Source organism: Lissotriton vulgaris, chromosome 1_1, assembly GCF_964263255.1.
Source record: "Lissotriton vulgaris chromosome 1_1, aLisVul1.2, whole genome shotgun sequence".
Lineage (NCBI taxonomy): Eukaryota > Metazoa > Chordata > Amphibia > Caudata > Salamandridae > Lissotriton > Lissotriton vulgaris.
Window position 1 is genome coordinate 168,123,056 of NC_141685.1, and position 288,358 is coordinate 168,411,413.

General features: G+C 47.2%; 1 long non-coding RNA gene and 1 pseudogene across 3 annotated transcripts; one reads left to right on the forward strand and one right to left on the reverse strand.

Moving 5' to 3' along the window:
* Positions 1-113,666: 113,666 nt before the first annotated feature.
* On the reverse strand, positions 113,667-116,709 carry LOC147738014 (uncharacterized; annotated as a pseudogene). The gene has a single exon (XR_015307330.1). The product of XR_015307330.1 is annotated as an uncharacterized LOC147738014 (transcript).
* Positions 116,710-143,441: 26,732 nt separating this feature from the next.
* On the forward strand, positions 143,442-216,076 carry LOC147738015 (uncharacterized). Of its 2 annotated transcripts, none has more exons than XR_015307443.1 (3): positions 143,442-143,502; positions 147,857-147,976; positions 215,366-216,076. It is a non-coding gene; the product is annotated as an uncharacterized LOC147738015 (long non-coding RNA). The 2 variants fall into 2 exon arrangements; XR_015307444.1 differs by lacking the exon at positions 143,442-143,502 and adding an exon at positions 146,422-146,518.
* The last annotated feature ends 72,282 nt before the right edge of the window (positions 216,077-288,358 follow it).

Below are 288,358 nucleotides of genomic sequence, written 5' to 3' on the forward strand. Positions count from 1 at the left end.
CGAAACTCACCCACAAACAGACGGAACCCCCCCTAAGAGCACCTCAAAGGCAAGCAAGTCATCAAAAACACAAAAAATGTTCCGCCTGGGATTTGGTCCAAAACACTTTTATCCGGTATTAGAGCTTCCCAGCAATGGCCCCAGAGCCGTCAACCCAGGAGAAAACGAGTAGAAGACCCCCAAACAGCCAAAGAGCAAAAGTACAAAAATGGGGACTTAGTCAATTTTTCACAAATTTCCCAAATCACTCCGCGCGCGCTCTGCAGCTAGGCCCTAACTCCCCTCTGCCACCATGGATTTGCTTGAAACCTCTTGCAAAGTAAAGTATATATAGCCAGCAGTGCTCCCAGACCACGAAACTCACCCACAAACACCAGGAAGCCCCCCAAACAGGCCCCCGAAAACGCTACATAGAGCAAAATGTCAGAAATAGCCAAAAAAAAATCGGCCTGGATTTTGTCCCAACCACTTCTACCCGGTATTAGACCTTCCCAGGAATGCCCCAAGACCCGCCAAACCACCCGCCAAGAAGCATAACACCCCCAACAGGCCAAAAGCAAAATCTCATACTTGCAATATTTCTGGGCCTTCGGTCCAAACGCGCTGCGTAGCTAGGCCATAAGTCGGGGTTGCCACGACGGATTTCCTGAAAAGCAAATGCAATCAAGATTAGAGTGTCCCAGCAGTGCTCCCAGACCACGAAACTCACCCACAAACACCAGGAAGCCCCCCAAACAGGCCCCCGAAAACGCTACATAGAGCAAAATGTCAGAAATAGCCAAAAAAAAATCGGCCTGGATTTTGTCCCAACCACTTCTACCCGGTATTAGACCTTCCCAGGAATGCCCCAAGACCCGCCAAACCACCCGCCAAGAAGCAAAACACCCCCAAACAGGCCAAAAGCAAAATCTCATACTTGCAATATTTCTCGGCCTTCGGTCCAAACGCGCTGCGTAGCTAGGCCATAAGTCGGGGTTGGCACGACGGATTTCCTGAAAAGCAAATGCAATCAAGATTAGAGTGTCCCAGCAATGCTCCCAGACCACGAAACTCACCCACAAACAGACGGAACCTTCCCTAAGAGCACCTAAAAGGCAAGCAAGTCATCAAAAACACAAAAAAATTTCTTCCTGGGATTTGGTCCAAACCACTTTTATCCGGTATTAGAGCTTCCCAACAATGGTCCCAGAGCCGTCAACTCACCTGCAAAGAGGTACAACAACACCCCCACAAGTGCTGAGTCTTTCTTCATTGGGCGTAAACCAGCCCTCTGGTTTGATGGAAATAGGAGTCTGGAGGAGGAGGATAGAGGAGCATGTTCTTCTGAAATTGTGAACCTGAGGAATGCAGACTGCGGCAACTTCAAATCAATTAGCAAACCAGTGAAGACAGTTCTGCTGATGGGCTTGATTTTGTGATTATCTGATTAAAGTTTGTAATATATTAACTGTGCACAACAAAGAAAGACAGACAGACAGGAATAAAAGTGAAACGGGACGAAAAAGAAAGTTATTGATTCGTTGTCTCATTTTCAGGGCTCGGTATCACGGTCCAGGAATAAGAATAAGGCTTCGTCATCATACTCTGCGAATTCAGGCAGGGTGAGCTCAGTGTCACCTGACAGAGTAGAAATTCCCTCATCTATGTTGCTGGCCACCTCCTCTTCATCCGGCACGCTTTCTCGTACTCTGAAATCTGGTGGTATGAGGTGCTGATTCATCTTGATCATTGTTAACCTCTCCACATTTTTGGGCGAGAGGCGGCTCCGTTTGGGAGTTACAATGCCACCAGCAGCACTGAAAACCCGTTCAGAAGACACGCTTGCGAGTGGGCAAGACAAGTAGTTTAAAGCCAGGTTGGTGAGCTGTGGCCACAATTCTTTTTTCCCATGCCAATACGCCAATGGGTCAGAATTAACATAGACCTCTGTTGAGTCATTCAGATAGTCCTTCACCATCGACTCAAGGTCCTCTTCCAAGGTTCCTCCACTTTGCTTAGCTCTTGCTGTGCCTCTGACCTTTTGAGAACCAAACCCACGCAGAGCTAGCCAATCCTCTTCAGCCTCCAATGTTTCTGTTGTGTCTCGTGCAGATGATCCGGTTGCCGGTGTCTTTAACGGCTGAGAGGTCACTTGTGCCACAGCCACAGGTGCAGAAGTGGATTGTTTTGACTGGGGATGGCCTGCTGATGTACTGCCATTTCCTTCAATTTTCAGCCGTTCTGTTTCAAACTTCTTGGCTGACAAGGCTAGCCAACGTTTGTACTTTGGAACATGTTCATCATCAAAAGGAAAGAATGCTTGGCCTGCCAGCGCCTTTTTGTAGCGTGGATCCAGAATAGTAGCACAAATGTAATGCTGTTCTGAGTGGATCTTTTTAAGACGTTCATCACCTTGTAGGAGCTCTAATAATTGCTCAGCCAGAAGCAAAGAGTCTTGCTTTTTGTCATCTTTTTCAAACACAGAACACACCTCCTTCAGTTGGTCCTCCAGCATGTACAACAATGGGATAGCTTTTCCCAAATTAGAGTCCTCCTTGCTGACTGCACGCGTGAAGAACTCAAAAGGACGAAGCATGCGTGTCAGGCCTTGAACTATGTTCCATTGCGGCCCATCCATCCTCAGCTCCTCTGTACCCTCTGTAAAGAAATATTGATCGAGTTCCATATACTGCTCATACAGACGCTCAAGCATGTAGAAGGTTGAGTTCCAACGTGTTACCACCTCCTGGATGAGTGCTTTCACTGGCATTTTACGTTGATATAGCAGGCTCCTCAGCTGCTTCCGGGCCTTAAAAGAATGGCTGAAATGCTTGCACATTTTTCGGCAGGTGTCCAATACACTGTACGCTGCACTGGCTTTATTAGCCAAGAATTTTTGGACAACCAGGTTTATACAGTGCGCCAAACACGGCACTCTGAAATAGTAACCGTCCCTCATGGCCTTAACTATATTGGCGCCATTGTCCGTGGAAACATAACCAACCTGACGTTTTAGCGGGGACAGCCAGTTAAGGACCTTTGTGTTAAAGACATCCAAAATGTTTTCTGCTGTGTGACGTTTCTCCAAACCAAACATGGGTAGTGTTGCATGTTTCCGAGCAGCTTTAAAAACAATGTCCGTGTCAACACCTGCGTTTAGCTTTGCTTTAGCCCCTGAAAAAGAGACCCAGTGTGCAGTGATGCACATGTAATCAGCGCCTGCGCCACTGGTCCACATGTCTGTTGTCAGATGTATAGTGTGAACAGCACTCTTCTGCAAAGCTGCCCCAATCACCTTCAGAACATCTTCATGTAGTGCTGGAACCGCAACTCGGGCAAAATAGAACCGGCTAGGAACCTTCCATTTAGGGCAGAGCGCTGCCACTAATTCTAGAAAACCAACCCCTTCTACAAAAGAAAAAGGGAGAAGGTCCAGAGCTAGCATTTTAGCCAGCTTAGTGTTATACAGACGGGTCATTGGGTGGTTGCGTTCATATTGCGCTTCTGTAAACAACATCTTTTTAATGTTGCCCTGGACCAAGGATTTACGGGATGATGATGATCTCTTCGACCCAGTTACGCTCGCTGATGAACTTTTCCGCATTGATGTCTCACTCTCTCCCACACTTTTAGTGTGGCTCCCATGGGTGTGCTGCTGACAGGGGAACTGGGTGTAAGTGAAGTGTTTGAATCGTCTTCTTCCTCCTCGTTATCATCAGATGAAAAATCAACGTTTTCATTACGTGCAATTCTGGCTTGCATAAACGCCTCTAGGTGCGGAAGCCATTGGACAGGGTGCGCTCTCTTAAGATGACCTCTCTGGCCTCCGGTACCATAGTTAGAACCAAGCTTACCACGACCAACTCGAACCTTACAAAGGCTACAAATGGCTACGTTTTCCATTTTTGGGCAAACACTCAAGAAGTCCCAAACTGGAGACTTGAAATGTCTTTGGGGGCCGGAGGAGGCGGAGATACTGGTGGTGGTGGTCCTGCTGCTAATGCCAGATGAAGTGGAGGATGTGGATTGCCGAACTTCAGTACGTTTTGCACTTTCACCACCAAGAATTGAGGTCGAGGACGAGGTGGGTACCTTCTTGCGAGGAAGAAATATGGAAGCGGTAGGTTTTGGTGTACTACTTAACTCCAAATCTAATGATTCCATTTCCATTGCCTCCTCGCCGACATCATCATCACGCTCAGCAGCTTCTCGGGATAGGGTCAAAATGTCTCTCTGCTGCATGCCCGGTGGGGCTGCAGTGACCTTTGTGATGACTGGCTCGTCGTCATCGTGAGAGGCTTCATCACCAGCAGTATCTGTCACTTCTTGTTGAGCCTCATCACACTCCATAGGTTTGAGTTTTTGAACGACCTTCCTTTTACGCTTAGGTACCGGTGTCAGATCATGGTGTGCCTCACTGTCAGACCGCAGTTGTGGTTCCCAAGACAGATCACTTGCATCAGAACGAGGTGGGCTTGAAGAAGATGTAGACACCCCCCTTGATCTTTTCCTTGCTAGGGATGTGGAAGACAATGAATGATCATCAGGAGGAGTGGCTTCCAATGATACCTCGGCTTCATTGTCGATTTCCTGATATGCCCCTACTTCGGGAGGAACAACTATTGTGGGCTTTGACTTAAGTTGGCGTGGTGGTGGAGGCACTGAACCCAATGGAGCAGGGGTGCTGCTCCCAGCTTGGTCCCCAGCAGATCCTGCTGCTGCAGGCGTACTTTTTTTTTTTTCTCCCAAAAAACGTGGCGGGTGGCACACCAGCCTCCTTGGTAACTTGCTTCTTCTGCTCCTTACTAGCAACTTTCTTGCTAGAGGAGCTACGGAGAACTTTCTTTGGGGCCATCTTCTTCAGAGCAGGTCAGACAGCAGGCCGCAGTTGCACGAATTGTAGAGTTGTCTGAGGCCAGACGTGACGTCGCGTGACGTTATGCTGCACACACACACCGCTGCAGGACTTCTTCCTGGCACTGGTGGTTCTCTTGAGTCTTGTGCACCAAAAAAAATGGAAGACAGAGGAACATCAGTTCAGTTATAGAGCACAAAAAAATCGAAAAACACTGCAAAATCAGCACAATCCCAATCCATCCATGCCCTCCATAATGTTTAAATTCAAGACAACCCACAGAAAGACTAGGCCCATGCAAGACTCACTACCCCTGGGCATAAATAAAGGTTGAAAAGTAGGCAAAATGGTTGGAGGCCTAACAACAAAGCCTGCATTCAAAATGGCCACTTGCCTCCTAGCACATGGCCAGGGCCTGCCTGTACCAGCACTCAAAATGGCCCCCACCCACATGGCCTGTCCCCATGAACACCCCCAAAAATCGAAAAACACTGCAAAATCAGCACAATCCCATTCCATCCATGCCCTCCATGATGTTTAAATTCAAGACACCCCACAGAAAGACTAGGCCAAGCACCACTCACTACCCCTGGTCAAGGCCCCAACAACAGGTCAAAAATCGAAAAACACAGAAAAATCAGCACAATCCCATTCCATCCATGCCCTCCATGATGTTTAAGTTCACGACAGCCCACAGAAAGACTAGGCCCATGCTAGACTCAAATACCCCTGGTGAAAAGGCCACAAGTACAGGCCCAAAAAACGAAAATCACTGAAAAATCTGCACAATCCCATTCCATCCATGGCCTCCATGATGTTTAAATTCAAGACAACCCACAGAAAGACTAGGCCCATGCAAGACTCACTACCCCTGGGCATAAATAAAGGTTGAAAAGTAGGCAAAATGGTTGGAGGCCTAACAACAAAGCCTGCATTCAAAATGGCCACTTGCCTGCCAGCACATGGCCAGTGCCTGTAGCTGCACTCAAAATGGCCACCAGCCACATGGCATGTCCCTCCCCATGAACACCCCCAAAAATCGAAAAACACTGCAAAATCAGCACAATCCCATTCCATCCATGGCCTCCATGATGTTTAAATTCAAGACAACCCACAGAAAGACTAGGCCCATGCAAGACTCACTACCCCTGGGCATAAATAAAGGTTGAACAGTAGGCAAAATGGTTGGAGGCCTAACAACAAAGCCTGCATTCAAAATGGCCACTTGCCTCCTAGCACATGGCCAGGGCCTGCCTGTACCAGCACTCAAAATGGCCCCCACCCACATGGCCTGTCCCCATGAACACCCCCAAAAATCGAAAAACACTGCAAAATCAGCACAATCCCATTCCATCCATGCCCTCCATGATGTTTAAATTCAAGACACCCCACAGAAAGACTAGGCCCATGCACCACTCACTACCCCTGGTCAAGGCCCCAACAACAGGTCAAAAATCGAAAAACACAGAAAAATCAGCACAATCCCATTCCATCCATGCCCTCCATGATGTTTAAGTTCAAGACAGCCCACAGAAAGACTAGGCCCATACTAGACTCAAATACCCCTGGTGAAAAGGCCACAAGTACAGGCCAAAAAAACAAAAATCACTGAAAAATCTGCACAATCCCATTCCATCCATGGCCTCCATGATGTTTAAATTCAAGACAACCCACAGAAAGACTAGGCCCATGCAAGACTCACTACCCCTGGGCATAAATAAAGGTTGAAAAGTAGGCAAAATGGTTGGAGGCCTAACAACAAAGCCTGCATTCAAAATGGCCACTTGCCTGCCAGCACATGGCCAGTGCCTGTAGCTGCACTCAAAATGGCCACCAGCCACATGGCATGTCCCTCCCCATGAACACCCCCAAAAATCGAAAAACACTGCAAAATCAGCACAATCCCATTCCATCCATGGCCTCCATGATGTTTAAATTCAAGACAACCCACAGAAAGACTAGGCCCATGCAAGACTCACTACCCCTGGGCATAAATAAAGGTTGAAAAGTAGGCAAAATGGTTGGAGGCCTAACAACAAAGCCTGCATTCAAAATGGCCACTTGCCTCCTAGCACATGGCCAGGGCCTGCCTGTACCAGCACTCAAAATGACCCCCACCCACATGGCCTGTCCCCATGAACACCCCCAAAAATCGAAAAACACTGCAAAATCAGCACAATCCCATTCCATCCATGCCCTCCATGATGTTTAAATTCAAGACACCCCACAGAAAGACTAGGCCAAGCACCACTCACTACCCCTGGTCAAGGCCCCAACAACAGGTCAAAAATCGAAAAATACAGAAAAATCAGCACAATCCCATTCCATCCATGCCCTCCATGATGTTTAAGTTCACGACAGCCCACAGAAAGACTAGGCCCATGCTAGACTCAAATACCCCTGGTGAAAAAACCACAAGTACAGGCCCAAAAAACGAAAATCACTGAAAAATCTGCACAATCCCATTCCATCCATGGCCTCCATGATGTTTAAATTCAAGACAACCCACAGAAAGACTAGGCCCATGCAAGACTCACTACCCCTGGGCATAAATAAAGGTTGAAAAGTAGGCAAAATGGTTGGAGGCCTAACAACAAAGCCTGCATTCAAAATGGCCACTTGCCTGCCAGCACATGGCCAGTGCCTGTAGCTGCACTCAAAATGGCCACCAGCCACATGGCATGTCCCTCCCCATGAACACCCCCAAAAATCGAAAAACACTGCAAAATCAGCACAATCCCATTCCATCCATGGCCTCCATGATGTTTAAATTCAAGACAACCCACAGAAAGACTAGGCCCATGCAAGACTCACTACCCCTGGGCATAAATAAAGGTTGAAAAGTAGGCAAAATGGTTGGAGGCCTAACAACAAAGTCTGCATTCAAAATGGCCACTTGCCTCCTAGCACATGGCCAGGGCCTGCCTGTACCAGCACTCAAAATGCCCCCCCCCCCACATGGCCTGTCCCCATGAACACCCCCAAAAATCGAAAAACACTGCAAAATCAGCACAATCCCATTCCATCCATGCCCTCCATGATGTTTAAATTCAAGACACCCCACAGAAAGACTAGGCCCATGCACCACTCACTACCCCTGGTCAAGGCCCCAACAACAGGTCAAAAATCGAAAAACACAGAAAAATCAGCACAATCCCATTCCATCCATGCCCTCCATGATGTTTAAGTTCAAGACAGCCCACAGAAAGACTAGGCCCATACTAGACTCAAATACCCCTGGTGAAAAGGCCACAAGTACAGGCCCAAAAAACGAAAATCACTGAAAAATCTGCACAATCCCATTCCATCCATGGCCTCCATGATGTTTAAATTCAAGACAACCCACAGAAAGACTAGGCCCATGCAAGACTCACTACCCCTGGGCATAAATAAAGGTAGAAAAGTAGGCAAAATGGTTGGAGGCCTAACAACAAAGCCTGCATTCAAAATGGCCACTTGCCTGCCAGCACATGGCCAGTGCCTGTAGCTGCACTCAAAATGGCCACCAGCCACATGGCATGTCCCTCCCCATGAACACCCCCAAAAATCGAAAAACACTGCAAAATCAGCACAATCCCATTCCATCCATGGCCTCCATGATGTTTAAATTCAAGACAACCCACAGAAAGACTAGGCCCATGCAAGACTCACTACCCCTGGGCATAAATAAAGGTTGAAAAGTAGGCAAAATGGTTGGAGGCCTAACAACAAAGCCTGCATTCAAAATGGCCACTTGCCTCCTAGCACATGGCCAGGGCCTGCCTGTACCAGCACTCAAAATGGCCCCCACCCACATGGCCTGTCCCCATGAACACCCCCAAAAATCGAAAAACACTGCAAAATCAGCACAATCCCATTCCATCCATGCCCTCCATGATGTTTAAATTCAAGACACCCCACAGAAAGACTAGGCCCATGCACCACTCACTACCCCTGGTCAAGGCCCCAACAACAGGTCAAAAATCGAAAAACACAGAAAAATCAGCACAATCCCATTCCATCCATGCCCTCCATGATGTTTAAGTTCAAGACAGCCCACAGAAAGACTAGGCCCATGCTAGACTCAAATACCCCTGGTGAAAAGGCCACAAGTACAGGCCCAAAAAACGAAAATCACTGAAAAATCTGCACAATCCCATTCCATCCATGGCCTCCATGATGTTTAAATTCAAGACAACCCACAGAAAGACTAGGCCCATGCAAGACTCACTACCCCTGGGCATAAATAAAGGTTGAAAAGTAGGCAAAATGGTTGGAGGCCTAACAACAAAGCCTGCATTCAAAATGGCCACTTGCCTGCCAGCACATGGCCAGTGCCTGTAGCTGCACTCAAAATGGCCACCAGCCACATGGCATGTCCCTCCCCATGAACACCCCCAAAAATCGAAAAACACTGCAAAATCAGCACAATCCCATTCCATCCATGGCCTCCATGATGTTTAAATTCAAGACAACCCACAGAAAGACTAGGCCCATGCAAGACTCACTACCCCTGGGCATAAATAAAGGTTGAAAAGTAGGCAAAATGGTTGGAGGCCTAACAACAAAGCCTGCATTCAAAATGGCCACTTGCCTCCTAGCACATGGCCAGGGCCTGCCTGTACCAGCACTCAAAATGGCCCCCACCCACATGGCCTGTCCCCATGAACACCCCCAAAAATCGAAAAAACACTGCAAAATCAGCACAATCCCATTCCATCCATGCCCTCCATGATGTTTAAATTCAAGACACCCCACAGAAAGACTAGGCCCATGCACCACTCACTACCCCTGGTCAAGGCCCCAACAACAGGTCAAAAATCGAAAAACACAGAAAAATCAGCACAATCCCATTCCATCCATGCCCTCCATGATGTTTAAGTTCAAGACAGCCCACAGAAAGACTAGGCCCATACTAGACTCAAATACCCCTGGTGAAAAGGCCACAAGTACAGGCCAAAAAAACGAAAATCACTGAAAAATCTGCACAATCCCATTCCATCCATGGCCTCCATGATGTTTAAATTCAAGACAACCCACAGAAAGACTAGGCCCATGCAAGACTCACTACCCCTGGGCATAAATAAAGGTTGAAAAGTAGGCAAAATGGTTGGAGGCCTAACAACAAAGCCTGCATTCAAAATGGCCACTTGCCTGCCAGCACATGGCCAGTGCCTGTAGCTGCACTCAAAATGGCCACCAGCCACATGGCATGTCCCTCCCCATGAACACCCCCAAAAATCGAAAAACACTGCAAAATCAGCACAATCCCATTCCATCCATGGCCTCCATGATGTTTAAATTCAAGACAACCCACAGAAAGACTAGGCCCATGCAAGACTCACTACCCCTGGGCATAAATAAAGGTTGAAAAGTAGGCAAAATGGTTGGAGGCCTAACAACAAAGCCTGCATTCAAAATGGCCACTTGCCTCCTAGCACATGGCCAGGGCCTGCCTGTACCAGCACTCCAAATGGCCCCCACCCACATGGCCTGTCCCCATGAACACCCCCAAAAATCGAAAAACACTGCAAAATCAGCACAATCCCATTCCATCCATGCCCTCCATGATGTTTAAATTCAAGACACCCCACAGAAAGACTAGGCCAAGCACCACTCACTACCCCTGGTCAAGGCCCCAACAACAGGTCAAAAATCGAAAAACACAGAAAAATCAGCACAATCCCATTCCATCCATGCCCTCCATGATGTTTAAGTTCAAGACAGCCCACAGAAAGACTAGGCCCATGCTAGACTCAAATACCCCTGGTGAAAAAACCACAAGTACAGGCCCAAAAAACGAAAATCACTGAAAAATCTGCACAATCCCATTCCATCCATGGCCTCCATGATGTTTAAATTCAAGACAACCCACAGAAAGACTAGGCCCATGCAAGACTCACTACCCCTGGGCATAAATAAAGGTTGAAAAGTAGGCAAAATGGTTGGAGGCCTAACAACAAAGCCTGCATTCAAAATGGCCACTTGCCTGCCAGCACATGGCCAGTGCCTGTAGCTGCACTCAAAATGGCCACCAGCCACATGGCATGTCCCTCCCCATGAACACCCCCAAAAATCGAAAAACACTGCAAAATCAGCACAATCCCATTCCATCCATGGCCTCCATGATGTTTAAATTCAAGACAACCCACAGAAAGACTAGGCCCATGCAAGACTCACTACCCCTGGGCATAAATAAAGGTTGAAAAGTAGGCAAAATGGTTGGAGGCCTAACAACAAAGTCTGCATTCAAAATGGCCACTTGCCTCCTAGCACATGGCCAGGGCCTGCCTGTACCAGCACTCAAAATGGCCCCCACCCACATGGCCTGTCCCCATGAACACCCCCAAAAATCGAAAAACACTGCAAAATCAGCACAATCCCATTCCATCCATGCCCTCCATGATGTTTAAATTCAAGACACCCCACAGAAAGACTAGGCCCATGCACCACTCACTACCCCTGGTCAAGGCCCCAACAACAGGTCAAAAATCGAAAAACACAGAAAAATCAGCACAATCCCATTCCATCCATGCCCTCCATGATGTTTAAGTTCAAGACAGCCCACAGAAAGACTAGGCCCATACTAGACTCAAATACCCCTGGTGAAAAGGCCACAAGTACAGGCCCAAAAAACGAAAATCACTGAAAAATCTGCACAATCCCATTCCATCCATGGCCTCCATGATGTTTAAATTCAAGACAACCCACAGAAAGACTAGGCCCATGCAAGACTCACTACCCCTGGGCATAAATAAAGGTTGAAAAGTAGGCAAAATGGTTGGAGGCCTAACAACAAAGCCTGCATTCAAAATGGCCACTTGCCTGCCAGCACATGGCCAGTGCCTGTAGCTGCACTCAAAATGGCCACCAGCCACATGGCATGTCCCTCCCCATGAACACCCCCAAAAATCGAAAAACACTGCAAAATCAGCACAATCCCATTCCATCCATGGCCTCCATGATGTTTAAATTCAAGACAACCCACAGAAAGACTAGGCCCATGCAAGACTCACTACCCCTGGGCATAAATAAAGGTTGAAAAGTAGGCAAAATGGTTGGAGGCCTAACAACAAAGTCTGCATTCAAAATGGCCACTTGCCTCCTAGCACATGGCCAGGGCCTGCCTGTACCAGCACTCAAAATGCCCCCCCCCACATGGCCTGTCCCCATGAACACCCCCAAAAATCGAAAAACACTGCAAAATCAGCACAATCCCATTCCATCCATGCCCTCCATGATGTTTAAATTCAAGACACCCCACAGAAAGACTAGGCCCATGCACCACTCACTACCCCTGGTCAAGGCCCCAACAACAGGTCAAAAATCGAAAAACACAGAAAAATCAGCACAATCCCATTCCATCCATGCCCTCCATGATGTTTAAGTTCAAGACAGCCCACAGAAAGACTAGGCCCATACTAGACTCAAATACCCCTGGTGAAAAGGCCACAAGTACAGGCCCAAAAAACGAAAATCACTGAAAAATCTGCACAATCCCATTCCATCCATGGCCTCCATGATGTTTAAATTCAAGACAACCCACAGAAAGACTAGGCCCATGCAAGACTCACTACCCCTGGGCATAAATAAAGGTTGAAAAGTAGGCAAAATGGTTGGAGGCCTAACAACAAAGCCTGCATTCAAAATGGCCACTTGCCTGCCAGCACATGGCCAGTGCCTGTAGCTGCACTCAAAATGGCCACCAGCCACATGGCATGTCCCTCCCCATGAACACCCCCAAAAATCGAAAAACACTGCAAAATCAGCACAATCCCATTCCATCCATGGCCTCCATGATGTTTAAATTCAAGACAACCCACAGAAAGACTAGGCCCATGCAAGACTCACTACCCCTGGGCATAAATAAAGGTTGAAAAGTAGGCAAAATGGTTGGAGGCCTAACAACAAAGTCTGCATTCAAAATGGCCACTTGCCTCCTAGCACATGGCCAGGGCCTGCCTGTACCAGCACTCAAAATGGCCCCCACCCACATGGCCTGTCCCCATGAACACCCCCAAAAATCGAAAAACACTGCAAAATCAGCACAATCCCATTCCATCCATGCCCTCCATGATGTTTAAATTCAAGACACCCCACAGAAAGACTAGGCCCATGCACCACTCACTACCCCTGGTCAAGGCCCCAACAACAGGTCAAAAATCGAAAAACACAGAAAAATCAGCACAATCCCATTCCATCCATGCCCTCCATGATGTTTAAGTTCAAGACAGCCCACAGAAAGACTAGGCCCATGCACCACTCACTACCCCTGGTCAAGTCCCCAACAACAGGTCAAAAATCGAAAAACACAGAAAAATCAGCACAATCCCAATTCATCCATGGCCTCCATGATGTTTAAGTTCAAGACAACCCGCAGAAAGACTCAGTCCACCCACCACTGAGTACCCCTGGGCAAAAGGCCCCAAAACAGCCCAAAAATCGAAAATTCCAAAATTTTAATTGCAGCAACTGTAATGCCCCAAACAAACTTACTTGTAAAATTTCTAATCCAACAGTGATCCAAAGAAAGTCAAAAAGGCCTCAAATCCAAATATCCAGCAGCATCCACAAAAAGTAATCCTTCCAGCTCCAGACCCAAATGAAAAGTGACCCGGAGATGGACAAAGCACTGGGAGGAGCCTGCTGAACAGGAAGTTGAAGACTGTGGGGCACTTCCTTCCTCCCACCCCCTGCCCCCCTCCCCAAAATGGACTCCTCGCTAAAAAAGTGCAGGCAAATGTCAAACTAAGGAGTTATTCAGATAAAAATCATCATTTCTAGAAGGTTTATGCTGCTTGCTGGTGGATTTCTTGTGCAGAATTGCAAATTTATATTTTCGCTCGCCGCATCTCAAATCTCGCAATTGCGAAGTACCGCGAGACGTGATCTCGCCGTACTCGCGTTGACAAACTCTCGCTGTGCAAGTTGGCAAGCCGCGATGACGTAATCGCGCTCGCCAAATTCCCGCGGGATCACACAGCAAGATCCAAAATGGCGCAGCACTCGCAAAATATCGAGAAAAACAACTCGGCAAACGATGATAAACGCCGCGCGCCGCAAAAATTGTATCACCAACGCCGCGCGCCGCCAAAAAAATCCGCTGCGTGCGAATTTGCGGATTTTGCGGGAAATTCGCAAATCTCCCGGATTGCGAATTTCCCAAAAATCCGCAAAATCCGCGAGCGTAACGGATTTTCCGCCCATGCTTAGTCTTAAAATGTAACATGTTTAAATGGGCAGCAACCTGTAATAGGCCCCAGTGGGTCCCATGCTGTAAGATGTTTCAATGGGCAGCGAGCTGTATCAGGTCTCAGTGGGTCCGAAGCTGTAACATGTATCAATGGGAAGAGAGCTATAACTGTTCTCAATGGGTCCAAAGCTGCAACATATATCAAGGGGTAGCATGCTGTAACAGGCCCAAGGTGAAGTATGTATAAATGGGCAGCGAGCTGTAACAGGTCTAGAGCGGTAACATGTATCAATGGGTAGTGAACTGTAACAGGTCTCAGTGGGTTCCGAGAGGTAACATGAATCAATGAGAAGAAAGCTGCAACAGCTGTATCATTTATTAATGGGTGCCCAGCTGTTCCAGGTTTCAGTGGGTCCCAAAATGCAATATGTATCAATGAGCATCGAGCTGCTACAGGCCTAAGTGGGTTCCAAGCTGTAATATGAATCAATGCACAGCGAGGTGTAACAGGTCACAGGGGGTCCCAAGCGGTAAAATGTATCAATTGGCAGCGAGCTGTAACAGGCCACAGTGAGTCCAAAGCTGTAAAATGTCAAGTCAAGAAAGCTTTATTCGCCTATGCAAGTCATAAACGCATTGTAATTAAAAAGAAGAAAAACAATAATTACAGAAATTTAATTTCTGAATGAAACAATTGTGCAAATAAGCAATCAGGACCATCATTATGTTAAAAAATAATAAGAAGATTAAGAAGACACATTGTTAAAATAACACACATAAAACAATCGTTAGCCCATCAGCAAGGGTAGAAGAGCCCGCAGGACGACGTAAGCTCAATCCTGCGCACTAGTGGGACCTCATCCTGCACTTTATTCATCCTTGATTTGTTTAGTGCGTATAGTCCACATCCACCTCAAATATTTTGCCACCGGAACTGCATACCTGGGAGATGGATCAGTGAAAAGGATACGCAGGGCTGCGGTATGTGATCTTGTAGCCAGGTTCTTACGTAGCTGGACCAGCCAAACCTTACGTGGGCTAGCGTACGCAGGACAAACAAAGAGCACGTGTGCAAATGATTCTACCTGTGTAGTGCATAAGTGACATTTGTTGCCCCTAATAACGGACCATTTAGATGTAAAATACTTCATTGGAAGAGATCCGGATCTAAATTGGAAATAGAGTTTGCGATCCAGAGGGTTCCCAATAATGTCCCAATACGGCTCAAGGCCAGGGCATGGCTTGGTCTGAAGAAAAAGCCCCGAGAGAGAAGTTGTATCATGGCGCATAAACTCATCATGCACCACTATTTCCCAATGAACTTCTTTAAGACAATTTTTTGTTGGGAATGTTTCGGTGGGGGGTGAATCCCACAGGTGTTGCAGGCCCATTTTATTTAACAAACTCATGGAAGCGGTCCGTGTTTACGATATCCCTTAGGACCTGATTGAACACAGCCAATTCCTTTGTACACCAGATTCTACGCCAGTCTAGTATTGGGCGTAGTATGGCCAGGTCCTTCAGAGCTTAAATTCCTAGGTCGTTCCTTAGAGGGAGCATCGGTATACTCTGTGCCATACCAGTAATTGCGCTGAAGAACGTGTGTTCCGCTATTGTAAGGTGGGCCAGGTTCCACAGCTCAGCCCTGTAGAGAACTGAGCTCACCACTTTGGTATTGTAACTTTGGAGTACCGGGCTTAGGGGTTTAGTAAAAGTATTTTTAAATTCTTTTCTTAGGGTTCCAGCGAGCTGCCGATGCTTTAGTGTCATGCATTCAATGTGTGGCTTCCACCTCATATCCTTCTGCAGTTTGATGCCAAGATAAATAAAAGCATCAACCTGCTCCAGGGGTAGCACATCCATCATCATTCTCCCTTTAAACGATCTATGCAAATTGAATGCCATAAACGTTGCCTTAGGAAATTAATTTTAAGACCCCTCAGAAGACAAAACTCTTCAAAGCGCTGGAGGGCACGCTGCAAGCCCCCTGGCGTTTTTGAGATTATCAGCATGTCGTCCACGAACATTAAAATTGGAATTTTTCTAACAGCTAGGACTGGTGCGTCAGTACTAATAGCATCAAGAAAATTTGCAACTCCATTTATAACAAGCCTTGGCAATTCAATAGGTCTCGCATTTGCAAAAGTTAGAGCTATCAGCATTGTAAATGGTAAAGTTTTTATCTATGTGTTAGTTTTGAAAATAGATAAAGAAATGCCATTGTCATTTATAATGCTAATACCTTAAAATGTTCCATTGTACATGAGAATGTATTTTATGTATGTTTTTAAAAAAAAAAACCCTGACAGAGCCATATGCATCAACACATTCTCCCATAGACACATAATGGGCAAAACCCTTTGATGCATCTGCCCTTTAATGCTGACATCAACTCACCCTGCTATCCTTACGCAGTTGATACATGGCGTGCAATTGGTTGGAATTAGTAAGGCCAGAGGTCAGAACCATAAAACAGCCTGAAGCGCTGAGCCCGTGTACACTATAACACAAGCATAACTTAATATAAGAATGTTTTACTTTATGCAGGTGCGTGTGCAATTGTAAAAGATCAGCAAGTTTCACGCTCGCTGCTGACATCAAGTGTGATTGTATATTTACGGCACTTAATACTGACCAACTCACCCTGCTATCCTTACGCAGTTGGTACATGTAATGCTATTCGTTGGGAATTCGTAAGGCCAGAGGTTACAACTATAAAACAGCCTGACACACTGAGCCCATGTACACTATAACATGAGGACACCTTAATATAAGAATGTTTTATTTTATGCAGGTGCGTGTGCAATTGTAAAAGATCAGCAAGTTTCACGCTCGCAGCTGACATCAAGTGTGATTGTATATTTACGGCACTTAATTCTGACATAAACTCACTCTGCTATCCGTACGCAGTTGGTACATGTAATGCTATTCGTTGGGAATTCGTAAGGCCAGAGGTTACAACTATAAAACAGCCTGAAGCGCTGCGCCATTGTACACTATAACACAAGCATAACTTAAAATACAATTATTGATGCTGCTAGAATAATATGCGAGAAAGTACGACTGAAGAACAATTTCACGTATGCTAATGAAGCAGTACAGTGGACTTAGGCCCACTTTGGGAAGCAGATCATATGTTCACAAGCACAAAGAATCAGCCCTAGTGTCTTCCACCCGCATCCATACAAGGTGCACGCAGCCAGTTCGGCATTATCCCGCAACTGTAAATAATGTCTGAAAAGGGAAACAAAAAAGACAGACTGAAAGTCTGGTATAGTGAGGAAATATAAATTTTATGGTCAAGAAATGTTCCCTAACGTGTACCCCACCGTCTCCATGTACGAGCTTAAAGTGCATGTAACTTCCCTCCTGTGCCAGCTATGAAGACGCAAATACATTTGCGTCCAACGTTAACATGTCCTCTTTCAGATCCACCCCGAACGGGTTGAATATTCCGTTCCTAAGTATGCCATGCCAACGTCTTTTTGTGGTGTACTTTACACGTTTTTCAGCTCTGGCGAAGTAGGCCCTGAATTCTGCCATCGAGCCTTTTCCTGCCTTCTGACTCTGAACGCCTCAGCCTGGGCTGCCTCTGTACCCGTGACCTCTGCCTTACTCCCTGCGCGGCTAACGGCGCTTAGCTCAGCCTGCTGCCTGCCAAGACTGTATTCAACCTTCGAATTATCTGCTCCGCTCCTCAAAAAATACATTCCTGCCTACTAGTTCAAGTAAACATCCTTCCAGCTGCAGAGCAAAGGGCCCGGCCTCACTGTCTCCGTGCAAGTAATTCATAGCTCCTGTTACCATGGTAGGCCCATGCCCCCTCGCATCTCATGCAGACACGTAGACGCTTATACACGCACTCACAGTCAGTATAGAATAGCCTCTGCCCAAGAGACCTTTCCCTCTAGATAATATGGTTCCCAAACATCAGATATCAGATATGATATAGGTACGAGTTGATCTGACACGCCAGACTTCTGTCTCTTTCCTCTAGTGTAAATGTCAAGTCCCCTGCACCCTCCAGCTTCACGTCAATCACACGTCATGCAGCTGCGCGCGCATCCAGACCTCAGATTTCTGCTGACATTGCAAGATTCTGCTATGTACCCACCCACTTGTGACACTTTCATGTGACGTTTCTAGCACACACCTCTATGTTCACGCCTAGTTCACGCCTTCTGATTACGTATTGCTAACACGTGTGTGCTCTTATCTTGTTTCTCTCAGCTGTTACGCCTACTGTATTGGTTTTCATTATATGATTTAAGTATAAAAGTTATGTCTTGTCAATAAAGTATGCTCTATCCCTTCCTGAACCCCTGTGGTGTCAGGAACACGATATCCGGTTCAAGAACCATTCCTTTTTAAGGAATAAAACCCCTAAGAACTCTAACACCACGGACTCTGCGTCTTTCTTTCCGATTGAGTTATTCTATTTTTAGTACTTACCTGCATAGAAATTAAGACGGTAATTAAATATTTACCACATTATTTTGGCGCCCGAACAGGGACCCCTCCCCCACCCCACGCGCCGGTTGGTGCGTTGCAACCTTTGCCCCCTGCCATAAGTCAAGACGGACAATTAAGCGTACCCGCAGGATTTCCTGTATCTCCCTCAGGCCTACGGAGGTGACGGAGACTGCGATCAGCACCCAGACGAGGCGGTGAGGAGTGCGGAGGATCCCGACCAGAGCCTAGCCGAAAGAAGCAAGGTCCGAGGTGTCAAGAGGCCCACCAGTTCCGAAGTATTCACGTGTCGAGTCCAGTCGAGTCCAGTCCGGTCCAGTCCAGTCGAGTTTTCCGAGGCCTTCTGTTCCTTGCTTCCCGGTGAGTACCATTGCTGGGGACGCATCTAGACGGGTGCATTATTATGTATCCGGTAAAGACGGGTTTGGGTACACAAACACGGTCTGCACTGTTTTAGACAGTGTATCTGTACTGTTTAGCAGTATATCAGGCATTCAAGTTCTTGCACTGTTCTCGACAGTGTATCTGTGCTGTTTAGCAGTACATCTAGTATCAAGGGTAGTCATATATGTTCAAAATGTTTTCATGTGATTAATGTCGTGGTATGAGTGACTGTTTGATGTACATTACTGTGTTTTTGTGTAACTAGCTGTGTTCAGAGTAAGTAACAAGTATCGAGTATAGAGTACTAAGTAACAAGATGCCGTTTTTCAATAAATTAAGACAGATAGGAACTAGGAAAGGGATACTAGAGGAAGAAATTCCTATCCCCCCTAGGGACACTCCTGGAAATTTTATGTACCATAAGCATGGCTATGATGCCATACTGTACCTAGATTTATGGGCCGATTATACTAAGCACCTAGAGGAGAGACACAGATGGCCCGTTACAGGAACATGGGATGCCGAGTGCATCATGAAGGTAGAAGAAGCGCTATGGATAAAGAAAGCCAGACAATCTCAGAAAGATGCCATAGAATTGTGGCGTAAAGAATCACATAAACGTGCCGAAAAAGCACTCCGAAAAGAAGACAGACATAGAGAAGAGTCGGATAGAGTCCGAGAAAACGAATTAGTTAATGAAGGGATCCGAGTAAAAGCAGAACAAGTAGACCGCATGCGAAACAATCTTGTAAATGGCATGTACTTAGTGGCCGAGGGTTTGCCTGAAGCCACTTCAGAAATACCGAAAGATCTGCCGCCACCATTGGTTCCTACTAAAGTAAGTCACAGGACCACCAAAGACATATTCCTTGCTTCCTATCTAGACGATGTAGCCCCCGCTTACACCAATCCACATGCCCACGTACCGCCTACTGACGGTGACGGAGGTGGCAACCCGCTCCAAGACAATGTCCCGCCATTGCCGCAACAAGGTTCACCCGTTCGACAGCCTGCTCCACCTGCTCCTCCACCTCCACCACTTCCCACATCTAAGATTAATATACTAAATCCGTTTACGCCTGATCCTAATAAGAAACAAGTTCAGGTACAGATACCGACTCCACAGACACACAATGCTTGAGCCTACGCCTCAGGAGGTGCGATAGGAGGTCTCCAGACCCCGCCACCAACACACAGATTAAACCTTAGGGACATAATGAAGCAACGTACACCGCAAACACCAAGATTAGACATGCTCAAAGAACCCCTTCCGATTTGCAGATACGATCCAGTACCCGGTAAAGACGATAGAATGTTGTTAGCATCCCTACGTTTACGAAAAGTTACAGATTACCTAGTGTTATTTCCAGGAATGACTGAACACCTAGATAGAATATATCATTTTATCCAGACTGGGGAAAATCCTGACAGCATTAAGGAGGCCCTGGCTCACCAGAAAGTTGACACTCAAGGTTGTATATTACGTTTTTTCATAAATTGCTTAATAAGAGAACGAGACAGGCCTGGAGTAGACCAGGAAGAGATGGAAGCACTAAACAGATGGGGTCAAAATATAGCCGAAGGAAACCATGATAAACTGAATTGTATAGCAAGCATGTACAAGAAAATCAGAAAAGCAGTAATAGAAATACACAAGAGAGAACAAGAAAAAGAAAAAGAAAATGACAGAAATGACTCCTCCGAGGAGGACGAACCTGAAGAACATGACACGGTTAAAGAAATGATAGCGTATGTAGGTAAGGGAAATTACCTTAGGAAAGGCATTCGCCCAGAAAGCAAGAGAGTTTTTCTCTCTGGCATATCAAAACCGAGTTCTCCTGAATATCTGTTTCAAGGTACCGATAAAATTCTTCAAGAACAAATGGGGTACCATGTACTCAATTCTATGGATGAACAAGAACTAGCCCGGTCAGCAGTATTATGGGCTGACAACCCTAGCACATACAATGATGATACAGTAGCACAGACATTTCTGAACCTTTCCCCAGACGAGCAGAAATTAGCCGGTGTGTACATGATTCAGCATCTCATCACGTTATACAGACAACAACATTCTGATCCAGGTCCCTTACCTGATACATTAGAAGCACTACTTATGAATAGATGGAGAGGCCTAATTACCAAGTTAATTCAAATAATTCTAGAACAACGGCGCAGATATAACGCTTTCTTAAGCCCACAATATGTTTCAGCTCCGCCCTCAGAAAGAAAAATGTTTCATTTAGACAGGCAGAATCCTTTACGGGAAGTACACCCAGTTATGAATGCCAATCATGCCTTAGAACGTGTGTTTGTGTACACACCTTTAACAAAGTTGGAATTGTTAGAAATGAAGAAACTAGTACCGTGTCACGATAAAGACCCTGCAGGTTTTCACCGAGAACTTAAAGACATGTTACTCATGGGAGATTACACGTATACGGATATTATGAAATTGTTAAAAGTACTGCTGCCCACCGGCATTTACGAGAAACTCAAGGAAAAAGAATGGGAGGTGGGAGATAAAAAGATTATTTGGACTGAAATAGAAGACGAGGAAAAAGGTCGTACTCCAGGGCTAGGCCTTGGGGACAAAGCTAAAGCATTACCAGGTCTAATAGTACAGGTCTTGCCAAGATTATTGACAACTAAAAAGGAAGACTGGGACGCAATCTCAGCCTGTAAACAGAAACACGATGAAGATACTAGTGACTTCTATTCAAGATTCGAGAAATGTTTCATTATTAATAGTGGCCTGAAACCAGGTAGCGAGTCATACCCACATCTTTTTGTAACAAAATTAGTCGAGAATTCCCTGACACAAGTTAAGAACCGTGTATATAAAGTTGAAAGTACATGGCAAGCAAATACGCCATCCCAGATGTTACAAATGTTACAATATCACCAGAACAGAATTAGAGAAGAACAGGATCATGAACAGAGACGTATGAAAGACACGAAAATGAAAATGTTAGTGGCCCAGTCGGTTCCAGCCGACGGTCAGAGAAAGGGTATGACCCAGACAGGTAATGCAGCAGCTCCCGTTAAAGGGACATGCAACTATTGCAAACAGCCAGGTCACTACGTACATGAATGTCCAGTCCTGAAACACAATATATCAACAGGTAAAACTAAAGAAAGACCGCGTCAGCCTAGACAAGACCAGGTCCAGCAACAGACTTCACAGAATATACAGCCTATGCATGCTCCACCACATACAGGACAGACCGCAGCGGTATCACAGCCACAGCCCATTGCCGCGACGCAGCAGGTTTCACGGCAGATGTGCCAGTATGCCCAATCTGATTATCCCGATTATCAGCGATACACATGAAACAGCCTAGAGAGGGAGGTTGGCTTGCCTCTTATTGAGATTCCTGTAGATCAAGAGGGTCCTTATGTACATAGTCAAGTATTGGGAAAAGACAGAAAGTTTTTAATTGACACAGGGGCAAGCCGCACAACGATCAGCCATGATGAAGTCCCAGGGGCACCCCTCTCAGGCTCACAGAATGTTTCCCTTGGTTTTTCAGGACAGCCTATTGTAAATGAAGTATCGAAACCAGTTCCCCTAGCAGTAGGTCCATTATCACGCGTTACAGACTTGTTACTCACTAAATCATGTCCAGAAAACTTGCTAGGTATCAAAACATTGAAGGTTCTAGGAGCAGTGATATGTTGTTCTCCGGAGGGAGTTAGACTCTTCCTACGTGACTTTAAGGGTCACTATGTATTACGAGAGGTTGATGTCAGATTGAAAAATGTACCGAAACACCTATGGGCACAAGGCCCAACCGATGTAGGTTGCATGCACATCACACCATACCGTGTTACACTCAAACAAGGAGTTGTTTTACCACGAATCAGACAATACAAGTTACCACCCGATGCTGTAGTGGCTTTACTGGAAATCATTGAAGAGCTCATTGCCCAAGGAGTGGTCGTAGAAACCGACTCCAATATCTGTAATTCCCCTATCATTCCGATTCTTAAACGTACTGATCCCAATGCATCGCCAGTATATCGGCTGGTGATTGATTTACGAGAACTGAATAAATGCATTGTTCCACAGTATCCTGTGATTCCCGACATCTCATCCTTATTAACTGCTATTGATTCAGAAGCGACGTTCTTTACTGTAATTGACCTCAGGAACGCCTTCTTCAGTGTACCCATTGATCCAGAGAGCCAATATCTCTTCGGATTCAGTTTAAATGGCCAAAGTTTCAAATTTTCACGCGCACCTCAAGGATTCACAGAAAGCCCCAGCATCTATAGCCAAGCACTGAAAAGACAACTTGACTGTATCCAAATGCCAGTTAACACTGCCTTACTACAGTACGTCGATGATCTGCTGATCACCGCACGGAGTGAACCCGAATGTGAACAAGCATCATTGACAGTTTTACATTTTCTGGCCGACAAGGGACACAAGGTGTCTCCTTCGAAGCTACAATTCTGTGTTCAGCAAGTTGTGTACCTGGGTCACTTGCTGTCCAAAGTGGGGAGACAGCTCACTCCTGACCGCATCCAGTTAATTGTAAACATGCCACAACCCCAGACACAAAAGGAAGTGCGGGCCTTTATAGGCCTCACCTCGTACTGCAGACAATGGATTCCTCAATATGCATTTCTAGCTAAACCACTCATTCAGTTGACAACACAGGAGGCAGCGACTTCGACTGCCCTCCCTTGGACTCAGGAACATACACAGGCCTTTGAGGAATTAAAGAAAGCTTTATGTCAAGCACCAGTTTTAGCGACACCATGTTACAGCAAACCTTTTACACTTTTTGTTACAGAACGTGATGGTACAGCGTTGTCTGTCCTCACTCAAGATCAAGCAGGTTCACATAAGCCTTGTGCTTATTTTTCAAGTACATTGGATTCAGTAGCCCAGGCTCTGCCTGCGTGCTTAAAATCAGTTGCAGCGACAGCGCTAGCAATCAGACAAAGTGATTCAATAGTATTAGGACATCCATTGACAGTACAAGTTCCACATTCTGTAGAGGTCCTTCTAAACCGAACACAGACTCAACACCTGACTATAGCACGACTGACAGGTTATGAATTAACGCTATTCCAGCCACATATAGAAATAAGACGCTGTAACATTCTAAATCCTGCAACATTGTTACCTTCGATTATGACAGATTCAGCCCCGCATGATTGTATAGAGATCATTAATGCAGTAACAAAGCCCCGACGAGACTTAACAGATGTTCCACTGACAAATCCAGACCTGACACTTTACGTGGATGGTTCATGTATGAGAAAAAGCACAGGAGAATTAGTGGCCGCGTATGCAGTGACCACTGAAACTGAAGTCAAAGAAACACATCGTATTGATACACTGTCCGCTCAAGCAGCAGAGCTTATCGCTCTGACCCGAGCCTGTATACTAGCCAAGAACAGAAATGTTAACATATACACAGATTCACGTTATGCTTTCGGAGTCGTACACGACTTCGGAGTGTTATGGCAAGAACGAGGTTTCTTGACCTCTCACGGTGCCAAGATCCAACACGGCCCCCTTATTCAAGCACTGTTAGAAGCAATACATCTGCCTTCAGGGATTTCCATCATGAAGTGTAAAGCACATACTAAAGTTACAGACTCTATTTCCCAGGGTAACGACCTGGCAGACCAAACAGCAAAACATACAGCATTGACTCACACCCAGACAACGGATGTAACAAAGATCATAGTGCCGACACATTGTATGACAGTTAGGGATCCCACACTAGATGTAATCGATATTCAGACACATGCTACTCCAGATGAAATCAAGAAATGGACTGAACTAGGAGGGATCCAGACAGATCAGGGATGGATGACGAAGGGTAAATCTACATGGTTTCTCCCCGACTCTATGGTTCCAGTCATAATAAATACAGCACATAGTCCAGCACACCTAGGGGAAAAAGCTATGTTAGACAGTTTACAGAATCTCTGGTACAACAAACATTTACGAGCAGCAGCAAAACAGAAAGTGCGTACTTGCATGATCTGTTGTCAGTTCAATCCAGGTAAAAGCGTCCCTGTAGAGCAAGGTGGATTTCATCCTCCCGATCACCCTTTTGAAGTCCTCCAGATGGATTATATCCAGATGGACCGTTGTCGAGGATTCAAGTACGTCCTCGTAGTTGTTTGTGCACTTTCCCGTTGGACCGAAGCATACCCAGTCCCAGATTACACTGCCCCGACCACTGCCAAGCAGCTGGTTCGAGAATTCTTCCCACGGTACGGCTTGCCCCGTATCGTGTACTCAGATAACGGACAACCATTCTCATCCGAGCTTATGAAGCAGGTTTCACTTCTGCTAGGATATCAGTGGAAATTCCATTGCGTCCGACATCCCGAGGCAGCTGGCCTTGTAGAAAGGCATAACCAGACACTGAAAACACGTCTTGCGAAAATATGTAAAGAGAAAGGGGTCGACTGGATAGTCGCCCTGCCAGTTGCACTGTTCTATATGAGAATGGTCCCCCATTCGAGATCAGGACTATCCCCGTATGAGGTGGTCTTTGGCCGACCACCAAATGTGTGGGGGACACCCATGCCTAAGAAAATAACCGATGTTGACTGTAATATGCTGACAGATTACCTTGCCTCCTTGATGTCTGCACTCCAATCATGTCGTTCACAGGTTGCCGCAGCCTTTCCCGACAACACTGATGTGAAGCCACACGATGTCCGTCCTGGTGATACAGTCTTGATACGAAATTTCGACAGGAGGAGTCCGCTGGAGCCCCGTTGGCAGGATCCGAAGCTCGTCCTTCTGACCACGAGGACTGCAATTAAAGTTGAGGGCCGAAAGGGGTGGATCCATACGAGTCATATTAAAAAATGTAATGAACTGTTGCCAGAAACTGACTCTTCCACCCCCTCAAAGGACTGCCCCGATTCTAGTGACTTTAAAGTTCCCAAGAGAGAGAAAACTCCACAAGAGGAGTATAAATCCAAATTGCGGACTAGCAAGTCAGACAGTTTAATTGTTTATGTCCTCCCCTAGGTGAATCGGTTAAATTAGTTTCTGACATGTATCCCCTAGACCGAGATAGAGAGAGAGAGAGACAACTCAAGAAACGTGCATATTGTAAATCACTTCGTAGTCACTGTATAGTGACATTATTGGTTATGTTTTTTCTAAGCCTTTTGATTATTGCTGCCAGTATATTGCTGCATATATATTACCCTATCTTCAAGAGTGAACAATCTGCTTACAATGTCACTGCCGAACATTCTTTTAGTGAATTACCCCCGCACGAGTTATCTTGCAGACTTGCGCTGCGCAACAACACATTCATTAGTATGTTACATCACTCCCATCAGACTAATAATGCTACAAACTGTTGGATATGTGGCCGACTCCCTCCCTATCAGAAATACAAGGGAGTTCTGCCTCTCTTTCCATACCCGTTCACTCACAATGGCTCATGTGGAGCATGGTTTAGATTAATTAATTCCTTAGATCCTGATATTGCTGTTTTCGAAGGAAATTGGGTTTGGGGAAACCTGAACTTAGTTCTGCTTAACGCCTGTTACCTTGACAAGAAGGGACTTCCCACTAGGACAGGAACTGATCTAGAAAATGAAGTATATGGATTAGGTAATTATACAATTAACCTCATGATTCTTACTGTTGAATCCGAAGCTGCACCACTTTTGCCTGCTATGTCAGTATTACCAGTCATGGGTGACTTATGTGTCAGAAAGAAGGGTTCAGTACACTTAGGTCATAGTAAATGTACTACTGTGGTCGAATTCAGTGATCAAGGCAAGTCTTCATTTAGAGCTACTCGTCATTCCTACTTTGTTTGTGGCCATACCGCATACATACGCTTACCTCCAGACTGGGATGGTACCTGTTACATTGCATTCCTTCTGCCACCCGTTTTCCTAGCCCCTCCTGATTATCACAGAAATACAAATCTAGTAAAGAATAGACTCCGAAGAGATCTCCCGATTGTCGACTATACTGAAACGGCATGGGAGCAATACACAGACTTCAATAAAGGTTTCTTCCCCTACTTAGGTACTGTCTTTAATAGTAAACTGATACGAAAATTAACTAGAACCCTCGAAGCAGTAGTGAATGAAACTACCTCCGCTTTAGGCAACTTAACAGAGGAGCAATCTGCCATGCGGGTTGTTGTTCTTCAGAATCGTCTTGTTATTGACGTCATCCTAGCAGATAGGGGCGGAGCCTGTAAGGTCATCGGGTCAAGTTGCTGTGTTTTCATTCCAGAAAACGCGCCAACAGTATATAAGGCTATTACACGTCTTCATAAAATTGCAAGTTTGATACATCAGAATCCAGGCACCTGGACTTGGTCCGGTTGGTTCTGGACAACGTTGACCGCTTGGGGATGGAAGATCCTATCCTTCCTAGGCATTGCCCTTCTCATAGTATTCAGTTGCTGCCTGTGCCTACAATGTGGGCCAGCGATTTGTGGTCTGTGTGCCACATCATGTATTCCGCATTCAAGTTTCCACTCAAAAAGCGAAAAGAAGAAAGAAGAGCAAATGATGTTACATGAACAGACTGATCGATTCATGAGGATCGATATATCATGAAGGGTCCGTAGGGAACAAGGAGGGAATGAGGAAATATAAATTTTATGGTCAAGAAATGTTCCCTAACGTGTACCCCACCGTCTCCATGTACGAGCTTAAAGTGCATGTAACTTCCCTCCTGTGCCAGCTATGAAGACGCAAATACATTTGCGTCCAACGTTAACATGTCCTCTTTCAGATCCACCCCGAACGGGTTGAATATTCCGTTCCTAAGTATGCCATGCCAACGTCTTTTTGTGGTGTACTTTACACGTTTTTCAGCTCTGGCGAAGTAGGCCCTGAATTCTGCCATCGAGCCTTTTCCTGCCTTCTGACTCTGAACACCTCAGCCTGGGCTGCCTCTATACCCGTGACCTCTGCCTTACTCCCTGCGCGGCTAACGGCGCTTAGCTCAGCCTGCTGCCTGCCAAGACTGTATTCAACCTTCGAATTATCTGCTCCGCTCCTCAAAAAATACATTCCTGCCTACTAGTTCAAGTAAACATCCTTCCAGCTGCAGAGCAAAGGGCCCGGCCTCACTGTCTCCGTGCAAGTAATTCATAGCTCCTGTTACCATGGTAGGCCCATGCCCCCTCGCATCTCATGCAGACACGTAGACGCTTATACACGCACTCACAGTCAGTATAGAATAGCCTCTGCCCAAGAGACCTTTCCCTCTAGATAATATGGTTCCCAAACATCAGATATCAGATATGATATAGGTACGAGTTGATCTGACACGCCAGACTTCTGTCTCTTTCCTCTAGTGTAAATGTCAAGTCCCCTGCACCCTCCAGCTTCACGTCAATCACACGTCATGCAGCTGCGCGCGCATCCAGACCTCAGATATCTGCTGACATTGCAAGATTCTGCTATGTACCCACCCACTTGTGACACTTTCATGTGACGTTTCTAGCACACACCTCTATGTTCACGCCTAGTTCACGCCTTCTGATTACGTATTGCTAACACGTGTGTGCTCTTATCTTGTTTCTCTCAGCTGTTACGCCTACTGTATTGGTTTTCATTATATGATTTAAGTATAAAAGTTATGTCTTGTCAATAAAGTATGCTCTATCCCTTCCTGAACCCCTGTGGTGTCAGGAACACGATATCCGGTTCAAGAACCATTCCTTTTTAAGGAATAAAACCCCTAAGAACTCTAACACCACGGACTCTGCGTCTTTCTTTCCGATTGAGTTATTCTATTTTTAGTACTTACCTGCATAGAAATTAAGACGGTAATTAAATATTTACCACAATAGTGTGAAATGTTAACTTGTTTCTGCCAGTTGTGAAATGAAACCAGGACAAGCTAATTAAGTGCGTTGAGCCTTGCAGTAAAGATTGTAATCTCTTGGCTCGCAGCATCTGAGAGATGCAAATGAACAAACAGCGTGATGCTAAGGGCCGTAAAAACAATTCAATTCAATTCAATTCAATTCAAAAAATCTTTATTTCGGTAAAATTTTTACCATAAAAGACGTTTAAAACATACATTTTAAAAACTGTTGTTATATAAAAAATATACAGTATAAAATCAGACACTAGCACAGTCCCATGTTACACTGCCATGTCTTTGATACAATAGGGTCAGTTGCCGGCCCTAAGGCATTTCCTTCTGAGACTCCAGATAGCACCCAAGTATTTGGCCACCGCAAACACAATGTAATCAGTCAGATTGGTTTTCAGGACTCTCAGAGCAGCCAAACACTTCGCAAATCCCATATTTCTGCATAGAGGGACTATCCATTGTTTGCGAATCTCTCGGTAAGCGGGACAAAAAAAGAAAATGTGGAGTTCAGATTCATCGGAGGTTCTACATGCTGGACAGATGCTGGTTGCGTCTTTGCTCCATTTACTTGTGAGTGATCGGATAGGGAGGGACCCATGTCTCCACTGCAGGTATAATTTCCTGAGCAAGGGAGGATGCACTTTGTCTAAGGTTGATTCAAAGTTATATGTGTCCTTGAAAGATGTAAAGGAATCTGTCAGTGAACCAGGTTTTAATTGGTTAAGAAGTGTCAGTAATTTCCTGTTGTGGTATGCCTTGGCTAATTCCTATTTGGGAATGAGTTGGCAGGTAGCCAGAGGATCAGACCACATCTTAGAAAGTCCCAAACCCTCCAGTTCTAGTTTAATGAATTTGAGCCATTTGATTTTTCCAGCATCCGGCATAGCAAGCACCTCCTGTAGTCCCTGTCTATAGCTAGCCAGTTCTGGGGTTGCCCACAGTCTACGCCAGTAAGCCAGCGGGCGGAAAGCCAATTCTTCATCTAGCGGACGCAGCCCCAGGTCCAACCTAAGGGGGACTAGGGGCGTACTAGAAGGGAGTCCTACAAGCCATCGGATGAATTTATTCTCCTCTTTCAGGAGGTCTGATGTACCTACGTGACCCCAAAGTTCAGACCCATACATGGCAGCCCCCCTTGCCTGTGTTTTGTAAATCTGCATCGGAGGACCAATGGGCCTAATTGAAGATTTATTGTTCGCCAGAAGGTTCATGATGCCCCCCGAATATTGGATCAGTTTGAGGATGCGTGTTCCAGGATAGTTTGTCGTTTAACATAACACCCAGATATTCAGAGGTTTTCACCCTCTCAAGCCTGTTTTGTCCAATTCTGGGGCTGGAGTGGAATTTCGGTGGGGGATTGAAGACCATGAATTTAGTCTTTAGAGTGTTAATTTCTAAACCATGGCCCTCACAGAAGTCCGCAAAGTCATCGAGGACACGCTGGATTCCCGTTGCGGACTTTGATAGCAGCAGGGTGTCATCGGCAAACATAATGGCTGGCACCCTTTCAGCAGCCAATTTTGGAGCGTCAGAGTTGTTGACCCCATCCAGATGAGAGATATCCCCGTTGACATAGAGGCAAAACAGTGTTGGTGCGAGCACACAACCCTGTCTTACCCCCCGGTCAACGGGGAACCTCTTAGACAGTGCCCCCATCCTGCCACATCTCACCTGAGCAAAATTGGCGCTGTGAAGGCGAACTATCATTTTCAACAAACCCCCAGGGACGCCCAATTTGGCCAGCACCTCCCACAGCTTGTTCCGGGGGACCAGGTCAAACGCCGCCCTCAGGTCCACGAATACAGTGTAGAGGCTGCCACCCTCTAGCTGCACCGTTTTCCAATAAATGAGGACAAGCCGAAAGACCTGGTCTATGGTTGAGACCTTCTCCCTGAACCCTGCTTGGAAGGGACTCAGGATATTACAATCCCTTATCCACTCCAGCAGACGGTTCAGCAGCAACTTGGCAAAGAATTTTTGTGACACGTCAATCAGGCTTATTGGCCTGTAGTTAGCCGGTAGCAGAGGTGATCCCTTCTTAAAGATTGGGACTATCTCTGCCCCCGGCCATGTCGGGGGAATTGGCATGCCATTCAGGATTGAGTTGAACAACACCCTGAGATATGGAGCCCAGATCTTGGGTTCATGTTTGTAGAGGTCGCCTGGCAGCCTATCAAGGCCCGGCGCCTTTCCAGCAGCCAGGGCCATGATTGCCATGGTGACCTCCTCCACACTGAAACCGTCCATGGGGGCTACGCTTTCAGTGGGTGAGTGCAATGCATCTTCGGGTGGGGTCATTGAAGGGTCACTATTATGTGTTTTGTATACATTTTTAAAATGTTCCTCCCAGACGAAGGGTGCTATGTTGGCCTCTACTGCTACAAGTGGTTCAGCTTAGCAATGCTTAACGATTTGCCAAAAAGTCCGGGCATCTCGAGATGCAAGAGCAGCTGACATTTTGGTCCAGTTTCCCTCATCCCAATCTACCTTGGCAGCACGGAGGACTGATTTATAAGCTAATCGTTTTTCCTTGATTTCACTTGGAGTATCTCGTGCTTTGAGTGATTCCAATAATGCGGCTTTCGCTCTCCTACAGGAAGCGTTGAACCAGGTGACTCTTTTCTGCTTGGGCTTTTTTAGCCTGGCCACCGGGTTCAACACTTCTGCGAGGTTGGTGCATAACTCCGAGTGAATAGTACCGAGCTCATTCAGTTGTGCAAACTTACAAGGGGAGGGATTAATTACCTCGAAGTTTCCTGGGGGAGGGGATTCTAAATCATTGGCTGGTTGATGCGTGCAGCGCTCAACCTTTTCTAGGGCGGGGGCAACTAGCGCGTACAGTCTTTCGATGTTAATCGGATTTTCCAGCAATTTTGCCCATTTAATTCTGCGTCTATTGCTGGATAGTGCTAGATCCACCTGATGTGCAGGATTTTCATCTATCGCGGCTGTGTGTGACCCCTGTACCTCGAATCTTAGTGAGAGTGGATTATGGTCACTGTCGGATCTGGAAATTACTCCAAAATCCTTCACTTTGTCCCAATCCCTAACTGAGACCATGATATAGTCAATGCGTGACTCATGGCCAGGTCTGTTAAAAGTATATTTTGGCGGGATATCCCCTTTTGTTCCGCCATTGCAGGCCCTCAGCGAGTGACTGAGCGTGAGGGACGTTATTTGAGTGGCGAGTGGAGTCCAGGCCTTTACCAATGGGCCGGTCAAAGTGGGGATGTTCCAGAGTTCATCCTCTTCACTGGATATACCTGCCAGGTGCTCCGGGAGAGGTTCATACTGATGGTTAAAATCACCACCTACGATTATTGGGGAACAGAGAGTGATCGAGTCAAGGAACAGAGCTAGATCCTCGACTGTTCCCGAGGTGGCTGCTACCCCCACCGGTCTTGAGTATATGTTGATCAGTGTTACTTTTCCTCCATATGGCCATTCCAGGGATACACACTGGAAATCCAATGAATTGGTTTCCAAGTGTGTAGCCCTGCAACCCAGGTGGGAACCATCCCAGATCAGAAGGCCCCCTGATGGTCGGCCCTTTCCACCCCATTTTGCCTGAATCTCAAAGGTGGCGTAACCCGGACGGGGATGTTTTTCCCTGGCCCATGTCCCTTGAAGTAGGCATATATCGTACCCTTCAACAAGTTCCCCCCATTCGAGTGAATCTACTTTATTAGCTAACCTGGCGACATTCCAGGAGAGTATGGAAATTACTCCTGGAGCCTCCGATGTGTCAATGGTAGCTAATGGCAGAGAACACTCATGTGGGGTAGCTTCGTCTTGATGGGTAGGGGGGGATATGTCTGATGGGACTAGCTTTAATTTTGGGCAGGCCTCAATAGAAGGGCTGTCCTTGTCACTCGACTCTGATTTATAGGTTTTAGTTTTAATGGGCTTGAATGCTGTGACGTTGTGCCTTCCTACCCCTTCAGTATGGTTATAATCCTCCAACTGATTTTGTGGTGGGGGAGAGACCAGTCGGCCCGAATGTAGTTTTAATGTGATGGTAGCGGGTCGTCCCATAGGATGGATCGGGCGACTAATTAAGGCGGGTGCTGAAGCTGCGATAGTGGGCTTATGTGGGCGTCAGTCCACTTCCTCAAGGCACCCGTATCTGTTGAAAGTCGGTGCCCCGTTCCAACCATCATATGTGTCCGACCAGTGGTTGGGTAACCCTCCCCAGCCACCCTTCTTCTCGGGGATCCGTCTCCAGTTCCCTCCCAAGTTCGAATAAGAAGGAGGTGGGTAAAAATAAGTGAGGGGTCTGGATGCTATTGGTGAATGTGTACTGTTGTAGTTCCAGGAGTGTATGGTGTGTGCAGTGTTAGGATCCTCAAAAGAGACGAGCACACAGTCGCCACTGATGGACTTGTGTGTGGTGCCTACCCATGGAACCCTGCGCACCATAAGGATTTTACTCCTTAGGTGGTTGGGTATTGGCCTATTGACATTGAGCCAGTGGATTACTTTGTTCTTTAATGAGGCAAAGTCTTCCTGCTGGTTGTAAGTCAATTCTGTGACCCCTGTCAGCACTACTACATAGGGTCTTACCTCAGGTGGAAGGTCAACATAGCCCCTGTGACGAGTTGGTATTAACTCTCTGGGTTATAGGATAGTTATGGTTATAACCAGTGTGCCTCGGGTTAGACTGATCTATCATGGGTGGTGCAAGTTGGCCTGCCATAACTGATGGAGTTGGTGGTGAGTTATCAACCACTGATTGGTTGGTGACCATCATTGCCCTATTAGTAGAGATGTGTGTGTTGGCCTTGTGCCGAGGTTTTGGGATCGGTTTGGCCTTTGGGATGACAGTGGTGGTGACGGCTGCGGGTGTTATAACAGCAGGAAGTGAGATGGCATTACTAGTTCCCGAGGGCTTGACCTTCGGAGCAGCCAACGGGATAGTAGCAGCTGGAATTATAGCATCAGGTAATGCTGTAGTGGTAGCAGTTCCCTGCGGACAAGTTGGTTTTTTGTTCTGCATACTGTTGGTTGCTAAATTCAGGATGCTTTTTTCTGTTTCCAGGAGCTGGGTTTCAATATGTGAAAGTCTCACTTCAAGGGGGGTAAGCAGTTTTTTGAGTGTTTCCCACACAATTGTTAAAAACTCAACATCCTTCCCTTTTATGGTGCAAAGTGGAACCCCAGTAGTTTCACTTTCTATTATGATTATCATTTTCGTGTGTAACTACCGGTTGTAAGGGGATGGCTTCTGGTCTCAATTCAGGGGAGTGTGTAGTAGTCGCTGGGAGGGGATCTAGGGGTGCCTGGAATGATGCCTTGGTGAATAGCTGGGCCTTCGCTATCTTGGCTTTTTTCCTTGTGTATGCCGAAGTATTTTTACGCTTCCTTTTGTTATGTGGTCCTTTTTGTGGGGTAACAGGATTCCCTCCCCTTGATGGCATAGATTTACGGATTTGCGCCGTTACCAACGGACCCTCCTCAGCCTCCTTCTCCTACCCAGAGGTTTCACCCATTGAGGATTTTGAGGAATTGAAGGGTATTAATAGAGACCCCCCCTGGGATGTAGGTGTAATAGCTGTTTGATGAATATCTACATGTGTGACAATCAGGGTAGGGGCAGGTCCTAATGGGCGATCAGGTGTTTTAGCCCAAGCAATGGGCCCTAGGGAGGATTTTTTGGCTGCAGCTAGCTCCTGTGACAGTCTCCTTGCTGCGTCTAGTTCAATAGACACTCTATGCTGCATTTTGGCGATCTCCGTATCAATAGCTGTGTGGGTCCTGGTAATAAAGTCATCTAAAGTGCCGTTTTTCAATTTGGTCTTAGCCGCTCTGTCTCTGTACTCACAAGTTGACATGGCGCTTGGTCAGAATAATCAGCAAAAAGGTACCAATGTTAGAGAGCGGTAGGACCAAAGGATGTGGCCCAGTCCAGTCTCTACCAGCCTCTAACGGCCTCAAACGGCCCGCTCTTTGCCCGGTCTTTGCCCCGGGCTGCGACCCGCGCGCGTCCCGCGATGCGCGTTAGTGGACTTACTTAAGTTCCTGTTAGGTGAGAGGGGGCGTGGCACTGGGAGGGGGCGCGGCTCACGCGGGAAGAGGACACAGCTGTTGGTGTTGAAAGCTGGTCCTCGCAGTCCCGGGGCCGCGCCTCTCGCCTCCTCTGCGGCCTCGCTGGTGGTCACCTCCTCACACCGGAGACAGAAAGGGCAGGAACACTGGAAGGCTACTCCTGTAGCGACGGGCAAAGTTCACAAAGTGGAAATCCTCAGAGCGAGCAGCTCCCGCGAAGCGGGGGCCGCGAGGAGTGAAGAGCGCTTTGGTGGGGGCGTGGCACTGGGTGGGGGCGCGGCTCACGCGGGAAGAGGACACAGCTGTTGGTGTTGAATGCTGGTCCTCGCAGTCCCGGGGCCGCGCCTCTCGCCTCCTCTGCGGCCTCGCTGGTGGTCACCTCCTCACGCCGGAGACAGAAAGGGCAGGAACACTGGAAGGCTACTCCTGTAGCGACGAGCAAAGTTCACAAAGTGGAAATCCTCAGAGCGAGCGGCAACAAGGATATTGTGCTGCATAACTAAACACTTATAAGGTCCCAAAGGCGAGACCTATTGGCTATGCCAATGCTTGTTTTGTCTGTAGGCGAGACCTAAGCATTTAGGATATTTGTGCATCCTGCCTCCTGCATATTCAGGCAGGGACTCTTCAGTACCAAACTAACCTATGCATCAGCCCCATCACAGAGCCTGTGTTCCGTTGTGGAGCGCATACGTCGCCATATTGCTCTGAATCACTGACAGAATTTCGACTACAAAAATATCGACCTACAAGAATATCGAGTCAACAATATCGAGGGCAAAAATATTGACATCCTATCTACAACATGGTAAGTACAAAAATATCGAAAAAAAATATCGATGTAAAAAATATCGATGTTAAATATATCGTTTTTTTTTTTTTAATATATAAATGTAAAATTAAGTCTATAAGACTAATAAATAAAATAAACATATTTAAAAGTATCTAATAATATTTAAAAGTAATAAATAATACATATATTAAGAATACATTAATTAAATATATACAGTAAATATGTAATATATATACACTGAACAATAAGTATTAATAATTATTTTACGAATTTATAAATTAATGAAATATATTCTAATTTACTAACACATTTACAAACATAAAAGAGTAACATAAATAAAATTTAAGTAATATCAAAAATAAAATAAATATTTGATATTTTAACAATTAATTAAATAAAACGTTGGATAGCGTAAGGGTAAAAATTTCTATTCCTACTCCAGAAAGTACAACAGTAGGGAAAACTGACCCTGAACTCAAAAAACACCCCTTTACCCAAGAACTGAAACTGACCCTGAACCCTAAAAATACCCCTTTACCCAAAAACTGAAAACTGACCCTGAACCCAAAAATACCCCTTTACCCAAGAACTGAAAACTGACCCTGAACCCAAAAAATACCCCCTTACCCAAAAACTGAAAACTGACCCTGAACCCTAAAAATACCCCTTTACCCAAGAACTGAAAACTGACCCTGAACCCAAAAAATAGCCCTTTACCCAAGAACTGAAAACTGACCCTGAACCCAATAAATACCCCTTTACCCAAGAACTGAAAACTGACCCTGAACCCAAAAAATACCCCCTTACCCAAAAACTGAAAACTGACCCTGAACCCTAAAAATACCCCTTTACCCATAAACTGAAAACTGACCCTGAACCCAAAAAATACCCCTTTACCCAAGAACTGAAAACTGACCCTGAACCCAATAAATACCCCTTTACCCAAGAACTGAAAACTGACCCTGAACCCAAAAAATACCCCTTTACCCAAGAACTGAAAACTGACCCTGAACCCAATAAATACCCCTTTACCCAAGAACTGAAAACTGACCCAGAACCCAAAAAATACCCCCTCACCCAAAAACTGAAAACTGACCCTGAACCCTAAAAATACCCCTTTACCCATAAACTGAAAACTGACCCTGAACCCAAAAAATACTCCTTTACCCAAGAACTGAAAACTGACCCTAAAAAAACCCCTTTACCCAAAAACTCAAAACTGACCCTAAACTCTAAAAATACTCCTTTACCCAAACTTAATTAATATTATTTAATTAGCAATTAATTATTAATCAACAATAACAAATAAAGTAAATATATTAGCACATTAGCTGTAATTAATATAATTTAATAATTAATATTATTTTTTCCCAATTAATTAATTAACAGTAATTTAAAATTATATATCAATAAATTACTCTAATTAATGTGACTAATTAATATGATTTAATTACCAAATAATTAATAATGTTAAATATGTACAAAATAATAATAATTAATTAACTAATTAATATTAATTATTTCCCAATAAATTAAATATAAATTTATAAAAACATATATTAATTAATTAATTATTATTAACTTACTCCCCACCCCATTCCCCTATAAACCCACATCCCGCTACAGAAAATATATATCAATTAATAAATTAATTTTTCCCCAATTAATCAATATTAATTAGCAATTAATTATAATTAATTAATTAATCCTACTAATTATTAATCAACTTACCATAATTAAATTACTTCCCACCCTATTCCCCTATAAACCCACAACCCGCTACAGAACATATATATATCAATTAATAAATTAATTAAAATTATTTTCCTATTATTTTCACATAATTACCAATTAATTATAGTTTATTAATAAATCCTACTAATTACTAATCAATTTACCATAGTTAAATTACTTCCCACCCTATTCCCCTATAAACCCACAACCCGCTCCGGTACAAAAACATAAAATTTACTTATAAAATTATTTATTATTATATAAAATGTATACACATATAATAGTAATTATTTTAAATACTTAAATTAAACATATAACACATACATAATAAAAAACTATACAATAATACAAATATCGATATTAGTGTCATCGAAATTAGTAACATCGATATATATGCTATCGATATTACTTACTTCGATATTACTTACATCGATATTAAGTATTTCGATATTACTTACCTTGGGTCGATATTCTGTCCTACGATATTCTTGCCTTCGATATTATGCACCTTCGATATTTCAGACTCGATATTATGGTAGGTCGATATTTCCAACTCGATATTTTGACTGTGTACCTATTGCTCTATGTATGAATGTTGCCCTGCTGAATGGTGCTTTTGACGCCATTGTTTTTTCTTTCTGATGCGCTGAAACCAGTTCTACAAAACACTGTCAACCTTTTATTTTATAAACGGTTGTGGTGCAATTGTGACGTTGTTTTCAATGTTACCTCTGAACGTACAATGCAGTATCGATACAACTGCGATCAGCCTCATTCCATGGTCAATCGGTTCATATGTGACCTGTGACGATTACCTCAGTGGTTGATCGGAGGGGTCCGGAATTTCCACCTTCGTACCACAGGTTCTAAGAGATTGGAAATAGTTTTGACGTAGTACGTAGTACTTTAAATGACTTATGCAAAATCCATAGTATCCTGTGTTCTTACCTCGTGCTCTTCCTTCAACACCTGTGATTAGAAGTCTGCATGGGAAGGCTGCTGTCTTTAAGACAATAGTTATTCAAAGTCCTGTCATAATCTCCTCTTTCAGAATCTGGCTCGGTTTATCAACATGGGCTTTTAAATTCGAGGCGTGGACAATGTTTGAATAGTGCTTGTATAGCTTGAAAATGTGCATTTGTGTTTCACTAAGCTTTCATTAAAAAAAATATATAAAGAAGGTAAACAGAGGCCTGTGCACGTACAGTTTGGAGGGCAGCCTGTTCCATATCATTTCCGATTGTTTGCGGGATTCACTTAAAGAAACAGGGTGTATGAGTGTATGAGTGTATGAAATGTGTAGATTATGGTGATTGGTTCAATTGTCCCAGACTTTCTTCCGTGGATTGTCTGTCGTAGAGACTGTGACGCAAACGTGAATTAGACCGTGAAATGTTTTTTATCTCCACCTTCTTTTTCACACCCAATGTGCACACTTACATCAGCCATTTTTGGCATCAAGTGTAGCTGCTCAAATTGCGTAGGAAAAATCATGGAAAATATGTGAGAATAGCCACAAACTTTGCTGAGTGCTTGCTTCTTCCCAATGGCAATCGCCATCCCACTTCATAAGGAAAATGCTTAAATGTGATGATGCAGAACATTTGGTCAATTTCATGGTTATGATACCTCATTGCCTGTAACTCAATAAGTATGTTTAGGAGTTCTAGGTAACGAGACACGAGCAGGAAGGCTTATCCCGGAGGCAATGTAAGTTAAGTATTTGCGCACGCACCCACCAGCAACAACATCCCAGGCCCCCCACAAAAGGAACACCACACAAGGTTATATGTAAAAATAGCCTTTGTATTATACCAAACACATTAGATAAGAAAAACACACTTTACAATGTGCCATAGGCACGGGCAGAATTTACAGGGGATTATGTACATGGGACAGGGCCACGTGGGCCACTGTCAGGAATAAGCACTTTTAGAACTAGCACTTGGTAGAATTAGCACTTTGTAGGAATAACACTTAGCACATATAATAACTGTAGCACCAAATAACAAATGTGGCACACAACCAGAAACCACTGGTATAAGGTAAGTACCACCTACGCAATCCTAAACACTTTAGGCAAATATCACGCAGGGAACCATGAACTCCCTAGTAGAACCTATACTTGGAAAAACAACCTCCTAAGCATAAACATATGTCTAGAGGTATCAGAACAGGATGCGCAAAACATCCTACACTCAGTACATTTCCTAGCACCCTAAGAAGCACATAAATCACATTTAGCGCAGAAATCACATTAAAGTCCAGGTTGCGACACTGCGCCAAAACCTAAACGTAGCAGCTGCCCACTACTTGCTGGGCAGCTGAGGACAAGAACAGGGCCTAAACGCTGCAGCTGGCACTAAGTTCAGCTGGTGAAGGCCAAAGTGGGGGTGAAGGAGTGCGACTCACTCCTGAGTCCAAAGTACATGTCCCTAGGAAGGAAAACCTAAACGGTGCAGCTACCCACTACTTGCTGGGCAGCTGGGATCTCAAAACTGCGCCAGGGGCCCTCCCTAGCCCTTCAGAACAAAACTGCGCCAACTGTTGGAGCTATCTGGCTCTAGAAATACATGTTGCGCATACGGTGGAGCCCTCTAGGCTCTGAAATCTGCTATACCCCTTGGAGCACTCTGGCTCCTAAACTAATTATGCGCAATCCAGAAACAGAACTGGCCCCCAACGTTGGAGCCCTCTGGCTCTAGGACAACGGGGGCCTCAGGGGCAAGACCACGGGCCCCTCTGGCTCTCGGGACCCACACTGGGGTTTTTTGGATCATTGGGGCCATCTTTGGAGCCTTGCATGGCTCTGGGGTACACGGGGACCCCCACGGGGCCCTTGAAACTACCAAAGATCCATTGGTGGAGCAGCCCAGTGCCATCTGGGGCCGCTCTGAAGAAGTGTACCTCTCTGGTGCCTGGGGAGCACATGTGGCCTCCCCCCCGCCCCAGCTGTCTCAACTTACCGTCTCTCGGCGCGGGGGGAGGCTCTCTTCATCGGGCGGCGGGGCAGGCACCGGCAATGTGCCTCGAGCCCCTCCGCTTCTCTGGAACCCACGGTGACGCCTGCGGGGCTCTCCCTTGCTTCTGGGAGCCCCGCCTTCTCAAAGGCGCCACCCAGTCCTCTTTCCTCATGGGTCAGGACTTCGTGTAGAGCCCTAGAGGCTCCGGGCTGCTTTTCCCTTGCGGGCAGCATCCCCGGTCTCCCTCTCCCTAAGGGAGACTGGGAAAGTGGGCATGGCTTCCCCCAGGCAGGGGGGAAGCGGAAGTGAGTCAATCCCGGCCCCGCCCACAGTCAGGCGGGCGCGGGCCTGACTTCCGGTCTTGCCACGGCGGCGGCTTCTCGTGTCGGGGGCTATAATGAGGGGTAGGCTCCCTCGGTAGAAAAAGTAAATAGCGTGGTGGGCACTCACGGTGATAACCACAAAAATAAGCAGGTGGCACCCGTGCTTAGTTAAATCTAAATACGGGCAAACGCAGGGTGGGCATCAGCGAGGTACACAAGGGCAGGAGCGCTTCCCCCAGAGGGAATACAACAGCGCTCTGCCTATAAATGCAGAATAAATCGCTCGCCAGGCGATGGGGGGCACAGAGACCACCAGGCCCCCAAGAAATGACCCCCCAGGAAAGAAAAGGGCCCAGCAACAGGCAGGACATCACAGGAAAAGGCTTCCAGGGCCAGGAAGAAGGGTCCACAAGAAGTCCATCAGCTATCCAGGGGCTGGGCTGGGGACAGGGAGGCAAGCCTTCCCCTGGGCCCCAGCAGCAGCACGCCCCTGGTAGATTCTAGTCAGGAAAACAAGAACATTGAACATGAGGTCACAACCTCATTTTATTCACAAAATGCCTTTGTCTCTAGGGTGCAGGGTGGGGGAAAACCAGACGCAGCTGGTTCTGAAGCACTTTTTTTTGCTCAGCCCCTCTTCCCATTCACAGGACAGGCTATGGTCATCAGTCGCCCACAGGGGGCGGAGCCAGCATTGTGGAGGGAAAGCCCAGCCCTATACAGGTCCCAGGTGCAGCCCCTCCCTGCCATCAACATGCAGATCTCCCCATTCACCACCGGGGCAGACCCATCCTGACTTCTGGAGCCAGGCACTCCAGCCAGCTCCAACCAATCACAAGCCAGACAGTCAATTCACATTTACTGCATAGGTAGGCCAACTTCTAGAAGTGGCACTTCCACACTAAACACATTAAAGCCGCACACATCATCGTGCAGCATTTAATCACACGAGTCCGCAAATACCAAACTCAACCTTGCACTCCCCACGCATCAGGAATTACCATGGACACACATATCCCCCATGCATTCCTATGGGAGGGCAGGCCAATCTCACACACGCACTCAGAGAGGGCACGCACTTTGTACTGCACCACAGTGCTAAAGTGCGCAAAGACCAGAAATCACTATAATGATGTAACATTAAAAGGCAAAAAGTTCAGGGGTGAACCTGCCAGAAAGGCCAAATCCAACATGGATACAGGAGACAGTTTACCTATGAAGCACAAGGCTTACAGGGTGACTGACAGGGTCAGGGTCTGCATGAAAGAGGAGGTCTCAAAGATTCTTGCTCTTGGGGGGATTGAGTCCTCCATCAGTCCTTGGGCCAGTCCAGTAGTCCTGGTCCCGAAGGCTGCAGCGCCGGGTGCCACACCCGAACTCCTGTTCTGTGTGGACTATAGAGGACTCAATTCAGTCACGAAGACTGACGCTCACCCCATCTCCAGAGCTGATGAGCTCATCGATCGGTTAGGGGCTGCACGGTACCTCAGCACGTTTGACTTGACTGGGTACTGGCAGATCGCCCCGACTTATGGGGCCAAAGAGAGGTCAGCCTTCTCCACACCAGATGGGCATTTCCAGTTCCGGGTTATGTCATTTGAGATGAAGAATGCCCCTGCCACCTTTCAGAGGTTGGTCAAACAGGTGTTGATTGGGCTGGGTGAGTTGAGTGCCGCCTACCTGGATGACATTGCAGTGTTCAGTGTCACATGGGAAGAACATCTGCTCCACCTGTGGGAAGTGTTGATGGCCCTGCGCAAGGCAGGCCTCACGATCAAGGCGAGTAAGTGCCAGATCGGGCAGGGTTCCGTGGTGTACTTAGGACACCAAGTGGGGAGCGGCCAGGTGGCGCCCCTCCAAACCAAGATTGAAACCATTCTTGTCAGGAAATAGCGCTCGTGATATGAACTGAATCGCGCCTACTCAATCGAACTACATGTCCCATGAGGCGCTGGGGCGGAAGTACTGTTATCTAGGCACCCGTCGCGCACTCGGTGTGCGTAATTCTGTTCCTGCATCGACATCGCGGCTTGGCGTTTCCCAAGACGAAGACGCGGATGTATCCTGATCTGCTCCTGTTGACCATAACCACGGCTGTGGTGAGTACATTTGACTAGCGATACGGATTTAGGAAACGGTATAGCCGTCCAAAGGAAGTGGAGGCTTACCGAGCCGTCTTCCTGGTAACTTTGGCGTTTAGACTGAAAAGTGACTTTAAAAAGGAAATACGGTGACGGAACCGTTTCTCCTGGGAAAGAACCGAGCAAGGAGGGCGAGAGCCATAGTAATACCCCCACATATTAGGCGACGGTTGTACCAATACCGTGGAAGCCTGTGTAAGTGAGGAATTACAGGGGTGTACTTAATTTACACATTGGTATCGGTGACGTAACCGAAGACCAATTTTGAAAGCGTTTGTTTGTGTTATATTCCTTTCTGGCAATCAACACGGAAGGGCGACGGTATGCTACACCGTGGAAGCCCAGTAGCGTGACATTGTTGGTGTTCTACAAACTGAACATTCTTATTCATATTTTTCTGGGGCCAAAAGTCTGTCTTGTTTTGGGGTACATGCAATCACTTATTATTTGAACCGGTGAGCTCTGTTCTAGATTCCATCATACTAATGCAACTAGCCATATAGAGTTGTGAGTAATAACTTCTGCCTTATTGTGTGCATTAGGTACTATCGATGGGAGTGCTCTGATTGAGGTGGATATCCCTTTAGAGTAAGCTGACCCTGTTGGTAGAAAAGGTACGCATCATACCATTAGCGAGAATTAACTGAGAGTAGGGGGTGTTGTTTCATGTTCCTTGAACCTCTGTTTTTCTCCCCACAGGTTCACCGTTCGACCCCCGGCCCCGGCCTTCCATCTTTTTTCCGTCACCTGATAACCCTTCAACTCTGTGCTATAATTCAGAGTTCGGGGATGTCTGGAGATGGACCCCTTATTGCATCATCCAGATCCTGAGGAGTGGAGGTTCTGACAATCCTGGCTTGGGGACCCCCAAAACCTAGACAGAGGTGAGGGCCTTTTTAGGACTCAGAGGGTACTACAGGAGGTTTGTCAAGTGTTATGGCAACATTGTTGCACCCTTGACAGAGCTGACTCCCAAGAAGCAGCCCAATCAAGTGATTTGGACTGACAACTGAAAGCGTTTGAGACCCTGAAAACTGCCATGCGCACGGCGCCCGTGCTCCTGACACCCAACTTCTCCAAAGACTTCCTTGTGCAGACAGACGCTTCAGAGCATGGTGTAGGGGCTGTTCACTCACAGATGACTGAGGAGGGTTTTGACCAACCCGTAGCCTTCATCAGTAGGAGTTTACTTCCAAGGGAACAAAGGTGGAGTGCAATTGAGCGTGAGGCTTTTGCTGTGGTTTGGGCACTGACGAAGCTAAGACCCTACCTGTTTGGGACTCACTTCCGGGTTCAGACAGACCACAGGCCCCTCAGATGGTTGATGCAAATGAGGGGTGAGAATCCAAAGCTGTTGAGGTGGTCCATTTCCCTACAGGGTATGGGATTCACAGTGGAATATTGCCCTGGTACAGATCACGCCAATGCTGACGGTCTGTCCAGATTTTTCCGCCTTAGTGATGAGAACTCCCTGGGGTAGAGTAGTTCTCCCCACATTTCAGCTGGAGGGGACACTTGTTAGACCTGGCCCCTTGGCGTGAGTCTCCCTTCCATTTTTGTTATTATTGCCTCATGCGTTTTGCTGATGTTAGCTGCTCAGAGCACTGTGCCACTGCCAATCAGTGCTACAGTGGACGTGCTCCCAGTGTAAAGTGTAAATGTTGATTGGTTTCCATGATTGACTTATTTGGTTTACTGTCAGACCCCAGTAAAGTGAACCAGGAGTGCCCAGAGCATGTAAATCCAAATGCTGCTAGTGGGCCTTCAGCACTGGTTGTGACACCCACAGAAGCAGCCCTGTAAAATGTGTTTGCCCTGATGTGTGTGGCATATCCTAATAGTGAATTACAGCCATTTTCGTTTTTCACTATTGTAAGGCTACCTGTTCTCATAGGCCAGAATGGGCTGCTGGAATTGCTACATTCTACATTCCTAACAGACGCAGGGAACATGGTAGAAATTCGAGTTTAGTATGCCTAAAATCAGAATAATAAAAGACATATTTTAGTAAAGTTTATTTTAAAGTTATGTGCTTGCAAATACCACTTTTAGAAAGTTGGTATTTGCTTGCCTAACCATTTCAGCCCGCCTCTGCTCTGATGTGTATCTGCTGTCTGGTTTCTGTGTGTGACAGGGCTGGGGAATTCCATGAGACAGGCTGGGGCTGCCAGGTGGTGAATAGGAAGATGACAGCCAGATGGGAGGGAAGAGTACACCTAGGTTCTGAATAGGGCTGTGCTCTGCCACCACAATGCTGGCTCCACCCCCTGTGGAATGTCTGAGGTCTCTGCCCTGCACCTTGTTAAGAGAGAGGGAAGACTGTCAACAGAGTACTCCTGGACTGTACTTCGCACCACAATGCTGGCTCCACCTCCTGCGGAGTGTCTGATGTCTCTGCCCTGCACACTGAAAGCAGAAGCATGCATCCTATCAACAAAGTGCTCAGAAACTGGACTTAACTAGGAAAATGCCCCTGGCCTGAAAGAACAAAAGAAATGCAGTATAAGTATAGAAGCCCTGCTCCTAAGAAATCAGATCCTGTTTGACCAAGAAGAACCTCTGACCGACGAGAAGGACCTGGAAGAAGCTGTGAGGAGGAGTACTGGTCCCTGATCTGGTGGACTAGCCTGCAGTGGGTGCCTTGCTGAGAAAGGAGAGAAAAAGGACTGAAAGATACTTTTGCTACTTGTGCTTCAAACAATCTCTAAGGACTTGTGGGTGAGCTTGCCCTGCACCTTGTGAGCCTGCTTTGCTTTGAGCCATTCCTTGCACCGTACCGCTGGGCCGCCCGCACTCTGCCTCACTCTTCCCCCCATTTCGAGCCACACTGATCGCCTCGCCGCCCCCACCGCTGAAAGCCGAACAGAGTGCCTCCCGAAGCCAAGGACGGCCCATAAGCAAGAAGCGTACCAGCCCCCTCGCATCGCTCTCGTGATCACCAGGGACGCGCCGCGCTAAGAGAGCCCGGCCGTACGCCTTGTACTGGCTGCCTCGTGCCGCGCCTGCCCGCATTGAATCAGCAGCTATGAACCGAAGGTACGGCTCGAACGCCGTGAACGCCGAAGGCAACCCGCATCGCCCACCCTGCTCCTCAAGGCCCCCCTGCTCTACGTCTCACACCGAGACGCCTACCAGAGCCGGGGCCCGCCTCCCAGAGGAGCCACCGGCATCTTTGTGTTGCCTGCACGTCCCGGACCCCGCATTCGAACCGGACTCCTCATCGCAGAAAAGGTACTGTCAGTCAACGCGTACCACAGTGTGTACGCCACGGACCACGGAGTCCACAACGCTGGTTTAATTTGTTTTTGACATTGTTTTTCAACTGTAAGAGTCGGACAAGAGTGCGCAACGTGCACAGGAACCAAGAATTACGCATTTTTTACAGAATCCTCATTTTATTGCAAAATAGTATTATGGCCTCATTTTACAAACGTTATTTGTGTCTTGTGCTAAGCCTTATATAAAGATACTTATTTTTTGATACAAAACTAGACTGGTGTCCATTTTTGCTGTGTCATTGAATTACTGTATGTGGTCAGAAATGCTTAACCCATAACGCTCTGAAGTTTAGCCTTGTCTGCTCAAGCCACGCAACCTAGAGGGTGAGCATGGGTTATTTAAAGAGTAAGTCCTTGCCCTGACTAGAGGAGAGGGTCCCTGGTTGTCACAAGTACTCACCTGTGCCAACCAGAGACCCCCAAATCTAACATGCAGAATGTCAGGTGTGGAGGTTACCATGGGGTAAACGTACATAAAGAGATTTAAGGTGTGTGTATCACCGTGGAGGACATGCCGACAGGAGACCTTGACCACCAAGAGGATATGGAGTGCTTGATAGACTGCCAAATGTCAAAAGAAATGTGGAAAAACTTGATGCGGCAGAGTAAGTGAGTGCCTCAACCGGAGGGAAAATAGGCAAAATAACAAGATGGCTGGAACAGTCTGGTGAGAAGAGAAAAAGTTGAGGCTTGGAAGTATAGGCAAACTGCAGAAAAGTCAGAGGCAGCAGTGAAAAAGACAAAACCCTGAAACATTAAGCGAGGAAAGCTTACTTGGTACAACAAAGGTTGCTGCTACCAACGCTTGTTCAACTCACCACAGCTTTCAAGAGGTGCCTCCTGGAGACGACAGACTGAGGCAAAGCGAACATGCAGGCAACCACCACAGCCCTAGAGAAAGGAACGGTGCTGAAAAGGTTGGTGCGCCGGCAGCCGTCATGCTGTGACGCAGCTGAGCTGGAAAAGCTGGTGCGTCACTGGTGTGTAGAACACCACAGGGCTCTTGACAGAAATACGGTTCTGAGAGGCTGGTGCGCCGGCAGCCGTCCTGCCTTCACGCAGCTGAGGTGGAAAAGCTAGTCCGTTGCTGGAATGGAGAACCCCACAGGGCTCTTCACAGTAGTACGGTTCTGAGGGGCTGGTGCGCCGGACAGTAGTGAGGTGAGGACTCCTCCTACCAGACACTTCGACGATTGTTGATGCGCACGCTAGGATGTCCTGGAAAACAGCAGAAGTAGTACACTCCTGAGGAAGCACTCTCTGATCGTCCAACCACATCGGACATCGGGATAGGAGGAACAGCGAAAACAGGGTCCTCAACAAAGGCTATCCGTGTGAAATGGTGACAGCGCCTTAGAGAAAACAGACACGCGTGAGGTACCCGCTAACGCCAACACAGCAGGGCTAGGAGCGATCAGCAGAGCAGCTTCCTTCAGGCAACCCCACGGCCTTGAGGCAACAGCAGGCACAGGCAACCCGGAAGCCCAGTAAGGTGTCACAGATAGGAGAAAATCGGATAATCCACTGGGATGAGAAAAAATCTCAAAGGAAGACGTTGAGAAAACCTTCTCTGAATTCAAACGAATACAACTGAGGAATCAGCAAGTCTATGGTATACCTTCAGTGAGACCTCCGCTCCATCAGAAAGGGAGAAAATTCTTCGTAGCTAAAGAGAACGCTTCTCTGGAATCAATACATCAGAACTGATCAAGTTGAATCAGCAGGAAGGAGAGAGTAAAGAAAGGGGAGATGACAGGAATGGCCCCCTTTGCCAATTCGTCGCCAGTGTTGAAATTAAAGATGAGACTGAAGCAAAGTAAGTTCAAGCACCTTTATTCTGTCATCAACTCGCCGTAACTGACCACATGTCCAACATTCCAAAGAGACCTCTAGGGGAAAAAGGTAGGAGGAGGTGGGTAGAGGGGGAAGATACCAAAAGGGGCAGGGAGGAAAGAAACAACAGAGAGGAAAGAGCCAGGGGAAAAAGGAGAGAGATTCCAACAATTACATCATGCCTTCATTGTGACACCACAAACACCTTGGTTACAAGTTTGTACATTCGATTTTGTGCGGAAACTGGAGTTTCTGATCTAAGGGATGTTGCAAAAAAAGTAACAGTACTTCCCTCACTGGGTTTCTCAGGGACACCTTTGGTCACACAAAGCCACCTCGTTAATATCAATGAGCTCTTTTCAGCTCCAGTATATAAGTATATACAGTGAAAAGACCAGTGTATTCATATTTAATTACACATGTGTTCCCTTGATTATAATAATCATATTTCAATTTAATTTATGAATCGCTTTTGCTACAAAGAGGCTATGAATACGGCTCATAGGAAATATAATGTTCATTTACATCATATAGGAGAACGTATGCAACAGAAGAGTAAGGAGGGTACTAGGAGAGACCATATGCTCAGGTTTGATTTGATTTGATTTGATTGTGGGTTTTATAGAGCGCTCAGCTACCCTAGGGCATCCCGGCGCTGGTAACTATCATCCTGGAGAGTGTGCGATCAAGGGGGGTAGTGCTCAGGGGAAGAGGAGGGTCTTCAGTTTTTTTCTAAATCTAAGGTGGTTTTGTTCTTGCCTCAGGGAGAGTGGGAGGGCATTCCACAGTCTTGGAGCATTGTACGAGAACAAGCGACCACCTGTTCTGGCCTTTCTAATTCTGGGGACTTTTGCAAGGGAAAGGGAGTTAGATCTGAGTTGTCTAATTGATTGTTGAAAGGATACAAGAGGTCTAAGAATAGGGGGGCCTTCGTTGTGCAGTATTTTATGTGCCATGCACAAGGTCTTGAAGTTGACCCGTTCTTTGACTGGCAGCCAGTGCAAATTTCTAAGGGCCGGCTTAGCGGAGGTCCTTGCTGCCGTTCCTGTTAGTATTCTTGCAGCCGCGTTTTGTGAACATTGGAGTCTGTGGAGTACAGAGGCTGGGGCCCCCAGGTATAGGACATTCCCGTAGTCCAGTCTGGAGTTCACCAGCCCCTGCATCAAGAGCTTCCTGGATTGAGGGGGGAGTAGATGGAGAATCTTTTGTGCCATCTTCAGAAGGCCGAAGCACGTCCCCGTCGTTTTCCTCGCTTGTGTTTTGAAGCTGAGGTCCTGGTCAAGCCATATCCCCAGGCTTTTAACTTCGGATTTTGGGGGTGGAGGGGATCCCATGCATGGTGGCCAGGGAATGGGGGTGGGTATTTTGTTAGGGTTTCCCAGAAGAAGTATTTCAGATTTTTCCCCATTCAGTTTTAACCGGGATTCGCACATCCATTGGTGAACTCTTTCCAGGCAGCTGGACAGATTGGAGAGGGCGTTGTCAAGTTGGTTAAGGGACACGATGAGCTGGGTATCATCGGCGTACATTATTGATTTGATCCCAAAAGGTTTAACAACATCCTCGAGAGGAGCCATGTACACATTAAAAAGTGTGGGGCTCAGGGACGATCCCTGAGGCACCCCGGATTTGAGTGCATGAGCCCTGGAGATGGAATGTCCGTCAGTCACTTGAAAAGACCTGTCCTCCAAGAAGGATGAGATCCAGGCCAAAGCGGAGTCTGTCACTCCCAGTAGCCCGAGACGATGGACAAGGGTTGCGTGGTCCACCGTGTCGAAGGCGGCACTCAGGTCGAGGAGGATCACAGCCACCGATCCTCCTCCGTCCAGTATGCCCCTCGCTTCCTCGACCACGGCTAACAGGGCGGTATCCGTCCCCTGTCCAGGTCTAAAGCCAGTCTGGGTAGGGCGGAGAAGATGATTGGACTCTAAGAACTCGGAGAGATGTTGATTTGCCACTCTCTCGGCGATTTTGCTAATTGCCGGTAGTAGAGAGATAGGTCTGAAGTTTGATGGGTCAGAGGGGTCGAGGTGTGGTTTTTTTATAAGAGCCTTTACCGTGGCTTTTTTCCAGTTTACTGGGACTGAGCCAGTTTCGAAGGAGGCATTGATCAGATTAGTGAGAGGGAGGGCTATGGTAGAAGCAACTTGTTTAAGTTTACTGATCGGGGCTGGGTCAGATGGGGCGCCGCTTTTGACTTTGTGCAAGACACTAAGGAACGTTTCAGTAGTAATTTGAGGGAAAGAAAGCAGTCTTGGGGCGTCTTGGGAGGCCGGGAGGGAAGAGTCTTTTAGTGCAGTTGTCGCAGGCGGGAGGGAGTTCAGGATTTTTTCGATTTTTTTTGAGAAGAAATCGGCCATCTGGTTGCATTTTGCGCCATCCAGGTCAGGAGGGGGTGGAGGTTCCTGTATTTTGGAAAGGAGTTTGACTATCCGGTAAGTCTCTTTTGCGGAGTTGGTTGCGGCTAGTATTTGATCCTCGAAGTAGGAGGCTTGCGCCGCTTTGAGTGCATTTTTGTAGAACCTGATGTGGGCTTTGTAGCCACTTCTGTCATCCGAGTGCCAGTTCTTTCTCCAGTGGCGTTCCAGCCTTTTACCTTTCCGTCTTAATTCCCGTAGTTCCTCGGTGAACCACGGTAGTTTGGAGGATTTCCTATTAGTAGGAAGGGCTTTAAGTGGCAGGACTGTGTCGAGAGAGTTAGTGACCCATTTATGTAGTTGAATTTCAGCTTTGGAGGGGTCGGGGTCGACTGTGGGCAGTGTGGTGAGCAGCGATTGCTCCCATAGGGTAGTATCTAGTTTTTTCCATGGCCGTGACGGGGCCCGGGGGCAGGGAGTATCCGAGATTTTCTTTGGAAGTTGGAGTTTGAGAGGGACCAAAAAGTGGTCAGACCAGGGGAGAGGGAGAGGGGTTAGAGCGGACAGTTTAGAGAGATTAGAGAAGATGGGATCTAGCAGGTGTCCTTTCAGGTGGGTGGGATCGTTGCTAAGTAGATGTAAATTTAGGGAGTTTAGATCATCTTTCAGTTCTGTGGCAAGTTTATTGCCTTGATCATCAAAGTGAAGGTTTAGGTCCCCAAGAATGGTAAAATTCGGCGTTCCGCACGCCAGGGAGGTAATGGCGTCCATGAGTGAATTTATAAAACACCCTACCTGTCCTGGGGGACGGTATATTAGCAGCCCGGTTAGTGTGGTCGATGGCGGCAGGTGTAGAGAGAAAAGGACATTATCACAGTCAGGGGGATGACTGTGGACACATTTGACGGTAATACAAGAAAACTAAGGTAGAAAAAGGGTAATGAGCCCCCCTGAAAGATTGGCAAGGGGAGATTTAGGACCAAAAGCGACATTTGAAATATGAAAGTGATGGAAAAGAAGTACTTGAATGAATGGAAAGAAAAAGAGAGGATTAGCCATCAAGAACGGGAGGTGTCGGTGAAAGTACACTGAGTTCATAGAAAATGGAGCTTCTAAGTTGTTCTAATATGTAGAAGGAACACATTCAAGATTTTTGAACAGATATTTTAGAGCAATGGTTCTTAACCCTTTTGGCTTCTGCGATTCACTGTGGGTCCGAAGCTGTAACACAATAGGCAGCAATCTGTAACTGTTCTCAGCGTGTCCCAGACTTTATTATGTATCAATGAGCAGCGATCTGTAACTGTTCTCAGCGTGTCCCAGACTTTATAATGTATCAATGGGCAGCGATCTGTAACTGTTCTCAGCGTGTCCCAAACTTTATTATGTATCAATGGGCAGCGTGTTATAACAGGCTGCAGTGGGCCCAAGTTGTCGTATTGTGGTAAATATTTGATTTACCGTCTTAATTTCTATGCAGGTAAGTACTTAATCAATAATAACTCAATCGGAAAGAAAAAAACAGAGTCCGTGGTGTTAGAGTTCTTAGGGGTTTTATTCCTTAAAAAGGAATGGTTCTAGAACTGGATATCATGTTCCTGCAACCCCAGGGGTTCAGGAAGGGATAGAGCAGTATTTTATTGACAATACATAGCTTATATACTTAAGTTACATTATAGAAACCAATACAGTAGGCGTAACAGCTGAGAGAAACAAGATAACAGCATCCACGTGGTAGTGATACGTAATTAGAAGGCGTGAACTAGGCGTGAACATAGAGGTGTGTGCTAGAAACGTCACAGATAGGTGTCACAAGTGGGTGGCAACAAAGCAGAATCTTGTAATGTCAGCAGAAATCTGAGGCCTGGATGCGCGCGCAGCTGCATGACGTGTAATTGACGTGGAAACTGGAGGGTGCAGGGGACTTGACATTTACACTGGCGGAAAGAGACAGAAGTCTGGCATGTCAGATCAACTTGTGCTTCTATCATATCTGATATCTGATGTTTGGGAGCCATATTATCTGAACGGAAAAGGTCTCTGGGGCAGAAGCTATTCTATACTGACTGTGAGTGCGTGTATAAGCGCCTAAGTGTCTGCATGAGAAGCGTGGGGGCATGGGCCTTCCATGGGAGCATGGTAACAGAGGCTATGAATTACTTGTATGGAGACAGTGAGGCCGGGCCCTTTTGCTCTGCAGCTGGGGGGATGTTTACTTAAACTAGTAGGCAGGAATGTATTTTCGAGGAGCGGAACAGATAATTCAAAGGTTGAAGTCAGTCTTGGCAGGCAGCAGGCTGAGCTAAGCGCCGGGAGCCACACAGAAAGTAAGTCAGAGGTCACGGGTACAGAGGCTGCCTGGGCTGAGGCTCTCGGAGTCAGAAAGTAGAAAAAGAGGCTCGATGGCAGAATTCAGGGCCTACTTTGCCAGAGCTGAAAAACGTGTGAAGTACACCACAAAAAGACGTTGGCATAGCATACTTAGGAACGGACTATTCAACCCATTCAGGGTGGGTCTGAAAGAGGACATGTTAACGTTGGACGCAAATGTATTTGCATCTTCATAGCTGGCACAGGAGGGAAGTTACATGCACTTTAAGCTGGTACATGGAGACGGTGGGGTACCCGTTAGGGAACATAACTTGACCAAAAATTTATATTTCCTCATTCCCTCCTTGTTCCCTACGGACCCTTCATGATATATCAATCCTCATGAATCGATCAGTTTGTTCTTGTAACATCATTTGCTCTTCTTTCTTCCTCTCACGTTTTGAGAGAAAACTGGAATGTTCAATGCATGATGTGGCACACAGTCCACAAATCGCTGGCCCACACTGTAGGCACAGGCAGCAACTGAATACTATGACAAGGCCAATACCTAGGAAGGATAGGATCTTCCATCCCCAAGCGGTTAACGTTGTCCAGAACCAACCGGACCAAGTCCAGGTGCCTGGATTCTGATGTATCTGATTTGCAATTTTATGAAGACGTGTAATAGCTTGATATACCGTTGGCGCGTTTTCTGGGATGAAAACACAGCAACTTGACCCGATGACCTTACAAGCTCCGCCTCTATCTGCCAAGATGACGTCAATAACAAGACGATTCTGAAGAACAACAACCCGCATGGCGGACTGCTCCTCTGTTAAGTTACCTAGGGCGGAGGCAGTTTCATTCACTACTGCTTCAAGTGTTCTAGTTAATCTGCGTATTAATTTACTATTTTGTAACGGGGCCTGTGAAGAAAAAGAATCCTTTATTAAAATCTGTGCATTGCTCCCATGCCGTTTCAGTGTAGTCGACAATCGGGAGATCTCTTCGGAGCCTATTCTTTACTAGATTCGTATTTCTGTGGTAATCAGGAGGAGCTAGGAAAACAGGTGGCAGAAGGAATGCAATGTAACAGGTACCATCCCAATCTGGAGGCAAGCGGATGTATGCGGTATGGCCACAAACAAAATAGGAATGACGGGTAGCTCTAAAGGAAGATTTGCCTTGGTCACTGAATTCGACCACAGTAGTACATTTACTATGACCTAAGTGTACTGAACCTTTCTTACTGACACATAAATCACCAGTGACTGGTAATACTGACATAGCAGGGAGAACTGGTGCAGCTTCGGATTCAACAGTAAGAATCATAAGGTTAATTGTATAATTACCTAATCCATATACTTCATTTTCTAGATCAGTTCCTATTCTAGTGGGAAGTCCCTTCTCGTCAGGGTAACAGACATTAAGCAGAACTAAGTTCAAGTTTCCCCAAACCCAGCTCCCTTTGAAAACAGCGATATCAGGATCTAAGGAATTAATTATTCTAAACCATGCACCACAGGAGCCATTGTGAGTGAACGGGTACGGAAAGAGGGGCAGAACTCCCTTGTATTTCTGGTAGGGAGGGAGTCGGCCACATATCCAGCAGTTTGTAGCATTGTTAGTCTGATGGGAGTGATGTAACATACTAATGAATGTGTTGTTGCGCAGCGCAAGTCTGTAAGAAAGTTCATGGGGAGGTAATTCACTAAAAGAATGTTCAGCAGTAACATTGTAAGCAGATTGTTCACGCTTGAAAATAGGGTAGTATATAGGAAGCAATATACTTGCAACAATAATCAGAAAACTTAGAAAAAACATAATCAATAATGTCACTATACAGTGACTACGGAGTGAATTGCAATATGTACGTTTCTTGAGTTGTCTCTCTCTCTCTCTATCTCGATCTAGGGGATACATGTCAGAAACTATTTAACCGATTCACCTAGGGGAGGACTTAAACAATTAAACTGTCTGACTTGCTAGATCGGAGTTTCAGTTTATACTCCTCTTGGGGAGTTTTCTCTCGTTCGGTAACTTTAAAGTCACTAGGTTCGATACAGTCTTTGGAGGGGGTGGACGAGTCTGGGTCTGGTTTCAGTTCGTTGCACTTTTTAACATGAATCGTATGTATCCACCCCTTTCTGCCTTCCACTTTGATGGCGGTCCTCGTTGTAAGAAGGACGGTATTCGGCTCTTTCCAGCGGGGCTCCAGCGGACTCTTCCTGTCGAAGTTCCTAATCAGGACTGTGTCACCAGGACGGACATCATGCGGCTTTACATCAGTGTTGTCCGGGAAAGCTGCGGCAACCTGTGAACGACATGATTGGAGTGCAGACATCAAGGAGGCAAGGTAATCCGTCAACATATTACAATCAACATCGGTAATTTTCTTAGGAATGGGCGTCCCCCACATATTCGGTGGTCTGCCAAAGACCACTTCATACGGGGATAGTCCTGATCTCGAGTGGGCGACCATCCTCATATAGAACAATGCAACTGGCAGGGCGACTATCCAGTCGACCCCTTTTTCTTTACAAACTTTTGCAAGGCGGGTCTTTAATGTCTGGTTATGCCTCTCTACAAGGCCTGCGGCTTCGGGATGTCGGACACAATGGAATTTCCACTGATATCCTAGCAGCAAGGAAACTTGTTTCATTAATTCGGATGAGAATGGCTGTCCGTTATCTGAGTACACGACACGAGGCAAGCCGTACCGTGGGAAAAATTCTCGAACCAGCTGCCTGGCAGTGGTCGGAGCAGTGTAATCTGGGACTGGATATGCTTCGGTCCAACGGGAAAGTGCACAAACAATTACGAGGACATATTTGAATCCTCGACAACGATCCATCTGGATATAATCCATCTGGAGGACTTCAAAAGGGTGATCGGGAGGATGAAATCCACCTTGTTCTACGGGGACACTTTTACCTGGATTGAACTGACAACAGATCATGCAAGTACGCACTTTCTGTTTTGCTGCTGCTCGTAAGTGTTTGTTGTACCAGAGATTCTGTAAACTGTCTAACATCGCTTTCTCTCCTAGATGTGCTGGACTATGTGCTGTATTGATTATGACTTGAACCATAGAGTCGGGGAGAAACCATGTAGATTTTCCCTTCGTCATCCAACCTTGATCTGTCTGGATCCCTCCTAGTTCAGTCCATTTCTTTATTTAATCTGGAGTGGCATGTGTCTGAATATCAATTACATCTAGTGTGGGATCCCTAACTGTCATACAATGTGTCGGCACTATTGTCTTTGTCATGTCAGTTGTCTGGGTGTGAGTCAATGCTGTATGTTTTGCTGTCTGGTCTGCCAGGTCGTTACCCTGGGAAACAGAATCTGTAACTTTAGTATGTGCTTTACACTTCATGATGGATATGCCTGAAGGCAGATGTATTGCTTCTAACAGTGCTTGAATGAGGGGGCCGTGTTGAATCTTGGCACCGTGAGAGGTCAAGAAACCTCGTTCTTGCCATAACATGCCGAAGTCGTGTACGACTCCGAACGCATAACGTGAATCAGTGTATATGTTAACATTTCTGTTCTTGGCTAGTATACAGGCTCGGGTCAGAGCAACAAGCTCTGCTGCTTGAGCGGACAGTGTGTCAATACGATATGTTTCTTTAACTTCAGTTTCCGTGGTCACTGCATACGCGGCCACTAATTCTCCTGTACTTGTTCTCATACATGAACCATCCACGTAAAGTGTCAGGTCTGGATTTGTCAATGGAACATCGGTTAAGTCTCGTCGGGGCTTTGTTACTGTATTAATGATCTCTATACAATCATGCGGAGCTGGATCTGTCATAATTGAAGGTAACAATGTTGCGGGGTTCAGAATGCTGCAGCGTCTGATTTCTATGTGTGGCTGGAATAGCGTCAATTCATAACCTGTCAGTCGTGCTATAGTCAAGTGCTGAGTCTGGGTTCTGTTTAAAAGAACCTCTACAGAATGTGGAACTTGTACTGTTAATTGATGTCCTAAAACAATTGAGTCGCTCTGTCTAATTGCTAATGCTGTTGCTGCTACTGACTTTAAGCACGCAGGGAGTGCCTGGGCTACTGAATCCAATGTACTTGAAAAATAAGCGCAAGGCTTATGTGAACCTGCTTGATCTTGAGTGAGGACAGACAACGCTGTACCTTCACGTTCTGTAACAAAAAGCGTAAAAGGTTTGCTGTAACATGGTGTCGCTAAAACTGGTGCTTGGCATAAGGCTTTCTTTAATTCTTCAAAGGCTTGTGTGTGTTCCTGAGTCCAAGGAAGGGCAGTCGATGTCGCTGCCTCTTGTGTCGTTAACTGGATGAGTGGTTTAGCTAGAAAAGCATACTGAGGGATCCATTGTCTGCAGTACGAGGTGAGGCCTATAAAGGCCCGCACTTCCTTTTGTGTCTGGGGTTTCGGCATATTTACAATTAACTGGATGCGGTCAGGAGTGAGCTGTCTCCCCACTTTGGACAGCAAGTGACCCAAGTACACAACTTGCTGAACACAGAATTGTAGCTTCGAAGGAGACACCTTGTGTCCCTTGTCGGCCAGAAAATGTAACACTGTCAGTGATGCTTGTTCACATTCGGGCTCACTTCGTGCGGTGATCAGCAGATCATCGACGTATTGCAGTAAAGCGGTGTTAACTGGCATTTGAATACAATCGAGTTGTCTTTTCAGTGCTTGACTATAGATGCTGGGGCTTTCTGTGAATCCTTGAGGTGCGCGGGAAAATTTGAAACTTCGTCCATTTAAACTGAATCCGAAGAGGTATTGGCTCTCTGGATCAATCGGTACACTAAAAAAGGCGTTCTTGAGGTCAATTACAGTAAAGAACGTTGCTTCAGAATCAATAGCAGTCAATAAGGATGAGATGTCGGGGACCACAGGGTACTGTGGAACAATGCATTTATTCAGTTCTCTTAAATCAATCACCAGCCGATATACTGGCGGTGCATTGGGATCAGTACGTTTAAGAATCGGAATGATAGGGGAGTTACAGATATTGGAGTCGGTCTCTACGACTACTCCTTGGGCAATGAGCTCTTCAATGATTTCCAGTAAAGCCACTACAGCATCGGGTGGTAACCTGTATTGTCTGATTCGGGGTAAAACAACACCTGGTTTCAGTGTAACACGGTATGGTGTAATGTGCATACAACCTACATCAGTTGGGCCTTTTGCCCACAAGTGATCTGGTACATTTTTTAATCTGACATCAAACTCTCGTAACACATAGTGACCCTTGAAATCCCGCAGAAAGAGTCTAACTCCCTCCGGGGAACAACATATAACAGCTCCTAGAGCCTTCAATGTTTTGATACCTAACAGATTTTCTGGACATGATTTCGTAAGTAACAAGTCTGTAACACGCGATAATGGACCCACAGCCAGGGGGACGGGTTTCGATACCTCATTTACAATAGGTTGTCCTGAAAAACCAAGGGAAACATTCTGTGAGCCTGAGAGGGGTGCCCCTGGGACTTCATCATGGCTGATTGTAGTGTGGCTTGCCCCTGTGTCAATTAAAAACTTTCTGTCTTTTCCCAATACTTGACTGTGTACATAAGGACCCTCTTGATCTACAGGAATCTCAATAAGAGGCAAGCCCAACTCCCTCTCTAGGCTGTTTCATGTGTATCGTTGATAATCGGGGTAAGCGGACTGGGCATACTGGTACATCTGTTGTGAAACTTGCTGAGTCGCGGCAATGGGCTGTGGCTGTGGTACCGCTACTGTCTGTGCTGCATGTGATGAAGCATGCGTATGCTGTGTATTCTGCATGGGCTGTACATTCTGTGAAGTCTGTTGCTGGGCATGATCTTGTCTAGGCGGATGCGGTCTTTCTTTAGTTTTACCTGTTGCTATGTTATGTTTCAGAACTGGGCATTCATGTACGTAGTGACCTGGCTGCTTGCAATAGTTGCATGTCCCTTTAACGGGAGCTGCGGCGTGACCTGTCTGGGTCGTACCCTTTCTTTGGCCGTCGGCTGGAACTGATTGGGCCACTAACATTTTCATTTTTGTGTCTTTCATACGTTTCTGTTCCTGATCCTGTTCTTCTCTAATTCTGTTCTGATGGTATTGTAACATTTGTAACATCTGTGATGGCGTATTTGCTTGCCATGTACTCTCAACCTTGTATACACGGTTTTTAACTGCTAACAGGGAATTCTCCACTAACTTTGATACAAAAAGATGCGGGTACGACTCGCTACTTGGTTTAAGACCACTATTAATAATGAATCATTTCTCGAATCTTGAATAGAAGTCACTAGTATCTTCATCTGGTTTCTGTTTACATGCTGAGATTGCGTCCCAATCTTCCTTTCTAGTTGTCAGTAATCTTGGCAGAACCTGCACTATTAAACCTGGTAATGCTTTAGTTTTCTCCCCAAGGCCTAGCCCTGGGATACGTTTTTCCTCCTCGTCTTCTATTTCTGCCCATACAATCTTCTTTTCTCCCACCTCCCATTCTTTTTCCTTGAGTTTCTCGTAGATGCCCGTGGGCAGCAGTACCTTTAACATTTTCATGATATCTTCATATGTGTAATCCCCCATCAGTAACATGTCTTTAAGTTCTCTGTGAAAACCTGCAGGGTCTTTATCATGACAGGGTACTAGTTTCTTCATTTCTAACAGTTCTAACTTGGTCAGAGGCGTGTGTACATACACACGTTTCAAGTTATGATCGGCACCCATAACTGGATGTACTTCTCGTAAGGGGTTCTGACTTTCAATGCCATGCAGACGCTCCATATGATACATTTTTCTTTCTGGGGGCGGAGCGGGAACATATTCGGAGCTTATGAAGGTGTTATATCTATGCCGTTGTTCTAGAATTATTTGTATTAACTTGGTACTTAGGCCTCTCCATCTGTCCATGAGTAGTGCTTCTAATGTATCGTGTAAGGGACCTGGATCAGAATGTTGGTTTCTGTATAACGTGAGGAGGTGCTGAATCATGTATACACCTGCTAATTTCTGCTCGTCTGGGGAAAGGTTCAGAAATGTCTGCGCTACTGTGTCATCATTGTATATGTTCGGATTGTCAGCCCATAATACTGCTGACCGGGCTAGTTCTTGTTCATCCATAGAATTGAGTACATGGTACCCCATTCGTTCTCGAAGCCTTTTATCAGTCTCCTGGAACTGATGTTCAGGAGAATTCGGTTTTGTTATGCCAGAGAGAAAAACTCTCTTGCTTTCCGGACGAATGCCTTTCCTAAGGTAAGTTCCCTTACCTACATACGCTATCGTATCTGTAGTCTTTTCTGGTTCTTCAGGGTCTTCCTCCTCCTCGGAGGAAACTTTTTCTTTCTCTTTTTCGTGTATTTCTATCACTGCTTTTCTTATTCTCTTGTACATACTGGCTATGCAACCCCCTTTATCATGTTTTCCTTCAGATATATTTTGGCCCCACTTGTTGAGTCCATCTAATTCCTCCTGTTCTGTCTCCGGCCTGTCTTGTTCTCTTATTAAACAATTTATGAAAAAGCGTAGTATATATGCTTGAGTGTCAACTTTCTGATGTGCCATGGCCTCCTTAATACTGTCAGGGTCGTCCCCTGTCTGTACAAAATGATATATTCTATCTAGGCGCTCTTTCATTCCTGCGAATAATGTTAGGTAATCTGTAGCTTGTCGTAAGCGTAGTGATGCCATCATCATTCTATCGTCTTTGCCGGGTACTGGATCATATCTGCAAACTGCAAGCGGTTCTTTGAGTATGTCGAGGCGGGGTGATTTGAGCGTCAAAGTGTTCTGCATGTCCCTAAGGTGGAATCTGTGTGTTGGTGGCGGGGTCCGGTAACCCCCGGTCGCACCTCCTGAGGCGGAAGCTTGGACATTATCTCTCTGTGGAGTCTGTATCTGTACTTGAACTTGTCTTTTAGTAGGATCAGGTAGAAGCGGTTTTGGTAGATTAATTTTAGGTGCGGATAGTGGTGGAGGTGGAGGAACGACAGACTGTCGAACGGGAAAACCTGATTGCAGTAATGGCGGGATATGGTCTGGAGGCGGGTTGCCACCCCCGTCACCGTCAGTAGGCGGGACGCGGACAGGCGGATTAGTGTAAGCGGGTGCTACATCCTCTAGATAGGAATTCAGAAATATGTCTTTAGTGGTCCTGTGAGTTACTTTAGTTGGAACCAATGGTGGCGGCAGATTTTGTGGTATTTCTGAAGTGGCTTCAGGCGAACCCTCGGCCACAAGATACATACCATTTACGAGATTGTTTTGTGCGGGGTCTATTTGCTCTGATTTTACTCGGATCCCTTCAGTAACTAATTCGTTTTCTTGGGCTTTATCTGATTCTTTAAGTCTGTCTTCTCTACGGAGTGCTTTTTCAGCACGCTTATGTGATTCCTTACGCCAAAATTCTATGGCGTCCTTCTGAGACTGTCTGGCTTTCTTTTTCCATAGTGCTTCTTCTACCTTCATGATGCACTCGGCATCCCATGTTCCGGTAACAGGCCATCTGTGTCTCTCGTCTAGATGCTTAGTATAATCGGCCCATAAATCTAGATACAATATGGCATCTAAGCCATGCTTGTGGTACATAAAATTTCCAGGAGTGTCCCTAGGGGGGATAGGAATTTCTTCCTCTAGTATCCCTTTCCTAGTTCCTATCTGCTTTAACTTGTTGAAAAACGGCATCTTGTTTACTTGATACTGAATGCTCAATCCTTGCTACTTAATACTGAATACAGCTAGTTACACAAGAACACAATAATGCACATTAAAACAGTCACTCATACCACGACATTAATCACATGAAAGACATTTGAGACATATATGACTACCCCCCTATTCTGGATGTACTGCTAAACAGCACAGATACACTGCTAAGAACAGTGCAAGAACTTGAATAACTGATGTACTGCTAAACCGTACAGATACACTGTCTAAAACAGTGCAGACCGAATTTGTGTACCCAAACCCGTCTTGATACGTCCCAGCAATGGTACTCACCGGGAAGCACGGAAACAGAAGGCCTCGGAAAACTCGACTGGACCGGACTGGACTCAACTCGACTCGACACGTGGATACTTCGGAAACTGGTGGGCCTCTTGACACCTCGGACCTTGCTTCTTTCGGCTAGGCTCTGGTCGGGATCCTCCGCACTCCTCACCGCCTCGTCTGGGTGCTGACTGCAGTCTTCGTCACCTCCGTGGGCCAGAGGGAGATACAGGAAATCCTGCCAGTACGCGTAGTTTCCGTCTAACTGATGGCAGGGGACAGAGCTTGCAACGCACCAACCGGCGCGTGGGGTGGGGGAGGGGTCCCTATTCGGGCGCCAAAATATTGTGGTAAATATTTGATTTACCGTCTTAATTTCTATGCAGGTAAGTACTTAATCAATAATAACTCAATCGGAAAGAAAAAAACAGAGTCCGTGGTGTTAGAGTTCTTAGGGGTTTTATTCCTTAAAAAGGAATGGTTCTAGAACTGGATATCATGTTCCTGCAACCCCAGGGGTTCAGGAAGGGATAGAGCAGTATTTTATTGACAATACATAGCTTATATACTTAAGTTACATTATAGAAACCAATACAGTAGGCGTAACAGCTGAGAGAAACAAGATAACAGCATCCACGTGGTAGTGATACGTAATTAGAAGGCGTGAACTAGGCGTGAACATAGAGGTGTGTGCTAGAAACGTCACAGATAGGTGTCACAAGTGGGTGGCAACAAAGCAGAATCTTGTAATGTCAGCAGAAATCTGAGGCCTGGATGCGCGCGCAGCTGCATGACGTGTAATTGACGTGGAAACTGGAGGGTGCAGGGGACTTGACATTTACACTGGCGGAAAGAGACAGAAGTCTGGCATGTCAGATCAACTTGTGCTTCTATCATATCTGATATCTGATGTTTGGGAACCATATTATCTGAACGGAAAAGGTCTCTGGGGCAGAAGCTATTCTATACTGACTGTGAGTGCGTGTATAAGCGCCTAAGTGTCTGCATGAGAAGCGTGGGGGCATGGGCCTTCCATAGGAGCATGGTAACAGAGGCTATGAATTACTTGTATGGAGACAGTGAGGCCGGGCCCTTTTGCTCTGCAGCTGGGGGGATGTTTACTTAAACTAGTAGGCAGGAATGTATTTTCGAGGAGCGGAACAGATAATTCGAAGGTTGAAGTCAGTCTTGGCAGGCAGCAGGCTGAGCTAAGCGCCGGGAGCCGCACAGAAAGTAAGTCAGAGGTCACGGGTACAGAGGCTGCCTGGGCTGAGGCTCTCGGAGTCAGAAAGTAGAAAAAGAGGCTCGATGGCAGAATTCAGGGCCTACTTTGCCAGAGCTGAAAAACGTGTGAAGTACACCACAAAAAGACGTTGGCATAGCATACTTAGGAAAGGACTATTCAACCCATTCAGGGTGGGTCTGAAAGAGGACATGTTAACGTTGGACGCAAATGTATTTGCATCTTTATAGCTGGCACAGGAGGGAAGTTACATGCACTTTAAGCTGGTACATGGAGACGGTGGGGTACCCGTTAGGGAACATAACTTGACCAAAAATTTATATTTCCTCAGTATGTGTAAATGGGCAGTGAGCTGTAACAGGTCTCACTGGGTTCCAAGAGGTAACATAACATAACATGAGTATTTGTAAAGCGCATGTTCACCCAGAGGTATCTTGGCACTGAATAACAGATGTTTATTGTTACCCATCTCAACGGTACTCATTTTATCGACCTCAGATGGATGAAAGGCTGAGTGGACCCGCCAAGATTTGAACCTGTGACCAAGAGGTCGAACACAGGACCCTGAAGTGGATGCATTAGTCCACTGAGCCCCAGACCCAGCTTTCTGGTAACATGAATAAATGAGAAGAAGGCTGTAACAGGTCACAGGGGGTCCCAAGCTGTAACATGTATCAATGGGCAGCGAGCTGCAGCAGGCCGGAGTGGGTCCCAAGATGTAACATGTATCTATCGATGGGCAGTGAGTTGTGGCAGGCCTCAGTGGGTCTGAAGCTTTAATATGAATCAAATGGGCAGCGATCTGTAACAGGTTGCAGTAGGTCCCAAGCTGTAATTGCCGTTATTAGGCCCCGAGCCCATGACACGCTCAAAGGCCTCATTGGCCCCAAGCAGCTCTGGGCATCGATCAGCCCCAAGTAGTAACAGGCATTAATGTGATTCCAGCTGTAATCAGCATCAATGGGTCTCAAGGTGTAACAGGTAACAATTGCCTTCATTCTATAATATGCATCAATGGTCCACAGGCTCTAACAGGCATTAATGGACCCCAAGCTAGAATAGGCATCTGTGGATCTCAAGATGAACGTCACAGAAGACCATGTGCCTGGGTACCTGTTGCTTGGTAAAATTACTGATTCCAGCTGGGTATGGCACCCCTGCAACATGCAATGACGAGCTTGTGTTTCCAGAATGGAGAAAGATGACGTAGACATGAAATTACCAGGCACTTTACTGCAAATGGATATCTATAATTCCAGGGACATTTATTCTCCCATTTATCCCCTTAATTGACCACGTGGATAATTTGATCCGTGGGGGAGGCATTGGCGTTGTGGGTGGGGTGTAGCTCCACGGTTTACTGCCCAGTCCTCTTTTTACGTTTAAGGTACTTGTAGTGCCAAGAAGCTCCTCCCAGAGATTGTCACCTCTATGGACAGGTGCTTGCCTTTCAACATTTTTTTGATCTTATGAAAGCGGAACCTTTCTTTCCGTGTCTCTCTGCTTCTCCCCTTTTGAGCACAGGATCTTTCCTAGCTACTTTTGCCCAGTTTCCTTTTCCTATTTCCTGAACTCAGAGACACATGAAATGTGTTGCCAGTGTAATGCACCTTGACAGCTGGAACAGGCACTACACATGCCCCACCAGCAGGCCGCGTGTATCCTGCAGGCCTCCAAGCCTTCACCCCAGGGGCAACAGTCACTGAAAGTACCAGGAAAGAGGGAACGTTTCTCCCACAAAAATCACCCACAATGCACCATTAAACTGTATATCATCATGGACGTCATGTAAGGGTCGAAACTGCGACCCATTGCTCGCCCTTTGCTACCCCTGGCACTGCCTTTGCGACCCCTGGCCTCGGAGGTGGCAAATTCAGTGCCAGGAACACAGGGTCAGCTTGGGCTCAACTCTTTATTTTCTGTCAATTCTTTATCACACTAATGTGTAAGTATGTGTGTGTGAATAAAAGTGGGTGTCAAAGGGCGTGTAATGTCACTTCCGCTACCCCTGGCATTTTGGTGAATTGACGTCCATGTATATCTGTTGTTGCTTGGCAGCAGTTTGTGTTACGCCAGTAAGGTATTTTATGCATCTAGCTTAAGGTGTGCTTCTGTGGTGAATGACGTGTAGAGGGAAAGCCCTCCAGTTGTAGAAAAATACAAAAAACGTCTCAGCAGCAAAGTTTTAGTAAAGACCAATGCTTGAAGTATTTCAAACATTACCCTATAGATATGCTTGATTCTGGTATCAACTATATATAGTGCCTAGCTTATGTTAAAGCGCCTGCAACAGATGGTTTCTCATCAAACACTGGGTCGCTTCCTCACTTGCCTTTACATCAGCCTCACCAGCAGCGATATCAATGTATCGCCCACTTCTGTTAAACGTTTTAACCATTTGGGAGTCTTTAGAAATACGCGGTAAACGTTATTGTGGACAGGTAATGTGTACTACCCACTCCCTCATGCAACAACCATGAGTTCTGGGTTTTCTGGTAGGTCTGAGATATGTGAGGGTTGTCTGAAATGTGTGTTTCTTTCAAATAAATGTTTATATAGTACAACTATTGAACTGATGAGACACGCTGAAGGAATTCTAGGCACTCGAATATCGTAGTAGCGGCTGCTCCCATTGCAAAGTGGTGAAGCGGGGGTGGGGGAATACAAACCAAAAACATCACGGAAGACAGAATAAAAAATATATAAAATTGCACTTACCTGCTCCGACGGCTGCCCAAGTGCTCCCGAAACTCTTCTTCCTGATGTCAGGAACTGCTGCCCACTGGGCAGGATCCCAGATGACAATCCCAGGGCTTTTCTCACGCTGGGAATACTGTTTCCTGGTTCGGCCCCAGACAGGAACTGGGAGCCTGTGTTAGTTCTCCACCTGGCTGTACAACACAGCTAAGGGTTGGAGAAAGGCTACCTGCGCATAACGGTCTGGCCCACCCCGTCCCCCACCCTCCTGGGGCTGCAGCGTCACTATGGAGGGCCCGATGCCCTATCATATCATATGTGTGCATTTTGTAAAAACTAAAATCGAGAGCAAATAAAACAACTTGAGAATTGCACCAAAAAAAAAAATCAAGTAAGAAATAAAAGAATGGCAGAGTAAGATGAGAAACAAAACAGCAACGAATAAAGTGAGGAAAAGAAAAGACATGAAAAATCGATGTCGGAAAGAAATGACATAAGGAGCAGGGAAAATAACATGATGAAAGTAAAAATGCAAGATAAAGAAATTAAAAAATGAAATAAAGACATTGTAAAGAATGGTGAAGAAACAAAAGAGAAAGAGAAAGTATGGACGAAGGAATGAGAAAAGATATTCTGGACAAGAGAAAGTCCGAGAATCAACTTTAGAAAGAAGAAAAGCAATGAGGAGCCTGGGAAGGCAATGAGATAAAAGAACAAAATGAAGACTAAAACAATAAGAAACACAAAGCCCTCAGAAGAATTAAACATGGAAGGAATGAAAGAAAGTTTGTGGAGAATGAAGTGAGATGTAGATTTGAAAACTAAGAAAAGAAAAAAGCAGGAAGAAAGCAGCTAGGAACAAGACACAGAACAGGATAAAGACAGTGCACGCCCCTTTCATCCAAGACAGGTCAAATTAGCACAAGTCCATGGGTAAACTTATGAGCAGTAGCACCACGCCAAGGTTTTGACCTTTGCTACGGGGCATTCACACCATTCACACCTTCATTCATACTTCCTTGCTTCCCATCAGACCCACAGACATTCCGCACCCCGCTCCAGATAGGGGCGGTGCCAGAGTTCCTGGAGCTCAAGGCAAAATTCAATTCGCCTGAAGGAGAACTTCAGAAATTGCTATTAAAAGCTGTTTGGTACAATGACAAGGAACCTCATAAGGCCTTACCACACCTTATGGAAGCTCCGCCCCCACCTCAAAGTGCATCTCACTGGCGGTCTGCAAGGTGCTGCCTGTTTTCTCCCACTGAACAACCAAACAACACATGGCAGAGGCCTCGAGAAGCAGAACTGCCACGGCCATCGGATCACTAACACAATATCGATTGAAAAAATATCGACCTACACAAAAATCGGCGTGGGAATATCGGAAGCAAGAATATCAACAGCCTATCTACAACTTGGTAAGTACAAAAATATCAAAACAAAAATATCGAAGTTAAAAATATCGTAATTAAAAATATCGTTTTTTTTTTAAATAAAAAAAGTGTAAAATAAAGTAAATAATACTTATAAACCAAATAAACATAGTTAAAATATTTAATAATGTTTAAAATTAATAAATAATACAACATTAATTAAACATATACATAAAAAATATAATATAAACGTATAAATTATTAAAAAGTATTATAAATTAAACGTACATCTACACAATTCAAACAATAACATAATAACATAATAAACAGACATGGATGTTTTGATGGCACAAACAGTTCAAGTGCAGGGCCTCAATTCGGTATTAGGTTTCCAGTTTAAGAGCATAATTGCCAATATTGAGCTAGTGGCCTCTGCCAGGGTTTGATACCCGGGTCTGTCGCTCTGTTGTTTTTTTACCTGTGAAGGTGAGATCAGGAAGTGAGCGGTTTGTATTAAATACATGAAATTGTGAGCAACAACTACCATTAAATTGGAGAGATGTTTTCTAATTTCGTGTTTCTGTGTGATAGTCTTAATAATTAATACTGCTATTTACCCTCAAACAATACTCTGACGTTTTGGCCGCCCCATTATGCACACTCCTCAACAACGCCCTTGTGCCAAACATGCTGCCAAATCTGAGACCAGATTCACAACCACTCACCAGACCTGCTCTCCCTCATGCAAAACTGGCAGACCCTGAGTCTTTCCCAGACATTGCCATGGCTGTCCCACCTTCTCACAAGATTGCCGGACCGGACAGATAACACAAGCCCAGAGGCAGAATTGCTGGTCTATACAAGGATTTAATCCCCTGCATCTCTGCCTCACTGACAGCCTCGCCTGCCAGTCCCACAGAAGAAACCACTAGCATCCTGCATTCTATCCACTCCAGAGCCCCATTGGACCATTTCCCCAGCATGTCTCGATCAAAGGACTAGAACCCACTAGTTCAATCTTCAGCCTGATCCTGAAAATCTCCATTACAACAGCCAACTCAAGCACCTGGAAACATGCCACTTTAGTACTCCACCGCCTCAAAAAGCCCTCTGTGGACCCCACGACCCTAGTCAACTACAGACGTATCTCCCTGCCACCCTATCCTGCCAAAGTCATGAAGGATCATTAAGTTCATAGCCACCCACTTCAATGTCAACCATCTCCTCAATGCCATTCAATCTGCTTCCAGACTGAGCCACAGCAAGGAAACAGCCCTCATACCAGACAACAGCCACATGATTGTGGATGGAGGAGGCACCATAACCCTCATCCTCTTTGACCTCTCCACTGCCTTCAACATGGTTTCCATATCATCCTCATCCAATAACTTCACAAATCTGGCATCTAAGGATCCACACTCAGTGGGATATGCTTCTTCCTGACTGGCCTCACCCAGCCAGTCAGGCTGGCCCCCTACTGCCCCGTCAGCAGCATCTTCATCTGTGGAGGTTCATCACTGAGTCCGACACTTTTCAACACCTACATCACTGTTATCTGTGCATGTGAAATTAACATCTTATCTTACGCTGATGAAACACAGATGATACTCTCACTCAAAATGACGAACACTCAGACCAAATTCCCTGATTGCATGACTGATTGGATGAAAAACATCTGGGTCAAACTCAACACTGCCAAGACAGAAGTTGTGATCTTCAGCAGGCAATCCTCACCATGGCATTTTGCCTGGTGGCCAGCAAGACATGGACCCACCCAACACACCCAGGCCAACAACATTGGCATAGTTAGTGGCAATCAACTCACCATGAATGACTCCTGCTTCCACACTCTGAAGATGCTGTAGAAGATCTTCAAATAGGTTCCCACCATCAACCACAGAACCGTCATCCAAGCCCTTATCAGAGCAAATTGGACGACGGAACATCCTGTATGCCAGATTCAATACACAACTGACTAGGTGACTCCAAACCATAGAGAACTCAGCAAGGACGATTACACTCAGCCTACGAAACTGCATGCACATCACCTGCAACCCGGGAACCTCCACTGGATTTTCATTCCACAAACAAGCTCTGTTCAAACACGTCACACACACCTTCAAAGATCAACACACCACGGCCCCAGCTTACCTCAACGCCTGCATCAGAATCCATAAATCTACCAGACACCTCCCCTCGGCCGGACTCCTATTACACAGACCCCACACATATGCACAACCAAATACAGTGGTTGTGCCTTCTCCTACATCACTCCTAAAGCTTGGAATGACCTGCCCTGCACACCAAGGCATCCTCTTCCGTTTATTTTAATACTGCAAGCAGCTGAAGATGTGGCTTTTCAACTACACTAGTTCTAGGCTAGGCCCAGTATGCTGCTGCATCATCACCAGGATTCCCTCAAGGGCGGTGTAGTGCTTTACAAATGCTCTTACCATACCATAACAAGATATCCATTTATTGCTCCTCCTCATTCATTTTTATGGCAACTTCTTATTGTTTCAATTAATTGTTCTTTTGGTGTCAAGGGGTAAAAAAGGGCCAAATTACATAAACACACTGGTCCACAGCATAACTTACCATCTGCTCCCGACCTGCCGTAACTTCTGAAGCCCTGCCTCATTGCTTGCTATTTTGGTCTGCCAAATGGAGCCTTCTGGTCAGTCATTTTTTTCTGTAAACTCTCCAATATGATCCCTAGAGAAGATTGCTCTTGATCTTGTCACTAGTTTGTGCAATTACCCAATCATGTGTTGGAGAGGATGTTTTTTCTTTGTTCTTTAGTTAGGGTGCCTTATCTAGACACTGTTAGCCCTTACATACTTTCTCTTTTGATTTATCATTGCCTAATGTATTCTTTTCTTAATCTTAACTGGAGGGTTACAGCTCTTTTGGATAGAGGTATCATTCATCCCCTGATAGAGGAAGCTTACTGTGTAGCCCCTGAGTGAATCCATTATCGGTTTTCCTGTGCAGCCTAGTTTGTTGCCACCATGCTTGTATTCTTTTTCATATTCCTCTTCCACAAGATGATGTTCACTGTGCTATTTCTCCAGAGGGAAGGATTCAGCCACTTTACACAGGGCTCGAAAAATCATTTAATTTTTACTAGACCTCCAGTTCTAGTAACCTAAAAAATTTACTCGACCTGACTGAAATGCTCTTGACCTCAGTCTCTGAAAGCGGAGCAAAAGTGACAAGTTAACAAAATTTAAAGGCATTTTTATTTCTCATTCACTTTGTGAGCAATAAAGATGCCTTTAACTCTTGCTATCTTGTCCCATTTCCTCTGCTTTCAGAGACAGAGGTTAAAAGTCAGTTTGTCTTCCTATTTGCTAGAAAGGGCGAGTAGGACCTAAAAATAGCTCGTCCTAATTAAATCTGGCTCGCAAATGCAAGCGGGCGAGTGGATTTTTCGAGCCCTGCTTTACATGAAACACCCTTCAAGGTTCCCGTGTGCCACCTGTGTCAACCAAATAGTTCAGATCAGACACTTTCTGCATTACCGTCGATTTCCCACATCACTTATTCTCCAAAGCTTTGGGAGATAGGGGCTTTAGCACAAACACTGCCAGAAATTTGAATACCCAATCAGCATTGCTTTCTTGTAATATAACTGCTTCATTAGCTCCCGGCTAGCCTGCAGGTTTTTCTTCGCCTTCCTCATGTATTATGCTCTTATACTTCTGAAGCCTATCACATAGTCCACCACATTAATTTTGTAGAGGAATTGAAAGTTCCTTCCACCCTTCACAGATCAAGCTGAATGGTCCACGCAATGAGTGCCCACACAGAAGTCCAAAGTGATTGAAATCCATGCCTTTATCTGGATTCTTCTAGTTATCGAATAAGGGACATGGCAGGAGAAGATCCCACTTGCTCCTGAAGTTCTCTGAAAAAGCTCACCTTATGCTTTTAAGGGTCCTGTTCAACCTCTCCACTAACCCCTTAGATTGTGGATGCTGTGCATTAAATAAATTATATGTCACACCAGCTTGCTGCCACATCTGACCTATGAGACAGTGTGAAATGGGTTTCCTGGTCAGAAATTACAGTCTATTGTTCGAAAGTTCTAACTCTCACCTCCGCGGTTATGCTCCGCCTCTTGATACCTGGAGCCATAATCCACTACAACCAAAAAGTTCTGATGCTGAGGGAATCCTATTCTCCTGGCTGCTGGGCAGTTCTTTAGAGGGTACAGAGCTGAAGGGGACAGGCCCATGTCATCAGCACTACTTGAGAAGAGTGAAGCCATCTAGACAGTCACCCTTAGGTTTATCTTACGTTTTTAACCGTGATCATAGGACTTCACTCTTTCTGGTTCCTACAGCTCGAGACCGATCCTCAGTAGTAGAATCAGCTTCCAGACTGGCCATTGTAGTGCCAGTCAAGCACACTGCTCGCTTGCACGTTCTCTCTTTGTCCACCAGCCGTTGGTGGATCCACAGGTGCTGTCCACTTTCAGAAGCAACTCCAGTTGTGCCCCATTCCCAGCAGCCAGCATGGGGGATGTCTCCAACAAATGTTCTTCCCTTGTATCCTCGCTCTCTTTCCTCTCTTGAGGTTCAGTGATCTGCGGGAATAGATAGAAGGGAGGCAGAACAGCTGGAGTGCATGTCCTAACCTGTCTCTAAGGTGGCTTATTTGATATTCCAACTGGTCCTCAGTATTTTTCATACTCTCGACATTTGTTTATGTGATTATGCTCCTTGTCATGCCATAGATGAAGAGTAGCATATATGTTATTCTTGGGTCCTACAGTTGGTTCTGTAGATTGGTAACAAAGGTACCATGCATCGTAAATAACTTCTTTCCATCCTCATTAGAGTCCCAACCCCTCCTCTAAGTATTGGCCTATGGGTTTACCAGATTATTGGTATATAGTGTGGCCAGGGGTCTATTTTGGTGGGGGCTCTCGACATGTAGACTGTCAACACCCATTGCGATTCCCTATGGAGCTTTCATATGAGGGTAGAAGAAAAATGGTCTGCAGGTCTTATGCCCACAACTCATCCCATGGGCATAGGCAGGGAAGGAAACAGAGAATAGGGCTGGGGTTCCCTCGAGTTAATATTTCACCTAACTGATCGCATGGAGGGGGAAAAGGAAAGTGTCGGACACTTACCCCGAAACGGTTTCTTTGCTCTTGCCAAACCTCCAGTTTATGCCCATGGAGGGGTCGAGTGAAGGAGTTGGGTAGCTTGATCGGAGGGTTTCTTTCTCTCACGCGTTCATCTTTCAGGGGTCTATGCATCACATCCTGGTACTTCGATACCATGCTGCCACATAGGATGCTACTATATCTCTCTGGACTCCTCTCGGTCATATCTGCCTAGTCAATTTTGTTTTCCTGTCGTCTCCTACCCTGACAACACTGTGTTCATTGTTTTGACAATACATTAAACACAAACAATGAAAGCCATGCAAGCAGACTGTTTGGTTGTACACTTTTGTCTAGTAAGAGCTATAGATTCCTATTCAGTCAAATCTTGGCACAGCTTGCCAGGACTTTATTTTGTGGTATTCCCGATTCAACCTGTTCTACTTATATGCAAATATCAATTCTGTACGAACATAATAACTCTTTTTTGTTGTGTAAAATTACTGTCATATGTAGGGTGCCCGAGGGCTCGGGTTTGAGAACCCAGTCAAAAAGAAAAAGGCTCTGAAATGATATGGTCAGAAATAGCCTTCAGGGATGAAAAATATCTTTCTTGAGTCCCCTCGCTCACCAGGGTTTCCCCACGGTGACATGCTTCATCATTGGGGCAATCCCAGTTCTCTAAGAACTGGGGTGTGCTGCGACTTGCGGAAACTACGTATGAGCACTGAAATGGAAGACTATGTGTGGTGCACAGTGTGGTGGAGTGGGTAAAAGTGATTAAAAATACCTTGCTAGTGGACTAAAATACTTTATTATCGCTCCTAGGTTGGTATATCTAAAACAGGATGTTACACGGAAAAACCTAACTGTAATGGGTAGGAGTTCTGTGTAAGATCAACATGTTTCGAGCCTACCCCTAGCTCTTCATCTGGACCACACAGGGACCAACACCTGTGTTTGCCACTCCTATTAAACCTGAATGTGGTAAATGAAAATCTAAATGATCAAAACGCTGCCACTAATAAAGCATGCATGATTACACATTCGATCTCTATGTCACGTAGTGTATCTGTAACAGTTAAAATAACATGGTTAGAGAACAGCCCCCTCTCTCATATGGAGTAGGTGGATACACATTATATAAGGTACTTCCATGCTGGTGAGGTTCTCCTTAATGGGGCATGCAGTCGTCCAGGCTCGCATCATGGTTGCAACCAAAAAGGTATAAACATGCCCGGCGAACGCACTGCGTGGTGTATGGTAAATGTTAAAAACACGCAACATATATTAGGTGACTAACACATGACACACATACAGATAGGAAAAACATGATCACAGACTAAATGCTCATACTTAGAATTGACCAAAACTGTGCTTCATGGAGTCGAGGTGGGTGGTGTTTCCCTGAGAAAAATTCTGTTAAAAATAAGAAAGAAAACGGGTAGTTTATCGTTAGCGTGTAGAAAAACTGCCCAGGAAATCGATGTGTGGTTCCTATGGAAGCAAACATGACTTACTTCAAAGTAGAGAACACCACATTTGGTCACCTATTAGTCTCCCGGTCCGACCGCATCTTAGCGTGTATCCGGCGGGGGACTGAATAAATGTGTCTGAATTCTCCTGCGTCAAGGTCTACAAACACTAGACCGCGGGAGATGATACAAAATGGCCGCCGCCGATGGCAAAGGCGGCGGCCATGGTGGTAGAATGCGTGAGCTCTGCGCTATTCTAAAGTTACTCAGTACTTGATTTCATGTCAATATAGACACCAAAGCGGCGAAAATGGAAGTGAACTTTGCCTTGGTGTATAGGAGACAGCACAGATTGTATTAATGTATATTAGAAAAGGGTTGTTAGAAATTACTAAAAATGCAAACGAGCATAATTTCAGTGAATGCCTGGATAAAATAGCCAGGTGTTATTGCGGAATGTGCCCAGTGTATGTCCTGAGGTGTCTGAGTAAATGACACGTGGTTCGAAAGGCAGTGTTACCATCAATGTGGCGGAAAAGACCATATGCGACCACTCGAAAAAACGTGGAGTGAGGAGAATGGGGTTCTTCCCATTTGACACAAACTCCAGCCAGCCATAATCAATGGTGGCCTATGTATTCTGAAACATGTATGCACACGGATACAGCGGGAACATGAGGTAACTGCCCCCCCCACCCAGGGGGTGAAGCTATCGTGGGTAGATTACTCAATGGGTCTTAAAGGTGGTGGTCCGAGGATACCATTTAGTAGAATTGGCCCAGGGGATGTCATCGTTAAGACCCTGGGAGTCAGTGCGAAGTTTGAAAACCCAGCGTTGTTCTTTCTCATGCAACCTTTTCACCAGGTTATCTTTATTTTTGATGTGTTCCAGGACCACCAACCTCATGTCATTAGGTGTGTGTTGTTTCTCGAGGTAATGGGTTGTCATTCTCGTGGGGGTACGTTTGCAGCGTATGTTACTCCGGTGTTCTACTTTCCGGGCGCTGACTTTCCTTGTAGTCATCCCTATGTAGTAGAGATTGCAAGTGCACATAATTAAGTACACCACACCTGTTGTGTTGCAGTTAGTGAATTGTCTCAATTCCCATGTGGTGTTGTTGTTCAAAATCACTATCTTGGTGCCTGAAGTGAGGTGGCAGACGCTGCAATTACTGCAGGGATAGTGTCCCAAGGGCAGTGGGTGTAGGCGTCGTACATTCCCTTCTTCCTCATTGGTGGTACTGGGTCTTGTAAGTACTAGGTGGTTTCTGAGGTTCATGCCTCGTTTGTGGCTGAACATGGGTGTAGGCATGTTCAGGCCCCCACTGTTAAGTGTGCGCCAGTGTTTCTTGACTATCACAACGGCCCCTCGCGGTGGGATGCCTGACTTTCACCTTGCGGATACCCTGCCAGGGTTATCTCACAGGGGAATACCAGGACAGGTTCCCTAAGCAAGCGCTTAGAAACCGCTTGGTGATTTGCGCTATATAAATTCCTGTACTTTTACATTTACATTTACATCTTAGTCACTTTGTCAGATGCTACACTGAATGTGGTAATGCAGATGGGTCTCTTGGGTTCGGTGGTGTTCTGAACTTTGGGCTCTAGCAGGGCTTCCCTATTGTTGTTGGAGGCCCTCTTTCTATCTTTAAACACCAGGTGTTAAGTGTAATTGCGCCTCAGCAGTTTCTCACTAAGATCTTTGGCCTGCGAGTTGTAATCTTGTTTGTCAGTGCAGTTCTTAATCAGGCGTAAAAATTACCCAAATGGGGAGGTTTTCTTTCAGATGCCTAGGGTGAAAACTGTCGTAAATCAGAAGGCAGTTTCTAGGTGTGGGCTTGAAATGTGTGGTGGTAGCTAAAGCCCCTTGCCTTGCCAGTATATTGAGATCAAGGAAGACAAGGTGTGTTCTACTCATTGTGTAGGCGAATTTCAAGTAGGGGTCTAGTTGGCTCAGCCAAACCACAAAATCAGTGGCTTCTGTCTCTGTGCCCTCCTGATCAGTAGTACATCGTCTATGTACCTTTTCCACAGTAGGACATTTTGTATGTGAGCGTTGTTATTGATTAGTATCTTGTGTCTTTCCAGATGATGCACATAGAGGCCTGCCACGCTCGGCGCAAAAGTGCTCCCCATGCTGGTACCATGTTGTTGGCGATAAAGATTCTCCTCGAAGCTGAAAAAATTCTCAGTTAATGCCAGTCTGCAGTATTCTAGGACTATGTGTCTTGGGGTGTGGTAGGTCCACTCGTTCTCAAATAGGACCTCCTCTAGGATCTCTAGTGTTTCTTTGTGTGGAAGGCTAGTATAGAGACTCTCTACATCCAAGCCAATGAGTATGCTTGATGTGGGGTCAAATCGGAGATCTTTTAGTAGGCAGAGGACTGCCTTCATGTCCTGCAAATAAGTGTCTGTGTTTTGTATCAAGTGACATAGAAATGCGTCCGCAAATTTGGATAGAGGTTATAAAATGGAGCCTATTCCTGACTCAATTGAACTTCCAGGCAGTTTCTCTAAAGATTTATGGATTTTGGGAATGGTGTAGAAATAGGGAGTAGTTGGGTTGGTGTTCTCCAAGAAGCTTGCTTCTTTTCTGCTCAACCAGTCATTAGACAGTGATTCCTCAATGAGAGAAGCAATGTCGACTCGCAATCATTCTGTGGGGTCTTCTTTGATGTTAATATAGTTCCTTTTGTCCTCCAAATGACAGAGGCATTCATTCCGGTAGTCATCGGTGTTCTGTAGCTCCCCCTTTGTCTGCAGGTTTGATGGTTATATATTTGTCATTAGACAATTGTTATATTGCCTCTTGCTCCATGTTGCTTGTGTTGAAGGAACACTCTGATGGTTCTGGGATTCAACTTCGTGACCTCTTTCATGACTGCCTTCTCAAAGGCTAGAAGTTCCGTAGGTAAATTAGTTGCAGGTGGTGTGAAGGTAGATTTTTTCCTCAATCCTGTGTCGCTTCTTTGTTCTTCTGTTGGTGGTTTGTCCTTGAAGAAAACCTCAAGTTTAATTTTCCTAATGAACTCCTTGAGTTCACAACAGAGTTGAACTTGTCCATAGTGGGCATGGGTACAAAACCCAGACCTTTTTCAAGAACTGCCAGTTGACTTGGTATAAGTGTGGCCTCGGAGAGATTCACAACTAAACTGGGACGTTGTAGCGATTGTGGTGCCCGGGGGTCGAGGGATGGTACTACTATCAAGATCCCGAAGATGGTATGCGTGTGGGGACGTTTGTAGAAGAGGCAGAGTGAACTACAGTGACCAGCATTCCAAGGGGCAAGCAGGAAGAGCCATGAGACCTAAGGCATATTAGCCCCTCCCCTTCTCATGGACGGTGCTTGTCAATTTTTGTTTGTTGAGAGGATCGGAGTGGCGGAAGGTGTTCCCCGCCGGATTCCAGCGAGAAGCTAGAAGATTCCTGGATTTGAGAAGCCGTGATTACCCAGCGTTTGGAACTGTCAGCGCTTTTCTGATAAGTACTCAAAAAACGGAAAAACGGGCTCGTTTTCGTTTTCTGCCTTGTTGTTTAAAAGTCCCTAGCTAGTTAGATTAGGGCACTCTTGGGACGTTTGCTTGTTCTTGAAACTCATATTAGGCAGCGTTCTGCCTGAAGACGCGCTGCGCTAATATTCCTTGTACTGTCTCGCCAGAGAGGGTTTCTGGGAGACGTAGTCTCAGAACTGTTTATTATTTTGTTTGTTTTGTTCACGGACAGTTCTTGCCACACAGAGAAAGAGACATTATTCCACGGACGTTTTCTTGTGGGTTCCCTGAAGCAATCTTGTGGCTGACACTGAGAGCGGTTTGTGCCATTTTAAACAACCGCTATTTTTCTACTTCCTTTTTGACTACCTCAGGCCACAGTTTCTGAACTCATTACAGAACGAGTCATAGTCCTTGCAGGCTTGCTGTGGTGTCCTCTATTCACTGCCAGGGTTTTGTATGATTCCGGTGAGTGGTGTGCCTACAAATTGCTTCATATACTGTCCGAGACACCTGAAGTGTAGTGTTGACTGTGTTCCTTACTTTTCCCTAATCAGGTGGGTCCTCTCCTGCTGTCCTAAGCATCTTGGTGACCAGACTCCCGGGGGATCCCAAGGAATCATCGCTACCCATTTTTTATTTTATCCACTTCCCCTTTCCCGGCTAGGTACGTGTGCGCACAGTGTGTTTCGCTTCCACTGTGGGTTCCGTGTCTGGTGGGGTAAGGAGAGCTTAGCATCCGAAGTCGTTTCTGCCGGACACCCTGAGCTAAGGTTAGTGGCGTGTGTGAGCCTGCGCTGCTGCCAATCCATGACAGATTGACAAGCCCAAGTTGACACACCGGCCCGAACGATGAATGTCGAGGCAGTCTTGGCCTCTCTGGTGGAAGGCATGGCCGCCTTACAACAGGAAGTAGCCACTTCCAGAGCTGAAAATCAAACCCTGTATAAAGAAGTGGGCACCTTAAGAAGGGAAGTCGCAGGACTAGTCCAGAAAGGAACCGGAGGGAGTCCTTATATTAAACCTGCTACCTTACCTCCCCCTGGCGCAAAAAAACCTATAGAAGTGGAAGGGGGTGGGTTCTCTGTTCCCCCTCAATTAGCCACCTCTAGTGCCTCCTCGGCTGAAGCCGCTCATACCGTTCATGTGGTGCAGACCGTAGGCGTTCCTTTAGCTTCCCCTGAACGCTTTTACGGAGACCCCCGTAAGTTTGAAACATTCCTGAATCAATGTAGGTTACATTTTTTATGTAAACCCGGGGTATTTCAGGACGATTCTGCTAAGACAGCTTTTATGATGTCTTATATGGGGGGTAATGCTGCTAGCTGGAACATCCCTTTGCTGGAGAAGAACGACCCAGTGTTGCACGATTTTTCAGCTTTTTGTGTTGAGTTGCGCAAACTTTTTGATCGCAAATCTCACATGTTGACCCTGGATAGGGAACTACTCACCATACGTCAAGGTTCGCAGGACTTGCTGACTTATATCACCTCATTCAACAGGTTGGTGGTAGAGACCGATTGGCCCCCTGCAAAACGCATCTCGTTATTTTATCAAGGCCTTCGTGGTGAATTAAAAGACGTCCTTGCACAAGTGGTACAGTTACCCGACACCTGTGAAGAATTCATTGATTTGACTGTCCAGTTGGACCACAGGCTCCTAGAGAGAAGAGGGGATAGATCACGAGGAGACAATCGCCCTTTCTACCCTCGCTTTAGAGGTCCGATAGAAGAACGTTCCAAACCCTCCGAAGGTCCTGAACCCATGCAAATCGGTGGTATCCGTGGACCGCTGACACAGGAAGAAAAAGAGAAAAGGCGTCGTTTGAAGCAATGTCTCTATTGCGGAAAAGGGGGTCACTTCATTAAGGACTGTAGAGCCCGGAACACCATTCCAGCCAGAAACCCCGTCCCAAGGATACAAGCTCTAGTACAGTCCGATCAACCGACGGAAAACTGAAGAACCCAAACCAGGAAGAGGTCTCTGTCTTGGGTTGTTTGCCGCAAATGATCTCCCCATGTCTTGCAAACACGTTGCATCCTGCCGTGGCGCATATGAACCTTCAAATCGTTCTCTGGGTCACCCCACAGAAATCATTGAATATAGATGCCTTAGTAGATTCAGGAGCCACCGGGAACTATATTGATCAGGAGTTTGCCATGAAGATCGGAATTGCATGTGAGAAAAAAGAAAAACCGGAGTTGGTGAAAGCCGTGGATGGAACTGTTTTATCATCGGGTCCAGTGGCCTACCACACCTGTCCCATGCTGATGCACATTGGAAACAATCATCAGGAATACATCCAGTTTGATCTCATTGATGCCCCCCAGTTTCGGCTCATCCTGGGAATGCCCTGGTTAACTCTACATGATCCAAAGGTCTGTTGGGCCGCACGCACTATCACCTTGTCATCCGATTACTGTCAGGAACATTGTACTCAGGTTTCTTCGGTTCCCTGCACTACCGAACTCTCGTCTTCTCTTTGTCTGGCGGCTGCATGTCCTCTTGAGCGATACTGTTGTGCCACGATACTTCCCTTGGAGTATCAGTCGTTCTCCCCTGTGTTTGACAAACAACAGGCTACCCAATTGCCGCCACACAGGGTATACGACTGCAGAATCGATCTCGTACCAGGAGCGGATATTCCATGTAGCAGGGTCTATGCCATGACCGAGAAGGAGACAGAATACCTGAAAACATACATTGAAGAGAACTTAGCATCGGGATTCATCAGGCACTCATCATCTCCTGCCTCATCCCCTATGTTTTTTATTCCAAAGAAGGATTGCGCAGAATTGAGGCCCTGTATCGACTACCGAGCCATTAACCGTGTGACCATCAAAAACCGGTACCCTCTCCCCTTGATACCTGTGCTCATGGACCAACTCAAAGGAGCCAGATACTTTACCAAACTCGATCTGCGTGGAGCCTATCATCTGGTGCGTGTCAAAAAAGGGGATGAGTGGAAGACAGCATTTCGAACGAAGCTGGGCCTGTTTGAATATAGGGTAATGCCCTTTGGGCTGTGCAATGCCCCCGCCGCATTTCAGTTTTTCATGGACGAGGTTCTGCGGGGTTGTCTAGAAACCTATTGCATAGTCTACATCGATGACATCCTGGTGTATTCCTCCACTCTTTCCGAACATGTCATGCATGTGAAGTCTGTGCTAGACCGGTTACAACGTAACTCTCTCTACGCCAAGTTGGAGAAATGCTTGTTCCACGTCCAGGAAGTGTCCTTCCTTGGGTACATCATCAACGAGAAAGGCTTTCAAATGGACTTGAGTAAAGTGGAGGCGATACTCAATTGGACTACACCCAAAACCGTGAAAGCTGTACAAAGCTTTCTCGGTTTCGCAAACTACTATCGTAGATTCATCAAGGATTTCTCCAGGATCATACATCCGATTTCTTGTTTGCTAAGGAAGAATACGCCTTTTGTGTGGAGTAAAGATGCGGACGCGTCTTTTCAATACCTGAAGAAGCAGTTTACTCAAGCTCCTATTCTTCGTCACCCTGACTCACAACTACCATTTATACTGGAAACCGACGCATCTCAATTTGCTGTGGGGGGAGTGCTTTCCCAAAGACACCCTAGTACGGGCCAAGTACACCCTGTTGCCTTCTTCTCTAAAAAGCTCACGCCATGTGAGGTGAACTATGCCATAACAGACAAAGAACTTTTAGCTATAAAAAGGGCATGTGAGGAATGGCGTCATTATCTACTAGGCGCAGTACATACAGTTGAGATCTATACTGATCACCGGAATTTGTTATTTTTGAAAACAGCTAAGGCCCTCACTCCCCGACAGTTACGGTGGTCTCTGTTTTTCTCTGACTATAACTTCATTATCAAATACAAACCCGGACCCCAAAATGGGAAGGCAGATGCGCTGTCACGTCTGGAGGATGGAGAACTGAGAAAGACCGAAGACATAGAAACACCTTTGATCCTTCAGGAAACAACTGCAAGCGTGGGATCTGTAGCTCTCCTGTCGTCAAACAACTTTCTTGAGGACGTGAAAATAGCCCTTGCAGATATGAATGTACTTGAATGGATACAAGAGGATCCAGAGCATCGCACGGAAAAGGATGATCTCGCCTACCAGGATGCTGCGCTGTTTATCCCCACTGATGCCCTAAGACAACGAGTTTTGGCCTGGTCTCATGATTCGGTTCTGGGGGGTCACATGGGAATGTACAAAACTATTGCTATCGTGGAGCGTTCCTTCTGGTGGCCTCAGCTAAGAGAGGAAGTCCGGTCTTATGTGAGGAACTGTGCCATCTGTACGCAAGGAAAAGCTGTGCATGCTCGACCGGTGGGACTACTGAGACCCTTGCCCATACCTCCCCAGCCTTGGCACACTCTCTCCATGGATTTTATTGTTGAGATGCCCCCTTGTGATGGAATGACAGTGATATTAGTTGTCGTCGATCACTTGACGAAGATGGGCCATTTCATACCTCTGGAGGAGGTCCCCACGTCTACGGAATTAGCAAAAGTGTTTCTTCAACATATAGTCCGGGCCCATGGTCTTCCTTGTGTATTGATCACCGACAGGGGTTCTCAGTTCACTTCTCGATTCTGGAAGGCGTTATGTACCACCTTGAACATTGATGCCCGTCTATCCTCCAGCTACCACCCTCAGACGGATGGAAAGACGGAGCGCCTGAACCAGACCCTGGAGCAATATCTTCGTTGTTTCTCTCTGAGGAATGATATGGACTGGACTGTGTTACTTTGGATGGCCGAATTCGCATACAACAATGCCGTGCACTCAACACTGGGTTGTTCGCCTTTTTTTTGTCTCCATGGGTACCATCCACACATCCTTCCCTTTGAGTGGCCTGTCCATTCCCCTGTTCCTAGCATCCATGAACACCACGCCCATCTGAGAGCGGTGCTGTTGGATGCACGAAACAGCCTGGCCGATGCCCAGTCCGCGCAGAAACGCTTCGCTGACAGGAAGAGGAGGGTCGAACCGACATATGGGGTGGGAGACAAGGTGTGGCTCTCCACCAAGAATCTCCACATTAAAGGGCATACCAAACTGACACCCAAATACGTGGGCCCCTATAGTATAGTTGAAGTGATCAACCCTGTTGCTGTGAAACTCCTGCTCCCGGTGGGTTGGAAGATTCATCCTGTGTTCCATGTCTCCCTCCTGGTTCCCTGCCCTCCCAGTATGAGGCTCCCGGTAGCTCCGCTTCCTATTGATGTGGATGGTCAGGAGGAATTTGAGGTGCAGTCCATCCTAGATTCCCGTATGGCGAGGGGCAGGATCCAGTACTTGGTGGAGTGGAAAGGTTACGGCCCGGAAGATCGGTCTTGGGAACCCTTAGGGAATCTGCACTGTCCGGAACTGGTTGACCGGTTCCATGCCCTGCATCCGGGCAAGCCTGGTCGACCGCCGAGTCGGCAGTCCTCGAGAGGGGGTTCTGTAGCGATTGTGGTGCCCGGGGGTCGAGGGATGGTACTACTATCAAGATCCCGAAGATGGTATGCGTGTGGGGACGTTTGTAGAAGAGGCAGAGTGAACTACAGTGACCAGCATTCCAAGGGGCAAGCAGGAAGAGCCATGAGACCTAAGGCATATTAGCCCCTCCCCTTCTCATGGACGGTGCTTGTCAATTTTTGTTTGTTGAGAGGATCGGAGTGGCGGAAGGTGTTCCCCGCCGGATTCCAGCGAGAAGCTAGAAGATTCCTGGATTTGAGAAGCCGTGATTACCCAGCGTTTGGAACTGTCAGCGCTTTTCTGATAAGTACTCAAAAAACGGAAAAACGGGCTCGTTTTCGTTTTCTGCCTTGTTGTTTAAAAGTCCCTAGCTAGTTAGATTAGGGCACTCTTGGGACGTTTGCTTGTTCTTGAAACTCATATTAGGCAGCGTTCTGCCTGAAGACGCGCTGCGCTAATATTCCTTGTACTGTCTCGCCAGAGAGGGTTTCTGGGAGACGTAGTCTCAGAACTGTTTATTATTTTGTTTGTTTTGTTCACGGACAGTTCTTGCCACACAGAGAAAGAGACATTATTCCACGGACGTTTTCTTGTGGGTTCCCTGAAGCAATCTTGTGGCTGACACTGAGAGCGGTTTGTGCCATTTTAAACAACCGCTATTTTTCTACTTCCTTTTTGACTACCTCAGGCCACAGTTTCTGAACTCATTACAGAACGAGTCATAGTCCTTGCAGGCTTGCTGTGGTGTCCTCTATTCACTGCCAGGGTTTTGTATGATTCCGGTGAGTGGTGTGCCTACAAATTGCTTCATATACTGTCCGAGACACCTGAAGTGTAGTGTTGACTGTGTTCCTTACTTTTCCCTAATCAGGTGGGTCCTCTCCTGCTGTCCTAAGCATCTTGGTGACCAGACTCCCGGGGGATCCCAAGGAATCATCGCTACCCATTTTTTATTTTATCCACTTCCCCTTTCCCGGCTAGGTACGTGTGCGCACAGTGTGTTTCGCTTCCACTGTGGGTTCCGTGTCTGGTGGGGTAAGGAGAGCTTAGCATCCGAAGTCGTTTCTGCCGGACACCCTGAGCTAAGGTTAGTGGCGTGTGTGAGCCTGCGCTGCTGCCAATCCATGACAGACGTTACTCGTTGAAGGATTTTCCAGTGGGCCCATGCTCCGTGTGTGGCTCCTCGAGGTCTACAGGGGTTGTGCCCATTGGACTTGCTGTCCTCTTTTGTTCCTTCCTCTCTGGATCCTTTGCCCCGTCCTAAAAAAGACTGGTTCTGTTGTTCCTGGGGTTTGTTCATAGTGCTGGTATTGTTATTGGTGGTAGGGTTGTGGAAACTGGGGTGGTCCGTAGAAGAAAGGCAGCGGTCCATATGGTTGGAGACCAGGGTATGTGGGCTAGTTGAAATTCTGTCCCCTCTGGTACCTGCCGTGACCACCACGTGGTCTGCTGAGTCTCCGGGTGCTGTGACGGGTGTGGTTGGTGGTGGAATCTGAACTGTCTGAGCCAGAATCCGTTCTGTGACTGTCAGTATTGTAGCCCGGGTTTCTTCTACTTGGTACGTAGTCATCAACAGTGAACACTAGGGACCGATGTCTTCTCAATCAATCATTTAAATTAGTTGAACATAACTAGTGCACTCAGCCAAGGGGAACAAGGCAATTCTCAGTGAACCCCAGCTGTGTTATCCAGGAAAGGTAGTCATGTGGCCAGGAAATTGTCTTTCTTTAGTCACATACTGACACTCTTGACTGTAATTGTTTCACAAACACTTCAACACCAAACACGCCAAGATGGACAGACGTCAGGCTCCATACATGTGCTGTGCTCATCCGGGTGCTCAACAGCAAGTAACAGTTTAATTTGCAAGTTCTAAAAGTTACCTCATTCCAGGCTACCGCACATAAATCTAGCGTAGTGACTGCTGTATCTGCATAATTCACCAGTTTTATAAACATATCAGCTAGCAGCTATTTTCAAGAGAACCGGGGCACAGAAATAAAAAGGGTTTTCTGGTTTACCCATTCAAAAAAGCAAATAGATTCATCTTTAGATCCCTCTTCGTGGGGCCAATTTGTTTTCTTTATTAAATTATCATTCATGTTCATTTTTAGACAGAGTTCCCTACCTTGACAAGAACTGGAGCACAAACAACATACATTTCTTATTAGCATATAAAATCCATCATTGCTCTGTACATTTTATAGCATCAGAATTGATTCTATTTGTATCATATTTTAATGGGAACAATGTTTTGTTTTTCATTTCCTACGTTGAACAGACATTTCATGATTGGACTCCATTATCCATCTGCCCTCTACACAACTCTGCAAAAGCTGTAAATGCTTATGTTTGCTTTGTGCCTGGCCTGACTAACACACAGCTGCAGCTCTGTGACTTTCATGAATGAGCCCTCGCTCTTCTGAAGAGACGCCCTGTGCTCGGCCTGACTAACACAAAGCTGCAGCTCTGTGACTTTCATTAATGAGCCCTCGCTCTTCTGAAGAGATGCCCTGTGCTCGGCCTGACTAACACACAGCTGCAGCTCTGTGACTTTCATGAATGAGCCCTCGCTCTTCTGAAGAGACGCCCTGTGCTCGGCCTGACTAACACAAAGCTGCAACTCTGTGACTTTCATTAATGAGCCCTCACTCTTCTGAAGAGACGCCCTGTGCTCGGCCTGACTAACACACAGCTGCAGCTCTGTGACTTTCATTATTGAGCCCTCGCTCTTCTGAAGAGATGCCCTGTGCTCGGCCTGACTAACACACAGCTGCAGCTCTGTGACTTTCATTAATGAGCCCTCGCTCTTCTGAAGGATGCCCTGTGCTCGGCCTGACTAACACACAGCTGCAGCTCTGTGACTTTCATTAATGAGCCCTCGCTCTTCCGGGGGGATGCCCTGTGCTCGGCCTGACTAACACACAGCTGCAGCTCTGTGACTTTCATTAATGAGCCCTCGCTCTTCTGAAGAGATGCCCTGTGCTCGGCCTGACTAACACACAGCTGCAGCTCTGTGACTTTCATGAATGAGCCCTCACTCTTCTGAAGAGATGCCCTGTGCTCGGCCTGACTAACACACAGCTGCAGCTCTGTGACTTTCATTAATGAGCCCTCACTCTTCTGGAGAGATGCCCTGTGCTCGGCCTGACTAACACACAGCTGCAGCTCTGTGACTTTCATGAATGAGCCCTCGCTCTTCTGAAGAGACGCCCTGTGCTCGGCCTGACTAACACAAAGCTGCAACTCTGTGACTTTCATTAATGAGCCCTCACTCTTCTGAAGGATGCCCTGTGCTCGGCCTGACTAACACACAGCTGCAGCTGTGTGACTTTCATTTTTGAGCCCTCGCTCTTCTGAAGAGATGCCCTGTGCTCGGCCTGACTAACACAAAGCTGCAACTCTGTGACTTTCATGAATGAGCCCTCACTCTTCTGAAGGATGCCCTGTGCTCGGCCTGACTAACACACAGCTGCAGCTCTGTGACTTTCATTAATGAGCCCTCACTCTTCTGGAGAGATGCCCTGTGCTCGGCCTGACTAACACACAGCTGCAGCTCTGTGACTTTCATGAATGAGCCCTCGCTCTTCTGAAGAGACGCCCTGTGCTCGGCCTGACTAACACAAAGCTGCAACTCTGTGACTTTCATGAATGAGCCCTCACTCTTCTGAAGGATGCCCTGTGCTCGGCCTGACTAACACACAGCTGCAGCTCTGTGACTTTCATTAATGAGCCCTCGCTCTTCTGAAGAGATGCCCTGTGCTCGGCCTGACTAACACAAAGCTGCAACTCTGTGACTTTCATTAATGAGCCCTCACTCTTCTGAAGGATGCCCTGTGCTCGGCCTGACTAACACACAGCTGCAGCTCTGTGACTTTCATGAATGAGCCCTCGCTCTTCTGAAGAGATGCCCTGTGCTCGGCCTGACTAACACTCAGCTGCAGCTCTGTGACTTTCATGAATGAGCCCTCGCTCTTCTGAAGAGATGCCCTCTGCTCGGCCTGACTAACACACAGCTGCAGCTCTGTGACTTTCATGAATGAGCCCTCGCTCTTCTGAAGAGATGCCCTGGGCTCAGCCTGACTAACACTCAGCTGCAGCTCTGTGACTTTCATGAATGAGCCCTCACTCTTCTGAAGAGATGCCCTGTGCTCGGCCTGACTAACACTCAGCTGCAGCTCTGTGACTTTCATGAATGAGCCCTCACTCTTCTGAAGAGATGCCCTGTGCTCGGCCTGGCTGCACACAGCTGCAGCTCTGTGACTTTCATGAATGAGCCCTCACTCTTCTGAAGAGATGCCCTGTGCTCGGCCTGACTAACACTCAGCTGCAGCTCTGTGACTTTCATGAATGAGCCCTCACTCTTCTGAAGAGATGCCCTGTGCTCGGCCTGACTAACACTCAGCTGCAGCTCTGTGACTTTCATTAATGAGCCCTCACTCTTCTGAAGGATGCCCTGTGCTCAGCCTGACTAACACAAAGCTGCAGCTCTGTGACTTTCATGAAGGAGCCCTCGCTCTTCTGAAGGATGCCCTGTGCTCGGCCTGGCTGCACACAGCTGCAGCTCTGTGACTTTCATGAATGAGCCCTCGCTCTACTGAAGAGATGCCCTGTGCGCGGCCTGACTAACACACAGCTGCAGCTCTGTGACTTTCATGAATGAGCCCTCACTCTTCTGAAGGATGCCCTATGCTCGGCCTGACTAACACACAGCTGCAGCTCTGTGACTTTCATGAATGAGCCCTCACTCTTCTGAAGAGATGCCCTGTGCTCGGCCTGACTAACACACAGCTGCAGCTCTGTGACTTTCATTAATGAGCCCTCGCTCTACTGAAGAGATGCCCTGTGCTCGGCCTGACTAACACACAGCTGCAGCTCTGTGACTTTCATGAAGGAGCCCTCGCTCTTCTGAAGAGATGCCCTGTGCTCGGCCTGACTAACACACAGCTGCAGCTCTGTGACTTTCATGAATGAGCCCTCGCTCTTCTGAAGAGATGCCCTGTGCTCGGCCTGACTGACACACAGCTGCAGCTCTGTGACTTTCATGAATGAGCCCTCACTCTTCTGAAGAGATGCCCAGTGCTCGCCCTGACTAACACTCAGCTGCAGCTCTGTGACTTTCATGAATGAGCCCTCACTCTTCTGAAGAGATGCCCTGTGCTCGGCCTGACTAACACACAGCTGCAGCTCTGTGACTTTCATGAATGAGCCCTCACTCTTCTGAAGAGATACCCTGTGCTCGGCCTGGCTGCACACAGCTGCCGCTCTGTGACTTTCATTAATGAGCCCTCGCTCTTCTGAAGAGATGCCCTGTGCTCGGCCTGACTAACACACAGCTGCAGCTCTGTGACTTTCATGAAGGAGCCCTCACTCTTCTGAAGAGATGCCCTGTGCTCGGCCTGGCTGCACACAGCTGCAGCTCGGTGACTTTCATGAATGAGCCCTCACTCTTCTGAAGAGATGCCCTGTGCTCGGCCTGGCTGCACACAGCTGCAGCTCTGTGACTTTCATGAATGAGCCCTCACTCTTCTGAAGGATGCCCTGTGCTCGGCCTGACTAACACACAGCTGCAGCTCTGTGACTTTCATGAATGCGCCCTCACTCTTCTGAAGAGATGCCCTGTGCTCGGCCTGACTAACACACAGTTGCAGCTCTGTGACTTTCATTAATGAGCCCTCGCTCTTCTGAAGAGATGCCCTGTGCTCGGCCTGACTAACACACAGCTGCAGCTCTGTGACTTTCATGAATGAGCCCTCACTCTTCTGAAGAGATGCCCTGTGCTCGGCCTGACTAACACACAGCTGCAGCTCTGTGACTTTCATGAATGAGCCCTCACTCTTCTGAAGAGATGCCCTGTGCTCGGCCTGACTAACACACAGTTGCAGTTCTGTGACTTTCATGAATGAGCCCTCACTCTTCTGAAGAGATGCCCTGTGCTCGGCCTGGCTGCACACAGCTGCAGCTCTGTGACTTTCATGAATGAGCCCTCACTCTTCTGAAGGATGCCCTGTGCTCAGCCTGACTAACACTCAGCTGCAGCTCTGTGCATTTCATGAATGAGCCCTCACTCTTCTGAAGAGATGCCCTGTGCTCGGCCTGACTAACACACAGCTGCAGCTCTGTGACTTTCATTAATGAGCCCTCGCTCTTCTGAAGAGATGCCCTGTGCTCGGCCTGACTAACACAAAGCTGCAACTCTGTGACTTTCATTAATGAGCCCTCGCTCTTCTGAAGAGATGCCCTGTGCTCGGCCTGACTAACACACAGCTGCAGCTCTGTGACTTTCATTAATGAGCCCTCGCTCTTCTGAAGAGATGCCCTGTGCTCGGCCTGACTAACACACAGCTGCAGCTCTGTGACTTTCATTAATGAGCCCTCACTCTTCTGAAGGATGCCCTGTGCTCGGCCTGACTAACACACAGCTGCAGCTCTGTGACTTTCATGAATGAGCCCTCGCTCTTCTGAAGGATGCCCTGTGCTCGGCCTGACTAACACTCAGCTGCAGCTCTGTGACTTTCATGAATGAGCCCTCGCTCTTCTGAAGAGATGCCCTGTGCTCGGCCTGACTAACACACAGCTGCAGCTCTGTGACTTTCATTAATGAGCCCTCACTCTTCTGAAGGATGCCCTGTGCTCAGCCTGACTAACACAAAGCTGCAGCTCTGTGACTTTCATGAAGGAGCCCTCGCTCTTCTGAAGGATGCCCTGTGCTCGGCCTGGCTGCACACAGCTGCAGCTCTGTGACTTTCATGAATGAGCCCTCGCTCTACTGAAGAGATGCCCTGTGCGCGGCCTGACTAACACACAGCTGCAGCTCTGTGACTTTCATTAATGAGCCCTCACTCTTCTGAAGGATGCCCTGTGCTCAGCCTGACTAACACACAGCTGCAGCTCTGTGACTTTCATGAATGAGCCCTCACTCTTCTGAAGAGATGCCCTGTGCTCGGCCTGACTTACACACAACAGCATCTCTGTGACTTTCATGAATGAGCCCTCACTCTTCTGAAGGATGCCCTATGCTCGGCCTGACTAACACACGGCTGCAGCTCTGTGACTTTCATGAATGAGCCCTCGCTCTACTGAAGAGATGCCCTGTGCTCGGCCTGACTAACACACAGCTGCAGCTCTGTGACTTTCATGAATGAGCCCTCACTCTTCTGAAGGATGCCCTGTGCTCGGCCTGACTAACACACAGCTGCAGCTCTGTGACTTTCATTAATGAGCCCTCGCTCTACTGAAGAGATGCCCTGTGCTCGGCCTGACTGACACACAGCTGCAGCTCTGTGACTTTCATGAATGAGCCCTCACTCTTCTGAAGAGATGCCCAGTGCTCGGCCTGACTAACACACAGCTGCAGCTCTGAGACTTTCATGAATGAGCCCTCACTCTTCTGAAGAGATGCCCTGTGCTCGGCCTGGCTGCACACAGCTGCAGCTCTGTGACTTTCATTAATGAGCCCTCGCTCTTCTGAAGAGATGCCCTGTGCTCGGCCTGACTAACACTCAGCTGCAGCTCTGTGACTTTCATGAATGCGCCCTCACTCTTCTGAAGAGATGCCCTGTGCTCGGCCTGACTAACACACAGCTGCAGCTCTGTGACTTTCATTAATGAGCCCTCACTCTTCTGAAGGATGCCCTATGCTCGGGCTGACTAACACACAGCTGCAGCTCTGTGACTTTCATGAATGAACCCTCACTCTTCTGACGGATGCCCTGTGCTCAGCCTGACTAACACACAGCTGCAGCTCTGTGCATTTCATGAATGAGCCCTCACTCTTCTGAAGAGATGCCCTGTGCTCGGCCTGACTAACACACAGCTGCAGCTCTGTGACTTTCATGAATGCGCCCTCACTCTTCTGAAGGATGCCCTGTGCTCAGCCTGACTAACACACAGCTGCAGCTCTGTGCATTTCATGAATGAGCCCTCACTCTTCTGAAGAGATGCCCTGTGCTCGGCCTGACTAACACACAGTTGCAGCTCTGTGACTTTCATTAATGAGCCCTCGCTCTTCTGAAGAGATGCCCTGTGCTCGGCCTGACTAACACACAGCTGCAGCTCTGTGACTTTCATGAATGAGCACTCACTCTTCTGAAGAGATGCCCTGTGCTCGGCCTGACTATCACACAGCTGCAGCTCTGTGACTTTCATGAATGAGCCCTCACTCTTCTGAAGAGATGCCCTGTGCTCGGCCTGACTAACACACAGTAGCAGCTCTGTGACTTTCATGAATGCGCCCTCACTCTTCTGAAGAGATGCCCTGTGCTCGGCCTGGCTGCACACAGCTGCAGCTCTGTGACTTTCATTAATGAGCCCTCACTCTTCTGAAGGATGCCCTGTGCTCGGCCTGACTAACACTCAGCTGCAGCTCTGTGACTTTCATGAATGAGCCCTCACTCTTCTGAAGAGATGCCCTGTGCTCGGCCTGACTAACACACAGCTGCAGGTCTGTGACTTTCATTAATGAGCCCTCGCTCTTCTGAAGAGATGCCCTGTGCTTGGAAAGACTAACACACAGCGGCAGCTCTGTGACTTTCATGAATGAGGCCTCCCTCTTCTGAAGGGATGCCCTGTGCTCGGCCTGACTAACACACAGCTGCAGCTCTGTGACTTTCATGAATGAGCCCTCACTCTTCTGGAGAGATGCCCTGTGCTCGGCCTGACTAACACACAGCTGCAGCTCTGTGACTTTCATGAAGGAGCCCTCGCTTTTCTGAAGGATGCCCTGTGCTCGGCCTGACTAACACACAGCTGCAGCTCTGTGACTTTCATGAATGAGCCCTCACTCTTCTGAAGAGATGCCCTGTGCTCGGCCTGACTAACACACAGCTGCAGCTCTGTGACTTTCATTAATGAGCCTTCGCTCTTCTGAAGAGATGCCCTGTGCTCGGCCTGACTAACACACAGCTGCAGCTCTGTGACTTTCATGAATGAGCCCTCACTCTTCTGAAGAGATGCCCTGTGCTCGGCCTGACTAACACACAGCTGCAGCTCTGTGACTTTCATTAATGAGCCCTCGCTCTTCTGAAGAGATGCCCTGTGCTCGGCGTGACTAACACACAGCTGCAGCTCTGTGACTTTCATTAATGAGCCCTCGCTCTACTGAAGAGATGCCCTGTGCTCGGCCTGACTAACACACAGCTGCAGCTCTGTGACTTTCATGAATGAGCCCTCACTCTTCTGAAGGATGCCCTATGCTCAGCCTGACTAACACACAGCTGCAGCTCTGTGACTTTCATGAATGAGCCCTCACTCTTCTGAAGAGATGCCCTGTGCTCGGCCTGACTAACACACAGCTGCAGCTCTGTGACTTTCATTAATGAGCCCTCGCTCTTCTGAAGAGATGCCCTGTGCTCGGCCTGACTAACACACAGCTGCAGCTCTGTGACTTTCATGAATGAGCCCTCGCTCTTCTGAAGAGATGCCCTGTGCTCGGCCTGACTAACACACAGCTGCAGCTCTGTGACTTTCATTAATGAGCCCTCGCTCTTCTGAAGAGATGCCCTGTGCTCGGCCTGACTAACACACAGCTGCAGCTCTGTGATTTTCATTAATGAGCCCTCGCTCTACTGAAGAGATGCCCTGTGCTCGGCCTGACTAACACACAGCTGCAGCTCTGTGACTTTCATGAATGAGCCCTCACTCTTCTGAAGAGATGCCCTGTGTTCGGCCTGACTAACACACAGCTGCAGCTCTGTGACTTTCATGAATGAGCCCTCACTCTTCTGAAGAGAAGCCCTGTGCTCGGCCTGACTAACACACAGCTGCAGCTCTGTGACTTTCATTAATGAGCCCTCGCTCTTCTGAAGAGATGCCCTGTGCTCGGCCTGACTAACACACAGCTGCAGCTCTGTGACTTTCATGAATGAGCCCTCACTCTTCTGAAGAGATGCCCTGTGCTCGGCCTGACTAACACACAGCTGCAGCTCTGTGACTTTCATTAATGAGCCCTCGCTCTACTGGAGATGCCCTGTGCTCGGCCTGACTAACACACAGCTGCAGCTCTGTGACTTTCATGAATGAGCCCTCACTCTTCTGAAGGATGCCCTATGCTCGGCCTGACTAACACACAGCTGCAGCTCTGTGACTTTCATGAATGAGCCCTCGCTCTACTGAAGAGATGCGCTGTGCTCGGCCTGACTAACACACAGCTGCAGCTCTGTGACTTTCATTAATGAGCCCTCACTCTTCCTAAAGGATGCCCTATGCTCGGGCTGACTAACACACAGCTGCAGCTCTGTGACTTTCATGAATGAGCCCTCGCTCTACTGAAGAGATGCCCTGTGCTCAGCCTGACTAACACACAGCTGCAGCTCTGTGACTTTCATGAAGGAGCCCTCGCTCTTCTGAAGGATGCCCTGTGCTCGGCCTGACTAACACACAGCTGCAGCTCTGTGACTTTCATGAATGAGCCCTCGCTCTTCTGAAGAGATGCCCTGTGCTCGGCCTGACTGACACACAGCTGCAGCTCTGTGACTTTCATGAATGAGCCCTCACTCTTCTGAAGAGATGCCCTGTGCTCGGCCTGACTGACACACAGCTGCAGCTCTGTGACTTTCATGAATGAGCCCTCACTCTTCTGAAGAGATGCCCTGTGCTCGGCCTGACTAACACACAGCTGCAGCTCTGTGACTTTCATGAAGGAGCCCTCGCTCTTCTGAAGGATGCCCTGTGCTCGGCCTGACTAACACACAGCTGCAGCTCTGTGACTTTCATGAATGAGCCCTCACTCTTCTGAAGAGATGCCCTGTGTTCGGCCTGGCTGCACACAGCTGCAGCTCTGTGACTTTCATGAATGAGCCCTCACTCTTCTGAAGAGATGCCCTGTGCTCGGCCTGACTGACACACAGCTGCAGCTCTGTGACTTTCATGAATGAGCCCTCACTCTTCTGAAGAGATGCCCTGTGCTCGGCCTGACTAACACACAGCTGCAGCTCTGTGACTTTCATGAATGAGCCCTCACTCTTCTGAAGAGATGCCCTGTGTTCGGCCTGGCTGCACACAGCTGCAGCTCTGTGACTTTCATAAATGAGCCCTCGCTCTTCTGAAGAGATGCCCTGTGCTCGGCCTGACTAACACTCAGCTGCAGCTGTGTGACTTTCATGAATGCGCCCTCACTCTTCTGAAGAGATGCCCTGTGCTCGGCCTGACTAACACTCAGCTGCAGCTCTGTGACTTTCATGAATGAGCCCTCACTCTTCTGAAGAGATGCCCTGTGCTTGGCCTGACTGACACACAGCTGCAGCTCTGTGACTTTCATGAATGAGCCCTCACTCTTCTGAAGAGATGCCCTGTGCTCGGCCTGACTAACACACAGCTGCAGCTCTGTGACTTTCATGAATGAGCCCTCGCTCTTCTGAAGAGATGCCCTGTGCTCGGCCTGACTAACACTCAGCTGCAGCTCTGTGCATTTCATGAATGAGCCCTCACTCTTCTGAAGAGATGCCCTGTGCTCGGCCTGACTAACACACAGTTGCAGCTTCGTGACTTTTATGAATGAGCCCTCACTCTTCTGAAGAGATGCCCTGTGCTCGGCCTGGCTGCACACAGCTGCAGCTCTGTGACTTTCATGAATGAGCCCTCGCTGTTCTAAAGAGATGCCCTGTGCTCGGCCTGACTAACACACAGCTGCAGCTCCGTGACTTTCATGAATGAGCCCTCACTCTTCTGAAGGATGCCCTGTGCTCGGCCTGACTAACACACAGCTGCAGCTCTGTGACTTTCATGAATGAGCCCTCACTCTTCTAAAGGGATGCCCTGTGCTCGGCCTGACTAACACACAACAGCAGCTCTGCGACTTTCATTAATGAGCCCTCACTCTTCTGCAGAGATGCCCTGTGCTCGGCCTGACTAACACACAGCTGCAGCTCTGTGACTTTCATGAATGAGCCCTCGCTCTTCTGAAGGATGCCCTGTGCTCGGCCTGACTAACACACAGCTGCAGCTCTGTGACTTTCATTAATGAGCCCTCAATCTTCTGAAGAGATGCCCTGTGCTCAGCCTGACTAACACTCAGCTGCAGCTCTGTGACTTTCATTAATGAGCCCTCGCTCTTCTGAAGAGATGCCCTCTGCTCGGCCTGACTAACACACAGCTGCAGCTCTGTGACTTTCATTAATGAGCCCTCGCTCTTCTGAAGAGATGCCCTGTGCTCGGCCTGACTAACACACAGCTGCAGCTCTGTGACTTTCATGAATGAGCCCTCACTCTTCTGAAGAGATGCCCTGTGCTCGGCCTGACTAACACACAGCTGCAGCTCTGTGCATTTCATGAATGAGCCCTCACTCTTCTGAAGAGATGCCCTGTGCTCGGCCTGACTAACACACAGCTGCATCTCTGTGACTTTCATTAATGAGCCCTTGCTCTTCTGAAGAGATGCCCTGTGCTCGGCCTGACTAACACACAGCTGCAGCTCTGTGACTTTCATTAATGAGCCCTCACTCTTCTGAAGGATGCCCTGTGCTCGGCCTGACTAACACACAGCTTCAGATCTGTGACTTTCATGAATGAGCCCTCGCTCTTCTGAAGAGATGCCCTGTGCTCGGCCTGACTAACACACAGCTGCAGCTCTGTGACTTTCATGAATGAGCCCTCACTCTTCTGAAGAGATGCCCTGTGCTCGGCCTTGCTAACACACAGCTGCAGCTCTGTGACTTTCATTAATGAGCCCTCAATCTTCTGAAGAGATGCCCTGTGCTCGGCCTGACTAACACACAGCTGCAGCTCTGTGACTTTCATTAATGAGCCCTCAATCTTCTGAAGAGATGCCCTGTGCTCGGCCTGACTAACACACAGCTGCAGCTCTGTGCATTTCATGAATGAGCCCTCACTCTTCTGAAGAGATGCCCTGTGCTCGGCCTGACTAACACACAGCTGCAGCTCTGTGACTTTCATGAATGAGCCCTCGCTCTTCTGAAGAGATGCCCTGTGCTCGGCCTGACTAACACACAGCTGTAGCTCTGTGACTTTCATTAATGAGCCCTCGCTCTTCTGAAGAGATGCCCTGTGCTCGGCCTGACTAACACACAGCTGCAGCTCTGTGACTTTCATTAATGAGCCCTCGCTCTTCTGAAGAGATGCCCTGTGCTCGGCCTGACTAACACACAGCTGAAGCTCTGTGACTTTCATTAATGAGCCCTCGCTCTTCTGAAGAGATGCCCTGTGCTCGGCCTGACTAACACACAGCTGCAGCTCTGTGACTTTCATTAATGAGCCCTCGCTCTTCTGAAGAGATGCCCTGTGCTCGGCCTGACTAACACACAGCTGCAGCTCTGTGACTTTCATGAATGAGCCCTCACTCTTCTGAAGAGATGCCCTGTGCTCGGCCTGACTAACACACAGCTGCAGCTCTGTGACTTTCATTAATGAGCCCTCGCTCTTCTGAAGAGATGCCCTGTGCTCGGCCTGACTAACACACAGCTGCAGCTCTGAGACTTTCATGAATGAGCCCTCACTCTTCTAAAGAGATGCCCTGTGCTCGGCCTGACTGACACACAGCTGCAGCTCTGTGACTTTCATGAATGAGCCCTCACTCTTCTGAAGGATGCCCTGTGCTCGGCCTGACTGACACACAGCTGCAGCTCTGTGACTTTCATTAATGAGCCCTCACTCTTCTGGAGGGATGCCCTGTGCTCGGCCTGACTAACACACAGCTGCAGCTCTGTGACTTTCATTAATGAGCCCTCGCTCTTCTGCAGAGATGCCCTGTGCTCGGCCTGACTAACACACAGCTGCAGCTCTGTGACTTTCATGAATGAGCCCTCGCTCTTCAGAAGAGATGCCCTGTGTTTGGCCTGACTAACACACAGCTGCAGCTCTGTGACTTTCATTAATGAGCCCTCACTCTTCTGAAGAGATGCCCTGTGCTCGGCCTGGCTGCACACAGCTGCAGCTCTGTGACTTTCATGAATGAGCCCTTGCTCTTCTGAAGAGATGCCCTGTGCTCGGCCTGACTAACACACAGCTGCAGCTCTGTGACTTTCATTAATGAGCCCTCGCTCTACTGAAGAGATGCCCTGTGCTCGGCCTGACTAACACACAGCTGCAGCTCTGTGACTTTCATGAATGAGCCCTCACTCTTCTGAAGAGATGCCCTGTGCTCGGCCTGACTAACACACAGCTGCAGCTCTGTGACTTTCATGAATGAGCCCTCACTCTTCTGAAGAGATGCCCTGTGCTCGGCCTGACTAACACACAGCTGCAGCTCTGTGACTTTCATGAATGAGCCCTCGCTCTTCTGAAGAGATGCCCTGTGCTCGGCCTGACTAACACACAGCTGCAGCTCTGTGACTTTCATTAATGAGCCCTCGCTCTTCTGAAGAGATGCCCTGTGCTCGGCCTGACTAACACACAGCTGCAACTCTGTGACTTTCATTAATAAGCCCTCGCTCTACTGAAGAGATGCCCTGTGCTCGGCCTGACTAACACACAGCTGCAGCTCTGTGACTTTCATGAAGGAGCCCTCGTTCTTCTGAAGGATGCCCTGTGCTCGGCCTGACTAACACACAGCTGCAGCTCTGTGACTTTCATGAATGAGCCCTCGCTCTTCTGAAGAGATGCCCTGTGCTCGGCCTGACTGACACACAGCTGCAGCTCTGTGACTTTCATGAATGAGCCCTCACTCTTCTGAAGAGATGCCCAGTGCTCGGCCTGACTAACACACAGCTGCAGCTCTGTGACTTTCATGAATGAGCCCTCGCTCTTCTGAAGAGATGCCCTGTGCTCGGCCGGACTAACACTCAGCTGCAGCTCTGTGACTTTCATGAATGAGCCCTCACTCTTCTGAAGAGATGCCCTGTGCTCGGCCTGGCTGCACACAGCTGCAGCTCTGTGACTTTCATGAATGAGCCCTCGCTCTTCTGAAGAGATGCCCTGTGCTCGGCCTGACTAACACTCAGCTGCAGCTCTGTGACTTTCATGAATGAGCCCTCACTCTTCTGAAGAGATGCCCTGTGCTCGGCCTGACTGACACACAGCTGCAGCTCTGTGACTTTCATGAATGAGCCCTCACTCTTCTGAAGAGATGCCCTGTGCTCGGCCTGACTAACACACAGCTGCAGCTCTGTGACTTTCATGAATGAGCCCTCACTCTTCTGAAGTGATGCCCTGTGCTCGGCCTGGCTGCACGCAGCTGCAGCTCTGTGACTTTCATGAATGAGCCCTCACTCTTCTGAAGAGATGCCCTGTGCTCGGCCTGACTGACACACAGCTGCAGCTCTGTGACTTTCATGAATGAGCCCTCACTCTTCTGAAGAGATGCCCTGTGCTCGGCCTGACTAACACACAGCTGCAGCTCTGTGACTTTCATTAATGAGCCCTCGCTCTTCTGAAGAGATGCCCTGTGCGCGGCCTGACTAACACACAGCTGCAGCTCTGTGACTTTCATGAATGAGCCCTCACTCTTCTGAAGAGATGCCCTGTGCTCTGCCTGACTAACACACAGTTGCAGCTCTGTGACTTTCATTAATGAGCCCTCGCTCTTCTGAAGAGATGCCCTGTGCTCGGCCTGACTAACACACAGCTGCAGCTCTGTGACTTTCATTAATGAGCCCTCGCTCTACTGAAGAGATGCCCTGTGCTCGGCCTGACTAACACACAGCTGCAGCTCTGTGACTTTCATGAATGAGCCCTCACTCTTCTGAAGAGATGCCCTGTGCTCGGCCTGACTAACACACAGCTGCAGCTCTGTGACTTTCATGAATGAGCCCTCAATCTTCTGAAGAGATGCCCTGTGCTCGGCCTGACTAACACACAGCTGCAGCTCTGTGACTTTCATTAATGAGCCCTCGCTCTTCTGAAGAGATGCCCTGGGCTCGGCCTGACTAACACACAGCTGCAGCTCGGTGACTTTCATGAATGAGCCCTCACTCTTCTGAAGAGATGCCCTGTGCTCGGCCTGACTAACACACAGCTGCAGCTCTGTGACTTTCATTAATGAGCCCTCGCTCTTCTGAAGAGATGCCCTGTGCTCGGCCTGACTAACACAAAGCTGCAACTCTGTGACTTTCATGAATGAGCCCTCACTCTTCTGAAGAATGCCCTGTGCTCGGCCTGACTAACACAAAGCTGCAACTCTGTGACTTTCATTAATGAGCCCTCACTCTTCTGAAGGATGCCCTGTGCTCGGCCTGACTAACACACAGCTGCAGCTCTGTGACTTTCATGAATGAGCCCTCACTCTTCTGAAGAGATGCCCTGTGCTCGGCCTGACTAACACACAGCTGCAGCTCTGTGACTTTCATTAATGAGCCCTCGCTCTTCTGAAGAGATGCCCTGTGCTCGGCCTGACTAACACACAGCTGCAGCTCTGTGACTTTCATGAATGAGCCCTCACTCTTCTGAAGAGATGCCCTGTGCTCTGCCTGACTAACACACAGCTGCAGCTCTGTGACTTTCATTAATGAGCCCTCGCTCTTCTGAAGAGATGCCCTGTGCTCGGCCTGACTAACACACAGCTGCAGCTCTGTGACTTTCATGAATGAGCCCTCACTCTTCTGAAGAGATGCCCTGTGCTCGGCCTGACTAACACACAGCTGCAGCTCTGTGACTTTCATTAATGAGCCCTCGCTCTTCTGAAGAGATGCCCTGTGCTCGGCCTGACTAACACACAGCTGCAGCTCTGTGACTTTCATTAATGACCCCTCGCTCTACTGAAGAGATGCCCTGTGCTCGGCCTGACTAACACACAGCTGCAACTCTGTGACTTTCATTAATGAGCCCTCGCTCTTCTGAAGAGATGCCCTGTGCTCGGCCTGACTAACACACAGCTGCAGCTCTGTGACTTTCATGAATGAGCCCTCACTCTTCTGAAGAGATGCCCTGTGCTCGGCCTGACTAACACACAGCTGCAGCTCTGTGACTTTCATTAATGAGCCCTCGCTCTTCTGAAGAGATGCCCTGTGCTCGGCCTGACTAACACACAGCTGCAGCTCTGTGACTTTCATGAATGAGCCCTCACTCTTCTGAAGAGATGCCCTGTGCTCGGCCTGACTAACACACAGCTGCAGCTCTGTGACTTTCATTAATGAGCCCTCGCTCTTCTGAAGAGATGCCCTGTGCTCGGCCTGAATAACACACAGCTGCAGCTCTGTGACTTTCATTAATAAGCCCTCGCTCTACTGAAGAGATGCCCTGTGCTCGGCCTGACTAACACACAGCTGCAGCTCTGTGACTTTCATGAATGAGCCCTCACTCTTCTGAAGGATGCCCTATGCTCGGCCTGACTAACACACAGCTGCAGCTCTGTGACTTTCATGAATGAGCCCTCGCTCTACTGAAGAGATGCGCTGTGCTCGGCCTGACTAACACACAGCTGCAGCTCTGTGACTTTCATTAATGAGCCCTCGCTCTTCTGAAGGATGCCCTATGCTCGGGCTGACTAACACACAGCTGCAGCTCTGTGACTTTCATGAATGAGCCCTCGCTCTACTGAAGAGATGCCCTGTGCTCGGCCTGACTAACACACAGCTGCAGCTCTGTGACTTTCATGAAGGAGCCCTCGCTCTTCTGAAGGATGCCCTGTGCTCGGCCTGACTAACACACAGCTGCAGCTCTGTGACTTTCATGAATGAGCCCTCGCTCTTCTGAAGAGATGCCCTGTGCTCGGCCTGACTGACACACAGCTGCAGCTCCGTGACTTTCATGAATGAGCCCTCACTCTTCTGAAGAGATGCCCAGTGCTCGGCCTGACTAACACACAGCTGCAGCTCTGTGACTTTCATGAATGAGCCCTCGCTCTTCTGAAGGATGCCCTGTGCTCGGCCTGGCTGCACACAGCTGCAGCTCTGTGACTTTCATTAATGAGCCCTCGCTCTTCTGAAGAGATGTCCTGTGCCCGGCCTGACTAACACACAGCTGCAGCTCTGGGACTTTCATGAATGAGCCCTCACTCTTCTGAAGAGATGCCCTGTGCTCGGCCTGGCTGCACACAGCTGCAGCTCTGTGACTTTCATTAATGAGCCCTCGCTCTTCTGCGGAGATGCCCTGTGCTCGGCCTGGCTGCACACAGCTGCAGCTCTGTGACTTTCATGAATGAGCCCTCACTCTTCTGAAGAGATGCCCTGTGCTCGGCCTGACTAACACACAGCTGCAGCTCTGTGACTTTCATGAATGAGCCCTCACTCTTCTGAAGTGATGCCCTGTGCTCGGCCTGACTAACACACAGCTGTAGCTCTGTGACTTTCATGAATGAGCCCTCGCTCTTCTGAAGAGATGCCCTGTGCTCAGCCTGGATATCACAGCTGCAGCTCTGTGACTTTCATTAATGAGCCCTCACTCTTCTGGAGAGATGCCCTGTGCTCGGCCTGACTAACACACAGCTGCAGCTCTGTGACTTTCATTAATGAGCCCTCACTCTTCTGAAGAGATGCCCTGTGCTCGGCCTGACTAACACACAGCTGCAGCTCTGTGACTTTCATGAAGGAGCCCTCGCTCTTCTGAAGGATGCCCTGTGCTCGGCCTGACTAACACTCAGCTGCAGCTCTGTGACTTTCATGAATGAGCCCTCACTCTTCTGAAGAGATGCCCTGTGCTCGGCCTGACTGACACACAGCTGCAGCTCTGTGACTTTCATGAATGAGCCCTCACTCTTCTGAAGAGATGCCCTGTGCTCGGCCTGACTAACACACAGCTGCAGCTCTGTGACTTTCATGAATGAGCCCTCACTCTTCTGAAGAGATGCCCTGTGCTTGGAAAGACTAACACACAGCTGCAGCTCTGTGACTTTCATGAATGAGCCCTCGCTCTTCTGAAGAGATGCTCTGTGCTCGGCCTGGCTGCACACAGCTGCAGCTCTGTGACTTTCATTAATGAGCCCTCACTCTTCTGAAGAGATGCCCTGTGCTCTGCCTGACTAACACACAGTTGCAGCTCTGTGACTTTCATTAATGAGCCCTCGCTCTTCTGAAGAGATGCCCTGTGCTCGGCCTGACTAACACACAGCTGCAGCTCTGTGACTTTCATGAATGAGCTCTCACTCTTCTGAAGAGATGCCCTGTGCTCGGCCTGACTAACACACAGCTGCAGATCTGTGACTTTCATGAATGAGCCCTCACTCTTCTGAAGAGATGCCCTGTGCTCGGCCTGACTAACACACAGTTGCAGCTCTGTGACTTTCATGAATGAGCCCTCACTCTTCTGAAGAGATGCCCTGTGCTCGGCCTGGCTGCACACAGCTGCAGCTCTGTGACTTTCATGAATGAGCCCTCGCTCTTCTGAAGAGATGCCCTGTGCTCGGCCTGACTAACACACAGCTGCAGCTCTGTGACTTTCATTAATAAGCCCTCGCTCTACTGAAGAGATGCCCTGTGCTCGGCCTGACTAACACACAGCTGCAGCTCTGTGACTTTCATGAATGAGCCCTCGCTCTTCTGAAGAGATGCCCTGTGCTCGGCCTGGCTGCACTCAGCTGCAGCTCTGTGACTTTCATGAATGCGCCCTCACTCTTCTGAAGGATGCCCTGTGCTCAGCCTGACTAACACTCAGCTGCAGCTCTGTGCATTTCATGAATGAGCCCTCACTCTTCTGAAGAGATGCCCTGTGCTCGGCCTGACTAACACACAGCTGCAGCTCTGTGACTTTCATTAATGAGCCCTCGCTCTTCTGAAGAGATGCCCTGTGCTTGGAAAGACTAACACACAGCTGCAGCTCTGTGACTTTCATGAATGAGCCCTCGCTCTTATGAAGGATGCCCTGTGCTCGGCCTGACTAACACACAGCTGCAGCTCTGTGACTTTCATGAATGAGCCCTCACTCTTCTGAAGAGATGCCCTGTGCTCGGTCTGGCTGCACACAGCTGCAGCTCTGTGGCTTTCATTAATGAGCCCTCACTCTTCTGAAGAGATGCCCTGTGCTCGGCCTGGCTGCACACAGCTGCAACTCTGTGACTTTCATTAATGAGCCCTCACTCTTCTGAAGAGATGCCCTGTGCTCGGCCTGGCTGCACACAGCTGCAGCTCTGTGACTTTCATGAATGAGCCATCACTCTTCTGAAGAGATGCCCTGTGCTCGGCCTGACTAACACACAGCTGCAGCTCTGTGACTTTCATGAATGAGCCCTCACTCTTCTGAAGAGATGCCCTGTGCTCGGCCTGACTAACGCACAGCTGCAGCTCTGTGACTTTCATTAATTACCCCTCACTCTTCTGAAGGGATGCCCTGTGCTCGGCCTGACTAACACACAGCTGCAACTCTGTGACTTTCATGAATGAGCCCTCGCTCTTCTGAAGAGATGCCCTGTGCGTGGCCTGACTAACACACAGCTGCAGCTCTGTGACTTTCATGAATGAGCCCTCGCTCTTCTGAAGAGATGCCCTGTGCTCGGCCTGACTTACACACAACAGCAGCTCTGTGACTTTCATGAATGAGCCCTCGCTCTTCTGAAGAGATGCCCTGTCCTCTGCCTGACTAACACACAGCTGCAGCTCTGTGACTTTCATTAATGAGCCCTCGCTCTTCTGAAGAGATGCCCAGTGCTCGGCCTGACTAACACACAGCTGCAGCTCTGTGACATTCATTAATGAGCCCTCGCTCTTCTGTAGAGATGCCCTGTGCTCGGCCTGGCTGCACACAGCTGCAGCTCTGTGACTTTTCATGCACGAGCCCTCACTCTTCTGAAGAGATGCCCTGTGCTCGGCCTGACTAACACACGGCTGCAGCTCTGTGACTTTCATGAATGAGCCCTCGCTCTTCTGAAGAGATGCCCTGTGCTCGGCCTGACTAACACACAGCTGCAGCTCTGTGACTTTCATGAATGAGCCCTCGCTCTTCTGAAGAGATGCCCTGTGCTCGGCCTGACTAACACACAGCTGCATCTCTGTGACTTTCATTAATGAGCCCTTGCTCTTCTGAAGAGATGCCCTGTGCTCGGCCTGACTAACACACAGCTGCAGCTCTGTGACTTTCATTAATGAGCCCTCACTCTTCTGAAGGATGCCCTGTGCTCGGCCTGACTAACACACAGCTGCAGATCTGTGACTTTCATGAATGAGCCCTCGCTCTTCTGAAGAGATGCCCTGTGCTCGGCCTGACTAACACACAGCTGCAGCTCTGTGACTTTCATGAATGAGCCCTCACTCTTCTGAAGAGATGCCCTGTGCTCGGCCTGGCTAACACACAGCTGCAGCTCTGTGACTTTCATTAATGAGCCCTCAATCTTCTGAAGAGATGCCCTGTGCTCGGCCTGACTAACACACAGCTGCAGCTCTGTGACTTTCATTAATGAGCCCTCAATCTTCTGAAGAGATGCCCTGTGCTCGGCCTGACTAACACACAGCTGCAGCTCTGTGCATTTCATGAATGAGCCCTCACTCTTCTGAAGAGATGCCCTGTGCTCGGCCTGACTAACACACAGCTGCAGCTCTGTGACTTTCATGAATGAGCCCTCGCTCTTCTGAAGAGATGCCCTGTGCTCGGCCTGACTAACACACAGCTGCAGCTCTGTGACTTTCATTAATGAGCCCTCGCTCTTCTGAAGAGATGCCCTGTGCTCGGCCTGACTAACACACAGCTGCAGCTCTGTGACTTTCATTAATGAGCCCTCGCTCTTCTGAAGAGATGCCCTGTGCTCGGCCTGACTAACACACAGCTGAAGCTCTGTGACTTTCATTAATGAGCCCTCGCTCTTCTGAAGAGATGCCCTGTGCTCGGCCTGACTAACACACAGCTGCAGCTCTGTGACTTTCATTAATGAGCCCTCGCTCTTCTGAAGAGATGCCCTGTGCTCGGCCTGACTAACACACAGCTGCAGCTCTGTGACTTTCATGAATGAGCCCTCACTCTTCTGAAGAGATGCCCTGTGCTCGGCCTGACTAACACACAGCTGCAGCTCTGTGACTTTCATTAATGAGCCCTCGCTCTTCTGAAGAGATGCCCTGTGCTCGGCCTGACTAACACACAGCTGCAGCTCTGAGACTTTCATGAATGAGCCCTCACTCTTCTAAAGAGATGCCCTGTGCTCGGCCTGACTGACACACAGCTGCAGCTCTGTGACTTTCATGAATGAGCCCTCACTCTTCTGAAGGATGCCCTGTGCTCGGCCTGACTGACACACAGCTGCAGCTCTGTGACTTTCATCAATGAGCCCTCACTCTTCTGGAGGGATGCCCTGTGCTCGGCCTGACTAACACACAGCTGCAGCTCTGTGACTTTCATTAATGAGCCCTCGCTCTTCTGCAGAGATGCCCTGTGCTCGGCCTGACTAACACACAGCTGCAGCTCTGTGACTTTCATTAATGAGCCCTCACTCTTCTGAAGAGATGCCCTGTGCTCGGCCTGACTAACACACAGCTGCAGCTCTGTGACTTTCATGAATGAGCCCTCACTCTTCTGAAGGATGCCTTGTGCTCGGCCTGACTAACACACAGCTGCAGCTCTGTGACTTTCATTAATAAGCCCTCACTCTTCTGGAGAGATGCCCTGTGCTCGGCCTGACTAACACACAGCTGCAGCTCTGTGCATTTCATGAATGAGCCCTCACTCTTCTGAAGAGATGCCCTGTGCTCGGCCTGACTAACACACAGCTGCAGCTCTGTGACTTTCATTAATGAGCCCTCACTCTTCTGAAGGATGCCCTGTGCTCGGCCTGACTAACACACAGCTGCAGATCTGTGACTTTCATGAATGAGCCCTCGCTCTTCTGAAGAGATGCCCTGTGCTCGGCCTGACTAACACACAGCTGCAGCTCTGTGACTTTCATGAATGAGCCCTCACTCTTCTGAAGAGATGCCCTGTGCTCGGCCTGGCTAACACACAGCTGCAGCTCTGTGACTTTCATTAATGAGCCCTCAATCTTCTGAAGAGATGCCCTGTGCTCGGCCTGACTAACACACAGCTGCAGCTCTGTGACTTTCATTAATGAGCCCTCAATCTTCTGAAGAGATGCCCTGTGCTCGGCCTGACTAACACACAGCTGCAGCTCTGTGCATTTCATGAATGAGCCCTCACTCTTCTGAAGAGATGCCCTGTGCTCGGCCTGACTAACACACAGCTGCAGCTCTGTGACTTTCATGAATGAGCCCTCGCTCTTCTGAAGAGATGCCCTATGCTCGGCCTGACTAACACACAGCTGCAGCTCTGTGACTTTCATTAATGAGCCCTCGCTCTTCTGAAGTGATGCCCTGTGCTCGGCCTGACTAACACACAGCTGAAGCTCTGTGAGTTTCATTAATGAGACCTCGCTCTTCTGAAGAGATGCCCTGTGCTCGGCCTGACTAACACACAGCTGCAGCTCTGTGACTTTCATTAATGAGCCCTCGCTCTTCTGAAGAGATGCCCTGTGCTCGGCCTGACTAACACACAGCTGCAGCTCTGTGACTTTCATGAATGAGCCCTCACTCTTCTGAAGAGATGCCCTGTGCTCGGCCTGACTAACACACAGCTGCAGCTCTGTGACTTTCATTAATGAGCCCTCGCTCTTCTGAAGAGATGCCCTGTGCTCGGCCTGACTAACACACAGCTGCAGCTCTGTGACTTTCATGAATGAGCCCTCACTCTTCTAAAGAGATGCCCTGTGCTCGGCCTGACTGACACACAGCTGCAGCTCTGTGACTTTCATGAATGAGACCTCACTCTTCTGAAGGATGCCCTGTGCTCGGCCTGACTAACACAAAGCTGCAACTCTGTGACTTTCATTAATGAGCCCTCACTCTTCTGAAGGATGCCCTGTGCTCGGCCTGACTAACACACAGCTGCAGCTCTGTGACTTTCATGAATGAGCCCTCGCTCTTCTGAAGAGATGCCCTGTGCTCGGCCTGACTAACACACAGCTGCAGCTCTGTGACTTTCATTAATGAGCCCTCGCTCTTCTGAAGAGATGCCTTGTGCTCGGCCTGACTAACACACAGCTGCAGCTCTGTGACTTTCATGAATGAGCCCTCACTCTTCTGAAGAGATGCCCTGTGCTCGGCCTGACTAACACACAGCTGCAGCTCTGTGACTTTCATTAATGAGCCCTCGCTCTTCTGAAGAGATGCCCTGTGCTCGGCCTGACTAACACACAGCTGCAGCTCTGTGACTTTCATGAATGAGCCCTCACTCTTCTGAAGAGATGCCCTGTGCTCGGCCTGACTAACACACAGCTGCAGCTCTGTGACTTTCATTAATGAGCCCTCGCTCTTCTGAAGAGATGCCCTGTGCTCGGCCTGACTAACACACAGCTGCAGCTCTGTGACTTTCATTAATGAGCCCTCGCTCTACTGAAGAGATGCCCTGTGCTCGGCCTGACTAACACACAGCTGCAGCTCTGTGACTTTCATGAATGAGCCCTCACTCTTCTGAAGAGATGCCCTGTGCTCGGCCTGACTAACACACAGCTGCAGCTCTGTGACTTTCATGAATGAGCCCTCGCTCTTCTGAAGAGATGCCCTGTGCTCGGCCTGACTAACACACAGCTGCAGCTCTGTGACTTTCATTAATGAGCCCTCGCTCTTCTGAAGAGATGCCCTGTGCTCGGCCTGACTAACACACAGCTGCAGCTCTGTGACTTTCATGAATGAGCCCTCACTCTTCTGAAGAGATGCCCTGTGCTCGGCCTGACTAACACACAGCTGCAGCTCTGTGACTTTCATTAATGAGCCCTCGCTCTTCTGAAGAGATGCCCTGTGCTCGGCCTGACTAACACACAGCTGCAGCTCTGTGACTTTCATTAATAAGCCCTCGCTCTACTGAAGAGATGCCCTGTGCTCGGCCTGACTAACACACAGCTGCAGCTCTGTGACTTTCATGAATGAGCCCTCACTCTTCTGAAGGATGCCCTATGCTCGGCCTGACTAACACACAGCTGCAGCTCTGTGACTTTCATGAATGAGCCCTCGCTCTACTGAAGAGATGCGCTGTGCTCGGCCTGACTAACACACAGCTGCAGCTCTGTGACTTTCATTAATGAGCCCTCACTCTTCTGAAGGATGCCCTATGCTCGGGCTGACTAACACACAGCTGCAGCTCTGTGACTTTCATGAATGAGCCCTCGCTCTTCTGAAGAGATGCCATGTGCGCGGCCTGACTAACACACAGCTGCAGCTCTGTGACTTTCATGAATGAGCCCTCACTTTTCTGAAGAGATGCGCTGTGCTCGGCCTGACTAACACACAGCTGCAGCTCTGTGACTTTCATGAATGCGCCCTCACTCTTCTGAAGAGATGCCCTGTGCTCGGCCTGACTAACACACAGCTGCAGCTCTGTGACTTTCAGGAATGAGCCCTCACTCTTCTGAAGAGATGCCCTGTGCTCGGCCTGACTGACACACAGCTGCAGCTCTGTGACTTTCATGAATGAGCCCTCACTCTTCTGAAGAGATGCCCTGTGCTCGGCCTGACTAACACACAGCTGCAGCTCTGTGACTTTCATGAATGAGCCCTCACTCTTCTGAAGAGATGCCCTGTGCTCGGCCTGACTAACACACAGCTGCAGCTCTGTGACTTTCATTAATGAGCCCTCGCTCTTCTGAAGAGATGCCCTGTGCTCGGCCTGACTAACACTCAGCTGCAGCTCTGTGACTTTCATGAATGCGCCCTCACTCTTCTGAAGAGATGCCCTGTGCTCTGCCTGACTAACACACAGTTGCAGCTCTGTGACTTTCATTAATGAGCCCTCGCTCTTCTGAAGAGATGCCCTGTGCTCGGCCTGACTAACACACAGCTGCAGCTCTGTGACTTTCATTAATGAGCCCTCGCTCTACTGAAGAGATGCCCTGTGTTCGGCCTGACTAACACACAGCTGCAGCTCTGTGACTTTCATTAATGAGCCCTCGCTCTTCTGAAGAGATGCCCTGTGCTCGGCCTGACTAACACACAGCTGCAGCTCTGTGACTTTCATGAATGAGCCCTCACTCTTCTGAAGAGATGCCCTGTGCTCTGCCTGACTAACACACAGTTGCAGCTCTGTGACTTTCATTAATGAGCCCTCGCTCTTCTGAAGAGATGCCCTGTGCTCGGCCTGACTAACACACAGCTGCAGCTCTGTGACTTTCATTAATGAGCCCTCGCTCTACTGAAGAGATGCCCTGTGCTCGGCCTGACTAACACACAGCTGCAGCTCTGTGACTTTCATGAATGAGCCCTCACTCTTCTGAAGAGATGCCCTGTGCTCGGCCTGACTAACACACAGCTGCAGCTCTGTGACTTTCATGAATGAGCCCTCACTCTTCTGAAGAGATGCCCTGTGCTCGGCCTGACTAACACACAGCTGCAGCTCTGTGACTTTCATTAATGAGCCCTCGCTCTTCTGAAGAGATGCCCTGTGCTCGGCCTGACTAATACACAGCTGCAGCTCTGTGACTTTCATGAATGAGCCCTCACTCTTCTGAAGAGATGCCCTGTGCTCGGCCTGACTAACACACAGCTGCAGCTCTGTGACTTTCATTAATGAGACCTCGCTCTTCTGAAGAGATGCCCTGTGCTCGGCCTGACTAAGACACAGCTGCAGCTCTGTGACTTTCATTAATAAGCCCTCGCTCTACTGAAGAGATGCCCTGTGCTCGGCCTGACTAACACACAGCTGCAGCTCTGTGACTTTCATTAATGAGCCCTCACTCTTCTGAAGGATGCCCTATGCTCGGGCTGACTAACACACAGCTGCAGCTCTGTGACTTTCATGAATGAGCCCTCGCTCTACTGAAGAGATGCCCTGTGCTCGGCCTGACTAACACACAGCTGCAGCTCTGTGACTTTCATGAAGGAGCCCTCGCTCTTCTGAAGGATGCCCTGTGCTCGGCCTGACTAACACACAGCTGCAGCTCTGTGACTTTCATGAATGAGCCCTCGCTCTTCTGAAGAGATGCCCTGTGCTCGGCCTGACTGACACAGCTGCAGCTCTGTGATTTTCATGAATGAGCCCTCACTCTTCTGAAGAGATGCCCAGTGCTCGGCCTGACTAACACACAGCTGCAGCTCTGTGACTTTCATGAATGAGCCCTCGCTCTTCTGAAGAGATGCCCTGTGCTCGGCCGGACTAACACTCAGCTGCAGCTCTGTGACTTTCATGAATGAGCCCTCACTCTTCTGAAGAGATGCCCTGTGCTCGGCCTGACTAACACACAGCTGCAGCTCTGTGACTTTCATGAATGAGCCCTCACTCTTCTGAAGAGATGCCCTGTGCTCGGCCTGACTGACACACAGCTGCAGCTCTGTGACTTTCATGAATGAGCCCTCACTCTTCTGAAGAGATGCCCTGTGCTCGGCCTGACTAACACACAGCTGCAGCTCTGTGACTTTCATGAATGAGCCCTCGCTCTTCTGAAGAGATGCCCTGTGCTCGGCCTGACTAACACTCAGCTGCAGCTCTGTGACTTTCATGAATGCGCCCTCACTCTTCTGAAGAGATGCCCTGTGCTCTGCCTGACTAACACACAGTTGCAGCTCTGTGACTTTCATTAATGAGCCCTCGCTCTTCTGAAGAGATGCCCTGTGCTCGGCCTGGCTGCACACAGCTGCAGCTCTGTGACTTTCATGAATGAGCCCTCACTCTTCTGAAGAGATGCCCTGTGCTCGGCCTGACTAACACACAGCTGCAGCTCTGTGACTTTCATGAATGAGCCCTCACTCTTCTGAAGAGATGCCCTGTGCTCGGCCTGACTAACACACAGTTGCAGCTCTGTGACTTTCATGAATGAGCCCTCACTCTTCTGAAGAGATGCCCTGTGCTCGGCCTGGCTGCACACAGCTGCAGCTCTGTGACTTTCATGAATGCGCCCTCACTCTTCTGAAGAGATGCCCTGTGCTCGGCCTGACTAACACACAGCTGCAGCTCTGTGACTTTCATGAATGAGCCCTCACTCTTCTGAAGGATGCCCTGTGCTCAGCCTGACTAACACTCAGCTGCAGCTCTGTGACTTTCATGAATGAGCCCTCACTCTTCTGAAGAGATGCCCTGTGCTCGGCCTGACTAACACACAGCTGCAGCTCTGTGACTTTCATGAATGAGCCCTCGCTCTTCTGAAGAGATGCCCTGTGCTCGGCCTGACTAGCACACAGCTGCAGCTCTGTGACTTTCATGAATGAGCCCTCACTCTTCTAAAGAGATGCCCTGTGCTCGGCCTGACTGACACACAGCTGCAGCTCTGTGACTTTCATGAATGAGCCCTCACTCTTCTGAAGGATGCCCTGTGCTCGGCCTGACTGACACACAGCTGCAGCTCTGTGACTTTCATTAATGAGCCCTCACTCTTCTGGAGGGATGCCCTGTGCTCGGCCTGACTAACACACAGCTGCAGCTCTGTGACTTTCATTAATGAGCCCTCGCTCTTCTGCAGAGATGCCCTGTGCTCGGCCTGACTAACACACAGCTGCAGCTCTGTGACTTTCATGAATGAGCCCTCGCTCTTCTGAAGAGATGCCCTGTGTTTGGCCTGACTAACACACAGCTGCAGCTCTGTGACTTTCATTAATGAGCCCTCACTCTTCTGAAGAGATGCCCTGTGCTCGGCCTGGCTGCACACAGCTGCAGCTCTGTGACTTTCATGAATGAGCCCTCACTCTTCTGAAGAGATGCCCTGTGCTCGGCCTGACTAACACACAGCTGCAGCTCTGTGACTTTCATGAATGAGCCCTCACTCTTCTGAAGGATGCCTTGTGCTCGGCCTGACTAACACACAGCTGCAGCTCTGTGACTTTCATTAATGAGCCCTCACTCTTCTGGAGAGATGCCCTGTGCTCGGCCTGACTAACACACAGCTGCAGCTCTGTGCATTTCATGAATGAGCCCTCACTCTTCTGAAGAGATGCCCTGTGCTCGGCCTGACTAACACACAGCTGCAGCTCTGTGACTTTCATGAATGAGCCCTCGCTCTTCTGAAGAGATGCCCTGTGCTCAGCCTGGATATCACAGCTGCAGCTCTGTGACTTTCATTAATGAGCCCTCGCTCTTCTGAAGAGATGCCCTGTGCTCGGCCTGACTAACACACAGCTGCAGCTCTGTGACTTTCATGAATGAGCCCTCGCTCTTATGAAGGATGCCCTGTGCTCGGCCTGACTAACACACAGCTGCAGCTCTGTGACTTTCATTAATGAGCCCTCACTCTTCTGAAGAGATGCCCTGTGCTCGGCCTGACTAACACACAGCTGTAGCTCTGTGACTTTCATGAATGAGCCCTCGCTCTTCTGAAGAGATGCCCTGTGCTCAGCCTGGATATCACAGCTGCAGCTCTGTGACTTTCATTAATGAGCCCTCACTCTTCTGGAGAGATGCCCTGTGCTCGGCCTGACTAACACACAGCTGCAGCTCTGTGACTTTCATTAATGAGCCCTCGCTCTTCTGAAGAGATGCCCTCTGCTCGGCCTGACTAACACACAGCTGCAACTCTGTGACTTTCATTAATGAGCCCTCACTCTTCTGAAGAGATGCCCTGTGCTCGGCCTGACTAACACACAGCTGCAGCTCTGTGACTTTCATTAATGAGCCCTCGCTCTACTGAAGAGATGCCCTGTGCTCGGCCTGACTAACACACAGCTGCAGCTCTGTGACTTTCATTAATGAGCCCTCGCTCTTCTGAAGAGATGCCCTCTGCTCGGCCTGACTAACACACAGCTGCAACTCTGTGACTTTCATTAATGAGCCCTCACTCTTCTGAAGAGATGCCCTGTGCTCGGCCTGACTAACACTCAGCTGCAACTCTGTGACTTTCATGAATGAGCCCTCACTCTTCTGCAGAGATGCCCTGTGCTCGGCCTGGCTGCACTCAGCTGCAGCTCTGTGACTTTCATTAATGAGCCCTCACTCTTCTGAAGAGATGCCCTGTGCTCGGCCTGGCTGCTCACAGCTGCAGCTCTGTGACTTTCATTAATGAGCCCTCACTCTTCTGAAGGATGCCCTGTGCTCGGCCTGACTAACACACAGCTGCAGCTCTGTGACTTTCATGAATGAGCCCTCACTCTTCTGCAGAGATGCCCTGTGCTCGGCCTGGCTGCACTCAGCTGCAGCTCTGTGACTTTCATTAATGAGCCCTCACTCTTCTGAAGGATGCCCTGTGCTCGGCCTGACTAACACACAGCTGCAGCTCTGTGACTTTCATGAATGAGCCCTCGCTCTTCTGAAGAGATGCTCTGTGCTCGGCCTGACTAACACACAGCTGCAGCTCTGTGACTTTCATGAATGAGCCCTCGCTCTTCTGAAGAGATGCCCTGTGCTCAGCCTGGATATCACAGCTGCAGCTCTGTGACTTTCATTAATGAGCCCTCGCTGTTCTAAAGAGATGCCCTGTGCTCGGCCTGACTAACACTCAGCTGCAGCTCTGTGACTTTCTTTAATGAGCCCTCACTCTTCTGAAGAGATGCCCTGTGCTCGGCCTGACTAACACACAGCTGCAGCTCTGTGACTTTCATGAATGAGCCCTCACTCTTCTGAAGAGATGCCCTGTGCTCGGCCTGACTAACACACAGCTGCAGCTCTGTGACTTTCATGAAGGAGCCCTCACTCTTCTTAAGAGATGCCCTGTGCTCGGCCTGACTAACACACAGCTGCAGCTCTGTGACTTTCATTAATGAGCCCTCGCTCTTCCGGGGGGATGCCCTGTGCTCGGCCTGACTAACACACAGCTGCAGCTCTGTGACTTTCATTAATGAGCCCTCACTCTTCTGAAGGATGCCCTGTGCTCGGCCTGACTAACACTCAGCTGCAGCTCTGTGACTTTCATGAATGAGCCCTCGCTCTTCTAAAGAGATGCTCTGTGCTCAGCCTGACTGACACACAGCTGCAGCTCTGTGGCTTTCATGAATGAGCCCTCACTCTTCCGGGGGATGCCCTGTGCTCGGCCGGGTCATCTTACAGTGTGCAGCTTCATGACTTTAAGTTCTTATTGTTCTACCTGCGTGAGATCCAAATAAACCTTGATTTTGCTTTTGGTTCTATGTGAAGGCAACCACCTCATACGAGAATAAGGTAAGACAACACACTAGGATATTGTTCTTGATCTTATGCAACACAATTAATATCTAATCAAGAACTAAAGCCTTGATAATATAACTGCAACAAATAATTATAAGCAAACTGTGAATATGCCTAATATAAATGTGTGAAACGTTATTAAAAATAAAATAAAAAGTGATGTTAAAATACATCTGCACAGTATGTTCTCCAGTACGGTACAAACTATCGAACATGCTGTTTCGATGATATGCCTTGTCTAAGCCGGCATCATTGGGGTTGCCCTGGATTTCTCCGGCCTCTTCGTCCTGAATGGCTAATTGCAGACATTTCCCCTCTTGATCAGGTTGTGTAATTCATATACAAATGGCACCTACAACCCATTCAATTTGGATTTGTTACACGTGCTGTTATCAGCATCTGTCTTGCAACAAAACTCTTTTTTAAAAATGTCACGTCTATGAACGTCTGCCAGTGATGACATTATAAAACAGCACACAGTCTACAGAGAATGAATGTTTTCACTTATCTTTTAAAGTCATCATACATTTTAATAGACAACATGAATGCTTTATTTATTATGTGAAAGTCACTGAAGTGGCTGCTTACCCCCAAAAGTGATTTCTTATTTTAGAATTTAGAGAATAATAGTATTATTCCCACCTTCTGCTTCTCCAAGGTAAGTTTTATAAAAATACAAGCTGGCATAAAACCGCAATAGATGGCAGAAAGGCTGTGTCAGACATACTGAGCTCTGTTTGGTAAAATAAGTAACATTACATTTGGTAGTCACAACACTTTTTAATAAAGAGACAAATGAGTGAATGGCATTCAATAAGTGGTTGTTTGTATTATTTATTGTAGAAATCAACAACTATGTTCATATTTTGATTTTATCCTAGGATATTTTTTGCCAGATGTTGTTAGTAGCATGCCTAATTTGCATGTTGTGTGTCAGCTTGTGTTGGCTCGTCTTGTTCTTGTCACTCCCCTGGAATAGATCCTCTTTACCATCCGTCTGATTGGATGACTTTGATACTTTCACTGCTCACTATGAGGAACTACGCGTGTCTTTTTGGTTAAGCGTTCCATGGGAGTGCATGTGTTTTGGGTTTATGAATTTACAGGTTTTATCACTAATCCCGAAATCTAGCTGAAACGATCCTTGTTAGTCCAAGCATTGTTCATAGTGTTGCTTTTACCAGAAGTATGATCAGATATGCATGTTTGTTCATGCCCTTCTTAAGAGCACTGTTTCACTCACTGAAAAGCAACTATATTTTATTTTTTTAGTCAACCTTATCCTAGTCTTCCAATATGCTTCCTAGTATTTCATGGTTTTCCCTACATGTAGAGAAGAATAGACACTTTCATAATTCTTGAAATATATATGTGTTTCTTCTTTCCTGCAAGTCGGGTCTTCTATCCTCTACTTTTTATTATCTGGTAATGGAATGTCCCACTTAATTGTAATGTTACAATTTTCTGTAATTCGTTCCTCTCTCAATAACTGCACATGTTTGCTCCTGTGTGTATCCACAGTTGGGTAACTATAATGGCCCTTACATTCTTGCCAAATTATCACCATCTCTAGAATTATTTCAATTGTTCAATGAAGGTGTGTTTTTGCTTATGGCTGTGCAGAGCTTATAATCGACTAAAGGCTTTCATAAATTCAGTACACTTGTATGGCTTTTACCGTGGGAGTTCTCTGATGCTTCCTTAGGTTTGAGGAGTCACTGAAAGTACTGCTATACTCATTGCAATGGTAAGGTTTTTTCCGTGTGTGTTCGCTGATGACTTTACAGAATTGATAATTGACTAAAGCTCTTCACACATTCATTGCACTTGACTGACTTTTTCCCCTGTGTGAATTCGCTGATGTCTGTGTAGGACTGATGACTGACTGAAGCTCTTCCCACATTCAATGCAATGGTAAGGTTTTTCCCCAGTGTGTGTTCTCTGATGTCTGAGTAGGACTGACGATTGACAAAAGCTCTTCCCACATTCACTGCAGTAGTATGGTTTTTCCCCTGTGTGTGTTCGCTGATGTCTGAGTAGGACTGACGATTGACAAAAGCTCTTCCCACATTCACTGCACTTGAATGGTTTTACCCCTGTGTGTCGCTGATCTGTTTGAAAACATGATAACCGACTGATGCTCTTAACACACTCACTGCACCCAGAAGGCTTTTCCCCTGTGTGTGTTTGCTGACGATTCCTTAATGTTAAGGAATGTCTAAAACTACACCCACATTTATTGCAGTGGTATGGTGTTTCCCCAGTGTGTGTTCGAAGATGTCTTTGGAGGTGTGATGACTGACTGAAGCTCTTCACACATTCATTGCAATGGTATGGCTTTTCACCTGTGTGTGCTCGCTGATGCCCTTGGAGGTGTGATAACTGACTAAAGCTCTTCATACATTCATTGCAATGGTATGGTTTTTCCCCTGTGTGTGTTTGTTGATGTCTTTGGAGGTTTGATAAGTGACTAAAGATCTTTGCACATTCATTGCAATGGTATGGTTTTTCTCCTCTGTGTGTTTGTTGATGTACTAGGAAGTTTGCTAACTGATGAAAGCTCTTCATACATTCATTGCAATGGTATGGTTTTTCCCCTGTGTGTGTTCGTTGATGTCTTTCAAGGTCAGATAACTGATTACAGCTCTTCATAGATTCAGTGCAATTGAATTGTTTTTCTCCTGTGTGCGTTTGCTGAGGGCGCTTTAGTAGTGATGACAAACTAAAGCACTCGATGCATGTGTCTGATTCTTTATTCTTTGTTGGTGTCTCTGGATTGGGTATATATTTTTCTACATCACATAACTGTGTTTCCTGAAGGGTCAACATGTCTGTTAAAGCAATTGTGTTATTCTCACACTCCCTAAATGTGTGTGCTATTTTGCACATTTGGTTTCCGATTTAACAATAAAGTGCAAAGGGCACCAAATATCTGTTACACTCATAATGTGTGTAATACTTCTATGTGGGTGATAGTGCCTTTAGAATGCCTATTGGTTTTGTAAAGCTAGGGGTAAAGATTAATCTTCCTTCTGGTTTGTGCAAATTGGGACAGAGGTTTTCATTTTATTTAGCAGAACTCGACTTCCATCTAAACTTCAGTTGTCCGGCTCCACTCCGTTGTTCTTTTTTCTGCTTCCTGTGGTTTGGCCAGAAATGGTTTACAATATACATAAAAGACTGAATAGTAGTAGTCATTTTACGAAGCAAAGCACTACTGTAAGCACATCATACCAATCCCATGATCAAAGCTTGTACTGGATACTTTTTTATACAATAGGAGTTTATCAGTGGTGTTTCCTAAATCTTCCAGAGTTCTTTTCTTGGCCTTGTGACGTGGAGGCACACAGCTCAGACTTGTATATTCACTGAATTGCCCTTAACTGCTTCTTCCAAGATCTGTCAGTTAAGGTTCAGGTTCGTCTGTCTATGACTGTGCTGATATTTTTCTGAATACTGGAGCCCAGTTTTTCATTGTTCTTGCAGATTTACAGTAATATCTTCATTATCCATATTCATTTCAAGTATTCAAGGCTTGTTTTCTGTTGGATGTAAAGAGATGTATAATTACTACAAGCAAATGTATTGGAATGTGAATATACAATGTTTAAATGGTAGTAAAAGACATCTTGTCTTTACCGTTTTTTAAACTTAGTAAGGGATATTCCCCCATACGCAGATATTTAACTAGAAGTTCTGTTTAGCACAACACATCTTATTTACTTCAGAAAAGGAGGTGATTTGTCAGGGTTCACAAAGTAACACACAGGCAGGTTCTTGTGAGGTACAGTGTAGGTGCAGAGGGAGATGTTTATGAGGTACAAATAGTGTAGGTGGAGAGGTAGTTGCTTATGAGGTACAAACAGAGAATGAGTGCACAGGTAAGTTCTTGTGAGGTACAGAAGAGGTGCACAGGGAGGTGCTTATGAGGGACAAACAGAGGAGGTGTACACAGGGGGATGCTTATGAGGTACAAACAGAAGAAGAGTAGCGGCACGTGTTTATGAGGTACAAATACAGGAGGTGCACAGGCAGGTTCTTTTGAGGCACAGTGAAGGTGCACAGGTAGATGCTTATGAGGTACAAATAGAAGAGGTGCACAGGTAGGTGCTCATGAGGGACAAATAGAGGAGGTGCACAGGCAGATGTATGTTCCTTTCTGGGTCTGCTTCCCTCTGCACTGGGCGGAGTATTGGTTTTCAATTATCCCTCTTCCTGCGGCCTCACATAGGCGCTTGCTGAGTGGGTGTTACCACTTGCCCATTCACCTGAGAGCAGCAAAGCCCCATAAACACCAACATCTGGATACTGCCTGCCTCAAGGGGGTGATCCAGGTGAGAGCCCAGGTGTCTGACAAAATAAGTTTCGGAGACAAAAGCATCCTAAAAATCACTCCGGTTCTCAGGGCGTTCCCACCAGAGATCTGAGGGATATTTTGCCATCAGTCCATAATATCAAGTTCTGACTCCTTTATCAACCCCACTGGTTCTACACCTGCCTCTTGGACAGGTAACTCCTACACAGATGTGACAGATATCCCATCTGCTCACCTTATTACAACCGCCACAGGATAGCATGCACTTGCAATAAGACGGACGGGATATCTGTCATGATTTTGTGTCCTAGTAACCCGCCTGCCAAACTCTAAATCAGGCCCATGGTGGACCGTGTGTCCGATGTCTTTTTAGTGTCAGAAAGTTAAAGACAGTATCCTCTCAGTGCAGCTGTGAGTTGGAGTTATAATGCCACCACTGTTGTGTTTCTGTTTGCTTCTTTGCTCAGCTCCTGTCACCGATGCTCATGAACTGTCAAGAGTCGATGTTGCTTCTGTTTCACTCTGATGTTTCCAGTGACTGAAGCTCTTTACTCGATTGATTTTTTTAAATGTTGTTCCCAATGGGCACCATCAGCGAGTAGGGCTGGCTGCAAGCATGGGAGGCTTGAATGAGATCCAGAGAGCCATGATAAGGCGCCCGATTTAGTCTTCTGTAATCAAGCGTTCCAACCAGTTCTGGGAAACGCAGTCTTTTTGTGACTGCATTTAACTCGGCTGGCGTAAGAATAAGGCAAGGAAAGTAATGCATAATGTGCTGCTCTCTGCATGTAATACAGGGGTCACTTTCAGACACTTTGCACTGAGGAAACTCTAAACTCTGAGCATGCTAACAACATACCTCCTGGAAAATGTATATTGGGATGAGAACATAATCAGAGGGCAGAAAAGAAAGGAGTGAGAAGAGAAAATGCAGAAGGGAGGAAAAGAGGAAAATAGCCCCGCCTAGCGCTGGAATGCCCGGGGGTAGCCAGGCTCTCTACGAGTGCTTAATTATTATAAGCAAGGGGTCAGCCTTAGAAAAAGATGAAATGAAGAACTTCGTTTAGAGTCCTTCTTGAACTCTAATTTCATCACTTTCAGGGAGAGAGCGGGTCTGATATGAGCTGGTAGTGGGTACCAAATATTCATTGTATTTCCAGACGAGGGTCTAATGTCCGTAGATGTCTGTCATATGAGGCGACTTGACATAAAGACCCACTTTCTAGAGTTCTGTTCTTGCTCGATAGCCCGGGCCTTCACTTAAATGCATCAGATTCTATCACTGCATTGAAAGGCATTTTTTAAAAGTGATCGTTCTCAATTATGAATTTAGAAAAAACTTCATGCCTTCCCTACCCTGACAATAATACCATTATCAAATCAAGAGTGTAGACAGTTGTCTTGTGCACCATCTATGTGACCTGTGTTGTTATTATACATGAAAAAATATATATTTATTAAATCAAACAAAGATGTTTTGTACAGTGTTCATCCTGAACTCATGAATTTCAAGTTGCTCTGATATGTGGGATAATGAAGTAAAAGGAGCAAAAGTGAAATAGGACAATTTGGTCAAGCAGGAAAGCCAAGATTGATCCCATGTTTTCTAATTTCAGACTGACAAATTAGTAAATAGATGGGTATGTCTTTAGCTCTCTCATTTTACATCACAGGTTAATGCTATGTCTTTGGTACTTGGGGCATAATGTTTAGGTGTGGGTGATAGACAAAAGGCTCAGTTTGTTTTCGCCTGAGGATCCAAGCCCACCTCAATCACATGCTGGCAATTAAGCAGAGAAAGGTGTTGTTTAAGGATTCATAACTTTCTCACTAAACCATATTTTAATGAGTGGACTATGAAACTGGGTGTTCTCTCCTTAGAGGCAAAATGTCACAAAAGTGGCAGAATCCATGCTGAATGGAACAGTGCAGCTCTCTTTAGTGCAAAGAATGGATCAAACATGCACAGTTGCTAATGTAACTGGATCACAAAACACATTGATGGTAATAGAGGCAACATTAAAAGGCGAAAGCCCCCTGGTGGTTTCCTTTCTAGGTATACATATACGTTTATCAAAGATACAGTGCCCATGTAAACCATTCCAGGAGTGTTAGTAAGCACACACCTAGTAATAAAAGATAGCTTTGATAAATTCAGAGCAGCTTACGAAGGGTTAGCTTTAAGCATGGGCGAATTTTGTGAATCTCGCGTTCGCGAATTTTGCGGATTTGCGAACTCCCAATCCGCAAAAATCCGCGAATTCTCGCGAATTTGCGGATTTTTTTTTGTGTTCGCGCGGGTTTTTGCCAGTTCGCGAGGGTTTTGTACAATTTCGCAAACGCGAACTTACCTGTCGGGTCGCAAGTTTTGCGAACTTGTTGTTTCTACGTGTCCAGCCTGTTTGGGACACTCTTCTTCATCACTGCCACCCTCTGTCACCACTGCCACTCTCTGACTACTCATGCCACCCTCTGGCCCACCCATGCCACCCTCTGTTTCATCACAGCACCCTCTGGTTGTCCAGTGTACATTATTGTGGCAAAGCAAAGCACACCTTCCCTGCCTCAAGTGACCTGAATTAATTTGGGGCTGATTAATGTGTCACAGAATATTTTTTTAGCTGGCACCTGCTTCCTTAGTGCTTCCTGATTAGTGATCTTTTGCACTTGCTAAGTGCTTTCATTGTTGCAAAATTAGTTACAACACCTGCCCTGCTCCAACTGACAATAATGAATTAGGGGCTGATTAATGTGTCACTGTTGGATTTGAACTTCCAGCCTGGCTCCTGCTTGTCTCCCTTAGCTGTAATTCAGGACCTTTGTGGCATATGTGTAACTATTCTGAGGGTCAGAGCAGGGTCACATAATAGTTGCAACTGGCAACTGAACTCTGGAGGGGCCCCTCAGGAAGCACTACAGGAAATGGCTACTAATGATGAGCCTGAACTTTTGAACCTGGTAAGTAGTTTCAGTTTTGCTAAGATCGTATTTCTGCAATTTTGCACTTATTCGCGGGGCGCGAAGTTGAACTGGGAAGCCGCGAACTCACGCGAACAGTGCGAGCAAGCCATAAAATCTACTTAGTTAGCTTGTGCACATTCTGAAATCAGTACTACAGTGCCACAGAAATGATAGTGGTGGCCATGTTTACTTACAAATGCCAAAAAACTACTCTTCCGTAGTAAGTCCAGCACCTACTCCCATCACGATATCCAGTTTCCAGCATCTAGACACTTTTGGGTATTAGCTTGTGCTTTATAAATAAATCAATATGCCTTGGGTGTCATTTCCTTATCCATTTTGGCCCACTGCCAGCAGCCAAGTAGAATAACTACATATTGGGCTTCATTCTTGCTCTTGATTTCTATGGGTGTGGCAGCACAAGACTGCCCGTGTTGGAGCAGTCATAAAATACTTGCAGTGCATGGTAGAAATGAAAGCAGTTCATACCTTTCATTCAGATGATGGTTTTGCTTTCTCCGTTAAGGAATTTATAAATGCTATATCTGCTTTAGGAGTAATTTCCATCTGGATTGTGGTAAAGTGAGCCAATTGTAGCAAGACTCGATAGCTAGCGCCCTGTATTCATGATTGTCGTGGTTTCATAGACTTTATCAGGTTCAGTGAGAATAAAATAATTTGCCTAGAGTAATACACCTGCAAACTTTTGTTTGACTTATCTATGTTTGTTCCTGACCTCGCTCTCCCTAGAAAACAAGTTGAGTTTACATCTGATTTGGAAGACAACATTAACATTTTGCAGAGACTGCAATCACTCGAACAAATGCAAGAAATTAAACACGAGCTTACCAACATCAAAAATATCAAAGATAAAAGCAATGCTGCTGATGGGTAACTCTCAAAATTGGTAAACCTAGTGCAAGAATGGATTCCAAACAAAGAGACATTTGGACTATCCTATAGGCCATCTAAGCCAGTCCTTGAAGCAAAGACAACGAGGAAGGTGTTAATCAATCCCTTAAAAGAAATACTATGTGGCTATTTCTGTTCTGGGACCCATTATTGAATACATTGTTACAAGTAATGCTCATTTCTATTTAGGAAAGTCAACTTTAGAAAAACTAAGCAATTTGCTGATTATAAACTTATTCCATCCTTTATTTAGAACTACGAGGAAAATCCTGGTGGTCCCAAAACACAAAAGCAAAAAAAAGCAAAGATAATATGTCTGTCCTTGGCAGGCTGGGCTGCGATGGTTAGAATGTTGTTATTATTTCAATCATGTTCCAAAAACTAAAAATAAAAAAAAGAACATTTGCCTCTAGCTAACCCTGGCCACCATATAAAACACGTATCATTAAAGACAAGCTCAGAACTAATGATACAAATCAAAATTTTCCTTGGACCCTGAGAGGCACTTCGTTAGCAACAGATGGCTGTAGATGCACAACTTTACATTTATTGTACTGTTCATGTACTGAATAATTTCAGGAAAATTACAAAGATGCATCCATGGATTGTAAAAAGCAAAGCTCTGATACAATTTGTAATTTATCTAATCGGACCTGTAGCTTTCTTTTCTGGAGGCTTTTAATCCTTGACACAAAGGATTTTGGGCTGTTGTGATCCAGGTCCAGTTTTATTATCCAACTGCCTAACACTCCTTGCTTTGAGGACCTCATGTTTAAAAATAAAGGTACACTTGGAGAATGACTATTAGATGGTAGAGGGGTTTCCTTTCAGAGCTCCAAAGAAAATGATGCCTAATGAGACCTGTTAGAACCGCGCAGCGAACCCTAAAAAGAGCAAATGCCTTCCATCAGCCAGGCTAGCTTGAATCCAGTGGCAAAGGGAGCAAGGGACCCACGTCTGGGCATACCCTGCCACACTTATGGCAAACAAAGCAAACACAAAGAGATGATGAACGGAGCGCTAAAACTTTTCAGACACTCACCCCGAGTCACAGATCTGGGTTGAATCCATCAGTAGGCAGGGTATGCTCAGACGTGGGTCCCTTGCTCACTTTGCCACTGGATTCAAGCAAGCCTGGCTGATGAGGGATGTCAGCCCGAAACCTGTCCCAGGATGCTTGTACCCGGTCCAGGGAGGACCTGGCTTGGCAGTTCGATCTGGACTGTTCCCATGAGGCACAGGGTCAAGGCTAATTTGCATATCGCTGGGTCTGAACTGAGGTGACGAACTGATTGATTCAACCCAGATCTGTGATTGGAGGTGAGTGTCTGAAAAGTTTCAGCGCTCCGTCCATCATCTCCTTGTCTTTGCTCCGTTAGGGGTACGAAGGTGTTTAAAAATGTCAACAACTTTACCAAAAGAAAAACGTCCATACATGTGCTGCTAAAGGGAAACCGAAACAAGCACCCAGAATGATTGCAATGAATTTCTTCCCATTACACTTACTGCGCTTTCAAGAGGAAAGTCACAGACAGCGCATGATACTCAGCACTTGCGAGAACCATAACTTAGGCAGCTGCCTCTTAGCAACTAACCAAAAACTAACACAAGCAGCTAACAGCTTGTGCAGAGGTGAGGAGCAAAGTGAAGCTGGGAAGGAGATGAGGAGAGCATGGTATGGAGGAAGCAAGCATGAGCAGTGTAGGATCTTGGAGAGGCAGAGAAGGAAAAACATGAAGAGCGGGTAGAGGGCATCCGGCTATCACATCAGATCTAAACACAAAGGACGCACTACAGTAACAAGCATTGAAAATGCAATAGGACTCGCCTTTGATTAAGTTAAAGCCATTTGCTTTGCTAATGATATTGTACAGCAAAGCAAATGGCTTTAACTTGAAAAAAGGCGAGACCTGTTGCATTTTTAATGCTTGTTACCGGCTGCTGTAAAGACTAGAAGGGCTGCCACTACAATGGTAGCTTAGTAAGACACAGTTAACTTATAGTCCATGGATAAGTGTATAGATTACTTTATGTATTTAACGCTTTGTGAATTGATGGCTGTCTTTGGCTCACCAGCTAACCCATCAATATAGCACACTCCTTTTATGTAAAAGGGTGTATATCGGAATTTATTTCAAATGTCAATGATATCTGGGTGTGTCATACTGTATAGGGTTTTTAAGAAGGTTTTATAGAACGTTTGTAAATTTGAATTGGAATTAATTGTTGTAAATTTGGTTTTATATTTTTTTTATTGTTTAAGAAATTGCGTGGTTACTCAACTATTGTAAAGACACAAGGAATGAAATGGTATGCACTTTTATGCATTTTTAATGTGAAATAAAGTTTGATTTTGATTTGACTGTGTCTGATTGTATATGAAGATGTGTTATTAGAGGCAGAGTAAATGAGTGACGGTGTCTGATTCGAATCAATAAAGTAAGCCTACTGGCTCTAAAATGAAGATAAACAGGGCCATGCATGCAGTTGTCTGTTTCAGAGGAGCGATTGCTCTGTTAAGACACCATTTTACCCTAGGTTATCAAGTTGTCACCAGTAGGACATCAGGGGACAGTGATACTGATATCTAATAACAGGTGGGACGTGAGGCAGGGTCATGCCTCATGCGTCCAATATCAAGATGAGCAGAGAAGCCAACCCCACGCTACCCAACCACTGAATGTGGCTCCGAAAAACAGCTGAGTTTCGACAGTTGCAGCACTTTAATGGGTGTCAAGCCCTTATCCCCCTAGATAAACATGCCTGTGTCCCGGACGCCGAACTGCTGGTTAACATACCTGAAGAATCAGAAATATAATATTGTTGATTTTGGCGACCAACAGAGTAAACACAAAAGCAAACAAAAACAGGCACAGGTTCTCCCATATCAACCACACAAACTAAAGTTATACCTCGCATCCTTTGGCATTTAAGATTGCCTTATCAACTTACATACAAAGTCAGCAGCAAATTTAAGAGGTTCACGAGTACAGTAAAAAAGGCAATGGTTTCTGCAAACAAACAAGAGGTGCACCTACAAGGCACATGCTTTCCCAAGTCATGAAGGAGTATTGATCTGCTCTTCACCAATCGACTTACGGTATCTCTGCGGCAGTCATTATGATAGATCATGGGACGGCCACCGTCCCTGCTGGCTCCAACCAGGCTGTCCTAGTGGGCACCAAATCCAGACAGACCGAAGTCATGCAGACAGAAGGCAATGGGAAGAATGACGTCAGCAACAGGCATCAAAGGGTGTCAAGACGATGAGCCTCTTAGAGAAGGACTCAGAGGTGTCAAGACGATGAGCCTCACAGAGAAGGACTCAGAGGTGTCAAGACAATGAGCCTCACAGAGAAGGACTCAGTGGTGTCAAGACGATGAGCCTTAGAGAGAAAGACTCAGTGGTGTCAAGATGATGAACCTTATAGAGAAGGACTCAGTGGTGTCAAGACGATGAGCCTTATAGAGAAGGACTCAGTGGTGTCAAGACGATGAGCCTTACAGAGAAGGACTCAGTGGTGTCAAGAAGAAGAGCCTTATAGAGAAGGACTCATTGGTGTCAACACGATGAGCCTTATGGAGAAGGACCTAGTAGTGTCAAGACGATGAGCCTTAGAGAGAAGGACTTAGTGGTATCAAGATGATAAGCCTTATAGAGAAGGACTCAGTGGTGTCAAGACGATGAGCCATACAGAGAAGGACTCAGTGGTGTCAAGACGATGAGCCTTATAGAGAAGGACATAGTGGTGTCAAGTCAATGAGCCTTATAGAGAAGGACTCAGTGGTTTCAAGACGATGAGCCTCACAGAGAAGGACTCAGTGGTGTCAAGACGATGAGCCTTATAGAGAAGGACCTAGTGGTGTCAAGACGATGAGCCTTAGAGAGAAGGACTCAGTGGTGTCAAGACGATGAGCCTCACAGAGAAGGACTCAGAGGTGTCAAGACAATGACCAGAGGTGTCAAGACAATGAGCCTCACAGAGAAGGACTCAGAGGTGTCAAGACAATGAGCCTTACAGAGAAGGACTCAGTGGTGTCAAGACGATGAGCCTTACAGAGAAGGACTCAGTGGTGTCAAGATGATGAGCCTTATGGAGAAGGACCTAGTGGTGTCAAGACGATGAGCCTTAGAGAGAAGGACTTAGTGGTGTCAAGATGATGAGCCTTATAGAGAAGGACTCAGTGGAGTCAAGACGATGAGCCATACAGAGAAGGACTCAGTGGTGTCATGACGATGAGCCTTATAGAGAAGGACTCAGTGGTGTGAAGACGATGAGCCTCATAGAGAAGGACCTAGTGGTGTCAAGGCGATGAGCCTTATAGAGAAGGACTCTGTGGTTTCAAGACGATGAGCCTTAGAGAGAAGGACTCAGTGGTGTCAAGACGATGAGTCTTATAGAGAAGGACTCAGTGGTGTCAAGACGATGAGCCTTACAGAGAAGGACTCAGTGGTGTCAAGACGATGAGCCTTGTAGAGAAGGACTCAGTGGTGTCAAGACGATGAGCCTTACAGAGAAGGACTCAATGGTGTCAAGACCGTGAGCCTTACAGAAAAGGACTCAGTGGTGTCAAGACGGTGAGCCTTACAGAAAAGGACTCAGTGGTGTCAAGACAATGAGCCTAATAGAGAAGGACTCAGTGGTGTCAAGACAATGAGCCTTATAGAGAAGGACTCAGTGGTGTCAAGACGATGAGCCTTACAGAGAAGGACTCAGTAGTGTCAAGACGATGAGCCTTGTAGAGAAGGACTCAGTGGTGTCAAGAGGATGAGCCTTACAGAGAAGGACTCAGTGGTGTCAAGACGATGAGCCTTACAGAGAAGGACTCAATGGTGTCAAGACGGTGAGCCTTACAGAAAAGGACTCAGTGGTGTCAAGACGATGAGCCTAATAGAGAAGGACTCAGTGGTGTCAAGACGATGAACCTTAGAGAAGGACTCAGTGGTGTCAAGACGGTGAGCCTTATAGAGAAGGACTCAATGGTGTCAAGACGATGAGCCTTACAGAGAAGGACTCAGTGGTGTCAAGACGGTGAGCCTTATAGAGAAGGACTCAGTGGTGTCAAGGCAATGAGCCTTACAGAGAAGGACTCAGTGGTGCCAAGACAATGAGCCTTGTAGAGAAGGACTCAGTGGTGTCAAGACGATGAGCCTTATAGAGAAGGACTCAGTGGTGTCAAGACGATGAGCCTTACAGAGAAGGACTCAGTGGTGTCAAGACGGTGAGCCTTATAGAGAAGGACTCAATGGTGTCAAGACGATGAGCCTTACAGAGAAGGACTCAGTGGTGTCAAGACGGTGAGCCTTATAGAGAAGGACTCAGTGGTGTCAAGGCAATGAGCCTTACAGAGAAGGACTCAGTGGTGCCAAGACAATGAGCCTTGTAGATAAGGACTCAGTGGTGTCAAGACGATGAGCCTTATAGAGAAGGACTCAGTGGTGTCAAGACGATGAGCCGTACAGAGAAGGACTCAGTGGTGTCAAGACGGTGAGCCTTATAGAGAAGGACTCAGTGGTGTCAAGGCAATGAGCCTTACAGAGAAGGACTCAGTGGTGCCAAGACAATGAGCCTTGTAGAGAAGGACTCAGTGGTGTCAAGACGATGAGCCTTATAGAGAAGGACTCAGTGGTGTCAAGACGATGAGCCTTATAGAATAGGACTCAGTGGTGTCAAGACGATGAGCCTTATAGAGAAGGACTCAGTGGTGTCAAGACGATGAGCCTTACAGAGAAGGACTCAGTAGTGTCAAGACGATCAGCCTTATAGAGAAGGACTCAGTGGTGTCAAGACGATGAGCCTTACAGAGAAGGACTCAGTGTTGGTCAGAGGCGGTCATCCAAGCTGGAAGTTTAGAACAGCTTTTGACCCTCAGTCCGTGGCTATGATGACTGCAGAAAGGCACTGGCAGCTGTCATAGGAAATGACATCCTTCATTAGCCTTAACTGTCACGTGTCAGTCATCAGGCATTCGAGACAAAGGCAAACTCGCTTCCAGTCCACTCCAGAGGTGTTTGTTACCAATGCGAGTGATCACAGTGTGAGCATGAGAGTAAAAGAAGACGCAGAGACAGCTCCAGATGTGGACGTCAGTCCCTGACCAGTGGAATAGCTGGAACTGTGCCAAGGCCACCTGGAAAGGAGTCCTAATACCAGTAAAGACCCCCCTTTACTGCCCGCGCAGACTGGGCTGAGACCCCTGGCACAAAGATGCCTATCCGGGACACTGTGGAAATGTTTATTTTGCTTTTGGTTGCCCGATTGGCATGGGATGTATTATTTGTAGTGGCGGCACTTTTTATTGTTCAAGGGGGGCTGAGGCGAGAGTCAGTTTTATTCATCAAACACATGCGCCATGAGCCCAATAAAAGGAAACATTGAACTGAGGCATGTGGCTCCGGCCGAACAGGTCTTATCTCTCCATTGTGCAACCCCCGCCAGAGTCCATATGTTAATGTCCCCCCACCCCCAACAATACAATGAGTCAGAGTGGGCTTTATTGCCAATCTTGCCTTCAGGCAAATGCTTTGTTGACAAAACCTCACTTGGTGCAATTTAGTGTTTGAAAAGTCATGACTGGCTCATGGCGTCACTTGGGACAGGAGCCCCTTGCAAGTTGTGCAAAGAATGCGCCACATTCAGACTATCTTGATGCAATATGCGGAGTGCTGCTCTCTTTACATTTGTGGCCAGGTTTCATGAAAGAGTCATCAGTGAGTGCAGCGCAGAGAGGGCGGTTCAACTGCACCCAGCGCACAGCTCTCATCTCAAACCAGTGAGCCCATTTAAAACTAGACTCTAGGGGCAGATTATTAAAATGCAGTTTGGGAATACTGCTTTTTGAATAATTGCCCCGATGACCTTGAAAACATATAAAACATATACAGAATAGACAGCGTATTTCAGAGGAATGCCCCTTCACCAACCCTCCTCTCCCCTGCTTTCTTTCCGGACGGTATTTTCCATAGGTCAGAGGCAAAATATTGAAAATCAGTTCCCAAGCCACCACATACCTTTTCGGAAAAGTTGTTAATTTGTATTGAACGAAAATATGTCCCTGTCTCTCTTGCAGGCCTGGGTGTGGAAAAGTTTTAACCCGTAGGGTTGGATTCTAGCAACGGTGTGAGGGAGGGCGGCCCCCAGAGCTAAGGCCCCCCTGGCTCTCAGCCAGGCCAGGGTGAAGCCAGGGCACTGCCAGCCTCCTCCAGTCGCAGCAGGACATGTCAGGCCCTGTCAGGCGCAGCAACGTAACTTCCACTGGTGCAGCAGGTGCAGTGGCACCGGGGTGCAGAGAGATCTCTCGATCCTGATGATTGATGTATTTTATAGTTCAAATAGCAGTAGGGGGAGGGGCAATTCCTTTCCCTGCACTAGGGCCCCCTCAAGGAAACTACGGTCATGGCTGCTTTAGCAAACCCCTGCAAATGAGAAGTCTGCGCTGCAGCCGAGCAAAAAAGGGAAATGGAAACAAAAATGCACATCTGGGGGGTGGCTCTCATAAAAGAGGGCTGGACTATAACAGGAAATCCCCTTGCAGAAACAACACACTGCTCGTCGGGGGTGTCTACTGTGCTACACGATTCATGGGACCAAATAGGTTTTCTGTTTAATAGCCACACCCTTGCTGCTCCCACTCTTTCTTTTCAAATCGACCCAAGATGTGCGAAGAAAGGGGAGAAAAACAAACAATAAGACGCAATCCAGCCCTTTTTCTCCCAGCGATATAAAATACGGTAGGGGGCACCCGACATTTCGGGATGCAGTGCTCGCAACGAAATTCATTTTCTTTATTTATATGTTTACTTACCTGTACTCCTCCGTAATCCATAGTTTACTACCCCCCCACCCTGCCCTCCCGCTATCCACATCACCGCCCGTCAGCTACTCCCACCACCGACCACAACTGGTCACATCACTCCTTGCAAATGCCCTCCTTGCGCCGACCAAAGTAGACAGCACCTGCGGCTGGTTCCCAAGGCTGCCCTGCCATGACGTCAGCGGGTACCCCGGAGGACCAGCCAGAATCGTCTCTCTTTCCACACGACAGTCCTTCCTCCGAACAGCTCAGATCTGCCCTTGCTGTTTGCAGACATCTTCTAAGGTGCGGGGTATCTCCTCGCAAACCTTTCTGTGAACCTTTCACAGACCCTGCTTAGAGCTTCCAGGGCTGCACGCTTCTCGTAGAGCCCTCCTCAATCTCTTACCTCTTTCGTCAAGTCGCCGTGGCGGTAGCTCAACCTCCGGCGGGATGTCCCCTGTCTGCCAGTAAAGGGCCCACCCACCACCAGACGGGCAAGCCAACTCACTTTCGCAAGCTCATTTTCTGCTCGGGGTTACGTCGCTGGTCAAACCTCTTCCCCGAAATAATAAACCCAAGGCAATTTTTCCATATCCACATCAGAGAAGTTGACACATAGGCACTTCCAAGCTAGGCGCGCTCGCTTTTCCACGAGCCAAAAGATGACACGGAAAGAAGTGTTTGACTCGCTTGTGTTTTTCCCCGACGTGCTTACATGTAAATAGTGCTTATAGAGTAATTGAATGAGGCCATGTCCCTCCGCAAGTAAACGATCGGATCCCGGTGGGCGGGGCCAAAAGGGGACAGGGTGGCAACTCTCAGTGTAATGATTGTCTCCGGTGCAATCATTACACTGTGTTTTGCATCAGCCATGACGCAAAACAACGCGCACCAATGAAAATTGGAGGCGGAGCCGCGAGATGACTTCTGCAATCGTTTCAATTCCAACAAACCCTCGTAGGACAAGAGCAGCTCATGCACTGCTCACGTAAGGCTGAGACCTAATGCTAACGTAAAAACATAAACACTGGGACTGTAGGAAACTTCCTTGTGTGCAGATGTGCTCCTTGTGAAAGACTAAATGCAGTCACTCAAAGTATCATTAACCAGTGGCTGAAGTATGCTGACCCACTGCCCCATGCTGTATGCTGTAAAGAGAGGAAGCAAAATGTGACTGACACAACAGTAGACCAATGGATGAATAGAGCTGGCGGAAAGCCCCATTAAGTAAGTGTATTATACATATCACGTTTGTAAACCAAAAATGTCTTGGCTAACGCCAGCCCTAAATATTCAAAAAGTCAACCCCCCTCCCTCGTAAAAAAAACTCCCAGGCTGTGAAAGTCACTATTTATTTAGTTTTTCAAACAATTTGATGAGCTTCTGTGTGAAACATGGAGGCCACTGAGCACATTTTCAGTACTTTCCGAGGAGCTGATGTGGCTTATCTGAGGGCTTGGATATTGCCAGGTTCTGGAGATGTCTAAATGTGGTGGATGGTTATCACCTTCGCTCCTTTGACAGTCGGCCGGCCACCAGCCACACTCTAAATGAGGGGGACAGACTTCAAATACAACCCAAAATCGGAGTCCGCGCTTTATTTTTTTAAAATTTTCTCAGCAGGATTCGTGGACACAACACGAATTCTGATGATTAAACAAAATGCTTTTTTGGGACCCCCTGAGCAGGCCTAGGGGGTCAGGGTGTTTCTACCCTGCCCCCTTCTCTTGTTTTTCATCTTTTTTGCCCCCTTTTAATTGTGACTCGGTTGCCAAGTCACAAGATGGCTGCCAACACGTCCTGGGTTGGAGTGTTGACAGCCAATCAGAGTGAAACTCGTGCCCAGGAGGGTTCGCGAATCCTCCTCGGTACTCAGTTATCGAAATTTTTATTTTTTAAATTTCTCAGCAACTACTGAACGGATTTATACCATTAAAAAAAAGCATGCTTTCTAGACCAAGACCTACCTTTTTGCCAAATTGTAATTATATCTATATATGGAAATTGTATTTATAAAGCACCTACAACCCCTTATGAGGCATTGAATTGGTGTTTTCTAGTTGCCACAACCATCCCCTCCCAAAATTAACCCACAGACTGCAGCTGTATGTTTAAGAGTGTAAACGGTAAATGCCATCACAAGTTGGTGACAAATTTCTAAATGTAATATGCCTACCACGGTTACAGAAATACACAGCACTCCTTTATAAACCACTATAATACAAGGCCCAACACTAAAGAGCATTCATGATTTTCCCAAAATGTGTTATATTAGTTGAGTATTTAGCAATACAGTCAAACAATAATTATAGTACTAAAGCATTGGCAAAATCAAATTACCACAGCGAGTATCAGGCATTACCAGGTCCCTAGATAAGATTAGATAACCACCCCAATACTGACGCCTATGAGCTACTATCCTAACACTTCACATAAAATGCACTTCAAGGAAAACTCTAATACAAGTTACAGTTAGTATGCAAGGACAGTCTCAAAGAATGATACCATGTGGGTTCCATGTTAGATTTCTTGCCACTTGACAAGTAAAGAAATGTTGAGGAGCAAATCAAGAAATGTTAGTTTACAATGCTAAGAAATGGCTGCAATGATGCATAGGAATGTCCCTTCAGCAACCATGGCCTTTGAAGTCCATGAAGCCTTCCTGTGGCACTCTCGCTGAGCACGTTCTAGATCCCTTCCCTAAAGGGACATTTCTCAGGACTCTGAAAAGTACTGCTTCATTTTTAACCGCTTCAATAACTCTGCGGGCATATGCGCCTAGATCAATGCGCATGTTGCAAAACCTGTCCCAGAGAATAGAAATCTTCAGGTGCACCAGCATTGGCATGGAAAGGTATGTCAGGGGCCATATTTAGCAAATTGTGTCCTGGCTGTTTCAAGTGCCAATGTTGAGAGGGCCTTTTCACAGATAAAAGTTAACATGGGAAGGAAAGAGTGGGCAAGAATGACCAAAGACTCACTAAACAAGTATTGAATGGTGCACTACAATAGGGTGACTTGTAGAAATGCATTTGGACCTCATATATGCGGTACATACACTGTCGATATACCATGCAGTACAGAAATAAAGTATAAATAAAAGCAAAACATTCCTTAAACACGGAAAAACACTGCTTCTGTTGTTTTTTATGACGCAAAAATGTGTAACCACCAATAACCAATGTTTTTTAAGGTGTTGAAATCACTGGAAAACACTGAAGAAAAGAACCAAAAATAGAAACTGAAAACAGGGAAACCTAATCATAGTAGACTCCTCATCAATGCATGATGAGAGAGTGACGCGACCCTATGTAGCATTGGTATACACGTACTGCTGGGTACTTGGGGAAGCTCACACATTTGGAGGTCGGGCTGAAGTCTTACTCAAACAGCAGCCACCAGGAAGAGTGACGGGCAGCGCCATCAACATCTGCGATGACAGACACCCTGCACAGAGCTGGACACACTACAGACACGCCTCATAGACACACGCAAAGACATCCCTATTCTCTTCACAAGCACACACCGACCCTGCAGACACACATCCCCCTGCAGAGGTACATTAAAAACACACACACAGCTACGTTTCTCTGCTTGACAGGCCTCCTACCTGGCAGGCTCAAGGTCAGACAATGCCTCAAGCCAGCCTATGCCACAAGAAACCATTGCAATGACTAAAGCCTTTGCCTAGTCTGAGAGATGGAAACAAGGGTAAGAGGGGTACAGGGGCACAGGCGAGCAGGGCAGCCTTGACATCAACTGCCTGGGGGACATGCTTTGAACATAGGGGTAGAGGTGGGCAAGTAAACAAATTAACAGGGAGAGACGAATAAAGGGTGTGCACACATTTCTCACAGTGCAATAAGATGTAGCACAGTGTGCACAGATACTTCACAGTGCAATAAGATGCTGTGTAGTGTATGGATTTCTCATTGTGCAGTACGATCCACTGCAGTGCAGTGCCACAGAGTCCTCACAGTGCAGTGTGATGCAGTGCACAGATCTTTCATTGAGCAGTAAGATGCAATGCAGTGGCACAGATTTCTCCTAGTGCAGCAAGATGCAGTGCAGCATGCACAGATTGCTCAAAGTGCAGTAAGATGCAGTGCCCACAGATTACTCATAGTGCAGTAAGATGCAGTGCACACAGATTTCTCATAGTGCAGTAAGATGCAGTGCAGTGTGTATAAATTAATCAGGGCAGTAGATGCAGTGCACAGATGTCTCATAGTGCAGTAAGATGCAGTGCAGTGTATATAAATTCCTCACACTGTTGTACGAAGCTCTGCAGTGTACAAAGATTTCTCAAAGTGCAGTAAGATGCAGTGCACAGATTCTATATAGTACAGTAAGATGCAGTGTAGTGACAGATTCCTCACAGTGCAGTAAAATGTGATGCAGTGTGCACAGATTATTCATAGTATAGTAAGATGCAATGCAGTGTGTACAGATTCCTCATGGTGCAGTAAGATGCAGTGCAGTGCACAGATCCACTCTTTATCACAAATGATGATTACATACACCCCCAGGTGACAGTACCCTCATCATCAATACACCATTGATTAGTGAGTGCGTCAACTCTTTGTAGCATTGTCATGCAAGCTGCCTTGGGTGACACAACAGCAACATTAGTTCAGACGTGCATACATCAGAGCCCTCAAGCCTCACTCATCACGAGTGACACTCACACATTTAGAGGTCATGCTGAAGTCTCACTGAAACCTGGTTCATTCTTCAAGACTATAGGGATAAACTAGAACTTCACACATGACTTCTGCTGTGTGCTGAGTAGCATCGCCCTAACTTTCGGCACAGAGCAGACTCCCCGTCCACATTTTGGTGGCAAAACCTTTCTCGTATTTTACCTTGAGCACTGCTCATGTTACAGTTCAATAGAATGCTGATGTGAATGTCTATTTTAGTGAGACTTGGTTGTTACTTGTAGCACTTTACACGTGTTCTCATCATATCTGTAAATTCAGTAATGTCTCTTCCTTTTACATAGTCAAAGTCAAATGTTAAGTGACATCACTCCCTGTAAGGTCATCAGTATGCCAATTCGTTTTCAAAAACTTGAGAGGCCTTTTTTAAATATCTCAACTCTTTATTGATTTTCCATATACAATCAACAGGTACGAAAGATCATCTATGAAGCAGAGTCCAGGATACTGTGTAAATCGGAACTTGTGAGAATGCATGGAGAACAGGAAAAACAAATAGCATAACCCTTCGAGATAGAGGTGATACGGCCCAAGAGGTATGAAAGATCATCTATGAAGCAGAGTCCAAGATACTGTGTAAATCGGAACTTGTGAGAATGCATGGAGAACAGGAAAAACAAATAGCATAACCCTTCGAGATAGAGGTGATACGGCCCAAGAGGTATGAAAGATCATCTATGAAGCAGAGTCCAAGATACTGTGTAAATCGGAACTTGTGAGAATGCATTGAGAACAGGAAAAACAAATAGCATAACCCTTCGAGATAGAGGCGATACGGCCCAAGAGGTACGAAAGATCATCTATGAAGCAGAGTCCAAGATACTGTGTAAATCGGAACTTGTGAGAATGCATGGAGAACAGGAAAAACAAATAGCATAACCCTTCGAGATAGAGGTGATACGGCCCAAGAGGTATGAAAGATCATCTATGAAGCAGAGTCCAAGATACTGTGTAAATCGGAACTTGTGAGAATGCATGGAGAACAGGAAAAACAAATAGCATAACCCTTCGAGATAGAGGTGATACGGCCCAAGAGGTATGAAAGATCATCTATGACGCAGAGTCCAAGATACTGTGTAAATTGGAACTTGTGAGAATGCATTGAGAACAGGAAAAACAAATAGCATAACCCTTCGAGATAGAGGCGATACGGCCCAAGAGGTACGAAAGATCATCTATGAAGCAGAGTCCAAGATACTGTGTAAATTGGAACTTGTGAGAATGCATGGAGAACAGGAAAAACAAATAGCATAACCCTTCGAGATAGAGGTGATACGGCCCAAGAGGTATGAAAGATCATCTATGAAGCAGAGTCCAAGATACTGTATAAATTGGAACTTGTGAGAATGCATGGAGAACAGGAAAAACAAATAGCATAACCCTTTGAGATAGAGGCGATACGGCCCAGAAGATCCCGCAGATGATTAGGGAAGGAGGACGAGGGGGAACACGAGGGGAAGGGACATGGGAACAGGAGTGAAAAGTCAGGGAGCCAGGCCACTTGGCAGCCCCTTAAGAAGCCAACTCCCACCCCCAAAATAATCAAGGGGCAGGCACAGAGCACGGAACCAGGCCGATTGGTGTCAGCGTATACTGCTACCGATGTAGGAATGGTCCCCAAACTTCTGCAGTCGGACTTTGAGCTTACACATAGGTCTTTTGTAAGTGGCCATGCTGTGCATGTCAAAGAGCCATGTACCATGAGACGGTAGCGTGGTGGAAAACCAATGGCATAAAATTTCACCTTTGCCTCTACGAAGGCCGTAGCCAGCCAACTCTTACCATGGTGGGTTAAATCTGGGAATATTGACATTTTGTGATGCAAGGTCAGACGGGTCGTTAATTGTGGTGTCGCCCCTAGGTTGGTCATCAAGGTATCCCAAACTGACCCCCAGTAGCACAAAAGTACTATACAGTCCCACAGGAAATGCAAAATGTCACAGGCCAGGAACCACACCTTCAGCACCTCCAGGACTTGGAATCCTCTGCCATATGTGCTTTATAGACCCACTCCAGCGTCCAATGCCAGTGGTGTAGGACCTTGAAATAACTGAATTTCAACCTTTTTGATTCAGTCTTTGGTGCAATTATATCGTACCAATCGGACTCTTAGATCTAACAATAAACAACTTCTTGCAGTCCCTAGGATTAAACAGTCACGGACGGGAGGTCAACCAGCTTCCGGACCATATTTGTCTTGAACATAACTATCTTAGGCTCAGGAAGCAGTTGAAGATGTTTCTCTTTCCTTGAGCTGTGGTGACTGATAAGGTGTCACAAGAAGCGCTGGGATGCCCTTGGGTAGCCATGTGCTATACAAGTGCGTATTCATTCAATCATTCAACGTGGCCTCTTGGAGGGAACTGCCATGGTCTTTCCAAAGTTCATGGGAGTCCTCCTCAGAGAGTGAGAGGCACAGCCTCTGCTCCAACAAACACCATAAATTGTGGATGGTGACACTCGAAAAAAGGCTGTCTGCAGCGGTGTAGCAAAGTAGGATCTGCTTGTATGGCTCCCTTCCCTTTTTGCCCGGTGTTATACTGTTTCTGACTAGTCTGGTTGGGATCCTGCTAACCAGTACCCTAGCCTCTGTTCTTTCTTCCATAAATTGGCTATGGCAAGTACCTTGGTATATTCATGTTTGGCTACTGGTGCACCCTTGTAAGCCCCTTGTATATGGTACTGAAGTACCTGGGGCATAGGTGCGCCAGGGTTCCTCCCTGGGCTGAAGCATGTATTATGCCACCCATGAGTGTCCCTCTAAATCCTGACTACAGGCCTGCCATTGCAGACTGTGTGAGTTGGTGCTTGCACCTCTCACCGGAGATATAAGCTCCTTATATCTCTCTCCACTGCACTTAGACCCTATAAGTCACCCCTCTGGCAGGCCTTTTCAGCCCCATAGGCAGGGTGCTCGGTTTTAAGTGTGAGGGTGCCCCTACATGAGTGGGACACCCCTACAAACCCTGGAGTCCATTCTCCAGGCTTTGTAAGTGGAACAGCCACCCTGAAATAGAGAGACCAAGAGTCATTACGCGATGACAATCTCGAAACTGACTGGAACGAACCTGGGCATGTTTGGTATCAAACCTGCTGGAATCATACCCCAACACCATATCCGGTGTTGAAGGTATGATTCCAATCACAGGAGAGCTCCCTGCTCCCGGGACCGACGTTACAGAGCCTAACCGCAACCTAGGCCGATGCCAGACACAATTCTGCCCTCCTGCTGCTGGGCCATGGCCGAGCAGGGGAAGGTAGGACAATAGGTTTCCTGTCACAGGGAGGTGGCTCCCCACACTGCAACAGCACCACCTGTTTGCCCGTGTCTCCCAGCTCGCTGCTGTTGCCTGGGACACGAGTTCAAGGCCCTCCTCCACCCGCAGGCTACCACCCGTGCCTCATCCCTGGTGACCAGTGGTAGGTTGCTTTGTGTAATTGTATTGCTTGTTGTATTGTTTATTTTGTTTGCTTCATTCCCCCGGTTGCCTCTTGCGCTACTTCTGTGCCCAGTGCCCTTCTGCCTTCTCGCCGGTCCTCCCATGGTTTCTCCATCGCTGCGTCCCCCCGGGCCCACCCCTCCACTCGCTACACTTCACCTTAGTGTATTTTGTATTGCATTTTGTTGGATTGTTAGTTGTTTTCCTTCCCATTCCTCCTTTTCCTCTTGTGCCATTTCTGTGCCCTTTCTGCCTTCTGTACTCCCGCCGTTTCTCCCCCGTTTTCCAGCCGCTGCGCCCCCGCCCTCCCGCTCACCCATTCATCTGCCCCCACCACCCAGCTGCTCCTCCCCTCCACCGCCCCTTCTTATGACGTCCGCGGCTGGACCGCGCCCAGAGCCAGAACACCTGGCCCCCGCGAACGCCACGACGCCCGTCTCCGCTACAACTTCAGCTCCCTCCACGCACTCAACGCCGGACAATCATGCACCTGCTGTCTTGCTGCCCCGAAACGCACCCAAGGACCCTTCTCCTGCCGGAACTGCAGCTTCACCAGCATCCGGCCCGCCAACTACCTTAGATGCATTCATCTCAACAGGGCAGTAGAAAAACGAATTTGCAGGAAGTTGGCACTTCTTTACGATCCCAAAGGGATTCTATAAGGACAGTATCCACTTGTCCTAGCTCAAATTTACATTTTGTTACAATCAGTCAGGGAACTTAGAGTCAAAGAACTTAAAGTATAAGTAAAAGATTCATATATTCATTTGAAATGCAAATGCTCCACGTTCGATTTCTGAAGAACGAATAAATCATTGTGAGTTCTCTCCTCGCTTCTGGTTAACGAAACACAGCAGAAAACATAAACGGGATGCAGCTGGCAGCCGCAGCGTGTGCATGCAGTGTTCAAAGGCCTCGTGTAAGATGGCCGATCAGTTGAGTGGCGGTTTAGCTGCCGCTTGCTGTATGGTACAAGTGGGATGATACGAAGTATGCATCTAAGACTACCCAAGGTTACAGTCCTGTTTTTCTATCACAAACTTACTTCAAATGTTTTGTTTGATTTAAGTTATTCCTGTAACTGTTCAAAATGAAGAGATTGATCTTGAGAACACAATTTGTCACAAGGGTAGGCTGAGAATTAAGAAAAACAACAAATCTCCTGGTTTTATAGATGCCATCTTGTTTTTTAGAGGATGTCACTGTCTGTGATGGTGAGACCGGGACCGTTCTTATCATTGAAATGCCACTGAGTGCAAGCTGCCCAGACCTTAAATAAAGAGTTCTCAACCACAATATTTTGGCAAAGAGGTGAAGCCACAAATAAATGAGTGAGGTTTGTGGCTGCCCAAATCAGTGAACACCTTGTTGGGGGGGGGGGGGGGGGCGGGGAGATTCACAAGGATTTTTTTAAAGCACTCGCTACTTTAACAGAGACAGTTTCCAAGCACTCAAAGTGTTTACCGATAAGAGACTAAGGGCCAGATGTAGGTAGCTAAATACCGGTCGGTAATGGCCAGAAATTGGTGAATTTCCCGTTACAGACCGGTATTTAGCCCTTTCCAATGTAGGAGGTTGTAAATAAGGATTCGGTAATTTACCGATTCGTTATTTTAAGGAATCAGTAAAATACTGATTCCTTATTTTAAGGAATCAGTAAATTACCGAATCCTTAAAACCTATGTAGGTAGCACTTAAGTGAGTGCATTTTTGCTTTAAGGATTCTCTATTTACCACCAACTACAAGTTGGTGGTAAATACCGAATACCTTTAAAAAGCAATTATTTGCTTTTTTCAAAGTGCCATGTGGCAGACATACATGCCCTAAGGGCATGTATGTGCGCCACATGGGCACACATGCACGATTCAGGGGTGTAACAGGGTGTCAATGTGACACCCTGCCACCCTTGAATATGCTCCCGCTATTACCGATTCGGTATTTACTGAATCGGTAATAGTAAATGGCTTCCTATTCATTCCAGGGCCATAGGGATAAATGGGAAGGTATTCCTCATTACCAAATCGGTATTACTGATTCGGTAATAAGGAATATTACCAAATCGGTAAATTTTACCTATTTTTTACCTACATCATATTTACCGATTCTTAAATACCGAATCGGTAAAATTCGTTATTTAAGAATCAGTAAATTGAGATTACCTACATCGGGCCCTAAAGGTATAATAAGGAGATAGCGATGCCTAAGATTTTATTCCATACCAATCGAGTTACATCCTGTGTAGACTTGGCTCACCAAATGCAGCAATAGCAGGCAGAAAAGGCTTACTTTAAGGTCCAGTACCGTCTAATCTGTGTTTCTTCTAAACACTAGGGGATTCAACAAACTTTATTCGGTTTTATAAATGGAAAAAACCATAAAAGTCATAGATAGGATGCTTTTTTGCAGCATGCGTATGACAATATGAAAGAAGCCTGTGAACAGATACAAACACTATTCCTCTGTAGAAAGTTCGCATGTTTACCTGCTAATAAACACAAAGCATCACTTCTGAAATGATGACACTGTGAAAGAACTATCAGGAGTCTCTTTGAATTGACATACATAGTGAAGGGTGGTCCTGCTAGATAGAGACCCGTCCCACTTAAAGCCTTGCGTATGACAATATGAAAGAAGCATGTGAACAGATACAAATACAATTCCTCTGTAGAAAGCACGCATGTTTACCTGCTAATAAACACAAAGCATCACTTCTGAAATGATGAGACTGTGAAAGAACTATCAGGAGTCTCTTTGAATTGACATACATAGTGAAGGGTGGTCCTGCTAGATAGAGACCCGTCCCACTTAAAGCCCTGCGTATGACAATATGAAAGAAGCCTGTGAACAGATACAAATACAATTCCTCTGTAGAAAGCACACATGTTTACCTGCTAATAAACACAAAGCATCACTTCTGAAATGATGAGACTGTGAAAGAACTATCAGGAGTCTCTTTGAATTGACATACATAGTGAAGGGTGGTCCTGCTAGACAGAGACCCGGCCCACTTAAAGCCAGAGCGTGACAATATGAAAGAAGCATGTGAACAGATACAAATACTATTCCTCTGTAGAAAGCACGCATGTTTACCTGCTAATAAACACAAAGCATCATTTCTGAAATGATGAGACTGTGAAAGAACTATAAGGAGTCTCTTTGAATTGACAAAAATAGTGAAGGGTGGTCCTGCTAGATAGAGACCCGTTCCACTTAAAGACCCGCGTTTGACAATATGAAAGAAGCCTGTGAACAGATACAAATACTATTCCTCTGTAGAAAGTACGCATGTTTACCCGCTAATAAACACAAAGCATCATTTCTGAAATGATGAGACTGTGAAAGAACTATAAGGAGTCTCTTTGAATTGACAAACATAGTGAAGGGTGGTCCTGCTAGATAGAGACCCGTCCCAATTAAAGCCCTGCCTAGGACAATATGAAAGAAGCCTGTGAACAGATACAAATACTATTCCTCTGTAGAAAGTACGCATGTTTACCTGCTAATAGACCACAAATGCTGCAACCCTATGAGCTGCTGCCACACGGTAAACCACTGGCTTAGTAACCCTCCCTGCCAAGAGGCTCCTTGCGGCCTCTGTTATATTGGGCATGTGTCACCGAGCAACTCTGATTTGGAATCAAACCTTTTCTTCCTACCGGATTGCCTCCTCGGATATCATTTACTTCCGTTTCTCTTCGGCAGCGACGCACAGGCTGTTGGTGGTTATTCGGAGTTAAGCGCAGCTGATTCAGGGCTGACACCATCTACGCTGGAGGGCAGTTAAACTATTTATTATTTCTCCCCCCCCCCTAGCCTTGCAACGCAGTTTTATTGCGCCCGAAGCGGCCCACAGGACTCCCAGCAGACGACCTTGGGGTCAGGCGCGGTGCGTCCATTGGGGCGTGGGGGCGTAGCCCCCCCCGCCGCAGCTCCCTCGGCGTGTTTGAACTTAAGTAAACTCTCAGTTTACTTAAGTTTAAAGACGCCGAGGTTGAACTGACAATCATGTCAGTCAACATGACGCCGGACCGCCCGGTCCGCGTCATGTTGACTAACATGATTGTCAGACCAGTGGGGGGCAACAGGCATCAGCACAACAAAAGTGCGCAGGAGTGGGGACGGAGGGCACCGTGCCCACGCATGCGCACTTGTGTTTTGACCTGTTTGCGCATGCCCATTAGGAGCCCTTTGGGCTCCTAATGGGCGTGCTACGGGCGAAGAATAGCCATGCCCTGGCGCTGCCAGGATTGGCTTAGAGGGGCTGTACCTTTGGTGGTGATCCTGCCTCCCGTCTGTGTGTTGAAACGCAGCGCTCCCTCATCACACAAAATGTCCCACTGCGAGGAGGAGGGTTAAGGGTAAAGAAGGTTCATGTATAACCATAATTGTTTAAAAAACCACAGACCCTCCTGTGATGTAACGTGAAATTTATTGCCTTAACATCAGAGCGCGGAAGGCTGTGTTTCTATGGTTACATCAGTACTGGCAAGAACTATCTGCACCTGGGGTTTCACAGCTGGCGAGCTGTTCTCTCTGCGGTTTGATTGGCTGGTACCAGGGCTATTGTTTCAGTAATAAATCCACGAACTGAAGTGTCCACCTATACAATAAGTATCTTTTAGGCATTTGCAGGACATAAACCTGGACCGATGGGCGGCGAATCGCTTTACATAATGAAAGCAGAGATATGCAAAGCGAGTAGTCTCATATATAATGATACATTGGGGCAAGTAGGAAGGTGGGGGCACGGAATGTTAGGGCCACTGTTTGGTTTTAAAGTGACCATAGCTTATTGTTATGACATGAAAAATACAAATACACTGCGGCATCCGCTGGTGGATATCAGGCACAGCAACCTGCCGGGGATACTGGTGAATGGGGGAGGGAGAGGGGGGGGGGGGGGTGGTCTTGGTGGCTGCGAGAATGGATTAATTGAATTCTATTGATGAAGGGTAGATGGATGAATGTCATGTGGGAGAGTTTGAATTCATGGCTGCAGGTGGATGGATGAATGTCATGGATGCAGGATGGATGGATGAATGTCATTGATGCAGGATGGATGGATGGATGGATGCATGTCATTGATTCAGGATGGATAGATGGATGGATGAATGTCATTGATTCAGGATGGATGGATGAATGTCATTGATGCAGGGTGGATGGATGGATGAATGTCATTGATGCAGGATGGATGGATGAATGTCATTGATTCAGGATGGTTAGATGGATTGCCCTTTGCTTACCGTGGGACGTACAGTATTAGTGTGGAAACTCCCACATAAAAACCTGCAACGAGACACAAAACTCACCCTTGAAATGTTCTCACGCCTGACGAAGTCATTACATTGGTACTATTTATAAGATTAATTTAAATAGAAGGCAGCGGAACACCACTTCCTTAAGAGCAGCCTACGACGGGTATGAATACATCTACAGGAATGCAGCGTTCCCTGCTCCTGCGGAAAATGAACCTGCCATCACTGACCCGGAAGAGGAAAGTCCATTTCGCCTTTCACCAGCAGAAAAACACAAATTAATAAAACTACCAGAATGTTAGCCCCAGAACTCCCAAGTGCATTATGGTATATGCAGTTCACTGTAATGTTTCATGACATGCCACATTCACCAACAGAGAATAGTCCATTTGGTCTGTGGGGGCCTCATTTTCAAATGTCACTAGCTCCATTTTAGCAACGAGCGCACCCCCATGTTTCGTCCACTGCATTGAACCCACAGCTTCCAGAGGCTCTTGACAAAAAGAGCTGAAGGCTGCAGGTTAGTCAAACCGCAACTGGCCAGACCTACACGCTATGTCACAGTTGCGCACGAGCAGGACCACGTGTCACAGGTGCGCAAGCGCAGGACCGCGCGTCACAGCTGCGCATGTGCGGAGCGAAGATAGTACTCAAATCGCCGAGTTAGGACCTACTTCTGGACAGATCTCACTCAACCTGCGCAGAGGAAAGACACTTCTCCCCGCATAGAGGAGCCAACCCGAGGCGCTTAAATATATCTCAGCGTGTGCAGTATGTTGTCCTCAGCGCATGCGCAGTTAGTCTAAGGCCTCTTTACCCCGCGCTGTGGGGAGCTGTGTCTATCTCCAGCGCATGCGCAGTTGTTCATCCACGGCCCTCTTTTAACCCGACCCCAGCAGGGCCCACAGGACCCACATCAAACCCCAGGTGAGGGCATGAGATACAAAGACTGTCTGGTGCTGGGGGGGTCTCGAGCCTGCTGTCCGGGATTCATTTTGTTGTTGTCTGCATCGATCGATGATTATTTGTATCAAAAATGCTGATTGACCCTCATTGGTCATCCATTCCTATGTGACCCTTGAGTATATCCAGTCATATCCCTTCCCTATGTATATAGAGATAACTCTAATCACTAGTATATGCAGCAGACCTTTGTACTCTACCATTCCTATGTGACCCTTGAGTATATCCAGTCATATCCCTTCCCTATGTATATAGAGATAACTCTAATCACTAGTATATGCAGTAGACCGTTGTACTCTCTACCATTTCTATGTGACTCTTAGAGTATATCCGTTTGTATCCCTTCCCTATGTATATAGAGATAACTCTAATCACTAGTATATGCAGCAGACCGTTGTGCTCTCTTCCATTCCTATGTGACTCTTAGAGTATATCCATCCGTATCCCTTCCCTATGTATATAGAGATAACTCTAATCACTAGTATATGCAGTAGACCTTTGTACTCTCTTCCATTCCTACGTGACTCTTAGAGTATATCCATCCGTATCCCTTCCCTATGTATATAGAGATAACTCTAATCACTAGTTTATGCAGTAGACCGTTGTGCTCTATTCCATTTCTATGTGACTCTTAGAGTATATCCATGTCTATCCCTTCCCCATGTATATAGAGATAACTCCAATCACTAGTAAATGCAGGAGACCTTTTTACTATCTTAGAGTATATCCACGTGTATCGCCTCCTTGTGTGACTTTACATCTTGTACATTTGCAATTTTTTCCGTGTGTATCCTTCTTTTGTAACGCATGTAATCCTAAGTCCTTATGTTTCTCAACTGGTGCTTATGTAAAGCGCTCTGACACCTTTGGGTAAAGTTCGCGCTATAGAAAATCGCATAAATAAATTGGTGGAGTTGGGTCACTCTTTTTTTTCCCGCTGGGTCTGGGTACCTTAAGGTCTGTACTGCATAGCAGCTATACTGGGTCTCCTTGTGTCTGCTGAGCTGGGTCACTCTTTTGAAGGCCTCAGCAAACGTTGACATTTTTTCAGCCTGAAAACTCAGTGTGATGAGAAGATCGACTCGAATTCCGTTTTTGGCTTTCACCAGAGTAAAGGGGGGCAGCCCCGTCAATTGAAAGTGAAAGATCACACTCACAGTCAGCACCACCAACTGCGCCTCATTGCTACATAGTCCTGGGCCTGCACATCTGATGTGGATAAAGAAAAATATGTCTCAACCTCACTAGGGCCTCAGTAACCAGGTAGCGGTCAGCCAATGCCCATCAGGTAAACAAGCATGGGCATAGCCAGTAGGTCTCGCCTCTGGGACCTTATACGTGTTTAGTTATCCAGCACAATATCCTTGGGGCAACAATATCAACTGTTGCATGGCTAAACACTTATAAGGTCCCAACGGCGCAACCTATTGGCTATACCAATGCTTGTTTTCATTGGTTCCTGTTTGTGCCTTTCAGAGATGCAAGCTTCTGTTTCATCCTCCTGTCTAACTACTTCCATCTTTTGTTGATCTAGGTCACAGGTACTCACAAACATTTTCCTGGGGCCCGCAAATTTTGGTCTATGGTAGGACCGAGGGCCGTACTGATGCCATCGGGGGTGTTAACTCTGGGTAGGGGAAACAAAGCATGTATATCTAGTGGCTGCCTTTAAGAATGAAGGTGTTCCTAAAGTTAAGGGCCTAGTTACCTCCTTTTTATGTCTCGTGGCGTTAACAGCGTGAGCGCTGTCTCGCCAGAGACCTATTGTTAGCGACGCAGCTTTCCAGGAGACAGGACCTGGCCGCGTGCCTCTCCTCTGCCGGAAGGCGATTTGAGCGGGCCACGCGCACAAGAACGCGCTCGCTGTGGCCAGCTCCTGTCTCCTGGAAAGCTCCACCACACACGCATGTGCACACACAGAGGCACACACGCAAGCGCACATACACGCACGCACACATACAGAGACACCCTACTCCCCCGTCGCACACAAGAGACACACACACGAGCACACCTACACGCACGCACACATACAGAGACACCCCCCTCCCCCGTAGCACACAGAGACACACACATGAGCGCACATACACGCATGTACACATATAGAAACACCCCCCCCACCGTCGCACACATACACACACGCGCGCACACATACACGAGCTTACCGACACCCTCCTGCCGCCCCACCCCTACAAGTAAGGCCCACTTACCGGCACTCCGGACATCTGCAGCCTACGCGGGGCTCTCCCTCGGGCATAGGAGCCCTGCGTCACCACTGCTCCTCCAGGCACGCTTTCACCAGGCACACACACACCACCAGCCGTCAGAGCACGCTTTCACCAGGCACACACACACACCACCAGCCGTCGGTGCACGCTTTCACCAGGCACACTCACACCACCAGCCGTCAGTGCATGCTTTCACCAGGCACACACACACCACCACCCGTCAGTGCACACTTCCACCAGGCACACACACACCACCAGCCATCAGTGCACGCTTCCACCAGGAACACACACCACCTGCCGTCAGTGCAGGTATCAGAGCGCTTTAAATCAGCATGCTTATAACAAGCAAGACTAGCACTCTATATTACTGCCAACTTTGCTTAGCATAAGCAACAGCTAACCATTCACAAACAATGTTTACATACCAATTGCAAATTAAAAAAAAAATTAATGCAAAGCATTGTCATTTACAATGCCAGTAACTCTAACTTTAATGCTGCGAGACTTATTGCATTGTAAATGCTTGTTCTAACTGCAATTAACCTTTAAATAAGTGTTTGCTGTATATGTACGTTTCTTTTTCATGTTAGTTCTGAGTCAAGTAAACAGCAGCCCAGTGCTGCTGCTGCCGAGGGGCCCGCATGTAAAGACCTGGAGGGCTGGGGCTGCCCTTTCAGATGCTCACACCCTGCACAGCTCAAGAAGCTGCCATGGCTTAACAAGAGAAACAGGAAGAATCAGAGAAACTGACACAGGTCAGACACACAGTACCAGAGAGTACTAACTGAGAACTTGCTGGTTTGCACAGTCTCTTTAAGCCAGAGTATTTTGAATGATTGAATGTATCGCTTTTAAAATTACTCTGGATGCTTCTAAGACAATCGCATTTTAAATTTAAAGCTTTTTGAAACAAATGTTTTTTAAACTGAAATTGCATTGAATGCTTACTCACTGTGGGTAAGCCTGACTTACGTCGAACAGTAGAACGGGAGCTGGGCTGGGCAGGACCAGTGACCACAGCTGGAGGACTCCCCCTCGTGGGGAGCGAGGGACAGGTCAGCGCTCTAGTAGTTAAGCATAAGCCTACTTATGGTGCCCACAGCATGGACGCGCAGCGGCACGCTGCTGGCGCGCCTAAGGCTAGCCCGCCTGTTTACGGACATGGTCGAGGGCGAGGAACCATGCCGGATTCGTCCCAGAAAACGGTAAGCTCATCACATATGATAGAGCATTATTACTCTAATTTAGATACTCGGGTAGAGCCCATTGTGAGATGATTCTAGCGCCAACAAGCTTGATAGGGTGGAAGATGTCATGCTCTATCTGCCGCACTCAGGCATGGTGATGGATGTGGTGGTTATGGACGTGGTGATGGTGGTGGACATGGTGGCGGTGGATGTGGTGGACATGGTGGTAGTGGACGTGGTGGTGGTAGGTGTGGTGGTGGTGGGCGTGGTAGTGGTGGACGTGTTTTGTACACAAATACAGTGCCATTTAATACAATTAAAAATGTGTCAATTCATATGAAGAATAATGACAACCTGTATTTTATTATTCTTCATGTGAATTGACACATTTTTAATTGTATTAAATGGCACTGTATTTGTGTACAAAAGTATTGTTTTATATCGAATAAATTGTACAATTTTCTTAATATTTTCTCAAAATTGTTTTGATCTTATTTTTCTATTTTTGTGTTTTATTAGAAATGTGGTTATGGCATTAATGGGTCTGTGAGTTATGAGTGGTCGCATTTTGAATTCCTTTTCATTTTTGGAAAAATAGGGACTTGTTTTTATTACTAGTCTCGTAAATACAACACATATTGCATTACAAATGCTATAGGTGTCACATTTGCGAAAGTTATAACTATTGGCATTGTAAATGACAAAGCTATTAATTTTGCTATTTTCAAAACCAACACATAAATAAAAAAATGGTCATTTACAATACCAATAGCTCAAACTTTCCTAATGCGAGACCTATTGCATTGCAAATGCTTGTTTAAGTATTTGACACAATATTGAATTTATAACCTTTGTTTTTATGGTCATGAGTCACCAGAATACTAAAAACGTGTCTTTTATTTTCAGGGTCAATTAAGTAATGGTCACCAGCTTGGAAGCTCTGTTCATTCTTCAGTATTTGTCATTGATCTCCACTTGTGGCTGGTTTGGGTCTGCCCCCTGCATCGTTCCCGATAACTCGCACAGGTAAGGAGCTTGTAGCAGCAACATGATAACCCCATACTCGTCTGTAAGAAGTGCGCTCTGAGGCAGGAATCCGATCATTTTTGTGAAACAAGGAAGGGCCAATATCTGCTATGTACATTTGTTAAAATAAAACAGTCAAATCACAGTATACTGTTCCAGAGGTTCGTCCCAGAGACATTTTCTGTAACTGAATGCAGACACCCTAAAGCATGTGCTTTTAAGACAAGTTGTGTTTACTCACCTGAAGGTGACATGTTTCATCATTGGGCTATACTCCTCACCAGGCCGGTGCTACAATGCCTGGTGGGCACCCCTAGAGGGCACTCTGTCGGAGATCTTTTAATAAGTACGTTGGATGAGCATAGTAGGACAGAGGATGTTGTGTCATAAGATGTGAGATTGGTGAAGTCTGAATATAAGATCAACTATCGACCAGTTGCCGCAATATACTTAATGTGATCTTCCTGGTCCATGTTGAGATTAAAAACAGTGGCAGAGAAATTGAGGAACTAAGGGCGCCTATCACTGTGTGAAAGTATTGATCACCTATGGACCTGCTGGTAAGCTGGGGTCTATACTTCAGGTCAACTTTGTTCATGCCTTGTGTAGTCATGGAGCAATCTGTTGGCATTTCATCAGGACCAAATATGGGAAAATTGGTAAATGGGACCTAATCTTCTCCACAGCGTGAGGAGCTCTGTAACTCAAAGCCCTGCACCATGCATAGGTGATAAGGTGCCTAGTAACATCTTACTACCACAGGTGAGCACTCTCTAACAGAGTGCACTAGTTACGGTAACCCTCCTAAAATTCAGGACAAACTGATTTATTCAATAACTTGGACGCCGCATCAGGGGGCAACTGGTTTGAAAAGCACATGCTTCCTAGGGTGTTCAGTTAGAGATAATGTCTGTGGGACTGAACCTCCAGAACAGTATACTGTGGGTTGATTTATACAAAGAATGTGTATACTGGACTGTCATATTCCTCGTCATCTCTTATGATATGTAAAATAAAACACAACACACCTGGAGGCCAACACATCTATTATAAATTTAATGCAAAAATAGCAAAAGGCCAAGCAAACTAACAAGTGACAATTGTCTTTGCAATGGACAAGAGCATCCACCCTAAAGCAAGTTGGAGTATATAATGCTAATGCTACACAATGCATTTTTATACACTTCACCTAATACAAGTCAATGAAACATGAACACGTGATACAAACAGTTACTTAAACAATACTAATGAGTAGGAGGCAAGATCTTCTCTCGAGAGGAATGTGAGGAGTCCGTGAGGTGCAGATAAAAGATACACAGACAAGCAGCAGAATTCACTGTTTCTGGAAATAACACTTCTGTTTGTCAATATTCAATTTACGACAAGGTGCAGGAAAGTGTGGAGATGGACATCACTAAATAAAACGGTTCTGGGCCTAATAGAATCATGTAACTTTGCAGGCATATTAAGGCGAACAGTCACATCAAATTAATATAAGAATATTGTAATTTGGTAATGTAATATATCAATGCACGTTGTGGCATTCATGTGTAACCAATTATCGGTGTTAAAGAAACCAGTATATCCAGGTATGCTTTCTCAATTCCTTCTTCCGAGAAGCCACCACTGCTGCTAGCCAGCTGTATTCAGCAGTGCCACCTGTGACCTGGAATCCTGCATTTAATCAATACCAAAGGTCGTCAATGCTTCTAGCCAACTCCGGTCACTGGTGCCACTCGCACCCCACCACCCTTGGGCCTGTTATTCTTTTAGCCAGCTCCAGTCAGTAGTGGCCCCTTGGACCTGTATGTAAGCCTACTAGCCAGCTCCTGTTAGTACTGGCCCCTGGGACCTGTTATCATCCTAGCCAACTTGAGTCATTAGTAGCACCTTGGGACTAGTGATCATACTAACCAGCTTCAGCCAGTATTGGCTCCCTGAGACCTAGTATCCTGCTAAGTAACTCCAGTCAGTAGTGACCCCTATGCCTTACATCCTGCTAATCTACAAAACCAGAGGTCAACTCTACTGCCAACCAGTTCCAGTCAATATTGACATGCATTGTTAGCCTGCTTGTCATGAATACCAGAGGCCAGCATTGTTGCTAACCAGTATTGGCTCCCTGAGACCTATTATCCTGCTAAGTAACTCCAGTCAGTAGTGACCCCTGTACCTTAATTCCTGCTAATATTCAAAACCAGAGGTTAACTTTACTGCCAACCAGTTCCAGTGAATATTGACATGTATTGTTACCCTGCTTGTAATGAATAACAGAAGCCAGCGTTGTTGCTAGCCAGCTTCAGTCACCATTGGCCCGTCACATATTATCCTCAATAGGATCAATGCCCAAGGCCTGTGCAGCTGCTAACCCAGGGGTCTCCAACCAGTAGCTCGGGAGCTACTGGTAGCTCATCAGCACCCTCAAAGTAGCTCCCAGAGGTGAAGCCAAACGAAGCCGATCTCAGAGATTCTGTGTATATTAAAGAAGGCAGCACTGCTCGTTTCATTATCCGTAAGAGTTACAGACAGCCAAACCAATGGCAGGGCCTCTTGATAAAACTCAAACACACACTGTGTTGGCCAATCAATCAAGGATTTATAGAGTGCACTACTCACCCTTGAGGGTCTCAAGGTGCTGGGGGCTTTGGGCAGCTCCAGTCATTCAAAAACCCAGGTCTTGAGGCTCTCCCTGAATGCTTGCAGGTTGGGGCTTCATCTGATGCTAAGAGGGAGTTTGTTCCAGGTCTTGGCCGTGATGTAGGAGAAGGACCTTCCTCCTGTTCTGGCTCTGTGGATGTGGGGGATTTCAGCCAAAGAATGGTCAGCGGAGCAGAGGTTTCTCTTGGGTGCGTAAAAAGAGATTTTTTTGTTGAGATATTGGGGTCCGGTGTTGTGGAGGGCTTTGTAGGTGTGTGTGAACAGCTTGAAGGTCACTCTTTTTTTACTGGGAGCCAGTGGAGGTCTCGTAAGTGTTGGGTGATGTGGTCTTGTCATGGGATGCTGAGAACGAGTCTGGCTGTGGCATTCTGGACGGTCTGAAGTTTGTGGAGTAGAGATTTGTTGATTCCGGCATACAGGACGTTCCCGTAGTCCAGCCTGCTGGTGATGGATGCATGGATGACGGTCTTCCTGTATTCGGGGGGATATATTTGAAGGTCTTGCGGAGTATGCAGAGGATTTTGAAGCATGTGGAGGCTATGGCATTGGCCTATGGGTCTGCCCCATGAACAATCTTTATCCACTTTAAATCTACCTAAGAAGGAGATTGGCCATGTTATATTCCCTGCTCTATCAGTTGAAGCGTGTATGACTTCAAAGAATAGTGGCAGCTGTAACCAGGGCTGACCCATCAAAGTGTGTGACTGCAAGGACTAGAGTGAAAATGTGTTAGTTGGTAGCATGAACAACCAAAGAGCTGAGGAGAAGAGAGTATGCATCCAGGGCAGAGAACATTAAAACATCACATTCTTTTTGGTGTGGGTGTGTGACATTGTGTCCTTCCCTATTAAACAGTGTTGATTCCTTAAAGCTACTCCTTGACTATTTGGGGCATACAAGTCAAGCAATTACATACCTGCTGCCATCATTGACAAATTCAGAGCATGACTGGCCTGCTTTTAGCCATTCCCGACAGAGTGGCAGCCGCTTCTCCCATAATGATGGCCATAACTGATATATGTTGGGCATCCAGCTGTGGCAGAGCGGTTTAATGGTGGGAATTATTAGCATAACGGAGGCATTCTTAGTGGTATGCTAAGCAAGCATGGCCTATGATTCCAATTGTGTATTTGAAGCAGAATTTGTCCATGAGAGGCAGTTTTACATGGCGCTACTCAATGAAAACAAAAAGCTGATGTTTAGGGATTGTGTATTTTCTAACAATGAAAACTGATTTGATTTTTAAAGGAAAAATTATGCTTTTTCAGAAAAGGTTTTTCTTCTGGAAAATTGAGTTTTGATAGCTCAAAGTGGGAAGTGGTTTTGATAGAAAAAAATGTATTTTCAGAAACTAATATGCTAATGAAGACAAAATATTGCAATTCTAAAACACATTTAAAGTTGTTAGCTGAATGATAATTCAGTTTGAGTTGGGGAGTCTTATTGTTGTGGCACACAGCAAGTGTTGATTTGAATGTTACTTGATTACAAGCATTTAATATTGATAAACGTTTTCCTAGCATTCTGCTGATGACTTCACCTAGAACGTTTGGGTGGTTACTACTGATATTCATGCTTAGGGTGGTCACAGTGTAATGTTAATACATATCATGAGCATTTTACAGTTATAAAATATGCTAGTAGCTCGGCAGGACTTTCCTTGAGCAGAATTAGCTCTCGCTACAGAAAAGGTTGGAGACCCCTGTGCTAACCTGCTCTAGTCAGCAGTGACTTCCCGGACCTGTTATTCTGCATATAATCAGCATGTCTTCAGACCTAAATACACTCACCCCACATCCTTACTGTATAATAGCAATTATTTACTTACATCATACAGTAGGTACCGCACTATATCACACGATCCCAAAAACAAAGAAAATAAAAAAACGCCTAAGCCTTCAGTACTCCACCTTGTCAAAAATGACCAAATCACACCAAGCACTATAGCCTGCCACATCACATGGCACACTCAGCCACAACATGACGATACCACAGCAGGGATTTGGGGCCATTAATCCTCTGTTCTAGGCATGTATGCTGTAGATGCACATGCTTTGCATACTCCTGCCATCTGGTGTTGGGTCCGGATGTTTGCAAGTTGTCTTTGAAGAAGTCTTTCCAGTCACGAGGTAAGGTGACCATCTTTCGGTGATAGTGCACATGGGCATTGACTCCATTGTTAGATTGTTTTTTACCCCAAACGGGTTCGGGTGCATATTGCTGCACTCCGAAACCGCTCTTCGGGTTCCCCTCAGTGCGCAGTCCACTCTACCCTCAACTGTATTGTTTCAGTACACATTTCCCTGTTCTCCTCGTTTCAAATAGTTTGGAAAACTCTCCATTTTTGATAGAAAACCTTGTGGGCAACCGTCGGGCCTTGCTGCGTAGGGCCAGCCATCTCAAATGGAACGGCCTCCATTCTATTTCTGTCCTGAGTGCCACACCAAGTTCCCTCCACCGACGTACATCAAGTTTGTAACTTGTTCCTCTCTCCGGAGCACAAGAAGGAAGACTGCGACCCTTGTAAGTCGTTTTGGTCCAAGAGAACTCTACCCGATCATCAGGCTCGATGACAAGAGAAAGAAACTCAGATGGTGATTTGGCAAAAACCTTGTTTTAAACTTGTGTGGTGTCACTTATTTACTTGAATTGTGATCCTTACTGTACCCTCCACAACAGTAAAAGCCTCTTGAAGCACACAGCGGTGCATACGCTGTAGCGCTTTTTACTTTGCTAAAGCGGCCGCCATTAGACCAGGCGTGCTCGCCGACCACGCCCACTAGAGGCCACGCCCCCATTTTCCCGCCTACTTAAACGCTGATCGTCAGCGCAACGTTTACATCCCTGACCCAGTCCTGAGGCGGAAGCCGGGAGCTGGAGGTACGCATCAAACCTTGGCAAAAACCTTGTTTTAAACTTGTGTGGTGTCACTTATTTACTTGAATTGTGATCCTTACTGTACCCTCCACAACAGTAAAAGCCTCTTGAAGCACACAGCGGTGCATACGCTGTAGCGCTTTTTACTTTGCTAAAGCGGCCGCCATTAGACCAGGCGCGCTCGCCGACCACGCCCACTAGAGGCCACGCCCCCATTTTCCCGCCTACTTAAACGCTGATCGTCAGCGCAACGTTTACATCCCTGACCCAGTCCTGAGGCGGAAGCCGGGAGCTGGAGGTACGCATCAAACCTTGGCAAAAACCTTGTTTTAAACTTGTGTGGTGTCACTTATTTACTTGAATTGTGATCCTTACTGTACCCTCCACAACAGTAAAAGCCTCTTGAAGCACACAGCGGTGCATACGCTGTAGCGCTTTTTACTTTGCTAAAGCGGCCGCCATTAGACCAGGCGCGCTCGCCGACCACGCCCACTAGAGGCCACGCCCCCATTTTCCCGCCTACTTAAACGCTGATCGTCAGCGCAACGTTTACATCCCTGACCCAGTCCTGAGGCGGAAGCCGGGAGCTGGAGGTACGCATCAAACCTTGGCAAAAACCTTGTTTTAAACTTGTGTGGTGTCACTTATTTACTTGAATTGTGATCCTTACTGTACCCTCCACAACAGTAAAAGCCTCTTGAAGCACACAGCGGTGCATATGCTGTAGCGCTTTTTACTTTGCTAAAGCGGCCGCCATTAGACCAGGCGCGCTCGCCGACCACGCCCACTAGAGGCCACGCCCCCTCCACCTAGAAATGTGCATGCACAGGAAGCGCAGCGGACGAGCGCAGCGGACGAGCGCAGCGGGAGCGCCGTTTGCGCACCGAAGGCGCGCCTAAGGCAAGCCCGTCTGCGCCCGTCCGCGCACGACCGGGCCTAGGGCCAGCCCCCATGCCGGAACCTACCACCAATAGGAGATATTACTCACGTCGAGATCTCCTCAGCATCAGACCTTCGAAAAATATCACCTGTCATGCAATACACGACCCAAACGTCCCCTTCACTAGCTGTAACATCTGCAAACCTGGAAACCTACTCCTTCCCAGGATGGCCGCCCCACTCCCAGGCCTCAAATTAGCGACACTCAACTGCAGATCGCTTCCCAAGCATGCCCTACTCATAAACCATCTGATTGTCGATCACGATCTGGATATACTCTTCCTAACCGAAACTTGGATCACCGGTCATTCCAACTCCGACATAGTCTCGGCCCTTCCCCCGGGCTTTCTCATCATGTCCCAACCCCGCCCTCTGGGTCGAGGTGGTGGAATAGCCATCATCTACCGAGACTACTTCACCTGCCGATCTACTGAGATTCAGAACCAGGAGTCGGAGAGCTGTCTGTTCACGCTGACGCTCTCACCATCCTACTCCCTGTCAGGCCTTCTGGTCTACCGGCCCCCTGGACACCTCAGCCCCTTCTCCGCCGCTTTCTTCGAAACCGTTTCATCCCTGGCCCACTTAACATCTAACTTCTTGATTACAGGTGACCTTAACATCCATTTCGATGATCTATTAGACACAGGGCCATCTGACTTAATCTGTGAACTTGGCGCCCTTGGCTTCTCCCTGGCTAACTCAGGAGCCACGCATTCGAAAGGACATCTGCTCGACCCTGTATTCTCGAACATCCCTTCCCTCCAGTTCACCAATTCCCTCCCCCTCCCGTGGACGGACCACTTCTTGGTCTCGGCCCATCTCCCAGGGTCCTTTAAGAAACCCCATAATCCCCCAATTTACACCAAGGACAGATCTTGGGCCAGACTTTTGATGGAAAACTGGGCCTTGGCTCTTGACGCTACCACCCCCAGTCTTGCAGCCGACCCCGCCTTGGCAGACACCCAGTTCAGAGACTGGATTTCCTCCTCCCTCGACAGCCTCATCCCCATCAAAAATCGAGAGGTTAAAAATAAGACCAAGGGCCATGCACCTTGGTATAATTCCGAACTCAGAGCGCTCCGTAAAGAGTGCAAGAAGGCCGAGAGAGTATGGAGGAAAGATTGGCTCCATAGTAACAAGGACATATATCACAATGCGGTAAGACGATACAAAACAGCCTTGAAATTAGCTAAATCAACGTTTTATGGCAACAGAATAAAAACCGCGACTAACTCATCCAAAGAATCTTATCAGATAGTCAAAGAATTACTAAACATCCCAACAGCACCCCCCCCTCACTCCCCCCCCCCCCAGACAGAAGTAAGGATCTGGCTAACTACTTCGATTCGAAAATCCTGCGGATACTGGACTCCCTTCCTACCGTCAGCCCCCCTCCCATCACGGATATAGCGAACGGCAACAATAGCCCACAGCTGGACACCTTCAGAGCAGTTTCCCTCACCGAGGTGATGTCCACGCTAGAGAAAATGAAAAGCGGTTCCCCCCTTGACCCAGCTCCGGTCAGATTCCTAAAAAAGGTGTCTCCCATCATAGCCCCCATCATCATGGACCTTATCAACTCTTCCCTCGCTGGAGGAACGGTGCCCCCCAATTGGAAGAACGCAGTTGTTAAGGCCCTGCTGAAAAAACCCCAACTTAACCCGGACGACATGTCTAATTACAGACCGATCTCACTGCTCCCTTGTATCAGTAAGATGGCTGAAAAGCTAGTTAACTCGCAACTGTCCCAATTTCTTGAGACAAACAATATCCTGCGCCAATCCCAAACTGGGTTTCGACCCGGCCATGGCACGGACACCGCCCTCCTCTCTGTCATCGAGGAGGCAAGGTGTATCCTAGACTCAGGGGGATCAGTGGCAGTGATCCTCCTGGACCTTAGCGCCGCCTTTGATACGGTGGATCACCGTGTCCTATTACATCGCCTGGCCAAGGCAGGAATTGTGGGTACGGCGCGAGCGTGGATAGAATCCTTTCTCTCCTATCGATCCTTTCAGGTGTGGGACGGCAACTCCCGGTCAGAACCTCTTCCACTGAAGAATGGAGTTCCCCAGGGGTCGTCGCTCAGTCCCACCCTGTTTAATGTCTATATGGCCCCCCTGGAAGACGTAGTGGCCCCCTACGGTATAAAAATAATTAACTACGCTGACGACACCCAACTAGTCGTCTCCCTGTCCCACCTGGATAACCACCCTGACAGCTTGCTGCATTGTCTCCAGGACATCCATACCTGGATGTGTGACTCGGCCTTGAAGCTGAACGGTGCAAAGACCGAGATCATGCTCCTGGGCAACAAATGGACGTCCTTTCCACCATCATCTTGGCCTGACACCTTCGGCGAAATCCCCTCTCTTAAAAATGAGATCAAAACACTAGGAGTATGGTTGGAACCTGACCTAACCATGAAAACGCAGGCGGCCAAGACAGCAGGCACCTGCTTCGGTCTCCGGCGTTCCGTGCGCAAGATCCTACCTCTTCTTCCCCTCCCATCCAGGAAATTGCTGGTCCAGGGTCTTGTCTTGGCCCGGCTCGATTACAGCAACGCCATCTATCTTGGGGCCCCTGAGTACACCCTGGCCAAACTCCAACGCACCCAGAATGCGGCGGCCAGGCTCATTACGAACCTCCCCCCTAGAGTTTCAGCAAAGCCTGCCCTCAAAGCCCTACACTGGCTCCCTGTTCGCCAGAGAGTAGAGTTCAAGGCCCTCTGCACCACCCACAAGCTCATCAATGGAGCTGGTCCAGCCGCGCTAAAAAATATGGTTACTCCATACAAAGCCTCCAGACCCCTTCGCTCTGACGCGGAACATCTTGCCACGGTTCCCAAATTCAGGAAGGCCCGCACCGGCGGTCGTCGCTTTTCGGTCAAAGCCTCCACAACATGGAACTCACTCCCTCTCAGTCTACGTCTGGAACCCTCCCTCACTGCGTTCCGCAGGAAACTTAAAACCCTCTTGTTCCCCAAATAATTCACTCCCTCTCCCCCTCCTCTGGATCTTCTCAGGTTTATAGCGCGGGGATGCCTACGGGTCACCAGGCGCTCTAGAAATCGCAAAATAAATAAATAAATAAATAAATTAGAATCGTGATTTAAAAAGAGTGTGGGCTACTCATCAGACAATAATTTTATTGAGAAGGTAGCTTTAACTCTAGTAAAAACAGTGAAAAAACAATGGACTAGTGATTGGTTGGGTTAGCTTGAACCAATAAGTCCTCACAAAGGTGACAAATAAACAAAGATGGTCAACATGTTTCTGCTAAGGAGCCCAGAGTCAGCTCAGCATTCGTCAGGACCAAAACACTCATTCATACTCCTTGGTGGGCACTCACTAAGGTGTCCTAACCTAAGGTGTAGAAAAAGAAAAAACTAATACAACCTGGTGACTGTAAGGGTTCCTAAGATGGATGAATCTCCATGGGGTCTCGCCTCATTAAGGGAGACTAAAATTCTGAAAAATAAAAGAAACAAACAAATCTGTTTTGCTACTAATTGTACTAGACTTAATAGAGTTCAGTCTATCTAAGCCAACGTGCACAAGATTTACCAGTTAATAAAATTACCACAGAAAATTGTACTGTAGAAAATACAGGGTACAGTGCCCGAGAGAAGGCCATCTCATGTTATGAGTTCCCAGACAAGTATTTACTCGTTATTTAACCAATATCAGAGAAAACACGCAAATAATATTATATCTGCATGTTTTAAGGGTAGATACTTTATTAATGAAAGTGCTCGTCAAAAACGACCAAAGGTCGGGATTGTGAAATTGCAAAAACGCCCTTTAAATAAAGCGCAATCAGAAGTCATATCGAGACAGGGAGGTAAAACTCACTTTCAAAAGTCCGCTGTCGAACATCATGGGCTGGCGGAGGGGGGAAACCTTCACGCTTGGTCAATCTGTCAGCATAACATAATGGTATTAATAGCCGGTTCTGCTGGCGTGTGTTTTTAGAGTTGCGGGGTTTTTTTTATGCGGTGAATGGAGTGTAAACCTAAGACCTACTTGCTCCGATGTGACTCCCCGCCGGTAGACCTGTTCAGACCAAAACCACCGCCCGCAACAACCGAGGGGCAATGCGGTCGCGGATTTGTTTTTGTTGGAAAACGCGGAAGTTCGGGAAGGGCGCGGCTCGCGTTGTCAGCGGTCACGTATTCCTATGACTACTCATATCACTTAAAGGGACCTCGCTGTTTCTTAGTTCGTTGTGCCGTGTTCCCAAATTATCGGCATAGCAAAACGAAGAGATCCCATCATTTTGGAAAAATGCTATGTATCATTGACACTACGTTTATAAAGATGGCATATTACACTAATATGATCACGAAATATAGGGAAGTCAGGACACATCCAGGGAGTAATCATTTTAATTTAGGATGGCAAAACAATTAGGCCAAACTCATTGCGGGCATGTTTAAAGGGGATAAGTGTAATCTGGGTACAATTCACCTTATTGCTCGCATCCCCCTCACTCCATGCCTGGAAGGACATACTGAGTGCCATCTGCCTGATTGGTTTTAATATCTAGATTAGGAGCTCCCTATGGAATGGTGCGCGCTTAAGTACTCTCACTACAAACCAATGCCATACTCTGGCCGTTTGTCGCACAATATATGGATTATCTCTTGGTGTTGCTGATTCCTCCATTAACAGCTCCGGAAGACAACCAGCATCCACCATTCCCGCCGAGAGCCGAATTTCCCAACTAGGGACTGTGTTGAGCCATCGAGCTGCGTGTTGAAAATGAACGGCATAATATTAGGGGTCCAAATCCCCCGCTGCATACGTCCTGGTCAGTGTGGCCAAAGCCACTCTGCTATGTGTAATGGCCTTGTTGAAAGATTTAACAAGACAATGAAGGGCATGATCGGTGGACTTCCTGAAAAACTCAAAAGAAGAAGGGATGTCTTACTTCCCTGCCTGCTTTTTGCCTATTGGGAAGGGCCACAGAAAGGAGTAGGGTCCTCCTTATCTTAACTTCTGTTTGGGTTTCCTGTCGGTACCACTGTGCCTTGTGAAAGAGTGATTGGAGAAAACTCTCGTTGAACCTTAGCAGATATAGTGGACTATGTGTTTGGCTTTTGCTCCAGGATGTATGAGTACGTGGAAATAGCAGCAAAAACGTCGAGGCCAGCCTAGCTCCAGAAGCTCTGGTAATGCCAAAAGGCTGCTATGGTTGAGTTCCAGCCAGGGCAGATGGTGTGGGTTTTGGGGCCTGTGACTCCTAGGGCTCTGCAAGGTAAGTGGAGTGGACCCTACCCTATCCTAGAACGAAAACTGGTGGTCACCTACCTGGTAGACCCTGGCTCAGACAGGAACTATAAGAGGGTCGTCCATCTCAACCGCCTTACACCCTACTATGACATGGCAGATGTGACCATGCTCATGGTTACAGATGAGGATCGGGAAGCAAAGAGTGAACCTGCCCCATACCTGTCCAGCAATCAAAAGATGGGTCAGTGGAAGGTGTGGTCTTGTCAGACACCCTACCTGCCCATCAGGAGACTGATTGCAGGCAAGTCCTAAATCAGTTTGCTGAGCTCTTCTTTTTGACCTGTCGCCAGACTAGCTGGTGTATCCATGCTGTAGACGCTGATGAAAGGCTACCTTTCGAGAATAAAACATACAGGCCGACCGAACATGTGAAAGAGAGCATCAAAGCTGAAGTAAGCATGATGCTGGAATTGGGAGTTCTAAAGCCTTCTGAGAGCCCCTGGACCTGCCCAGTTGTCTTAATCCCCAAGCCTCATAGCCAGGATGGTAAGAAAGAAATGAGGTTTTGTGTGGACTATTGGGGCGCGAATGCTGTGATCAAAACTGATGCATGCCAAATTCCATGGGCAGATTAACTTATTGACACGTTGGGAGCAGCCAAGTATCTGAGTATGTTTGATCTCACATCAGAGTACTGGCATATAGGTCTCACGACTCCAGGAGCAAAATAAATATCTGCATTTTCAACCCCAGATGGGTATTATCAGTTCACTGTAATGCCCTTTGGTTTGAAAAATGCATCTGCCACTTTTCAAAGGTTGGTGAACTAAGCCCTTGCTGGGTTGGAATCCTTGAATGCAGCATTTCTACACACTATTGCTGTCTTTAGCTCCACCTGGCAGGATCACCTGAACCACCTTAGGAAAGTACTGTGGGCTCTGAGAAGTGCAGGCCTCGTTATTATTATTATTATTATTATTATTATTATTATTATTATTAAATTACACTTGTAAAGCGCTATCTACCCGGAGGCCTCGTAGCGCTCTTGACTTACTCTTTATTATTGCATGCGCAGGGCAGATCAGTGTGCTTTTGCGTACAGGTGTGTTTTGAGGGTTTTCCTAAAAGCAAGATGATTGGTGATTTCCCGAAGAGATGGGGGGAGGGCGTTCCAGAGCCTAGCCGCGTTATGTGAAAAGGAGCGACCACCCCATCGAGCCTTCTTGACTCTGACGGAGGTGGCCAGCTGAAGGGAGCCAGAGCGGAGAGAACGTCCAGGCAAGTAGGGGGTGGCCAAAGTCTGCAAGATTGCGGGACCAGTGTGATGGAAGGCCTTGTGTAAAATACACATAGATTTAAATTGCACTCTCGCCGCAATAGGGAGCCAATGGAGCTCTCTTAAGGCATCCCTGGCTGACTGTCGGCGAGGAAGATTGTAGAGGAGGCGGGCCGCACTGTTTTGGGTGACTTGGAGCTTTTGGATGACAAAGGAGGGGGCTCCCAAAAAAAGAGAGTTCCCATAGTCCAGGCGCGACAATATCAGGGCCTGGACAAGAATCCTCCTGGCCTGAAAAGGGAGCAGAGGGAGCACCTTCCGCAGCATCCTCATCAACCCAAAACAGGTGGCTGCAATCTTAGTGGCTTGTACTGAAAAATTCAGGGCTGGGTCAAGCCAGATCCCCAGGCTCTTTATCTGGGGCCTGGGAGTCGGAGGCTCACCCAGACATGGTGGCCAGATGGATGTAAAGACAGAGGGGGGAGAATTACCCAGCAGAATGACATCTGTTTTCTCTCCATTGAGCTTTAAACAGGAGGAATGCATCCATCTGGCGACCGCCTCTAGACAGGGACCTAAGGTGTGGGACGAACCCTCCGCGTGGTCTAAAGAGACCACCAGTTGGGTATCGTCCGCGTAGGTGACGATACGCACACCGAAGGGTTGGACTATTCTGTCTAGAGGCTCCATGTAAACATTAAACAGGGTGGGGCTCAGGGAGGAGCCCTGAGGAACCCCACACCTGAGAGAATGTTTAGATGATACTGCCTCACCCTCGAAGACCTGGAAGAACCGGTCGGTCAGGAAAGACGTCAGCCATTCCAGGGCCGCGCCCGACACGCCCATGTCCGCTAGTCGCTGCAACAACGTGACATGGTTCACCGTGTCGAACGCGGCACTCAGGTCCAATAAAATAATGGCGACTTTCCCACCCCGGTCCAACACAGCTCTTGCTTCTTCCGTGACCGCTAGAAGTGCAGTTTCCGTCCCATGTCGCGGACGGAACCCTGTCTGAGAGGCACGCAGGAGACTGTTTGACTCCAGATAGTTCGTTAAGATGTTGTTTACGTGCCTCTCAAGCAGTTTGCTCAACCAGGGGAGCAAGGAGATGGGACGGTAGTTTGCTAAATTGGTTTGGTCGAGATTGGGCTTTTTTAGCAGCGCTCTAACCATTGCGCACTTCCATGTCGGGGGAACAGAGTTGGAGGAGATGGAGGTGTTAAGGACATCCAGTATAATAGGGCGGATCGTATCCATCGCCAATTTGAGGGTGTTAGGGGGTGCTGGATCATTGGGAGAGCCAGAGGTGACTTTCACAGTCAATTTATCCAGTGCTGGGGCGTCCAAGAGAGGAATAGTGTCTAGCCTACAAGAGGCCAAGGCATCAAAGGTTGGAGGAGTAGGGGGTTCCATCTCATTATTAGAGTCCTCAAATGAGGAGTAGATTGTGAGAATCTTCTGAGAAAAGAAGTTAGCCAAATCATTGCAGCGGTTTTGAGCGCCCTCAATTTCGGGGCATTCAACTGGGGGGGAGACAAGAGATTTCACAATTTTAAAAATTTCCCTAGGGGCATTAGCTGCTGCTTGAATTCTGCTATCGTAGAAGGAGGTTTGAGCTACTTTTAGCTCCTGTTTGTATAGCCTGATATTGGTTCTATATTCGTCCTTCTTAGTTTGGGAATAGTCCTGTCTCCAGGCTCTTTCCAGCTTGCGGCAAGCTAATTTCATACTCCTAAGTGCGGGGGTATACCATGGGGCTGGTTTTGGTTTTTTTATGAGATTATTATTTTGAGCGGGAAGGACCAAATCAAGTGTAGAGGTGATCCAACCGTCAAAATTGTTGGTTGCTGCGTTGGCATGCGTCACCTTCCCCGGAGGGTCTCTAGCCAAGGCAGCCTCCCATGCAGGGATGGGGAGAGAGGACCATTTCCTAGCTAGGCGTTTGGCAGGACAATAGGCAGAGGGAAGCGTGTTAGTGCGCCAGATGAAAGGTATCACAAAATGGTCCGTCCAAGGTAAAGGGATAGGGGTCTCCACTGTGATGTCATTGATATTACTAAAGACCGTGTCGAGGAGATGGCCTCTATTGTGCGTGGCAAGGAAACCCTTTTGGTAGAGGTCCAAAGCTTGGAAATTGGCACGGAGTGAGTTAGCGGCATTGTCAAGAGGGTCATCGAAGTGCAGGTTAAGGTCCCCCAACAGGGTCAGATTAGGTGAAGATAAGATGACACTGGCCGCCAACTCGGTGATCTTAGTAATAAAGTCAGTGAGGGCGCCGGGAGGGCGATAGATGAGAATACCAGAGAAGGTGGTAGTGGGGGAGAGTTCTAGCGAAAATTGAAGGCTTTCGCAAGTCGATGACATGAAAGGGGTGGTACGGCACTTGTAATTGTCCCGATAGACAATAGCCAATCCACCACCTCTCCCAGTTTGGCGGTCCAGTCTCTTAAGAGTGAATCCTGGAGGGATGGCTCCAACAACGGTCGGATCGCTGTCTGCCTGAAGCCAGGTTTCTGTTAGGAAAAGGGCGTGGGGATTAAGCTCCTCAATCAGTAAACGTAATTCAATTTGATGTTTATTGATAGACCTACAGTTTAGTAGGAACATTCTCCACTCCTGAACGGAAAATGGGCGTCGGTTGACGCGAATTGAGGGCGTCCAGTTACAGTGTTTGCAAATGAACTCTGAAAGAGCAGGCAGAGCCAGGTGATCGCAGGCCGGGCTAGTGGCATTACGTAGGGCATGGAGAGTAGAACTGTCATACACCACCGAAGGTACAGCCCCAGCCATGGTGGGCAGGTCTTACCGCAGGTAGCAGGAAGCGACTGGCGCAGACTGGCTTCTCTCTGGCGCCTCTCCGGCGCGTCTACGGCGCTCCCGCTGCGCGTCACCGCTGCGCGATTGGGCGAGGGACTAAGTAGGTTAGGCGGAGTGGGAGACTAGCGCGTCAACCCACCAAGTATGGCCGCCTCCAATGGAGCAACCAGGAAGTAGTGCTGCTTGCCTCCCTCCACATCAAACAGCGCTAAAAGCTGCGGTGGACCGGGGAGTAAGCGAGCACAGCACACAGCACACAGCAAGTAAATCTTTACACTATGCTACATTTAATTCAAGTATTTTAAAAACGATCTAAAAACAGTTTTGCGTGTAGAAATGCAGGGACACGCTTGTAGCAGCCTTCCTTGCTGCCAAGCGCTAGCGCGATGGAAAATCGTGAGTCAATTACACGCGCGCTTCAAGCCAGCCCTTTAGTAATCAGGGCGGAGTGGGAGACTAGCGCGTCAACCCACCAAGTATGGCCGCCTCCAATGGAGCAACCAGGAAGTAGTGCTGCTTGCCTCCCTCCACATCAAACAGCGCTAAAAGCTGCGGTGGACCGGGGAGTAAGCGAGCACAGCACACAGCACACAGCAAGTAAATCTTTACACTATGCTACATTTAATTCAAGTATTTTAAAAACGATCTAAAAACAGTTTTGCGTGTAGAAATGCAGGGACACGCTTGTAGCAGCCTTCCTTGCTGCCAAGCGCTAGCGCGATGGAAAATCGTGAGTCAATTACACGCGCGCTTCAAGCCAGCCCTTTAGTAATCAGGGCGGAGTGGGAGACTAGCGCGTCAACCCACCAAGTATGGCCGCCTCCAATGGAGCAACCAGGAAGTAGTGCTGCTTGCCTCCCTCCACATCAAACAGCGCTAAAAGCTGCGGTGGACCGGGGAGTAAGCGAGCACAGCACACAGCACACAGCAAGTAAATCTTTACACTATGCTACATTTAATTCAAGTATTTTAAAAACGATCTAAAAACAGTTTTGCGTGTAGAAATGCAGGGACACGCTTGTAGCAGCCTTCCTTGCTGCCAAGCGCTAGCGCGATGGAAAATCGTGAGTCAAGCGAGTTATCAAGGCATTCAAGTGTCAGATAGGGCAGGGAAAGTTTGCATACTTGGGTCACCTTGTTAGTGGAGGCCAGGTTCAACCCTTACACCCCAAGATCTAGACGATTCTGGACTGGGTGGCTCCAACTACCCAGACTCAAGTGAGGGCCTTCCTTGGCTTCCCTGGTACTGTAGGAGGTTTGTGAGGGATTATGGCACCATTGTGGCACCCCTCACAGACTGACTTCCAAAAGAATGCCACAAATAGTGAACTGGACTGTGAGCTGTCTAATAAAGACTTATAAAGCGCGCGCACACCACAAGGTTTCATGGTGCTGCGGACAAGGGAGTCCTGCCGCTAAGTATTTCATTCATAAGCCTGGCGAAAAAACCAGGTCTTTAATAGTTTCCAAAATTGAGGATATGATATCATCGATCTAATGTCCCGAGGGAGAGAATTCCAAAATTGAGGGGCCAGGACCGCAAATCTTATTCCCCGCGATTTCTAGCGTTTAAAGGATGGAGTAGCTAGGGGATTCAAATGGGAAGACCTAAGATCCTGAATGTGGATATATTTCTGGACCCGAGTAGATACAGACAATGGGCAGTTGCCAGGGAGCGCTTTAAAGAGGAGGCATCCCAACTTGAATGCACTGCGTTCGACTACCAGAAGCCAATGTAACTTTTTCATAAGAGGGGTGACATACTGCATTCTTGGCTGGCGATAGATTACTCTAGCAGCCTGGTTTGGCACTAGTTGCAGTCTTTTCGATTGATATGCCGGAATGCCAAAGTAAAGAGTTAGTGTAGTCAATGTGAGAGATAACTAAGGCTAAAGCAACTTGGTTAGAGCTTCAGTAGTGAGAAATCTGTTGTTCTCCAGTAATGGGGTAACTTTCATAGATTCACATGCTTGAATCATTCCCCGTCATCGAAGTGAGATCCCCACGGTACATAGAATAGCAGTATAGCAACAGCATAGCTAAAGCACAGCTAAAAGAGCAATAGGAAGTATTGTAACATGGACGTTAATAGGAAAAAAACGTGTCACTTTACTAACTTGTCCAAGTCCTTAGATATGGTACAAGCTCCAGCCAATCAGGCGACCGCACCCTCTGGAACCTTCTCCTCAGAGGCTCAGGCTCTCAGATGTTCTACCGCACGTCGTGTGAAGGGAGTCTCCCTGAGCGCTGCTCAGTCCCTCTACCTTTTCTCTTCAGAAACCCATCTTCACTGCTTTGTCTACTAGAAAGAGGTCACTCATCAGACACTGTGAGTCTTGTGGGAAACTCCGGCTTTATTCCAAAGACCCCCACAAAAAATGTATCTACTGCCTCCACCCTGAACATCAGGTGAGAGATTGTAAAATCTGCTGGACTTTTCTTCAAAAGACTTTAAGAGACAGAGAGGGAAGTCTACTTCTGTGGTTACAGAAACTCAAGACCACGGATAATCCCTTATCAGATGTTGAGAGTGATTCCTCTCTCAGGACTGTCATCTCTAAGAAGGGGCTAGTGACTGGGGGTTTGGTATCTGCTAATCAATCAATTAATCAAAGACATTTATATCGCGCACTACTCACCCGGAGGGTCTCAAGGCGCTTGGGGAGGGGGGGTCCGCTATTGCTCGAACAGCCAGGTCTTGAGCAGCTTCCTGAAGGCGATGTGGTCTTGGGTCAGGCGGAGGGGGTCGGGAGGGAGTTCCAGGTCTTGGCGGCCAGGTAGGAGAAGGACCTTCCTCCTGTTGTGGCTCTTTGGATGCGGGGGACGGCGGCCAGGGCGTGGCTGGTCAATCGGAGCTGGCGTGTGGGAGTGTAGAAGTTGATGCGGTTGTTGAGGTATCTCGGGCCACTCGGCTACGTCTTGCATCCCTTCGTGAAGGTTGGTTGTGGCGGTGGTGGGGTCATTGGTGAGGGAGAGGATCAGCTGTGTGTCGTCGGCGTAGGAGATGATGTTGAGGTTGTGTTGGCGTGCGATGGCCGCAAGGGGGCTCATGTAGATATTGAAGAGGGTGGGGCTGAGCGAGGATCCCTGAGGAACGCCGCAGATGACTTCGGTGGCCTCTGACCTGAACGGGGGTAGGCGGACTCTCTGTGTCCTTCCGGCGAGGAAGGAGATGATCCATTCTAGTGCCTTCTCCTGGATTCCGACGTTGCTGAGGCGCTGCACTAGGGTGCGGTGACAGACAGTGTTGAATGCTGCGGAGAGGTCTAGGAGGATGAGGGCCGCTGTTTCTCCGTTGTCGAGCAGGGCTCGGATGTCATCGGTGGCAGCAATGAGGGCGGTCTCGGTGCTGTGGTTGGCCCTGAAGCCCGACTGTGAGGGGTCGAGGGATCCATTTGTCTCGAGGAAGGCGGCCAGTTGCTTGTTGACGGTCTTCTCGATGACTTTGGCTGGAAATGGGAGGAGCGAGATTGGGCGGTAGTTTTTGAGTTCGGTGGGGTCCGCTGTTGGTTTCTTTAGTAGAGCGCTGAGTTCGGCGTGCTTCCAGCTCTCAGGGAAGGTGGCGGTGTCGAAGGAGGTGTTGATGATGTCCCGCAGGTGGGGTGCGATGACGGCGTCGGCCTTGTTGAAGACGTGGTGAGGGCAGGGGTCGGTGGGGGATCCGGAGTGGATGGAGTTCATCGTGCGGATGGTGTCTTCGGTGCTGATCGGGGTCCAGGCGCTGAGGGTGGTGGTCGGGGGCGTTGGTGCGGTCGTGGGGAGCGTTGTTTGTGTGCTGAAGCTGTTGTGTATGTCAGCGATCTTGTTGTGGAAGTAGGAGGCGAGGGAGTTGCAGAGGTCCTACGATGGTGTGATGTCGTTGTTTCCGGCGTTGGGGTTGGAGAGCTCTTTCACGATGTTGAAGAGTTCCTTGCTGTTGTGTGCGTTGTTGTCCAGCCGCTCCTTGAATGCTGTTTTCTTGGTGGCGTGGATCAGTTGATGGTGCTTTCGGGTGGCGAGCTTGAGGGTGGTCATGTTGTCCGGTGTTGGGTCTCTTCTCCAGGCTCTCTTGAGGGCTCGGCAGATCTTCTTGGAGCTCTTGAGTTCGTCGTTGAACCATGGGGCCTTCTTGCTGCCGGGTCTGCTGGGCGGAGTCCTCAGTGGGGCGAGGTCGTCTGCGCAGATGCTGATCCACTTCGTTAGGTTGTCGGCGGCCTGGCTGGGGTTCGCTGAGCTGGCGGGAGGATGCTGGCTCAGGGATGCGGCGAGTTGGTCGGCCGTGATCTTGTTCCAGCTTCTTTTCTTGCAACCTGTTGCTGGTGGTGGTGGATCGTGGTTCTTCTGAAGCTGAAGTGCTCGCAGCTGTGGTCCGTCCAGTGGAGTCCGGTGGCGTGGCTGAAGGCGATATCCTTGCTGGATGAGAAGACGGCGTCGAGTGTGTGTCTGGCGTAGTGGGTGGGGGTGGTCACCAGCTGCTTGAGTCCGAGGTTGTCGAGGTTGTCGAGCAGGGTGGTGGTGTTGCGGTCGTTGTTGTTCTCCAGGTGGAAGTTGAGGTCCCCGAGGAGGATGTAGTCAGCGGAGGGGAGGGCCTGCGGGCTTGTCAGGGTGTCGTCGGTGTTGGTCGTGATGCGGATGGTGTTCCTGTGGATGATGGCGATACCTCCTCCCATCTGGTTAGCGCGGTCTCTCCGGGTGATCTTGTAGCCCTCCGGGATGGCGATGGCGATGTCAGGCGCTGAGGAGGCGTTCATCCAGGTTTCCGTGAGGAAGGCAACGTCTGGCGATGTGGTGTCGAGGAGGTTCCAGAGTTCGATGGCGTGTCTGTGGACGGAGCGGTTGTTGAGCAGGATGCACTTCAGGTGGTTGCTGCTGGTGTTCGGTTTGGTGGGTGCTGGTGTAGTGCAGGTCCGGATGCAGGTGAACTTGCAGGAGTGACAGCTGAAGGGTCCGTGGGTGCGTCTCGGGGTGGCTCGGTAGCATCCTGGGATTCGGCCGGTGTTGTGTGCGTTGAGGGTGGCGGCGTCGTACGCCCGGTGGGTGGGCTGGGGTCTGCGGGGGACAGGGGACCTGGCGCTCGGCGCGGTCCAGGCGCGGACGGGCTCAGACGGGCTTACCTTTGGCGCGCCTTCAGCGCACAATCGGCGCGCCCGCTGCGCGTACGCCCGGTCGCCATTTATGGCGAAGTGGGAGGGAGGGAGGAGCTGGGAGGCGGGAGCGGGGAGGGTACAGAAGAAAAGGGGGCATGGCCACGAGCACGGCGGCGGGAAGCGGGGAGCGGGGCGGGGGGCACAAGGGGAGACAACAACACGGAGGAAAAGTGCAAAATCACAGGGGCACAAGGGCAAATAACAGCACGGAGGAAAATAGCACAAAGTCAGAAGCTCAGGGGGATACAAGAAACAGTGTTACACGGGAGGAAAAACAAGTTTAGCACAAGGTAGACAATGCGATCCCGCTAGGGCAGCGGGGGGCGGGGTCGTGGCTGCAGGTTCAGCGAGGCTGAGTGCAGCAGCGGGAAGGAGGGGCACACACAGCAGCTGGTGGTCGTGCGGTGCGGGGGTGTCCTGGGAGCAGGTCACACTCACCTGCGCCGCACGGTCGCCATTTATGGCCAAGTGGGAGGGAGGGAGGAGCTGGGAGGCGGGAGTGGGGAGGGTACAGAAGAAAAGGGGGCGTGGCCGCAAGCACGGCGGCGGGAAGCGGGGAGCGGGGCGGGGGGGCACAGGGGCACAAGGGGAGACAACAACACCTAGGAAAAGTACAAAATCACAGGGGCACAAGGGCAAATAACAGCACGGAGGAAAATAGCACAAAGTCAGAAGCTCAGGGGGATACAAAAAACAGTGTTACACGGGAGGAAAAACAAGTTAAGCACAAGGTAGACAATGCGATCCCGCTAGGGCAGAAGGGGGCGGGGTCGTGGCTGCAGGCTCAGCGAGGCTGAGTGCAGCAGCGGGAAGGAGGGGCACACACAGCAGCTGGTGGCCGTGCGGTGCGGGGGTGTCCTGGGAGCTAAGGCTAAGGTGCTCAAGAAAGACCACACCTCTACTCATGAAGGCCAGACTTCTTCCCCAAAAAGGGCTCCTGCTCCTTCTAAGGGACTACTTATGACCTCTACGCCTCCGAGATTTGCCACTAAGTCTCAGGCTTCTAAGTCTCTTCCTGAGTCAAATTTGCCTAAAAAATGGGTTCCTCGTCGACGAAGACTTCCGTCGCCACTGCTACAACGACGACTTCCACCTTCTCTTCTCCTCAACCTACAATGATTATTTAATTCGCGTCCTCTCCGTCGATGTTTGTCATGGTGTCGGTGAAGCCTCGCTTGTCTGCCACCTCCCTCACTTCGTGGTCAATGAAAAATAGTACTGTCTCCGGTCGGTCGTCGTTGGATGCCTCCTCGCCGACGAGACGGTCGATGGCTTTCAAGGCTCTACCTGCTTCGTCGACAGATGCCTCGTCGAAGGTTGTCTCGAAAATGATGGGTGCCCAAGTCGGCAGCTCTGGCTGCTGCACCACATCCTCTCCCCATAGCAAGTACATAGGCTGGAGTTCGCAGCTCCATGATGGCTTCACTGAAATATGTGATGTTTGGCCCCAAGCATCTCAACATAATAAACTTGCACCGATTCCAGTGTAAATTTTTATTAAAAATTACACACATAGGGCCCGTTAGCGTGGTCCCCTGAAACCTACCAATCCTTAGTGTGGTAATTGACTGGCCTGAGCCTGCCTGCTACCACCAGAGTGTGTTCTGACCTCAGGGGAGAGTGCCTGCGCACTCTGAGACTGAGAACAATGCCTTTCCTGGGTGGAGGTGTTCACGTCTCCCCCTGCACAGGAAGAGACATCCGTGGTGGGGAGCCTCAAAGGTCTTGCCGCCTTTGTAAGGCAACCCCAGCCTCTTCTGTTTGAAGGAGCTGGTCTCCATCCTGTCCTCACCCCCTTTTTGGCAGCAGGACAGGTGGGAAACCTTTGATAGAAGAGGAGATGTGCCCCCCTCTGCCAACTATACCCCTCGGGTGATGGAGGCTAGGTCAAGTTCACTTTTCAGTGACCACCATCTTGAAGATGATGGGACTTATCCAGTTAGGGCTAGGACTGTGTCCTCCTCTCACAGAAGGTGGGCATGTTAGAGGGCGTAGACCCCCCAGGCAAAGGGCCCATTGGACACTACCTGTCACTCCCTTGTAACACCCTTAAATCTAGTTTTCAGGTGGCATCCCCAGACTCTGAACTTCAGTTCCTGATGAACTAAGAAGAGCCGGCACTACCGATGTGCACCAGCAGAGAAGATTGCAGAGAACTACTGTACACAGGTGTTCCAGGACCTTTTGTCTAAAGTAAAATCTGTATCCCCTACGGACTGCTGCCCACCACACATCCTAAAAGAAGCCTTCACCGGCCTCCCAGGACCAGCCCTCTCTCTTCTGAATGAGTCCCCATTCTAGAGTTGTGTCACTAAGGCCTTTAAAGATGCAATTGTGGTTCCCCTTCTAAAGAAATCAGGGGCAGACCCCCAGATCCTGTTGAATTACCGCCCAATCTCTTTGCTCCTGTTCCTGTGGTGAAGTGCCTGTCCAATTTTATTGAACAGTCCAATTATATCGACTCACACCAAGCTGGCTTTCGGCCTGCCCACTCAATGGAGACCGTAATACTGGCGGTATTGGACTTGAGAGAGGGCTGACAGAGGTACTCCTCAGGCCCTGGTGCTGTTGGATCTCTCGGTTGCCTTTGACACGGCCGACCATGGTACCGTGGACCGTGTCAAGGAGGCTGGCATTCAGGGCTCAGCCCTTAGTTAGATTAGCTCCTTTCTAGAGGATCGCTCCCAGTCAGTCTAGAGCGAGAGTCCACCATGAGCTGACCTCGTCTGGACTCCTCGACGTTACCTGCAGCCTCTGCAAGGAGACCCCCTCAACCTTAACGTGCTTTGGTATGCCTTTTCTGACACCAAAAGGCACCCTTGCAACCATCCGTTCTGGGCTTTGGTGAAGAGGACAAAGGGTGTTGCTACGTTCCCGAGAATCGAAACTTACCATGACAGCTTTGGTTTCCTTCGACCGGCCTCCTGGCCTGAGCCTTCATACCTTTTCCAACTTGGCCTGTCTTTGATGCTGTGTTGGCATCTTGAACCCTGTGTCCCTGTGCCGCTGGTGGTGTGGTGTTGTCATGGTGCTGCCTTGGGCCATGTCCAGTGTTGGCCTCAACCCCCAGAGACTAGTGCCCCCAAGCCGCTGTTACCTACCTGTAAGCAGCCTCTGTCCGATTGCCCCAGTCCCCCTTAGTTTGTATTGGGTTTCCAACCTTGAACTTGCACCTGCACCTGGGCGCCCCTGTGCCGCTAGTGGTGCACTGTTGGTTCGGAACTGAACCTTGTCCAATCCTAACTTTAACTTCCGAAGAATGGTCTTGTAAGTAGATGTTGCCTATACGTATGTTGAATGTTTTCTTCACCCCCTAGGTTAACATTACAAAGTCTGGAAAATGCACTAATTGTCCACTTTTTATATTGAACAGAATTTCTATTGCAAAACGTATTTGCCGAAGATGAAATTCTGTGGTTCCGCAAAATAAATCTGACCAAGTGTCATTTTATAAATTGGTCTCAGATTTATTCATTGAGTGTGTGTCATTTATTACCACTGTGTGTACAACATTGTGTGTCATTTATTGCCACTGTGTGTACAACAAATGCTTAAAACAATCCCTCGTATACGTCTAACTGCTCCCCTCACTACCACAAAGAGCATTAGTATTATCTACTTTAGCCTCTGTTTACCTCTGGGGATCCGCTGGACTCTCTGCACACTCTACCTCTTTTTGAGCCGGCTCCCCACGCTCAAGTACTCGCACACACTCAGACATAGACAGACAGACACACTCTCTCTCTCTCACGCACATTCTCACACATACCCACCCTACCTCACATAAGAAACATATATTTAACTTCTAAATTACATTTTCAATTAGGACCATTAGTAAATCGGTTCAATCAGAATTCAAAAGATCCTACTAGTAAGGATATCTGAGCAGTCATCCGCATGACAGGAAAAAAGAAATACAAATCAATGAATAAAATGCTTTAGGAGGCTGAGCACTCTTTTATGTATTTATTTATTTTGACTTATTTTTTATTGATTTTAATGCAAAAACAAAAAGAAAAAAAAACTGACATGTCAGATACATACCTGAGAATTACAGTCAGCATACATAGTCATAGTCAATACAGAAACCAACAACTGAATAGCATCCCCCAATTCCCACCCCCAGCCCGGGCCTAGTTCTGCATTGTTGACCTCACATTAGCATGATTTGACCCATCTGGGTGGAGAAGTGTGGCTCACGGGTTAGAGGAGGCAGACCCTGAAGCAGAGGTCAGACCCGGGACCAGGGTTCAATTCCCGACGCGGCAGGGTCTTGAGCTCAAATGTCCACAGACTCGATAATTCTCGCTTCGGGGCCTACTCAAATCAGGGGTTCACACTCTGCAACTCTGGGCAATAGCTTGCTCAATCTCCACAACGGCCCCCGCAGCGGGATGCCTGGCTTTCACCTTGGGGGTGCCCAGTAGGGGCTATCTCACAGGGAAAATCTAGGACAGGTTCCCAAAGCAAGCGCCTTGATACCTGTAAGGTGATAAGTGCGCTATATAAGAAACCACACATACATACATACACATACATCTCGCTGATGGATACGTATATCAGTACTAGAACACATCCTTGCCCTGTGGGCTTGCAGTTCAGTGGCTACAGTCTTTGACTGAAACAGTTCTCCCGTCAGTCTGAAGGAGCATTGACCGCATCTTCAGTCTGCTCACTACGGGTCAACAAGTGTTCTCGTAACGGGGCCCAGATGTCTTTAGGTCGTGATCTCATTGGAAGTTCTTCTTCATAGAGGGACAATTGCGCCAGACAATACACCATATCAGTTAACCATTTGGCAGCTGCCGGGCCTCGCTTCCCATCCCACGTGAACAGAACCCTTCTCTTTGCCAGCAATATAGCAATTCTCACAAAGCGTCCCATCACATCCTGCACTGAAGGTACATATCCCAATAAGCAGAGCAGTGGGGTGCAGTCCAGCACTTGACCAGTCATCGTGTAAACCATCTCCAGCACCTCTATCCGGTATCTGTGCACACCCTGGCAGTGCCATGCTAAATGAACGAAATCTGCCTCCTCCTGTCCACATCGTCTGCAACAACTAGTATCGTCTGCAACAACTAGTATCTCTAAGTATCTCTAAGTCCTATTTTGTGTAAGCGTGCGGGTGTGTGGTATGTTTGATGGAGGAATTTAAGGTGTATAATGCGTAAATTACTATTAGCTGACAGCTTTCCCGTCAGACCACAAATCTGTCCCCACATTTCCAACGTGACCTGTGTATCTAAAACCCTGTTCCATCTTGCCAGACTCTTGTCTTCGGGGAGCACCAATTCTTCCTGCACCACCCGATAAAGTTTAGTGAGTAAATGTTTCCTAGAGGCTGCCGTCACAACCAATTGCAGCTACTTGGAAATGTAGTATAGTAATCCCTGACAGCTCTGCACAGACGATAGCAGGTATAAGTAAACAACGGTGTAGGATTGGATATAAAGCTCAAATCTTCCCCAATAATATATGTCCCATCTCTATAAAGATCACCCATCATCGAAATGCCTGCCTCTTTGAGTGCACGAAGCGCCCCGCGCTCTCGCGCAACCGATAGGGCACTATGCCCCTCAATAGGCATGTTAGGAGCATACAGCGGGAGTTTATGTGTCCTCCGGCCTATAGCTTGCCATGCAGAGACCGTGGCATCAATGGTATTTATTTCCGATTTGGGCGTCAATCTATGCACTTGTGTAATAATGCCATGCAAAGGTATCTCGCCGGCATCCCCCTCCTCAACCGGCACATGAGGAATAAAATCATGCGGCCGAAACCAAAAATATGCGTATTGGGCCAGTAGGTAGTATACGAAGAAGTCAGGAGCACAGAACCCCCCTGTATCAAAAGGCAATGTAAGTGTGGACCAGCCAATTCTGGGTGGCTTCGCACCCCACGCCAAGCGGAGCAATTGTGTTTGCACCGTTTTAAAAAATTGCTTGTTTAAGCGGATAGGAATATTACTGAACAGATACAGTAATTTAGGCAGTATCACCATTTTGATGACAGCTATGCGGTCCGCTAGTGATAAAGGTAACCCCACCCATCTATCAATTAGGTGTACCAGGTCAGTGTAAGCCCTCCCATAATTTTCGCGGACAACCGTCACAGGGTCACTATGGATCCAGATGCCCAGATATTTCACAGGATCCTCTGACCACAGCAAGGGATAGTCAACCTGGGGCGATTTAGTGGCAGGTGTGAGGGGAACCTTGACAGATTTCTCCCAATTAATGGTGAGACCAGAGTACAGCCCATAACGGACATATTCACGGATGACCTGCGATAGATATAGCTATGGTTCACGAATGTATAGAACCATGTCGTCTGCATACGCAGATATGCCCACTGGCCTATTATTAAAGTTCAAAGCCACCGCCCTGTGTGTTTGGCGAATTCTACAGGCAAGGGTTTCTAGCACGATGGCAAAAAGGAAAGGGGATAAGGGGCACCCCTGTCAAGTGCCCCCTTGTATAGTGAACGGAGCAGATGTGAAGCCACCCACTCGCACCCTTGCCAAGGAGACTGTATACAAAATTTGAACCCACCGGACAAACACAGGGGGGAATCCCATCCTGTACAACATGGAAAGCATGTATTTCCATTCGATGGAGTCGAACGCCTCGGCTGCATCCAGTAGCACAGCCACAGCAGGCAACTCGGGGTTCAGCACATGGAACATGGCAAAAATCGTCCTGAGATTCCAAGACGTGGAGCGGTCCGGGATGAAGCCAGACTGGTCTGGTAAAACCAGTAGGGGCATTAAAGGATGTATATTTTAGCGAGGACTTTGGCGTCAATGTTAATCAAGGATAAGGGGCGATACGATTCGCACCGTGATGCGTCTTTATCTTTCTTCATCAGGGTGATAATAAGTGCCTGCCGGAGGGATGGAGGGAGATGGCCAACCTCATGCCCCTCCGCATACACTGCCAAGAGGTGAGGCGCAAGCAAGTCGACATATTGCTTATAAAATTCTGCTGACAGCCTATCGGGCCCAGGAGCCTTCTTGTTGGGCATTGATAGTATAGCGTCCTTGACGTCTTGCACATCGATGGGCAAGCTTAAGAATTTTCTATGTACATCAGATAACAATGCGCAAGCTGTATCCGAAAGGTAGTCTGTTAAGGCGGATTCCTGGTAGGTCACCTCGAGAGGTATAAAGTGTCTCATAGAAGCTACAAAATTGACCTAGGATGTCCCCAGGGGTGAAGTGTTTGCCCCCCCCCCACCCCCCCCCTCGTCCACAATGCGCTCTATCTGGGGGGCATCCATACGGTCACGAAGACGGTTAGCCAGCATTCGGCCCGGCCGGCCACCCTCCCCATACGCTCTTGCCACAAACCTCTTAGACAAGTACTTCACCTCAGAGGCACCTAATGTGTTGTATTCGTCAATGTATTCTCGAATGAGTGTAAGTGTCTCAGGCGAGGGCGTTGCGTCATAAGAGGATTCCAATTCTCGCAATTTATCCTTGGTGCGCCGCAATTGCCCCCTTAAGTCCTGCAATATGCCTGCCGGCGTACCTATGCATACTCCCCTTATTGTGACCTTGAAGGCCTTCCACAGGGTGGCGGCGCTATCAACCGAGCCCACATTCAGATCAAAATACTGTACTATGGCTTTCCTAATGGTATCCTCATATACAGGGTTTAGGAGAGAGTCTGCCCGAAACCGCCAAGTAAATGGCCTGTGTATGTTCTGTGGCACTAGGAGTTGTAATATAACCGGATTGTGATCCGAAAGGATCCTCAGGAGGGCGCTAACCTCAGTGACCCAGCCATTCGCCTCACCACCCAACAGCCAGTAATCTAGCCGTGACCATGTATTGTAAGCAGGTGTGATATGCGTGCCCTCTCTAGCTCCAGCATGTCGGGAGCGCCAGATGTCCGATAACCCCCTCTCCTCCATGAAATCCCACACACATTGGACAACCTTAATCATACGTTGACTAGATGAGGGAGACTTGTCCATGTGTGGATCTAAACAGGTGTTTAAATCGCCCCCCCCAGCAACAAGGCCGATTCCGGCCACTCGCGCAGTACCTGAAATAGAGATAGAAAAGATGCTGGCTCATCAACCACCGGGCCGTAAATATTGGCTATTGTCACCAACACCTTCCCCAATTTACCCCACACCACAGCCCATCTCCCCTCTCCATCTACCCTGGTATCCAGTGGCTGAAACGGGGTCCCCTTCTTCACAAGGATTAAGGCACCTCTGGCATAGCTAGAGTATGAAGAGGCCAAACGAAAGGTGGCCCAACGCCTTGCTATAGACCCCTCTGTATGTTTGGTTAGATGGGTTTCCTGTAATACGGCTATTCTGACGCCATGCCTATCCAAGTGCGCGAGCACCTGCCTGGTCTTCTTAGGCGTATTCAGCCCACGTACATTCCAAGTAATACACCCGTACTTCTCACCCTTCAGACTTCCCCCTTGTAGCCAAATCGAGCCAGCATCTCCCCACAACGAGAAATAACACGCCTCAGTTTATGCAAATATCACCAGTACAGTAACTAAGCAGTGAGCAGACTCAGACCCCCCCCTACCACCCACTTTGGCACCCCCAACCCGCCAAAGACACAATACACCCACCCCCCTTGCCCCAACATACCCAACAAGAGCCAATATACTTTTTGGGGCATTCCCATTGAGGGCCGTGGTGGTGACATACACTCCCGGCGCTAGGTGGAAGTGGGCCACCGCAGTCTACTTTACCCACACCTCAGAGACCGCTGACATTAGTGACATAAGTGACTACGTAGGAGCAATCAGCATTCCATATACCATACGGACATTGGGAACTGTCAATAATCCCTCCCGTCTCTAGGATAGTCTGTAAGTACATTACATTGTTAAAGCCCAACAACATTTCCGCCATTCAAGGAGAAACACCGCTTGTGCAACCGCCCGTCCCACTCATCATCCCCAAAGTTCCAGCAGTATTGAAAAAACAAAGGAAGGAACACAATACTGGCATTCAGAAAACAAAGATACATATCTCAAGCATTGTCATACTCGGTCATCAACCTCAGAAGTGGAGCCATCAGATTTGCGCTTTTTCTGCAAGGATTTAGCATATGCCATGGCCTGTTTCGGCGTCGCAAAGATTTTCCCTCCTTCATACTCGCCGATCCGCAGTCGCGCAGGATACAGCATGGCATAGGGGATGTTTTCTTGCAGGAGCAGTTTTTTCACATTCTGGAATTCTTTCAGCGCTGCCTGTACTTGAGCCCTAAAGTCCGGGTAGAATGATAACGGAGTGTTCTGGTATACTACTTTGCCCTTCCGCCTAGTAATACGCAGAACAGTGTCTCTGTCCCGGTAGTTGAGCAGGCGAACAATGATAGGCCTTGGCGGGGTACCCGGGGGTGGACGCACCGCCAAAGACCGATGTGCCCTCTCCACCACAAACATGGGGGACAGTTCCTCCAGGCCGCACACCTCTCGTAGCATGGTCTCCATATAGTCCTCCATCCGGCCCACATTCGTCGACTCCGGCAGCCCCAGCACGCGAATATTGTTGCGCCTCGAGCGTGCTTCGATGTCCTCGTTCTTCGCTTGTATGACCGCAAGCAGCTTGGTGAGGTCTGACGTTTTTTCCGCCACCTGTTGGAGGAGTCCATCCTCTGCGTCGGAGATCCTTTGTTCCGCCTCGCCAATGCGCGCCGCTTGCTTGTCGAGTTTGGCGGAGAACAGATCCATGCGACCATTGAGGGCTTCAATCTTCCCATCTATGGCCTGGAGGCTATGTTGGATGGCTGCAAGCGCTTTCTGCAGACTGGGGGCACCCTGAGACGCGGTCTCCATGTCTGGGTCCAACGTTTCAGATTGTGGTGGTTTGCCATTTTTTCTGAGTTCGAATGTGAGCTTCGGTTGGGCCCTGTCTGGCTTGCCCATGTTGCAGTCTCGAGCTGGCTGGTCACTCGGCACAACCACATAGCTGGCGCCCTTCAGACCTTACTGTCCCCGTCACTCACCGACGTTTTTTTTTAGGGGTACTGTCACCGCCTCCTTACACTCTTCGCACCTCACCCTGCACGCTAACCTGGGGCGGCTCCCCTGCACAACGTCAATGGCGACCAACCTCACCCCCGGGAGATTTGAATAAGTGTTGCGGTAGGGGCGGTCGTCGGTTAGGCGCACCTCCTTCCCACCTCTTGTGTAATCACCGCCAGGCTTCACAAAACCTCAGTAAAAGGCACAGGCACTCCACGAGCCCAGTGGCGTCCTCCGGTCATGGGAGTATCGACGGAGACCACAGTGTATAAGGACACTCACAATCTCCCATCCGGTGGATCCCAACGGAGTGGCTCCACACACATGTCCATACGGGCAGGGGTGAGGTCCCAGTGATGGCTAATGACCCTTCCACTGTTGTCCAATCGGTCAATACCAAAGTCCCAGCCTCGAGGGTCGCGGCCTATCCGCGACCTAGTGCACCCTCAAGAGCAGGGCGCTGACCTGGTGATGGTGCCCGGCTCTCTGGAGCCCCGCTCACCAGCGCGAAACTCGAGGGCCGCCCACAGCAGTTCTTAGATATTCCCCCACTGTGATCTAAAAGGGGGGACGGTACAACACAGGGGCAACAGTCACTTCAATTGCGGACTCTAACTGGCAACTAATCGTCCATGCCGGGAGTCGGGAGGTGGAGTAAGCAGCTTCACAGTGGCCTACTATGGGAGCCGGCCGCCTCCCCGCAGTGGTTCACTCACCCCGGCTGCATGAATCTCGAGGTCCGCTCGCGGCGGTCCTTCGCGTCCTGTACACTGGGCACAGTCTCCTCCGCTGTTTCGGTGGTTGCGTGGACCTGTAGTGTTCCCCAGCAGCGTCCGATGGGCCTCACTGCAGCCACACTCCGTACTGTGCCCGGAGCCGGGGGCGATGTCCGGTGCCACTTAACTAAGCACCGCGGCTCACCTCAGTCTCCGTAGATCCCACGCTTGGTAGCAGTTTATGAACACAGTCCGCTCCGTTCCAAACAGGCAAGCATCTGTCTCCGATAGGGCAGGATATTTCAGGATATTGCACGGTGGCCCGTGGAGCAGCACTACAGCGCTGCCATCTTGCCGCGCGCCAAGCCGCGCCCCCAGGCTGAGCACTCTTAAATTAAGAAATGAAAGAAATATAAACCAGGAATAGAGAGAAACAGACAAAGCAATAAGAAAGAGAAAAAAAAGAGTAATAAAGATAATGAAAACAAGAGAAATAGAAAGTATGAAAGAAAGAAACAAGGCTCCCCTATATCATATTCAGTAGTGCTTGTAACACGACGGCCAGGATATCTGTCACGTTTGTGTCTGAGTAACCCTGCCAGTAGCTCACCCAGCGAACTCTAAATCAGGCTCTTGACACTTTGCATGTTGCTGCTGTTAACTGTGCACTATTACTTCTTCAGAAGTCGCGAGCAAGAGACACCTGGTCACTTGTAACATACCTTTTATAATTACAAGGGTGTGACAACACCACATAAACAACAAGTGCAGAGTAAACCACAGGGTTCAAATAAACCCACACACACACCATAAGATTAAACCTGTACTAAACACACAAGCCTCAGTATCTGATAGAGACTACTAGCAGCAGATTCCTTAACGTAGAATTATCCCCAGGCGTGGGACTGGATCCGGAAAACTTTTTGCCACAGCATCCCTGTGCGCCAGGGAGACGGCATCACGCGACTCCGCCCAGGCGTCGTCCGTGTAAGCGAGGTCACATAAGTCCCACCCCGGTGCGCCTATGTCAGTTTTTTCTTTGGATCCGGTCCCTGTTTGGGCCCTTTTTCTTTCATCATTGTGATATTTTTTGGTGGAACAGTGTGTGAATGCCTTCGGGCTTTAAGACTTGCACATCGTGTGTGCGCCTTATGTCGGCAATGGACCCTCACCTCATTTGCATGTGGTGTTAGGGGAAGATCACGGCACCACTGATTGTGAGGCGTGCCAACAGTTGAAGCCGAAGTCAAGACGGGAGCGCCAGAAGAAACTACTCTCGGCACGTCGCTCAAGATCGGCTTCTTCCCCTCGATCAGCCTTGGCAGACTGTTTCAGAAGCGGCCGTACTCGTCGGCGTCCTCATCCCTCTCCGATGTCGCACGAGCGCCGCTCCCCAGTGAGTAAGTGTTACAGCTTGTCCCCGGGTGCTGGTGTTCAGCCTGCCGGGTGTGGGAGCTCTCCGCGGGTGATGCGGCCCTGCGTGTCGTCCTCCTATCTACGGTTTCCCAGTGAGGGGGCGTTGAGAGCCCAGATGGAGACATATGCGGCGATTTTGCAGGCCTCGCTGGTGTCTCCTGCTCCTTCCCATGCTGGGACGTCGGCGGATCCCTTGCATTGCCCGGGCCCTCTGCGGCGTCGCCCGCGGCTCTGGCACCGACTGGCTCGGCTCCAGGATTGGAGGATGTGATGCTGTTGGGGTGCGGACCTTCGGGGGTCCCTCCTTCGGATCACGCAAACTCCTGCGCAAGTCCCTGTGGTGACGCGGTAGGTCACCGGGGCTCGGGTCGCACAGCCCTACTCCGCCCTCTAGACAGGCGACAACCTTTACCACGGCTGAGCTTACGCCGCTACGGCGCCGGCGCCTGCTGGCCCTGGCGGCGCCACAGGGGTCGGTAGACCCGCTCATCCTGCTCTGGGTCGTGGCTGGACGGGGCCCTTTGTCCCCCTCCGGGCCCCTCTCGTCCCGCCACGCAGGAAGCTGCCTCATCGGAGGTCGAGTCGGAGATTGAATCGGCCCTGGCGGCGCTGCATGCATCGGCGGACCACCTACGTCACATTCTGGGCCGAGGCTGGCAGAGGGCTTCTTGTCACTCCCCTGGTCCCTCTCATCCCTCCACGCAGGCGGCTGCCTCGTCAGAGGTCGAGTCGGTGCCGATCCGGCACCGCCCCTTGGCCACTTCGGCTCCGGTCTCCGGCGCTGCGTGATTTGGAGGAGCCCTGTCCGGCGTCTCCTTCGGCGCCGGATGGTGATGACGTCCTGCCTCGGGCTGCAGACTCTACGACACCGGACAGACATTGAGTTGCGGATTCGGCTTCGGATAGTCATAGTCATAATCAGACATTCTTATTAAGCGCGCAAATCACCAAAGTAAGTCTCAGGGTGCTCCCTCTTCTCCGGAGGTTGGGTGCCTACTGGCGTCATCCTCACCGGAGGCAGGCCGCCGCATGGTGGCTTTTTCACCGGCGTCATCAATGGGCAGCTCCCCACCATTACTAATGCCGCGGCGTTTTCCGGGGGTGCAACAGGTCCCCCACTCTTCGGTTCCTCCTTCGTACTTCCAGGTCTGGTCTTTGCCCGCCCCGCCCCGCTTGGCTTCGGGGACAGGCGTCTTAGTTTACAGCCGTATCCCACGGAGGAGCTGCTTCTCCACTGCAGTGCCCTAAGAAGGCGGGTGCGGCCTTTGCTCACGCAGTGTCCACGGCTGTGGGTATTCTGCGCATTGGTGACCCGCTTGCTCATTTCCCGGCAGACCACCTTTTGGAGGTTCTCCCCCAGGGCTCTGGTGGGAGGAAGCTATTGCTACCCTTTGAGGGTTCGCTCCTTTCTTCCCTGATGGGGACCTGGGGGCGTCCCGCCACAGGCGATCCGGTGCCCCAACACCTCCTGCAACGGCACCTTCCAACGCCAAGTGACTCTGCGTGTCTTTCCCTCCACCCCTCTGCCTCCAGTCCACTTTTGCGGGCTGTTTTTCCCTCCCTGCCGCCACTGTTGTCTCCGCCGTCCCGGTAGGTACGCTGGCTGGACTTGAGGGCACAACATGTTTGCCTCGACCAGCGACGCTTTGCGGGCCCTTAACACCTTATGAGTGTTGGCTAGGGCCGCCTCTTCTCTGTGGGACTCTGCTGAGTCCATGGGATCCACTGCTTCACAGGAGACTGTTCAGGTCAACTTACGCCATCATGCGTTGGATGGCCGGGAGCTAGCGGCGTTTATTCTCCGCTCCGCTCTGGACATCTCGGAGGTGCTGGGCCATGCCATGGCTTCCTCGGTCTCCCTTGGTCGGCATGCTTAGCTTCGAGATGGTGTGTTCCCTGAAAATGTTCAGAAGTGGCTGGTTGATCTTCCTTTCAATAGCACTCTGTTATTCCATGCCCCAGCAGATTCCGCCATCCAGAGGTACTTGGCAGGGCTCAGTCCTCCTCCTCCTCTTTCTCCTCCTCCACCTTCTCCCCCTCAGTTACTGCTGAGTTTATCTGGTTCTTGGACCTTCTTTTGGGCAGGCTGCCCTGGCTGTGAGGTGTGTTTTATGGCCACTCGAGTCCTCCTTGCTGAGACTGTGGCATTGTTGGCTGCTGGACGGCCCTTTGTTGACTGTTTATTTATTTATTTTATCAATTTATAGGGCGCAACAGCTACCCAAAAAGGGTTTCCCGGCGCCTGTGTGTGTGTTTGCTTGAGTTATCTGCACATAATTGGCCCTGAGATTAGGCCTTCTGTTTTTGTTTTGGGCTGCTTAACAAGTCTTCTGTGGGTTTTTCCCCCGTGGCTCCTTTGTTTTTTCCTCTGCTGCGGAAGTTTCTTCCAAAGAGGGTTCCCTTGTCTTGGGACTTAACGTAAACTATGTGGGGTAGTCGTAGCTGTTATACAGCTTGCGCTCTGCTAGGGAGTTCTGGTCGCCTTTGGGTCTCTGCTCTCCATGGCGTTTATGTATGTTGCTGATGCTTCTTTGGCTCGTGTGCGCGGACCCCTCGTAGTAGTGTGTCTGGGCATTTCCTCGCCTTCATGCTCCTGTCCTGGAGGCTGGGTTGGTTCTGTGTTTCTCCCTTCGTCAGGCATAGCCTGCCCGGTCTTCCTGGGGCCCGAGCTGTTCTTCCTGCTTTCGGTGGCTCATTACTGCCGGCGCCGCTCTGTCTCGTCTGTTGCCTCGAGTGTATGGTGGGCTTGCCTTCTTTTTCCTCGTTTCCTTGGGCCCTCTAGGCTTTTCTTCTACCTCTTCCTTGCCCTGGCATTGGATAGAAGCTCTGTTGCCTTTTAGGGGCATGGGGTGCTTCAGCCTCCCTGGCCTTTCCCTTGGTTCCTCTGTTGAGAGTGAACGGGCTTTCTTCTTCTTCCCACACCCTTCTTGGGGTTGGTGTTTTGCTGCTTGTGGGGGTTCCCCCTCATGCCTGGGAGGGCGGGGCTCTTCACCCTGTCCATTGGATTAGTCCCCTGTGGGACCCTCTGTCATGCCCAGGCTGGTGGGGTCCTTCCCGTGGGTATGGCTAGGGTATCTATGCTACGTTAAGGAATCTGCCGCTAGTAGTCTCTATCAGATGTACAAGTTACTTCCCTTCGGTAACAATGTATCTTTTAGAGACGATTCTAGCCGCAGATTCCTTCACGGCCCGCCCTTCCTCCCCGTTCTGCGAGGACCCTTTGGCTTTCCCTTCTGCACTCGCCGGCGGATGACTATGATGAGTGAGTGCATTCTTTCGCTCTCTCGCCAAGATGTTGTCTTGCTTTGTTCCTTCCTCTTCCGTGGCAATGTAGAGGCTGGGTCTATAGGTACTCCTGTGCCCCTCTACTCTGGTTGCTCCAGGATTGAGGCTGGTGTTCTTTCATCCCTCTTGTTCCTGAGGGTCCTGGCCCCTCTGCTACCCTCTGGGTTTGGGTCATTTGGCATTGCCCTGCCCTGGCTTCCTTGGGGGGGGTTGTCTTGGAGGTCTGTCGTTCCCTGTTTGTCTTGGAACTGGCTCCCCTTGATGGGTCTTGGTCGGGGGTTGTAGTCCTGCTGCATGTTGTCATGACATTTTGCATATGTTCCTTGTCTTAAGGGGGTACTATTTTCATACTGGCAGGGTGGCTGCTCAGGGCTGTGCTCTGTTCTTTCTTCTTTCCCTGTATTGGGTACTGCAGTGTTGGCACTGGTCCTTATGGTGTTCTTCGACACCATTCCTTCTTTTCCATTTTTCTGCAGTTTCGCACACTGTTCCCATGCTCCCACAGCTTCTCTGCTGGCTCCGCGTTGTGGTGCGGAAAAGTTCTCCTAACAAAACTGATGTAGGTGCGCCGGGGTGGGACTTATGGAACCTCGCTGACGTCACGTACGTGGACGACGCCTGGGCGGAGTCGCGTAATGCTGTCCCCCCGGTGCGCAGGGATGCTGTGGCAAAAAGTTTTCCGGATCCAATCTCACGCTTGGGGATAATTCTACATTAAGGAATCTGCGGCTAGAATCGTCTCTACCAGATACATCGTTACCGAAGGTAAGTAACTCGTACAATAGGTACATCATAGAAAGACTGATGGACATATTGAAGCGGACCTAGAGATATATGCATAACAAAGAAAATATAAAGGTCTTAATTTAGAGTTTGGTGAGCAGGGTACTCCGCCACAAATGTGGTTGAGTACCCTGTCCAACAAACGAATGGTCTGCCTGATCTAGTGCAAGTCAGCAGGATTGTCATGTGTCCAGCCTTGCTTGAGTGGCATCAGTGTGAACACATCTGATGGCCCTTCCTCTCTAGATCAGGCTGGCTGATGTATTTTTCTCTTATTCAGGACCACCAGGGAATACCTGGCAGTCGTGATGAGAATTTCTTCTTAAATGAACCCCACTTCCTGGGAGAAAATTAATCAGGGAGAAAGTTCCAAGGGTGTGAGAGTGATTAGTTATTTGTTATTAAAAACAAACTCCAGCTTTGGAAGCTTGTTTTTGATAAACACAAATATTGGTGAATGGGCGCCTGAAACATGGCAGCCGCTCACCACCCCTGCAGTGCCTTCAGAGGAGCCACCATGGCTGCTGCTCCTCTGAAGGGCCAGAGAGCGCCACAGGGCCAGCAGAGATCGCTAACAAGTCGGGTTACCCATTGAACTTAAAATCAGACCCATAGTCTTGATAATTGACAAATAGAGGAGTGGAGAAAAGAGAGAGTTAATTAGAATGCTGCCTATATGTTATTTCTTTTATGTGAATAAGTAAATGACAAGACGCTGCTGTGTTCCTTACCTTAACGCAGCCTTTTTTTAAAAACTGCTATCTATGGTTCTGGGTTTATCTCTGCAATGTCAGCTGAACAAGTTACTGGTTATGTTCAAATCAAATTGTCTTTATTCGGGTTTCGACAATCATTGAAACACCATAAAAGTTCATAAAATACATTGTTTACATGATTATTTAAAAACACTAGAACAGGACTATTTAGATTGTACGAGGATTAAGACAAAATACACATAAATGTACAGTTAATTAAAAGCTTGCTTTAGGGATGCTTATTGTAAAAAACGAAAGCAGTTAAAATTAATGGTACCGACTTGTATCACATGTTGGCCAATCTGGAGCGAGTCAGCTCCATTCACACTAGCTGTACATTTTTCACAGATTTGCACGGTGCCTAATACAAAATTTAAGAAAGTAGGCTACAGGTTTGGCTATAAGTTCGTTTTCCAGGCATTGGAAGGCCAAAAAGGCTGGGCGACACTGCCTCAAGTTCCATGCCTTTAAAATGGGAACAATCCATCGCCTCCGTGGAATTGAATAAAATTTGCAGAAAAACAAAACATGTATGGTAGATTGTGACGAACTTAGATCACAGGGACAGGGGGATAGATTTGAGGTCCAATCATTCTGGGAAGGGAAAGAAATCAGACGATGAAATACATTGAACCTGAAACGGGTCAACAGAATTTTACCATATTGGTTTATGTTGTAGTTCAGGTATGGCTGAATAGTAGGGGCTGTTTGCATTAACAGACAATGCTGGACAGAAGGTTTCCCTATCTCACTCAACAGCCGGAGTACATTCAAGTGTGACAAACAAACCATTTTTAACTCCTTCCTTGTAATATCCAAAATTGTTGTTGGATCGGAATAAAACCTTGCAAGACCTATGTCTGTTAAGAATGACTTTACATATGCTAGCCATCCTATTTTTCCAGTATTGTCTAACTTCATACAATCCTTCACAATTGACCTCGTTAGATGACACTGGTCCGTGACCCAAATTCGTCTCCACAACATAACTGGTTGGATTTTTATAATGTCTGTTAGATAATCCACTCCCAGTTCAATGTCGCACCCATATGTTGTCGAACTTTTCGGGACTGCCAGCAAATACCTAAGGAAAGAGTTTTCAATTAGCTGGAGCTGGTCTACGTTCGCCCCACCCCAAATCCCTGCCCCATAAGTTGCAGCACTGACACACTTTGCCCTATATATTGTGAGCATTTCTGCAGGGGGTCTTTTCCCCAGTTTTTGGGCAAAAGATTTCAATGCGGCAACCGCCCTTAGGAAGACTAGTTTGCGTGATTTGATGGCTTCCTTCCATTTGAGTGCCTCATCGAATAAGATTCCCAAATAGGGATATGTAGCTGTGCATTCGAGAGGGGCCGTGTTCACGAAGATTTTCCTGAGGTTTCTAGTCTTTGGGCCAACGTGCATCACAAAAGTTTTCTTTATATTTACTTTTAGATTCAGACTATTCATAAACGAGCAGTACTTGTTCAGAACCCGTTGTAGCTGGACTGGGGTTCGGGCCAGGATAACCACGTCGTCGGCATATAATAATGCTGGTATCGGCCGACGACCAATGACAGGGAGATCAACTGCGCCCTCAAGAAGGGCGGCCTCTAGGCCGTTGGTGTATAGGGTAAATAGGAAGGGGGCCAGGACGCACCCTTGCCTGACCCCCATCTCCACCACAAAACTATCCGTCAGTTGCCCCAAATCTGACTCTCCCGGTAGCCCCAGAATACAGTTCCCGTAATAAATTGACAATAGGGGGGTCAATTCCCATTTCTAGTAGGGTTGTCCACAGCCTCGTATGCACAACGCAGTCGAATGCTGCGGACAAGTCGATGAATACCATGTACTGGTTATGTTAAATTATGTCATGCTGGATTGCGGTCTAGAAAACATACAAGGACCAAATGCTTCAGCTTGACAAAGAAAGGGAGTTTCAGTCCTGTCTCTATGTTAGTCCACTTCTGGGGCCTCTAATAGGTCAAAGGGGTCCCCTGGGGAGGATGTAGGGCAGGTCAGCAGGGGAAAAGTCAAGATTCTAAGCAAGGGAGGGACATACCCTGTATTTCATCAACTAGCGGCTCATCAGGAGTCCAGCATTTACAATCAGTCGCAACTTTGAGCTCTCTACCTTTTTAGTGCCACATTAATTAATCAGAGAATTCATTCATTCCAAAAATATACTTTTTATTTTTATTGTAGTTTTTTCCATATATTATTTGTAAAACAGTTCATTGGTTAATCAGATTCGACAAAGAAATTATAAATAGCACACTTCCCCTCTAGTTCATACATTCATGCATCCCATTCCGCAGCAAACCTCACACATTCGCATTCACTATTCCTCATAACACACAACACAGCTTTAATCAATAGTGCTCTGAGAACATCCTGAGTAGGTCCTCTCAGCCATCGGCAGGGGACCCAGAACTGGAAACTCAGGACAAGATGTAGTAACGCCAACGCGCGTTTCGGTGCGAGGCCCGATGACTGGCCGCACCTTCGTCCATTTCTGGGGCCATGGGATAGGCAGTGGCTACTGGGTTGAGGTCACGTTCCTTTGATGTTATGTGACCTGTCCTAGTAAGACTGTGCAAACTGACCAAGTAAACCCTTTTTTGTACTTGACTCTCAAGTTAGCGAGGGCGAGCAGTCACAATATTCACAGCTTTGTAATGTCGACCAGCTTGAACTCAGAACTCAGAGCTCAACAATAGATCAACAGACTCAATTGAATAATGACCAGCACACTGATTATCTTGCCAAGACACAGTTACTTTTAAAAACTCTTTTTATTGAACTAGTGCTCAATTGATGGTGTTGACAACGAAAATACGGTGCACATTAGTGAGAGTGATTAGACCAAAAAGTCTGCAAATATGGAGTGAGTAACATAGCTTGGGTTGTCCTGACACTCCCTGGCCAAATCCCACTACATAAACCTAGATCGCAAGGATGGTACATATTTAACTTTCACTACTTCATGGCGCGTCACATGGCCCAGTATCAATTCAATTCATCAACTTTTATTCGATTATAAAATTACATAATCATAAAAAGTACAGTTTCATAAAGATCAAGGGTTAATACGTTAAGACACATGTTATAGTTAAAAAAAAGAAACAATTTCACGACGAGTTTTTGTTACTAGTTTTAAGAAGGTCACTATCATTTTAGCTTCATACAGGTTTTTCGGTGACTGGAGATAAGCGAGAGCTGGGTATGTATATCTGAGTCCACTTAGACGAAGAAGGGGAAGGTTCCATTTTTTCCTAGCTGCTCTGTAATACTTACAGAACAAAATAACGTGGACCGTTGATTGGTTGGAAACCCCGTCACAAGGACAGCGTGACAGGCTCCGGGACCAATTATTTGGTTCTGGAAATGAGACCATTCGGTAGAAAAGGTCGAACCGCAATCTTGTCAATAGGAACTTTTCATAGTTCGAAAGAAAGAACGTCAGGTAGGGCTGTAGTAATTTCTCTGACTGCAGTAAGCAGATTTTTTCATTTTGTATTTTTGCGATCTCGGCCTGATTGCGGAGTTCTCTTAAGTGGCCCATGCATAGTTCTTTCAACTGTTTCTTTGAAATGTCTTCTATTGATGGTGGTTCGAGGAAATATTGCTCCCGATCAAGGTCTTGGAGGAATTTGTGGATGTAGTTAAGCCAAGGTATTTTCCTCCAGTGGGCTAGGCCAAGGCATTCGGAGATGAGGGAACGCGTTACGTGACTTTCAGGATTGCACCATATGCGGTGCCAGAGTATAAGAGGCTGGCATCGTATGGTGTCTGTCACGTATTCCATCCCTAGCTCCCGGTGCGATGCTAGGATCGGGGAGCTTTGGGGAAGGGCTAGAACATATTTAATAAAGGCGTTCTCCGTTACCTGGAGTTGGTCAATGTTTCCGTAGCCCCAAATGCCTGCTCCATAAGTGGCCACACTGTGGCATTTTGCGTAGTATATCGTTAGCAATTCCGATGGAGCTGGCTTGCCAAGTTTCCTGGAGAAAGCACTTAGTGCTGATACTGCTCGGCGGAAGTTGAAATTTCTGGCTTCGATTGCCTTACGCCAGGTCATTGTGTCATCCACAAGTATACCCAAGTAGGGGTATACAGATGTTTTTTCCAGCCTATTGTTATCGATATATATGTTATGTTATGTTATGTTATGTTATTTTATTTTGTAAAGCGCACGGATGCCGCAGCCAAGAGGCGTCCCGGCGCTTGGGAGAAGGTAAAAAACACAACACGGGAGCTAGTGGCTAAAAAAGACTAAGCAGTAGAAAATAAAAAGGTCTTCAGAGCTTTTCTGAACGGGAGCAGATCAGGAATGGAGCGAAGGGAGGCAGGCAGGGAATTCCAGAGAGCTGCTGCCATCACAGCAAAAGAGCGTCCGCCCATCCTTGCTTTTTTAAAACGTGGCACTACAGCAAGATTAGTCCCTGAGGATCGGAGGGCTCTGGATGGCTCATAGTGACAGATTAATTGGGACAGAATAGGGGGGGAAGCCAACTTCAAAATTTTAAATGTTAGGCAAAGAGTTTTAAATTTAATTCTTTGCCCCACAGGCAGCCAGTGAAGATCCTGAATAGTGCGACGCACAGAAACAAACTTCGGAAGACCGACCAACATCCTGGCGGCCGCATTTTGCACCCGCTGGAGGAGCACTAGTTCTGCTTGATTGACGCCCAAGAATAAAGAGCTGGCGTAATCTAATCTAGCCAAGACTGTGGCCTGGACAATGATCTGTCTCGTGTCAGCATCAAAGTACTTAAAAATGGGTCGCAGACACCTCAGGGCACCAAAACAGGTTCCGGCAACCCGTTTAGTGTGGGCGGTGAATGAAAGTTTATCATCCAACCACACCCCCAGGTTCCTAACTTCAGCCACTGGGGTGGGAGCAGGGCCTAATTCAGATGGCCACCACTGATCGCCCCAAAGCTCACTTTCCCTACCAAAAATAATAACCTCGGTTTTAGAGGCATTCAGTTGGAGGCGGTTGTTCGCCATCCAGCCCGCCACAGCTTTTAGTGCGGTCTGAAAAGAGGCAGCATCCATGTTGGTCTCTCCGTTAAGTGCCACCGCCAGCTGCGTGTCATCGGCGTATGACACCATGGAGAGACCAAAGCTATGGGCGACCTGAGCCAACGGTTGGACATACAAATTAAATAAGGTAGGGCTTAGGGCCGACCCCTGTGGGACACCCTGCAGGATCGGACGAGGAGCAGAAACAAAAGGGGGAGTGGATACTTTAAAAGTTCGATCAGTAAGAAAAGATCGAAACCACTCGAGTGCTCTCTCTCCAACTCCGGCCTCCTCAAGGCGATGGAGGAGGATCTGATGGGACACCGTGTCAAACGCGGCACTAAGATCCAATAGGATCAGTGCCGCCGTTTGACCTAGGTCCAACATTTTCCTGATGTTCTCGACCACTGCTAGAAGAGCCGTTTCGGTACTGTGACCCGCACGGAACCCATTCTGCGATTTATCCAGTATTTTCGCTTCCTGCAGATGGAGTGACAGGATGCGGTTAGCATGAGATTCTGCTAGTTTCGCTAGCCAAGGAAGCAGGGAAATCGGCCGATAATGTTCCGATTTAGTGGGGTCGAGGGCCGGTTTTTTTAAAATAGGAATGATGGTAGCCTGCTTCCAAGCACTAGGCACACAGCCGGTGTTAAAAGACAGCTCAATGAGACTGTGCATGGCCGGGTAGCAGCACTCAGCAGTTTCCTGGAATTGAATGGGTCTCATGGGGTCATCAGGTGAACCGGATTTGACCTTTAATGTCAAGGCTTTAAATTCCTCTAGCGTAGGGCTGGGAATAGTCAGCAGTGGTAAGGAAGCCTTAGGTGTTATGTCATTCTCCTGGATGGTAGACTGGGAGAATGACCTATAGATTGCCTCGACCTTTTCAATGAAGAATGACGCCAGATCCTCACAGTGCTCTAGGGAGGCTGCCAGAGTGGCAGATTGATTTTGTTTACTTGTAAGGTCTTTGCAGACCTTAAAAATTACTTTCGTGGGATTGGAACTATTTTTTATCTCCCGCGAGTAAAAGGCTGCTCTGGCAGAGCAGACGGCCCGGTGATAGACTCTCGTGCAGGCCCTATAGGCGGACTTAAGGTCCGCGTCGTACGTTTTTCGCCATGCACGTTCAGCTTTTTTACAGGTAGATTTGAGCAGTCTAAGGGATTCATCATACCATGGGCTGGAAGGGCTAGATCTAGTCTTGCTCCACCTAGCTGGTATTAACACGTCTAGGGAGTGATTAAGCCACTTGCAGAAGTTGTCGTATCCAAGAGAGACCTCCGAGGGGGGTTGAGGATGATGTTCCATCAACAACTGATGGAAATGTTCCAAATCAAGTTTTCTCCAAGGGCGCTTAAGAAGACCTGAGGTCTTATTGTTGTAGGAGGAATTAGGGATAGTGACAAGGGCTTCTATCAAACAGTGGTCAGTCCAAGCCATAGGCCTAGGTGAGAGCACAAGAATGTTAGTGGTAAGATTCGTCAGAACAGGATCCAACAAATGACCACCTATATGGGTCGGTGATTGCACCAGTTGATGTATTTGAAAGGCTTCAAGATCAGCCAGCAAGTTGGAAACCGGATTAGAAAGGGGGGCGTCCATGTGTAAATTCAGGTCGCCAATTATCGTAAAGTTGGACGATTTCAAAACCAAAGAGGAAACAACCTCTAAGAGGCTATGGCAAAAGGAGCCCTCAGGGCCAGGTGGCCTGTAGATTAGTAATCCTGATAAAGAAAAATTAGGATTCACTGAGATATTAAAATGCGCGCTCTCGCACCCTGCTACAGTAATGGGCTTCCACACACATGAATAGCAGGATTTTAGTGCAAGTGCGATACCTCCACCTCTGGTAGTCCGGTGTAGGGAATGCATGGTGTATCCCGGTGGGAGGGCTAAGTTTATGACAGCAGTAGATTGGTCATGCAACCAAGTTTCAGAAAAGAAAAATATGTCCGGTTTGTCATCAGTAATCAAGGTAAGGACATCTTGGTAGTGACAGGTGAGGGACCTGACATTCAGGTGGAATATTTTAAGACTTGGTTGTCTGGCGGCATCAGTCGTCAGCTCCAACTCACGGGTAATAGGAGGACTAGACATTAAACTAACAATAGGCTGCGATATCGGGATATTAAAACAACAAGTGGGGCACTGAAAAGGCCCACATAGAGGGTCATGAGGACAATCTCTTACCTTACGACGCAGTGAGCGCAAAGTCGCCGCCGATAGCATCCGGCGGGAGCCGGGATCCCCCGCCATAGCCCTGCCGTAGCGCTGACGGGCGCAGACGGGCAGGACTCTGGCTTGACTCAGCGCTACGGCAGGACTCTGGCTTGACTCCGGCACGAGTCAGGCGCTACCGCTGCGCGTCACCGCTGCGCGCCTGTAGTGAGCTTTAAATCTTGGCTCACCTGGCTCGTGAGGAGCGCTAGAGCGCTCTGACCAGTGGCACGTCCTGTACTCGCCACTCCCAAGATGGCGACCGGGTTGCCTGCTCTGAAGCAACACGACAGGTCAGTTTCAAGAAACAGGTGGGGGGCCCAATTAAAATGCAAGTATGTGGGCAGGCGCTGTGTCTAAACCAGGCCAGTTGTCAACACAAGTGGGGGGCCCAATTAGAATGCAAGTGTGTGGGCAGGCGCAATATTAAAATCTGGGTAAAATAACAGAAAATAAAATAAATGCAAAAACGGGGTTTTTCTTTTAAAAATAGTCCAGCGCTAAACGAAGCACACAGCAGCAGCGTAGCGCGCGTGCGAGCTTCACCACTCCAAGGTGGATTTTGAGGATCCATGCTTCGGTCCGATGGTCATTGTGAATGTTTTTTTAATGTTTACTTTCAGACCCAGGGAATCCATAAATGCCACGTATTTATTCAGCTGTCGCTGGAGTTGGTTAGCTGTCCGGGCCAGGATGACCGAGTCGTCGGCATACAGGAGGATGGGTATCGGGCGGCGTGCTATTTGCGGAAGATCCTGGCTCCCTTCCAGCATTGCTTGTTCAATCCCGTTGGTGTATAGGTTGAACAGGAAGGGAGCCAGTACACACCCTTGTCTTACTCCTCGTGTTATTTTAAAGGGGCGTGATAGTTCGCCGGCGATGCCATAACGGACTCGGCCTTCCGCATTGGTATAGAGTTCCCTAAGGAAAGCTAGTATAGATGGATCCACTCCGAGGTTTGTCATGGTTTCCCACAGCTTGGCGTGCTGAACGCAGTCAAAAGCCGCGCTCAGGTCTACATAGACCAGATAGATTTTGCCTCCTTTCGCGCGGGCGTATTTTCCGGCCAGGAGGGTCAGGTTTAGGGCCTGATCCACCGTCCCGAGCCCCTTCTGGAAGCCATATTGCAGGTCTGTGATGATGTTGTTTTCCTGGGCCCAAGATTGTAGTCGGTCCAGGAGTAGTCGACCTGCAATCTTGCCCGTGGAATCCAGAAGGGAGATCGGCCGGTAGCACGCGGGATCATTACGATCCCCTTTCTTGAATATTGGCAGGAGGGTGGAGGTTGACCATGATGGAAGAAGTCCAATTTCGGTGACTGCTGTCATTACCCGGGTGATTACTAGTGACCAATACTCGCTGTTATATAGAAACAAGTCCATAGGTACCCCGTCTGGGCCAGGAGCCTTGCCAGTTTTTGACGCTTTGATAGCCTTTCTAACCTCATTTACAGTAAAGCGTAGATTAATGGGGTGGAAATTATTCTCTACTTTTGCTTGGTCTTCTGTTTGAGGGAGGTCAGTTAGCGAGCCAAAAATTTTTGTGAAGTGATGGACCCAGTCATTCTCGGTTATAGCCACATCTAGGTGGTGTGGGTCTGTAGTATTGTCTAGAAGGGGTGATCTGATGGTCTGCCAGAATGTGGTGCTGTCTTTTTTTAGTGCACTCTCATGTAATTGACACCATAGGTCTTGCTTTATCTGGCGCCTTCGGTTTTTCCGGGCATTGTTGTACTTTTTCCTCCGGAGTGAAATTTTTTGGGCGTCTCTAGGTTTCTGTCGAAGGGCTTCTTTAAGGGACGTAAGGGCCTTTCTGCAGTCAGAGTCAAACCATCTCTTCATTGGGGGTTTTGGTTTGTTTGCTGTGTGTTTAAATAGCTCGTCCCTTATTGCTCCTTGGATATTGTGAAAGGAGGTTATAATTAGTTCAGGGGAGGCCTCTGCGGACAGACAGTCCATTATCCATGGGTGCGTTTTTGCAAGTATCCTTTGTGAGGAGACTTCGGGGTCAATCTTTGACCATTTAATGGCATACCCATTCTTCTTCTTTATTTCTAGCGATTGTTGGTCAAGAGAGCTGACTTTTGTTGTAGAAGGACCCACTTTTCCCATGAGGAGGTCCACACTCAAGGGGTAGTGGTCGCTAATCGCTCTGGACCCTACTTTATAGTTTTTTAGTGATCCTTTACAGGTATTTGAGGCTAGGATAAAGTCAATAGTTGACATACAGCCGCGCCCATGGAAAGTAGGTAAGAATTGCTGGACCGGGTCAACTAATTCGTTGGCAAAGTCTAGGTCCAAGGTGAAGAGAATTTCATTGAGCTTATTTCCACTCGAAGTATGTGCAAAGTGTGGGATGGGATTTCCGGATTCGGTCTGTAGACCGCAGATTCCGCTTTTATGATTTGGACATAATGGTTGATTGAAATCGCCTCCCCAGATGTACTTTATTGTCGTGTTTAGGTTCGCATTTTGTAGTGAAGATATGTGTGCTACCATTTCATCTAAGTAAGAGCAGCATTCCAGGGTACCTGTGTTATTATAATAGTTTATGATTATGAATAAATTTCTAGATGCTGCCGTCTGGTGTGTAAATTGGATAATTTGGAAAGTGGGTGCTTCCTTTATTAATTTTACTGTAAGTGGTAAGGTATTAGAGAAATAAATCATGAGTCCTCCTTTTGGTCTTCCCTTTGTGCTTGGCGTTGCTTTAGTGAAAAATGTCTTATATCCCACTAGATGGAGAGGGGATGTACGCCAGGTCTCTTGTAGGCACAAGATTTGGTGGCTCCTTGCTGTATTCAGCCATAGAGGGCATGATATTTTTTCAGTTAGGCCTGCAACATTCCAGTAGGCTATACCTAAGCTCATGACCTCATTATTTCCCATGATGGCAGATACTGTCTTGGAGTTGGTGTGAATTTCAGTAGCTGTATCAGGCTCGATGTTTAATCTTTGGCTGGTATCTACTTCTACTAGGTGGGAGCGAATCGAAAGATTGTTTGAATAAGTCAATGCTATCTCTGGTGTGTAGGGCAACTCTGGTAGTGGTGTCGGATATTTATCAGAGACAGGGTGTTGTACGGAGTCTATTTTGTAGTGGTTAAGTTTGTCCATAAATGGTCAGTCGACCATTTCAAGGCACTCAAATCGATTTTGGGTCGGGAAGCCCTGCCATCCTTCGTATGCTTGATAAGGTCTATCCTGCCAATAGGGTATTTGGCGTTCAGCATATCTACCTCTTGGTCCTCCCCTGTCTAAATAATCGCATGGGTACTCCCTCTGATTCCATGGTGTTTGACAGCAAGGGTCCTGATTTCGTAGATCTTTAGAATGATCTTTGGGATAGTGGTGCCATTCCCAGGGTGGAAAGTTGCGGTGTTGTTTCACTGGGGGGTAGAAAAAGGAAAGGTGGCGGGCGTCTATTCCCCCTTTTTTGTCGAGTTGGGGCCAGGCACAAATGTGGTCTACGGTTGCGGGATCTCTACATGTAACGATGATGCAATCACCGCGTATTGTTTTCTTCGTTTTGCCTATCCAGGCTACCCTACGGGCTGTAGTGATCCCTCCCGAGAGATGGGATTCGAGGGGTCTATTTATGCTAAGCCACTGCATGGCCTTGTTTTTAAGTGACCATGCAGTTTCTGGGGTGTCATCTGTTAACTCGGGTACTCCTGTTAAAACTATTGTATATGGAGTAGCATCCGGGGGCATGTGAGCGGGGCGTCTAGCTGTAGAAGGTTTTTTCGGCGTAGTTTTAGGTGTATTCTTGAGTGTTTTTTGAGGGGGTAATGGTTTCGATGACTGGGAGTCAGATTTTTCAGTGCTGATTCTGCTAGGATCCAGATTGGCTGGTGGACCTGGAGTGCCTGCCATGGCCTTACCTACGGTTACTGTTTGCTGTGCTTTTGATTGTGGTGGTTTCTCCTGCTGGGGATGGGGCGTGTTTACAGTGGATTTGGGTATAGTGGACGTTTGTTTTGGATTCTTTTGTACTAAAGAAGTTGTGTTAGGATGATTAACTGTTTTCTGTGGGTGTGATTGGTTTTGCTTTTTTGGCGGGTGCGAGATGTTACGTTGACCCTTTACGTCAATCCGTGTGTTTGTATCTAAGAGGGTAGCCGAGATTATTGTTAGTTGTGCTTCGAGGTTTCTAATACTTAATTGGATAGGCTTTAGATATTGATAAAGTAAGTCCTTGGTTGTGGTGAGAACTTGTGAGGTGATTCTGCAGGTCTTACACTGCTCCGGTCTATTATCGTTCGGAATTGCCTTGTGTGGGAGAGTTGAATCAGAAATGTGTAATATGCTGTTAGAAATTGAAGAGTTTGGATGAGTCGTTTTATGTTCCTGGCAGGGTAAGCTGTGTGTGCCTTCATTATTTGTTGATCGAGTTTTCGGTATTGCCCCTTCTCTCTCGCCTTGCTGGGACAAATTATCGGTGGATTGGATGTCTCCTTCAGTTTGGCAGCCAGCTAGGTCGGGAGTTGCTTCCAAGTCGTCCATTGTTATTGAGGGATCCGACTCGGAGTGCGTGACCGACAGATCAACTACTGATGGTACAGTATTTAGGTCTGAGGCTGAAAGACTCGCAGGAAGAGAACTGTTTTGGGTATTTAAGTTGATTGGGGAGGCGGCGTTTGCTATAGCGCCTAATGATGAGCGCTTCGCGTTTGCGCTCATAAGGTCCATTGAAACTCTCTTCTCCATTAAAGCTATACTTTGATTTATCGTCTCATTTACCCGTGATATGAATAGGTCAATAGGGCCTGTTACCTGTGCTACCTCCTGCGCGTGTTTAGATTTAGGTTTGGAGGCACTTCTTGTTTTGGGCGGCATAATTATTTGTTGCTGGGTCGTTGTTGAAAGAAAGATGGCCCGGTCCGGTCTCTATCGGGCAACAACGGGCCCGCCCTTGGCCCGGGCTTCGCCCCGGGCTGCGTCCCGCGCGCGTCCCGCGCAGCGGTTGCCGCGAGATTTTGTAGCGCTTCTCTGGGGGCGGGGCACTGGAAGGGGGCGCGGCTCTCACAGGAAGAGGACCAGCTGATGATGGTGAATGCTGGTCCTCGCAGTCCTGGGGCCGGCGCCTCGTCCTCCTCTGCGGCCTCGCGTTCTCAAACTCTCAGCAGCGCAGTTGACAGGCAGCTATGCTACTCCTGTAGCGGGAACAGCGGCAGATGAAGGGATCAGAAGCGGTGACTGGCAGTAAGTCTTTATCCACGAGTGGCACCCGCGCAGCGGGTGCCACGAGATTTTGTAGCGCTTCGCTGGGGGCGGGGCACTGGAAGGGGGCGCGGCTCTCACAGGAAGAGGACCAGCTGATGATGGTGAATGCTGGTCCTCGCAGTCCTGGGGCCGGCGCCTCGTCCTCCTCTGCGGCCTCGCGTTCTCAAACTCTCAGCAGCGCAGTTGACAGGCAGCTATGCTACTCCTGTAGCGGGAACAGCGGCAGATGAAGGGATCAAAAGCGGTGACTGGCAGTAAGTCTTTATCCACGAGTGGCACCCGCGCAGCGGGTGCCGCGAGATTTTGTAGCGCTTCGCTGGGGGCGGGGCACTGGAAGGGGGCGCGGCTCTCACAGGAAGAGGACCAGCTGATGATGGTGAATGCTGGTCCTCGCAGTCCTGGGGCCGGCGCCTCGTCCTCCTCTGCGGCCTCGCGTTCTCAAACTCTCAGCAGCGCAGTTGACAGGCAGCTATGCTACTCCTGTAGCGGGAACAGCGGCAGATGAAGGGATCAAAAGCGGTGACTGGCAGTAAGTCTTTATCCACGAGTAGCACCCGCGCAGCGGGTGCCGCGAGATTTTGTAGCGCTTCGCTGGGGGCGGGGCACTGGAAGGGGGCGCGGCTCTCACAGGAAGAGGACCAGCTGATGATGGTGAATGCCGGTCCTCGCAGTCCTGGGGCCGGCGCCTCGTCCTCCTCTGCGGCCTCGCGTTCTCAAACTCTCAGCAGTGCAGTTGACAGGCAGCTATGCTACTCCTGTAGCGGGAACAGCGGCAGATGAAGGGATCAGAAGCGGTGACTGGCAGTAAGTCTTTATCCACGAGTGGCACCCGCGCAGCGGGTGCCACGAGATTTTGTAGCGCTTCGCTGGGGGCGGGGCACTGGATGGCCCAGTAGCTCTGCCATCCCTCCCATATCTTTTCCCATTTACAAGGGCAGCCCCTGCTGAGATACACCCTGTGTTCACCCGTTGACACCAATCAAGATCTACTTCCCAATCCTCCACCCTGGGGGGGAGAGCTGGCTCCTCAACCCCGTGCAATATTACGCTTGCCAACCGCCGAAGCCAGGGCCAGTCATATTCTGCGAAAACTATGCCATGTCACCTCACTCGTGATATCCATGAGGTGCCATTTGGCCCCCATGGGGATCGCTAGTCCCATGACCTGGGACTTTATTCTCATGATCTCTACCCAGTAGCATTGAATTACCGGTCAACTCCACACCGCATTAAAACAAGCCCCCCCCCCCCACATTCCCTTACGCAGAGAGGTGGCCGCCCGCCCTATTCGGTGCAACAAAGTTCTGGAGTAGTAGGTCCTATGTAGGATCTGTAGTTAAATTAGACCAAAACGAGTTCTAATTGCCACCTCCCTGAATTGCCTCAACCCAATCGCCGTAGACAAGCGTGCCTAGATCCCTCTCCCACACATCCCTCCGCGTCCCCAAGGGATCCAGGGAATTGTAGATCAACTTCCTATAGATGGTTGAGATTGCTTTTTCGGTCAGGGGATTAGTTAGCCGATGGTCCTCCAGTGGGGATGCTTCAGGCAACTGCTCCCCTTCCCACATGTGACCATGCAGAGCGTGACCCACCTGCAAATGTCAGAACCGTTTTTAGTCACCTAATTTATACTTTTTTTGTAGGTTTGTGAAGGACACAAGTGCCTGTCCCCTCCACACATCGCCCGGCCGCTCTAAGCTAACAATCCCCATTTTGTGAAGCCCTGCAATCCTCCCGCTGCACTTACGAGATCACCACCATACAGTGGAGTAATTTCAGTCAGCTTACCTTCCCAGCCTAAATATTTGGTAGCCTCTCTCCACACCCTTACCAATGTTTGTGTATGAGTAGGTAGGGTGCACTCATACTTTCTTCGATATAGCACCGGGGTGGGGTAACCTCTCTTGCCCATGGCCTATCCATCTACCCGGTAACAGGTTCTTCACGGTCCGCAAAAATCCAGTTGTTGACTGCGACCAGCTGCGTGGCCCAGTAATACTTGAGAATGCTCCGGACCGCCGGTCCACCTTAAACTCCCCTCTGTAACTTACTCGGCGCGAAGTGCCACCATCCCACAACAGGAGCCGAAGTTCTCAGACTACCTTTTGAAAGAAAATGCCTGGTGGGATCTTAAAGGACGTTTTTTGCACGATGTACAGCGTGCCAGTTTGGGGTATCCCTGCGACACCGGGAGTATATTCCTGCCTGTGGCTCTCTTGTAATGAACACACCCAAATATTTTGTTTGAAATACATTTTTATTTGGTAGGTAAAGAATAGAACACAGGTCCAGATATACACAGCGTTAAGCTCACAACCCTATTTAGGGCCGGCAGCGTACTGTGACAGAGTCTCCAAGAGTATAGAGAAGCAGTAGCAAAGTAGCTTGAACACAGCATGTCGCCTACAACCTTTGTGCCACATTATGTATAGCAATATTGGTCTATTGTGGGAAGTCGCAGGACCCTTTAAAAACAACAGCACTAAGAACACAGGAAAGAAGCCCATAAGAAGTGAGCAGTTATGAGTGGACAGAAAAGTGTCGGAAAGAGAAAAGGTAGTAGGAAAGACAGATTACGCCCAAATATTTAAAGCCATGTAGTGCCACCCGAACTGTGCACCTAGAGTGTAGCCGCATGGTCCATTGCCTCCAGCAGGAATATTAAGAACATCTTCCAATTGATCCTCCATCCTGAATGATCTCCAAATATGTGAAAAATTTGTAAGATTTGTTCACTCGAGAAAGCTGGTTGTGTGTCATATAGCAAAACATCAGTGTAGAGGGAGATTCTCTCATCCCACTCCTGATAAACTGGAATACCCCATCTGAGAGGTCCTGGCTAACCCACGCACCTGAGAAAAGCATAGAAGACAAGGAACATCCCTTTCGGAGGGAAAAGACTCGGGAGACTGTATTATTGACGCTCATGCGCACTAGAGGGGCCACATTACAAGAGCTTGACAGCAACGCCACTGGTTTTAGCAAAGGAATCCCCTGTTGCATATGGTACTCCATTAAGGTGTTGGAGATTTAAGCACGTTCCCTGGTGTGGCATAAAGCCCGATTGATCAGGATGAACCACTGTTGCAATTACTGTCCGCAGGCAGATTGCCAGGGTGTACGCAAGGACCTTAGCCTCAAACTTAAGCAGGTAGATAGGTCTATAAGACCCACACTCAGTTGCTGGTTCGACCTTTTCTGGGATGACCACCACCTCAGACGTTCTTTGTTCCTCTGGGAGACACCCTTATTTTCAGGCAGTCTTAAACCTCCTCTGGAGGCACTCTCTGCTTTTATATATTTGTAAGGGGAGCTCATCAGGCCCTGTCGCTTGCCCTGTTTGCAAGGTTCCTATTGTCTTATTTATTTAGTCTACTGGCAGGTTTTGGTCTAGTGCGTCTCAGTCCTCATTCGTTAGCATTGGCAGGGTCAGGTCTTTCAGGAAGTCTCTCCCAGTATTACCGTCCCATTGTTGTCAGTGTCCTCAAGGATCCAGTTCCGTCCTTTGTCTTGTCTCTCTAACCATGCAAGCAACTCATTGGCTTTATCACCAACATCATAGAGACCATTCTGGGTAGCCAGCGCATGAGTGCCCGCTATTTTCCATTAGTGCTCTTAATGTGTGCTGCTTCAGTTAATGGTGTAATGGGAAAGAATCTCAATCCCCACTTACAAAGCGTGCCTCCAGGAAAGCACCTTCCCTGTCCTGAGCCTCACACTTCAATTTACGTTCCTTCGGCATTCCCCCAATCAAGGTTTGTTGCTTGGCTTGAATTACTGCCTTGAATTCATCCTATAGCACGCAAGACGATTCAACAGGCCGCCCGGTCTCCATAAAATAGAAGTCTGCTCCATCTCTCATACGAGCTTTGAACATCTTGTCTTATAAATATCACAGATCAACCCTTGGGGGTAGCATGAAGTCCACAACCGGACCATCGAGTTGCATCTCCACCAGCGAATGGTCTGAGATTCCCCCTGCTATGTGTGTAGCGGCACTAAAATCAACTTTATGGACAGTCTGGGTGAAAGGATGGTGCAGGCATGCCAGACTACCATGTGCTGCAGGCAGGTGCGTCCGGTTCTGATCTCCTCTTCCCCTCTAGGGGCATTTAGGAGTATCATGAATATAGTATAGGTGCAGTTCTGTCACTCCAGTCACCCCAATGCGTATATGCTCTGTCGTAAACATCTTACCCTTCCACAGGATGAGTCAGTCTTGCTTGGGTCTCTTTCCTGTTTCCCGGCACTTGAATGGCATGCCCGAACACTCGAGAGAGCAGTGACCCACCAGCAGGCTTTTGTGGAGTGCTTTTGTCCTGGAGGTAGTGCTGCATTCAGTAGGGCACCACTCTGTCTTTTCTTTGCCTTTGCCTGAAGATCAGCAGTCCCAAGGTAGCAGTCACACCTGGCCTGTCTGTAAGTGCAGCCCCCTCTGGAGGCACGACCGTCAGCAATTGAGCCCACACTGTGGCCGGCTCAGACAGGGTGTTCAACACTGGGGTAGTTGTAGTCCCTCATGGGCCTCTGACACAGAGTAGTCAGGAATTCAGCCGCTAAAATCCCAACACAGGCTTTCCAGTAAGCCAATAGATTCAGACCCAGTTGTGTTAGGAATTTGGCAAATGCAACCTTGAACGGGCCGGTTGGCAGCACACAATCGTCCAACTGGGCCTCAACAATCACGTTGTTGTAGAGTATTAGATTCTGCCTTGAACTGTTGTGAGCGTCTTGGGGGTGGGGGTGTCCCTCAGACTAGCGGTTTACTCTGTCGCACTCTCACATTGCATTTATCCTACGCACACCAACACCCTAAACATGCACTTGATGTTGGCGCAAAGTCTGGGCACAGGCATAGAAATTGAGCATTACATGGGTGTGTCAGTAGGACGCCACTCCAATGACCATGATGCAAAGATCTCACCAGGCTATTGATCCTTACAACAGGGTGCATTGCCACCACCGCTCTAGCTGTTAAACCCATGACAGTCCTCTGCCTTAAATAAGGGCACACTTGGTGTGACCCTCCAGGTCACAGGACCCGTCCTAGACCTCTCATAGTCCCTTGTTAGAAGTTGCACAGTGCTGGAGTGGCAGAAAGATCTCATGTAATTGTTTTTTTTAACTTTGTGGTAGATTTACCCCAGTAACGTCCAGTTGCAAGTTTGACGCAATGGACTGAAGAGTTGCCACGAGGAACAGATTCTTCTGCCTGTCAAACCACATGCCATTCACTATTTCATAGTGTTTTTCTGCTTTTATTTGCCACTTATTTTAGGCAGGTGGTAGATATATGCATGTGGTTGGTTGGGGGGAGATAGGTGAAGCAGGGGAGGGAAGGGGAAAGCATTTCCTAACAGAGGGAGTAAGGTAAATTGTATTTACATGATTAACGAAAATCTTACAATTACTACATTCTTAAAGAAAACACCACTTTAAAATACAGACCAATAATTTTAACATTTCAAAAAATCCAAATTAGTTTGATTAACATAAACACAATTTATAGACATTACATCAGACCGTCATCTTTCCAGGACTTTATAGTGTCAATTAATATTTCTGTAATTTATGTGTGATATCATAAAAATTGTCCTAAATGTTGTCCTTAATTATCTTAGACTTCCAGATTTCCTATGGACACCTCACAAGTATCCCACTTCTTTTTAACAAGTATTAAAAATGTTGTAAAATTGGCGTTCATCTTAATAACCGTTGGTCTAAAACAAACTACCATGACATGTCTGCAGGTACGAACACCTCTGTCAATGAAGCAGTTTTTCAAATATCGTTTTCTTTCTGCCATCATTACTGCACATATACAAACAAAATGCAAAATACTTTCGTCCCATAGGTTGCATAGTCTGCCCATAGTCAGCTTAGATGGTCTCAACCAGGGCACTACATGTTTTAAGCCAGGTAAGTTGCGGAATCGTGCTTTCATAAAGGTGTTTTTGGTTTGTAGAGACCATGGTATTTATAAATATACTTGGACCTTAAGACTTGTACATTCCTGGACCAACATGCATGCGTGGGATCTCTTAATAAACAGTTCTTTGTCTTTTGAAAGTGACAAATATTTAACTGATTTGTTAATTATTTTCTTAAACTATGTACTGTTAAATACATTTCCCAGATCTCAGCAATTGACAATTCTTCAGGAGCTTTTTTCAGATATTTAAAGGACAATTTTTTTCATTTTGTTGCATTCCTTTCCACAAAAATGTGCACATTGGGTTATTGATATTAGTTTCGATTTGTCTCCAGGTCTTAACATACTGACCCATTCTTGCATATTGTTGATTACAAAAGCCAAATTCTAGCCTTATCTGAGCAGGTGATACATTAAGTGGATGCCGAATCAGATGTTTAAATGTATTTGTGATAGCATTATTTAATAATGCAGAATCCGAAACACAGAGTATTTCACTTCCATATAAGGCTCAGGAGCAATTTCGCTTTTATTACTTTTATTAATGGGGTATAAGTTGGGCCTCCCAAGGAGCTATAAAGTAGGCGAAAAGCCCCTTGTAGACTTTTGGCTCTTTTCTTCATCTCCATTTTATGGTATGAAAAAGATCCTTTCTCGTCAAACAGTATCCCAAGATATTTAATACATTTAACTTTTTATCTAGCTACCTCTTTTGGTGGTGCCACTTGAATTGACTGCCCTTCCGATTCTTGGTACTGACTTCCATTACTTTTGTTTTTGTTTTGTTTATTGTCATTTTGTTCTCAATTGAATACATTGATGTTTTGTTTATTAATTGCTGCAGTCCTATCCTTGTTTGGCTTAGCAGGACGACGTCATCAGTGTATATAATAAGTTTGATATTTGTTTCTCAGCCAGCTTTGGTGAGTCTGCTAACTTATTGTTTATTGCAAGGGTAAAGTCTGATAAAGATAGATTAAATAAATATGGAGCTAAAACACACCCTTGCTTTAAGCCTAAAGTTTTTTTAATTTTCCTCGAAAGTTTTGAGCCATTCCCTAGCCGGACTCTTGTCCAAGTATTGGTATATAACAATTGTATTGCATTTACAAGGCTGAAGCTAATGCCATAACAATCCTGTTTCCTCCATAAAATCTGCCTATTTACACAGTCAAAGGCAGCTTTATAATCAACAAAAAATCTATTATTAGGTGATTTTAACTACCACGTGGACGATCAGTCCAATATTGACACAGGAAAATTGATCTCTGCAATGAACATCCTGAACCTGATACAAAAGGTTACCGGCCCCACCCATCAAGCAGGTCACACGCTTGATCTTTTATTTACAAATTTGCCGAATGTCATGCTTATGACTCCCATTCCATTATTATGGACTGACCATTTTCTTGTGAAATTCTCTATAAGCAGCCATAGATCTAAAACCATAATAAATAAAAAACAAAAAGCATGCAGAAACATGAAAAAAATTACTTTGGCCTCCTTTTCTGAGAACTTCACGACAGACCATATAAACCTTAGGGAAAATGTACATCTTGGAGCTATACACCTGGAGTCTGCTATCCATAAGACACTGGACAAGATAGCCCCTATTCGAAAGGTGTACTGTAGGGAAAAAACCTCACCATGTTTTACTGACCAACTAAAACATCTTAAAACCCAAACAAGAAATGCCGAAAAAACCTGGCGAAAAACTAAAGACCCCAACGATCGTAAAATCTACCAAACCCTACACACCAAATATATGAGGGAAATCAAAGCAGCAAAAAGAACTCATATAGCTGAACGAATAAATAAAGCTGAAAACTCGTCCAAAGAGCTCCATCACATTCTAAAAGAACTTACTTCCTTTAAAAGTTTGCAAGAAACCCCAAAAACAAATGAATGGACGGAAGACCTTTCTATGTTCTTAGACGAGAAAATTAAAAAAATATGTCAATTTTTTTAAATAGAAAATATATCTCTCCAACACCTGGAACAGGAGTTACACATGAATCAAGACATACACAGAAATGTCTCTTCCTCTAACTGGTCCACTTTCGAGTTGTTGGACAACGAAAAAGCCATGCGTCTAGGACGGAAAATTAAATCAGGCTCTCCTTGCGATCACCTAACCTCTAAACTATTTTCCACTCTTGCTCCAGTGTTGGTTCATCCTCTCTCCTGCCTTCTAAACACATCCCTGACAGAAGCGGAATTCCCTAAAATCTGGAAAGCGGCTAGAGTAAAACCACTATTAAAAAAGCCCGGTGCGGATGTAAACACTTTCTCAAACTACCGGCCCATTTCCTTGCTACCCTTCTCAGGGAAAGTATTGGAGGCATTTGTTAATGAGCAGCTGATAGGCTATCTCGAGAGGAACAATCTACTCGACCCCTCTCAGTCAGGTTTCCATGCTGCCCACAGCACGGAGACAGCCCTGATCGAGGTCACTGATAATATCAGATTTGCCCTTGACAAACGTCAATCGTGCATTCTGGTACTTTTAGACCTATCGGCTGCCTTTGACACCATCTCCCATCACATCTTGGTCAGAAGGCTATGGGAGTGTGGTGTCAAAGGGCAGGTTTTAAGGTGGTTTATCAGCTATCTGTCAGATCGAACAACCACACTGCAAACAGATGAAACCTTAGCCAGCACACGGCCAGTTACAAGGGGTGTGCCTCAGGGCTCTATCCTCAGCCCCTCGCTTTTTAATGTTTATATGGCCCCGTTGGCCAACCTCATTAGGGCATATGGATTTGACGTGTTATCATATGCTGATGACACGCAAATACTAGTCACCCTTGGCCATGATATAAATGATACCAAAAAGCGCTTCAAAAAATGCCTGGTAGAGGTAAAAAATTGGATGAGTCTGAATCACCTACAACTGAATGGTGCTAAATCTGAAATAATGACATTTGGCCAAGCCAGTGTACACTGGACCCAGGATTGGTGGCCCCCGGAAATGGGGGAATGCCCTGTCCCAAAAGAATCCGTCCACAACCTTGGAATCCACATGGATAATAAATTATCCATGAAGGATCATGTAAACCACACTGTTGGGACCTGTTTTGGAATCATGCAAAGCCTACGCAGAGCTTTTAAATGTCAAGTCAAGTCAAGTCAGAGAATTTATATAGCGCACTACATACCCGGAGGGTCTCAAGGCGCTTAGGGAGGGGAGGACGCTTACTTGTCAAATATCCACGTTTTAAGTTGCTTTCTAAAAGCTAGGTGGTTCTGGGTAAGGCGAAGGTAGGTGGGGAGTGAGTTCCATGTTTTAGCTGCCAGGTATGAGTAGGATCTGCCTCCCATGGTGGTCTTGTTGATGCGGGGAACAGTGGCGAGGGCTTGGCTGGAAGAACGTAGTTGGCGGGAGGGGGTGTAGAAGGACAGTCGTGAGTTGAGGCATTCTGGTCCGATGTCGTAGAGTGATTTGTGTGCGTGGGTTAGCAGTCGGAAAGTGATCCTCTTATTGACGGGTAGCCAGTGGAGGTCTTTCAGGTGGCCAGAGATGTGTTCGTTACGTGGGATGTCTAATATGATCCTGGCTGAGGCGTTTTGGATTCGTTGGAGTTTCTTCTGGAGTTTAGCGGTAGTACCTGCGTAGAGGGTGTTTCCGTAGTCCAGTCGGCTCGTGACCAGAGCATGGGTGACAGTTTTTCTGGTTTCAGTGGGGATCCAGCGAAATGTTTTTTTGAGCATGCGAAGAATGTTGAAGCAGGATGAGGATACGGCGTTGACTTGTCTGTTCATTGAGAGTGAAGAGTCCAGGATAACGCCTAGGTTCCGTGCGTGGTCTGTCGGGATGGGTGCTTTTCCAAGGGCTTCCGGCCACCAAGAGTCGTCCCATGCAGAGGGGGATGTACCTAGGATGAGGACTTCTGTTTTATCTGAGTTCAGTTTCAGACGGCTTTGTTTCATCCATTCGGCAACTTCTTTCATTCCTTCGTGTAGGTTTGTTTTGGCGGTGCTGGGGTCATTGGTGAGAGAAAGGATCAGTTGAGTGTCATCCGCGTAGGAGATGATGTTGAGGTTGTGTTGGCGAGCGATGGCCGCAAGGGGGCTCATGTATACGTTGAAGAGAGTGGGACTGAGTGAGGATCCTTGTGGTACGCCACAGATGACTTCAGTGGCTTCGGATTTGAATGGTGGAAGGCGGACTCTCTGGGTTCTTCCGGTGAGGAATGAGGTGATCCATTTGAGTGCTTTTCCTTGTATTCCGATGTTTCTGAGGCGTTGTAAAAGGGTACTGTGGCAGACTGTGTTGAAGGCTGCAGAGAGGTCGAGGAGGATGAGGGCGACTGTGTCTCCATTGTCCAGTAGAGTTCGAATGTCGTCTGTTGCTGCGATGAGGGCGGTCTCAGTGCTGTGTTTTGCTCGGAAGCCAGATTGTGAGGAGTCGAGGGATTTGTTGGCTTCGAGGAAGGCGGCGAGTTGGTTGTTGACAGCTTTCTCGATGACTTTAGCTGGGAAAGGAAGGAGCGAGATGGGGCGGTAATTTTTGAGTTCGGTGGGGTCAGCTGTGGGTTTTTTCAGAAGGGCGGTGAGTTCAGCGTGTTTCCAGCTTTCCGGGAAGGTGGCGGAGTTGAAGGAGCAGTTGATGACGTCTCGGAGGTGCGGTGCTATGATTGAGTCTGCTTTGTTGAAGATGTGGTGAGGACATGGGTCTGTGGGGGATCCTGAGTGGATAGAGTTCATCAGGCGGATGGTGTCCTCAGTGGAGATTGGGTTCCAGTCGTTAAGAGCGTTCAAGGGGGAAGAATGTTCAGCATATGGTTGGGTGGGTTGGTCTCCGGGTTGGTTGTCGAAGCTGTTGTGGATGTCTGCAATTTTGTTGTGGAAGAATAAAGCCAGGGAGTCGCAAAGGGCTTGAGAAGGGGTGATGTCGTTGGAGTTGGCCGAGGGGTTGGTAAATTCCTTGACGATGTTGAAAAGTTCCTTGCTGTTGTGGGCGTTGTTGTCTAGTCGATCCTTGAATGCTGTTTTCTTGGCCTTTCGGATTAGTTGGTGGTGTGTGCGGGTGGCGTTTTTGAAGGCGTCCTTGGTGCTAGTGGTTGGGTCTTTTTTCCAGGCCTTTTCAAGGGAGCGGCAGAGTTTCTTGGACTTCTTAAGATCATCGTTGAACCATGAGGCCTTCTTGCTGCCAGGTTTGCGTTGGCGTTTTTTCAGTGGTGCTAGGATGTCGGCGGTGTTGGATAACCATAGGGTAAAGTTGGCGGCGGCTTGGTCTGGGTTAGAAGAGTGGGCTGGGGTGTTTAGAAGGAGCGATGAGGAGATCTGGTCGATGGTGATTTTGTTCCAGTTTCTTTGCAGAGTTGGTTGGAGGTGGTTGGTGGGTTTCGGCTTGTTGTAGGTGAAGTGAACGCAGCTGTGGTCAGTCCAGAGGAGATCCGTAGTGTGGCTGAAGGAGACATGATTGCTGGAGGTGAAGATGGGGTCGAGTGTGTGACCTGTGATGTGGGTGGGGGAAGTGACCAGTTGTTTAAGTCCGAGGTTGGCGAGGTTGTCCAAGAGGGTGGTGGTGTTGCGGTCGTTGTTTTTTTCAAGGTGAAAGTTGAGGTCTCCCAGAAGGATGTAATCTTTGGAGGGGAGCGCGTGTGGAGTGATGAAGTCCGTGATGTCTTCACTGAATTTTGCGCGGGGTCCTGGTGGTCTTTAAAGGAGGGTGCCTCTGAGTGTGGTCTTGGGGTCGATGTGGATCTGGAAGTGAAGGTGTTCAGAGTTGGCGAGGTTGACGTCAGAGCTGGTTGAGATGTGGATTGATTTTTTATGGACGATAGCGATTGATACCAAAAGAAGCACGCAGAGTCCTAGTTCAGGGCCTCATAATAAATAGGTTAGATTATGGTAACTCCCTTTTGCTTGCCATAAATGAGTGCCATATCAAGAAATTACAAGTTGTTCAAAACACTGCTGCTCGTCTGATTCTGGGACTACCAAAACGATCCCCCTTCCTGCCATGCCTAAAAAGTCTACACTGGCTCCCTGTAAAAAAAAGAGCCATTTTTAAAACCATGTGTCTGGTTCATAAACATATGTACGGCACAGGACCAAAATACTGGAACCGAAAATTGACATGGTACCAGCCTGGTCGAGAACTGAGATCTAGCTCTAAGTTCCAACTCACGCCATCTAGAGTTCAAACAGCTAGAAATGGTGGACGCGCTTTTTCCTATATGGCACCACTCCTATGGAACAAACTTCCTCTAAACATCCGTACAACTATCGAACACATGAGTTTCCGAAAGTTGTTGAAAACATGGCTTTTTAGCTAGGCCTTCATCTTTAGGATCATTCACCATCCTTTTTCTGGGACTGTCCGCATGCGCCATGAGACTCCCTCACGGGATGTGATATGTTTGCGCAATACAAATATCCAGACTAGACTAGACTAGACTAAATATAATGGCTATTTTTTTGTTTGATATTTTTCCATTAAAATTCCCAGTGTTAACACATTTGTTGTTGTACCTTGACCGTGTACAAACCCGATTGGTTCGGTGGAATTAAATGGTTTTCATTAGCCCAATCAATTAACTCCTTAAGTAGAACCGATGCAACTAATTTAGCTTCAGTATCTTAGAGCGTAATTAATCTGTAATTGGACGGGAGGGACCAATCCCCACTTTTATATATAGGAGAAATTATAGATCCCTTCCATGCCTCGGGGACTGTTCTTGATTGGAGAGCATGATTAAATACTGGTGTTAGATAGCTCGACTAATATGATGCTTTCTCCTTATACAACACAGCGGGAATCCCACTTGGGCCTGGGGCGCCATTGGATCTCTGATTCTTTGTTAATATACATACTTGGTTTTGAGTTATCTTTCTTTTCTCCTCCAATTCATAGCCCAATCAGTAGAATTCACAGCCATTTTAGGAGTAGGATTCAAATGCATATCTATGAATGATACCCATTCAGATTCAGTTAATGTTGATGAAGTAGATTTCCTACTAGATCTACTCAGTTTGTTTACTAGAATCCAGAAGGCTCTTGAATTATTCCTTTTGCAAGCATATAGAGCTTTTGCCCACAACAATTGCTTTTCTTGCATTTTGTCCTTCCAGACCATTTTCCTTACTACTGTATTTATCTTTTTAAGTTTTACTCTGTAAATTAAATTAACTGGGAACTTTTTTTACCAATCTCAGGATTCTGTTACGTATTTTTTTTAATTGATGGCTTTCAAACTAAATTTTCACCAATGAACATGCTGTTTTTTCCTCCACTAACCTTTATTAGCATATTATTGAGATTGACTGGTAATTAATTGCTGTGTGAAGAAAGACCATTTTTCGACAGCATTCGAATAATCTCCTTCGAAGTGAAAATCAACAATTGCCTGCGCAGTGTTTGTAATAGAATCTTTGGTGTTATCTGACCAATAAAGTTTCTTATAATTTACTGTCGTTATTTCTCCCGGAAGTGTCATAGTTTTCAAATCTTAGGCCATTTAGGTTTAACTCCATTATTTGTTGATCGTGGTCGCTTATATCTATTCCCACTATCTGATAAGACAGAAATGTATGAAATAGATGCAACAATGCTATGGTATAATCTATTCTAGACCTATGATACCCTTCTTGAAAAGTCCATGCTGATGGCGAATCTTGGGGAAATTGCTCATTTAGCACCCTTAGACCTATGATGTATAATTCTTTTACAAGAGTCTTGCCGATTTTTTCATTCTTTTGTTCCCTCATACCCATTGTTGATGATAATTTTGGAATTGACCATAAGTAATTTTGCCATTGTATTTCAACATCTCTATCGTAAGACCATAGCATGTTCATGTTATATTTCCCGGTAATAATAATCTCAGTTTGGGTGTCATTGTCCAGTTGCTGCGTTATCATAATTATCAAATTGGTCGCCATTGTTCTTCGTGATTATATACGTTGATTACTACACGAGATTTAATTATATTTTGCTCCTTGTATCGTATTTTGACAATTAGATCATCCTTTTGACTTGGGACGTCCATTTCACTTACCATTTTTAGCTCAGTTGATATAAAAAATAGCCAAACCCCCACAAGGTCTGCCATAGTTACTTGTTCTCTTAGCTAATGAGTAATAACCCTATACCCTTCCAATCTAAAAGGAACAAAAGCCCAAGTGTCTTGTAAACAAATGATTTGAAAACACCACAAAGTAGCTAATTGGTTATTCTGAATCTTTGCTTGAACGCCATTTATATTCCACGAACATAATCGGACCCTTTCATTCATAATTGTTGGCCCCCTTAAAGAAACTTCAGATTGTCGATGTCAATCCTGCCTGACATTATGGAGGGCTGCTGTTAGCCAACCTAATTTGACAGTGTCAAATAATAATTCTCCTATTTTTTCCCTCTAATTATTTTAAAAGATGCCTGTTGGCCATACCTATGGGGTTTTTTAATATGGAGTATTTCTTATTATTCTCGGTTCTCATTTGGTTATGATTTTGTAATTTTGTTGAAACAAAAGGGCTAGGATAGGAAGATTGCAGGGGAGTTTTTTTTAATCCCCAGTTCTGAAAGAGATTATGTTTTTGCATAATACGGCTGGCGGCAGTAGAAGATGTCCAAATTACTAATGTTGATTCGCGATTATTATTCTTGGTGTGTCTAATTCAATTGATTCTATGCAGGTACATTTAATTTTCTTTAATGAGGGTACTGCATTACACAATTTTAATATGTTCCCACGAGTCAAGATATCATTATTACCTCTAGATTGATATTCTGGCGTAAAAATTACCTGCACCACTCCTTTTTTATCTGGGTTATTTAATTTAACTTGTTGCAGACTATTTTCACCTTGAGCATGTTCAATTAACCTTCCATTATGATTACTAACAGTTTGAGACTATGATTGTCGATGTTTATGTAACTGCTTCGTTTTGGTTCCCAGATCTTGTGGTAATTTAATATCCTTCCAGGTTTTTAACAAATCTCTATTTGTTTCATCTTCTCTAATACTCTCACTCTTTGCTCTATTTGTTTCCAATTGTGATGGCTTATTCTCCACCTGCTTATTACTTTCCTCCACTTGCAGCATTTCTAAGGACTGAATTTTCCATTCTCTACCATTTCCATACTATCAGCTTGCTTGTTTAACCCCTTCGATGCTCATGACGAGCTCAGCTCATCATGAGGCACAGTTGAGCTGTGCTGATGACGAGCTGAGCTCGTCATGAAACCATAGTATTCAAGCAGGTGCAGCACAGGAGGGGAAAACACCTAGCAGCCAAGGTGTTAAGCATTTATTTTTCATAACTGCTTTTACCTCCGATATATCCTTATTAAATAGAGGGTAAAAGGGTTTTATTGGTAACATTTGTTTACCCTCACCTTCACAATATGATATTTGGTCATGGTTGTTTCCAGTGTTCAATCTCACTATATCTGATCAATTTGTATTTTTTTTCTTTTAGAAGCTTTATTTCTTGCTTTCTGTTGTTTTTTCCTCTGTCTTTTTGATAGATGAACTTCTGGAGCTGCGTTTGTCAATGTTGATTGTGTCCAGCATAGGTGTATCACTTCTTGATCTTTTGTTTTATCATCTATTTTTTCTTTAACAACAACAGTATTGTCTTTACATTTTATTGTATCTTTAGAGGGGCAGTCGGTCTTGATGGGTTGAATTCCCACATTAGGAAAATTCCCTTTTACATTGTCAATTATCGTTTTTAAAATATCCGGAATGGTAGCAAGTTTGTTAATTAGCGGGGCACAACTACACTCTGCATACGTAGATATTGGCTGAGATTCTGCCCTTACTATTAAATTATTTGGCGTTGTTATCTTCTGCTCAATTCCGGCAACAGAGGATGCCATAGCCGTCAAGAGATCTATTTGGACCTCCATTTTGTTGGACTGATATGTTAAAGCGTCCAGATTTAATTGCGAGGTTTTGAAGAATAAATCCCAAATTGCTCCCGCGTTCCCACTTCCAGGTACCTGAGTACCTGGGCTATGGTGTTGCCCATTTATGAATGATAGGTCCTTATACTCCTCTTTTTGTGGTCCTCGAAAATCATGTCCCTCGTCACAGCCGCCGCACCAGCAGCACCGCAGGCCAAGGCTCCTTTGACCCCTGCAGCGTCCGCCGCACGAGCAGCACCAGCAGTGCCTTAGCACTGCGGTGCCGGCAGTGGCCGTTCCTGCCCCCAAAACAGATCCGTCGAACTTAAAGCGCCCGTATAACAGGACGCGGGTGAAGCGGGAGAAACCTTCGGGAGCGGGAACTGGTCACAAAACAAACCCGGGCAGTCGTCCCAGGCTCCGCTCCTCTTGCTCGTTAACTCCTCCTCGGCTCGGCCCCTCGGCTCTACTCGATACGCTCTGCACTCAATGCCGAATCATAGGCCGACAACGACTGTGAACACCAACAGAGGGAAGAATTGTGGTTTTCCCCCAGTTAGTAAAGAAAACAACATAAGTCTTGGCTGCTTCTGCTGCACCCCCAGAGTCGCATGCGTCTTTTCAGTCTAATTTTTCTGTCTGGAAAATAATTGTGTCCTGATTTTCTGCACCCAGTAATTCCAGGCGCAGAAAAACCTAACAACTGATAATCAGGTGGAATAAAATGAACACATGAAAGTACGCCTTCATTTTATTGCCTTGATTCATACTCTGGACCATAGTCGAGGGATAGGTCTAGGCATAGTCCTCGCAGCACATAATAGATTTGTTTGAGGCAGAGGCCAAAACTCAAAAGTCAGGATACCAGATACAAGTAGGCGGTAACTCAGGGCAGGGGAGAATGCCTGTTGTCCGTGGCGGAGTCCTTCCCGTCCCAGAAATCTGCATTACAAATTAATTAATAGTGTATATTATTTTAATATCAGTTTGGTGCCAGTCCATATGACTTTAATATCTGCCTTTGGGATTCTATGTTACAACTCCATAGGGTATCCTTTGTGAGCTTAATAAAATGCTGAAAATTCTACAAATCCTCACTCCTACATCCAAGTACTCTCAGGCTACCATTCTACACTCTGCTCTGTCTGAAAAACAGCTCAACATTTTAAAAATCCTGCATTGATGTGGCTTGTGAATTATTATTTTTGGAAATGTACATGTATTAACTATTTAATTTTAATACTGTAGGTGATTGAAATTACGGACGAAGAAAGCAAGATTTAGCACTAAGCCACTAAATGTCAGTGCCATAAGAAGGATTATTTTGAAAAACTGAAGGACATCCAGCATTCAACGTTTAAATAATTTCCAAAAATCTAAGTGTGGCGAGGAAAGTACTCTACCTGTAAGTGAAGTCTCTAATTTTGCATTTCATTAATCCAGAGCAAAGCCATATCTGTGCACACAGCATCAGAAATAATGTAGAAAGACCACTTCAGCATCCTCATCTGAAATATTATCAGAAAGACAAATTGCCTCAGCATGACAGAATAACGTTCATCTAAAGCGTCATGTAATTCTAGAGAGGATGCACACACTGCATTAAAGAAAGTTACAACAAAAGGTTTCTTCTGCATACCATCAAAGAAAAGACGCTCCAAGAAGACCCAGAAGCTGACACGTTAACAACCAAAAGATTGGAAAATCACCTTTGTTCAACAACCGTTTTTAACCAGTTACACAAGTTTGAGACTATCTGCCTCTGGATATAACACCTCGACCCACTCTGCTCACTCTGGCGAAAACCTTAAAAATTCACAACTTTATTGTTTTCATGACCATCTCAGATTGTTTCCTTTTTAATGTGTACTGTTCTGTAATTCTATGTAAATCGCCTCAACATTCTGTTGTGCAGGAGTGATATGTAAAACTGTTAAATATAAAAATGGATTAAATGAGCACCGTTGCGCTATAGCTAATGTAAATAAATCCTCGTCTTCAGAACTACACCTTACACCAAACATCGAAAGGGTAAAATTAACTGATGTTCTGCGACTGGTGAGCCACAATAGTACTGTGCATGTTCTAATGTTCTCAGTTACTGCCATTACTCCAGTGCAAAAAGGTACTTCTCAGTTTAATCATTAAATATCAGACTAACACCTTATCACTGCATTGCTAAGAACCTATACAAATAGATTTGAGAAAAACTTCAGTCACAAAATAAGTTGCTGCCGGAGAGGCTATAACCAAAATACTTTTATCTGCTAGAAACATTTCAACAGGTTTTACAGGGCTGCTTCGAGACATATTTTGCTTAGTTCAAATGTTAAGCAGATTACACACAATTTCTTTTAGAGATAAATACTGAACATTATCTAAACAAGCCAGACTCTAAAATCTAGTTCAATCTTACGGTGTCATATAAGCAAGAGAAAACTAAATGTAACTCTAGAAATACACCTTATAAAAACACAGGCTGTGAGAACAAATTCAGTGTTCAAACCCGCCTCAATCAAAGCAAAATAACCCAAGTTGGGGAAATAAGTTACCTGTACCAAAAAAAATTCAGCCATCAATCTCATCTCACTGAATTTGAGAGAATGCACACTGGGAAAAACCTCTCTCAGTGCTCAGTATGCCAAAAAAGTTTCAGCCGTAAATCTTATCTCACTGAACATATGAGAATCCACTCTGGGGAAAAACCTTACCAGTGCCCTGAATGCCAGAAATGTCTTAGTGACCAAAACAGTCTCACTCGGCATATAAGAACTCACACTGGGGATAAACCTTATCAGTGCACGGATTGCCAGAAATGTTTCATTGAGAAAAGAAGTCTCACCCTTCATATAAGAACCCACACTGGGGAGAAACCTTTTCAGTGCTCTGAATGCCAGAAATGTTTCATTGACAAAAACAGTCTCACTCTTCATGTAAGAACCCACACTGGGGAGAAACCTTTTCAATGCTCTGAATGCCCAAAACATTTCAAAATTAAATCACTTCTAACTGCACATGTGAGATTCCACACTGGGGAAAAACCTTATCAGTGCTCTGAATGCCAGAAATGTTTCAGTTTAAAAAATACTCTCACACGGCATACAAAGATCCACACTGGGGAAAAACCTTATCAGTGCTCTGAATGCCAGAAATGTTTCATTGACAAAAGAAGTCTTTCTCAACATGCAATAACCCACACTGGGGAAAAACCTTATCAGTGCTCTGAATGTCAGAAATGTTTCAGAGACAAACTCAGTCTCACTCAGCATATAAGAACCCACACTGGGGAAAAACCTTATCAGTGCTCTGAATGTCAGAAATGTTTCAGAGGCAAATTCAGTCTCACTCAGCATATAAGAACCCACACTGGGGAAAAACCTTATCAGTGCTCTGAATGCGACAAATGTTTCATTGAAAAAAGCCATCTCACTCAACATATAAGAACCCACACTGGGGAAAAACCTTATCAGTGCTCTGAATGCCAAAAAAGTTTCATATACAAACTCAGTCTCACTCAGCATATAAGAACCCACACTGGGGAAAAACCTTATCAGTGCTCTGAATGCGACAAATGTTTCATTGAAAAAAGCCATCTCACTCAGCATATAAGAACCCACACTGGGGAAAAACCTTATCAGTGCTCTGAATGCCAAAAATGTTTCTGCCAAAAATACAGTCTCGATAATCACATAAGAACCCACACTGGGGAAAATCCTTATCGGTGCTCTGAATGCCACAAATGTTTCAGTGAAAAAATCCGCCTCACTCACCATATAAGAACCCACACTGGGGAAAAACCTTATAGGTGCTCTGAATGCCAGATATGTTTCAGCCTTAAATGTAATCTCACTAAACATATGAGAATCCACACTGGGGAAGAAAATTATCAGTGCTCTAAATGTCAGAAAAGATTCAGCGGAAGAGATAATTTCAAGCGCCATAAGAAAACACACCAAAATATTTTAGTGCTCTGAATGCCAGAAAAGCATCAATTTAAAACACAATCTTACATGAGCAGACGCACACAGGGAAAAAACATTACCAATGCTGTGAATACCAGAAATTCCTATTTGATAAGCACAGCTTCACTAACCATAAGCGATTCTCCATACTGATGAAAAACCTTATGAGTGTTCTGAATGCCAGAAAAGCTGCAGAGAAAAACGCTATCTCACCATGAGAAACTCCACACTGGAGATAATCTTTAGGCCAGAAAAGCTTGTATCTGAAAGACAGAATCTGAAAGAAACACGTTAGTGTTAGATTCCTCACCTTAGAATTACCCCCAGGTGTCAGACTGGATCCGGAAAGTTTTTCGTCAGCAGTACCCCTGCACGTCGGTAGGCCTCGTCTGCGGCTCCGTGTCCGTCGTCGGCGTCGTGATCGCCGGAATGATGTCGCTGGAGTACTTAGACGCCACCCTCGCGTATTGACGTCAGTTCTTCTTTTTTCCGCGCCAGCTAGCGCAGATCCGGGAAGAGCACGTACCTTTAGTCATTTTTTTACTAACATTTTGGACATTTTTGTCTATCTTTTTCGAGTCGAGTCGACTCCTGATGCCAGTAGGCAGCCCTTCTGTCCCTAAAATTAATAATTATACAGTCTCCCTCGATAGACTTTTTCCGTGGCCCAATCCATTCCACACGCCTTGCAAACAAAATTTCAGTAGATACCATAGGGGGAAGAGGCCTGTTGTAATTAAGGCAATGGATACATTTGTTCTTAAGCTCCATATACTCCTCCCTTCTACCCTGGCTCAATGGTGCGACCCCCGCAAGAACCACACATACGGTGTGGATACCAGGGGAAGATCTATACGTGGTAACCCATTTGTTGATGGAACATGAGAAATATTATTGTTCGCTTGGCGTTGTTCAATTATAGCCCTGCTCCCACCTTCTATCAATGCCCTTCCACTCAACACAATTTGGTTAGTCACTGCAATATCATTAGATGAGATGAAGTAGGATTAAAACAGGGGCACTGATATCAGCCGCACTACCCGTAGGCAGAGGGGTAGAGGGAATTTCAGATTCATTAGTTTGCTTAGATAATCTCTTTTGTTTTTCTGTTATCCCTTTATCCCGGTTCCCACCCCGTGCCTGAGCCGAAGCAAACGATAATTAGAGACTTGCAAGCCTGTTTTCTATCAAGTTAAGTCTGTCATAAATGGGGAGACATGTCTTTTTAACCCCTTCCATGCTCATGACGAGCTGAGCTCGTCATGAACAATGGGGAATCTGCAAGTGCAGCATCCGGGATGAATTGCTGCAGCATTGAAGGTGTTAAAAATGTGTTCAAGTTTGGTCCAAAAGTCCAATCCCAACTCAGCGGGAAACACAACACCAGGACTCAATATCGATGTGGGCTCTTCCGTGATGGGCTGGCATGTAGCAGGACTATGCGGAGTTGGTGGTAGGCAGTATATGATGGTCTCAACATCGTGGCCACGTATTTCAACACTGGCCCTAACACCCTCGCAATCCCAACCCAGCCCCTGATCACGGACACTAGGGAAGGACCCTCACTCACCCTCCCTGCCTACTCCAGCTTTCCCGCCCTAAAGGAGCCGCAGGTCGCTGATCTTCTCCTACAGATGAAGTCAGGATCTCCTCTATATCCATGTCCCCCTCACATATTACACTCAATCCCAAAAGCGATAACTGGAGTTCTGACCTCCTTATTAAATAAGGCTATCAGCCTGGGCAAATTTCCTTCAACTTGGAAAAAAGCCTGCATCCACCCGATTCTCAAGAAAGAAACGCTTAATCCCACAGAATCCAAACACTATCGGCCCATATCCTGCCTACCTCTACCAGCTAAAATCCTCGAGAAAGCTATGAATCTAGAATTAATGACTTTTTTAACGCATAACAACCTTCTAGATTCTACACAACATAGCTTTCGAGCGTGCCATTCAACTGAGTCAGCACTCATTATGGCAACGGAGGACATTAGGAAGACGATGGATGACGGTGGAAGAACGGCCCTTATACTACTCGACTTAACCAGGGCATTCGACACCGTCAACCATTCGGTCTTATTGAGTCGATTGGAAAAACTGGGCATTTCAGATGCCGCTTTGGCCCTACTAGCATCATTTCTAACTGGCAGAATCCAACAAGTACATTGGGATGGACTCATCTGAGGAATTTACTCTCCCTGGAGGTGTCCCGCAAGGGTCGGCATTATCACCAACTCTATTTAATCTGTATGTAACACCTTTGGCCGACCTAATAAAATCCCATGGTTTAAAATTAGTGTCTTACGCCGACGACACGCAAATTATTGTGTCTGTCTCTGAATCTATTGAAGCTACTGCAGGGCGTTTCAGAGACTGCCTTCTCGACGTGAAAAATTGGATGAGTCAAAATGTTCTCAAACTAAATACAGAGAAGACCGAAGTTATAGAATTCGGTCAGAAGCCTTCGATCTGGAGTCACTTATGGTGGCCCACGGAAGCTGGCTCTTGCCCGACTCCAGCTGAGAAGGTCAGAAACCTCGGGTTTCTGCTGGACAAAAACCTCTCCTGCACGGCACAAGTTAATCAGGTCACCTCAGCATGCTTCCACACTATGAAGGTACTCAAGAAAATCTTACCTTACATTCCCTCCACCTTAAAGAAGACCGTGGGAGCTGCCCTAGTAATGTCTCAGGTCGACTATTGTAATTCTCTCTACCTGGGTACGGGAGAAAAACAAATGACCAAACTGCAGGCTATCCAGAATGCGGCTGCTAGAGCTCTGCTGAACCTGCCAAGGCGCCACCCCACCTCTAAAGCCATACGAGAGTTATACTGGCTCCCAATCAGACGCAGAGTACAGTTCAAAGCCCTCTGCCTGGTCCACAAGTCCATTCATGGCAAAGGTTCAGATGACCTGGCCAAACTCCTCCCACGCTATGTGCCTAACCGAACCCTAAGATCTGCCAATCAAGACCTGATCTGTGTGCCTAGAATTTGGAGAGCGCGCTGGGGCGGAAAATCCTTTTCCAATCAGGCCTCCAAACTTTGGAATACACTACCCTCTGTGCTCCGGTCACAACCTTCTAATTTAAGTTTCAGAAAATCATTGAAAACGTGGCTGTTCTCTCTGCCCTGATCTGTCTCATTCTTGTCTTCTATTCTACAGCGCCAAGACGCCGCAGCATTCGAGCGCTTAAAAAAACTTTCAGTCAGTTCAGTCAGTCAGTGGTATTGTACTTCCCCCTACTTTATCAGATTTCTGAATTTTCGCTTTTCTTTTGACACTTAATGTTGGAGGTCCAGGATGCACAGTGTGATGGTTAGGGGCATTTCTAGTATTTAGCATGGCGGCTTCACACCAAACTTCCCATTGATGCCCGTTTGTTGAAAGCAGGGTCAAGTGACAATCTTCTTTCGGTCAGCTCAATTTCGTGGGCCAGAACGGAAGATGCCCTCGCGAGAAACTGGTCCAGGGTACCCACTATTGACCCACCATTAGTTGATTTCCTGCCTCTCCCAGCCTTAGCAGTGGTAATTTCCGATGAGGTTTAGAACAACTACATCTTTGAGTGTGTAAATGATAGCTAGTAATTAGATCATCTACAACAAATGGCAGGGTATGAATCATGCACCGACCTTGTAGTGGAGATATTATTATTATTATTATTATTATTATTATTATTATTATTATTATTATTATTATTATTATTAGCGGGTTTGTAACACGCTTGAATAAACTCCCGAAGGAGTATCTCTGCTCTCCAGAGACGACAGTAGCCAACCAAAGGGCGATAGTCCAGCACAAAGAATCATATATGACTAAATCATGACCAAGCTAATTCAAACCTGAAATAAAAAAGTTTTACATTTTTTCCTAAAAACCAAGTGATCCGAACAATGCCTAAGTTGGAGTGGAAGACTATTCCACAGAATTGGGCCCACCACTGACAGATCCTTGCCACCCTGTCTGGCCCTTTTAATCTTAGGCACCCTCAGAAGCAGCTGATCACTTGACCTAAGGGCACGTGTGGGAACGTAAGGAACAAACTTCTTTGCCAGATAATAGGGTCCTAGGTCATGCAGTCCCTTGTGTACTATACAGCATGTCTTAAATTTCACTCTTTGGCGAATAGATAGCCAATGAAGTTTTTCTAGCAGAGGTTTTGATGGAGATCTGGGGGGAGCGGTGAGGACCAACCTGGCTGCGGTATTCTGTATCACTTGAAGTCGGTCCAATACCTCTTTATTAGCAGATGCCAGGAGGCCATTACAGTAATCAAGTCGGCTGATCACTAAAGCCTGAACCAAAGTCTTTCTGATGGAGTCCGGAAGGAGCGGAATCACCTTACGGAGGAGTCCTATCATATGAAAACAGGACCCCACTGTATTTCCATGCTGTTTCAAAGTCAACTCCTGTTCTAAGCGGACCCCAAGGTTCTTAATTACTTGCTTTGGTTCGGGAACTGGCCCCAGATCTAATGGCCACCAATCAGGGGCCCATAATATCTTGGCCTCACCGAAAAGCATAACCTCAGTCTTACCAACGTTACACTGAAGACAGTTGTAAGACATCCACTGGGATACTGCTTTCATCCCCTCGGAGAAAGATTGTTTAACCTCCGGGGTTAAAGATTTAAATGGAAAAAGCAGCTGGGTATCGTCAGCATAGGACACTGGACAAAAACCAAAGGCTCTCATAATGTTTGCCAGGGGGCCACGTAGATGTTGAAAAGAGTAGGGCTCAAACAAGAGCCCTGTGGCACCCCCTTGGTGATCTTAACCTCATCCGACCGAAACTCACCCTTGGTGACGCATTGAGTCCGGTCGGAGAGAAAGCTCTTTAGCCAGGCCAGTGCCATGCCTTCCAGCCACTCTCAGCCAGTCGTTCGATCAGGATCTTATGGGAAATAGTATCGAACGCTGCCGATAAATCCAGCAGTACCAGGACAGCTGAAATACCTTTGTCCTGGTACATGCGGAGGTCATCAGTTATCGACAGCAAGGCCTTTTCAGTACTATATTTCGGCCTAACACCGGACTGAGAGGGATCTAGGCTGGCTGATTGTTCCAGGAAGTTAGACAAATGCTTATTAACATGCTTTTCGATGATTTTGCCCATGAATGGCAGCAGGGAGATAGGTCTAAGGTTGGACATACCGGTCCATGGAACAGAGGTATTCTTCCAAATAGGTCTTACAAGAGCCTTTTTCCACTCTTGTGGAACACAACCCGTATTAAGCGAGAGGTTCACAAGGTTCTGGATTTCGGGAGCAAGTACCCTGCCCACGACTCCCATTGTTCTCGCAGGTAAATGATCTGAAGGACTCCCACTTTTTATGTTGTCGATCAGCCCCTCTACTTCTAACAGGGTGATATTAGAAAATTTGAGTAATGGGTCAGGATTGACATCCACTCTCGCCTGTATAAAAGTTATGTGATCACTTGTGGATAAGATAGATGCCCTGATTTTTCGGTAGATAATGTCAATCTTATCAGTGAAAAAACCAGAAATGTCGTTGCATAATTGCTGAGACGACATTTCCGTACTTTCACACGCCACTGGTTTTAGGAAGGTGTTTAAAATTTGATATAGCACTTTAGGAGCATTGCCTGCTGCCTCCAGTTGTGAGGTAACATGACTCTTACGTGCAACTCGGATGGCTTTATGGTAGGTGCTTAGTGCCATATAATAGCTGGATTTATCCACCTCCAGGTGCGACTTTCTTCAAGCTTTTTCTAGTTTCCTAGCGGTTCGTTTAAGGACCCGCAGTTCTTCAGAAAACCAGACTTCCTGTTTTTTGGCAGGACGGTTTTTGAAAGTTTTAAGTGGGGAAATCTGTTCCACTGCTGTGTGTATCGCAAGTTCATATTTAAGTAAAGCGGAATCAATATTTTCCGTGGGTGGAAATTTTGGCGCAATATATATCTCCTTAAAAGTTTCGTGAGATATTTTATGCCATTGTCTTCGCTGTACCGGAATCTGTAAAGAGCGGCTGAGAGGTACATCAATTTTAGGCATTGAAAACTCCAAAATAAAATGATCTATCCAGTTAGTCTGTTTTGGTGCAAAACACTCAATGTCAGGAAAATTGGAAAAGATCAAGTCTAAAGTATGCCCCGCCCGATGGGTAGGCCCACTATTGCACTGCTTTAGCCCTAACAGAGAAACATCATTCAGGAATGACTGGGCATCCATATTATCTTTTAGCTCACTGTGGATATTAAAGTCTCCAAGCAGTAAGAAGTCTTTATCCGTGTTAACATAGGGAGCCAGTGCTTCCACCAAAGAGCTGGAGACTTTTTTCATAGGGCCTGGAGGGCGATAGACTAAAGCTCCCTTCCTGTAATATTTAGCAGACGTACCAATTTTAAAAATCATCATTTCAAAAGCAGAGGTACAACATTGATCTAGAATAGAGACAGGTATGCTGAATTTATGAACAATCGCTATGCCCCCTCCTGCTTTAATAGGCCGATCCAATCTAATAATCTTATACCCTTCTGGGATCCCATAGGTGATAACAGGGACCGAATGGGGTTTGAGACATGTCTCAGTAAGGAAACACAGATCAGGTTTGTGCGTAGAAATAAGATCCCACACCTCAGTGTAATGTTTGAGCATAGACCTTATGTTACATAACAGGTTTCTCCCTCCCTGAGTTGTTTCGATGACTGTACATTTGGTGTAATTTTGGGAGTAATCCATATTCCTGTAAGAGGGATCGCTTACTGTCTGGAAATGACAGCGCCTACATGAGGACGGCCCCTCGGGAGGGGGTCGCTCTTCTGTCCCACAAGTAATCTGTGGTATTACCCTTAAATGCATCAATGCCTGGGAAGAATAACTCACCCTAACCTTAGAGGGCATACTTCCTCCTGTGGATGTTGGCGCCATGGCCCCTGGCTTCGTCCGGTCTGGACGGGCGCAGATGGGCTTCTCTCTGGCTTGTCTCAGGCGCGTCCTCAGGCGCTCCCCTGCGCGCGACCGCTGCGCGCTTCGAGCGACGAGAGGGCTAAATAGCTAAATAGCCCCTCCTTGTGTAACACTAGACCGCCACCCGCTTCGTGTTAGCGGAAGTGGAGTCAATGCCTGTCTCTTTCCTGTCAAGCTACACCATCGAGAACAGACTTCCTAGTGTGTGAGTGTAATTTAATACCACAATAGTCCCAGCAACATGAGGAATAGCTTATTAAAACAGCGATACTAACTGTGTTTAAAAATATTCAGTGCGCAATATAAAAACCATCTATATACGAATGGACAATATTTAAATATCAATATGCAGGAATTTTCACAGTTTAAATGCTCGGTCCGTTTTTAGAGGTGCTGTGCGAGCTAGCTGGCGTCAAGCGGCTCGGGGAGACACTGCCACTGCCTTCCCTAACCACGGTCGGCCGGCAGCTCCTCGCTGCCTAAATAGCCCCTCCTTGTGTAACACTAGACCGACTGCCACTGCCTTCCCTAACTACTGCCTTCCCTATTAGGGGGGAACCCCGTCCCGTCCTCGGTCGTTCTTGTACGGGCTCAAACAGGCCCTCCCTTGGCCCGAGCTTCGCCCGGCGCGCACCTGCACGCGTCCCGCAAAGCGGGGGCCTCGAGCCGTAAAGTAGTGCGGTGGGTGGGATTGCGCTTCAGCCCAGGTGAGTGCAGTTAAGGGGATTCTGGTGTCTGTAGTTCCCCAAGCTTCCTTGTAGCAGAGAACACCCAGCAGCAACAAAGTCCGGCTGCAAGCGGCTCCCGCGAAGCGGGGGCCGCGAGCCGTAAAGTTGTGCGGTGAGTGGGATTGCGCTTCAGCCCAGGTGAGTGCAGTTAAGGGGATTCTGGTGTCTGTAGTTCCCCAAGCTTCCTTGTAGCTTAGAACACCCAGCAGCAACAAAGTCCGGCTGCGAGCAAGCATTTGTTGTACACACTCAGTCAGCAAAAGGTTTCATACACTCAAGGACTGAACTCCAGGCCAATTGTTTTATATCCACAGTTATAGTTGTTTTATTTTTAGAACCAACAGTTATAAAAATATACTTTTCTTGTGAGTACTCTCATGTAATTACTTTGCAAAGGAGCAATAAAGGTTGTGCACACAATGGATACAGTATTGGAAGTAAGCAACACAAACCTAAAACACACTATAGCATTGACTTCAATGGGTTTTCCACATATAAGTACAGTTGATTACTTTATAGATTACTTTGGTAGTTCCAGGACTAGATCCTAGATTCAGTTCTGGGGTCTAAGCTGAAACCAGATTAGCAAAAACGTTTAAGTTACTGTAGTGAATTTTCATGAATATAAAGCTGTTTTAAAAGTTAACACTTAGAAACTTTTCAATGAAAATCTGACTGTTATTCAATGGGAGAAAATTCAGGTTGCAAGTAAATTACGATTGCGTTACTTTTATAATCCAGCACTGGTCTCCTAGGGCCAGCACTGGGGTCTTGACTTAAAACAGTAAGGTAATTGCGTTTCAATATTTTGTGTGATTTTTAAAGAGTATTTCAAGTTTTCAAAAGTAGACACTTAAAAGAAATTTCATAGAAAAGCAGACAATGGGTTCCTATGGAGATAATACTGATTAATAGTAAACCCGGAAAGGATTAATTTTACGGTTCACTACTGGGCTGAAAGGTACAGCACTGACTTCTCCCCTGGTCACAGTTGAGTACTTTGGAATTCGGACTTTGGCTGATTTTATGTGAATATTTTCAGTTTTCAAAACTTCAAAATTGGTCAATGTTATCCAATGGCAGGTAAGTGACCTACCGGTTCCCAGGTGATTACGTGGTTGGTGAAGTTAAGGTTCTGGGCATAGACTCAGGGGTCCCCCAGGGTGAGGTAAGTACTGTTAGTTCAATCCCAGCAGCACAGGGGCGGCCGGGTGCAGAGGTAGGTAGGCCTAATGATATCCAATGAGGGAAAGGGAGCCTTCGGTTGGTGGCTGCTGGCTAGCAGGCCACGCGGCTGTGGGAGCTGGGCTCCTGGTCACTTGCTCAGGGCAAGGGGGAAGTAGGCTAGGACAAAGGTGGCACAGCCAGTGGCCCTCGGTCGGCTGGGTACAGGGTGCTTTTGTGCCGTCGGCGCTCAATGTTATTCAATGGGAAAGGTCCAAAAGGAAAAAAGGCTGCAGGCTCGGGGACGGAGACTCTCCAGGGGCGGCCAGCACTTCGAGAGGTAAGTTGGGGTCTTGGAGCCCAGGTAGGTACCCCAAAGGGGGACACAGGGAGCCGCAGGGTGCCGGGTGCAGGGGTTTCTTTGGGTGTCGGAAAAGCTTACCCTCGTGGTGGCCCCTGGTTCTGAGTCTGCAGGCGTCGTCTGGGTCGTCGAGGAGGGTCTTTTGGCACAGGACTTCGGGTCCCAGTCGTGGGGGGGGCGTTCTCGTGGTCTTTGTTCGGTTGGGCACAGCCTGGGCTCGGCGGGTGCAGAGTGGGCTGGTCCGGAGCTTCCTGGTTGGCACCAGGGTGGTTGTTGCAGCAGAGCCTCTGCTGGAGGGAGTCACAATCTTCAAGAGGGTCAAGGCAGGCAGATCCTCTGGATGTCCCAAGGTTGCTGTCCACAGGAGTCGCCAGGGTTAGGCAGGATCAGGTTCCAGGATCAACAGGCCGGTAGGACTGGGGCCAAGTCAGTTGTTGTTGTCCTGTTGTTAGCAGCTGCACGGCGGGTCTTCTTCTTCTTGATCTTCTTTCTTCTTTGGTTATCGAAATCTGTTCAGGGTGCCCCTACTAAATTTAGGGGTGTTACAGGTAGGACAAAGACAGGGACCAATGCGTCCCTGTCCTGGGGTGAGTACACCCCGTAGCCTGCTCCTCTCCTGGGGGAGGGGGGCAGGAGCCTAGCTGGGATTGTGCAGGGCCCCCCATCTACAAGATGGCCGGAGCCCGGGGTTGTGCTTTACCTCCCCTCCTCCACCTGAGGGGTGGAGTTGGCAAGGCAGGCACCCCCCCCTTCCTGACGTAGTTTTTCCCGCCAGTCTTGTTATGTTATGTTATGTTAATCTTTATTTGAGAGCGGACGTACACCAGGTTGGTTTCTTGGCGCTGATCTAGAGGTGATAAACTGGGGTGTTAATAGTATGCCTGCTTGAATAACCACATTTCTGATAGATACATCTGCCAGTGGATTCTCAACTTGTGAATATCCCCTTGCGTCAGCAACATCCGGAAATTCTTTTTGTAGCTTTGCGCCGACGACGTCACCGAGGCAAGGCATCGCGCGAGACTCCGCTGACGTCACCGACACCATAATAGGCCCACGCCGGCATGATGACATCAGTTCCCTTTTTTCTGCGTCGTCGACGCTAACGGTTTCTGGGAATCTCTGTAGGTGTAGTAACTTTGTTACTGTTTTCTCTGTTTTCTTGCTTCTTTGTCTCGCTGAAAGATGTCGACTAAGAAGACCAGGTTCAAGCCATGTGGGGAGTGCGCAAAAAGATGTCGATCACGGACCCGCACGATGACTGTATCTGGTGTCTGAGTTCGGACCACGATGTCGAAAGCTGTTCTTCGTGCAAGAAGATGAACCCGAAGGCACTCCGAGAGAGAGAAGCTAAACTTCTGGTGGCGAAGTTGAAAGGTAGAAAGGAAAAGAAGACTTCGAGATCGCATTCGAGAAAGTCGAGGTCGAAGTCAAAGGCTCTGTCGAAGTCCAGGTCGAGATCCCGTACGGCGTCGCCTTCGAGGTCTTCTTCCGATCATGCTTCGAAGTCAAGAAAGAAGCATAGGAAGCGGAGGCATGGATCTCGCCATCATTCCGGTAAGGAGTCGGACTCGAGGCCGAAGTCGCCTAAGAGGAGACATGGAGAGGATGTAGTGTCTCTGTTGCCCGTGGTCTTGGATCCAGAAGGTGAGGCTCCGGTTTCGAATCCATCTCAGGCGCCGTCTCCGGCTCGAGAGGATGAGGAGGTTCCATTGGCAGAGGGCTCGATGACTCCGACCCACCCACCTGTGAAAGAAGAGGTGAATCTGGTACCTCCCGAGGTTCAGCCAGTGGGTTCTTACCCACCCTTCCCAGCTCCCGGACAAGACCCTACTGCCTTTTTAAACGCTATGTATGGAGTCTCTTCGAGAGCTTGGTACCCCTCTGGTGCGCCTTCAGGTCCCATGGGTCCTATGGCATATAATTTAGGAGTTCCCCATTCCTATGCTCCAGCTCCTTTCATGCCATTTATGCCGGCGTCGAATCCGCCTTGGCCTTTTTCTGCGCTGCCGAGGTCGTCGACGCTGATGCCGTCGTCGCCGGCTCCGATTCGACCTCAAGAGCAGCGCATTGTTCCTCCGGATTCGATCTCAACTCCGATACCGGCTCCGTCGGAGTCGTTCACGGATCCGACGGCGAGGCTTGTTCAGGAGAGATCCAGAAGGGATGCTCAGCACCTTGTTGAGGAGCAAATATATAGGGAAGCTGAGGCTGATATGGAAGAAGGTGAGCTTCAGGAGGACTATTTTGATGATTTAAGAGAAGCAAGTGGGCTAGAGCTTTCTCCGGAATGGGAACTGCCATCTGTGTCTGACGCCTCTTCAAAAGACAATGTGCCATACCATGTGGTTATTAAGAAGGCTGCGGAACTTTTAAATTTAACCTTGCCTACAGTGGAATATAAATCCAATCTCTTGACTGAGGTCCTTCATTCTCCGAGTTCTGTTGTCGAACCGTTGCTCCCTTTTAATGATGCGTTAACTCAGCCTATATTGGAGGTTTGGGGCAAGCCTCTTACAGCTCCTGCAGTGCCAAAGGTGTTGCAAGGAGGTATAGAGTTGCACCTGGGGATCCTGAATTTTTATCCTCGCATCCTTTGCCTAAAAGTCTGGTTATTCAGACAGCCTGTTCAAAAAAGACTGTGGGTGCATTTCCTCAGGTGCCTGGGGATAAGGAATCCAAGAAACAGGATCAGACTGCTAAGAAGGTTTTCTCTTCAGCAAGCATGGCATTGAAATCGACCAATGCCACTTGTCTTTTGGGGAGGTATGCACATGCACTGATGGACTCAGTACGCCAGTTGGCTCCTAGAATTCCTGAGGACAGCAGGAATGATTTTAATGAGGTATTGGCCGATACGCAAGCGGCTGCACGCCAAGTGATTCAGAGTGGGCTTGACACTGCTGATTCAGTTGCTCGTATTATGGGTACTTCTGTTGCCTCTAGAAGGGCTGCCTGGCTGAAGTCATCTGACTTTTCTGCGGATGTTCAGGCTGCGTTGTTGGATTTGCCCTTTGATGGTGTTGGGTTATTTAGTAAAAAGGCTGATGCGGCTTTGGAAAGATTTAAGGACTGTAGGGCTACTACCAGATCTTTAGGGCTGCAGACCAGAGGTTCAACGACTAAAAGGGATAGAGGTTTTGGATGTGCTTCCTTTCGTCCCTACCGTCAAGTTCAACAGCAGCAGCAGCAACAGCAAAATACGCTGTATAAGTCATACAGGGGCAGTCAAAGAGCTCGTCCTCGAGGGCATCAAGCATCCTCCTCCCCCTCTTCCTCTTCTAACCCCCCTCCAACCACAGCAAAGCAGCCCTAGATCTGCCATTCAGGATCATGCGGGTCCTGTGGGGGGTTGGCTTACCAATTTTCTACAAGATTGGGAATCAGTTACATCAGATCTTTGGGTTCTCAATCTTGTAGAAAATTGGTATGCTCTTCCTTTTCAGGAGTTTCCACCGAATTACCCTCCTTGCCAAGGTTTTTGCACGGAGGAACACCTGTTGCTCCTGCCGTAAGAAGTCCTGGCACTGTTAAGAAAGGGTGCGATGGAGGTGGTTCGGAGCAGGAAAGGGGTCAGGGATGCTACTCCCAGTATTTCCTGATTCCCAAGAATTATGGCAGACTTCGTCCAATCCTGGATCTCAGGATCTTGAACCTTTACGTGAAGCAGGAAAAGTTCAAGATGCTCACCCTTGTGCAGGTTCTACAACGCTAAGGATGCCTGGCCTCCACCTTGGGGGTGCCCAGGAGTGGACACCTCACAGGGAAAGCCAGGATGGGTTCCACAGCGGTATTCGTACAAGCGCCTTGAGACCCTTGCGGGTGAGTAGTGCGCTATACAAGTATCAATTTACAAGGAGACTGGATGGTGTCAATAGATTTGCAGGATGCATATTTTCACATCCCTATCCTGCAGTCTCACAGGAAGTATCTCCGTTTTACGGGAAGTATCTCCGTTTTACGGTGGGATCTCAGCATTACCAGTTTATGGTCCATCTGTTTGGTCTTACTACTGCGCCTCGAGTCTTCACCAAGGTGATGGCTGTGGTGGCAGCACATCTCAGAAGGTCGGGGATTCCGGCATTCCCTTATCTGGATGACTGGCTGATCAAAGCAGAGTCGCCAGAGATAGTGCTCCATCATCTGCAAGAGACAACTCAATTGTTGCACAGATTGGGTTTTTCGATAAATGTACCCAAATCTCACCTGGTGCCCTCCCAGCGCAACCTGTTCATAGGTGCGGTACCGGACACAACTGTTTGTCATGCATTCCCTCCACCTCAAAGGATTCAGGAAATGATTCCTTTATTTTACAATGGAGCGGTTGTTCCAGTCCTGAAGGTCCTTCGTCTGCTCGGTCTGATGGCTTCTTGCATTCGGTTGGTCAACCATGCACGCTGGCACATGAGGGCGCTCCAGTGGTGCCTCCGCAGGCAGTGGTATCAACATCAAGGGGATCTCAGGGAGTCTGTGAGGATCTCCAGAGAAGCTGCAGCGGATCTGTCTTGGTGAGGCGTGGAAGGCAATCTGTCACAAGGAAAGCCTTTTCAACTGCCTCCATCGGTGGCCACAGTAATAGCAGATGCATCCACTCTAGGGTGGGGTGCTCATCTGGGGGATCTGGAGGTCAAAGGTGTTTGGTCTCCGGAGGAAAGTTTGCTTCACATTAACCTTCTAGAGTTGCGGGCAATACATCTAGCACTCAAGGCCTTCCTCCCTTCCCTTTGCGGTCGGTTCAAGTCCTGACGGACAACACCACCGCGATGTGGTATATCAACAAACAGGGAGGTGTGGGGTCGCAGTGTCTCTGCAGAGAGACACTGCGTCTCTGGTCCTGGGTTAAGAACCATTAGATTTGTCTGATGGCAAATCACCTGGCCGGAGTACTGAACGTGCGTGCAGACAGTCTCAGTCGGCAGTTCTCGGCCGACCACGAGTGGAGGCTTCACCCAGAGGTGGTTCGTTACATTTTTCGGATGTGGGGGACTCCTCAGGTGGACCTGTTCGCTACTCTCGAGAATGCTCACTGCCCATCATTCTGCAGTCTCCAGTTTCTGATACAGGGAGCCTTGGGGGACGCGTTTCATTTGAGTTGGGACTCAAAACTACTTTACGCGTTTCCTCCCATACCCTTGATTCCTCGGGTTCTGAGGAAGATTCGCCAAGACCGGGCCCAAGTCATATTGGTCGCCCCGGATTGGCCAAGAAGGGTGTGGTACACAAATCTTCTCCGCCTCTCCTCTTGCTCGCCGCTCCGTCTCCCTCTCAGGGCAGATCTACTCTCTCAGATGGAGGGGCAGGTTCTGCACCCCCACCTCCAGACCTTACACCTTCATGCCTGGAGATTGAATGGGGCAACCTAAATTCCTTTTCTCTCCCACCTAATGTGGTGGATGTCATCTTATCAGCCAGGCGTGACTCCACCAAGTCTATCTACTCTTATAGGTGGTCCAAATTTGTTTCCTGGTGTGGAGAGAGATCTATTGACCCCTTGAGGGCTCGTTTTGTCCAACATACTTCAGTTTGCTCTTTATTTGGCCCAGCAGGGCTTTGCTGTTTCAACTGTAAAAAATGTATTTATCGGCCTTGTCGACATTCCTTTGTTTGCCGGACCAGCCGTCTTTATTTAAATCACCTATTGTGTTACGTTTTATAAAAGTTCTGACTAACAAATTCCCTCCTACTCCATTTATTGTGCCTCAATGGGACTTGAATCTTGTTTTGACCTATTTGATAGGTTCACCTTTTGAACCATTACACAGGTGTCCCATGAGGCTTCTGTCTTTTAAGACTGTTTTTCTTGTAGCAATCACCTCTGCAAGGAGGGTAAGTGAGCTTCAAGCTCTTAGTTCTAAGCCCCCATTCTTGACTATTCACGCTGAACGAATGGTACTCAGGACCAGGGCTGCTTTTCTGCCTAAGGTGGTAACTCCCTTCCATCTAGGACAGTCCATTACCCTTCCTACCTTCTATCCTCCCCCTCACCCTTCCAAGGAGGAGGAGAGACTACACCGCCTGGACCCTAAGAGGGCGGTGAGCTTTTATCTCCATAGGACTAAAGACTATCGTGTGGATGACCAGCTCTTTGTTGGTTTTGCTGGCTGCAAGAAAGGAAGGGCACGCTATCAAGATGGATTATCCTGTGCATTAAGATATGCTACGCTCTTGCTGGTAAGGAACCTCCAGAAGGCATAAGAGCTCACTCTACTAGAGCAAAGTCATCAACATCTGCTTTGTCTAGAGGTGTACCTGTTGAGGACATTAGTAGGGCGGCAACTTGGACCTCCCTCCACACTTTTACGAAGCATTACTGCTTGGATGCTGAGGTGAGGAGGGACGGCCACTTTGCTCGCTCTGTCCTGCAGGATTTTCTGGTATAAGAGAGTGGACACCCTCCTCCGGGAGTGGGGACTGGTGTGGGACAAGGTGAGGAATCCACTGGCAGATGTATCTATCAGAAGAACAAGTTACTTACCTACGGTAACGCTTTTTCTGGTAGATACAGTTTCTGCCTGTGGATTCCTCACTGACCCACCCGCCTCCCCGTTGTCCACTCTTCTATACCTGAGTTACTGTAATGTAAATATTTTTTATTGTCAAAGGAAATGTTTTATTTCAATTGCTTTCCTGCATTGGCTTCACACTGTTTGTGTTATCTTGACATTTGTGTACTGTGTATTCTGTGCATATATCTACTGTCATCGCTCTGTCCGTGTGCCTCGAAAGCACGGAAAAAGGGCGGAACTGATGTCATCACGCCGGCGTGGGCCTGTTATGGTGTCGGTGACGTCAGCGGAGTCACGCGCGATGCCGTGCCTCTGGGACGTCGTCCACGTCGGCGCGAAGCTACAAAAAGAATTTCCGGATGTTGCTGACGCAAGGGGATATTCACAAGGTGAGGAATCCACAGGCAGATACTGTATCTACCAGAAAAAGTGTTACCGAAGGTAAGTAACTCGTTCTTTTAGTAGTTTCCGGAATCTCATGAGGTCTGTGCACGCTCTAGCTTCCAGAGTTATGGACTTCCACAATTTTGGGCCTAGGGTGGCGAATCTTGACCCTCCAGCGCGTTTTAGCCTGAAGGGGGGTATAGCCAGAAGGTGCAGATGGGCAGATCGCAGGTTGCGAGTGGGAATGTATCTGTTGATCAAATTATCGATGAATTTAGGATTTTTATTATTCAAGGATTTGAAAATGATACATCCCACTTTGAAGGCGCATCTCTGGGTTATAGGGAGACAGTGTAGCTTCTTTAGCAGTGGGGTGGTGTGTTGGCTCCTATTTGCTTGAAGGACCAGCCTGGCAGCCTGATTTTGAACCATTTGAAGGCGGTTGATGAGGTAGGTCGGGATGCCGCAATAAAGGGAGTTGGCGTAGTCGATGTGGGATATTACCATCGCAAGGACTGCCTGAATCTATGCTTCCTGGCTAAGGAATCTACTATTTTTTCTTATTTTTCTTAGCTGGAAACAGCAAGTAGAGACCACAGCTCCAATTTGTTTGTTCATGGTAAGATCGCAGTTGATTATTACCCCCAGGGTTTTAGCAGAGGTAGAGGGGATGGGGGATTGTCCCTGATCTGTAGGCCAAAAAAGGGGGCTCTAGGGGTTCGTTAGGCCACCTGTGAGGATGACTTCCGTTTTGTCCGGATTCAAGCTTAAGGTGATTGCTGTTCATCCAGTCACGGATGAACAGCATTGTTGTCTGGAATTCGTGGACAGTAGTGGGGGAGTTATTGGATTCAAGCTTAAGGTGATTGCTGTTCATCCAGTCACGGATGAACAGCATTGTTGTCTGGAATTCGTGGACAGTAGTGGGGGAGTTATTGGATTCAAGCTTAAGGTGATTGCTGTTCATCCAGTCACGGATGAACAGCATTGTTGTCTGGAATTTGTGGACAGTAGTGGGGGAGTTATTGATTGGGAAGATTAACTGAAAATCATCCGCGTAGTTAAAGGTTTGAATTTTTCCTTCCTTAAGTGCATGGATGAGTGGGAGAAGGTATAGATTGAATAAGTGGGGTGATAGGGAGGAGCCCTGGGGTACATTGCATGTATTTTTAATCTTGGAGGTTGTGAAGTTTCCCAGACGGACCGCTTGGTAGCGCTTGTATAGGAAGGAGCTTATCCATTTGAGGGCTAGTCCTTGGATTCCAGCCCATGACCCGATCGACCAGGGTGTGGTGGTCGACCGTGTCAAACGCGGCGGAGAGATCCAGAAGCACAAGTGCTTGGGGGGATCCTCCATCCGCTTTTGCTCGTAATTGGTCCAAGACTGATAATATAACTGCTTCTGTAGAGTGTGCAGGGCGGAACCCTGCTTGGTGAGTGTCCAGGTAGTCTGACTGCTCCAAAAAGGCCGACAAGTTTTTGGCTACATGAGCTTCAAGTAGTTTGGCCATGTAAGGGATCAAAGAGATGGGACGGTAATTTGTGAGAGACCCGGGGTCTGCTCCTGGTTTTTTCAGGAGAGGGATGACTGACGCCTCTTCTAAAGTGTTGGGAACATAGTCTTGAGATAGTGAGAGGTTTAATAAGGCCATGGGTGGATCTGGGCAAGCCGTAAAGGCTTCCTTTAGGATCCTCGGGGGCAGCAATCTTCAGGGGAGCCAGATTTGACCTTCATCATAAGGTCCCTGAAAGCTTCTTGGTCAAAATCAAAGATTTCCACCGGTAAAGAAAACAGAGGCTCCATCAGTGGAAACATGACGATTAGCCCAACTTTAAGCATAGCACTGAACTCCAAAGTGGTGGATTTCCCTGCCTGCAAAGTACGTAATTTCTGAATATTCATTGCGAGCAAGCCCATGAACACCCCTATATGACAGGTGGCTTTATTTAAAATAATAACTGGTTCTTTAATATAGCACTTGATATCAAAGTTTTCCTTAATGTTAACCAACTTAAAAGTATCTAGTATATCAACCTCGTAAGGATGAAAATCTAAATTGACCTATTCAGCATTTAAACACATGACCTGCAGGTGACACAGATTCATTTTCATGGCTTTAAAGTCCACTTTCCCTCATGTGCTAATTAAACTCACTCCCAGACTGGCCTGTTAAACGTGAAGTGTAACACAAATAGAGGGGCGGACCTGTTCACACTTTACTCTTCTAATAAACGGGCAGAATTAAAGCTTGTGCCTCGCCTATGCTGTCTATATACGTTACTAGGCGTCTGCTCAGGAACTGAAGTGAGGAGTGAATGTTACGACAAATTGTCACTTTGCTCAGGGCAGCAAAATCTTACCGTCACTCCCAGTTCTTGTCAAAACGTTTTTGCACAAAGTATCGGAGAGAAGCTGACTGGGAAAATAAATGTGCACAGTTGACCAGGATTCCGGTCCATTTTACTGCCAAAAAGGCCTGGATGGCCAGTAAGGAACGTCCGGCGAGTTAGCGGTAAAGAAAGGTCGTCTGGGGTTTACAAATGTGATTCAGCACCACCATCTGCTGGTCGTTTGTTTTTCCTCCGGTTCCTACTTCAAAATGCATCAGAGAGCTTTTAAACAATCTTTCTATTGAGAAATGTGTTGATTCTTACGGGCACAAAGGCTAGGCTACGGAGCTATTCTCAGACTAATCCTGTCCAATTAAAAGGTCTCGTCAAATAAGTGTTACTCAAAATAACGCGAATAGAGTGAGGACTCCATGAGACTCCCACAGATAGCGTAACTGCTTGACATTAAACCATCCTCCTCTGACTAAAAAAGTATCCAGCATTGGTAAAAATAATAAATCGGTCCTTGGAAAGCTGGTGCGATATTTATTTATTTTATATTTTGAAAGCATATTCCACTGAATAAAAAAGAAGAAAAGAAAACGCAGTGCCTGCTAAAGTGTCAGCCTTATGTTTGCAATAATAAAAACATTTAAAACAAGCTCTTGGCATTGCTGAGGGGGGAGGAGAAATGTGCTTGGTTTAGTGAGAAAGCTAAGTGATCCAGGAGAAACTAGGACTGCTCGTCAGTATTTTTCTTAGGAAGCTTTAAGTTAGAGTGAAATTTTTTTTAGAATGCCCCAAAATTGTGATAAAGATATTTCAATATGTTTGACAAAAAAAATAGGTACATTTCATGACAATATTGAAATGGGAAATAAAATAACACAAACAAATATTTACACCACATGACAAAAATATTAGAGACTAAATTTCAGCAATATAGGAAATACTGAGGTTCACGTATTAATAATCCATTTGGTAAAAGTGGTTGTTTGTGGAGTCAGCACACTACTGTGTCTGTGATTGCTTTTAAATAAAGGCATTTTTAATGCACCCCATTTTACTTTCAGATTCACAAATGTCCCCTTGGGTTACTACCTCCTGTTACTGTTTTTCAGCCCACATTCGGTTTCAAAGCTTAATACATACCTTAAGGATGTATAACATATTCAGAAAGGACACTATTAACATTCCCTTCCAAATTATGGATTGATAAATGGGCTTAGTACATTTCAAAAAGGGGTTTAGCATTTGCAAACTTTGTGAATTACCGAACCAGTGGATTTTTGAACAATAAAACCCTTGGTGCATGAGGCAATTTTTATCAATTCCCTCCAAATTAAGTTTGCTAATAATGTTAGTTGAATGATAACCTGTGCACATAGCTATTTAGTGATAGTGTTGCTTCAGATCAAATAAAAATCATCACACAAAACTCTTACACAATACTTAAAGACAGAATTTCTGACATCCAGCTTTAATGTTTTGTTAAGTATATTTGCAAATGTTGTTACTTAAACAGGAAAGCATCTAAAGCGGTCTCTGGACATAAATTGGATGTAATCATAATCTTTAGATACATTTTCTGAGTTTTAGGACTAATGTGTGTCTTCTGGGTTTACTCTAAACCACTATAATAAACATATTCAATCCTTTTAGATTTGATCTGTTTATACTGGTTTCTATTGCAGACAATAATCTAGATTTAGACCAAGAATCAATTCTATCCATTGCTTTTAAAATCTATTTATCATTGATCTCTTTTAGTGTTATCGCAAATAAAACTGTAATAGAACTGATTTGAGAGATGGACCTTCAAGTATTATGCTCAGTCAATTTATTGAACAAACTATGGAGTTAAAATCTGAATAGATCAGATCCACAAGCATTGCCTGACCACTGTATTATACATCAATAGATTACTAATCAGCACATTTTCTCTAAGTACAATTCACTCATCTTCAATTTTTCGCAGAGCTCGTCCTGGGTCTGTTTGAACTCTTTTAAAATATGACATTTAAATGTCCGAAAGTTCAGGAACTCTAGTTTCAAGCCTGGTCAAACCTTAATGAATGCTATACCTAAAAATGCCCTTCTGTTCCTACATTTTATTGTGCACCACGATTCAGAAATGGCATGTTTTTCCTTTCGGAGGTAACATTCTAAACATATTTATTGTTGTTGCCATCTGAAACATTATCACTAATTGGGAAGATAACAACAAGTGGTCCTGTGATGCTTGCTGGAATGGGAAGTGTTTAATCAAAAGGTGGATTGAATTCAAGTTAAGGTGACAATTTTACAAAAGTGTATGGATTTTGTATATATTTAAAATTGCTGAGCTCCAAAACGGCCTAAATCAATTAATTGAATTGAAATTCAAGTTTATCATTGTAATCCTATTGTTCGAAAAGATGTGATTTTGAACCCCATGAGGCGGTTCCTTTCCAGAAAGCATTCAAGTTGTAATCATGAGTCAAATAATGCTGAGTAGGTTAAAGTATTGAAATTGAATTCAAATTTCACATGAAATGTTCATTGTTCAATATATTTCTCTTAGTATTTTAGTGTGCAGACATTATTGCTTAAGGAAAATAATTAATTTTGTTTTTCTATATGTAGGAAGCATTACATTAATGAAATTACTGTATCCCACCTTCTTTCTTCCCTTTCCTGTTCTTTATACACATGAAATGTTCATTTTTTAATATATTTCTCTTAGTATTTTAGTGTGCAGACATTATTGCTTACGGAAAATAATTAATTTTGTTTTTCTATATGTAGGAAGTATTACATTAATGAAATTACTGTAGCCCACCTTCTTTCTTTCCTTTCCTGTTCTTTATGAACGTTTCTATCGTTGAACTTTAAAGATTGCCCGAAATTAGAAATTGTGCTCTACATAACTTTGCAGTGTTACAGTATGTTGATGTTTATGTACAATTTTTGTCTCTTATGAGTATGGCAACTGATGTTCTGTTTTGCTTTAATAATCAGATTATGTTTATTAGGTTTTATTATTTAATAAAATGTTTCAAACACAACAAATGGTAGTTGATATGTATTTACAACTGCAGCATTTTTATTGTATGGGCAGTTTCAAAGGGGCCAAACATATGGTCTGTGGGTTGACGGAGGACCACATTGGCATCATCAGGGGAAGGTTTGGGCAGGTGATTAGGGGTATATGTAAGGTTGGAAGTAGGGGGAAATAAGCATGTACATTGTGTGGACTGTGACTCCTGGAGTTATTGTGAGGGATACCATGCTACCCTGTAAATGAATCCCCTAGTGATTATTATCAACAAACTTTATTCGGTTTTACAAAGGAAAACCATAAAAGTCATACATAAAATGATAAAACATCTTCCATGTTGCAGATTGACAAATAAAATATGTCCAAGTTAATCAAAACATAAAATAGAAATTCATGAATTACAGTACAGAAGTTAATTGCAGCTTGACCTGAGTCTAACAGCGACCCGTAAAAAGTGAAGCGTATGCGAAACAGTGTCATTAGAGAGGAGTTGTAAAAAGATAAGAGCTGGTCTCACACACCTTAAACCCGCTTTTTTGAGAATGGGAATAATAAATAACTTTCTAGGGACAGCATAAAAACTACAAAACATTATAAAGTGCATCATGTCTTGAGGAGACTCACTGTTGCAGCCACAGGGCAGGAGGCACTGGCCTCTGTGGAAGCCGCAAGGGTGTGCCATGAGGTAATGGATGAGGTTGAGCCGAACCCTGGTCAATAGAAAATGACTAAGGATGCTTTTAAGCCCTAGAAGATAAGGTTCGCTGGTTGGTACAGTTTTTAACACGGTGTACTTACGCACACTAGGCTTACGCGCTTGTTAGCAGTACCAGCTTGCCAGTCACCTCCTGCTCTCCCGGTGTTGCCATGAGGGATACGGATCCGGGAGTCCCCCCGGCTACTTTGCTACCCTTGTTTGTTTCCTGCCATGGACCCTGCACTCCCGCAGCCCCCGTGACTACACCTCCCAGGGGGCTGCGCGAGGCGCGCGCTGCTGTCGTCATCAAGAGGGCGCCGGGGGCCTTGAAATTCGTCCCTGCCCTCCCGCAGCGCGGGACGCGCTTGTTAGCAGTACCAGCTTGCCAGTCACCTCCTGCTCTCCCGGTGTTGCCGTGAGGGGAACGGCTCCGGGAGTCCACCTGGCTACTTTGCTGCCCTTGTTTGTTTCCTGCCACGGACCCTGCACTCCCGCGCCCGCAGCCCCCGTGACTACACCTTCCAGGGGGCTGGGCAAGGCGCGCGCTGCTGTCGTCATCAAGAGGGCGCCTTGAAATTCCGCCCGGCCCTCCCGAAGGGCATGGCTACCCACCTAACTCTGGATTTTAGGGACCCCACTACAAGGTATATAAGGACTAAAAGGTACTGTGGGGTCATTGAGGGGGTTATGTAGCCCTTTATGTAGTGTGGATCACGTAGGAGAGATTCTAAGCGGGCATGCTTTCCTTTGTATTGTAGAACAACAAACAAGATGCCAGTGCTGATATATGTCAATTAGAAACAAAAATTCCAGGACTGCAAAGGAAAATATACAATGCAACCATATGCTATTTAATAGCTCTTTTATTTCGACCAATATTCTCTAAAGAGTCATTTGAAATTCAGACAAGGAATACAATTAAATCATAAACCACAATGGGAGTGGACAATCGACATTGAGAAAACAATCACACATTCCTCAAGCGTTTCACAAGCATACCTCACACATCCATACAAACACCACACTCACTCAGATGGGGAATGAATAGACCAAATGAGGAGAAATGAGTCTGCCACAAAACACAATCTACATTATTATGAGGTTAAAAATACACCAAATATAAATCAGAACAATTTGCAATTCATTCCAGAAAAACTTTTGTACACCAAAGTTTAGGTGTATTGTTGCCACAAGGGTAATTGCAAGCACATTAATTAGCAACACCAGACAACAAGGCAGACCAGAGGGTCTAGGCGTTTCGAATCCCTTAAACTTGAGGGATTCTCCTCAGGACCAACAACAAAAAACCGGAGTGTAGTGTAGAAAAATCGTCAACTCTAAACCATCACAAATGGTCCTCCAAAAAGCATGTTCCAAACCACTCCCTAGACTGGTAACCGGGCAATCGATCGACTGAGTATTGAAGAACAGGAGGGGTGAGAGCCACGAAGCGCTGGCAGAAAGCTCTAGCGTCCTCGTTTAAGCGCTCTAGATGAAAACGGTAAATCTAAGTCCACGGGGGATCTGCCTTCAGGGTGTTCCAAAATTCAGAGTAGCGTTGTTCACAGGGCCGTCGCGTACAACCGGGTTGTACGCGACGGCCCCGGGTATGGTGAGAGCGTCCGTGGAGGTCTCCCGTTGATCCCACTACGGTTGAAACTGCGGCTGTTATTCACGAACAACGCAGCTCTGAATTTTGAAACGCACTGAAGGCAGCTCCCCCATGGATCCAACTAGTTGATCTTGGTCGCATCTTGGGCTATATATTTAAATTACCGATTTAAAGCGTGAATAGGAGAACAGACCCGGGTTCTTTGAGAAATTATCAACCCAGCCGTGTGAGGCTGGGTCGGAATTATAACCAGCCAGAAGGTATATAACCTATCAAGAATTGAGTATCAGCCCTGATAAAGTCGTGGGTACCTGCCCATTCGATGAAACACGTGTTGGCTGGACTTGGAGAAAGCCTTGTGGATTAAAATAACTATATATTTATTTCAATCTGATTTGACTTTGTGGATTAACTTATGACATTGTGTTCTTGTGGAATATTCTAAGTTGGTGTGATAGGTTTTCAGGAATATGTTCTGATTTATATTTGGTGTATTTTTAACCTCATAATAATGTAGATTGTGTTTTGTGGCAGACTCATTCCTCCTCATTTGTTCTATTCATTCCGCATCTGAGAGAGTGTGGTGTTTGTATGGATGTGTGAGGTATGCTTGTGAAACGCTTGAGGAATGTGTGATTGTGTTCTCAATGTCGATTGTCCACTCCCATTGTGGTTTATGATTTAATTGTATTCCTTGTCTGAATTTCAAATGACTCTTTAGAGAATATTGGTCGAAATAAAAGAGCTATTAAATAGCATATGGTTGCATTGTATATTTTCCTTTGCAGTCCTGGGATTTTTGTTTCTAATTGACATATATCAGCACTGGCATCTTGTTTGTTGTTCTACTTGACTGGGCTCAGCCTTGCTGATTGGAGCCTTACCCTGTTTTGTTATTCCTTTGTATTGGGCATGGCCTCATTCAAATGTGGGAAAAGCTTTTGTCTTGCGACTGCACTGTATTATTGACACGGGCGAAAGGGCAAACAAGCAGTCAGGTGGCGCACTGATTGTATGCCACCACCTGACAGGATGGTGACAGACCTCAACCACCTGCAGGGGAAACGTGCCACCTCGTTTAATAGCTGCCAGGCGCTTTACTTTGTAAGCAGACTGGTGGTTTATAACTGTACCTACGTTGGGGCACCACATGCTTTTTCCAGCATATTCTGGTGTACTCCCCCTGTGTGGCATGTCGGCACCCACTGAAGACTGCACCGTTGTGTAGTCTGGCACCTTCCCTGTAATTTTGAACTGGGCCTTTAAATCCGGTACTATTTTGTGTGCCGATTTAATTCAGGTATACAAAGAATGTGGTATTAAGTTAGGACAAGGAAGGTTGAATTTCTACGGTGGCAGCAATGTTTTTGTCAAAGTGTTTTATGCCCTCAACACCCCCGTACCCTGAACATAATGGGAATACTTAGACTACACCTCTGCGTGCCTAATGCTGCCATTTGCATTTCAAGACCAGTGATTAATGTGGCTTTATCAAGTTAAAAGCCATTGGGCGTTCCCGACCTGTCTGATACTTGCATATGGAAAAGATGGGTCATTTGGAACCTAAAGATAGATAAACATATTCATATGTCACACTTTAAGTCTGCATCTAAAATAAAACTGTTAATTTGGAGAGGTGATAAGTGAGATGTTAAAAGGCAGCCGCTTATCGAGTTACATTTGTAAGTAGGCCTCTATATTATGAGATCTATTCCTGCTTCAGTCCTTAATTGCAATGAATACTTTAATACCCAGGCATGAAGTCATTGTCGAGCTGCTTAAATATCCACCTGTCTCGCCACCTCTTCCCCACTGTATCCTTAACCAGTGGCCTAGCCAGTGTGCCCTGGGCCCTAAGGCAAGAATGGAAATGTGACCACTGCCCTCTGTTTGGACGGTGGAAAACAGCATTAGTCATTGTTCTGTGGGCCCCTCAGGTCTCTGAACTGTGACAAACAGCAGTTATCAGGGTTAAGTTCTCCTTTAAGGCATCTGGGACCTGGTGCGACTGCACCTGCTGCACCAATGGGAAGCTAAGCCTCTGCCCTTAACAGCTTCTATTCTAGCCCCACTGGAGAACCGAAACAGCCAAGTACTGATCTGGCCATTTCTGCAGTCATGCAGCCGCCTCTTCCACTAAACGGATTTAAGTTGCATGAAAGCAGCAAGCGGGAAACAACCATTTCTGAGGCAAAGTCAACAAACACCTTGATTGTTCCAACCTGAATCAGTTTACAACCAGGGATGAAAAAAGGTTCATTGTCATCCCTTGCTTATCAAAAGGGTAAAACAGATTCATCTAACGTTATAGTGTACCGCATTAAAAACATTTGATTCTGTGTACAAATTAAAACTAGCATGCATAAATAAAGGAGAGCCTTTGGCCAAAATAGCCATTTTTCCCTACCCATACTTCTAACACATCTTATACAAAAAAATGCTAACTACATTGTCATCCGGAAATAGTCATTAGCGCCTACTCATAAGCAAATGACATTTAGAATTGTCTTTCACTTCAAGCTTTCAAAAGTAAATTGATATAAAAGCAGTATTGAATTTTTTGACATTGTGTACTCTTACCAGAGCATCAATTTTATGACACGCCATAGAAACAAGCATTTACAATGCAATGGTTTCGCCTTTGTTAAAGTTTGAGCTTTTGGTATTGCTTTTGACAAATGGTCTTTTCTAACTTCTTTGAATTATGTATAAAACGTTGATGTGTTTTACTTTACACAGAAATATGGATTGCATTTATAATGCAATTAGTTGCAGATGCACAGTGAATTAGAATACACGTTATTTCATAAAGCATGTTAGCATGTTAGTGAAGCCAGGAGTGTGAAAGAAGACAGGAGAGAGAGGGCAAGAAGGAGAGAGTGTAAGATAAAGAGAGAGGGCAAGAGGGAGAGAGATGGAGACTGAGTGCAAGAGAAGAAGTGATAGATATAGAAGTTAAGGAGAGCAGGAGTAAGAAGGAAGAAGGAAGAGAGGTCAAAAGGAAGAGAGGGCAAGAGAGAGAGGGAGGGCAGGAAGGAGAAGGAAGGCTAGAGGAGGAGAGGACAGGAAGGAGAGAGAACAAGAGAGAGATGGAGGACAAGAAGGTGAAATAGAGCAGAAGAGAGAGGTGGAAAGGGAGGGCAGGAGGGAGTAAGAAGGCAGAAGAGAGAGGGATGGCCGAAGAGAGAGCAAGAAGGAGGGCAGAGGGAATAGAGTGAGAGAAGGCAGAAGGGATAGGGAGGACAGGAAAGAAGAGGAGAGCAGGAAGGAGGGCAGAAGCAAGAGAGTGTGAAAAGAAAAGCTAAGGAGTGCAGGATAGAGAGTGAGGAGAAAATGGGGAGGTAGGTGGAGAGTGAAAGGCAGGAGTGTGAGATTTAGAGGGAGGGCAAAAGGAAGAGAGATTGAAAAAGAAAGGAGAGAGAACAAGAGAGAGATGGAGGACAAGAAGGTGAAAGAGAGCAGAAGAGAGAGCTGGAAAGGGAGGGCAGGAGAGAGTAAGAAGGCAGAAGAGAGAGGGATGGCAGAAGAGAGAGAAAGCAAGAAGGAGGGCAGAGGGAATAGAGAGAGAAGGCAGAAGGGATAGGGAAGACAGGAAAGAAGAAGAGAGCAGGAAGGAGGGCAGGAGCGAGAGAGTGTGCAAAAAGGAAAGATAAAGAGAGAAGGATAGAGAGTGAGGAGAAAATGCAAAGGTAGATGGAGAGTGAAGCCAAGAGTGTGAGACAAGACCGGAGAGAGAGGGCAAGGAGCACATGTGATAGACACATTTGGAAAGGAGCAGGTGAAAAACATCAATCGAAGTGCGTGTTAAAGCGTTCTTTGCATCCTCAGGGAAGAGCTGTCTGAAGCAGCAGTGTCACGGCATTCATCATCATTACATCAGCAAAAGGGTAGTTCATACTGATTGCTATCAGCATTCAAAGTGGCCCAATCACCGGGCCAGCAAACACTGCAGGCTTCGTTTTCAGGGGGAACCGTGGGCATTTTGGGCGGGTGTGGACAGGAAGCAGCCTTTAGGGAGCAAGTAATCCTCAAGCAGGGAAGCTGTGCGAAAGTGGAAAACACAAGGGGGAGGCCCGAAGAACAAACAGGAAATTACCGTCCCTCTCTCAGCCATAAAGAACCCTTTATGAATGTTATCAAAACGTGTTTGCCAAAGTCTGGAGGGAAACCACAGATATACAAGAAATCAAAAGCACTTGTTCTGCCCCAGACACGCTTAGGGCCACATTTGCATAAGATAATTTCAGGCCAACACACAAGAGGTGTATTATGCCACTATGCTAGGTTATATGGTTTAGACTGCCAAACACTAGCACTTTTTTAAACAACTTTTAACCATACTGCACAGCATCTATGCTGGTCAACAACATTGCTAACAGACATTGGCAAAGTCAATAGCTCTTGCATGGACGAGACCAACTGGCTTTGCCAATGCTTGTTTTGCTGTTTTGCTTTTTTTTAGCATTGTGCAGTGGTTAACCAGCAGCTTGAAAATCACCAGCTGAGAGCGAAATCCATGTCAGGGCCAGGGTAGGGCTTCGGGCATCACGAGCTTTGCCTCAGTTTGAGAGCTCGTTCAGACTGTGGGGGAAGCCTGTGACTCTCTCCCTTCACACATATTAGGTTTGCTTTAAGATGCAATTGGTGGGGTTGGCAGAGGGACCCTTGGGGTCAGGCTTGCAGTGCATACATCTAAGAAAGTTAATCTGCTGTCACCTACACAGGGCTGTGTGCCGCAGACTGGCTGACCTCTGAGTGAACCGACCGTCTATCCCTGGCAGCCTCTAAAACAAAGGTGTCTGACCCCAATGAATGTCTCAGACTCCTCGCGGGCTTGGAGCGGGAGCCCGGTTTGCACACGTTCTCTGAGAAGTGACTAGAGACCACTGCCGCCTCCTGCCTCACCTCCTGACCCGTGGGATACCCCAACAAGCTAGTGCTTTTTTTGCAATTTTATGTAGCGCGAACTCGACCCGAGGGTATAAAGCCCTTTACATGAGCACCAGGTCACATTCGTTTTTCAGGTACAGGGAGATTAAGTGATTTGCTCAGAATCACAGGATGTTTGAGCATCCCTGCTCACACTCGAACCCGGTTCCCTAACGTCAAAGTCGGCCGCTCTGGCCGTTACGCCACACCTTCTCTGCGACCCATGTACCTGACCCTCGCGTGACAGCCCGTGTCCCAGCTCTTCTTGCACTCCATGGAATACACGTGCATCGTTTCTGTCCATCCATTTCTCTCCGGCCCCCGTCTCCATGCCTGGCTCTCTCTGTTTGTGTTTCCAACCCTAAGCCAGTTATTATAATACGAAAAAGTCTGTTTCAGAGGAGGGGAAAATGTGACGGAACTGGTGCGGCGGGGGGCTGTGAAAGGAGCTCTCACGGGCCGCTGTATAAACACAAGTTTTCACCAGCCAATTAGTAAAGTGTAAGTGCCAATGTTGTTGCACAATTTCAGGACACCTTACAAATCTAAGTATTCTGGAACCATATTTAAGATGAGCTTTTCTAAAAGTTGTTAATAAGAATGTGAAACGATTAATAATTATTTGGATGCATTCATTAACTTTCCCACCGTTTTTCTGAGCAGCCAACTCACCAGTCTAGAAAAACGGAAGCCTGAATTCTCAATTTGCGCTTTGTACAAGAAGATCATTGTGCTACAGCTGTAAACACTGTTGAAGGCATGCAATCTCCCTTACGCTTGTTCTCGCTCTGCTTACAAGCGTGTCAAACAAAATGTTTTAAATCTGGTAGGAAACACCGATAGGAAGAAAAAATAAAAAACAACTGGAATGTATTGCCCACTCAAAAATATAAATATATTCACATCGATCTTTGCTAGATGCATTCGAAGCATCCTTAGCATTCAATTCCTGCTCCGTAATTTGTTCTTAATTTGTATTAGAACATTGGAATGTTGGGAGCTCCATTGAAAACAATGGAGTGTTCCGGGCTTATAATGGCTGGTATAAGCCTGGAGCTCCAACATTCCAATGTTTCTTTGTTCACAGCTCTGGCTGAACAAAGGCTTCAGGGAGTCTGAGCGGATTCCAATCCCCTCACGCTCCCAAAAGGCTTTTATTATTTTGTTAGAGCATTCTGTCGTCTAGTGACAGAATGTTCTAATAGCCTTATAGCCCTTCGTAGATGGGCTATACCGGCTATAAAAGTCCCTCTCCCTTGTTAAAGGCCGTCGCCTTCGGCTCGGGCCTTTAACGCTGGAGAGGGCCTTTAATAGCCAGTATAGCCCTCTACGGCGAGCTATAAGGCTATATTAGAACATTGGAATGTTGGGAGCTCCATTGAAAACAATAGAGTGCTCTGGGCTTATAATGGCTGGTATAAGCCCGGAGCTCCAACATTCCAATGTTTCTTTGTTCACAGCTCTGGCTGTGAACAAAGGCTTCAGGGAGTCTGAGCGGATTCCAATCCCCTCACGCTCCCAAAAGGCTTTTATTATTTTGTTAGAGCATTCTGTCGTCTAGTGACAGAATGTTCTAATAGCCTTATAGCCCTTCGTAGATGGGCTATACCGGCTATAAAAGTCCCTCTCCCTTGTTAAAGGCCGTCGCCTTCGGCTCGGGCCTTTAACGCTGGAGAGGGCCTTTAATAGCCAGTATAGCCCTCTACGGCGAGCTATAAGGCTATATTAGAACATTGGAATGTTGGGAGCTCCATTGAAAACAATAGAGTGCTCTGGGCTTATAATGGCTGGTATAAGCCCGGAGCTCCAACATTCCAATGTTTCTTTGTTCACAGCTCTGGCTTCCAATCCCCTCACGCTCCCAAAAGGCTTTGTTTTTTTGTTAGAACATTCTGTCTTCTAGTGGCAGAATGTTCTAATAGCCTTATAGCCCTTCGTAGATGGGCTATACCGCTATTAAAGTCCCTCTCCCTTGTTTCTAATATGCATACTTGATCTCCGGTCAATATTTGTTTTACTCTTTGAATGCCCTTAAATATCCCAGAAGCCTCTTCCACTTCCCGAAACACGATGACCTCACCTTTATTCCCATTCAGGCCGTTCCCTCCAATTATGCTAAAATAGCGGAAAATGATCGCTGTTTTCTTTACATCCCTCCACACATGGCGTTCTTGCTGCGAGACTTTTCCACGCTCATTCGGGAGGTAACATTCCGATTGATTGACATTGACACCAAAAACCTAGAGTGCACTTTGACCTACAGTCGAGAACTGCCTCGTGACTCTCTGACGCAACATTACTGTAGTTGCCAAGTGAAAACGGATTGGACACAAACTTCAATCACAAAGGGGCTTCTTAACGGCCACCTAATCACTTTTTTGTGTGTTATTAAAGTGAATTCAAGAATGGACAAGTTTATTGGGGCCCACAACATCTGAGGGAATGTGCTGGCAAACCAAGTATTCGGGAAACAAAATATCTAGGAAGGCCTTTATGAAATACAACAGAAGTTTTTACGTGAGTTTAATGGCTTTTGGGGGATTTTTCTACGATACTTTTTATTGAATTTTAGTAAGTCAAACAAACAATCCCATTCGGAGGCAAACTGCATCTACTGTTCGCATTCATATGGATGAAGTACATATTTACAACCTGTACGAGCAATAATTCCATTAAAACATGATATCAGCGATTCAGTCTCCTCTACCCTATCCAATTTTGCACGTTCAAATGTCCCTACATATGAAAACAGACCAAATTGCTGCAGTCTACACACCCCAAGGCATATTGCAGTTATATCACTTTTGGTGCAAGCCACGAATGCCTCGCTGTAGCGCGTGCGGGACTTGCAATTCTGCGTAATCTGTCGCACACCTCACACTGGTCTCAGCGTCTTTCAGCCTGGTGTCCACCCTGGGGACTTGGCCCTTCATTCAAGGGCCTGCAGTAACAATAGCTACATTAGTCCCCGTACATTCCAGGGAAACCGGCGACTTTGGATTCTTATCATTCAGCATGTCTGGTCAATATAATATACTGGCAAGCAAACATACTTTTTCCGAATAATTCCACAGAACTGTATTCCACTATCATTCCCTGCAGGGGACGAAAGTTCTACACGAGCAGGCTCCCAGCAGCGCTAGCTTCCGAACCACTCCCGTTTACATCAAATGCTGAACCGCCCACCTCCCGCTCACCCCATCTGCTACTGCCCTAAAGCTATTTATGTGGCATATGTGCCGCGATCCAAGGTAGCTAGCTGCTCACATCTGTTAATCGAGTTGTCCGGGGAGAGCCGATTGTACCCGTCGTGACGTGGCGCTATGGGGTTGCCACCACGGGAGGTCTGACCCCCTCCCCGTCCTGCGGGAACGCATAGACCAATCCCCAGACCATGGTTGTCAACAGACCCCGCCGCCCTGTGTCAGGGGCCCAGCCCCGTTCTTTTGTCAGCCCTCATGTCCAACAACTATTGACTCTGCACACAGTGGTGCTCCTTTCAGTCGGCGGCGGCGAGGGAGTGGTGGGAAAGCCGTCCTCGCTGCCTTGTCAATGAAGAGCAGGCTAAATAACATCCATCTGCCCCTTCGAAAACTCGGCGGCAAAGGGCTCGAGGCGAGGGGGTTAAACCGCTCTCCCCTGCGATTCTAACGTTAACAAGAGGAGCCCCCCCGAGTCCCCTGGGGACACAGCGGCACAGCAAGCAAACACTGGCAGTGTCGTTGGCTGCTGCTACACTGCGCTCAGTTCAGGGGTATGAATGGATTCCATTATTTTGAAAGCCCCTCCCCCAAACTTATTTGATTAACTAACACCGCAGACAGGTTCAAAAGCCTAGTTTAAAATGATTACCTCAGTGCGTCCTAAAAAGCATTCCAATAGTAAACATTTCCAGTGTATGTTCAAGTATTTAACTGCACCAAAAGCATACGTGGACTGTAAAGACCAGACAATGGATTGAAACGGAATGTGCCAAAATCGTGAGACGTGCAGGCGAGTGCATGGCTGAACCCAGACAACGCAGACACAAGTAGATCAGACGGCTATTTAAACACGGGGTGGGCCCAGAATAACAGATTCATAGCACAATCAAAACAAGCATTTACAAGTGGGACACGGACAGCGGGAGGGGGGCGGGAACGGGCACAAGGACAGGGGGAGGGGGGGCGACAAGGCAAGAAAAATAAAGCACTCACCTGTACTTCTTCCGGCGGCCGTGGTCGGCATGGATTGAGGCAAACAAACGAATAAAAAAAAACGAAACTCCGCCCACCGCCGCGATGACGACATCGCAGAGGCGGAGACGGAAAAAATCGCGGGAACGCCCACGAATCTGGTCCGGCCATGACGGACAGATCTCTGTTCCAATGGCTAGCCTTCATTTATGGAGCTAGCCAATGGAACAGAGGGCGGGACTAAGCCCTACACTGTAGAGACATAAGATTTCTCTTGGGCGGAGCTAGGAGCTCTGACGCCAGGCGAAACCTAAAAAGGAGTTGTTGTTATATACTAAACCTCCAGAAACGTTTGATTAACCAGTTATAAAGTCACGTCTAGCTTAGTTAGTTTATAGTCTTTTTTTTTTTTAATAGAAATTATTTCACATTTTTACTGGGTCTGCATTGCTAAACACTTATAAGGTCCCAAAGGCGAAACCTATTGGCTATGTCAATGCTTGTTATTGATTGAGTACAATGAGCAGCAGCACTTTTGATTAGGTTCTGAAGAAAGCTGCAAACATTTCTTTGAAGGGTTAATAGGCTGAAACATGTTGACCTCCTATTAACACTAAAAGTGCATATATTTTTCTACCACAGTGCCCTGTTTTTAATCGTGGCCCAAGGGAGTACAAATAATGGAAACCATATACCCTTTACCAGTTTTAACTTTCATTAGAACATTGGAATGTTGGGAGCTCCATTGCAGACAATGGAGTGCTCCCTGCTTCTACGGGCCGGTAAAGGCCCGCAGAGCAACATTCCAATGTTCTACAAAGGCTTCTCGAAGCTCGAGGGGATTTATATCCCCTCGAGCTTCGAGAACCCTTTGTTTAATTTGTTAGAACATTCTGCCCTCTAGTGGCAGAATGTTCTAATAGCCTTATAGCCCTTCGTAGCAGGGCTATACCGGCTATTAAAGTCCAGCTGTCTCGTTAAAGTCCCTCGCCTTCGGCTCGGGCCTTTAACGATTCAGCGAGCCTTTAATAGCCGGTATAGCCCGCTACGGCGGGGTAAAAGGCTATATTCTACTGCTCTCACTACCCTGAGCTCATTATTGAGGTATTTAGTATACCTTTCTCTATACCAAATCATGCCTGAACTCCTCCCTCTCAGTGAGGGGGTTGTATCCCGTACCGTGACTAGGTATAACTGTGCGAGGGGATTCCGCATTGCAACTATGGTGGGTGAGGGAAATCTTCTTTTTAAAGGGATATTTCATCTTAGCTAGGTCTTAATTTGCAACAGTAATCCTCATAGACCCAAGGGTTTCTTGATTGTGGTAGAAATACATTTTTACCCCTTTGTTGTACGTTTAAGCACAGACCATTGCTTGAAATGTTTTGATCAATGTAGGAAAAATACTATATTTATATATTTATTAGGTTTTATTATTCTATAAAATGTTTCAAACACAACAAATGGTAGTTGATATGTATTTACAACTGCAGCATTTTTATTGTATGGGCAGTTTCAAAGAGGCCAAACATTTGGTCTGTGGGTTGACGGAGGACCACATTGGCATCATCAGGGGGAGGTTTAGGCAGGTGATTAGGGGTATATGTAAGGTTGGAAGTAGGGGGAACAAAGCATGTACATTGTGTGGACTGTGACTCCTGGAGTTATTGTGAGGGATACCGTGCTACCCTTTAAATGAATCCCCTAGTGATTATTATCAACAAACTTTATTCGGTTTTACAAAGGAAAACCATAAAGTCATACATAAAATGATAAAACATCTTCCAAGTTGCAGATTGACAAATAAAATATGTCCAAGTTCATCAAAACATAAAATAAAAATTCATGAATTACAGTACAGAAGTACCTGAGCCTAACAGCGACCCGAAAAAAGTTAAGCGTATGCGAAACAGTGTCATTAGAGAGGAGTTGTAAAAAGATAAGAGCTGGTCTCACATGCCTAAAACCCACTTTTTTGAGAATGGGAATAATAAATAACTTTCTAGGGACAGCATAAAAACTACAAAACCTTATAAAGTGCATCATGTCTTGAGGAGACTCACTGTTGCAGCCACAGGGCAGGAGGCACTGGCCTCTGTGGAATCCGCGACGGTGTGCCATGAGGTAATGGATGAGGTTGAGCTGAAACCTGGTCAATAGAAAATGACTATGGATGCTTTTAAGCCCTAGAAGATAACGTTCGCTGGTTGGTACAGTTTTTAACACGGTGTACTTACACATACTAGGCTTACGCGCTTGTTAGCAGTATCAGCTTGCCAGTCACCTCCTGCTCTCCCGGTGTTGCCGTGAGGGGAACGGCTCCGGAAGTCCACCCGGCTACTTTGCTGCCCTTGTTTGTTTCCTCCCACGGACCCTGCACTCCCGTGCCCGCAGCCCCCGTGACTACACCTCCCAGGGGGGCTGTGCGAGGCGCGCACTGCTGTCGTCATCAAGAGGGCGCCGGGGGCCTTGAAATTCGGCTCGGCCCTCCCGCAGGGCAGGGCTACCCCCTAACTCTGGATTTTACGGACCCCACTACAAGGTCTATAACGACTAAAAGGTACTGTGGGGTCATTGAGGGGGTTACTTTAAACAACAAAAGGTGTGTTTATCCTCTGACTACGTCGAACAGCGCGCAAAGAACCATCGTTTGCGTATAAAAGCGATTGAGAGTGCCCGTTCGAATTTATTTGATTAATAATGGGCAAAAGAAAGTCTTTGGAGGGGGGAGCTCAATTGTCACAACCAAAAAAGGGGAAAAAGGCAAAAAGGGCGTTGCATGCATTCTCTAATTGTACTTTGACAAGAATTGAAACCATTGTCAGTGAATGTGAGGAGGTCTTGGCAGGAAATTCCTGTAATTATCGGGTGGAAACCCGGATCCCCTCTCTGAGGTGTTAAAACAGCAGCGAGGGAAAGTGATCCCTGCAATTTTTGCCAAAAACCCCCATAAACTATCACGACGTGTGAAGTTCATAATTCATTAGAAGGGCCCTCTACGGTAGACTTAGCAGAGGTACCAAAGGGGGCTAATCCGTCGAGTAAGATGCTGGAAAATTTGAACTATGGTATGCCAAAGGAAAATGCATATGAAATAGGCATCAACTGTTCTAATAGATTTCCAGTCTTAGAAGAAGAAGCTGGGGACCTAAATGATACCACAACACAGGTAACCATCAAGGCTCCTAGGGCCCCAGAGCCATGTGGTGTAGATGCTGGGGAATGTGTGAGTTGTGCACATTCCAACAGGGCACTCCTCAAGAGACTAGAGAACGTGGAGAGGGAAATGATTGCAATTAACAAATTGTTGGAGTCAGCTCTGAAAGGAAATACCTACAGCATCAATTCCCCCCCAAACCCCAAAACCCGCTATAGTACCAGCACTATTTAATGTAAGAGAACCCTTACTCTCGAATCCAGCGATAGAAGGTGGGCCTAAAAAAAAGGATCCCAGGATCAAAAATCAGATGGTAGGGATCTGTCTTCTGGCCAGCATAGCCTTCGGCCTTACGCTGAAATTATGAAAGTACGGGGAATAGCAGGTGGAATTAGGGTTGCTCACCCGAGTAATTTAACTTCCAATGGTACTCGTGAGGGCAAAAATGGAAAACACAAGGTTGACCCCTCAAACACTTCATCAAAAGGCAAAATTCCTAGAAACTCCACTGCAACAGTTTACATGACCGGAGTCCCAAAACTCAACAGGAACTCCGGTCATGAAACTAGTGAATCTATTCACAACAAAACAATTCACTGACTCCGCCATGTAAGGGGGTGCAGATCCATCATCAGGAAGGACATGATTAGTGTCAATAGATTATCCCTGTTCAGCTCCCACACAGATTGCACTGAAATCCAACTATGTAATGCAGTTTTCGCAGAAAACCTAGTGGCTTTAGAGTTTCAGACGTGCCCGCCTAAGCACTCCAGCATACAGATTAGACATCTCCCCATTTGGTCCATAGCCGGGGTAAGGAGGATTCAGATTTAAATCATATAGATTGACTATCCAATGCTAATTGTAGGTCTTACCCAGTAATAACACCTAACGCAGATGACGTTAGGAACACGCCTTGCGTAACCAGCCCAACGGCTAGTTCGTTTGGCAGGGAAATGTCGGGTCTGGAAATTGTAGATCCATACAAAGAGGGTGAAGGAAACCCAGGGATGATTCGATTCCTCTCATGGAACATTGCAGGCCTCGAAAAAGAAACTGGTAATGCCAGAATGGAATGATTTCATCAATAATTTTGAGATCTGCTTGTTCCAGGAGACTTGGAGCACGATCCCCCTATACAAGTCTCGGTATTCCACCTATTTTGCACCGGCGACAAACTCGGGAAAGGGTCGCCCATCGGGGGGGCTTCACGTTTGGGTCAAGGTGGCCCTGAATTGGAACATCACCGTCCATAATTCAGCTTCAAAGGATATTCTACACCTATCACTTAAAGGTCCCTTGAATGATAGCAGAGTGGAGTTGTTTAATATATATGCTGGAGGAACACCAGGGGCTCAAATTTCGCATACAGTATCACTACTTGAAATAGCCTTGGAAGGTATTCCCCCTCTCTCTAATATTATTGTGGGAGGAGACCTGAACTGTACGTATGAACCTTTAAGCGAAGAAGACCTTTTGGGAAATAATGAAGAAGACACAAGACATTCCATCCCCACATTGAGCTTGAGGCCAGTTCAAAAATGGTCAGCTAGGGCGATACAAATCAATGCCCTAACAATGGAATACAACTTACGTGCATTGAATGGTAGAACGATTTCAGACCCACATGGGGCTATGACTTTTAATAGACTTAGTGGCCCCTCGCGAATTGACTATGTTTTGTTGGATACACAACTATGGGGAAATGTAGTCGACATGGAAGTTAAACAAACAGAGGATAGTGACCATAATCCCCTCTGCATGAAAATTAGCTGGGAATGTAATAGGAGGACATTAAATGTACCGCTATTATCAACAAAATAAGTAGTGCCATCTAACTCCAATCGCAAACTAAAATGGCCTAAGGTGGCATGCCAGGAGAATGTCCGAACTAGCATAGGTGATCTAGTAGAACAAAAAAGTGCGGAACTCTTATTGCTCATTACTTCCCAGGATAACGAGCAGGGTTTTCAATTGAGTGAATCCTATGGGAATTTTATAGTATATCCGGGTACTTATTTTATGGTTAATGATTTTAGTGGATATAAAAGTAGAGCACTCAAATGGGGCAACTTATGGTATACAGAGGCATGTAGGAAAAAGAGAGGCCATCTCCGTAGCCCTCCCTATAAAGGACCAGGTAGCCGCTAGATTGGCTAGAAAGGAGTACAATAAAACCTTAGAATCTGCAAAGCGGGATTGGGAGGAAGAACACTGGCAGGAACTCAAAATGGCGCCCTTTCTAAAAGACTCAACCTTATTTTGGGAATTGATCAATAAACTAAACAGAAGGGGAGCAGACCCTCTCCCAAACCTCATAACTGAGCAGCAACGGCACTCCCACTTCTCAAGCTTATATTGTGGTGAGGTTGAATCTGACCAAATACAAGGTGAGCACTTGAAACTAGAATCAGACCATGAGAGCCTTGAACCAGTAGAGCCCTTTACATTCCAAAAGGTTCAATCTGCCATTAAGAAGATAACCCCCGGGAAGGGCGCAGGTCCGGATGGGCTCCCAGGTGATTTATAACTGCATGATCTCACGTGGTGGACTAATTTAATTGTCCTCCTGATGAATTTGCTGGTTCAGGGCCATTCAGTCCCTGAATCGTGGAAAGGGGCAGAAGTGGTAACCATATACAAGAAGGGCGCCAGAGAGGACCCTGCCAACTACAGGCCGATTAGTTTAATCAACGCGGTACAGAAGGTAGTTGGCAGGGTCATCATCTCCAGCATTGGGTCATGGCTGGAGGGAAGTATCCTGACGCACCTACAGGCGGGATTCAGGCAGAAGGTGGGTACGATGGACCAGGTTTTCAGATTCTTTGCGGTGTACTGGAAATCTGTGTCCATCGCGAAAGGCTGTTTGTACTTAGCCTTTATTGACCTGAAAATCGCCTTTGATCTGGTCCCTCGCGCCAAACTTTGGCAGGTGCTGCAGGATATGGGTTTTCCACGATATCTCCTGGAGCTTATAAAAAGACTACATGAGGGTAACTATGCAAGAATCAGATGGGGATGCCAGGGTCAACTGACCAGGAGGGTACCAGTGAATAGGGGGTTCCGTCAGGGTTGTGTGATGGCCCCAACTTTGTTCTCTCTCTTTGTAAATGGTGTGGCAGACCATTTGAGAGAGGACCCAGCTGATGCCCCCACCTTGGCGGGCGAGAAAACACCAACCCTCCTCTTCGCAGATGATACCCTTCTGATGTCCAAAATCCCCTCTGGTCTGCAAAAACTACTAGATAGGTTTAGTCAGTTTTGTGAAGAACGAGGTCTAACTATCAATACTACTAAAACAAAACTGATGGTATTGTCCCGGTCTAAAAAATCTAGGAAGATTAATGTTGCCCTCAATGGATCTCCGCTAGTGGTGGTGGATGCTTTTGAGTACCTGGGGGTCAGGGTCAACAGCAGAATGAAATGGGACTCCCATGTGGCAAAAATGCTCCTAAATCATAACAGAGTCTCTGGAGCCATCTTAAGAGATCATCGGGCCTCTATTAGTAGACCTATAGCCCCGGCTCTAGCCGTGTATGAAGGGAAGGCACTGGCTTCTGCAGTCTATGGGTCAGAATTGTGGGGGTTCGATAACACAGCGTAGCTAGTTAAAGCCGAGAATAAGTTAATGAGAGACCTAGTTGGGCTCCCACTCTTAAACCCCCTAAAACCTCTTTTTCATGACCTGGGCCAACGTTCTATTAAAGACATAGTTTGCCTGCGCCCATTACTATACTGGGTATGCTTGAGAAGAACACCGGAATTGGCAATCTATGCAGCAGTGTTTGATGAACTTATTAGTTTGAACAGCTCAAAGAATATCGTATGGCTGAACAAACTATAACAGTTGGTCATAAACATAGGGTTGGGTGAATCCTGGTCAGCCCATTTCTACCCCCCCGAAACAAACAATCAGTTAAGAAAATCTACTGGGAGTGGGTGCAGGCTGAGGAACTAAAAGACACTAAGTGGGAGACTTTAACCGACCATTTTCTGGAGCATAAACCGGCCAGGAAGCTTGAACCTTTTTTAGATTTTATTAAAATACCCAGTGATAGAACTCTTTTTTTTTTTTAAAGCTGAGGTATGGGACACTCCCATTGAATGAATTTACTAGGAGCTGGAGAAACTCCTTGTCCCATCAAGCGACCTGTCCAGGTTGTGCAAGCCCCACTGAGTCCTTAGCGCACTTCCTGTTCGCCTATAGCGCCTACAGGGGGGCTAGGAAAAGGTGGTTAAAACAAGTATGCAGGGAGTTAGGAGTTAGGCAGTATACGATGGCCTTGCGCATCCTAACAACAGACACAACATCTCTGACGATTGTTTGCGGGGTTGCAAAGTATCTGGGGAAGGCATGGCAGATACGCTCGAAATTGTTACAATCTAAAATGAGGTACAAAATCTGCAGACTAATGAAATTGGTTGAATAAGACATGAATCCCACAGCACATTAGGGCCATTGGCCTTTTTAATTGGTTTTATAAGACATAAGGTCACAGTATTTTATGGCCATTCACCTTTTTATTTTTTATTTTGTATATATTGGTTTTTTATTGCATTGTTTATTGGTTGTATTTGGGACACAAGAATATTATTCCTTTTATAATGGAAATTGTATCTACTTTTGTGATAAATCTTTTATCGAATAAAGTATTGCAACACTAGGCTTACACCGCTCCTTTCCCTCTCTATCAAAGTGGCTCATTCTTAAAAAACACTCTTTGACCAGAGAAAGGTCCCTCTTACATCTGCACTCAGAGTTAGCGAATAGTTCCTAAAGCGGTACAAAAGGGGGTGGTGATGGACGGAGCATCTGAATCAATCAAACACTCACACCCAGTCAAAAGATCTGGGTTTAATCCATCACCGTTCTTTAGCCTACTCTGCCACCCCAGTTCAGACATGGCTATATACAAATCAGTCTGACCCTGTGCCTCATGGGAACAGTCCAGCCCAAACTGCCTAGTCATGTCTTCCTTGGACCGGAAACAAACTTCCGAGGACCGGTTTCTGTCATTCCAGCTGTCTTCAGCCCGGCTTGCTTGAATCCAGTGGCAAAGTGAGCAAGGGACTCACGTCTGAGCATACCCTGCCACACTTATGGCGGCCAAAAGCGGTACAAAAGGGGGTGGTGATGGACGGGGCATCTGAATCAATCAAACACTCACACCCAGTCAAAAGATCTGGGTTTAATCCATCACCGTTCTTTAGCCCACTCTGCCACCCCAGTTCAGACATGGCTATATGCAAATCAGTCTGACCCTGTGCCTCATGGGAACAGTCCAGCTCAATCTGCCAAGCCATGTCTTCCCTGGACCGGAAACAAGCTTCCCAGGACTGGTTTCTGGCATTCCAGCTGTCTTCAGCCCGGCTTGCTTGAATCCAGTGGCAAAGTGAGCAAGGGACTCACGTCTGAGCATACCCTGCCACACTTATGGCGGCCAAAAGCTACCTACCCTTGAAAGGCCATCTCTTATATACTGGAGCCATCGGATGCGTAAGACACGGTCAAGTGAAAGGCATTCCCGTAGGATGTCTTTGCTAAGTGCATTTTCTTGCTTAGCCCAAATATTAAGCCACAAAGCCAGGGGACGGAAAGCTAGTATATCTGAGAGGAAAGGCATTCCGAACTCTGTGGGACAGAAAGGGCCCTTCGGAGGAAATAGTTTTCAGCACTTTGCACTGCTCCTACCCCAATGTGGCCCAAAATCTCACTCCCATAATTAACCTTTTTAGATATATTTGTCTTCATATGTCTTCAAAAGAGCCCCTATTGGCTTCCCTCCCACTCTGCTGGCAGAGTTAAAAACAGCTGCAAAAGCTTTCACTAGATCCCCATTCTTCCAAGTAAGCAAAGGGCACCAACTCAAGGAATCGTCAAACACAACTCCCAAATAGGAAAAAACATTGGTCTTCGGTATTGATGAAGTCAGAGTTTAAAAGTGAACTGCTTAGCTTTACGAGGTCCCACCTGCATAATGAACGACTTGGCATGATTAAACGAAAGGTCCAAGTCCTCCATAAAAAGAGCAAAATAATTTAGAGGAAGTTGTAGGCCCCTAGCTGTCTTCGCCAAGAGGACGGCGTTGTCTGTGTATAGGAGGACTGGCAGGCTAAGCTTGCCTACCTGGGGACAATCCGCATTTGTGGCAAAAAGGGCCTTCTCTAAGGAATTAATATATAGGTTAAAAAGAAAGGGTGCTAAAATGCACCCCTGAAGCTCCCCTCTCTTGATGTCAAGCTGACGACTGGACACTTTCAGGTCCTTTGAATAGCGGACAACCACAGTTGAATCACGGTGAAGATCCCTCAGAAATAAATGATGTTACTGTCAATGCCAATGGAGGACATCAACTGCCACAGCTTGGACCTATTAACACAGTTTTTTTAAAATGTATTGCCATTTTGAACATTCCATTCCAACAAGCCAGTACGAAATGGATTGAAAAGGAGCGTATACAGTCTGTCTTTTCAGTATACAATGCTAATAATAGCTCACTTCGTTCCCACCTACAACAAATCTCAGGCATGATAATAATCAAGCTAGGAATATTGCTCACATTTCAACAATTATTAACACAAATGTAATGATGTTACATATATCTTCCCAGATACGGCCTTTGCTAGAGTTGTACATTGTGGCCTCTGGCCGGAGCTATCTCTTCATGTGCTCTAGCATTGAAATTGGGTGTGGATATATCACGTCTGGGGAGCAGTTTGCGTGCCCTCCGCGTCTGTCACTTCAGTCGTTATTTGTAAGCCTGCATTCCACGTTAAGAACGGCTCCCATATATTGCGGGGTTTGGATGAGGGTGGCACCAATTCCCAAAATGTGCTCAATTGTGCGTGCCCATATGTGACGTCTCTAACCCAATCTTTAAGGGAAGGCACTCGCTGTCTGCCCCAATTAACTACAACCTGTCTCTTAGTAAACAGTAGGAGGAGTGCGTGCAGTTAACGCAACTTAGGCGGAGTGTCCTTTACATACCCTAATAGGCTAAGGATGGGAGACGGGGCCAGCGACACCCCCAATATGCTGTTCACCGACTCGAAAATCTGCACCCAGAAGTCGGCTATCTTAGAACATTGCCATGCAACATGTAAGAACATAGCTGGAGCACAGCCACATCTCCAACAGTTATCGTCATCGCAAATGCCCATCCGGTGTAGGCCCACTGGTATCCTGTAGTATCTATGCAAATATTTAAAGTGGATCAGCCTTAATTCATAATTCGGGAAAAGCTCCAACAGCTGCCACACCAATAGTCCCACTGGGCTTCAGTCAGTGGCGTTTCTAGTTTGTCGTTCCAATGCTTAAAAGAGTTTGGCGTTACTATCGTAGCAGTGTCTTGCATGCGTACATAGAGGTGTGTAATAAGTGTATGGGGAGACGGGTATTTCAGCAGATTTTCTAATGCAGACAGGGTCGGTGGCGCCCTCATGAATTCCTCACAGAGGGCACTACATGCCTTGTGTATTCTATGATACAAAAAGATCTCAGTAAACGGGACCAGTTGACCCTCGGGTGCCACAGGGGAGGTCTGAATTAATCTCCAGGGTATAGGTCTTCGAATTTCTGATGATTCATTTTCTTAGCTAAAGCCTTACTTATACTGTCCCTTATGCAAGGCATCATTGGGTTCTGAGATAATGGGATGAAAGAGGCAAATAGCAACGGGATCCCTGCTCGTTTGCACTGTTCATCCCATGACCAGCACTGGGTCCCAGCAGAGTCTATGTCACCACGAGGGCAGCGTGCCGTCCAAAAGATTGAAAGACTGAACACAGTAGTAAGAGTCACTCACAATTAAAGTAGTCGCAGGAGGGTCAGCAAACTCCAGTGCAAGCACTAGAATAGCTCTGCCAACTGGGCGGTACAGTCACCTAATGTCTGCATGTGCACGACATCGGACTTTAATTCACCATTCACTATGGTACCAGCCACTATTGTGCATGCCGCTGAATAAGAATGCTTAGATCCTATCGCCGATTGCGAAGAACCGTCAGTGTAAATGATACAATGGTAATCATCAAGTGGACGCATGGGCAGAGGAAGCAGAATGAACAAACTCATACTGTAAGAACTCCTGAGTCTGCAATGAGGGGTCAAAGATAAAAGTGACATCCGGAAATGTCAGCGAGGTGGCCCATTGTATCCAACGAGGATGTAAAGCTTTAGAATTTGGTACACTGACTGCTTCAAGTGCAGGAAAGGTGTAACATCCAACATGCGTTTTCCTTGTGACAGCGCTCTCTCTTTTAGAATCGCCATCTGCACAGCCCTCAAGACTTTTTCAACAGAAGAAAATCGCATTTCAGCCGGTGTACAAGTGCGACTTGTATGCGATAGACACTGTGTCTCCTTCATTAAACGTCAAGTACGTGAAACCCATAGCACCTGGCACAATTCCCATTACCATGTTAGTGTGGTTATAACAAGTCAATAGGTACTTAGATTGAAGAAGATCAGACTGAAAAGATTGCAGAATAGCTGAATGTTCAGGCAGCCAGCATGACTTGGTAAAAGTTAGTTTTATCAAAGCATATAGCTGCTTGATACGCTGGGCATAATCGGGAATGTAAGTACGCCCCAAATTCAAAAATGTGATATGTGATTTTTGCAAAGTTAAATTTATAACCCAAGTCCGCGAACATAACTATGATGCGGTCAACGCGACACAGATGTGGCCATAATTCATTATCCGGGAGATAAATATCATCAACGTATGAGTATGTATCAGGGGCAATGCCATCTAACATACAGAAGACACACATGGCAAAGATGCCTGGGCTGTTTTTATAGCCCATGGCTAATCTTTTAAATTGTTTGTGTTTGCCGCCACAAGTGAACGCTGTCCATTGACTACTAACAGAGGACAGGTTATGAATAAAAAGGCAGTTGGAAATGTCTAGTGTGGTCTTAAATCTTTTTTGCACCAGACTGTCAGCGAGAGCTGAACTGTGGGTGTTCTGTACCACACATGTACGACACTGTGAATTTAAATGTCGATAATCCAAAACCAGGCGGTATGACCCATCAGGTTTAGTAACAGTGAAAAGAGGATTATTCATGTGTGACACACATGTCTCTATCACACCTTGGTAATCTGATTGTTCAAAGTTTTCTGCAACGGGAGCTTTAGCTTCTCGCCCGCATGGGATATTCAGGTTGTGGTTGTGGCATAAACCGCAATAGAATCTCGTGGCTGGGAGAAAGTTTATCCCACCCGACCTGAGTACGGTACAACGCTGGTGCAAGCACCAGAGCCCACTCTTCTGCAAAATTCTGCGCCTGTTCCTTGGGCGCTGTGTGCGAAAAACCTAGGGAGGATCACCTCCTCCACTCTCGGAGCGGCCAAAATGAAAGGCGGGGGCCAGTCTGCCTCAGCTAACAGAATGTCATATGTAGAGGTAACATTTTCCCAAAAAATCTCTTTTATTACACGTTGTATGTCACCTTCTATCAAAAGAGCAATGTCATATAGTCTATTAATGCCCATGTCATGTTCCGAAGCTGTGTTCTCACTATCTGTAGTATACCTTGCAGTTAACGCAACAACTTTCTTTTTCTGAAACTGAGGGCGTTGACATGGAAAGTCGTCCTGCTTGCCTTTACCATCAGTCGGGCAGGGCTGCTCACGTCCTTGTGGGGCGCCCCAACTTCTGCTGCTTTCGCCTCCACTGGCTTGCATGCCCGATGTTTCCTGTGAAGAACGAGGAGAACGTTGATCAGGAACCTGAAATCTATCAGGAAACCTAATTCTCGTGCGGTCGCGCAAATCATAAGTGTGCTCAGTAGACACTGGTATAGGTGATGCAGGACGTGACCCTTGTTTCTGTTGCTGCTTCCCCTGTTTTTTATTCTTCCAATTCTGTTTTGGAAAATTTGGAGTCGTCTTTAGTAGACTTCGCTGTCTGAGTTTGCAGTTGTGCTGCTGATTTAGCAAAACACCCAAACTATTGTGGCCAATTATAAGCCTCCACTCAGGGTTTGTCGACATCAGGGACAAAGCATTTGACACCTGAAAGTTAACCGCAGCTCCCTTTACATTCGAAAGGATGAGATCAGCAACTACGTCAAACACTCCAACAAGCCTCATTCCCAACACGACAGCTGCCTCCGGACCGTGTTTATCTTGAACACGTTTGATCACGGAGGGCTGGACAGTCATAGACGGTGTGTCGAAGCACTTCACATATACTGCTGCAAATACTTTACCCCAATTCTCACAATCTATTACCTCTGGCACTAAGTCTTTCTAAAAACTAATTGTGAGGATCCTGTGTTTTTCCACAGGAGTGGTATTAGGAAATACTGCTTCCAGTTGGTCAAGTTTCTCAGCAAGCCAATAAGGCATATCGTCCTTAGTTTGGGGGTGCTTGCCCTTTACTGAATTAACCATGACGGGACTAATTGCCATCCCGGTCGGTCCGACTGGTTGCGCCGCAACCCCAGGTGCCTCCACCTGGACATTGCGAGTAACTTATTGAACTAAAGCCCTATGTGCCCCAATCAAAGAGGTATAAAGTTGACTCAAGTCATCAATCGGGACATTTAGATAACGTGGATGTGGTGTGAACCCAGCCAAGACTGGCCAAGTGGCCCCAGGAATTGACAAGGGACCTAACTGAACCGGCGTTAGGGTGTGGGGGAGGGCGCCATTCAACCAAACAAGATGCTGCCATGCCGAAATCGGAATCTCATATGTCCTATATGGAGTATAGTTCTGTTAGACGGAGACCCGGAGGGTCGGCCGAGTACAGGTGGAGAGGCCTCCGGTGAGGGCCCTCTCCGGTAATCGTACAGACAGGTAACTTCCCCCCCACAGACGAACACCACACAGAGATGAGTTCTGCACACTTTTATATAAATATATCTTGAGGCAAAGTGATAAGCGATACAGCTGGACCAGGATACGAGGATCCTGTCAATTCTAGTCTCTTTGGGGAAAAGGGGTAGCGGGACAGTCTGAGTACCGGTCCGGTACAGAAGCAGCAAGAGATGGAGCTCACAATCCTCGAGCTGGAGGGTTCGCCAGGATGGGCCGCAGCAGCGCCAGCAGGCTTCGAGGATGGTTCACCATGAGGAGGGCCGCGGCAGCGCCAGCAGGCTTCGAGGATGGTTCACGATGAGGAGGGCCGCGGCAGCGCCAGCAGGCTTCGAGGATGGTTCACGATGAGGAGCCGCGGCAGCGCCAGAGGGCTTCGAAGATGGTTCACGACGAGGATCCGCGGCAGCGCCAGCAGACTTCGAAGATGGTTCACGAGAAGGAGCCGCGGCAGCGCCAGCAGGCTTCGAGGATGGTGCACGATGAGGAGCCGCGGCAGCGCCAGCAGGCTTCGAAGGTGGTTTACGACGAGGAGGGCCGCGGCAGCGCCAGCAGGCTTCAAAGATGGTTTATGACGAGGAGGGCCACGGCAGCGCCAGCAGGCCTTGAAGATGGTTCACGAGAAGGAGCCGCGGCAGCGCCAGCAGGCCTCCAAGGATGAGTTCGTCTCAGTGTCTCTCGACTCCAGGATACAACTGCCTTCCTGCTTTGGAGCTGCCCCAGTTATAGGTCTGGCGCCCTTTGATGTCCGGACCCTCGCACTTGGAGGTCGGGAGGTCCGGGATGAGGGAGTCCAGACACCCAGCAGGGGGGTGGAGCCAGCGCCCGGGGAGACTGGGGGCGATCGACACCTGGCGGAGGGGAGCCATCGACACTCCTTCTCCCATTGACCTGCCAAGTGGTCTCTTCACCCCCTGGGCGGATGGTGGTGCCTCAATGTCGGGGCCTGGCCAGGCCTGAGGTTGAGGTCAATCTGAGGCCACGCGGCCTGGTCGTGTAGTGTCCAAGATGGCGGCTGGGCCGGGGGCAGTGGTTCTGGAAGGGGTCCGGGCCAGCCGATGCCGGGGTGTTCAGGAGCTGGGGTTCCGTCGGGGACGGGCCGTGTGTTGCCCCGGTGGGTTGCCGGGATAGTTCTTGCCTAGGAAACAGGATGAGCAGAGGTCCGTGCCCCGCCATGCGGGGAGGGATCGGGCCTTCCGCGAGGCCTGTCCAACAAGTTCACAAGTATCGCAGTGTGAGAGTACATATGGAATGTATCATCATCCGCATTTACTGTAGGAAAAGTAACCCAAGAGTTGAAAAGTTTAGAAGGGAACGCTGCATCGGCACTCATCACAGAGATGACAGACATATCATCGTCAGGCACTCTAAACTGCGTCAAATGATGCCGGAGCGCTGCGTGACTATGCTGAGCTATATCAATGTCACCCATAAGGACACGGAGAAGAAAAACAATGTATATAAATTGTAGCACAAAAAAGGGTAGTAATTCAAAACGTGAACCTTTTTATAAATCTGAAGCTTGAATGAACCTATAACACATTCGTATAGGTAGGTCAATCCGTCACTCCTGTTAACCGGAAACAGTAGTGAGGGTATTGTGGACAGATAAAAGCACTAATCAAGTGTCTCGAATATAAGACCAAACGTCAGCATTGTTACAATTCCATAAAATACAAAGGAGAAATCATATTATAATGATAGTGGAACCAGGTCTTTAGTGCCTTGTGTACCACCCTCCCTTGGCTAGGAGCTATGTATTATAATAATAGAAGATCTGTAGGTTTAAACGGGGAACCCCATACCTCCAAATTCAGGTGAAGTGAATCACATTCCAGATCAGGACTGCTCTTTGTCGATTGAGGGGTTTCTTCCAAGTGCCTGAAAACATGCCTGCAATGTAATATTAAAGGCACTTGAGTTTCAGATATTTGCAGCTGTGTGCGTGTTGTGTCTAGAGCGTGGGTCGTATCAACCTGGAAGAAGAACATACGTTGTTATTATGACCTTGAAGACTTCTGCACGCAGTGTACAGACTTGAGGTCGCAGTGTGAGTCTAGAGATGTGAAAAACAGACTGTTCTCATGTGAAGGAAAGCAAGCAGTTTGTCTTTATAAAAACTGATTAAACAACAGGGGGTGGTGATGGACAGAGCTTCTGAATTAAGCAGAATACTCTCACCCAGTCAAGAGATCAGGGCTTAATCCAACACCGTTTTTCAGCTCACTGCACCATCCCAGCTCAGAACCTGGCTATATGCAAATTAGTCTGTTCCTGGCCCAGTGCATCATGGGAACAGGGCAAACCAAACTACCAAGCCAATTCTTTCACTGGGAAGGAAACAAGCTTCCGGGGACCGGTTTCTGGCATTCCAGCCGTCTTCGGCCCGGCTTGCTTGAATCCTGATGGTGCAATGAGCAAGGGACTCACGTCTGAGTATACCCTTCCACGCTTATGGTGGACAAAATAATTAAACAACAGGGGGTGGTGATGGACAGAGCTTCTGAATTAAGCAGAATACTCTCACCCAGTCAAGAGATCAGGGCTTAATCCAACACCGTTTTTTAGCTCACTGCACCATCCCAGCTCAGAACCTGGCTATATGCAAATTAGTCTGTCCCTGGCCCAGTGCATCATGGGAACAGGGCAAACCAACCTACCAAGCCAATTCTTTCACTGGGAAGGAAACAAGATTCCGGGGACCGGTTTCTGGCATTCCAGCCGTCTTCGGCCCGGCTTGCTTGAATTCTGATGGTGCAATGAGCAAGGGACTCACTTCTGAGTATACCCTTCCACGCTTATGGTGGACAAAATAATTAAACAACAGGGGGTGGTGATGGACAGAGCTTCTGAATTAAGCAGAATACTCTCACCCAGTCAAGAGATCAGGGCTTAACCCAACACCGTTTTTTAGCTCACTGCACCATCCCAGCTCAGAACCTGGCTATAAGCAAATTAGTCTGTCCCTGGCCCATTGCATCATGGGAACAGGGCAAACCAAACTACCAAGCCAATTCTTTCACTGGGAAGGAAACAAGCTTCCGGGGACCGGTTTCTGGCATTCCAGCCGTCTTCGGCCCGGCTTGCTTGAATCCTGATGGTGCAATGAGCAAGGGACTCACGTCTGAGTATACCCTTCCACGCTTATGGTGGACAAAATAATTAAACATCAGGGGGTGGTGATGGACAGAGCTTCTGAATTAAGCAGAATACTCTCACCCAGTCAAGAGATCAGGGCTTAATCCAACACCGTTTTTTAGCTCACTGCACCATCCCAGCTCAGAACCTGGCTATATGCAAATGAGTCTGTCCCTGGCCCAGTGCATCATGGGAACAGGGCAAACCAAACTACCAAGCCAATTCTTTCACTGGGAAGGAAACAAGCTTCCGGGGATCGGTTTCTGGCATTCCAGCCGTCTTCGGCCCGGCTTGCTTGAATCCTGATGGTGCAATGGGCAAGGGACTCACGTCTGAGTACACCCTTCCATGCTTATGGTGGACAAAATAATTAAACAACAGGGGGTGGTGATGGACAGAGCTTCTGAATTAAGCAGAATACTCTCACCCAGTCAAGAGATCAGGGCTTAATCCAACACCGTTTTTTAGCTCACTGCACCATCCCAGCTCAGAACCTGGCTATATGCAAATTAGTCTGTCCCTGGCCCAGTGCATCATGGGAACAGGGCAAACCAAACTACCAAGCCAATTCTTTCACTGGGAAGGAAACAAGCTTCCGGGGACCGGTTTCTGGCATTCCAGCCGTCTTCGGCCCGGCTTGCTTGAATCCTGATGCTGCAATGAGCAAGGGACTCACGTCTGAGTATACCCTTCCACGCTTATGGTGGACAAAATAATTAAACAACAGGGGGTGGTGATGGACAGAGCTTCTGAATTAAGCAGAATACTCTCACCCAGTCAAGAGATCAGAGCTTAATCCAACACCGTTTTTTAGCTCACTGCACCATCCCAGCTCAGAACCTGGCTATATCCAAATTAGTCCGTCCCTGGCCCAGTGCATCATGGGAACAGGGCAAACCAAACTACCAAGCCAATGCTTTCACTGGGAAGGAAACAAGCTTCCGGGGATCGGTTTCTGGCATTCCAGCCGTCTTCGGCCCGGCTTGCTTGAATCCTGATGGTGCAATGGGCAAGGGACTCACGTCAGAGTATACCCTTCCACGCTTATGGTGGACAAAATAATTAAACAACAGGGGGTGGTGATGGACAGAGCTTCTGAATTAAGCAGAATACTCTCACCCAGTCAAGAGATCAGGGCTTAATCCAACACCGTTTTTTAGCTCACTGCACCATCCCAGCTCAGAACCTGGCTATATGCAAATTAGTCTGTCCCTGGCCCAGTGCATCATGGGAACAGGGCAAACCAAACTACCAAGCCAATTCTTTCACTGGGAAGGAAACAAGCTTCTGGGGACCGGTTTCTGGCATTCCAGCCGTCTTCGGCCCGGCTTGCTTGAATCCTGATGGTGCAATGAGCAAGGGACTCACGTCTGAGTATACCCTTCCACGCTTATGGTGGACAAAATAATTAAACAACAGGGGGTGGTGATGGACAGAACTTCTGAATTAAGCAGAATACTCTCACCCAGTCAAGAGATCAGAGCTTAATCCAACACCGTTTTTTAGCTCACTGCACCATCCCAGCTCAGAACCTGGCTATATGCAAATTAGTCTGTCCCTGGCCCAGTGCATCATGGGAACAGGGCAAACCAAACTACCAAGCCAATTCTTTCACTGGGAAGGAAACAAGCTTCCGGGGACCGGTTTCTGGCATTCCAGCCGTCTTCGGCCCGGCTTGCTTGAATCCTGATGGTGCAATGAGCAAGGGACTCACGTCTGAGTATACCCTTCCACGCTTATTGTGGACAAAATAATTAAACAACAGGGGGTGGTGATGGACTGAGCTTCTGAATTAAGCAGAATACTCTCACCCAGTCAAGAGATCAGAGCTTAATCCCACACTGTTTTTTAGCTCACTGCACCATCCCAGCTCAGAACCTGGCTATATGCAAATTAGTCTGTCCCTGGCCCAGTGCATCATGGGAACAGGGCAAACCAAACTACCAAGCCAATTCTTTCACTCGGAAGGAAACAAGCTTCCGGGGACCGGTTTCTGGCATTCCAGCCGTCTTCGGCCCGGCTTGCTTGAATCCTGATGGTGCAATGAGCAGGAGGGACTCACGTCTGAGTATACCCTTCCACGCTTATGATGGACAAAATAATTAAACAACAGGGGGTGGTGATGGACAGAGCTTCTGAATTAAGCAGAATACTCTCACCCAGTCAAGAGATCAGGGCTTAATCCAACACCGTTTTTTAGCTCACTGCACCATCCCAGCTCAGAACCTGGCTATATGCAAATTAGTCTGTCCCTGGCCCAGTGCATCATGGGAACAGGGCAAACCAAACTACCAAGCCAATTCTTTCACACATTAATTTGTCCACCATAAGCGTGGAAGGGTATACTCAGACGTGAGTCCCTTGCTCATTGCACCATCAGGATTCAAGCAAGCCGGGCCGAAGACGGCTGAAATGCCAGAAACCGGTCCCCGGAAGCTTGTTTCCTTCCCAGTGAAAGAGTTGGCTTGGTAGTTTGGTTTGCCCTGTTCCCATGATGCACTGGGCCAGGGACAGACTAATTTGCATATAGCCAGGTTCTGAGCTGGGATGGTGCAGTGAGCTAAAAAACGGTGTTGGATTAAGCCCTGATCTCTTGACTGGGTGAGAGTATTCTGCTTAATTCAGAAACTCTGTCCATCACCACCCCCTGTTGTTTAATTAATTTGTCCACCATAAGCGTGGAAGGGTATACTCAGACGTGAGTCCCTTGCTCATTGCACCCTCAGGATTCAAGCAAGCCGGGCCGAAGACGGCTGAAATGCCAGAAACCGGTCCCCGGAAGCTTGTTTCCTTCCCAGTGAAAGAGTTGGCTTGGTAGTTTGGTTTGCCCTGTTCCCATGATGCACTGGGCAAGGGACAGACTAATTTGCATATATCCAGGTTCTGAGCTGGGATGGTGCAGTGAGCTAAAAAACGGTGTTGGATTAAGCCCTGATCTCTTGACTGGGTGAGAGTATTCTGCTTAATTCAGAAACTCTGTCCATCACCACCCCCTGTTGTTTAATTAATTTGCCCACCCTAAGCGTGGAAGGGTATACTCAGACGTGAGTCCCTTGCTCATTGCACCATCAGGATTCAAGCAAGCCGGGCTGAAGACGGCTGAAATTCCAGAAACCGGTCCCCGGAAGCTTGTTTCCTTCCCAGTGAAAGAGTTGGCTTGGTAGTTTGGTTTGCCCTGTTCCCATGATGCACTGGGCCAGGGACAGACTAATTTGCATATAGCCAGGTTCTGAGCTGGGATGGTGCAGTGAGATAAAAAACGGTGTTGGATTAAGCCCTGATCTCTTGACTGGGTGAGAGTATTCTGCTTAATTCAGAAACTCTGTCCATCACCACCCCCTGTTGTTTAATTTATAAAAACTGAGACTTGTAGTGCTTTGTGCAAAAGCAGCAAAATGGTGTTTGAGCAACTAACTTACTTATGCTAACATAGCAATGTGTGCAGGCCGAACCGTTTTCACACTACAAGAGTTCTGCCAGGAAGTTCACAGGTAACGCTGGTGCCCACGGGATCGAGGTGTTTCTCCACACACCAACGAACCCATCATCTCCAAACCACTTAGTACCTCCTGGTAGTTCCTGTGGCCCACGCCTGCTGGATGAGGAATTCAGCCCCTTGTGAAAGTCTGACGTCCTGCCAGTTTCGCCTGAAATCCGCCATGCCATGAGATGAAGATAGTCCTGGATGACCAGCGGGTGTGGCTAGCCCAGGTCATTTATCAAGATCTCGGCAATGGTTGGAAGACGTACCGGCGCGGCCCATGCAAGCTCCAGAAGGGAGGGGAACCATGCTTGTGCACGCCAAATCAGAGTAATCAGCATCAAAGAGGCCCATTGACGCCTGGCTTGGGCCGCCAATCGCTGGATAAATAGGAAAGGAGGGAAGACATAGACTTGAGTTGTCGACCAGTCTTGCAGGAATGCATTCACCGCCTCCAGATCTGGTCTCCAGCTGACATAGCGCACAAGTTGGGTGTTCCATCTGGGGGCAAACAGGTCCACCTGGCAAGGACCCCAAAATGACATGAGAGCCTGAAATATTCTTGGGCGTTGAGGTATCTGGAGTTCCAGTCTGCCTCTAAGTTCATTGCTCCTGGAAGGTATTCCTCCATCACCGAGATCTGTAGTTGGAGGCAGTAATGCCAGAAGACCTTGGCTAATTCTGCCAGAGCCCGTTAACTGGTACTGCTTAACCGATCGACATATTGCACGGCCGTCGTGTTGTCCATCCTCAACAGTACGCAGCAGGATATCCTGCCCCTCGTAAGGTATTGTATACCAAACAAGCCTGCCAGAAGCTCGAAGCAATTGTTGTGGAGGCTGAGTTCCTCCTCCGTCCATCTGCCTCCCATGGAGATCGAGCCGCATTTGGTTCCCCAACCCAGCCGGCGGGTGTCCAACTTTTTCACCAGGTCTGGACGTGATCCGAAGATTGCCTGCCTGTTCCAGGCTTCCATTTGGTCTATCCACCACTGAATCTCCGTCCTGACTTCCATCGTCAAAGTCACCATCTCTGACTAAGTAAGGTCCCTCCGAAGGTGAGCTGTCTTCAGCCTCTGAAGAGCCCAGTAATGTAATGGGCCCGGGAAGATAGCTTGTATTGAGGACGATAATAAGCCAGCAATCTTGGCCAGTTGATGCAGCAAAATCCTGCCCCTCCGGAGAACCTTCCTCAGTTTTTTTTTGATCTTGGTTATCTTCTGGCCGATTAAGCTCAGGGTCGCCACCCTGGAGTCTATACAGAATCCTAGAAAGGTCATGGTCTTTTGGGGTGTCAGATCCGACTTCTATTGGTTATGTCAAATCCCAGTTCTTGCAGGAAATGTATGGTGGTGTTTGGGTGGGCTATTAGGTGGTTCTGTGATTGATCCATCATCAGAATGTCGTCCAGGTAGATGATTAATCTGATGTCCAGAGTCCGGAGGTACTGCACTACTGGCTTAAGGAGCTGAGTGAAGCACCAGTGTGCTGAAGATAGGCATAACAGGAAAGTCCGGAACTCAAATATTTGCCCTCTCTGTTCAACTTGGAGATATCTGCAGTGAGGTGGGAAGATGGGAACCGTCAGGTAGGTGTCTTTTAGATCCAGACGTGCCAAACAGTCATCTTGAAGCAGCATGTTCCTGAGGAGGGTAATACCCTCAATTTTGAAGTGGCGATAGACCAGCCACTCGTTGAAAGACCTGAGGTTGATCACAAGGCGGAACCCCCTTCCCTCTTCTCTACCAGAAACAAGTTGCTGAGGAAGCCACTGGGATGAAGGTGGGAGAAGCATATCACACTCTTGGCCAGAATGTCCTGTACCTCTTGTTTTATTAGAAACATCTCCTGGATGGAAAAGGCCAGAAAGTGGGGTCTCTCTATTTGTGACCGGGTTCCGTAGAATTCTGTGTGGTACCCTTGCACGGTCTTCAGTACCCACTGGTCCACCGTTATCTCTGCCCATTTGTGCACGAAAAGACGTAAAGCCCCCCCCCATACAGAGAGGTGATAACAGAACAGGGCTTACCGTTGTATCCACTGTTATTGGATTCTCCTCGACGTTGATTATGTTTCCCTCGACTGCCATTACGGGAGGGATTGAAGGTTCTTAGACGGCCATTGAGCCATCTCTTATTCCTCTTCGCATGGGCACTGCTAGGGCCTTGGTATGATTGGCTTCCAGAGGAGCAACCTCTGCCTCTTCTGGCCCCTCCAAAAACCCGCACCAGGAAGATCTTTTTTATTGAAGACTGATCTTTGTCAAAGGCTGAGAACGTGGCGACTAACTTTCCAAGTCCTTTGACGAAAGGCTCGCCGAACAGGGTAACCTGTGCTATCAGGCCTGTCTCTGAGGTTGAAAATTCTCCCAGCTTAGTGTTTTGATCAGAAGGGAGCAGCGTTGTTATGCTGAGAGGGCGCAGTTGGGGTTGCCCAGGAGGCAGATCGCTCTCTGCGCCCAGCATGCAATGTCCTCTGAGGGGAGTGGATTCCCTGACTGTCTAGCCTGTTACGCTAGTTTGATGATCTTGGTTAAGGGCCCCACCATGTCCAGGAGAGTGTTCTGGCATGCTCGCCATGACCGGTCTACCCCTTTCTTAGGATGCCTCATGTACTCGGCAAAGAAGGTGCATTATTAGGGAGTCATCTCTGGGGTCGCCGTCACCTTATAGCGAAGGGAAGGTCTGGGGCATTCCACCCTTAGGCTTGCCCTAACTTCTTTACTGAGAGGCTGGCGGATCTTGCTCGCTACACACACCTCCACTTTCTGCTCCGGGACCCACTCTGCGGAGTGTGGTTGATAGATCCCGTCTGGGTTGAACATGTCACTAGGGGCATTGTCTCCCTCAGCAGAGTCTGAACAGGTTGAATATGGGTGCCAGAATCTGCCTGAGTCTTGTGCCTCATCGGAGGAGGCTTCGTCATCCTCAAATTCACCCTCATATCGGGGAACCCCTCTTTGGGATTGAAATCCATTACAAAGTCATTGCCCATTACTTCAGTGAAACGACTAAAGCCTTCCAGGTGCCCCGTGTTACGCTTGCTGGCCTTGCGTGTGGGGACTGAGGTCACCCCACTTGACCCAGCCCCACTGTCCCGCAGTATACCCCTGTATACATAGGCCGTTAGTCTGGCAGAGGGGAAGCGCTTGAGAAATGGCTTGGGGAAATAACTTATCCATCTCTTCAGGAGGGCGTCGTTGGGGGGCCAAACCTCCTCATAGGCACATGAGGGTGCATAGTCGTGTTCCCTATGGGATTACATCTTCTTTAAGGGTAAGAGCACTAATACGTCCTAAGGTATATAAATAGGCAGCCCACTCACTGGTGCTCAGAAGTGGTGTTCCAGGCAGTAACCAATTTCAGGGGTGTACGCTGCCTGCCTACTGCACTTGCTGTGTGTCACCTCACAAACGTTTTAATTGGGCTTAGCCCTGTTTGTCTTACCGCCTCCGTGGTGTCGGGTGAGGGTTGGAGAGAGGAGGCACACAGCGGGAGTACACTTCACCTCTCGTCAGCGGTACGTGCTGCCTGAACGCTGACAGAGCTGCTCCACGGTGCGGTGAATGGGTTGGGAGGCGCGAAAGTGGGAGGCGCGAAAGAGTTCCACGTAGCGCACCAGCGCGGTACTAGCTCGACCCGCTTGGGCAGTTTGCCTACTGCGCGTGGAGCCTGAAGCAATGAGGCAGTATCCAAAACAAAGCGGAGCGAAAGCTCATGTAGAAAGACAATCATTTTTTTTAATAAGCAGTAAAATCAATAAATCCACACCAGAAATGCCCACTATCCCTCTAACTATAGTCAGGAAGGAATCTAAAGGCGACTTAACTGACATCGTGCAGTGAAGAAAGAGGAAGGCCGGCGATGTGTTGTGTTATATACACTATCGGAGTCTTAATGGATTGGACTATTGGTGACCATGGTTACTCCCTGTGGTTCATGGGAGTTGTAGTATTGTTGCTGTGTTGCTTTTACTTTTACCTTTGAACTTGCTATTAATAAAGAGTGAAGAAAGATATGCGTAATTCTCACCTCCTGTCCTGCCATAGAATTCCCATGTCTGGAAGAAAACTGTATTTATGGCCCAGGTTGTATCCACGCTAGGTTAGACTCTTTAGATGCTGCGCCCTCTCTGCAAGGCTGTCCATACAGTCTATACTCCGTGACAAAATCCGATACTCCCACAAGAACTGCCATAGGAAGAATGTCTTTTCTACGTGCATGCACAACTGTGACAAGTTGTAATGCGCAGTTGTAAGTGGCCTTTACTACACATATGTCATGTTCCACGCATGAGCACTTGTGATTCATCATACCTTGCAATGCGCAGTTGTTCATGATCAAGTTCCTCTTGACCGATGCACGTGCTTCAGTCCTGCGTGCCCAGGGGAATAACAGTGTCTGAGGTCACTGGTGTGCCCTCTGTGCCAGACTCATGCAGGCTGGCCCCGACAGTCTACACTCCGTGCCTCGCTCCTCCCAGGTTGTGTTCTCTCTCTTTATTCATTTATGGGTTGCTATATAACGCAAACTTTACCCAGAGGTGTCGGCGCACTTACAATAGAGCAAAGTAAATTGCATAAGGCAGGAGAGTAGCATGGTAGTAGGTGAAACTACTTATATAACAGTTACTCTCACAGCCAAACCGCCCCTCCCTTTCCACCAGCTGTCTACCCTCTGTGCCAGGCCACCCCTTCTTTAGGCTGTCTACTCACTCTGCCAGAATGCCCCTCCCTCTCCACTGGCCGACTGTCCTCGGTACCAGGCCGCCCCTCCCTCTCCACCAGCTGTCTACCCTCTGTGCCAGGCCATCCCTTTCCATTGGCTGCCTTTCCTCGGTGCTAGGCCGCACCTCTCTCAGGTTGTCTACCATCTGTGCCAGGCTTCCCCTCACTCTCCTCCAGCTGTCTACCCTCTGTGCCGGCTGACCCTCCCTCAGGCTGTCTACCCTCTGTGCCAGGCCGCCCCTCCCCTCAGGCTGTCTACCCTCTGTGCCAGGCTGCCCCTCCCTACCTACAGGCTGTCTGCCCTCTGTGCCAGGCCGCCCCTCCTCTTCGGCTGTCTACCCACACACGTTTCATTCTGGGGCGCACTATAGACTCTCCCACCTGTACTACTGTTTGGTACCTGCGTAACAAGCCGCCTACATCCAAAAAATGAAGCACCTAGCTAGGGGCATATCCGACCACTCACCAGTATCGGTCCACATAGTCCTTAAACAGACCAAAGTGGGAAGGATACCGCTGATTAACCCTTGGTACCTACGTGATCCGACAATCCGCAAAACCCTTATCAAAGCCACAGACAATTTATTTTCCTACAATGTGCGGTCCGTGTCCTCCTCCCAGTCCTTATGAGAAGCATTCAAGACTGCAATTCGGGGTCAGGATTTGTCATTAATTACTGGAATGAAGAAAGATCAACAAAAAGAGGTCCTAGACATTGAGGCTGAAATTTATAGGTTGGAGGGCGATCTAGTGAGCCTGAAACAACACGACTACAAAGCTCTAGTTATGGACAAGGCCACTACACTGGGTAGGGAGCGACAGGATAAGGTTTATGACCTGGGAGATAAAGCAGGGAAACTCATAGCATGGCTAGACAGGAGGGAATGGGCAAGCAGACTGGTCCCAGAACTCCGGGTTGATGGGGACGTCGTTCTCACTGAACCACAAGACATAGTTGACCGATTCGCCAGCCAATTCCAGACCGTCTACAAGATAGTCACCACATGCTCTGAAGAGGACCCTCAGGAATTGTTGTGAGACATTAAGCTCCCCAGCCCCTCCTCAGAAGACCGAGATTTCATGGATAGTGACTTAACAACAAAATAGAAAGCTCAAGCAATCCGTTCCTTAGATTCAGGGAAAGCCCTTGGTCCCAATGGCATCCCAATTGAGCTATACAAATTGCAACCAGATAAACTTGCACCTTATCTAAAAACCATGTTTGAAGAATCCAGAGAAATCAGAATACTGCCCCAGGAGAAGAGCATAGCCACCATATTCACCATACATAAAGAGGGAAAACCGAAGACTGACTGCACCTCCTACAGGCCAATTTCTCTTCTAAAAGTCAAGCCTAAAATCCTGTCCAAACTTCTAGCCAATCACACCGATCAATCCAGCTTCATGCCACACAGAAATACAGCTTTGAACCTTTGCAGAGTCCACAGGGTTTTGGATAGGCCACACACTATCCAAGGACCAACTGTGATTGTAACCTTAGATGCAACCATGGCTTTTGACACTATTGAATGGCCATACTTCGGGCGGTCCTGGCCAAGATGAGTTTTGGCCCGAAATACATTCAATGGGTACTAGTCTTATACCAGGAGCCCTTGGCCCAAGTGGTGGTCAACAATAAATTATCAGTGACATTGCTACTTGGTCAAGGCACCCATCAGGGTTGCCCACTTTCACCACTTCTCTTCGACCTTGCCCTGGAACCATTGGCAGCCTGGATCCAACGGGATCCTATGATACAAGGTCTGCGATGGTCCCCAGAATTAGAAGATCGCATCTCGCTTTATGCGGATGACATTTTGCTCTATTTGGCTTACCCCACGAAATCGCTCAAAGTAGTATTGGATATTCTAGCTGTGTTTGGCAGATTCTCTGGTTTTACGGCCAACTGGAATAAGTCCCTATTGTTTGCTCTCCAGGGGGGATCCACCCATCCCAAGAGGGACTGCCCAATTCAAATTAAAACTATGGGCTTGAAATATTGGGGAATTGTTATCTCTCTTGATCCTACAGTCCGTTACGCTCAAAACCTTCCGCCCCGCGTAAGCTTAAAACAGATATTGCCAGCTGGAAATTCACCCCCCTCTTACTCCTGGGCAGAGCCGCCCTATTCAAAATGATGTCTTTGCGTAGGTTCCTCTATGTATTACAGAACACTCTAGAACCTGTACCGACACAATACTTTAAAGAAGTTGAACATCTCCAGAGGGACTTGTTGTGGGATGGCAAACCTTGCAGCGCCCTCAATAATTTGACACTAAACTGGTACGATGGGGGCATTAGCCTTCCAGATATAAAAAAATATTCCTGGGCTGCACATTTAGCGGCCATCAATCATGGAACATACAGCTGTATTGATGATCCCGGCTAAGCCATGGATAGATGGCATCTTCCAGGAAGCAACAATAACAGGGCATTATATTCACGACCGAACAGGAACACCTTGACGGGCCCCACCGATCATGACGTCAGCATTTGGCATGACACCACTAATTCTCTCGGATGGGGACAGAAAATCACTTTGGCCACCCCGCTTTGGGATTCTGGGAAGCTGAACAGTCTATGGAAGTCAAAGGGATTCAATAGGTGGGACCTTATTGGAATTTCCCATTTGGGGAGAGGGAGGGGTCAAATCCTTCCACACACTACAGACTGAATTCAAGCTGGCAGGCACCAAATGTTTCCGATATACACAGATCTTGCATTCACTCCTGTCTCATCTTCTTAAGCGGACCTCACTTCCCAAAGCCTCACACTTAGAGGACAGAATTTTAGATGCTCATCTGCCCGAAAAAACTATCTCCTTAATATACGAGAAACTAATCAATAAAATGGCAGATCCCCTCCAATCACTGCGGGAGAAGTAGGGGCGAGATGGGGTTGAAATAGATGACGAGGACTGGCAAAAGGCTGTGTCCTCCCCTAGAGGGTTGCCATTCCAGGGCGCCTCAGGTAGGTGCAGCTTAAAATCTTCCATAGACTATATATCACTGGGCCCCAATTGGTGCTTATGGGAAGATCCGATAAAGGAGAATGTAAGTGGTGCTGTGGCCATATGGGGACATTCATGCATATCATCTGGGAGTGTAACTATATCAGCTCCTACTGGAGCAAGGTCCATGACACAATCAACGCAAGGCTACAGGTCCAACTTCGCCCAGAGGTGCGTAGGTGCCTCTTGAATATATGGAAACCCACGGACCTGAACACTCATCAGATTCAGTGGGTTACACTAGGGTTCATGATTGCTAAAAGAAACATCGCACAATTATGGGGAGCAGCCCAATCGCCCACACGTGAAGCCTGGGTAAGAGACCTTGATTTGTGTATGTATAGAGAGAAAACGGTGTACTCGGCCAGGGGATGCCCCAAAAAGTAGTCCTGTATATGGAGTCCCTAGAATACATACCGTGGAGAGATGTGTGTGCCACCCCGATGTGCTGAACAAGATGACTCCCTAATCCCGTTGCATTCCCCTCTTATACAATGCAATGATATGAAAATTCTCCTCCTGTGCCTCTCTACAATGTATAATTTGATTGATACCTATGTATTGTTTATTGAAACCGATGTATATTTAATATGATTTATAAAAAAAAAAAGTATTGAATCATTTTAAATTAGTCTTTAGAAAATGTAAAAGGTTGATGTTTGAATTGCCACTCGGGCAAAAAGTCCAATTTGTCCATTCATAGAAGTTGCTTTACTACAAGCAGAAGAGGGCCATGTCTTTTTCAGTGAAAGTGTCAATGTAGGAAATGTTCCAAATGTTGTTTGTTTATTTATGAGAAAAAGAAGAAGCCAAATTCTTTTCCAGCAAAAGATGAGCCAATTTTAGATTGAGTGTCCTGGCTGGGAGATGCAACAATATCGGTGTTTGCTACTGCAGATGACAAGTCTAACACCTCGCATCGTATGTCAATCGCACATAGATGATATTACGTACTGCCAACAGCCGGTGCTAGGGCAGCTTGTGCGGTAGTTGATACCAGAGTGCCTGTGGAGGAGGCAACACCTAACCCAGCAGGAGCAAACGGCACCTGTGGGTTCTCAAGGAATGCAGCCATCAGTGTAGGAATATGCTAGGGACAACACAGAGCATGGGCTTTTATGGGGTGCAGCAAAGCATCCATGTCCGAAGGCGTAGCTGATGAAAAAGTTTCAGAGATCCCACACACATTCTTCTCCGCAGAACAGGCATCGAAGAACAGGTAAGATGCAGTCCATCCAGACTGGTCAAAATGACACGAACCAAGAGGCTCTCAGTTCCCGCAGGTGAGGTATGCCCAGATGTTGTACCAAGCGATCACGGTATTTCCGCTCCAGGAGCGCTTGTGTCATCTCTTTGGTGATTGGGCCGTCCATTGAGTAGCAGTAATGGGACAATCAGGATTCCTGCAATTAATGCCAGGATAAGCGGAAGATTTATATTAGTGAGCAACCCAAAATACCCTTGAGGGCTTGGGTAAATATATGGAAAGGTATGAAGTGCCTTCAAGGGAATTTATTTATACAAATAACTTTTGAAAGTGATTTAAAGAAACTTATGAAGACAATTTAATGGTCCTCTAGTGAAATCAATTCTAAATGTAACTATCTGTTAATCTAGATAAGGAGTACACACTGTTATACCACATAAAACAAATATAAAAGAACAAAACACTAGACGGGTGTATAGAAAAATCTTGAATTTATCTTTCAATTAAAAAGGTAATCAATTTGAAATACAAATATATATATACACAGGACTATAGGTACATTGATCTTAAATAGATATATGACTGTGGGTCCAGATGGCACCTTTCCTAGTTCCCAGTTAGAAAAATGAAAAAGGAAAAAGGCGCTTGTGGACGTTTCGGTCTCCTAAAAGTTAATCTGTGAGACCATCTTCAGGTCTGTTGACAATTATATTTGTAATAACCTACCGGTTGACTAGTGCAACTTTCAGAATATTAGCGTCGCAGGGCGTATCTGCACAGGACACACTATCTGGCCTGTTGGGAGTTTAGTTGCCTTTAATTACATGGGACGATCTGCACAATGACCGTAGTTGCAGTGTATATCCACAAAATGCGGCGTTTGATTTAATTCACCACAACCGGACTTGACCGTGTTTTTATATGCAGAGGAGGGCTCAAAGACCTTATTTGATTTGTGGCCCTTAGTGTCGAAAGGAGTGACGATCCACAGATTATTTGCAATCTCCTACGTAGCTGTATCAGAATCGACGCCGCATCATCCAAAGCTCCGGTAGTTGTGAAATATACACTGCAACTACGGTCATTGTGCAGATTGTACCGCATCAATTAAATTGATCACCCATGTGGGCACAACGGTCCCATGTAATTAAAGGCAACTAAACTCCCAACAGGCCAGATAGTTTGTCCTGTGCGGATGCGCCCTGCGACGCTAATTTTCTGAAAGTTGCACTAGTCAACCGATAGGTTATTCCAAATATAATTCTGGTAAGTCAATGAGTAATGTCCAATGTTTGAGAATCAGTTTCTTGCACTTCTGGATTCATCCTACTCCTTTTCTGCCCCATGTGGCGGTCAAAGCTGATCTTGCAGCCCGTGGCCTCTAGTCACTACCCTGTTTGCCCCAGCCAAACTCCCACGCACTGAAATAGAGACGGTCGAAACCTTGTGCTGGGCCTGGGAGGGACTATGCCGTATGCCTGGTGCTCCGATGCTATCGGCAAAAACGATGCCGATTGTTCGGCATCCCGCTCCAGCCCTCCGGCATTGCTAAACATGACACCCCACCGGGGCTGGCGACAGTAGAGGACCTCTATCGGGGGAGCAGGTTCTACTCTCCCGCTGCTGTCTCTGGTCCCATGGATACTTTACTTTTTTATCAGTTACGGGACATTTGTAGGGAACTGCATCCTACCTTCCCCCAGCCCCATCCCTCGATGACCACTCTCAACTTCCTATACTCGTCTCCCACTCCTCAGAAATTGGTTACCAAACTCTATGCCCTCATGCTGACAGCCACCTCTTGAGGTTCTATGATTCTGAACCTGCTTCATAAAGGTCATCGTATTGTGACGATTTTGGTAACAGCGGACCGCAAATGACAAGTGTAGTATGAACGAGTGTTTTCGTCATGCTCGAGTGATGGATTCACCATGAAATTAGGGCTTTTGTTCTGAACCTTCAAGTTCCATTTTGTGTACGGCAGCCATTTTGTGGTTGCCCTCACATAGGCCGATGACTGCGGCCGAACGAGTCCTTGGGATACGTACACCTTTAGCTGACTTCTGTGTGACCTGAGCCAAACTGATTCCATTGCCCGAAGCTAAACTTGTTGAGCTAGTTTCTTGTTCGGCAGCTGGTCAAGATAGAGATCAAAGAGCAGGACATTGCTGAGTTTATGGTACATGCGCACACCCTTCTATCTTGCTTCTCATCTGTTTCTGTTCCTTCTTTTGTGGCCTATTCATGGTTTGGGTTGAGGTATTTTATTATGGGCTTGTCCTGCCTGTTCGAGCAAGAATGTTGGACCTTTCCGTGTAAATGATGGTGGGCTGGACAACTGAAAGGTGGGCTTGTCGTTATGTGATACTTTTTGCAATGCCATCTGTGATTGGATGGTTTGTAAATAATTGGTACTAGTAAGGAATGTTTGGCTGAAGCATGATTTTTGGCATAAAAGACAGTGTCTCGCAACACGAAGGTGTGCAGTCTCTGGCGAACCACCCGTGCCGTGCTTCGTAGACTTCTGTTCCCGGTTGCAACCAATAAATTTGATCTTTAACGTCACCGAGAAGTATCCCGTGTCTCTGTATTCTAAGACAGGTGAACTCGAAGACATTGGGCGTTCCCTGGCGCCGCTGGGTTCTAAAACTCGGTTCTTCAATTGGCACCCAACGTGGGGCGACTTCAGCGGTACCGATCCAAGCCTGAAGATTGTGAGGAGCTTCGTGTGAAAATTCTGGAGGAAGGCCTACCACTTCATCGACCCCTGTATGTCGTCATGGTCTGAAAGTCTTTGCTGCGAGGTTCCCCGCTTTCCGACGGCGACGAAGGACTGCTGCCCTGACTGTCGCCCTGTCTTGGACCCTTAGACGATTTGTAGAGCGAGACAATAGACGGGTCTTCTGGTGACGTGATCGATACCTCAGTTAAGTATGAGTGGAGCGTCTCCCAGTCCTTAGTTTTTGGCTATCCCTTGGGATCTTTGATTTGGGACTTGCAAGCTCCAAAGCCGAGGGACTCGTGTACTCGCGAGGCTATCGTGCTCGATACTCCCTTGAAGTTTGAAGCTAGACTAGTGAGCTAGATGCCTGGTCTAAGCAGACTTGGAAAGATATTTTGTTGTGGTTGTAATAGGGATTCCCGATTGGAGGACTCGCGACCGGTGCCTCAGTTTGGAACTCCAACCTATGAGCTCTATTTGAAACATGGGGTGGGCCCCATCACGTATAATGAAGTGTGGATTCGCTACACTAGGAAGGATGGTGTCCTAAAGTGGCCCTAATATGGTAGTTATGACACAATATTTTAGATAATCTGGAGGTTAAACTCTTTAAAAAGAAAGCCCGGCCGGCGATGTTTGACTCTTTCCGCCTATGGCGAAAGGAAGCCAAACAGAAAGAAATTAAATTAGAGAAGAAAAATAAAAGAGATAAGGGTATCTCGATAATGCTGGCTGCTATACAGTTTAAAGATAATGAAGAAGAACAAGCGAGTGAGCAGCTGCACAGGCAACGTAAAATGGCAATTGATAAATGTTATCCAGCTTTGCCACCTCTTCAGCAAGATGCGACGAAGGAACTTGAGAAAGATCCTTTTATGTCACATTTATTGAACTCGCCACCACCTTATGTGCAGAGTGCTACAGCACCTCCGCAACCTTTAGTTGCACAACCTCCGGTTGCTATGCCTCCTGGTATCGCACAGCCGCCTGCTCCTCTTCAGCTGGCTCCTATTCCTCTGGTGCAGCCTTCTCAAGGGCCGCTGACTTTGCTACCTGCTCCGCCTCCAATTCTTACGAATTTTCCTCCTGTTCTTGCTACTTCTTCTGCTACTGCTCCTACATTGGTTTCCTCTCAGTCTGCTTTGTCTCCTGTCAACTTCTCCTTCTGTTCGACAGAGAATGACCGATACTGTTACTAGTCTCTTGTCTCCTTTCTTTGGGTCATCGAGTATGACCCCTGCTTCAGAGCGTACACAGTTGCGTAGCCAAATACCTGGTCCTGAAGAGCAGCCAGTAATGGATCATTTAGCGCGTAAATGGGTTACTAATTCTTTAAGATACGATTTAGAGTCTGTTATGGATGTCTTCCGTCAATGGGAAGCACCGAAGCAGAGATATGTTTTTGACAAGTTTTGGAAAAGTGTGGCTCACTGGTTAGAGTAAATTGTAAATTTGTAAATTGTTGTGTCTTGTAAAGCGCACTGCTACCCGGAGGCCTCGTAGCGCTATAGACCGCTGGGGAACCCGTCCTGGCTTTCCCTGTGAGATAGTCCCTCCTGGGGGTCTCCAAGGTGAAACCAGGCATCCCCGGCGTTTGTGTGGGGCCGTTGTGGAGATGAGGCAAGCTAATGCCCAGAGTTGCCGAGTGTGCTCCCTGGTCGGAGTAGGCACCGATGCGAGAATTATCAGTCCGCTGATCCTGGTCCAAGACCCTGCCGCGTCGGGAATCGAACCCTGGTCCCGGGCCGTTCTCTGCACTCGGGTCTGCCGCCTCTAACCAGTGAGCCACACCTCTCCACAGTGGCAGTCCCTGATGCAGAGGTCTGGTCCAGGACCAGGGTTCAATTCCCGCCTCGGCTGGTCTCGGCGGATCTTGGGCTAATAATTCCTTTGACCTGATTTCTCGCCTTGGTGCCTACTCTAAGCATGGGTCCCACGCTGCAACTCTGGGCAATAGCTGGGCAATAGATCACAACGGCCCCCTACAGCACTAGGGATGCCTGGTTGCACCCTGGGGATGCCCAGGAGTGGACATTTCACGGGGAAAAACCCGGAAGGGTTCCCTAGCGGTGTGAGAACAGCGCCAGGACACTCTGGAGTATCAGTGTGCTTTACAAGTACGTCTACATTTACATTTACATTTACAAGATGTGTACTTTCCTTCGTGAAGAATGGGAAGATGGTGATTTGGGACAGACTCCATCTGAGTTGTTCCGTGTACAGTCCGAGTTTGCGAAAGGTACAATTGTGGGTCTCGACGTTGACAGAGCGGTAGCAACACTGCTTTCGTTTAGGAGCGAGTCTCCTCCTCAGCCGTTGTTCGAGCCTGATCCTTCTGTTAGGAGAAAAGTGAAACAGTATCCAATGAGAGAGGTTCCTCTGGTATGGATAGAAACAGTACCTGCTGGTGCGAATAATAATCCCCCACCTGTGCCAGCTCATTTTCAGCGTGTTTGGGTACATGTTCTGTGGAAGCGAGCTGAAGTTTTAGCTCTTAAGCAGACTTTGCCTGACACCCGTAAAAATCCTGCAAGGTATTATAAGGAATTATCACAGACTGCAGACTCATGTATTATGAATCTAGCTGATATAGACATGTTGTTTGGAAATGTGGTTCCACAGCCTTTATGGGGATTGATTCGTCATACAGATCATGCACAAGAGTTAGGTGATACATGGAATAATATTGGTGCTGCGGATGGTCGACAAGTTGGTGGTGCTAAACCTGCGCCTTTAGTTGCAGAACTTCCTGGTAAGATCATTACTTACATGAAGACTTTAATGCCTGCTATGCAAGTAAACTGGGACAAATTGTCTGCGTTTAAGCAGAAGAAAGATGAAAGTGTGTCTTATTTCTTCACTAGGTTTGAAGAGACGTTTATTGACCATAGTGGTCAAGACATGAGTACGGAAGGTGGTCAATGGTTGTTTGTTGATAAGTTTGTGCATAATTTGCTTCCCGAGTTGTGTACTAAGTTGAAGGATTCAGAGAGTTCTTGGGCTGTTTCCTCATCAGCACAGATATTGGCTACTGCACAGTACTACGAAAATAGGGACAAGGATGAGAAGGATAGAGTAGACAAGAAGACTAAAGATTTGAAGACGAAGGTTCTTTTGCAGCAAGCGTATCCGCTTCGTAATAAAAAGTGATAATCAGCAACCTCAGCAGTTTCAGAGAAACTTGCAAAGGTTTGAGCCTCCGCAACTGCGTTTTCCTGTAGGCCCTAATCAGTGTGCATATTGTAAAGAAGAGGGTCATTTTAAAAATAGTTGTCCGGTTCTGTTACAGCGCGCGAATGGTGTTTCTGGTGTGAGAGGTGGAGGTGTTAAACAAGCTTCTAGAGGTAGGGGACGTGGTGTGTTTCCCCAGAAGGCACGTTCCTTTCCCCCACAAAATTCGATGAATTGTTTTGATCAGCAGAATGGTGCGTCTGGTAGGACGACTCAGTACTATGCTGACGACTACTATGTCGAAGGTGAGAATATGGACAATAATGATTGCTAGGACAGCCATGGACAAAGAGAGGGAGTTATTTCAGTTCCAGTAGATCAGAGTGGACCATATGTTGAAGTGATTACATCAGGTGTGTCAGAGCCTTTTCTGTTGGATACTGGTGCTGCGAAGAGTTCTATTATGCACTCTAAACTCCCTGGCGCACCTTTGTCTGGCTTGACGAATGTTTCAGTAGGTTTTTCTGGCACCCCAGTTAGAAACTCGATTTCTAGTCCTTTGTCTCTTTCTGTTGGACCTTGTGAATTTGAAGCACCCCTTATTTTGACGACAGGTTGTGGTGAGAATTTGTTGGGATTGGATCTGTTGAAAAGATTGTATGCAACACTACATTGTTCTCCTTCAGGAGTACAACTTACATTAGGTAAGAGAGTGATGTATTTGTCGAAAGATCGACTTCCGGCAGAATTGTCTTCTCTTCCTGATGCTCTTTGGGCTACTGGTCCTAATGATGTGGGTCTTTTGGAGATACCGCCATATGTTGTGACGCTGAAAGCGAATGTTAAAATGCCTCGTATTCCCCAATATACGATCTCTAGTGATGGTGAAAGAGCGTTGCTAGCGATCATCTATGATCTAATTGAAAAAGGTGTGATTGAAGAATCGAGAGGTAATGTGTGCAATAGTCCGGTTTTGCCTGTTCTAAAACGTACTGATTCTTCGCAACCGCCTGTATATAGGTTCGTGATCGATCTTCGCGAGGTGAATAAGATTGTAGTCCCACAATTTCCTGTTGTTCCAGATATCACTGCCTTACTGACCATGATTCCAGCTTCAGCCACCTGGTTTTCGGTGATTGTTCTGAAGAATGCTTTCTTCGGCATCCCGATGGCCGAGGAGAGTAGAGATATTTTTGGCTTCTCTTTAGGAGGTCGAAGTTTCCAGTTCAAGCGCGCTCCTCAAGGCTATTGTGAGAGTCCATCAATCTATAGTCAGGCTTTGAAAACACAGCTTGATACGATTGTCTTACCTGATGGTGCTGCTCTTATTCAGTATGTCGACGATTTGTTAGTTACTGCTGATACTGAGGAGATTTGTAAAGAAGCTACTTTGTCGCGTCATTTGTCTGACTTCCATCATAAAGTGTCTCTTTCGAAGTTACAGTATTGTCGACAAGAAGTGACCTACTTAGGTCATCTCTTATCGAAGGAGGGTAGAAGATTGACCCCAGAACGAATTCAAGCGATTGTGAGAATGAGTGTGCCAACCATACAGAGAGAAGTGCGTGCTTTCCTGGGTATTACGTCGTATTGTAGACAGTGGATTCCAAATTTTTCGCTCCTTGCGAAACCTTTGATAGCCCTTACTGTTAAGGATACTCCGAATCCTATTCCTTGGACTGACGAATGCCAGAAGAGTTTTTCTGAATTGCGCGATGCGTTGTGTTCGGCTCCTGTGTTGGGTACTCCCGACTACAGCAAGCCTTTTACACTCTATGTCCATGAGAGAGAGGGATGTGCATTGTCAGTCTTGACACAGCAGTTCGGCGATAAGCAACGTTCATGTGCGTATTTCTAGTCGACTTTGGATCCGGTAGCTAGAGCATTGCCGAGTTGTTTTAGAGCTACAGCGGCAGCGGCTGTTTCTATCCGACAGTCTGCTGGTTTGGTGATGGATAATACGTTGATTGTGATGG